Genomic DNA, 288,358 nt, shown 5'->3' with positions numbered 1-288,358 from the left:
TGTCCTGAAGATGTGATCAGGTTCGATACAAATTCAAGTTATTTATTTTATCCTTTAATCCTAACTTCAGGGCAGCATTGGAATTTTCTCACCTCATCCATCAAAAGTCTAAGGGTTCATTTCAGTGAGACCGATATTTTTGCTGCCAAATTAAGGGCAATGTTTCACTCTGACTGGAACTGGCCAAACTTATTTTAAATATGCACGAGGAAGAAGGCATGGGACGTGAGGGGAAGTACTGGACATGGAAGTCCCTGGCCTAGAGGTTCAGATGTAGAAGCAGAAGTGTACATTGTTATACAAACACATTTCCACAAAAAAATGTGACAGAATTGCCAAGGTAATTATTCGGATTTCAAAGAACAACTTGACAGTTAGAGAAAGGTTACATGTAAATTAGAAGTAACAGGGCAAACAGTGTCCTGGATATTGAACATTTATGGTGTGATGTATTTGGATTTCTTGATGGGGCCTCCAATCTTATCATATGCATCCAGCCTGCCTTGAAACTTATTGCCAACTTGTGATCAGCTGAAACTGTTAACTTCTCATTTCACCCTTGTTTCTACATAAACTTATCCACATTTGGTCCTTCCAGTTTTTCTTTTAAAGTTATGTGTTGTTTAACAAATTTTATAGGATAAATGACCAAGAGAAGGCAAAGTTTGAAAGCAAATCTCAGGCATTTTATTGAGATAAAGTTGCAGATAATTTAAAAAGCATGAATTATGAAAGGTCAGCAGAATGAGAAGGCAGCCTATAGTGTGGAGCTTTGACTGAATTGAAGTCCAGCTTGGAGTGTTAGTTTGAAACATTTTTTAGTTGTCTGAGGATGTTTGGGCCCTGCTCAGGTTGGAAACGGAGGAGGATGTGGCCCAAAAATACCAGCACAGTCTGGTATGCTGCGTTTCTGACAGTATTCCCGGCCCTGGCTATTTTGGGGGAGGCGGGTTCAAGTCCCAGATAGACTACCTGCCCCCAGGAGGTAGGCAGTCAATTATGCTCATTTTCCAGTTGGTCTCCAGTTTCCCAATGTGACGGAGAGCAGTTCAACTGCTTAGAAGCAGGCACCCAGCAGCAGTGTGCCAGCACTCCAAGAAGGCCTCAGGCCCTCTCTGCTTACCTGGATGCTTGTGGATCCAAAGGCCATGAGGCCCTCTACCCCACACCCTAATCCCCTCAGTGGTGGCTTGGCTGTTTTTTCTATTTTTTAATGCAACCTTTTATAAAGTTGGTCAGCGGGCACCTCCATTTTGAAGCACCCCATCAGTCACTTACCATTTTTGGGTGCTCCTCTGATCAGCCCTTCAGTTTCCAAGAGCCCGTTTGCTGCCCTTAACCTAACGGGGAAACTGTCTCCAAGCCAATTAAGAGGGCGGCCTGGTCAAATCCCAACAAATGATTGTTTCTCCCAGGGGTGAGTTCGAAACCCAGAAACAGTCCAACTCCTAGTTTCTGCCCCAGAGGGAAAATTCAGCTCTCTGACCCTGTTTGGGCCCATTTTTACGGCTGGTCAGTGGAAACAAGTGTTGTTGCAAGATTTGCAAGACCTGAGTTGCTGTGAACTGTGTTACGCAATATCACGATGATGTGACTTGTGCATTAGTGATATCAATCTGTAATTTCACTGGCTGACCAAACGTATACTGAACTGTTTAAAAAGGACTTTTAAAGGCAAGGAAAGACTCTTAAGTTCAAAAAGGCCAAAGTCGGGCCAGCAGAAGTAAAAGAGGTCCATGAGGGGCCTGTAAAAGTTAAAAAGGATGAAGGTAGAGGGCCAGTGATCTGTTTAGCAGACATCTTCATGGCAGATTTAAATGGGGACAGGGGAAAATCCCAACTAGATGAAGAAAACGTGAGGGTGATGCCCCACTCAGTTGAAGAGCCACAGGGCAGTACCGGAGAAGCTGAACATCCACTTGGGGCAGTAGTGTTCCAGGGTACATAGAACAGGTTAGGGGAAACCCCCATTCCCAAAACAAAAGAGGAAGGGAAGAGAAACTATTCCAAAGCAGACAGCACTTGTGCAGATCACAAGGAGGATAGCAGTGAAACTTATGCAGGGTTAATCACGTGTAAACAAAATTAAACAGACCAAGTTTTAAACTTTAACCAGGGCAGTGTTGATGAAATATTCACTAAAAGTTAAATGCCAAATGCTAATCCAGAATCCTTATAGGATGCAAACATCAAATTGCAGCCCACTAGCCTCCTAGCAATCAGATTTGTAAAAAGTGCCTGGGTTTGAGCTAATAAACTCACAAGCTGTAGAGGTGGACAGCGAGGAGTTAAAACCAAGCAGACCAGGTTAGCAATCTGAAAAATTTACATGTTAAAAGACTCTGTGCTAAGCAGCAGAAAGACAGGGCTAGTGAGATGCACAGAATACCCCTACCCCCACATAACCAAGAGTAGTTTAGCTGTTACCAGCAACCTGGGAGCTAATAGCCTTGTAAAAAAACCAAACCCCTTAGACGGTACTTAATCCAAAAGTTACAGCTGGGAACAGGATCAGGGATAATAATTAAAATTATCTGTCGTGCAAAATACCAGTTCAAAAATACAAAAAGAATAAAGCAGCTTCAGAGGCCTGATGCGAGCCTAATCTTTTCAAATGAAGACAGGTTTTGTTTGTAACCAACCACCTGAAAAGGAGAAGCAAAATAAGAGCATGTTATACAGAGTCTAATGCAATTTAGTGTTATCTGGGTATCAAGACCACAGTAGAGCAGAATGGATGCAATTAAAGTAACTGTGTAAATGGGTGTACATGTGTTATTTTAAATTCTCTTAATATTTGGATGCCTGTAATGAAACGCTCGTTGAAATTCATGATTCATTCCTCTTGAGATAGAGGTGTCATGATGATGTGACTTATGCATGAATGACATTGTAATTGATCTGTAATTTCACCAGTTGACCAAGCATACACTGAACTGTTTAAAAAGGACTTTTTAAAGACAAGAAAAGACACTAACTAAAGATGGCTGCCACAAGTCACCTGACATCTGGTATAACCAGTGACCAGTTTCTGGAAAGTTCCAATGTGGAATACAGTTCAGACATGCCATGACATCCTTCTATGGAATTTCACACCTGAAGATGCCAAGAACCACTTCAAAGGGATCTATTGAAATGTACTGGGCATAGCATTTATATTTCTATAAGACTACCTCTCCAGCAGAGACAGGAAGTCTGCTACAACAAGAGTTATATGGAGATATGTTTTCCTATCTCATCAAGATGGATAATGATTCATTCAGGAGGTTAATGGCTGGGACATCACAGAATGTACTCGCACCACCCCCTCCCCCCCCGCACGCCCCCCGCCATTAAACAAAAGCAACTGTCGGTTCAGACATCAGATAAACAAACACCTTCTGAAATAATTATAGTGAGTGAGGTCATGTGACTGAAGTAACCATTTTGAAATCTCTTTAATATAGTATGCAAGCTTCATACAGTGAGTAGCCTGGAAAAGTTGCCAATGAAGCAGTAAGGAGGTCACTTCTCTCCTCTCCCAAGACCCTATCTCTTATAGTTTAAAAAATCCAGCACAGAGATAGTGCATTTTCCATTGAAAGGTGCAAAACTCATTTATGTTTTGGAAAGGATGGATTATGTTTTAAAAAGAAATTGGGCAGAATTTTCTTTGCCCGTTGGTGTTGGGCATCATGGTGGACGTGAGTGGACAACATGGCATGAAGGCCAAAAATTCAATTCACACTATTGTGAAACCAGTTTGCAATTGTCTGCTCTGCCCATCAATGGCGGGCCACCTTTCCCACCGTCAGATGTCAGGAGCTTCATTTCAATACATCTGCATATCATTATAAGCCCTGCTTGCCAGAATCATCCTCCCCACATCAAACTTACCACCCACGTTGGCAGGAAAACACACCGGTGCATAACACATCTTGACAAATGTGACATGCAGAAGTCAGGACTTAGTGGACTCACATCGCAGACATCAGAGGAGCAGAAGATGCTGGAGCCCTACAGCAACCGGCCCTTGGAGGAACACATGCATCACATGCTGGGTGGATTTATATAGACATGGCTCTGCCACAAAGCAGCTCATGGGAGGTTGAAGATCACCACTGAGGGTCTGCTTCAGGACAGCAGTGTCTTGGTCATGATCTGCTATGGATGATCGTTGAGGGGGTGGAGAGGAAGATCCAGCTGTGAGTGGGAGAGCATGGTGTACTGGGGTGGGGGGTGGGGTGGTAAGAGAGGAATATCTAGGCTTGACTGGGAGAGGAAGGTGTACCGGGGCTGGGGTGGGGCGGGGTGGGGAGGAGGTTAGGAGGTGGGGAGGGAGCACGGGGGAAGGAGAGTGTAGCGGGGGAGAATGTGGCAAAGGGGAGGTCGGTGTAAATGGAGATTGCTGTAAGGGAAGGATTCCAGAGAAGGGAAGGAGTTTGGATCGAGGAAGGGCTTCAAGGAGAGGAAGGATTCTGGGGGGAGGGAGGAGTTCGCAAGAGGAAGGAGTCCAGGAGGAGGTAGGAGTCCTGGGGGAAGAAGGAGGTTGCAGAGGGGAAGAAATCTAGGGGGAGGGAGGACCCTGGGGAGAGAGAGGAGTTCAGAGTGGGGAAGGAGTCCAGGGAGAGGAAGGAATTTGGGGGGAGGAAGGAGTAGGGATGGGGATGTCCAGGTGAATGTGCAAGGGAGGGGTCTGTGAAGCTGAAGACTGCCTCCTGGGGAGCGAAATATGGATGAATATGGTAGGAGGGAATGGTGAGAATGAGTGAGGGTAGAGTGAGCTGATAGGGTGGGAGGGTGAGGGTGCAACGGTAGCGGTAGAAGGGACAGCGAGGGTGGTTGGTGGGATCTTGGAGACAGACATGGGCCCTGGGGGTGGGAAGGAGAATGTGGATGGGGGTGGGATTCTCAGGAAGGCAGGGAACATACACGTTCACCTGGACATCCTGGAAAGAAAAGGGTTCTGGTTGGTAGATGATGGTGTGGAGGTGGAAGCTGATGCCAGCGGGGTCAACAGTGATGGGGTTAACAGCATGGGTGACTGGGGGAGGGGAAAGGATGGGGGAGCTTAAGACATAGTTCACCAGTACCATTTTGCAAAATGGAAAGTGAAATGAGCCACATATTGGGCAGGACCAGGTGCTGCATGGGAGTGCGATCAATTGGTGGGCGGAGATGCAGGTCAGCTCTGATGGACAACTGAAAGAGAACCCCAGCAGGTAGCATTGAAAATGCTCAGAACATTGAGATGGGTGTGATGGAGGAAGGATCCACGTGCATGGGTGAATGCTTACATGAGGCTCTGAAAGGCCTCACCACACACACACACACACACACACACACACACTTCTGCCTTGAGAATCACTCGTGGGCTGGCTGAATGCAGCTGCACTGCTATGGGGGGGTGGGGGGACGGTGGCGGAGAGGGGGGCGGTGGCGGTATATGGGGAGGACTCACGAAGCCTGTAAATGAAGCTGAAAGACCCCATTGCACATTATTCAGTGGAAGTGAATATATTTTCATATTATAAAATGACAAAATGTGTTCACCTATGTGACCATTGTGATCAGAATTTCTTAATTTTTCTAGGCCTACTACTACAGGTGCTGCCCTGACAGCCACAGCAGGGGTGGAGACAGCCTGTGCAATGGTTGGCCTATTGCCTCTGATGACTTTGGCGTAGCTCCTCTGTAGAGCTGAGGCCTTGAGGGCCCCGGTTTGCTTTGGCTGTCCTCCTGTGGGCCAGCTGCTGCCTCTGCGGTCACGGAGAACGAGGTTGAGGGGGCCAGAGGAAAAGGGGACTCGGAGGGAGAGGAGAGGAGAGCCTCTGAGATCCCTGAGTGGATGAACAAGGGGTGTCCAGCTGCTGCTCCTTCTCCCTACGGGTGTCTGAGGGTCCCGGCCTGACTCCTTGAAGGGAAGGAGAACCTGGAGGGATGTTGAGGTGCCCTATTTCCCTCTTGCATTGCCACTGCAGGGACCCACCCATGGCTACCGTGATGGAGTACAGGTCTGCACACATCTCCGTGTTCTGCTGGACTAGGGTCTCCATGGTGTCCGCCATCCTCCCCATGGAGACCTCCATATGTGCACATGTGGGAATGACTTCATCAGAGATCAGGTGGACACACTCTTCCATCTTGCGTGCCACTTTGTTGAGGGCTTCCAACAACTCTGTGTGATGTTCTCCCGCCTTCGGCTGACTCTGTTTGAACGAGCTGGAAGAGCGAATCCAGAGGCTTGCCATCTGACTCGGATCTCACAGATATCTCTTCCCCAGCAGTGCCGGGAAGCTCGGCCGAACCTGTCTCCTCTTGCTGCGGACATGTGTCCAAGTGGTGACCACCAGATTGTGAACGTTTTTTTAAATTCATTCATGGGACTTGGCTTCGCGGCTGGGCCAGCGTTTATTGCCCATCCCTAGTTGCCCTTGAGAAGGTGCTAGTGATCTGCTACCTTGAACAGCTGCAGTCCATGTGGTGCGGGTACAACCACAGTGCTGTTAGGAAGGGAGTTTCAGGATTTTGACCCAATGACAGTGAAAGAACGGCGATATATTTCCAAGTCAGGATGGTGAGTGACTTAGAGGGGAACTTCCAGGTGGTGCTGTTCCCATGCATCTGCTGCACTTGTCCTTCTAGATGGTAGTGGTCGTGGGTTTGGAAGGTGCTGTTGAAGGAGCCTTGGTGAATTCCTAATGTGCACCTTGTAGATGGTACACACTGCTGCTACAGTGCATCAGTGGTGGAGGGAGTGAATGTTTGTGGATGTGGGGCCAATCAAGCGGGCTGCTTTGACCTGGATGGTGTCAAGTTTCTTGAGTGTTGTGGGAGCTGCACTCATCCAGGCAAGTGGAGAGTATTCCATCACACTCCTGACTTGTGCTGTGTAGATGGTGGACGTGCTTTGGGGAGTCAGGAAGTGGGTTACTCATCGCACGATTCCTAGCCTCTGACCTGCTCTTGTAGCCACTGCATTTTCATGGCTAGTCCAGTTTAGTTTCTGATCAATGGTAACCCCCAAGATATGGGGGATTCAGTGATGGTAATACTATCAAACATTGGTTGGATTTTCTCTTGTCGGAGATGGCCATTGCCTGAGACTTATATGGTGCGAATGTTACTTGTCACTTCTCCTCCCAAATCTGGTTATTGTCCAGGTCTTGCTGCGTTTGGACATAGACTGCTTCAGTATCTGAGGAGTCACGAATGGTGCTGAACATTGTACAATCATCAGCGAACATACCCACTTCTGACTTTATGATGGAAGGAAGGTCATTGATGAAGCAACTGAAGATAGTTGGGCTGAGGACACTACCCTGAGGAACTCCTGCAGTGATGTCCTGGAGCTGAGATGACTGACCTCCAACAGCCATAACCATCTTCTATCTCCTAGGTTTGACTCCAACCAGTGGAGGGTTTTTCCCCTGATTCCCACTGACTCTAGTTTTGCTAGGGCTCCTTGATGCCACACTTGGTCAAATGCTGCCTTGATGTCAAGTGCAGTCACTCTCACCTCACCTCGGGAGTTCAGCTGTTTTGTTTCAGCTCAAGCAAGTGCCGCTTGATAGCACTGTTGATGACCCCTTACATTACTTTACTGATGATGGAGAGTAGACTGATGAAGCAGTAATTGGCCGGGTTGGATTAGTCCTGCTTTTTGTGTACAGGACATACCTGGGCAATTTTCCACATAGCCAGGTAGATGCCAGTGTTGTAGCTGTACTGGAACTGCTTGGCTAGGGGAGCAGCAAGTTCTGGAGCACAAGTCTTCAGTACTATTTCCGGAATATTGTCAAGACCCTTAGGCTTTGCAGTATCCAATGCCTTCAGACATTTCTTGATATCACGTGGAGTGAATTGAATTGGCTGAAGACTGGCATCTGTGATGCTGGGGGCCTCCGGAGGAGACCGAGGTGGATCATCCACTCGGCACTTCTGGCTGAAGGTTGTAGCAAATGCTTCAGCCTTATCTTCTGCACTGATGTGCTGGGTTCCTCCATCATTGAGGATGGGGATATTTGTGGAGCCTCCTCCTCCACTGAATAGTTTAATTGTCCATCACCATTCACGACTGGATGAGGCAGGACTGCAGAGCTTAGATAAGATTCGTTGGTTGTGGGATCGCTTAGCCCTGTCTATCATTTGCTGCATATGCTGTTTGGCACGCAAATCGTCCTGTGTTCTAGCTTCACCAGGTTGACACCTCATTTTTAGACATGTCTGGTGCTGCTCCTGGCATGCTCTCCTGCACTCTTCATTGAACACGGGTTGATCCCCTGGCTTGGTGGTAATGGTAGAGTGGGGGATATGCCAGGCTATGAGGTTACAGATAGCGTTCGAGTACAATTCTGCTGTTGTTGATGGCCTACAGCGCCTCATGGATGCCCAATCTTGAGTTGCTAGATCTGTTCGAAATCTATCCCATTTAGCATGGCCGTAGTGTCACACAACATGACAAAGGGTATTCTCAGTATGAAGTTGGGACTTGATCTCCATAACGACTGTGCAGTGGTTACTCCTACCGATATCATCATGGACAGATGCATCTGCGGCAGGCAGGTTGGTGAGGATGAGGTCAAGTATGTTTTTACCTTTTGTTGGTTCCCTCACCACCTGCCGCAGACCCAGTCTAGCAGTCCTTAGGGCTTGGCCAGTTCGGTCAGTAGTGGTGCTACCAAGCCACTCTTGGTGGTGGACATTGAGAACCTTTTTTTTACCCACCCAGGCTACATTTTGCACCTTTGCCACCCTCAGTGCTTCCTCCAAGTGGTGTTCAACATGGAGGAGCACTGATTCATCAGCTGAGGGAGGGTGGCACGTGGTAATCAGCAGGAGGTTTCCTTGCCCATGTTTGACCTGATGTCCTGAGACTTCATGGGGTCCGGAGTCGATGTTGAAGACTTCCAGGGCAACTCCCTCCCAACTGTCTACCACTGTGCTGCCACCTCTGCTGCCGGTGGGACAGGACATACCCAGGGATGGTGATGGTGATGTCTGGGACATTACCTGTAAGGGATGATTCCGTGAAGATGACTATGTCAGGCTGTTGCTTGACTAGTCTGTGAGACAGCTCTCCCAATTTTGGCACTAGCCCCCAGATGTTAGTAAGGAGGACTTTGCAGGGTCAACAGGGCTGAGATTGCCATTGTCGTTTCCGGTGCCTAGGTCGATGCTGGGTGGTCCGTCCGGTTTCATTCCTCTTTTGTAACTTTGTAGGGGATTGTTACAACTGAGCGGCTTGCTAGGCCATTTCAGAGGGCATTTAAGTGTCAACCACATTGCCGTGGGCCTGGAGTCATATGTAGGCCAGACCAGGTAAGGACAACAGATTTTCTTCCCTAAAGGGCATTAGTGAACCAGATGGGTTTTTAGAACAATTGACAATGGTTTCCTGGTCATCATTAAACTTTTAATTCCAGATTTTAATTGAATTGAAATTCCACCGTCTGCCATGGCGGGATGCGAATGCGGGTCCCCAGAGCATTACTCAGGGTCTCTGAATCATTAATCTAGAGACAATGCCACTAAGCCATTGCCTCCTTACTAGGTCTAGATCTTGGATACCACCGAGGTCTGTGTCTCTGCACTGGTGGAGGCTCTGGGTAAGCGCTGTGACGGTCTTCCAGGTTGCTTATTTCCAGCTCTTCATTGGAGGATGTGTACTCTTGGCTGCTGTAAGCCAGCTTCTCCTGCATGAAAACAGCTGGAGAGAGTGTGAATGGGACACATGGCACTGCATGGAATGTTTGTGTGGTGAGTGGAGCTTTGATGGGATGAGGACATGAGCTCAAGAGGATATGCTCCTGATGGAGATGTGAGAGGGTGTGTGAGAGTTAGTGGTATTGTCACTTAAGGTGTGACATCTCTGTGGATGTGTGATGGGTTTGTGAGTGTGTGAGTTGAGAGTAAAGAGAAGAGTGACTTACCCTCGCAGAATGGAAGAGCCCATTCATCCTCTTTCTCCAGTGGGTGTCTGCCCTCTTTTGCAAGGCGTTGGAGCTGGCCCACACTGCCACCGCAGGATTGGTGACCTTGCTAGCTGGTCTTCACCCAGAGTGGGAGTAGCGACATCAAAGCAGGCCTCCACAACATCCGGAAGGCGTTTCAGGGATGTGTCACTGAATCGGGGTGGGGGGTTAATTCTTCTTGCCTTTTGGGGCCATGTCTTCTGTGCAGCAGTCTTGGGCTGGAAGCACTGAGAGGCGTGCGCATGGCTGCACTTTAAATATGCTGCCTGGCGAGATAAAGCGGCGAGGTGACAGTGTGGCGGGCGAATCGGAGGCCGCCTGCCAGCGAAACGGCGTGTATCCTGGGAATGCATGATTAATGAGGTGGGATGGGGACGATATGGTGCAAAAACCCACCATTGCAGCCGAAATGTAAAACATCTTTTTCCCTGCCTACTACCGCACAGTGCAAATCTGGGAAAATTCTGCCCATTGTCTCCAGCAATTATAGCTTTGCATGGGTTTCAACTCAACTGCTGGGATCTAAATGAACTTGGAAATTCTTCTGCAACCATAGTGACACAACCAAGCACTCATAAACCGTGAACTCTCAATTTCTTTATCCTTCAGCACTGAACTTCAATTTTGGCTAAGAAAGTAACTACCTACAGTGTAACTTGTAAATTTCTGCAAGCTTGTGTGTGTGTGAATTTGGGTCATGAAAGTTTGAGAAGCGTAGGTTTACCTTTTCAAATATTTTGCAATCTTTACCTGGGTGGGCTTTTAACTCAATAAAACCAACCCCCTTTTTGTTTTAAACCTCAAGAAACCCTGTCAGACACATTTTGTTGCAATCAGTACTAAACACAGACATTGAGAAAATCCCTTCATCCTTCTAAATTCACAAAAAACCCTGTTACTGTCAGGATTGGAGTGGGGAGATAGGGGTGTCATATTTTACCCCTCTTTACATGGCTGAAACAGCAGAACAGCCACAGGTGCACAAAACGCCTCTTGGCATATTCACTACAGCTTAAAGTGCTAGCACAAAATCTACGCTGAGGGGCTACTGAGGCCCTCTTCCAAATGAGATGTTAAGCCAGGGACCCATCTATCCTTTCAGGTGGACGTAAGAGATTCTCTGTCACTATTTTAAAGAAGAGTAGGGAAATTATCCCCAGTGTCAAAACCAATAGTTATCCCTCAACTAAAAGCAGGTCATCTGATTGTTATCACATTGTTGTTTGTATGGCCTTATTGAATGTAAGTTGGCTGCCACATTTTGTGTATTACAACAAAAACAACTCATATTTATATAGTGCCTTGAATGTAATAGAACATCCCAAGTGCATGAAAAACAAAGTATGACATCGAGCCACACAAGGAGATATTAGGCTAGATGGCCAAAAGTTTGATCAAGGATTTTAAGGAGTGTCTTAAAGGAGGAAAGTGAAGTAGAGAAACTGAGAGGCATAGGGAGGGTATTCCAGAGCCTGGGGCCGAGGCAACTGAAGGCATGGACACCTATGGTGGAGCAACTAAAATTGGGAATGCACAAGAAGGCAGGATTAGAGGAGCGCAGATATTTCGAAGGGTTGAGGGGCTAAAGGAGGTCACAGAAATGGGGAGGGGTGAGGCCACGGAGGGTTTTGAAAACAAGGATGAGAATTTTTAAATCAAGACAACAGTGATTACACTTCAAAAGTATTTCATTGGCTGTAAAGTGCATTAGGATGTCTGAAGTTGTAAAAGGCAATATACGAATGCATGTCTTTAAGTTATTCACAAACATTCAGAAAAGGCTCTCAGCATGATAGAGCAGGAGGGAGTGGAACAACAGTGAGGAAGAATGAAGCAAAGGAAGAGAAGCCTGTGACCATCTGGGGTTGGGGTCACAAATTAAAGAGGACTCAGGTAAAGTGGCAAAACTCCTGGGGGTCTGAAGTTGTCAGATTGGCAAAAAATTCTGGATACATATGTTGCAGACAACGATGACACCATTGTGGATGCAAATCACAAGTAGCGCCTCTGCAACATGGAGCAAGTGGCCGGGGGGTTGTGGTTTGAGGGGTTACAGGGTGAGAAGTGCTACTGTTCAGAAAAGACAAGCTCCTTAGAAGGATAAAGAAAAGCTAGACTTTATATAATGCATTTCACATCCTCGGGATGTCCCAAAGTCTACCTAAACAACACATTACTTTGTAAAGTGCAGTTCACTGTGATAACATGGACAAATGTAGCTGCCAATTCGAGCAGACATGAGGTCAAATGAGATCAGCAACATTACTACCTTATTTCACGTAGCAACTCAAAAATATGTAAGTACTCCCTTTGGCTGCTGAAAACTTCAGCAGAGAACTTGAGGGGGAGGTTTATAGGTGGAATTCAGCATCATGGAACTTTGCCCAATTTTCTGATTAATTCAACCTGATTTCTGCCCGTAAATTGGTGAGATTATTTGGGGAGTTAATAGGAGATTTATTGTTGAGGCAATATTTTTCTGTATGCCAACTTACTGATTTTATTCTGTTTTTGAAAGAGTGTCAGAAGAAATTTGAACAATAAGTTTATTGAAAATAAACTGAGAAAGAAAATGTATCACTAAGATGAAAATGAACTTCACGTAGATTATTTTTATTTATTATTAGAGTCCCATTAATTTCTTCCTGAGTTTTGGTTGTATTTTGCACTTCAGTGGCTAAATGTCCATTTATAGTGGGAGCTAGCATAAAGCTCACTCATGTGGGTGGGCATATTGTGACTCCATGCAAGTAGGAGGAATATACATGATATCATTCCAATCATTCCTGTCCCTTCACCACTGGATACTGGGAATGTTTGTGCATCCCAGGCACCCAGCATAGCTCGGAGCCTCTGGATATTTCAAATTTACAAAGCCAATTTTACTACAGAAACTGGTCCATTTAAAAGAAAAAGAGAACTCTATAAACTTTTGGGAAATGTTTTGGTAGACTGTGTATCATATGTGGCACAGGCCCCAGACCAAGAAAGCTAAAAGCCCTACCCTTAGGAAGTGGGGCAGAATTGGGGTGCAGCTTGTGGGCAGACAGAAGTCCAATCCTCAGTGCGGCAGAATGAGACTAGGGGAACCTAGTGGCCAAATACCAAGCATCCAAATTTTCTTTGACCTATTAATGATTATCCAACATTCTGCATATTTTTTTTCCCTAAAAAAAGTTTAACAACCTTAAAGGAATTATAAGGAGGGCCAATGTTCCAAAATGTGGAGCAGGTGAGCAAGGTTCCTGCTGGGTGGTGGGTACTCTGAAAATTGGCCCGTATTTCCTTATTCTATTTCATCTCCCCAACTATGCTCATTCATATTGTCATCATAATTGATGTTTCTACACACAGTCAATCCATCAATCTTGGGCTTTTGCATTTTCATTATAAACTAATATGTAAAATACCCTTTAAAAATTGAAATTTTAAAAACCATTTGCTGATTTATCATACAAAAGCAAAATACTGCAGATGTTGCAAATCTTAAATAAAAACAGAAATTGCAGGTCAAACAGCAACTGTGGAGAAAGAATCATTAACGTTTCAGTTTGATGATCTGATGAGAGGTTGTTGTTAACCTAGCCCTTGTTTCTCCTACAATCCATAAGCTTTTAAAACGTTAATTTAACATCACTCTCTATTTGCCGCTTATTCTTTCCTAATCGTCACAACCTTGTTGTTAAGCTTTATGGCTTTTGCCTAAATTTAATTTTCGTAAACTAGTAACAGGTCTCGATGCAAAATAATCCCAGCCTCTCGGTAACTTTCATTCTGGGATCAATCCTAAAGTTATACTTGAACACTTCACAGTTTGATCACCACACTCCATTGTCTTCTTGTCCTGTTCATCATATTCATTTATTTTCACAGGACAAGGGAGTGAATAAGTGCAGACCTCACTTCATGTACCCACACATACAACAATTGATATGTACATAAAATATATGCTGTGCTGCCAGTCTCATACAATGTTATAACATATGTATTCACTCACACATACAAACATAATTATCCTGTGCCAGCCAAGATTCAGCGGTGTAAACTAGGCAGCTATATTAAATCTTTAAGGCTAATTTTAACTTAATCCCCCCCAGGAGGGAATTTACAGGATCAGATCGGCCACCCATTGCACATACCACCCGATTTTTTACTTCAATGGAGAGCATCTGCTCCCATACATTTTCCAACAGTGGGGATTAGGCTAAAGGGGGCCCTTTCAGTCATGTATTTGAGCCTGAATTAAAGTACCAATGACTAATATACACAAAACAGATGTTACACCAAAAATTTGTACAACACAATATCCAACTTGTAAATCAATGTAGTTTAATTACATTTATCCTGATAGATAATTCTGAATTGTGTGGGTTATAAAATTCATTTGCGTTTATTTAGCCCTATTTTCCAACAGTTATCACACTTCAAAAGTGTTAAATTGGTTATGATGTTCTTTGGGATGTTATGAAAGGTAGTGTGCAAGTTCTTTCATTCATTGTTAGTAAGTCCAATCTTTGTTGTATAATTCACAGGCTGAGGAATCTTCTTTTCTGTCTTTAAAAATCAGCATCACATTAGCTACCTTCCATTCCTTAAAACAAAACTTCAGAAGATTTCAATTAAAGTTCTTGTAACCTTAATAATTACTAAATGAACTGCATAAGACACTGGCATTTTGCCAGTTTTAAAGCTTGTAATTTATTAACAAATCATTATACCTATTGGTACCCCAATCATGATTTAAATCTCAGCTGCACCCTGGTCCTTTTTGATTAATTTTCCTACTTTGTCTTACAAAGGCCTTCCCTGTTCTCTAATCCTCTGCTTGCTATGAACATAACCAAAATCACTTTTTAGTAGCATTAGTTGAAGGATATGCATTGGCTCCTTTGCTCATCTTTGAAATCTTTTGTGTCTATCTGAAGTAACAGACTACCTCTGCTTAACATCTCATCCAAAAGATATCTTGGAACCTGGTGGTGTAGTGGTTCCCACATGTTGCATGTTCAAAATCCCATGGACTGGATTTTACAAGGAGGCATATTGTTCACCTGCACGCCCCCACCCCACCTCCCACCACTCCCCGTTATAAAAGTTGGTTGCAAGCCAACTGATTTTTGAAAAAGCCCCCCATACCCACCTCCAACAATAACACACTGCTGGTGACCTAAACAGACAGAGAGTGGGACTTCAATCTCTCATTGGGAGGAAGTCCCACCTTCGAGAGCTGCCAGTCAATCTGACTGGCTGGCTGCTCTAGCATTCCCAGTAGTGCCAGAACTCAGCAGTGGGCATTTCTGGGACTGCAAACAGTTCCACGATGAAGAGAGCAATGGATTCCGGAGGACCCAGACTCAAGTAAGCCCAGGATTTTTGGGTGAGGGAAGATCGAGTACTACAGATGGTGAAAAAGCAGATTTCCCACGCTCGGCCGTCATTTTTTAAATTATCATGGGATATGGCTAGGCCAGCATTTATTGCCCTTCCCTAGATGCCCTTGAGAAGGTGGTGGTGAGCTGCTTTCATGAACTGCAGCAGTCCATGTGGTGTAGGTACATCTACAGTGCTGTTAGGAAGGGAGTTCCAGGATTTTGACCCAGTGACAGTGAAGGAATGATGATATAGTTCCAAGTCAGGATGGTGAGTGGCTTGGAGGGGAACTTGCAGGTGGTGCTGCTCCCATGCATCTGCTGCACTTGTCATTCCAGATGGTAGAGGTCACAGGTTTGGAAGGTGTTGTCTAAGGAGCCTTGGTGAGTTCCTACAGTGCATCTTGTAGATGGTACACACTGGTGCTACTGTGCTCATTGGTGGAGGGAGTGAATGTTGAAGGTGGAGGATGGGGTGTCAGTCAAGTAGACTGCCTTGTCCTTGAAGGTGTTGAGCTTCTTGAGTGTTGTGGGACCTGCACTCATCCAGGCAAGTGGGGAGTATTTCATCACACTCCTAACTTGTGCCTTGTAGATGGTGGACATGCTTTTTGCATTTGGACATGGATGGCTTCAGTATCTGAAGAGTTGTGAATGGTGCTGAACATTGTGCAATCATCAGCGAACACTCCCAATTCTGACATTATGATGGCGGGAAGGTCATTGATGAAGCAGCTGAAGGTGGTTGGGCCTAGGAACTTAGGAACCCACGCAGTGATGTGCTTGGAGTGAGATGATTAAACTCCAACAACCACAACCATCTTCCTTTGTGCTAGGTATGACTCCAACCAGTGGAGACTTTTCCCCCAATTCCCATTGACTACAGTTTTGCTAGGGCTCCTTGATGCCACACTTGGGCAAATGCTGCCTTGATGTCAAGGGCAGTCACTGTGACCTCTAATCTGGAGATCAGTTCTTTTGTCCATGCTTGAACCAAGGCTATAATGAGGTCAGAAGCTGAGTGGCCCTGGTGGAACCCAAACCATATTATGTTGTGGGCAGTGTAATATTTGGGTCAATTGACTTTTTAATAAGCCCTGTTACTGATTTTTTTGAAAAATGGCGGCCAGGCTGCTGATTTTGTTTCGCGACTGAATGTCCTCATGCCAGATTTCACGCATGCACTGGACAGTAGCAGACTGATTTTTTTTATTCCTTCATGGGATGTGGGCTTCGCTGGCTGCTTTCATGAGCCACTGCAGTTCATGTGGGAAAGGTACACCCACAGTGCTGTTAGGCAGAGAGTTGCAGGATTTTGACCCAGCGGCAGTGGAGGAACGGCAATATCTTTCCAAGTCAGGATGGTGAGTGACTTGGAGGGGAACTTCCAGGTGGTGGTGTTCCCATCTATCTGCTGCCCTTGTCCTTCTAGATGATAGTGGTTATGGGTTTGGAAGGAGCTGTCTAAGGAGCCTTGGTGAATTCCTGCAGTGCATCTTGTAGATGGTACACACTGCTACTACTGTGCGTTGGTGGTGGAGGGACTGAATGTTTGTGGACGTGGTGCCAATCACGTGGTCTGCTTTGTCCTGGACGGTGTCAAACTTCTTGAGTGTTGTGGGAGCTGCACTCATCCAGGCAACTGGAGAGTATTCCATCACACTCCTGACTTGTGCCTTGTAGATGACGGACAGACCTTGGGGAATCAGGAGGTGAGTTACTCATCACATGATTCCTAGCCTCTGACCTGTTCATGTAGCCACAGTATTTATATGGCTAGTCCAGTTTAGTTTCTGGTCAATGATAACCCCCAAGATGTTGATAGTGGGGGATTCAGTGATGGTAATGCCATTAAACATCAAAGGATGATGGTTGGATTCTCTCTTGTTGGAGTTGGTCATTGCTTGGCACTTGTATGCCCAAGCCTGGATGTTGTTCAGGACTTGCTGCATTTGGACATGGGCTGCTTCAGTATCTGTGGAGTCATGAATGGTGCTGAAAATTGTGCAATCATCAGCAAACATCCCCACTTCTGACTTTATGATGGAAGGAAGGTCATTGTTGAAGCAGCTGAGTTTGGTTGGGCCTAGGACGCTACCCTGAGAAACTCCTGCAGTGATGTCCTGGAGCTGAGATGACCGACCTCCAACAATGACAACCATCTTCCTTTGTGCTAGGTATGACTCCAACCAGTGGAAAGTTTTCCCCTTGATTCCCATTGACTCCAGTTTTGCTAGGGCCCCTTGATGCCACACTCGGTCAAGTGAGGCCTTGATGTCAAGGGCAGTCACTCTCACCTCACCTTGGGAGTTCAACTCTTTTATCCATGCTTGAACCAAGGCTGTAATGAGGTCAGGAGCTGAGTGGCCCTGGCGGAACCCATACTGGGTATCAGTGAGCATGTTATTGCTAAGCATATGCCACTTAATAGCACTGTTGATGGCCCCTTTGATTACTTTACTGATGATCGAGAGTAGACTGATGGGGCGGTAATTGGCCTGGTTGGATTTGTCCTGTATTTTGTGTGCAGGGCATACCTGGGCAATTTTCCACATAGTCGGGTAGATGCAAATGTTGGAACAGCTTGGCTAGGGGCACGGCAAGTTCTGGAGCACAAGTCTTCAGTACTATTGCCGGAATATTGTCAGGGCCCATAGCCTTTGCACTGTCCAGTGCCTTTAGCCGTTTCTTGATATCACATGGAGTGAATCGAATTGGCTGAAGACTGGCACCTGTGATGCTGGGACCTCTGGAGGAGACTGAGATGGATCATCCACTCAGCACTTTTAGCTGAAGATTGTAGCAAATGCCTTATCTTTTGCACTGCTGTGCTGGGCTCCTCCATCGTTGAGGATGGGGAAATTTGTGGAGCCTCCTCCACCACCATTCACGACTGGATGTGGCAGGACTGCAGAGCTTAGATCTGATCTGTTTGTTGTGGAATCGCTTAGCCCTGTCTATCACTTGTTGCTTATGCTCTTTGGCACGCAATAACACCCTGTGTTGTAGCTTCACCAGGTTGACACATCGTTTTTAGGTATGCCTGGTGCTGCTCCCGGCATGCCCTCCTGCACTCTTCATTGAACATGGGTTGATCCCCTGGCTTGATGGTAATGGTAGAGTGGGGGATATGCCGGGCCATGAGGTTACAGATTGTTTTTGGGTACAATTCTGCTGCTGCTGATGGCCCACAGCACCTCATGGATGCCCAGTCTTGAGTTGCGCGATTTGTTCAAAATCTATCCTATTTAGCACGGTGGTAGTGCCACACCACACTAGGGTATCCTCAATGTGAAGCCGGGACTTTGTCTCCACAATGACTGTGCGCTGGTCACTCCTACTGATACTGTCATGGGCAGATGCACCTGTGACAGGCAGATTGGTGAGGATGAGGTTATGTATATTTTTCCCTCTTGTTGGTTCCCTCACCACCTACCGCAGACCCAGTCTAGCAGCTATGTCACTTAGGACTCGGCCAGCTCGGTCAGTAGTGGTGCTACCGAGCCACTCTTGGTGATGGACATTGAAGTCCCCACCCAAAGTACATTCTACGCCCTTGCCAACCTCAGTGCTTCCTCCAAATGGTGTTCAACATGGAGGAGCACTGATTCAACTGCTGAGGGAGGGCAGTATGTGGTAATCAGCAGGAGGTTTCCTTGCCCATGTTTGACCTGATGCCATGAGACTTCATGGGGTCTGGAGTCAATGTTGAGGACTCCCAGGGCAACTCCCTTCCGACTGTATACCACTCACCACCTCTGCTGGTTCTGGGATGGATATGATTCCGTGAGGATGACTATGTCAGGCTGTTCCTTGGCTAGTCTGTGAGACAGCTCTCCCAATTTTGACACTAGTCCCCAGATAGTAAGGAGGACTTTGCAGTGTCGACAGGCGTGAGATTGCATTGTTGCTTCTGGTGCCTAGGTCGATGCCAGGTGACTTTGTTGTGGTTTGATATAACAGAAAGCATTTAAGAGGCAACCACATTGCTATGGGTCTGGAGTTACATATTGGCCAGACCAGATAAGGACAGCAGATTTCCTTCCCTAGTCAACCAGGTGGGTTTTTACAACAATCAACAATGGTTTCAGCATCATATTTTTATTAAATTCAAATTCCACCACCTACTTTGGCAGGATTCAAACCCAGGCCCCACCAGAGTATTACCCTGGATCTCTGGATTACTAGTCCAGCGGCCATACCACTACACCATCACATCCCCACTGACTTTCAAATGCAAAATCCCTGTCCTAATTATATATTGTGAAATTGAGTCCAATAATTTTTTTAATTTATTCTTTCCTGGGATGTTGTCGTCGTTGGACAGGCCAGCATTTATTGTCCATCCCTAATTGCCTTAGAGAAGGGGAAGTGAGCTGCCTCCTTGAACCGCTGCAGTCCACGTGGTCTAGGTACACCCACAGTGCTGTTAGGAAGAGAGTTCCAGGATTTTACCCAGCAACAGTGAAGGAACTTGCGATCAGTACCAGGAAGTAAATGATGAGGAAAGCTGCTAGGTTAGAAACTTTAAACTCTTGTAAAAAGTACCTGGATCTGCACCTAAAGTGCTGTAAACTGCAGGGCTATGGGCCGGGTGCAGGAAGGTGGGATTAGAAAGGGCACCTGGGTGTCCTTGGGCTGGCATGGACAAGATGGGCCGAATGGCCTCCTTCTGTGCTGTAACTTTTCTATAGTTCTATGGTTAGTGTAAAACACAATTGCTTATCCGTCAGTGAAGGGAACCTCGGCTAGGCCTGTATATTACTCCTGTACTACTAAATGAGGTTGACTCTTACTGCCTCAGGCCCCCCCATCAAATTGCATCCTGTTTTTGTTTGTCCACAAACAAGCGATATAATGATGCAAATCACACTGAAACAGACCATTACATAATTTGTGAACAATCTCATCCTGATAAAAATGATGTATGATTCCTTTAGCTTTTTCTTCTCCAAGCACAAAAGACTTCCTTCTCCTAATTATACCTGTGATCTTATTATTTATTTATGTCTGTAACTCATTCTTTTCCCTTATTTGTTGTTACTGTTCCATGGTGCCTTCAGTCCACTAATTACTTTGCCATTTGCATGCTTCCCTCAAACTGTCAATCACCCATGACACTGGTATCAAGTGGGTCACAAGCTTCCAACACTCCCAAATGTCCTGTGTAAACAACATTTTTTTGAATTATGTAAATATTTAAAAACAAATTAATTAATTTTAAAAATGCCTATTGCTGCTGGCAAAACAATTAAGTGCCTTCCTCACAGTCTGCATTTATTTAGTCTCTGAGTTTTGAAAATTCCCAGAATGGTTTGACCCTTGACTTGGTCTTGGATCTGGGCAGGAAAAATATATTTTTCAAATAGTTTTGTTAAGATATGCAAAAGCTTACATACTTTCTCAAGTCACATTACAATGCTGAATAATAGAATATATGGAATATTATGAATTAGATAGTGCCTTCAGATATATTTATAGGGTGGGGGGATGGGGTCTAACAACTGTACAGTTGCTTGGGAAAAGATTTTTAAAGTTGTGATATGCCAGAAAATTTTGAATAGTAATATAATAACTTAATGTGGTGCACTATTTATCCCCATTCTTCTTGACCTTTCTGGAGCATTTGGCACAGTTGACCACACCATTCTCCCCCAAAGCCTCCCTCCAATGTCTGGTTGAGTGGGTCTACGCTCACCTACTTCTACATTATCCAGACATACATGGCCAAATGACATCCTGAAATGGCTTCTCTTCCCAGTTTGCACTGTTACCTCCAGAGTTCCCCAAGCATCTATTCTTGGATCATCCTATTTCTCATTCATGTGCCACCCCTTGACAACATCTCCTGAAGGTACGATGTCGAGTTCTACATGTACAATGACAACAACCACCTCTACCTCACCAACATCTCTCTCGACCCCTCCATTACCTTTCTTTTATTCATTCATGGGATGTGGGCTTCGCTGGCTCGACTAGCATTTATTGCCCATCCTAATTGTCCGCGAGAAAGTGGTGGCGAGCTGCCTTCTTGAACTGCTGCAGTCCATGTGGTGTAGGTACACCCACAGTGTTATTAGGAAGAGAGTTCCAGGATTTTGACCCAGCGACAGTGAAGGAACGGCGATATATTTCCAAGCCAGGATGATGACCGACTTGGAGGGGAACTTGCAGGTGGTGGTGTTCCCATCTATCTGCAGCCCTTGTCCTTCTAGATGGTAGTGGTTGTGGGTTTGGGAGGTGCTATCAAAGGAGCCTTAGTGAATTCCTGCATTGCATCTTGTAGATGGTGCACACTGCTGCTACTGTGTGTCAGTGGTGGAGGGAGTGAATGTTTTGTCAGACTGCTGGTCCACTCCTGGATGAGCCAAAAGTTTCTGTAAATAATCATTGGGAAGTTCAAAATCTTTGGCCCAGATTTTCATCCCTGGGTCAGGTTCACAGTGTCAGGAGACTTCCTGGCTCAGTGAATCCAACCTTTAAAAATATCTGCTTGCAGATCGGATTTTCAGTTGGAGGAATAGGCTGAAATAGGAGTCGGGGTGGGCAACCCCAGGACAAGTGCAGAAGCTGCCAGGTATAGAGGTTGGCTGGGTGCAAGACCTGCCTCGGTGTTCCAGCACTGGGTTTACATTTTTAAAAAATAATAAAACAAAAAACATCCCTTCAGCCCTCATCCCCTCACCCTCCAACACACTCCCTATGCCCAAGCCATGTCAGCCTATACCAACCCATTATATCTTTATACGAACTTTTGCCACCCCATACCCCCCACTCACCACCCTTTCCCCTTACCCCCTCTATGTCAACTCACCTAGTATCCTTCAATACTTCCTAGACAGCTGGACACTTCCTAGACAGCTTGATGGTTTCAATGAGCTTGTGCATAAAAAGTGCATAATCATGTTTAATTCCAGCAATCCCAAAGGTTGCTTTACCTCTCCCAGTGGTGTCCCTGGACCCTATCTAAAGGGGTACCCTAGCTATCCAAAGAATCCACCAAATTCTGACCTCTTAGTTGATCTGCTCTGCATGCTCTTGGATTCAAAAATCAAAAGTCAGTGGAGACAGCTGGTGATTTAAATGGCCAGCTGCCTCCATGAATCGCACAGAGAGCTTCTTCATTGTGGTGAGAATCCGAGCCTTTGTCTTCAGTTCTCGCTATGAAAACCATTCCCTTGTCATTGATTCCATCTTCCTCCATGGCCATTGCCTCAGGCTGAATCAGATTGTTTAATACCTTGGCATTCTATTTGACTCTGAGCTGAGCTTTCAAATTACATATCCTGTCTAACACAAGACCCCGAATCCCTGCCCCCACCACCGCCTACTTGGACATTGGTATTATCACTTATCTCAACTCCTGCCGCAGCATCTGCTGTTGAACCCTCCACCGATGTTTTTGTTGTCTCCTAACTCAGCTATTCCAATGTTTTCCTGGCTGAGCTTCCATCTTCCGCCATCCATACACATTAACTCATCTAAAACTCCACTGCCTGTTTCCTAATGAATGAATGAAGTCCCATTCATTCATCATTTCTGTGTCACTGACCTACATTGCTTCCTGGACCACCAAAGCCTCAATTTTAAAATTTTTTTCATTGTGCTTAAATTGCTCCATGGCCTCTGCCTTCCCTATCTCAGTAGCCTCCTTTAGCCTGACAACCCTCTGAGAACTCTGGTTCCTCCAAATCTCACCTCTTTTGTACCCCCAGTCCCTTTACTCCATTATTACTCCAGGAAAGTGGAGTTGAGGATTATCAGATCATTATCAGATCTCATTGAATGGTGGAGCAGACTTGATGGGCCGAATGGCCTACTTCTGGTCCTACATCATATGGTCTTATTGGTGGGCATGCCTTCAATTGTCTGGAATCCCAACCTTAATATTCTCTGCCCCTTCTTCCTTCATCCTTAAATCCTACCTCTTTTACCAAGCTTTTAGTCACCCATCCTACTTCATTGGCTGCATGTCAAATTTTGTCTGATTATGCTCCTGTGAAGCACCTTAGGATGTTTCACTATATAAAAGAGGCTTTATAAATACAAGCTATTATACACTGAGTTCAGAGCAGCAGAACATTCATACCTTTTCAGTTTTGAACCAAACTGATGCAGCTAGAAATGTAAATTTTTATGCAGGTCAATTCAACATGAGACAACTAAATTCTGATTGGCACTGAGAAACTGTTAAAAGTGACCAGCACTGCAGAAGAAGCTGAGTCCCATTCAGTTTCAAATTGTGAGAAACTGGACAAGTGGAAGCTTGCACTTCACTTTTTGATTTGACTGTCCACCGTGTAAATTGCATGAACACCAACACACTCACTATAAACGGTGGGATTGTAATTCTACTATTCCCTGGTTCAATTTGATCCCTGTTCTCAACTCATGGTTTAAACCAAACTGACTTCCCAATCTCACCCTTACCCTCAAACTCGAAATGGATTCAGATCGTCAAGAAGGGAATTTGCTGACATTTAGATAACTGCCAGGGAGTATTACACTTGGTGCTTGGGCAGTACTGGAATAAGCAGAAAAGAAAGAATTTTCTCTCTGCCAATTCTATAGTCTAAATTAATTATCTTATTTTCCCCCATTCCCCCCATCTATTTCTAAATTTTTACCTTTATCAAGGAGTCATCTTTTGGCTGCACGTTGGACTGAAAAAAACGTCTTCTCCCATTTAACCAGTGTCCTCAGACTCAGCCTCTTTCCAGCACCTGAACCACTCTGTTTAGCTTTCCCTTGGCTGTACAGCCCAGGTGCAGCTGGAACTGAGCTGGAACAAGCTGCCCTTTCACTCCGAACACTGATGTAATGAGCAGCAGCTGCTCCATCGCCCTAACTGAAATCTCACATTTTGAATGAAGACTAACAAGAAAAAAAAACTTGTTTTTCAGACTTCATTGAAACCGAATTTTGTGAACTTGTTTCAAAATACATGAATGAAAACTACTCACTGACAACAAAGACTCTTAACAGATAAGCCCAAAGAAAGAAAAGGAAATCAGCAACGGGAAAATCACTGCTGAATACCAGGGATGAGCATTTAATTGAGGATTCGGGATCTGATTGAAATCTAGATAATCCACAATGCAAACCCTCCCAGTTTAAATCAGTTTAAATAAGTTAACATTTATTAAGGCAGGTACACAAGTATGTACAAAAGTTCACTAGGGCACAAGGTAGACTTCTAACATTGTAGATGCTCTAGCATATGGTGGCATAGTGATAACACCACTGGGCTAGTAATTTTTGAGGGTTAGGGCAATGTTCTGAGGACCCAGGTTCAAATCCCACTGCAGCAGGTGACATTTAAAAATTCACTTAATAAGCAATGAAGCTATCATTGATTGTTGTAAATACCAATCTGGTCTTTAGGGAAGGAAATATGCAGCCTCTTCCCCACAGAGCCTCTCTCAGTGCAATGCTCAGGTTGATGCACCGCCACTCAACTTCCAACTGCTCGCTGCTTCTCCAATCACAGGCTGTTTCTCAATCATACTTGCTGCTGGTAGGATCACGCGCCATGTATTTTGAAACCTGTTGTGCGAAGAATTACTCTGGTTGCCTGCCTCTCTTCTATCATCTTCTTAGTGCCTGAAGAAGGTTAAGCAGTGTCCGGCGTTACACCTGATGTGTTCAGCAATTGATGGGAACTGCAAGGGCTAGAGTGTTTTGTGGGCACCAGGATTAATATTATAATTCAGTCTTATAAATGTCCTTTTGTTTTGTTCAAAGTAATTAAAGAACAAGATACTGAGGGAGAAATTTCTTCAAGTAGCACCACTGCTAGTTTCCCAGAGGCAGGTAACACTGCAGGCCATTATCTGCATGGCCCAGGTGGCGTTCTTCAATGAGATCAATGAGGAAACCCACACAGGTAGCAACTGGCCCTGACTGGTCCTGGGGAATCGACCTAAGTCAGCATAGTGCCACTAGAAGCAGCACTGCAAAAGCAAATTTCTCCTCCAAAATACCTTCATCCACACACAGTATCAATTGCTGCTGAGCTGATAAGATTAGAATCAAACAGCAGACATATTTAGTGACATTGTGAATGAGCAGATTCATCTTGGAAACCACGGATGGGTGGTCAGATTTTCTGTGTTTCTATGGGCAGGATTTTTCATATGGCGGGCGGGCTCAGCGCTACCTGTGCGGGCAGGGGGAGGAGGGAGAGTCACATGCGCGCAAAAGAGCGCATCAATCTCCCTGAGGCATGGAGCTGCCTCAGGGAGATTAAATTGAGGTTCAAGAAATTAAATAAAGGGTTTATGCCACATGAGTTGGGACATGCTTTTATATTATTGTAAATTTTAAAATTTATTTAATAAAAGCTTTAGGAAACCTCATCCCGCTCGTGGATGAGGTTTCCTAAAAAACGCAAAGGCTGCTTGGCCTTTTTGCCTGCCCACCAACCTTAAGGTTGGACGGGCAGCATCTATAATAACCTTAATTAAATCCTTAATGGCCTTAATAAGCCATTTACATATCGGCGGGCATGCAGCCGACTCCGGTGCGCGCCTGCCAACTGAAACATCGCTACTCAGCGTGATGACGTCGGGACGCATGCCCGATGTCATCGCACGTCATTTTACGTGTCGGCGTGTCGGGCCCGCCCCCACACGCCAACAGAAAAATCCTGCCCTATAAAAAGAAAAATGAATCTTGGAAAAAGAAAAAAGTTAAAAAGCAAAAATATATAGATCAACTCAATAAATTTCCATTACACCACTGAACTACAGACAAAACTAAAATATATTAGGATCTTTTAAACACAAAATTATTTTCAATAAATATTATTCTTATTTGAGATTATAATTGGATTATGCTCAGATGTGGGCTACATTTTCATGCCATTTTAACGTGGAGGAACATTCTAATTCTATGCATGTGGTGTTCAACTACAATGCTCAAGAGAATTTAAAACAATTCAAAAGCTCTAGTCTATTATTTCTTGCTTAGGGTTCTCAAGCATCAAATAATACTTAGTACTTTGCCAGCTGTTCTCAGATCTGCTTGGCAGATAAATATTATTTCAGTATTACAATTACTTTCAGCTTATCAGCAAAAGAAAGAACCTTGCTTTTAGAAGTACTGTGGTATTACCACTGTGCGGAGGCAGAGAAGCCCTCATCCATGCTTTATTACCTCTGGATCAAACTATTCCATTACTCTCCTGACTGGTCTCTCATCTTCTATCCTCCATAAGCTTGAATTTATCCAAAACTTAAAGCATGATCCAAACATAATCTCAAGTTAGAATAATATTTATTGAGAGTTTCTGTTTATGGGATTTTGTATTTTGTATTTTGACTTTGTCTGCAGTTTAGTGGTGTGATGGAAATTTATTTAAGTGATGTGATCTGCATATTTCATTTACTAATTCTTTCCTTTTCCAAAATTTATGGAATCAATTTTGTTTTATAGTACTCACATGTCGTGTTCATTCTGCACAACTAAGCTCAGTGACCTATATTGGGTTTGGGTTGACCAACACCTCAGTTGACAAATTCTGACCCTTGTGTTCAAGTTCCTCCATAGTCACACCATTCCCTATCTCTGTAACCTCCCCCAGCCCTACAACCCTCCCAGTTCTCTGCATTTCTACAATTCTGGGCTCTTGCATATCCTCAGTTTTCTTCCATCCACCATTGGTGGGTTTGCATTTAGCTGTCAGGACCCAAAGCACCGGAATTCCCTCCCTAAACTTTTAAGCCTTTCCTCTCCTCGCTCCTCTTTTAGGACACTTCTTAAAACCTGGCTCTTTAACCAAGCTTTTGGACACTTATTCTAATGTCTTCTTCTTTGGGTCAGTGTCAGCTTTTCTTTGACTACAATCTTGTAATGTTGGAACATTTTGCTATATCAAAGGCGCTATGTAAACACAAGTTGTTGTTTGCAATATGTAAATCTACTTTTTGCTTTTGCCCATTCTTAATTGATAAAAATAATTAACTGAGAATTCAAAAATTAAGGAAGTCATCTAGAAGCCAAACATTTGCAGCATTTGCCCCATTATATTTGTGACTTGTAGACAAGTATTTTTTTTACACATATTGTTTACTTGTCACATCTGTAAAATGTGGTTAATTGCAGATTACTTTTATCTCTTTACAAAGTCTTTTAAAGGAAATCACTATTTACATTGATTCGTAAAATCCACCCTATAACACTTGACATTTCTGTGCCAGCAAAATAAACAGCGGGATTTTCCTCACCCGCCCGCCACTGCGATCTTCCGGTCCCGCTGCAAGTCAATGGGCTTCAGGCTGGGGCACCGCCTCGCCCACGACGGGGCCGGAAAATCCCGGTCAAAGTATCAGTTTATTTTGGCTGTGATAAAGCTACACAGAACCCAGCCACTTCAGATTAAAGAGCTGCTAATGTGGTCTGTTTATTTGAAAGAAGATTAATGGTTCTGCTCCTGTTTTCCCATAGACAAACCTTGTTTTGTCTTGTGCTAATCAGTAATGGTGTTAAATCTGCTGCCTTGGTTTCAACGCTAAAGACGTAAAATCAATAGCAACTGACATAAAGCAGCTGCTGGATTCTGTAACTGTATTCCTAATATATAAATCCATGATTTATTAAGCAGCACCCAGCCATTTATTTATGTCTCACTGCTCAGTTACAATGTATGCATGTGAGGGAATTCTAAACTCATGGGAGTCAGGGCAGCTATTTGGATCCTGAAATTGGTAAAGCACTAATAACTCTCGTAAAAACATATCAAACTTCTGTCATTATTCTTCTCAAGATAACCATTAGTTTATTCCCCTAATTCTTCATCAAGTGGAAATAACTATTCATTATTTCCTCTCTTAAGACCTTGTATAATTTTGAAAACCTTGTGCGGAATTTAAGCCAGCCTGCAGCCACAGGAATCATGGCCAGACCCACTTAGTCATGGGAGAGGACCCGTGTCAGTCTCCTGGCAGTGCCAAATCCTCCCCCAATTAAGTCAGAGGGTGGAAGGGATTGATACAGGATTTGTGGCGGGCGGTGGCAGGATGTCAGTTAGTCTCATTAATCAACATATTATCCCTGAGCGCACCACACTTCAGTGATGGCTCAGGGATTGAACAAGAGCTCTATGGCTTTCCCACGTCTCCTGAAGGCTGTCCAGCAAACCCCATTGGGTTTGCCAGCGGCCTCCCAGGGCCTGATCTAGGGACCCGGCACCAGGAAGTGGGGGCCGCTGAAAGCCTCTCCCCTCCCTTTGCCTCCAACCTCCTTGCCTCTCACGACTCCCACCCTGCAATCCCCATCCTGCCCTCACTCACCTGTGACTTGGGTCCTCAGCAATTTTGGGCCTTTGGTGGCTTCATTGCTGGCAGCTGCCACAGCTCCTGGTGGCACTGATGGTACTGAGAAGCTGTTCGCCTCTGATTGACTGGCAGGTCTTGGCGAGCAGGACATCATTGCCACGGTTCTGAATGCCGGGGAAGGCCCGATGGTAGCTGCTTAAGATCCTGAAGGGCACTCACTGCTGTCAGACCTCCAGCATGGAACTGACGGGTTTTTCCCACTGATTCTCCAATTGCTAGGCAAGACCTCTGTCGGGCCAATTAAATCCCACCCTTCTATTAAATCCTTCTGAGCCTTCCTCGTTCCCTGAGGAAACATCACATTTTTCTAACCTTTCTTCACTATAAACTTTTAATCCCCGACATTATTTCAGAGAATCCTCACTAGCCTCCGTAATATCCTTCAGAGATGTGAAATGATGAGAACTTTTACAATGAATACCAAAAAACTAGCAATTTACTACCATTAATCCTCCTTTCCATTATACTTATATCTAAGCTAATCTGAATAGTCTCTCTAAACGTTACAGAGATAAGGTTGCTCATTTATTTCAGATTCACACAGTTTGAAGAACTGATTTAGCCAATTAGGCTGTCGAGCATCAGAATCAAGAACTCCCGGGGCAAGAATAGTACAGCTAGGTGCAGAGTAAAGCTGACTCTACCCTGAACCAACAATGCATCTTAAGCTGTCCCTCAGAAGAGCACCTCCCACCAAACATCCCTCGGACCGTTTGAATGACATTGTTAGTTAGTGCTGAATTAGGGCATTTTGTGCATCTGGCCCACGGAATTAGAGTGAAACTGCTCAACGTCATATCGTAGAAAAAAGACTCTAGAGCCAGCAGGCAGATCAGACAAATATTTCTATTATTTGGGCTGGAATTGAATCCAGAGTTTAAAAGCCAGTTAACACATTTAATAATATAGATATGTAATGTTTTAAAGATCAATATTTGCTGATCTGATTCTAGCCAGTTACTCGGCTACCGTCCACAATGACAATGGGAGCTCTGGAGGGTCATGGAAAATGATTAGATATACCCTGTATAGATAAGAATAATATATTCTACTTGTTGTAATGTTGTTATGGGCCAATATCCATGATAAAGTGACTTTTATTTCAAAATACCTTCCACAAAGTAAGTAGCCAAACTTGAAGTGACCCAAATCAGGCCAAATTATACTCCTTTCAAATAGAATTAAAATTACACAAATCAAATACATTTTCACGAGATTCAGAACAACATTCATCCTTACTGCTTTCTCACCCACCTACCTGGTCTGTGTCTGCTCAACTGCCTGACATTCCACCTGTGAACATTTTTGGGAGTATCTGGGCTGCTCTAGCCATACCAAGCTAAATAGTTTACATTGCACAGGAAGGTCCTACTCCATTATTCTTTAAGGCTTGAGACCACTGGCCAATTGTAAACACTGATTTTCTATAGTTACTGCTTCAGCTATCAGTTTGGTGCAAGACACTTCACTATGACCATCAAGAGATAAATGACAAGGTGTCAAGAAGAGTGGAAGCTCCCCCTGTAAATATATAATACATTCACCACAGGGAGAAGACATTAAACAGATCAGGAATGCAACAGGAGTTCAGTTCCTTCAATTATGAAGGGAATGAGACCATAAATTTCAGAAAGGGATTCTGAGCAGGGTGATGTGAGAAATATGTTTGCTCGCTGCACTGATAATAAAATGGAGCAATTAAATCTCTAGAAATAAGAAGGCCAATGAGCAGAATGTATTTGTGGACACAAGTCTAACTAACCTCAGAAACAGATGGGATCATAAATAGTTATGTATATAGGACATAGATTGAGTAGCTAGAAAATCAAGCAGTTCTCAACTGTCACTGCTGTGCAAGGAGGCTCAACACTTACTAAACTGCATAAGCATGTAGCCCTCTGACAGGTTTCAGGATTGATTGGACATTGGACCTATATTTACAAGGGGGGCACTTGTCAAGCAGGCGGCATGAAATCCATTTGAAGCTATAATTTACAGTAACAGGTGATGCAAGCTGCTCAAATAAATAATAAATAATTTGATTGGTGTAAGTGCTAAATTTGTAGAAAAGTAACATGGGATGAGTCAGTTAGGTTGCACCACACCTCACAACCCGCAGTGTGTGGAAAGGCTCAATTACATTGCATCATAAAGTGCCTTGGTAACAGTAAAGTGTTTTTGGACATCTTGGGGTCATGAAAGGCTCTATATAAATGTAAGCCTTTCTGTATTTGAAAATAAAATAAAACAAAAATTATAAAAACACTGTAAATGCTGGTGTATTGCTGAAGCGTACAGTATGTACCCTCTGATATTGACTGACCTGCTGTGTGGTTCCTGCATTTGCTGTTTTGATCATCTAAATGAGTTTGATTTTTAATAGTGGTGCTGATTACACTCCCACTCTGTGATTATAAATGTCACAATGTAATCTTTCCAACACTGTGGCTCTGTTTACCCATCTGATGAATTCACTAAAATTTGTATCTGTTGGGGAAAAAAAAATGTTTTTTGAAATGTAAATCAAAGACTGAGCAGTTTACATACGAACATACGAAATAGAAGCAGAAGTAGGCCATTCCGCCCCTCAAGCCTGCTCTGCCATTCAATAAGATTATGGCTGATCTGTCTGTGTTTCGAATTCCACATTCCCATCTACCTTTGATTCCCTTGCCTAACAAGAAACTATCTACAACAAAAACAGAATTACCTGGAAAAACTCAGCAGGTCTGGCAGCATCGGTGGAGAAGAAAAGAGCTGACGTATCGAGTCCTCATGACCCTTCAACAGAACCACCGATGCTGCCAGACCTGCTGAGTTTTTCCAGGTAATTCTGTTTTTGTTTTGGATTTCCAGCATCCGCAGTAGCTTTTAGCTTTTTGTTTTTAAGAAACTATCTACCTTGGCCTTAAAAATATTCAATGACCCCGCCTCCACCACCTTTGGAGGCAGAGAGTTCCGAAGTCGCATAACCCGCTCAGAGAAAAAAATTCTCCTCATCTTTATCCTAAAAGGGCAGCCCTAGTTTTAAAACAGTGCCCCCTAGTTCTGGACTCACCCACAAGAGGAAACATCCTTTCCATGTCCACCTTGTCAATACCATTCAGGATCTGATATACTTCAATCAAGTCACTCCTCACTTTTCTAAACAAGCCCAGTCTGTCTAACCTTTCCTCATAAGACAACCTGCTCATTCCAGGTATCAAGTCAGTAAAGCTCCTCTGAACCGCCTCCAAGGCAGTTACATCTTTCCTTAAATAAGGAGCCCAAAATTACACACAATATTCGAGATATGGACTTACCAATGCCCTGTATAACTAAAGCATAACATACTTACTTTTATGTTCAATTCCTGTCATAATAAGGGATAGCATTCCATTAGCCTTCTTAATTAATTGCTGTACCTGCATACTAACTTTTTGTGACTCATGTATTAGAACACCTAGATCCCTCTGCACCTCAGAATTATGCAGCCGTTCTCCATTTAAGTAATACTCTGCTTTTATATACTCCCTGCCAAAGTGAAAAACTTCAAATTTCCTACATCATACTCCATCTGCCAGATGTTTGCCCACTCACTCAACCTATCTATATCCATCTGCATCCATATGTCCTTTTCACAACCTACTTTCCTACCTATCTTTGTGTCACCTGTAAATTTAGCTACCATGCCTTCACTCCTCTCATCTAAGTCATTGATATAAATTGTAAGAAGTTGAGGCCCTAGCACAGAACCCTGCAGGACACCACTTGTCACATCCTGCCAAACAGACAAAGTCCCATTTATGTGGACTCTCTGTTTTCTGCCAGCCAGCCATCTATCCATGCTGATACATTACCAACTATACCATGGGCTTTTATTTTCCACAATAATCTTTGATGCAGCACCTTATCAAATGCCTTCTGCAAATCCAAGTACAGCATGTCTACAGGCTCCCCTTTATCCATTGTACATGTTACTCCTTCAAAGAACTCCAATAATTTGGTTAACCATGATTTCCCTTTTCCTTTCACAAAACCATGCTGATTCTTCCCCATTACCTTGAGTTTCTCTAGGTCCCCAGCTATAATCACCTTAATGATCGATTCCAACATCTTCCCCACAACAGACGTCAAGCTAACAGGACTATAGTTTCCTGTTTTCTGCCTCCCTCCCTTCTTTTTTTTTATTCGTTCACGGGATGTGGGATTTGCTGGCTGGGCCAGCATTTATTGCCCATCCCTGGTTGCCCTTGAGATGGTGGTGGTGAGCTGCCTTCTTGAACTGCTGCAGTCTATGTGGTGTAGATGCCCTTGGTGCTATTAGGAAGGGAGTTCCAGGATTTTGAACCAGCGACAGTGAAGGAACAGCAATATTTTTCCAAGTCAGGATGGTGAGTGCCTTGGAGGGGAACTTGCAGGTGGAGGCATTCCCATCTATCTGTTGCCCTTGTGCTTCTAGATGGCAATGGTCATGGGTTTGGAAGGTGCTGTCGAAGTAGCCCTGGTGAATTCCTGCAGTCCATCTTGTAGATGGTACACACTGCTGCTACTGTATGAAGGTAGTAGAAGGAGTGAATGTTTGTGGATGTGGTGCCAACCAAGTGGGCTGCTTTGTCCGGGATGGTGTCAAGCTTCTTGAGTGTTGTGGGAGCTGCACTCATCTAGGCAAGTGGGGAGTATTCCATCACACTCCTTGTAGATGTGCACAGGCTTTGGGGAGTCAGGAGGTGAGTTACTCGTTGCACGATTCCTAGCCTCTGACCTGCTTTTGTAGCCACAGTATTTATATGGCTAGTTCAGTTCAGTTTATGGTCAATGGTAACCTCCAGGATGTTGATAGTGGGAGATTCAGTGATGGTAATGCCATTGAACACCAAGGGGCGATGGTTGGATTCTCTATTATTATTGCCTGACACTGGTGTGGCGTGAATGTTACTTGCCACTTGTCAGCCCAAGCCTAGATATTGTCGGGTCTTGCTGCATTTGGACATGGAATGCTTCAGTATCTGAGGAGTCATGAATGGTGCCAAACATTGTGCAATCATCAGCGAACATGCCCACTTCTGACTTTATGATGGACTTTATTATTGATGAAGCAGCTGAAGATGGTTGGATGGTTGGGCCTAGGACACTACCCTAAGGAACTCCTGCTGTGATGTCCTGGAGCTGAGATAATTGTCCTCCAACAACCACAACCATTTTCCTTTGTGCTAGGTATGGCTCCAACCAGCAGAGAGTTTACCCCCAGATTCCCATTGACTCCAGTTTTGCTAGGGCTCCTTGATGCCACATGCAGCCTTGATGTCAAGGGCAGTCACTGTCATCTCACCTTGGGAGTTCAACTCTTTTGTCCATGTTTGAAATAAGGCAGTAATGAGGTCAGGAGCTAAGCGACCCTAGCGGAACCAAAACTGGGCGTCAGTGAGCAGGTCACGGCTAAGCAAGTGCTGCTTGATAACACTGTTGATGACCCCTTCCATTACTTTGCTGATGATCGAGAGTAGACTGATGGGGCAGTAATTGGCCTGGTTGGACTTGTCCTGCTTTTTGTGTACAGGACATACCTGGGCCATTTCTCACATAGCCGGGTAGATACCAGTGTTGTCGCTGTACAGGAACAGCTTGGCTAGGGCGCGGCAAGTTCTGGAGCACAAGTCTTCAGTACTATTGCCGGAATATTGTCAGGGTCCATAACCATTGCAGTATCCAGTGCCTTTAGCCATTTCTTGATATCACATGGAGTGAATCGAATTGGCTGAAGACTGGCATCTGTGATGGTGAGGACCTCCGTAGGAGGCTGAGATGATCACCCACTTGGCATTTCTGGCTGAAGATTGTAGCAAATGCATCAGCCTTATCTTTTGCATTGACATGCTGGGCACCCCCATCATTGAGGGTGGGGATATTTATGGAGGCTCCTATTCCAGTGAGTTGTTTAATTGTCCACCATCATTCATGACTGGATGTGACAGAGCTTCAGAACTCAGATCTGATCCGTTGGTTGTGGGATCGCTTAGCTCTGTCTATCACTTGCTGCTTACGCTGTTTGGCACACAAGTAGTCCTGTGTTATAGCTTCACAAGGTTGACAACACATTTTTATGTATGCTAGGTGCTGCTCCTGGCACGCCCTCCTGCACTCTTTATTGAACGAGGGTTGATCCCCTGTCTTGATGGTAATGGTAGAGTGGGGGATATGCCAGGCCATGAGGTTACAGATTGTGTTCAAGTACAATTCTGCTGCTGCTGATGGCCCACAGTGCCTCATGGATGCCCAGTCTTGAGTTGCTACATCTGTTTGAAATCTATTCCATTTAGCACAATGGTAGTGCCACACAACACGGTAGAGGGTATCCCAAGTGTGAAGGCGGGACTTCGTCTCCACAATGACTGTGCGGTGGTCACTACTACCGATACTATGATGGACAGGTGCATCTGTGGCAGGCAGGTTGGAGAGGATGAGGTCAAGTATGTTTTTCCTTCTTGTTGGTTTCTTCATTCCCTGCTGCAGACCCAGTCTAGCAGCTATGTCATTTAGGACTCGGCCAGCTCAGTCAGTAGTGGTGCTACTGAGCCACTCTTGGTGATTGACATCGAAGTTCCCCGCCCAGAGTACATTTTGCGCCCTTGCCATACTCAGTGCTTCCTCCAAGTGGTGTTCAACATGGAGGAGCACTGATTCATCAGCTGAAGGAGGATGGTACATGGTAATCAGTAGGAGGTTTCCTTGCCCATATTTGACCTGATGCCATGAGACTTCATGGAGTCTGGAGTCGATTTTTAGGACCCCCTGGGCAACTCCCTCTGCACCACTGGGTACCATTGTGTCGCCACCTCTGCTGGGTCTGTCCTGCCCGTGGGACAGGGATGGTGATGTCTAGGACATTGTCTGTAAGATATGATTCCATGAAGATGACTATGTCAGGCTGTTGCTTGACCAGTCTGTGAGACAGCTCTCCCAATTTTGGCACTAGCCCCCAGATGTTAGTAAGGAGGACTTTGCAGAGTCGACAGGGTTGAGATTGCCGTTGTCGTTTCTGGTGCCTAGGTTGATGCCGGGTGGTCTGTCTGGTTTCATTCCATTTTGATGACTTTGTAGCAGTTTGTTACAACTGATTGGCTTGCTGGGCCATTTCAGAGGGCATTTAAGAGTCAACCACATTGCTGTGTGTCTGGGATCACATGTAGGCCAGACCAGGTAAGGACAACAGATTTCGTTCACAAAAGGACATTAGTGAACCAGATGGGTTTTTACAACAATCGTTTCATAGTCATCATTCGACATTTAATTTCAGATTTTTATTGAATCAGCAAATGGTCGAATTCAAACCCGGATCCCCAGAGCATTACCCTGGATCTCTGGGTTACTAGTCCAGTGACAACACCACTATGTCATCACCTCCCCCTCTTGAATAGAGGGGTTATATTTGCTACTTTCCGGTCTGATGGAACCTTTCCATAATCTAGCTGATTTTGGAAAATTAACACCTCCGCATCTACTATCTCATTAGCCACCTTTATTAACACATGACAATGAATTCCATCAGGACCTGGAGACTTGTCAGTCCCCAGCTCCGTCAGTTTACTCAGTACTGCTTCCCTAGTTATTGTAATTTCACCAAGTTCCCCTCCTCCTTCTACCTCCTGATTTACAGCTATTACTGGAATGTTTTTCATTTCTTATATAGTGAAAACAGAAGCAAAATATTTATTAATTTCATCTGCTATTTCCTTATTATCTACGATTAACTCCCCACTGTCACTCTCTAGAGGACCAACACTCACTTACTCTTTTCCTGTTAAAAAGCTGTAGAAACTCTTGCTCTCCATTTTTGCATTTCAGCTATCTTCCTCTCATACTCTAATTTCTTTATCCTGATTATCCTTTTCGTCATTCTCTGCCATTCTTTATATTCAGACCAATCATCTGACCTGTCACTCATCTTTGTGCAGTTATATGCTTTTTCCTTAAGTTTGATGCTTTCCTTAACTTCTTTAGTTACCCACAGATGGTGGGTCCTCCCTTTAGAATTTTTCTTTTCAGTAGAAATATACTTATTTTGAGTATTCTGAAATATCCTCTTAAATGTCTACATAGGCTGGTATCCCAGTTCACTTCAGCTAGCTCAGCTTCCATGGCCCACATAGCTGCTCTTATTGAAGTTTAAAATGCTAGCCTTAGACCCAGCTGTCTCCCTTTCAAGCTGGATGTAAAATTCAATTATATTGTGGTCCCTGCTACCTAGGGGTGCCTTCACTGTGAGGTCATTAATTAATCCTGTCACGTTACACAATAACAAGTCTAATATAGCCTGCTTTCTGGTTGGCTCCAGAATGTGCTGTTCCAAAAAACTATCTGTGAAGCATTCTATGAATTCCTCATCCAGGCTACCACTGCCAATCTGATTTTTCCAGTTTATATGTAGATTAAAATCACCCATGATTATTGATCCTTTATCATATCTTTATCATATACATCCAATATTTCTTCTTGTATACTTTGTCCCACATTGTGGTTACTGTTAGGGGGCCTGTAGACCACTCCCACTAGTGACTTCTTTCCTCTAATATTCCTCATCGCTACCCAAACCGATTCTACATCCTGATCTCCTGAACCAAGGTCATGTCTAACTATTACAGCAATGCCATCCTTGATCAACAGTGCTATCCCTCCACCTTTACCTAGCTTCCTATTCTTCTTGAATATCATATACCCCTCAATATTCAGGACCCAATCCTTGTCACCCTGCAACCGTGTCTCCATGAGGGCTATTAGATCATATTTATCTACTTTGTTATGAATGCTACGTGCATTCAGATACAGAACCTTTAGTTTTGTTTTTTGGCTATCTTTGTAATATCTAGTCTTGACTATTGGTGTATTCTTAGGTTTTATCTATCTGTTCCTTCCTGCTATTCTATAAGCCTCATTTCCCATATTACTATTATGATCTCCTGCCTTGAATCTACCCCTTTGCCACAGCTAGCTAAGTTTGATCCCTCATCCCACCCACCCACCCACCCCCCACTGCCCCACCCCCACCCTGTGTTTAGTTTAAAGTTCTCTCTACTTTCCTAGTTATGCAATTTGCAAGAACACACATCCCAGCACGGTTTAGATGTAAACCGTCCCAACAGTCCAATCCCCTCCTTTTCCCAATGCTGGTGCCAGTGCCCCAAGAAACGGAACCCACTTCTCCCACACCAGTCTTTGAGCCACTAATTTATCTCTCTAATCTTATTTGCCCCATGCCAATTTTCACATTGCTCACTCAATAATGCAGAGATTATGACCTTTGAGGTTCTGCTTCTTAATTTGGTACCTAGCTTCTCATGCTGGTTATGCAGAACCTCCTTCCTTGTTCTGCCTATGTAATTCGTACCTACATGGACCATGAGGACTGGATCCTCCCCCTCCCATTGTAAGTTCCCCTCCAGCCCCGAGCATATGTCCCGAACCCTACCACCAGACAAGCAGCACAGCCTTCTGGACTCTTGCTCTTTGCTGCAGAGAAGTGTCAATCCCGATCACTATACTGTCCCCTACCAACATTACATTTGTTCCCCCTGCTTGAAGGGCTTCCTGTACCATGGTGCCATGGTCAGCCAGCTCATCCACCTTGCAGACCTCACTCTTGTCCACACAGGTTGTGAGCACTTCAAACCCGTTTGACATTTGCAAAGTCTGAGGCTCCTCCACTGCTGTCTGCTCGATCCCATTACCTGCCTCACTTACAGTCACTTACTGCTGACCAAAGCAGATGAGCCTATTCTAAAAGGCGTGACCATATTCTGGAATAAAGTGTCCAGGTATTTTCCCCCCTTCCTTAGGTTGCGCAGTGTCTGCAGTTCAGCTTCCAGATCAATAATCCTGATGTGTAAATCCACTAGCTGTTGACACTTTCTGCAGATGTGTTTATCGTGGATCGCCTGGTGTTCCAAAATCACCCACATTCCACAGCTGCAACACAATGCCTATCCTGCCATTGTTACTTATGTTATTTGGCTAACTCAATTTAATTACTCACTTAATTAACTTCGAATAATTCCTATGCATACTACACCCATTTCCCCCATGTACCAAATTCCCACGTGAACCCAATTTGCTACCCACTCAGTCTCGGTCTCACTCCAGCATATTTGCCTGTTTCCTCACGTGCTCCTTACTGATCAGCTATGATGTGTACAGATCCATTTTCTAATGGTTTAGAGCTAGTTAAAATTAAATGAAAATCTGTTTCCATAAATTTGGAGATAAAACAAGTTGGTAAAGATAGAATAGTGTAGGCTAAAATGAATAACAAAAATCCTACCCTTAAAATTAAAAATAGTATGACAGTAAATGTGATAAAGGAATAACAGAGTCTTCAGATTAGCTATGTAAAAATTTGATTTAAAATTGCAACCAAAAATGTGAAATGAGGCTTGGCTGAGAGCCCAGAAATCCATTAGTCTGAATGAAACACCTGAGCCCCAGAGAAAACATTGCTTGATTGACAGCTCTGGCTCTCTGAACCCTGCCATCAATTGCACAATGTTTATTCAGACATGGTCAAGAGGTTTCAATTGCTTGTGGTTTCAGGTATTGAAACTTTAAAAGGTCTGGTTGATTTACACTTTTATTGCACTGTAGTAAAAAAGTGTTTTTTTTAACACAGTGGATAGTTATGAGTAAATAACTGTTTTTAAAGTTTTTTTTTACATGTCCTATTGTCACTATATGGTTCATTGGTTCTATATAGTGTATAATGGGTCAATAGGCATGGAAGTGCATGGAAGCTTGGCATAGGAGGCATGAGAGGCCATTGAGGTGGATCAAGGGGCATAGTTTGGCATAGGGGGCATGAATGGCCACAGGGGTTGTTTGGGGAGCATAGCTTGACATGGAAGCATGAGGGGCCATAGGGCATGTGTGGGGGGCATGAGGTGGCATGGAGAGTGTGTGGGGTGGTGAGGGATGAGGAATGAAGAGCCTTTCTCTTTTTGTATTTTAACTGGCACTAAGTTCCACAGCACTGAGGTGGATCTTTTAATCAGCCTGCCTCCACACCCAATGGTTCTGTGGCTGCCTCCAAACTTTCTCCTGGGTCCACTTCCCAACTCCAGCCTGCACCCAAAATCCCCCACCCTCAAAAATAAAAACCCCATCCTTGTGGGCACTTTCTCCTGAGGTGGGTAGGCCAAGCGGGGAATTTTCCCAACTCCCACTATCTGCCTCGAGGCTGAATTCAGCCAATAAGCCTGAATAGATGGGTGGGGATAGGTGGAGAGTATGATTGTGGTGGATATAGTTTAAATGGACTGTCAGAAACCATGTGATGAAGTGCTGCTAAAGAAATTAGCCGAGAAAACCAAGGCCAAAGGCAAAGTGGGAGTGGCAACACAAATAGATAAATGCCGAACAGCAGACAGTAAAGGTTTGCGGAAAACAGATGTTTTTCAGCCTGGCAGGCACTGAGGCTGGAATTTTATGACCCCATTGGCGTTGGGAGTCATAGCAGGCGGAGGGGGGAGGAGGGGTAAGGGAGGAGGGGGGGCGGAAACAATAGGGTAAGAAGACCAAAAACCGGTTTTACACTATCGTGAAACCAGTTTGCGATTGTCCGCTCTGCCTGTCAGTGGCGGACCATGTTTTCCGCTGCCACAGGTCGGGAACGTCTTTTTAATACATTTGCATCCAATTATAAGCCCTACTTGCCCGAATCATCCCCCATGTCAAATTTACCGCCCACATTGGCGAGACTTCAGAACAGTGTGCTTCACAACTGCCTTTAAAAGGCGTGCACCTGGCAACCTGAACCTTGAGGGGAACTCGGAGGTGAGTGCACACAACCTTGTGCAACACTCGCGAGCATTGCCTCTAGGACAACAAGGAAGAAGTGCCGCGCATGGGGTGGGGGGGGGAAAGACAAGTCGCTTTTTCCTGGCTGGCTTCAAGTGCAGTGCCTGGGCAAGGGCCCCAGCACAGGTCAGGCTGGGAAGGTGGTGAGTGGGGGGCAAGGCAGCAGAGACAGACTGAAGGAGGTACACAAGCACATGCCAGGGTGCTAGATGAAGGTGGGGTGGGGTGGGCGGAGAGGGAAGCAGCCACGCACTTGGAAAAGCTTGTCAAAGGTAAGCATTCTTTCTCAGCTGAAACCGTTCAGCTGCGGCTTAACCAGGAAAAGTTCATAGTACACCTAAGCTGAACCGTGCATCTCTCTCTTTGATCCTGCAGGAGGAGAACATCAGGATCATGGAGCCTGGTGATTTAGTGGTTATGCCTCATGGTTTACAGGGTGCAGAGAAGAAGAAGAGAGCAGCGGAGGCGCCTGTCTTGACAGAGGGAGGAGCACCTCCCTCAGGATGAAGGAGCTGCAGGGCCTGTTGCGCACACAGCTGAAGATCCACAGAGAGCTGTTGCCCATAGATACCTTGCTAGACCCAGGGTCTACAGGTGGCACTTGTCATTCCTGCAGGTGACTGAAAACCAGTGTCGCCAAAGACACTCTGCATATCTAGGGAACTGGTCGGTCACATATGCCACCTGCTGCAGGATTTGGCGCCACGGGGACATGGAGGGCATCCACTGCCAGTGGCTATAAAAGTAAGTGTGGTGCTCAGTTTTTGCACCAGTGACTCCTTCCAGGGCTCCACAGGCGATCTGTGTGGGGTCTCAAAAGCCTCCACACACAAGTGCATCCAGGAGGTCACGGGCGCCATCTTCACGAAGGCACAGAATTTTGTGCATTTTGCCTGGGATCAGGAAAGCCAGGAAGCAAGATCACTGGGATTTGCTTAGATCTCTGGTTTTCCACAGATACAGGGTGCCATCGACTGCACTCATGTGGTCCTTAGATCTCCATGGCAACAAACAACCAACTACATCATCCACAAGGGCCACCACTCGCTGAATGTTCAGCTGGTGTGCAACCACCGCAAACACATCCTACAGGTCTGCGCACGGTTCCCAGGGAGCGTCCATAACTCCTACATCCTTAGCAGGTCTCAGATCCTTGACATCTTCCAGGGTCCCATGAGGCTGCAGGGTTGGCTCCTTGTGGACAAGGGCTACCCACAGAGGACTGATGACACTGGTGCGGCAGCCTCAGACTGCAGCAGAGCGACGGTATAACGAGGCTCATGCTGCATCCCAGACTTTGGTGGAGCAAATAATGGGCATTTTGAAAATGAGATTCTGATGTCTCAAAAGGTCTGGTGGGAGCACTGCAGTACTGTCCCCAGAGGGTGTCGTGCATCACTGTCGCCTGTGGCTTGCTGCGTGCTCCACATTCTGGCGCTGCAACGAGGGCACGACTTGGCTCAGGAGAAGATGGAAGAGCTGCATGTATCCTCTGATGAAGGGGATGTCCAAGGCGATGACAGTGATGAGGTCCTCAATGGTGAGGATGCTGGTGATGAGACCATCGCACTGGCCAGATGAGGCAGGCACGCTCGGGAGGTCCTCATAGCAAGGTTCGTAAAGGATGATGAGAAGGTGCAGCGAGGACAGTCCTGACATCCTCACCTTGCATCTGTGAATGTTTGACTCCTGTGTGGCTAATGGCAATGCACATACCCTCAGTGCTCAGGCTCCTGTCATGGAGATGCAGCGGAGGCCCTAATCGTCACTAGATCCCAGGAGGATGATGACAACATGCAGTGAGGGCACTCCATAGATCTTCACATTTCCTCTGTGAATGTCTGATTCCTGTCTGGCTGAGGGCAGCTCACTTAATCTCTGTGCCTAGGGTCATATCATGAAGATGCAGCCGTGAAACATTAAATCCTTTGTCAGCCTTCAACATCCATCCTCTTTAGGAGCACACCATCACCGGTCACTGATGCTGAAGAGATGGGGGTGCCAGCCCCACCTTAAAGGTGCTGAGAGCACACAGAGAGAATGACGGAACTCTGTGACGCCTGCCCACGACATTCTGGCAGCAATGACAAGCACAATCGAGGTGCAGGCATCAATAATGTGTCCAGTGAATGTGAAGCTCGATCATCAGTTGGGTCTGAAGGTTACACACTGCACAGGGAAGAGGCCCTGGACTGAGACATCTGCTTTTATCTTGTACAGGAACCAAGGTTTCACATCTGAGTGACACAAACACTGCTGTTCAGAACAAGGAGCCATAGGCAAGGAGACACTGTTGGGAGTTTACTTACAAGTGTTTGACACCTGTGCCCAGGCTGTGCAACTACATCGTTTTAACCTTCCTAACCCTGTCGTTGCGTCTTGGTGCTCCCCTGACATCCACAGCGGAGGTAGAGGCAGCCTGCTGACTGCTACGCCGCGTTGTCTGTGATGACCTTGACGGGTGTCCTCTGGAAGGCCGAGACCCGGAGGGCCCCAGCCTGCTTTTGGTCCTGCTTTGTGGCAGTGGCACCCACCTTGGCCTGTGGAGCTGGAGCTGCTGGGGTCACAAGAAGAGGGGATTCGGATGGGCTGCGCTCTCCCAGAGTCATCTGGGTGGATGGTCCCAGAGTGTGCACCTGCTGATCCTCCTCCCTATCAGTGCCTCAGGGCCCCTGGCTGACTCCTTGAGGAGAAGGGGGAGCTGGAGTGAGATCAAGCTGCCCCGCACCCCTCGTGGGCTGTCATCTTTGGAGGCCAACTATGGCATCGGCAGTGCAGGACCAATGTCTCCATGGACCAAGGTCTCCATGGCCGCCATTCTACCAGTGTTGACCTCAGTGTGTCAGCATGCCAGCGCTATCACCTTAGCCTGAAGGCGGACGGACTCCCCCATCGTGCCTTGCAATTTTAGGAGTGCAGCTGTCATCCCTTCCTGATGTTCCTGAGCTTGCCTTTGCAGCTCCAGCAACTGAGGCATGACTGAGTGCAGAGGCTCCTCATCTGACTCCAACTCAGCAGATTTCTGGCTTCCAGCGCTCCTCCGAGTGCCGGAAATCTGGGAAGATGTGCTCACCAGATTGTGACCCCGAGGTTACTCTAGGACTAGGTCCCACCGAGGTGTGTGTCTCTCTGCTGGTGTAGGGTGTGGATGAACACTGTGATATGTCTTCAATTAGGGTGTCATCAGATTCTTCTTCTTCTGAGTGTCTTTGGGACAATATGCTGGCGTGAAACCAGTTTGCGATCTTCCGCTCTGCCCATCAATGGCTGCCAGACATTGGGAACTTCATTTTAATACATCTGCATATTATTATAAGCCCTAGTCACCGGGATCATCCTCCCATGCTGGATCATCCAGGCACGAAGGTGTGATTCTACGCCGATGTGTTTTATAACTGTACATAAGCAACGTGAACCCATTGAGCTGCACTTCACTCAGGACTTCAAGGCTTGTTTGCCTACCTTTCTCCGGGCAGCACTCGTGGTCATCAGCGCCAGGCTTCACAGGCAGCACCACATCACCTTAGGGGGGCTCACGGACAGGTCTCTACCTACCAGACAAGGTGCAAGGCGGGGGTGGCTTTTCAATGGCTGCAGGGTTAGGCCTTGCTTGGGGAAGGGGGAAGAAATGGCCTCCGGCAAGGCAAGAGGCTGCAGGACGTGGGCTGTAGTGGGGATGGGGGGTATCCCAGGGTGAGTGTGGGGCACATGTTGATCTGTGCAAGTGGCCTCAAGATTTTCAGGTCTGAGGAGGTAGTCTCCGGAGGATGGTGACGTGAGTGTTTGTGTGAGAGAGTAAGTGGTGATGTTCCTTGAGCTGAACAACTGGTTTCTTTCTGAGTTGGAATATTCATCCCCTAGAATTCTGATTGAGCCCAAGACATATATGTGACAGATCTCCAACCAGAAACTGGTTACTGTGTCAGAACCTTGTTCCACCAAGATTTCACCCCATCTCTACCACTGTCATTTCAGGTGTGGGGGGGGGAGGTGCAATGTTGGGGAGACAGGATGACTTTTTTCTTATTCATTCATGGGATATGAGCATTGCTGGCTAGGCCAACATTTATTGCCCATCCCTGAATGCCCTTGAGAAGGTGATGGTGAGCTGCCTTCTTGAACCTCTGCAGTTCCTGTGGTGTAGATACACCCACGGTGCTGTTAGGGAAGGAGTTCCAAGATTTTGACCCAGCAACAGCGAAGGAACAGCGATATATTTCCAAGCCAGGATGGTGAAATATTTGGAGGAGAACTTCCAGGTTGCTGAACTCATTAAAGTCATTCTACATGGAATTGATGTTTTCAATAGAGAGCCAGCATGTGATAGAAGTAGGCCATTTTGGAAGTTTATGATTAAAATCAGTTCAAGTGTTCTTTAAGTTGATGTGGCAAATTAGTCTCTGCAGAAAAATATAAAAGGAGATTTTCCTCTTCATTGCTCCCTAGGAACACTCAGTACCGAGGCATAGTGAATAAGAGGTGTGGATGAGGCCGATCTTGCACCAGATTTCTGCTCTCATTATACTGCCCTGAGATTAGCCTATGAAGGCCAGCATCCTAAAATTCATGGCACTAACCCAGTGTAGGAGCTGGCTCAGTGTGAATACGCTGTTGAAGCAGGAGTTGGTGTTTTTTTTTATTCACTCACTGGATGTGGACTTTGCTGGCTAGACCAGCATTTATTGTCCATCCCTAGTTGACCTTGAGAAAGTGGTGGTTAGCTGCCTTCTTGAACCGCTGCAGTCCATGTGGTGTAGCTATACCCACAGTGCTGTTAGGAAGGGAGTTCTTGGATTTTGACCCAGCGGCAGTGAAGGAACGGCGGCGATATATTTCCAAGTCAGGATGGTGAGTGGCTTGGAGGGGATCCTTCAGGTCATGGTGTTGCCATCTATCTGCTGCCCTTGTCCTTCTAGATGGTAGTGGATGTGGGTTTGGAAGGTGTTGTTTAAGGAGCCTTGGTGAATTCCTGCAGTGCATCTTGTAGATGGTACACACTGCTGCTACTGTTCATTAGTGATGGAGGGGGTGAATATTTGTGGATGTGGGGCCAATCAAGTGGACTGTTTTGTCCTGGACGGTGTCCAATTTCTTGAGTGTTGTGGGAGCTGCACTCATCCAGGCAAGTGGGGAGCTGAGTAGCCCTGGCGGAACCCAAACTGGGTGTCAGTGAGCAGGTTATTGCTAAGCAAGTGCCACTTGATAGCACTGTTGATGAACCCTTCCATTACTTTACTGATGATCGAGAGTAGACTGATGGGGCGGTAATTGGCCAGGTTGGATTTGTCCAGTTTTTCCACATAGCCAGGTAAATGCCAGTGTTGTAGTTGTACTGGAACAGCTTGGCAAGGGGCGCGACAAGTTATGGAGCACAATTCTTCAGTACTATTACCGGAATATTGTCAGGGCCCATAGGCTTTGCAGCATCCAATGCCTTCAGACATTTCTTGATATCACGTGGAGTGAATTGAATTCGTTGAAGACTGGCATCTGTGATGCTGGAGACCTCCAGAGGAGACCGAGATAGCTCACCCATTTGGTACTTCTGGCAGAAGGTTGTTGCTAATGCTTCAGCCTTATCTTTTACACTGCTGTGCTGGGCTCCTCCATCATTGAGGATGGGGATATTTGTGGAGCATCCTCCTCCAGTGAGTTGTTTAATTGTCTGCCACCATTTACGACTGGACGTGGCTGGGCGGCAGAGCTTAGATCTGATCTGTTGGTTGTGGGATCGCTTATCTCTGTCTATCACTTGCTGCTTATGCTGTTTGGCACGCAAGTAGCCCTGTGTATAGCTTCACCAGATTGACACTTCATTTTTAGGTATGCTTGGTGCTGCTCCCGGCAAGCTCTCCTGCACTCTTCATTGAACATGCGTTGATGCCCTGGCTTGATGGTAATGGTAGAGTGGGGGATATGCTAGGCCATGAGGTTACAGATTGTGTTCGAGTACAATTCTGCTGCTGCTGATGGTCCACAGTGCCTCATGGATGCCCAGACATGAGATCTGTTTAATATCTATCCCATTTAGCACAGTGGTAAGGCCGCACAACATGATGGAGGGTATCCTCAATGTGAAGGCGGGACTTTGTCTCCACAATGACTGTGCGGTGGTCACTTCTACCGATATTGCCATGGACACATGCATCTGTGGCAGGCAGGTTGATGAGGTCAAGTATGTTTTCCTTCTTGTTAGTTCCCTCACCATGTGCCACAGACCCAGTCCAGCAGCTATGTCATTTAGGACTCGGCCAGCTCGGTCAGTAGTGTTGCTACTGAGCCACTCCTGGGGTTTGGACATTGAAGTCCCCCACCCAGGGTACATTCTGCGCCCTTGCCAACCTCAGTGCTTCCTCCAGGTGATGTTCAACATGGAGGAGCACTGATTCATCAGCTGAGGGAGGGCGGTATGTATTAATCAGCAGGAGGTTTCCTTGCCCATGTTTGACCTGATGCCATGAGACTTCATGGGGTCCCGAGTTGATGTTGAGGACTCCCAGGGCAACTCCCTCACGACTGTCTACCAGTGTGCCATCACCTCTACTGGGTCTGTCCTGCCGGTGGGACAGGACATACCCAGGGATGGTGATGGTGGTGTCTGGGACATTATCTGTCCCATGATTCCATGAGGATGACTATGTCAGGCAGTTGCATGACACTAGGAAGCTCTGAGGAACAAAGGGACCTTGGCGTGTGTGTCCATAGATCCCTGAAGGCGGAGGGGCATGTTAATGGGGTGGTGAAAAAGGCATATGGGACACTTGCCTTTATCAATCGAGGCATAGATTACAAAAGTAGGGAGGTCATGTTGGAGTTGCATGGAACCTTGGTGAGGCCACAGCTGGAGTATTGTGTGCAGTTCTGCTCGCCACATTATAGGAAGGATGTGTTTGCACTGGAGGGGGTGCAGAGGAGATTCACCAGGATGTTGCCTGGGATGAAACATTTAAGTTATGAAGAGAAGTTGGATAGACTTGGGTTGTTTTCATTGGAGCAGGGAAGACTGAGGGGCGACCTGATCGAGGTGTACAAGATTATGAGGGGCATGGACAGGGTGGATAGGGAGCAGCTGTTCCCCTTAGTTGAAAGGTCAGTCATAAGGAGACATAAGTTCAAGATGAGGGGCAAGAGGTTTAGGGGGGGATTTGAGGAAAATCTTTTTCACGCAGAGGGTGGTGACAAGTCTGGAATGCACTGCCTGGGAGGGTGGTGGAGGCGGGTTGCCTCACATCCTTTAAAAAGTACCTGGATGAACACTTGGCATGTCATAACATTCAAGGCTATGGGCCAAGTGCTGGTAAATGGGATTAGGTAGGTAGGTCAGGTATTTCTCACGTGTCGGTGCAGACTCGATGGGCCGAAGGGCCTCTTCTGCACTGTGAGATTCTGTGATTCTGTGATCGTCTGTGAGACAACTCTCCCAATGTTGGCACTAGCCCCCAGATGTTAGTAAGGAGACTCTTCAGGGTTAACAAGGCTGAGATTGCTGTTGTCATTTCCACGGACTAGGTCAATGCCGGGTGATCTGTTCGTTTTCATCCCAGGTCCATGTTTCTAACCTCAGGCTTCTTTGCAACTGCCCAGAGTGAGCCCAGTGAGGGGCATCTGAAAAACCTGATGGTGGAGCTTGGACTGGAATTCTCCACAGGGAGAGGGTCTGCAGGATTCCCAAAGGCAGCCTGAAGGAAAAAGGAGGCATATGGTCATTTGATTCTAATAATGTCCTCCCATCCCTGCCCCCACCCCCAAAAACAATTTGGGGCCTCGAGCTCTGCTAACTTGTTGACTGCAGCTACAGTCCTCTTCCTGCCTGCCCCTGACTCTTTTGATAAGTGGGCCTGCACTGGAAGAATGTGTGGGTCATTTCTATGGGTGCCCAGTGGGGCCATGGAGAGGAAATTAGGCTGTGGACAGCCAACTGCATCATTAACATTAGGATATCATCAGAATTATTGTGACAAATTTCAAGTTCCAATCATACTTCATTTGGGGCTGGATTTTGTGCCCTGTCTCCCCCCATCCCCCCCACTGTCAGCAAGGGGGTGACATAAAGTGGACGCTAGCCCACTCCTTTCCGCCCACCCCTGTCCCAGTCTCTCTAAAATGGTAGATGGGTAGGGAAGTGAAACCAGCAGCCTGCCCCCCATTTTAGATAAATAATTGATTGGCAATTGAGCCTATTACCAAGCCAATTACCTTGAATGTCACGCTGCCCACTCCATAATTTGGTTGGCGTGGGCAGTGGAGCAGGAGTGGTAGGCCATTTTTTAAACTCAAATGGTCAAAAGGCAGGAAGGAGGGGGGGAATGTTGTTCAGGGTTGCAGTGTAAGCATCGAGGGCAACCCCACCTCAAGTTGTTAACCCGCCACCCCCCACCCCCGATTTTTTCCATCCCGCCATCCTAGGCTCCCCGATCCCTCCCCAGCCAATACCCCTGACTTACCCATCTCCAAGATCCCTGTTCCCTTCATCCCAGGGCCTACTTGCAGTCCTGGCAATGGCCACTACTCAGTTCTGGCTGCTGAGACTGCTGGAGCTGATGGCCAATCTCAAAGGCAGGTGTTACTCCCACTGAGGGGTAGAAGTCCCGCCCTCACCTCGTGTAGCCCACTGGCAGCATGATATTGCTATGGGGCGGGGTTTTTTTAAACTTGGTCAGCTGGCATCCGATTTTTGCAATGGGGGGGTGAGCAATACAGCCCCCTACCTCCCCCCAACCATCCCATCCCCCCACTGTGAAATTCAGCCCTTGTGCTCTAAAGAAGATGCATTAAGATAGTGAAATATCACAGATAAACCTTAGCATAAATTGGTCAACTTTTCAGTTGTTTATAGTTTGGCTCAGACATTTTATCACACTATGCCAAGTTTTTGATAGAATGCAAGGTTTGCTGATGATTGTTTGAATAACTCTAAGCCATCACAAAAAATGTTTCATGCTATTGATCATCAACCCAGCTTTCAAATCATCACATCGGAGAGTAATTTTTATGGACTTTCACTCATGGTGTAAAACTTTGCATGCCAGATGCACACATTGGAAATTACGGCACAAAGGTTAGTGGACAAGCAGATGGAAAGTGAAAAAAAATGCCATTAAATAATTGGTTTTGCACAAGTAATCTGGAAAGCAGTGGCATTCCTATGTCAGTGAAAGCTTGATAGAGCAGATTCCCTGGCCATCCGGACACGACCATGCAGGATCCACGCCAAATGCACAGGAAGGATTGTGTGAGTGACTAGGGTGTGAGGATGGTTGCTGTGAAATACTGCTGTGCCATCTGTCACTTGAGCCTGACTTGGCACCTTTTGGTACACCTAGAGAAAGAAAAATGGAACAGTAATTGATGGAAGAAGCCCTCAATTCTACCTTTCAGTAGAATAAATGCCGTGGTAAAATGCTCTGCTACTGAGTGAAAGAGAGAAAAAGACAAAACATAAAATAAGAAAGTCAATTTGAACCCTGAGCAGTAGGCGATCCTCCCACTTCTCCATCACTATTACTCTTCCTTTCATGAATTTGTAGAGCTTCCACCTCAGCTGAGGTTAGAGGTGAAATGTTAGGGTTTCCTCTTCCTGTACATGTTTTCTCTGATTGCTGGACACGAAAGCCCAGAAGAATCAAGGACAAGAGGGGAAATTTCCACTTTTTAAGACGACATACTAATATTCAAGTGTCAACATACAACAACAACTTGTATTTGTTTAGCACCTTTAACATAGTGAAAAGCCAAAAGGCATTTCACCCAAGACTCACAAGGAGTAATAGGATGAGAATTTTAAAATTAAGGTGTTGCTTCACTCAATGTAGATAAGCGAGCTGGTGAAGTGGGAGTTAGGGCATAGTTTTGAATGATCGCAAGTTTCTGGAAGGTAGGATGTAGGAGGTCGGCCAGGAGTCCATCGAAATAGTCAAATCTAGGGATAACATAGGGGTGGATAAGGGTTTCTTTCAACAGCAGCTGAACTGAGGCAGGGGCAGAGTCAGATGATGGAAATAGGCGGTCCTAATGATAACATGGATATGTGGTCAGAAGCTCATGAGGTAAGCCTATATTAGGTGTCATGACATGTACAAACATCATTCAGCTACATCAGTTGGGGGGTTTGTTTGGCCAGAACACATGAAAGGATGCAAGTGAAGGAATACTGGGAGAAGTAGGATGGTAGTGCAAAGTGTATCTTGACCTAGAATGGGAACTCATGGTAAGTAATGGAATTAATTGGGCACTATTTGAGTCCGAGGCAATTAAGGTATGATAGGCACACATCATTACTGCACTGTACTAAAAGATAATAGTGGGTTTCCCCTACCTTGACTGTTTTGATAAGATTGTTAAAGTTCTTCCTGCATTCAGGTACACGGCACAATGCTTATGACATTGAGAGCAGTAGTCACTTTGTCATTCTCCTTGACCTGCTCAGTGGAAGAGTCTAGCAGCACTATGTCCCAAAGAGAGCCCCTTCTTCTGGTTCACTAACTCAAGAAGTATTTCAAGGACATGCTCTATGAAGCAAGAGGTCTGGTTTCCAAAATGGCAGAACACAAGGTCTGCCCCTTTATGCAGGCCTTTAAAACTGACTTTAAATTTAGCTTTCCTGCCCACGTACAGGGGATTTCCTAAACAGAGCCATTTTCCATGATGGTTATCCACGTACATTATAAGACGAACCCCGCAAATAATAGCATTGTTATGATCTGTGATGCACTGCCTGAAAGAATGGTGGAAGTAGAATCGACAGTACTTTTCAGAAGGGAAGTGGATATACACTTAAAAAGGAAAAGATTGCAGGGCTATGGGTAAGGAACAGGGAAGGGGAACTAATTGCAAAGTTCTTTCAAAGAGCCAGAGATGAACTGAATGGCCTCCTTCCATGTTTCCTGATTCTAAGGTTCTACACTAAAGATTGGACAAGTCTTCCATGCAGCCTGACTTCTGGTCAAGTGTACACCTGACCAGAAAATCTATTTACTAACTCATTTCTAACAGTAATTTAATACTCTTAATTGAATACCCATAACATCCAAAAGCAAAAAGTAAAAATAAATCATTTTCACTCATGATAATTTAAAAAAGAATTGCCGACTGGACAGTACAGGCTCTTACTGTACTGCCTTTTATTGTCTTTAGTGTTTACTCAGTTTGATCAGTAGAGGGCACAGACATTCAATATTCAGATCTCCTGAATAAATATAAACAACTTTTCAAGATTTGCCAATGATTCTCCAAGACAATGTAACAATCTAGGTTACCTCTGCTCAATTTTGTGACACCAATCAGGATGAACATGAATTGGGACAAACATGTTGGATCCCTGCCCACTTTAATAACTGATCCATTTTTCATTGTCTTTCTGGTAAGTCAGAGAAAGCCCAGTCTGGGTCGGTACATATTAATGAGATGATGACGATGCAGGAACAGCACGAGCCCAATTTCCTGTATTTCTCATTTGTCCTGATTTATTTTCACACACATATAAAATAAGAATCCATGGAGAAAATAGAGAAGTTTGCATGTACAGAGTCATTCCTGGCTGCCACTGAGGACATCTGTAACATTAGCCAAACAACTGTGCACAGTGCATTGTTCTCCAGAGATCAGCTTCCCTATGTACAACTAGTGGTAATGTGACCGGGCACTAGAATTTTATGGATTGGCAGGATTCCGCAAGTTTCAAACAATCATTGTTCATGCTTACTTGACCACGTGAGCTTCCCTGAGCAATGTGTATACCTATATCAACAGAAAAGGATTCCACTCCCCAAATGCAACCAGTAGCAGATCATCATGCAAGTAAATTTTCATTTTCATGGGTGTTGTCAATGATACCCTCATTTTAAAGAACTTCATTGTGTCAGCAGGCGTTTCCTGGAAGGCTATTTGAAGGTCCAAGCATCTCTTTTCAGCCAGGGCTGATAATACCTGTGCACTTTCCTATGACTCCAGCTGTGTAGCACAATAGCAAGGTTCATCAGAGTCATCAGTGCCCACATCATCAGCATGTTGAAGGTTGAATTCAGGTGCTCAGTTCGATTCGGAACATCCTGCAGTGTAGTCCACTTAGGGTCATGTGCTACCCACTTTAATTGGATTACGATTCTTCCACATGGAGACCTCAGGTAATGAAGATAACCATGAGTAGTGAGATGAGAGATGTGAGGAGCAGCAGCAACAACCAGAAAATCATGTGAAGGATAATTGGAAGAATCCAGAGGTGTAAATGTTGAGGGCAGTGGTTACTTTTTTTGCATCTGGCATGACATAGGATGGCTGCCGAGACCAGCAGGCAGAAGATCCTCATCCTGGGTGCAGGGCCACAACAATCTGCCTTGACAATTTCAGCTTCGTGATGTACTGCTCCTCAGAAAGGTCAGGGAAGCTGACTCTGCCGGGGTTTTGTCAGTGCAGTGGTGGCCCTGGTGACAGGTCAGAAAGCTGGGGGAAGCCCCACCTTGGACACTTGAAGTAGCCACCGCCATATTTTAAGTCTATTTGGCAGGTAATGAGCTGCCGTCAGGGCTCCCATCCCTTTGAGGATGAGATTCCACCTCCAGGAGCTACCAGCCGATCATAAAGCCGACAACTCTTCAGTCCCAGCAGCGCCCTGGGAGTGATGACCACTGTAGGGACTGTAGCCAGGCCAGCTGAGAGACTTATTGATGGGGTAAGTAGCATTAGGGTCACAAGGACCTGTCAGGCAGGTCCCGGTGCATGATGGGGGTGATGGAGGAGGAGGTGGGGACAGGGGGTATGTTGCCATGGGGGAGGCCATTGCTGTGGGACACAGAATGCCCAATCAAGAATGCCCAGCCCCCATCCTGAGCTCACATGGAAGCCACCAAGCTTAACCTAGCAGTCTTCCCACAGGGCAGAGGGCCGAACCATCTCTGGTAAATTGCCAGTGTCCATAATTGACTACTTAAGTGGCATAATTAGCCTGTAAATAGGGGGGTTGTCTGCCACATTCTATGCCACTGGCAAAATACCATGGCAGCAAGAAGGTGATGGGCACACCAACCCCACCCACCCTCATGATTTTTTTGGCTCTTCCTGCCTCCTATCCAACTCCTGCAGGCTGTTTGGATGAATATCTTTGTACATTGTGGCTTGCCATACTCATGTCTCCTCTATAAATGCTTTAGGGCAGTAGCCAATTTACACACTAAATGGAATATGGTGTCAGAATAGAATAGTTGGGATTGAGTGGATTTGATGGTTGTAAGAGAGCCAGCAGGTATAAAAAAAAGCAGAGAATAATTAAGACCTTGGTCTGCAACTTTGTATAGGATACCAACAGCTCCATCTGTCATTATAACTTTGAATTTTCCTATAAACATGAAGGGAGGTTTCGGAGGGAATTAGCAATTCTTCCAATCACATTGGCAAAATTCTGAGATTGCCACAGTGTTGAACAAGAAACCTGAACAAATAAGAGCATCAACTCTATTATCACTGATGGGGAAAGAGTGCTACAAGCTGCATTGTGCCCTCGACCTCATTGAGGAGCAGAAGAGAAAGACTTGCGAAATTTTGGAGGCCTTGAAGATCCAATTTAAACCCTCTACTAATGTTAGTCATGAATGCTGAAGGGCTTTTCACCCCCAGGTCGGGACATTTCCCGGCTCTGTAAAGCTGACATGGGAAAAAATGCCTCAGAAGTTGGAATTTTCATTCTGGGGTGGCGGGGTTCTCTTGGAGCCAGGCCCACTGCCTCCAGAATGAGTGTGAAGGCTGCCAGCTGTGGGGGCAGGCTGGGCAGAAGGCCTGCCTCTATGCTCTGGCACTGTGTCCAAGCTTTTTTTTAAAAGTAATAATACCAAAAACAGCCTTCCAGTCCTCACACCCCCTCACTCCTCATGCCCCATCCATGCCAATCCATGCCAGCCTATGCCCCTCTACCTACTCCCATTGTCCCTCATAACCCCTGTGTCAACCCATGCCCCTATACCCAACCCATGGTGCCTGATACCCACTATGCCTATCTATGTCCGTCTACCCACCCCCATGGCCCCCATACCCTCCATGTTAACCTTTGCCCTGCTACCCACCCCCATGGTCCCTCATACGTCATATGCAAACCTTTGCCTCTCTACCTACCCCCAATGGCTCCTCACCCCCGTGCCAACTTAGTGCCAACTCATGCCAACCCATGCCCACCAATAACCCTTTGCCATTACACCTGCCATGCCAACTCACCCATTATCCACCATAGGCAGACCTCAGGACCAATGCTGAGATGAAATATAATTAAGTTCTAAGTGTCCATTGCAGAGTTTTTTTTAGAAAAACACTCTCATTCATAAAAATCTATTAACTAAATTTACATTCTTTCAACTACATCCTTATAAAAACAAACATTTCGTTCAAGTGCTTAATCCCTTATAAAACAAATATTGGAATTCATAGTCCCACTTCAAAGAGTCTATAACCACTTGGAGCTGTCAATCAAACTGTGAAATGGAACATACCCTACTGTGATAATGGAAGGTTGTGAAATCAGTCATGTAGCACCAATCCAGTAAGGAAACCCTTCAGGCTTATGTCAATAGGCAGAGTGGAATAGTAAGCAATGATTTTTTAAAAACTCTCCAGAAATGTTTTTTAAACGGCAGTACTTTTAACTGGCTTGACAGCTTGACAGTTGCCCTTGATAGTTTATTTTGACACTTCTTACAGTTCCAATGAATTTGACAGTTAATGAGTTTATGCATTTTTTACACATATTCATGCCTTCTTTTAACAATCCCAAGGGTCACCTTACTTTTCCCTTGGGACCCCTTACCTTCCACAAAGGGTGCCTGACTTCCTCCAAAGGTGTCCCAGGACCATATCCAAAGAAGTAGCCAGCTCCCCAAAAGGGTACCCTGCCTCTCCAAAGGACTCCACAAAGTTCAGGCCTGGTCCTACCAGGCTTACCCTGCGCAAATCGTGTTTCACACACATGGTTCACCAAAATCAGACATGACTGGATGTAGTTGCTGAATGAGATGGGCAGCTGCACCCATGAAATGTGCATGTGCAAATCCTCCCCACCCACCCCACCCCAGGCCCGTTCCCACCCCCGGAAAAATGGTTGGTGCCGTGTTCAGGAGTGGGATTTCTAGATTTTGGACCCTTCTACCATTTTTGCAATGACAGAGAGCTCTATGTGTTTAACACTAGAAATCAGGAAGAGAGGGAGAATATTGATCAGTATGTGACTGCAGTGAGATGCCTAGCTGAATCTTCTGATTTTGGGCAACTTAAGGGTGATCTTATCAGCGATAGCATTGTCTTTGAAACAAGGGATCCTGCTGTGAGAGCACGTGCGTTAGGAGAAGAGAAACTTACTCTCAAGAACGCAATTGACACGTGTAGCAACTCTGAGGTGGCTAATCCTCAACTGAAGAGTATTGATGGGAGAACTGATGAGGCTATTCACTGAGAGACGGTCTAAGCTTTCCAAGCACAAGTCAATGGAGAAAATGAAGGACAATGTAAAGAAGGTTCAAGCAAAAGATCCAGGCCAGAGTAGTACAGAATGTAAATACTGTGGGGATACGGCAAGAAGAAACGGAAGCATGTCCATCGTGGGGCAAGCAGTGTAATAACTGCAAGAAGCTGAATCACTTTGCATGCAAGTGTTTTGCTGGAAAGAAGGAAAGCAAACCTATAAAGATGGTTGCTGAAGAGATGTCAGATGATGATTCTGATGAATCACTCTACACCCTAGAACATGTTGGCACCATCAAGTCTCAAGGTAAAAAATGATTCATTACTGTTGGAATGATGACTGCAGAAGGCAAGCACCAAGTGAATGTGAAATGTCAGATAGACACTGGTGCTTTGTGCAACATCATGAGCTCCACAGACTTGTGGGAAGCTGCTCAAGATGGTGACCAAAATAAAGCCGTCGAAAGTAAAGTTAAGGCTTTATGCTGGAACAATGCTCACTCCACAAGGGCAAATTAAGCTGAGGGTCCAATGCAATGGGAAGAAAGAAGATCTACAGTTCCAGATAATGGACACCAAGCGAAATCCACTCATCTCAGCTGAAACAAGCCAAAAGCTTGGACTGGCAACCCTCCACGAACCAGAAGAGATTTGCAGTGCTTCGCATGATATCAAGCCATTGGCTGCTGAACAAATCCCGGTGGATTACAAAGATGTTTTCATGGGTAAAATGTCTGCCTGATGAATATCATCTTGAAGTAGATGGAAATGTGAGGCCAATTCAACATTGAAGAGAGTTCCAGCTGCTCTCAAGATCAGTCTGAAAGACAAGTTCAAAAAGTATGAAAAGATGGGAATAATCAAGGAAGTGTCAATTCCTACAAACTGGGTTAGCAGTATGGTAGCAGTGAAAAAATCCAGGATGTGTTGAGGCTTTATTGTTGTCCCATTACATTCAGCACACTCGCCTGTCCCAAACCATCCCATCCGAATTTGCCTAACAATGTTGCCAGCCGCTGTGCAACTCATGCAACAATTGTTCAAATCACATCATGGTCTTAACTGCATCCTAGGACCTAGTCAGGTGGTTGGGGTAATTGGGAGTCAGGAGGGGTAATCGGCAGGGTTGCCGGTGGGGGTGGGTGTGGGAATATAGTCAGGGCTGGGGTTTAGTCGAGAGGCTGGGAAGGTAGTCAGGGGGTGAGGGAGGTAGTGGGATGGCTGGGGAGCTAGGCAGGTGGTTATGGGGTTAGTTGGGGTTCGGGGTGGATAGTAAGGTGGCTGGGAGTCTGGGGGGGTGTGGTTAGGCAGGAGTGGAGGAATGTAGCTGGAGGTGGGGGAGGTAGTTGTGGTGGTTGGGAGTGTAGTCAGCGAGTGAGCAAGGTAGACAGGATGTCAGGAGTGTAGTCGGGGATTGGTTGTGGGGGGGTAGTTGGGGTTGGGGGAGGTAGTTGGGGGGGTGGAGGGGCTAGTCAGGTAGTCCAGGGCTAGTCACAATGGTGGTTTGAGGGGTAGTCAGGGGGGGTATCAGGTGAATAGTCGAGGGTCAGGAAGGTAGTCGGGGGTGGGGAAGGTAACGGGATGGTCAAGGGATAGTTGGGTAATCGGGGAGGTCTGGTGGGTGGTTGGGAGGGTAGTCGGGGTTCGGGTGGATGGTCGGGAGGGTAGTTGTGGGGTGGGGGGGTGGTCTGGGGTGGTAGTTGAGGGGTCCAGTGGTGTGCTGGGGAAACAGTAATATAGTTACCTGGGAATTAGAACTGGTTTTAATCCTTCTAGCTTTTCCTGGGTAACTACTCTGCTAAGCAAGTCAGAACTATTCAAAGTTTCTGACTTAACTCAGAGTTCTGGAGGGTTCTAGATGCAATGTAATTGCCCAATAAAAGCTTAAACATCCTGGGCAATTCCCTCAGAGTCCGAGGGGTCCCCCAGCGCATCTTCGGGGTAGCTCCGGCACAGAACCATCCAGGGACCGGAAGATGTGGCCATTGTTTCCTTTCAGACGCTAGTGACTGACCTCATGTGCAGTTTTGGGAGAACTCCTGCAATGCCTGAGGCATTTACTAGCCTAGTAGTATCGTTTCTAAATACAGTAAGCTATTATTATAGTACTTTCTCCTATAATGGTATCCAATAGGTATTTATATGGTTCACTATCTAGTTACAGGCCTGTGCTGCAGCAACAGGGGCAACACTTTGAAATGTATAACTTCACCACATGGGGGGACAGACCTAATGTGTTGTGTTACAATTTATCTAAAGTCTATGGGATTGCCACCAATGGATTGACATTTTATTTTGTGGTGTCAATATTTTTAGCATGCTCAGTGGCCATTAAGAGAGATGACTCAGGAGTCAAAGCACCCTTGTGCATTTGTGTGTATGTACAGAGTGCAGCAAAGCTCTGTAAACTAAGACACCAAGACATAGGTAAACCAAAGTGGAAAGAAATCTGTCCCTGATTCATCTGTGGAACACCTAGAAGGCAAAAGAGACTTTACAAGAAAAAAAATGGCAAAAATGCAAAAAAAAAACAAAAAGGCGTAATACATGAGCTTGAATGAGAGCCAAAGGACAGTAATTTAGATGGGGGTTGGTATAATCTATGTGGTAATGCCCTTATGCAGTCTATATACTTTTGTTAATACCTACAATTAGTTCTGCACTGATAAACATAAGGAATACAAACTAAGATTAAATTCTATAGTAGTGCCAAATCAGCATGCTACTGAGATGTCTTGTACACCTGCTATACTGAAGTTTTATGTTACACCCATATTAATTACTATTATAATGCAGCACTACTCATTCTATACTGAAATGAGTCTATGAATCTACCCCTTCCCCATTCTAATACAAAGTAAACTGCAGTTCTCAACACTACTGTTATTCTTAACCTCTATTCTGTTAGCATGTCTGTACTACAGTTTTATAGAAACAGTGGAGTCACAAGGTGGGAACAGGGTTTTATGCATGCCTGCTCTTCATCTTTTTTTAAAAGGTTAATTTATGCTCCATTCATTTCATGATCTTTAGAATACATTATCTATAGAATATGACAGGAAGATAAGAAAAGAACTTAAAAGGTACAACAAATAGTTATTTATCTTTTAGATCAGATTATTTTGGAAAGTATTATATTAAACAAACAGGTGTTTTATGTGCCTCGGAAGGTGTTTTAAAGAGATAATGACAACATTACGGTCTGTAGCTAGCCCCTGAGTTTAAAAGTTGGTAGGAGTCAGTGAAACAAACTGATGGACAGAATTTATGGGCAGAATTTTACGTCCATCAGCTGGGCGCGCTTCAACCCGATCAGGCGTAAAATAGCACGTGGCGATGTCGGGCGAGTGTCCCGACGCCATTACACATTCGAGTGATATTTTGGTCGGTGAGAGTCGGCAGCGCACCCACCAACAATTAAGAGGCCTATTAAGGATATTAAAGCTTCAATGAATGTTGATTTTTTGTTGCCCAGCCAATGTTACGGTTGGCAGGTGGGCGAATCGGCCAAGCAGCCTTTGCACTTTTGAGGAAACCTCACCCAAGGGCAGGATGAGGTTTCTGATATTAATTTTTTTTAAATAAAAATGTTTGGGCAGAATTTTTATTATCTATACGTTCAGGTGAGTGAGTCCTATGTGGGGACATTTTTTTCAGAATTTCATAATCTTTATTTTTGGATTTAAAATTCTTCAGCTCCCTGAGGCAGCTGTCTGCCTTCAGGGAGCTTTCATTGCGCGTTCTCCCTCGTCCACTCAATGACCCAAAAATCCTGCCCTATGTGTTTTCTTACTGCCCATGATCAGTGTGTTTTGTATGTGAGGGGTGTGTCTTTTCTTACCTTCAAAGTTATTACCCAAATTTAAATAATTCCAGCAGCAAGCTTATTGTGAATTTTTAAAAATTAAGGAAGATGAATTTTTAGGCTGCATTTGCTGCCAATGCCACGCATGTGTAGTTCTACTGTGTCTCCACCCTGTTTACTGTTTTACAGACTCACACAGCCATGAGCACATTATGTCAAACTGGCAGCAGAACAGGATTTCAAAGACATGACACTGCTAGATTGAAATTCATTCAGTGTCAAAGAAAACAAATTTATGCAACATTTTAATGCAGAAGTAAAGTGGAAAATTTAAAGCAGCAAACTAATGAACAGAAAATCCTGGAGATACTCAGGCAGCATCTTGCATTGAATGCCTCCAGAGTTTTGTGTTTCCAAGTTGCAGCATCAGCAATATTTTACTTGCCTCTTTTGTGAATTGTTAATGATGGCCATTTGATAATTATTCAATACAATTGGGAGTCGTTTCAGTCTCCCTTACTCAACTCACACACACTATCACTCAAACAAGGATTAGATACAGATGAGGGGAAAAAAATACATTTACATTTTATGATTGTCTCAGTCTCATTCATAGCAGTCCTGTAGTTTCTTAAATAAATTGATGCTTTGGTTGAAATGAAGGCTTGTAAAGCAGAGGATTTTCAGTAAGTTGCAAAAGCCTTTTGTAGTTGACTTTCCAGGTGGTTGGTTCTCAGGTCAAATTGAAATTGGAACATGTTGGGGAGAGTCCTTCTCCCACTTTCAAGGTATAGCTGTTTATTACCTGGCTGTTTGGAGGTCTTGCAGCTATTCAATGGCTTTTAGTGGAGTCTGTCTGCAGAACAGCTTCTTGCTGTTTTCAAAGCAGGCAACAAACATGCCTGTCTCACCATGTGACCTGTTACAAGTCCAAAGTCCTTTTCCAAATAAGATGGGTGGCTAGATCAATTATACTTCCTACATAATAACTTTCACACCTTGAGAGTTTGAGACAACCAGTGTCTTTGTATCTGAATGATCCATTCAATTTGAAATGACTCTTTTGAATTGGTTTCAGGAAAAGGCATTGAGTCAACTTCAGTCTGGAAAGTTCCTTTTGTTCCCTCTTGAGACAGGGGACTGTTTTAATTCACAAGAAAAGTCAGGTGATCCACAGATGGCCATATTTTTGTCATCTTTTTCAGTTTTTAAAAATATAAACTATTGAATGAAAGTCCATAATACACTGGAACATGGCAATATATAAAAAATGCACCAATTAAACAGAAAACAGTGAAACAACATGACTAATATTCAACATATTTTATCAATTTATAGGCGGTAGCTTTTAAGGAAAGACCTTTTTTGAAATCTGGCTGTCAGGGGCCAATTTGTGTTGGAATGCTATGCTCACCTTTGGCATTTAAAATAGATCCAGTCAGCCTGTCCACTTGATGGGTGGAATTTAATGGGCAGAATTTTCTGCCTGCCGGGTGGGCAGGCCCGACCCAATCTCCGGCGGGCGGGGAGCCGATCCCCGCTGGAGAAGTGGGCCCCGCTGCCATTTTACGTGGGCGGGCCAATTAAGGCCCGCCCAGCGTGACGTCCGGCGGGAAGTGCTATGCGCTCCCTGTGCGGGCGGGGGGGATTCCCCAAATGCGAGAGTGCGCTCTTTCGCGCATGCACACAAAAAAGCGCACATCTCCCTGAGGCTAAGTGCTGCCTTAGGGAGATCGTTGACAGTTTCAAAAACATTAAAAATAGAAAAAAAATCCTTAACATGTCCCCCTCATGTGAGCTGGGACATGTTCATAAATTACACTAAAACTTTATTAAACTGTTTAAATCCCTACATGAAACCTCACCCCACCGGTGGATGAGGTTTCATGTTTTTTATATTGCCTGCTGGGGCTCCTGGCCGACCCCCCAACCTTAGGTTTGACGGGCAGGTCCTTTAATTGTTTCAATGATCCTGTCAATGGCCTCAATTGGCCATTGACAGGTCGGCGGGTGCACAGCTGATTTGGCTGCGCTCCAGCCTTCCTGAAAATTTAAATGGGGCGGGATGACGTCGGGAGTTCCCCCTGACATCATCCCGCGTCATTTTACGCGTTGGCGAGTGGGCCCCGCCCCCTGCTCGCTGATGGCAAAATTCAGTTCAATGAGAGTGCCAGGTGGCCCAACTCCCACCAGCAAAACTAGTGGCACCGCTGTCAACCCAATCTCTGGAACCCCAAGGGAACTATGTCCCTAATTGGCAGCAAGAACTCTGTTGTTGAGGTTCACAGCTCCATGGGGCATTTACATTCCAGAACTTCCCCAGTAGGGCTGATATTCGACCCTTGAGGGCTGCAGACCAATCAGAGGCTGACAGCTCTCCATTACTGGCATTGTCACCAAGAGAGGGAACTCAACATGGAGGCGACCTCTCTTTCCCCTTGCTACCTCTATTAGTGGCACAGCCAAAACTGCTAAGCTGCTGCCTCTGGCTGGCAACTCTGAGAGGCAGGCTGCTATCCTCAACCGGATGGTGGTCCAGTATTGCTGTTCGTTCACTGTTGCTGGGTCAAAATCCTGGAACTCCTTTTCTAACAGCACTGTGAATGTACCTCCAACCCACAAACTGCAGCGGTTCAAGAAGGCAGCTCATCATCACCTTCTCAAGGGCAATTAGGGATGGGCAATAAACGCAGGCCTAGCCAGTGATGTCCATACCCTGTGATTGGCCTTTCCCCTGCTCTTCTGCCCCTGTGATGTGAGGGAGTGCTGACCACATATAAAACCCGAACACTGGGCGCCCACTCTTCCTGCCACCTACACAACGGAAAAACCACCCCTTTGCAAAGTCCAATTTTGCTTCACTGACCCTCTTATGGGCCAGGTTGCTGCACTGGTGCAGCCATGACTGGCTCCCCATTCTGTCCTGCCTGGCTTCAGCTTGTCAGTTTCTAAAGGCCCGGGTAAGATATCCGACACTTCCAGCACTACAAGATCTGAATGAGCTTTTCAACTATCCTAACTGGCCTGAATTGAATGGATAGTGGTATTCCTGTCCTGTGTTCACATTGGCTACTCAATATTGCTGGCGCTAGAACTGGCATCTTGAATTCAACATGCCCCCTGGCGTCAGTATATTTGGAACCTCTGTCTCCATATCTGTCGACAGGGACTGAAGCTTGCAAACAGTCTCAGACTGTTGCCAGGGAGAAGGGTGGAGTTGGTTGCTCAGGAACAGAGTTTGGAGCAGGGACTGAAGACATGGATTCAGTCTTCCCAATATTTAATTGGGGGAAATTGCTATTCATCCAGTACTGGATGTCAGATAAGCAGTCTGATAGTTTAGCTACAGTGGAGGAGACGAGAGAAGTGGTGGTGAAGAGCTGGGTGTCATCAGTGTACATGTGAAAACTAATACTGTGCCTGTGGATGATGTCAGCAAGGGTCAGCATGTGGGTGAGAAATGGGAGGAAGACCAAAGATAGATCCTTGGGGACACCAGAAGTAACAGTGCGGGTGCTGGAAGAGATGCCATTGCAGGTGATAATCTGGCTACACTTAGATAAATGAATGGAACCAGGTGAGAGCAGTCCCACCCAGCTGGATGACAGAGAAGAGGCATTGGAGGAGGATGGTGTGGTCAACAGCATTAAAGGTTGCAGACAGGTTAAGAAGGATCAGGAGGAAAAGTTTGTCTTTTCACAGTCACATTGGATGTCATTTGTTTTTTAATAAGAGATGTTCCAGTACTGTGGCAGGGGAATAAAAACAATGTGCAGGGTCACGGGGAAAAGGCAGGGCAATGGCACTAGGTCATAATGCTCATTCAGAGAGCCAGTGCAGACACAATGGGCCAAATGGCCTCCTTCTATGCCATTAAAATTCTGTGATTCTGAGAGTTCTGGGAAAGATAGGCACAGATTTGGGAGACAATGACAATGACATGTTCAAGGACTTTGGAGAGGAAAGGAAATTTGGAGATCGGACGGCAGTTTACAAAGACAGTGGGGTCAAAGTTTGTTTTATTGAATGGAGGTGAGATAATGGCAGATTTAAAGGAGAGATGGACAGCACTTAAAAGGAGAGAACCGTATACAAAATCAGTTAGCATGAGGACCAGGAGGGGAAGTTGGGTGGGTGTCATAGACAATATGAGCTCAGAGACTGCATGAGGGGAGATAGGAGAGATGTTGGGAAATACTTGAGTTCAGGGCTAGGTCACAGCAGATCAGACTCAGGACTGGAGAGTTCAGTGTGGGGTTTAGAGCTAAAGGAAGTTACAGAGATGGAGAGAAGCCATGCTGTTGGAGGACTGAGGCATTGATGGATCAAGAGCCAATGTATGTCAGCAAAGACTGGGCTGGTGTTTGGGATGGGCTATGTGGCAAGTTTTTTGTTTGGAAGTGACAAATGGTAAGAGTTGTCACCTGATGAAAAATAACTGGGGCAGGTGAGAGAAAAGCAGAATATTATAGCTGGGGAAACCAGGGTTCCATTGACTGAACAATGCTTTAAGTGACCTGCACATTCCCATCACTGAAAAGTTACACAGAACCCCTCTACTTTAATGTTCCTGATTATCCACTTTACTACTCCCATGATCCTCCATTAGACAATTAAAACCATTCAGCCATCTTTTATATTATTGATCCAGCGATAATGCTGATTCAGAAGATACTATGAAAAGAACACCTCAAACAAAAAGTACAAACATGATAAAGGTAAAACATTTTAATATTAAATGCAATAATTGTCTTGATTTCACCTCTGACCCAATTGATCACCCCCACATGGCAGTCCGTAAAGGGCCTCAGCAAATCTGGTGGAAAACTTCTAGAAGATACTGATTCAGGAAGATTAAGATGAAAGCATTTTCCAAATGGTCTTAAAGAATTCACCAACTCTATCATTAATGATAGCTGTCAGACTGGCTCTGTCAGACTTGTCTAAGGTCAGTAAAGCACCATCACTTCAATTCTTAATTAAAATTGCTCCATGGGTTTCAATTCAGCGGGCAGAATCTTCTGTTCGGTGAGCAGGGAGGTGGGGCCCACTCGCTGATGTGTGAAATGACACGGGGTGACGTCGGCCGTGTGTCCCGATGTCACCCCGCGTCATTTAGATTTTCAGTTCGGCGGGCGCACAGCCGAGGCCTATTAAGGCCATTAAAAAAGTAATTAACATGATTAATGGACCTGCCCGTCCAACCTTAAGGTTGGTGGGCAGGCCGGGAGCCCAGCCGGGCTTCTGAAAAAACATGAAACCTCATCCACGGCGGGATGATATTTCATGAGGGTATTAACATTTTTATAAAATGTTTAAATAAAAGAAATTGACATGTCGCTGCTCATGTGACAGTGGTACATGAGTGGACATGTCAGTAGTTTTTTTCCCCTTCTTTATTGAAACTTTCAAACCTGAGCCGATCTCCCTGAGGCAGCACTTTATCTCAGGGAGATCTGTGTGCTCTTCCGCATGCATGTGCGAAAGTGCGCACTTCCAGCTCAGGGAATCCCCCCCTCCGCCCGCACAGGGAGCGCTTCCTGGTGGACGTTACGCCTGGACGGGCCTTAATTGGCCCGCCCACGTAAAATGGCAGCGTGCTCCCAACCGGCGGTGCCGATCAGGAACCCGCCTGCTCCCGCACAACCCCCCCAATGGAGGGGGGAAGATCCTGCCCAGCATTTACTTAAAAGAAGGGGCTTTTGAAATAAGAGTTTAGAGCATTTGGGGATGACATGTTCATAAATAAATTAATAACTCCTACTGCAAACCTTCTCTTCTAAGTTTTTTGATAATTCCCTTAAAGTTTTGACAATCTTTAAAATCTGAACAGTCTGAGCAAAATGTTTTACTTACATATTGAATCAACAGTTTGACAAACCTCATCCTTGTAATCAAGATACCTTATCGAACGTAACAACAGATTCCAGGCCTCATTAAAAAGATAAAAGAACCCTCATTCTTCTGAATTGTTTATTTATGATAAGATCATGTATTGCTGATAGCATATATCATCCAATAGAATTCTTGGTTAGGGGAAGATACTCCTTCCAGGGAATCTCCTTCTCACAATGTAACTCAATTACAAACCATAGTTTTAACATTTCAATGTAATTATTATATTTTTATGATTCTTTCTGTTGATCATTGTGAGCCTTCACTCTAAAATGAACAAGCACAGGAAGGCCTACCAAGGAGTTTGACTACTACGGCTAAAAATGTGAATTAACCCTTCCATCTCACTGGGCATCTGCAGTCAATCGTGGAGAGTGTGGAGTTGTTGCAAAGAGAATCAGTTTGACCAGCTTTTGCAACTTTGGTGGAAACTAAAATGGATACCACGCAGACGCTGAGCTCAAACTTGTGCACTCCCTTCGAGAGACAGACATCCAGCTTGGACAGATTGGAGGAGCTGGTGGATTGGGGCTTTCAAGAGTCACTTATCTTCTGCAGTCTGCCTTTCTGCAGATCAGTGGGAGTGAGGGTCCCCAGCCCCAAGAGCCACATTGGAATGTGATATTAAATGTTCTCCAGTAGCCACGTTCCTCGAAGGATCGAATATTAGAGGGAGGATAGGGTAATTCAGAATAAATGCATCACGACTGTTTGGGTACCTTATACAGATCTGCATGATGATATTTCTGTTACTGCCATGAGCTGTACATTAATGGAGTGACAGCTTTTGTTATTGATGAAGACTTGCTGACTGGTGTACTGGCATTTCAACAGCAACATGTGTAAGGTCAATGACACCCTGGAGATGAGGGAAAAAGCTACTGGAGTAAATCCTTGGGATCTTGTTTGCTGACTGCAGTGGCCAATGGGAAAGCTGCTGTGTTGGTCAGCACTGGCAAAATAGCACACCAGTGACTTGCGTCATGCAGGAGTGCACTGCAAACTAAGAGATGCAGCTAATATCCCTTGTAGCAGACTGAAAGGGGCCAGTGAAGTTAAGGTCTATTGACTTTGACAGCTTCTGGTTGAGCATGAACCCTTGGCTCAGCAGAGAGAGAGTCCTGTTACAGAAGGTTACAGATGAGCAACAGTCTGGAAAAGCACAGTCACCTTCTCCATTGCTTCTCAGACGGTTCAAAGAAAGTGACTCTTGTCTGTCCAACCTGCATACTGGGTACGGATCTAGATGAGCATCTTCGCCCTCCAGCCATTCGAGGGTTTGACCAATTCTGAAGTTAATCAAACTGATTTACAGTTAACCAGTATATACTCCTATCCCTTTTTCAACTGTCATGAAGATATTAATGTATATAATGTTATTGGAAATTATTTTAATGCGAGCGTGAGTGTGTGTGTCTTAATTGGATTAAAGCCAGCTAGTCTGGGTCTTTGTTGTATAGTAATTTTGAGATGTTAACAGTAAGGTAGAGGGCACATTTGCATTTTGTTGAATAAACCATTCAAAGACTAGGGGTGAAATCTTGCACCTATCTAAGAGACACCAAGCAATATGTTTATATTACTAATAAAATTGGTCCTATGAAAGGGGTTTTATTGTTAGAAAAGATGGAGTTCAAAGGGCCTGGGAATTTATATTCAAAGGGAAGGCTAGGTATATACAGAAGAGTTTTGTGTGTGAGTTAGAGGCATGTAATATCTAAGCAGCCTGTAAGCCTACTACTGTGTCTGCAAAGGAACAAATTGAAAGGAACTTAATTTTGAATTTGTAAGGTAAAATCTGCTTTGCCTGGTGTCTGTTTAAAGTCTATGGGTTATTGTTGTCTTGGGGAAGATTACCTGGGAGTGATTAATTTAGGGATTTGTTTACTAATTATTATGGTAGCAATTTGTTTTCATATGTATGTGGTTAAATTTGTTGTTAAATTAATAAATGTTTCATTTAATTTATATAAAAACCTCTGGAGGCTTGGTGGTTTTTATTCCTGAATTCAGAGCTGCAACTCAAGCATACCAATTGAAAATATACATAAGAACATAAGAACTAGGAGCAGGAATAGGGCAATTCAGCCCCTCGAGCCTGCACTGCCATTCATTACGATCATGGCTGATCTCATTTCGGCCTCAACTCCAATTTCCCGCCCTCTCCCCATAACCTTTCAACCCATTACTAATTAAAAATCTGTCTATATCCTCCTTAAATTCATTCAGCGTCCCGGCATTCACTCTGAAATAGTGAATTCCACAGATTCACGACCCTTTGAGAAAAGTAATTTCTCCTCATCTCTGATTTAAATCTACCACCCCTTAACTTAAAATTATGGCTTCTTGTTCTAGAATGCTCCACAAGAGGAAACATCTGCTCCACATCTACTTTGTCTATCCCCTTTAGCATCTTATATACCTCAATTAGATCTCCTCTCATCCTTCTAAACTCTAGCGAGTATAGGCCTAAACTGCTCAATCTTTCCTCATAAGACAAGCCCACATCTCTGGAATCAATCTAGTGAACCTCCTCTGAACCGCCTCCAATGCAACTACATCCTTTCTCAAGTAAGGGGACCAAAACTGTGCACAGTACTCCAGGTGTGGTCTCGCCAATGCCTTGTACAGTTGCAACAACACTTCCCTACTTTTATACTCAATTCCTTTAGCAATAAATGCCAAAATTCCATTTGCCTTCCTTATTACCTGCTGTACCTGCATACTAGCTTTCAGCGATTCATGCACGAGGATACTCAGATCCCTCTGCACTGAAGCATTCTGAAGTTTCTCTACATTTAAATAATAAGTCGCCTTTTTATTCTTCCGGCCAAAATGGATAACCTCACACCTACCCATGTTCAAATTCTGTCTGCCAAATTTTGGCTCATTCACCTAACCTGTCCATATCCATTTGTAAATTTCTTATTTCTTCATTGCAACTTACTTTCCCGCCTATTTTGGTGCCATCTTCAAATTTAGCTCTAATACCTTCTACCCCTGAATCCAAGACATTAATATAGGTTGTAAATAGTTGGGGCCCAAGGATCAAACCCTGTGGCACCCCACTAGTTACAGCTTGCCATCCAGAAAAAGACCTATTTATCCTGACTCTCTGCTTTCTGTTGGTTAGCCAATCCTCTATCCAAGCTAATATATTACCCCTAACTCTGTGTGATCTTATCTTGTATATTAATCTTTTGTGCGGCACCTTATCAAAGGCCTTCTGGAAGTCCAGATATGCTACATCCTTAGGATCCCCATTATCCACTTTGCGTGTCACATCTTCAAAGAACTCTAGCAAATTAGTCAAACAGGATTTACTCTTCATAAAACCATGCTGACTCTGATGGATTGCACTTTGACTTTCCAAATGTCCCATTATTACTTCCTTCATAATGGATTCCAACAACTTCCCAACGACAGATGTTAAACTAACTGGTCTATAGGTTCCTACTTTCTGTCTCCCCACCTTTTTGAATAAGGGCATTATATTAGCATTTTTCCAATCCACTGGAGCCTTTCCAGAATCCAGGGAATTTTGGAATATTATTGCCAGTGCATCCACTATCTCCACAGCCACTTCCTTTAAGACCCTGGGATGTAGACCATCAGGTCATGGGGACTTGTCACCCTTTAATCCCAATAGTTTGCTTAGTACTTTTTCTCTAGTGATGGTGATTGTTCTAAGTTCCTCCTTCTCTATACCCTCTGCACTACCTGTTACTATTGGGGTGGTACTAGTGTCCTCCACCGTGAAAACTGAGGCAAAATATTGATTAAGCGTCTCTGCTATTTCTGCGTTCCCCACTATTAACTCCCCAGTCTCATCCTCCAAGGGGCCAACATTCACTTTAGCTACTCTCTTTCCTTTTATATACTTGTAGAAGCTTTGCTATCAGTTTTTACATTTTGCGCTAGTTTTCTTTAATAATTTACCTTTGCTCTTTTTATTATTTTTTTAGTAATCCTTTGTTGATCTTTAAAAGTTTTCCAATCTTCCAGCCTGCCACTGACCTTTGCAATTTGGTAGGTGTTAGTTTTTGCCTTTATGTTACCTTTAACTTCCTTGCTTAGCCATGGATGCTTTTTCCCCCTCTTACCATCTTTCTTCCTCTTTGGAATATATTTTACTTGGGAGGAATTGAATATCTCCTTAAATATCTGCCACTGTTCATCAACTGTCCTACCTTGTAGTCTTCCTGCCCAGTCCACTAGGGTCAAATCTTCCCTCATGCCTATGTAATTACCTTTGTTTAACTCCAGATCACTAGTTTGGGACTCAAGTTTCTCGCTCCCAATATAAGCTCAAATAATAAGCCCATATTCTAACTCAAAATATAACTTATGACAGTTGTTTAAAGTTTCCCCCTGGGATTTTAAATAAATCAGCCTTTACCAACTGCTGTGTCACAACACAACTAAGAAGTTACATCATCTATTCTCCAGTCCAAAAGCATAATTAATACATTTAATGAGATTTGAAGAACTGTGGCCAGAGCCTCTGCTAACCCTTCTTTCACTACTTAGAACAGTCATCTGGTGATTAATTTTGCTATTTGTTTTAGAACCACTTATTTCCACAGCTACATCTGACAATTGATCCAAATCACTCCCTAGTGCATGTATGTTCTTATTTCCACCATTATTAGTAAAAGTTGATTCAAAATATTCACTTAATATCTCTGTTATATCTTCATCCTGTAATAGAGAAAAATGTGAAGTTGAATGAACCTTCTGGAGTTTAACTTGATTAACTTTGAGGTTTCAAGATAATTTTTATTTCATTAAACTTTGAAGACATTGGGGATCTTTTCTCTAGAAAAGAGAAGGTTGAGAAGTAACTTGCTAGAGGTCTTTAAAACTTTTGTTATGATCCCCATGGTGGCCAACAAACCAAAAGAATCAAATCTATCAAATGACTCCAAAGAGAAAACCAATGGACAAGATTTCACTTTTTAGAAATTTTACTTTAACAGGCAAATCAAAATCAGCATAAATTAAACATAAATTAGCAGGCAAATTTCAGTTAATATAAACTATAAATTACACATTAAATAGCAGATACAACAGAGGTAAATCTCATGGATTTACCAGGCAGTCCACTCAGCATGTATGATACCAATTTCAGCTGTAAAGTCCTTCAAAGCTCTGAACTTTCTCAGATACAATTCCAGCTCCTTTTCTACGAGGATTTAGCCTCCGATTCTCAGCCAACAGTCACACTCAACTAACCCAAGTTCCACAGGCATGGTCTTCACCAAAATGGCACACTTCGGTAGAATTTCCTCAGCCCTGTTCATGACAGTCTCAGTGGTGTGGATTCCCCTAGAAACACCTTTATCTGAACCCTCAGTGATAGCCCTGTGTACTAGTTTGGGTCAATCAGTTACTTTAAGTAACAGAAACAGCTGCAACACCCCTTGTATTTGCCTGTTGCCAGCTCCTGAATCTAGCCTTTATTTTCTTCTCTTTTTATCTGTGCTACACTCCTTCTCCTTCACTCCAAGAGCCTGATCATATGGGGCCTGTTCTTCATGTCAGCTGTGGTTATGTGGGCCTGTGTTGTGTCAGCTCCCGCAGGATTTGGCATCATGGGGACATACAAGTGGCCATGAAAGTGACCGTGGCGTTCAATTTCTATGCCAGTGACTCCTTTCAGGGCTCCACAGGTGACCTCTGTGGGATATCACAAGCCTCACCCACAAATGCATCCATGAGGTCATAGATGCCATCCTTGCGAAGGCACACAACTTTGTGCATTTCGCCCTGGACCAGGAGAACCAAGATGTAAGAGCGATTGGATTTGTCCAGGTCTCAGGTTTCCCACAGGTGCAGGGTTTCCCACTGCTCTCTTGTGGCTCTCAGGTCTCCATCGCAACACACGGTGGGCTACATCAACTGCAGGGGCTTTCATTCACTGAATGTGCAGCTGGTGTGCGACCACCAGAAATGCATTCTGCAGGTGTGCGCACGATTTCCAGGGAATGTGCACGATGCCTGTGCCCTCAGTTGGTCACAGATCCCTGCAGTCTTCCAGGATCCACAGAGCTGTAGGGATGGCTCCTCAGGGACAAGGGCTACCCACAGAGGCCATGGCTGATGACACCCATGTGGCAGCCTCAGATTGCAACAGAGCGACGCTATAATGAAGCTCATGCAACAGCTTGCAACTTGGTGGGGCAGACCATTAGGATGCTGAAAATGAGGTTCCAGTGCCTGGACTGGTCTGGTGGAGCCCTGCAATATAGTCCACAGGGAGTGTTGTGCAGTGTTTACGCCTGCTGCGCCCTTTACAGCCTGGTGCTGCAATGGGGAGAGGAGCTGGCTGAGGAGGAGGTGGAGGAGCTGGAGGTCTTCTCTGATGAAGACGCTGCCGATGGGGATGAGGGTGAGGAGGTCCTTGAAGGCAACTATGATGGCGATGAGGCCCTCACACTGGCCAGATGAGGCAGGTGCACTTGGGAGGCCCTCGTATCTGCTAGATTTGTGGAGGATGATGACGACATGCAGTGAGGAGACACCAAAGGACCCTCATATTGCATCTATGAGCGTTTGACTCCAGTCTGGCTTATGGCAGTGTGGATACCCTGTGTGATAATACTCCTGCCATAAAGACACAGTGGAGGCCTTAATAGTAGCTCGATTGTAGGAGGATGATGACAACATGCAGTGAGAAGACAGCATAAGATCCTCACATAGCCTCTGAGAATGTTTGACTACTGTCTGGCCAAGGGCAGCTCGCTTGCGCTCCACGTTCAGGGTCTTATCATAGAGATGCATCCATGAAACTATAAATGCACCTGGTCCTTTGTCCGCTTTCAGCACCTGAGCCCTTCAGGAGCACAGCATCGTTGGTCACTGATGCTGAAGAGATGGGGGTCAGCCACACTTTAAAGGTGCTGAGAGCACACAGAGAGAATGACGGAACTCTGTGATGCCTGCCCACGACATTCTGGCAGCAATGACAAGCACCATCGAGGCACAGGCATCAGTAATGTGACCAGTGAGTGTGAGGCTGGACCATTACTTTGGACTGAAGGCTGCACAAAGCACATGGAAGAGGCCCTGGACTGAGACACCTCCCAAATCTTGTGCAGAAAGGTTTCATATCTGAGTGACAAGAACACTGCTCAACAGAACAAGGAGCCTTCAGCAGGGAGACATTCTTGGGAGTTTATTTACAATAGGGAACATTATGTACAAGTGATTAACACCCATACCCAGGCTGTGCAACTACATCTTCTTAACCTTCCTAACCCTGCTGCAATGTCTTGGTGCTACCTGGACACCCACAGCAGAGTGGTGATGACCTAACCCTGCTGCTATGTCTTAGTGCTCCCTGGACACCCACAGCAGAGTGGTGATGACCTTGATGGGCATCCTCTGGAGGGCTGAGACCTGGAGGGCCCCGGCCTGCTTCTGGGGTCTTGCTGTGTGGTAGAGGCACCCTCCTCAAGCTGTGGAGCTGGAGCTACTGGGGTCACAGGAAGAGGGGATTCGGATAGGCTGGAGACTCCCAGAGTCACCTGGTGGGGTGGCCCCAGGGTGTGCACCTTCTAAACCTCCTCCTTATGGGTGCCCCTGGCTGACTTCTTGAGGAGAAGCAGTAGCTGGAGTGAGATCAAGCTGTCCCACACCCCTCTCGCATAAACACGGCTAGAGGCCAACTATGGTATTGGTGATGGAGTTCAGTTCCCGCAGCAGTGCAGGAGCAACACCCTGGACCAAGGACTCCATGGCGTTCTGCCACTGTTGACCTTGGTGCGTTGCAATGCCGACGCTATCACCTCTGCCTGAAGTCGGACGGACTCCTCCATCGTGCCTTGCAACCTGACGAGTGCAGCAGACACCCCTTCCTGATATTCCTGAGCTTGCCTTTGCAGCTCCAGCAACTGTGACATGACCGAGTCCAGAGGCTCGTCATCTGACTTAGACTGAGCAAATTTCTGGCCTCTAGCAGTCCTCCAAGTGCCGGAAACCCAGGAAGTCCCTGCCACCACCTGCTGTGGATCAGGCAGTGCGATTTACTCACCAGATTGTGATCCCAAGGCTACTCTAAAGCTAGGTCCCACCGAGATGTGTATCTCCATGCTGGTGGAGGGTGTGGGTGAGCGTTGTGACGGGACTTCAAGGAAGGTGCCTTCAGATTCCTCTTCAGGGATGTCTTTGGGGCTTGATTGGAGGCCCTGGGTCATGGACTCTGTTGGCTGTTTTGCAGATGTGCCTGCAAAAGCAAGGAGGGATTATTAGTGCTTGGCAGTGTCCTATGAAACAGGACATATCAGTCATGGCATGGTTGTCTGATGGATGTTGCACTGCTGGATCCTCACTTGGTTGAGCACCACTGACCTCACCATCAGCTCAGGAATGGTCCAGATCCTTGCCGGCCAGCTGGATGTCTCTGTTTTCAAAGTCTGTGAGGACCTTGGTTTCAGGCATCAGTGAGCAGGTTATTGCTAAGCAAATGCTGCTTGATAGCACTGTTAATGACCTCTTCCATTGCTTTACTGATGACTGAGGGTAGACTGATGGGGTGGTAGTTGGCTGGGCTGGGCTTGTCCTGCTTTTTGTGTTCAGGACATACCTGGGCAATTTTCCACATAGCCGGTTAGGTGCCAGCGTTATAGCTGTACTGGAACAGCTTGGCTAGGGGCGCGGCAAGTTCTGGAGCACAAGTCATCAGTACTATTGCCGAAATATTGTCAGGCCCCATAGCCTTTGCATTATCCAGTGCCTTCAGCCATTTCTTGATATCACATGGAGTGAATTGAATTGGCTGAAGACTGGCATCTGTGATGCTGGAGACCTTTGGAGGAGGCCGAGATGGATCATCCTCTTGGCAGCTCTGGCAGAAGGATGTAGCAAATGCTTCAGCCTTATCTTTTGCACTGATGTGCTGGGCTGCTCCATCATTGAGGATGGGGATATTTGTGGAGCCTCCTCCTCCAGTGAGTTGTTTAATTGTCCACCACTATTCACGACTGGATGTGGCAGGACTGCAGAGCTTAGACTCATTTTTAGGTATGCCTGGTGCTGCTCCTGGTACGCCCTCCTGCACATCTTCATTGAACCAGGGTTGATCCCCTGGCTTGAAGGTAATGGTAGAGTGGGGGATATATCGGGCCATGAGGTTACAGATTGTGTTCGAGTACAATTCTGCTGTTGCTGATGGCCCACAGCACTTCATGGATGCTCAACCTTGAGTTGCTAGATCTGTTCGAAGTCTATCCTATTTGGCATGGTGGTAGTGCCACATTACCACCGTGCTAAATGTAGAAAGGCGGAGAGGTGTAGGGAATAAACTCCAGAGTTTAGCGTCATGGCAACAAAAGACATGGTGCCATCAGTCAACGGTGAAGCAATTAAAATCAGGAATGCGCAGGGGCCCAGAATTGGAAGAGTGGTTGTAGGGATGGAGGAGATTACAGAGATAGGGAATGGCAAGGCCATAAAGTGGCTTGAAAACACCAATGAGAATTTTAAAATTGAGTTGTTGCTTAACCAGGAGCCAGGGTAGGTCAGCGAGCACAGAAGTAATGGGTGAATGGGACTTGATGTGAGTAAGGACCTGGGCAGTGGAGTTTTGAATGACCTCAAGTTTATGGATGGTTGAAAGTCTGAGGCTGGCTAGAAGTGCATCAGAATAGTCAGGCCTAATGATAACAACAGCATGGATGAGGGCTTTAGCTGCAGATAAGCTGAGGTAGAGGCAAAGTTGGGCAATGTTACAGAGGTGGAAAGCAGTCTTGGTGGCGATGTGAATATGTGGTTGGAAGCTCGCCATGGGGTCAAATATGACACCAACATTGCGACTCGTCTGGTTCAGGCAATTGCTAGGGAGAGGGATGGAGATGATGGCTAGGGAATGGAATTTGTCGTGGGGACCAAAGACAATGGCTTCAGTTTTCCCAATATTTAATTGGAGGAAATTCTGCTGATCCAGTGCTGGATGTCAGACAAACAGTCTGACAATTTTGAGACAGTGGAAGGCTGCTATAAACAACTTGGACCAGATTTCCTTAAGAAAGGACAAAAGACTTACATTTTGATAATGCCACCCCCAACCTCAGGATGTATGAAATGAAATTACAATGAAGTACTTGCTCTTAAGAATGATCACAGGTATATTGCAGGAAACCTAGCAGTAAGTTTGCTCACAGCCCGATCCCACAAATGGCATTTCTATAATGACCAGATATTCTGTTGTAGTGATGTTTCTAGGGGTGGGCACAGGGTAAACATTGGCCAGGACACCAGGGGAACTGCCCTGCTCTTCTTTGAAATTGTGCCGAGGGATCTTTGACATTCACCTGAGAGGGCAGACAAGTCATCTGATCTGAAACTCAGTTTGAGATGAGGGACTGGGGGGTAAGTGAGCTGTGACTTCAGAAATTACTCTTTAACTATTTTTTAACCTTATGAAGGGCTGTAAAAAGTAACCTTTACTGTCTGCATATCTCTCTATCCACATAAATCATGCAGAAAGATTCAAAGAAAAGAACATGCAATTTTGACCCTTGGGGTCAATCCATCTCCTTGTTCCATCAACAACCCTTTCATCCTAAGGAAGCCAGCAATCTTGTGAAAGTTGTTTAACCTGTCTCTTTGCTGCACAGGGGGAAGGGGCAAGTTTGTATTTAATGAAGTCCAAGGTCCAATGCTCTGCAGAAAATGGCAATTGTCACATTGAATGCAGGTCCTCAATGCTTGACAGCTAATGTCGGAAATCTCCAGGGCCTGACTGGAAGAAGCCAGGGCCATAGAAATTGAGGGCTATTAGCACTTTTCTTGCCACTGTCAAGTCCTGGTGGGAGCTGGGCCACAGTCTCAGGTCTTCAATATGGAGCATCACACAGACGTGGCCAATTGTTTCCTTGCTGAAGCACAGTCTGTATGTACAGAGCTCCTCAGACAGTGCCTCAAAAGATATCCTTTTCCTGTACATTATGTGCGGGGATGTGGGGAGCATGTGGTAGCAGCGATATCGGTTCAGGCTTTGGCCCACGATAAATCTGCTTCCTCAGATCCTCCTCCAGGGCATCCATAATAATCTGCAACTGGGAAATACCTAATGGATAAACTATTAGAATAATTTCACCTTCCTAATAGGTAAAACTAGCTGGGAGTCCTGAAAGCATCTGCCCTAAGGCACTAATTTCATGCTGGATGACAAAACTGGCAAGAAAAGCTGGCCAAAAGTGAGAGACTTAGAAAAAGAGAATTCTGAAAACAATTTCAAGTCTGCCAGAGCGAGGCTTACAGCTTTAATAGTTCCTTTGTTGGCCTCCCCAGCTGACAGTCAAGTGAGGGCCTTAAATCACATCAGTGCCAGCTTACCCAAACTTCATTTTTCAGTCTAACTGCCTGCGGCGAAAATGATGATGTTAAGCCCTTCGAGTTGCGGATTGTCATTGACAAGGGAGGTTTCTGTATTGCAGTGGTTGGAAATCGGGTGGAAACATATTTTCCAGCACAGACACGATGGACAGAATGGCCTCATCTGTATCTTAAACTTCCATGACTCCATGGTTTTCCGGCATTGGGGGCTGAGTGATGAGAATAGACTTTTATTAACTTTGGCGAAGCTAATGGAACAGCAGCACAAATGTCCTAGCAGATTAAGGTGCAACATGAATAATGGCAAACACATTTCCTCCATTATCTTCTGGAATTGCATGTATTAAGAATGATGCGTGCCATTACTACGGGCAAGTTTCCAGCAAATGCAGGCCTAATGTTACTAAAATCTATAGTTGCAGTGGAGAGTTAATTCTTTTTCTTTGTCTAATTTCCTTGGTGAATTGTTTCCATTAATGAACTCCAGTCTTCACCTTGGCCGAAGAAATTTATCCCAATTGTGATAAACAGATTTGAGTGACAGGCAGCCTTATTGATTTGTGTAATATAGGCTAGGATGTTCTGGGCTCTTTGAGGACAGAGCCAGGGGCAGGAAGACTGACAAAATGACAATTAGGTGGTGTGCCTAATGCCTTCCTGCAGCCATGCCATTTTTCCAGTGATAGGAAAGGTGGCAGATGGCTGGCCCTGTCCGGAATCCAATTGAGACACTTAAGGCCTCTTCCCACCTCTTCTGGCATTTTACCAGCAGTGGAAGGCCCTCTGCTGCATGGGCAGATCACAAGGTAAATCCTGGCCAACTTCCAGTGGGCTCTGGAGCGGAGCACCGAGAGGCGCTCTTTGGTCCATGAAGGGCCACCCTCTCTTCCCCCTCAGGTGCAATAACTCCACCCTGGCATCAATGCTGCCAGCCTTCAGGAATTACCCACCCCTGCTATCACCGGGCCTTTCTGACTGGCCACTTAATTGGCTGCCACCCATAAAATGAGACTGAGTCTATCACCTGGCGAAACAGGGTCCCTCAACCCCACCCTGCTTTTGGCTCCAGTGGCAGGACCCCTGCTGCCTCCAAAATACCCAACTACTAAGTCAAGATAACAAGGGCTAAAGGCTAAATAGTTTTCCAAATTGAACACATTTCACTGGAGGTCAAATGTTTGCAGTTAATGCATTAAATTAGATGTACTATTCTTTTTAATTTGAGGAAATTAATTTAATGTTTTTGCAAAAGAAAGTAAACTAATTCCCTCAGGATAAGGAAATAATCATTTTTTGGAATATAGTAGTTCCATTTTTGTTATAGACAACTTTTCTTGGTGGACATATTTAACTTTATTTATAAGACAGCAGCAGCAATGACATGTGTGCATCAAACTCCATAACTAAAGAAGAACTCTCCTGTAGAGGTTCCCCATGCTGCTAACTCATTGGTTTACACAGGTCATATGATTTTACAACACAGGATTATTATTACAGCAACAGCCTTACGTTTATCCAAACTAGTTCAGTCTTTCAGGTGGTTTCCTGATCTGTGTGGAACGTCGCAGCTCCATGACTTCAGATTCTTTTGTAGGAAACACATTCTCTGGAACCGCATTAACTTCAGGTACCTCATTAGGACTTGCAGTTCAGTGTCTTCCACTCTGACAGAAACATCGGGCATGTCTGTCCTTGGTTGAGCAACTTCAACAGGAACCACTGGTTCAGTAATGGTTATATCTTTTAAAGCCGAGACTAAATTCTGTGGTAAAACAGTCTTCATTTCTTCAGGTTGCTGAATGGCTACACACTCCTTTTTCACCCAGTTGCAGTACTTGGACTCTCCAGGCTCTTTCTGAAGCACTTTGCCTTGCTCCTTTCCCAACTCAGGAACTCTTCCAGCTTCCTTTTGAAATTTCACTGGCCAATTGAGGTTAATTTCCCTCAATCAGTTTCAACCTACAAGGCTTGGTCTTCTGTCCTCTAGTACCATAACTGGTAGATGTGCTGCTTAGTGTCAATGATGAATAGTTACTCTGGTGATACCTTTTACCTGGATTTCTTTGCCCATGTACAGTTTCAACTTGGCAGATGTTTGTTCCAAATTTAATTGTTGATCACCTTTATTTAAATATCTGAAAGTGTATTCTCCTATTACAGTGGCAGCAGCACCCTATTTCTACTTCCATTTTTAATGGTTTACCATTCACCGCATTGTAACAAATATTGGCTCTGTCTTCCCAACTTACATGTTGAATAATGAATAAATGTCAGAATTGGTTGTTTCTGGCTCTTCTACATTATAGACTTTATTGGACTTCGTTTGTAGTTTGGAGGCCTGTTTAAATCTCACTTTGCACTGTCTCAGTATGTGTCCACTTCTGTGACAAAAATAACATTCTACCTTTTTAAATTGCCAATTGCTAGAAGCCTGATTGTTTCCAAGTTGATGAAAATTAGTTTTCGATTTATTTGCTAAGCTGTTTCCTATTATTTTTCGGTTAGCGGAGGCCGTTACCCGCTTTGCGGCGGAATCCCAGCTTTTCACGCCACTTTTGGCTGACTGTTCCCACCCAACTAGGAGAACAGCACCATTTTTTGCCCCTTGAATTGCTTGTGAATCCCTTGCAGCGCTTTCCATCGCCAGCGCTAATTCCAACACTTTCTTAAAATCAAGATTCACTTCGGCCAGCAATCTTCCCTGAATAGTACCCTCCTGCATGCCACATACTAAATGATCTCTGAGCATGCCATTCAGGGTTTTACCAAAATCACAATATTCCGTTAGTTGTTTTAATTTTGCCACGTAGATAACAATTGTCTCCCCTGGGACTCCATTCTATGAATTGAACCTGAACCTCTGAATTGTGACTGAGGGCTTGAGTTGAAAATGTCCCTTAACAAGGTTCACTAATTCACTGAAAGTCTTCAAATATGGGGCACTGGGGGCCATCACACTTTGAATTAAACTGTAGGTCTTGCTCCCATAAGTACTCAGGAGAATTGCTTTCCTCTTTTCCTCCCCATGATTTTTGTTGGCTTGAAAGAAGAACCCAAGACTTTCTATATATTGAGACCAGTCACCTGTGGCTGGTTCAAAGGGATCAATTCTGCCAAACTGTGGCATCTCGGATGAGTATATCTTCCTTTCTTTTTAATAAATCTAGATACACACAATCGCTAGGCAAGACATAGCACCGAAGCTGATTTATCCTCATTGCCGGTTTGTTATAGACTTGATCTTCCAGCCAACTTTTCTTGGTGGAAGCATTTAGCTTTATTTACAAGACAGCAGCAGCATCAAACTCCATAACTAAAGGAAAACTCTCTTGGAGAGGTTCCCTGCACTGCTAACACATTGGCTTGGAGTTTTCCTATGACGGGCGAGCTGGGCGGGAGCAGGCAGGGGCGGGTGCAAAGCCGGTCGCTGCCCAAGACCGGCTGCGCACTGCCATTTTACATGGGCGGGCCAATTAAGGCCCGCCCAGCGTAATGTGCGGCCAGTAGCGCTGAGCACTACCTGTGCGGGCGGGGGCAGGAGGGAGAGTCGGGGCCCGTGCGTGAAAGAGCACGGAGCTGCCTCAGAGAGATTGAATGGTTATGAAAATAATTAAAGAATCGATTGGAAAATTTATTCAAACATGTCCCCTCATGTGACTGTGTAACATGAGTTGGGACATGTTTGTAAAGTTGGGAAAATTTATTTATTTATTTTATAAAAACTTCAGGAAACTTCATCCCGCTCGTGAATGAGGCTTCCTAAAAAACGCGAAGACCACTTAGGCTTTTCGCCTGCCTGCCAACCTTAAGATTAGCCGGGCAGCGTTCTTACGTACTTTAATTAATCCCTAAATAGCCTTAATAGGCCTTAACATTTTGGAGGGCACGCACGCGCGATGACGTCGGGATGCATGCCCAACGTCATCGCGCGTCATTTTATGCGTCGGGCCTGCACCCGCACGCCGACCGGAAGGTTCTGCCCATTGGTTTACACAGATCATGTAATCTTACAACACAGGATTATTCCTAAAGCTACAGTCCGAACTATAATTACTACAGTTTAGTTCATAGATTTACTGTGAAATAAGGATGACCTCAGTTGTATAGGTCTTGTCATTAAGGGGGATTATAAATGCAATTCAAAGAATCTTAGCATCTTACAATACAGAAGGAGGTCATTTGGCCCATTTGGCCTGTGCCAGCCCTTTGAAGAGCCATTCCATTAGCCCCAATGCCCCATTTTCCTTCAAAGACCCACAATTTTTCCTTTTTCATGTGTGTATTGAATTTCTCTTTGGAAGTAACTATTCCACTATTCTTTAGGGTTCCAATCCCTCTCCAGGGCTTGAGCACAAAAATCAAGGTTTATACTGCAGTGCAGTACTGAGGAAGCACTGTACTAATGGAGGTGCCATCTTTCAGATGAGACATAAACTAAGGCCCCACCTGCATGCTCAGGTGGGCGCAAAAGATCCCATGGCACTATTCCCAAGGAGAGCAGGGGAATTACTCCAGGTGTCCTGGCCAACATTTATCCTCAGTCAATATCACAAAAACAAATTATCTGGCCATTATCACATTACTATTTGTCGAAGCTTGCTTAGTGTAAATTAGCTGCTATGTTAAAGTGACTACACTTCAGAAAGTACTTTATCGGTCGTAAAGTACTTTGAGACATCCAGAGATCTTGAAAAGAGCTTTTTTTTCAGGCAGTGCATTGCTGATCATAATGACTTGCTGGGTAAAAATATTTTTCTTCATCTTCCTGTTAGCTCCTTTGCCTGTTAAATCTATGTCCTCTGGTTACCAACCCATCCAATGGTGGAAACAGTTGCTCCTTACTTACTGTATTAAAAGCGTTGTAATTTTGAAAACCTGGATTACATCTCCTCTTAACCTTTTCTGCTCTGAAGAACACAATCCTAGCTTCCCTAGTCCCTTCATATAACTGAAGTCCCTCATCCCTTGTATCATTCTGGTAAAACCCCTCTATAGGACTTTCAATTAAAAGATTTTCCAGAACGGCTTCATTTGCTTTTGGACTTTGCCATGACTACAAAAATGCATGTTTCGTTGATCTCTGGTACCAACATTTTCCATGTGTGCTCTTTTGCAAACAAGCAGGGTACTTTTGTGTTAAAAATTAATTCCTCGTGGTTTATTATTATTTTCCTTATCTCTATCAAGTCTGTGTATAAAATAACTCATAGAAGAATACAAGTAGCAGGTTTGCCCTTCACAGTATATGACTTTTAGCAGGTGAGGGTTGAGACGTGTTTAGGAATTTTGACTGTTTTCCCCACCCAGTCACTATTAGAAAGACTGTTCTTTCGTTGTTGGACAAAGACCTTTGAGCTGAGTGAGATGTGTTTACGCTGTTACTATCAAAGGGTCTTTCATCTCCACAAAGCAAATTATTAACACATTCCTTTGAAAGAGGTGGGGGTGGATGCCGGCCCTAGCAAAAAAAATAGTTGGCTAAAATGGAACAATTTCTTTCACAAACACTTTTATGATAGTGAATGGCTCCCTGCCAAGGACCTTATGCCCAGTGAAGCACTGCTAACCGATTGTTAGTCTGTAGAAGTCCTGTAGGCAAAGCCTTTTGTGCGTAGGAATTTCCAATAAAGCCAATGGTGTGGGAGGTGTAGGCTTCTCCAGACTCAGTCAGATGGGCTGTGTGCATTCAGCTTAGTCTGAACCTGCACCAGAGCAAATTTTTTTTCTTGGATGAATAACAATGTTTGTTCCAAAGCAGCTTCAAGGTTAGGAATTTAATTGCAGATTTTTTTTATTTTCAAGGTTAAATTAGAAGTCTTTTTTTTTTGTCTTTTTAATAAATGGGTATATGGAAAACACAAAAACATTTTACATGAGAAAGACAGCAATAAAGTTTAATGACTACAGCAATGACTTAGGCTAGATGTGTACATCACAATCTCCATCCAAAGGCCTTTAAGACCTTTCACAAATACCCTTGGTTGTCAAATGCTTGGCTTTGTGATCTGGGCAAAAATTGACAGAAATTAGATTAAAACAAAGAGAAAAATGTTGACATTCAGAACAATTGGAAATGACTCTGACAGAAAGGATTACCTGTCTGCTCCATGGTAGGCTGATTTGTGCAATGGTGTCTTCATGTATAAGTCCAGGAATTAGACCAGGCATTTGACCATCAAAACAAAATGCAAAAAGAACGAAGACCCAGGGAACTTGATGCTGTCATGATGACGGGAAGTTCAGCCAGACAGAAAGATACCATTGCCTTAATGTATTCTTATTTTTGAGGCTGCGAAGAAAGTACTGACTAGTTTACCATAGCAAACACGTTCCAGTAACTTGCACCAGCGATTACATTTCGTTTTCAGATACTGCAATGCTAAAAAGCCATTCTGTTGTTAATGTTAAACTAATTACTAACAAGGGGCATAGTTTCCACTGAATGTCATCAGTTTCTTATTGAAGAACTATGCACAATAAGCATCAGTACTCTCTTTGATTTACAAGAATTTGGCATACGCAGGCCAGCATTACTTGCCAAGTGATGCAGGTGTTAAGGGACTGTTTACTAAAAGTAGCACTGCCATCGTTACACTACATCTCTTTAGCTGTTTTCATGGACAACAGCTATTGCAGGCGAAAGCATTCTCATGGCCTTAATGAAAACTTTATCTGCTACTGCTATAAATAGAACCATTCCTGGGCATGGTGAGATCAGGACCAAAAGGAAGGAGAATTTATGGAAATGACAGGAAGTCAAACCAGCCAGCAATTTAATTCTGCCTTTGGGCATTTTTTTCTCTGAATGCACATTTTTGTAGTCAACAGCAGCAATTATAAAGGAAGAGAGTCTGAGGCTCATTTAGTTGTAATGTCAAAATCTACAACACTGCCCAATTGATAGATGATTGAATGCATACACTTTTTATTTAAAAAGCAGGATAATATCTTACCTGAACAAGTACAAACTGGTGAAAAAATAGTTAAATATCATCAAACTGAGGATTACATTGCTTGCTTGGTTCACAAAGCTGATGTAATATTTCAGAAGTCAATTAGCCCAAGGAATGAAAACAGTGAAAGGTATTAGTGACAAAAGAGCATAGTCAGTGTTTACCTAACACGGTTCACATTACGCTTTGAATGGGTCCCATACACTAGACTTGTGATTATACTCTTCTCAGATTCCAGTCTGGCAAATTAATTGGTAAGGGAACAGCATGCATCCCCTATTGGTACAATGAGGCCATAAGACTTTATCCACACACATCCATAGTTACCCTATATTACTGTAATACAGCTTTCTTTCGAGGAGTTTTCTTGAGTCCTTTGTATGCTTTAGAAACCTAATTTAAACCATCAGATTATCAAAAAGCACTGCAGGTGCTATTAAAATATTAAATTACAAGCTTCATCAGATAACATGAGAGGTGCTGTTTGCTTTTGTTACTTATTTGTCACTTCTCTTTAAAAACACGTCCTGAGAGCTGAAGTTAATAGCCACAGTGGTGGTCTGATCCACTGGCCAGAAAGTTGGGGACCAACCCATCATGGCCACTTGCAGAAGTCCTAACAAAATTCAATGGCAATCAGGCAGCTAATTGCCTGCTGTCAGAGACATCGACCTTTTAAAAGCAGAGGTCCTGCCTCCAAGAGCTACTAGCCAATCAGAGGGCCGACAGCGCTTCAGCCCCAGCAATGCCACCAGGAGTGGTGGCCACTGCTGGCAGTGCAGCAGGCCTAGAGCAGCCATATGGAGAAGGCCCTGTAATTAAGCTGAGTTGTGGGGCTTTCCAGGGCCACTCAGGCAGGGCCCAGTGATGAGGGTGGGGTGGGGAGTCATTGTGGAGGAAGGGAGGGGTTCTTTCAGCTGGGGTAGCCTTTGTTGCTAGGGGCATTCCATGGGCTACAGGGTGCTCGATCAGGAGGGCAGTCCCCCCACCCCAATCCTGCAAGAAGGCCACCAGCTTTTAGTGGGTGACTGCCCCAAGTGGTGCACATCCCCCATTAATTGGCAACTTAAGTGCCTCAATTGGCCTCTGAGAGGGAAGGATGTCCCTGACTTTACCTGTCCCTGACAATCGGAGGGAGTTTGGAAGGAAACAGCCACTCCAACCACTACCCCACCCCATCCCTCCCCTTACCTTGCCTCCCAATTCTGAGGCACCAACCAACCTCAACTCACTCCCAAGGGCAGAAGTAAATTCCATCCAGAGTCACTGGCTCATGTAATATAGACCAAATCACTGATGATTGAAATATACTCCCAGAGGCCAGTCAAAGAGAAACTCTTCAAGATTTGGTCTCCCTTTTTACCTGACACCAGCCACCAATGATTGTGGTGAAACATGATACAGGTTTTCAGGATAAATTGCCTCAAGGAGTTGATCAAAATTTGGTAGATAAGATCTCTTATTTGTTAGTAACAAGCTAGGAAAAGATTCAAATCTTCAAAATATGCAGTTTGTAATCATCAGTCTTTTGTTTTAAATACACAACCTTTAGATGTTAATGACAGAAACATATCTAGGTCAGAGGGAAATAGTCAGAAAACTTTCTGTACAGTTCTTAATGCACTGCCTTGATGGACTGCCCAGCCAGTGTAACCCATATCTCATAAACAAATAAATATGGGCTTTACTTTCTGACCTTCCTCCCTCCTTTATGTAGGATAGTACTTATACTCTCTCCATCCACCTGCCGCCCTCTCCCCCCTCCCCCCCCCCACCTTCCCTCATAATGTTGGAATTGTCTTAAGGCAATTATTAACATGGGAAGCTACGAGCTGCAGTAAATATATTCCAGCAACTAGCTTCTCACATTATAGTACTGGATCCTGAAACCGTCCCCTCTGTGGTACTGCTGCTTCCTTTGCAGTTTACATGTCTGAAATTCAGTGCTGCACATGTTAATGATCTGGACTTTCCCTTGTCAGCTTTATTTATCTTTTAAATGGCTTCATTAAATCTAGTAGAAAGTAAAATATAATAGTGTCAAAATGCGTGAGTGTAGAAGGAGAGGCAGGATGTTCTTGTAACAATAATTCCTCACAGAAAAGTCCTTTGTTCTCAACACGCTTTTGGGAGAGACTCTGAGCAGATGCTACATGCTTCCACACAGGTCAGAAAAGAACATTTGGGATCAGATAGCCACTGACCTCATTCGTGCACCTCCTAGTGGCTATTTATACATCAGCATTGGCTACAGCTTACATAAAGGTCATCTCACTGCCCTCTGATGCTGGAATGCTATATGGGGAGGGGAGGAGAGAATGTGATCTAAAATAGCTTTAAAATTGTTAAGAAAAATACAGAAATATAAAAAAAAGCAGTTATCTATACATTAGTGTTTTTTTTCCATGAAACATGACTTAATTTACACTCCTTTTAGATTAATGGGACTCCTTTGTGTATCTAATGGACTCCTGCTTTGAAGCTCTGTTAGATGTTTCACATTGATATGATCCTATCTTTAGTAAAAGAGCTGGGCAAATCCTAATTTGTCCTCAAACTGACCCTATTTCATTCCCCATCCTTAATCTTGCAGCAAACAGTTATCTGACTACTAACAGTAAAAGGATTAAAACGTTTGCATTACTTGGATAGTCATCCCTTTTTAACAAACATGTGGCATTAATTTACTTAAAAGTTATTGACTACAAATATAAACTTTTATTAGGATAATGTTATGTAGAATCTCCAGCACGTGCCACACTGTCCAGTGTATTTCTATGCCAGACAAGTTCATAAAGTTGTACAATTATATTCTTACTGACATTGCTAATAAATGAAGTACTTTGATGTAGTGTTCTATTGCTTCAGATAGATGATATCATGTTTGAACCATCTTTAGTATAGGGGTGATTGACTTCATTTGAACAAAGCTTGACCATTATTATTTAGATTTTCTGTGATATGATTATAATAAATGCTTCAGGATATTTATGAAGAAATAAGGAACTGAAGAAAACATGAGCAGCCACAGAGTATTTTATTTAACCCCAAGTTCCCTGTGGGACATGTTCACTGAATTTGTAAATGTAATCCAACGTAGAAACGTCGAAAATTTATAGCACGGAAAGAGACTATTTGGCCCATCATGTCTGTGCTGGCTGAAAAAGAACTATCCTGCTCAATTCCACTTAGTCCATAGTCCTGAAGGTTTCTGCACTTCAAGTGCCTATCCAAGTATTGTGGGTTTCTGCCTCTACCGCCCTTTCAGGCAGTGAGGTCCACACCCTCACTACCCTCTGGGTGATAAAAATTATCTTTAATTTCTGTCTAATCCTTCTGCCAATTACTATAAATCTATGCCCTCTGGTTATTGACCTCTTTGCTAAGGGAAGTAGGTCCTTCCTATCCACTCTAAGCCCCTCAAAATTTTGTACACCTCAATTAACCCTCCCCTCAAAAAGCAACCCCAGCCTTTCCAATCTTTCTTCATAGCTAAACTTCTCTTTTCTGGCAACATCCTCGTAAATCTCATATGTGCCCTCTCGAGTGCAATTCCCCAGGGTTTGGTATTGGGACCCTTGCTATTCCTAATATATATAAATGATCCAGATCTTGATGTGCAGGGGACAATTTCAAAGTTTGCAGATGACACAAAGCTAGGGAGAATTGTAAACTGTGAGGAGGACAGTGTAGAACTTCGAAAGGACATTGACCCATTAGTGGAGTGGGCAGATAGGTGGCAGATGAAGTTCAATGTGGAGAAGTGTGAGGGGATACACTTTGGTACAAAGAATATGGAGAGACAGTATAAAATAAAGGATACTATTCTATAGGGTGTGCAGGAGCAAAGAGACCTGGGTGTATATGTACATAAGTCATTTAAGGTGACAGGACAGGTAGAGAGAGCTGTTTATAAAGCATACTGTATTCTAGGCTTCATTAATAGGGGCATAAAGTACAAGAGCAGGGAGGTTATGATGAACTTATATAAGACGCTGGTTAGGCCTCAGCTGGTGTATTGTGTACAGTTCTGGGTGCCACACTATAGGAAGGGTGTGAACGCATTGGAGAGAATGCAGAAGAGGTTTAGAAAGATGGTTCCAGGAATGAGACACTTCAGATATGAGGAAAGATTGGAGAAGTTGGAACTGTTTTCCTTGGAGAGGCGAAGGCTGAGAGGAGACTTGATAGAAGTTTTCAAATCATGACGGGTCTGGACAGAGTAGAGAGGGAGAAACTGTTCCTGCTCGTAAATGGATTGAGAACCAGAGGGCACAGTTTTAGAGTGTTTTGGAAAAGAAGCAAATGCGAGGTGAGAAAAAACTTTTAGGGTTAGGGTTGCAGTTGGGGTTTGGAATGCACTGCCTGGAAGTTTGTGGAGGCAGGTTCAACTGAAGCATTCAAGAGGCCATTGGATTATTGTTTAAATAGAAACAATGTGCAGGGTTATGAGGAAAAGGCAGGAGATTGGCACTAAGTTAAAATGCTCAGAGAGCTGGTGCAGATACGATGGGCTGAATAGCCTCCTTCTACACTGTAACAGTTCTGTGATTCTGTGATCTTTTCTGTAACGTGGTGACCAGATTGTAAGCAGTTCTCTAGCTGTGGCCTGACTATTGTTTTATACAGTTCTACCATAGCCTCTCTGCTCCTAAATTCTATGCCTCAGATAATAGAGGGATGTATCCTGTATGAAATAAAAACAGAAAATGCTGGAAAAGCTCTGCAGGTCTGGCAGCATCTGTGGAGTGAGAAACAGAGTTAACGTTTCGAGTCTGATACTGGCGCGAAATGTTGACTCTGTTTCTCTCTCCGCAGATGCTGACAGACCTGCTGAGTTTTTCCAGCATTTTCTGTTTTTGTTTCAGATTTCCAGCATCTGCAGTATTTTGCTTTTATTTTAGTGTATCCTGTATGAGTCAGAAGGTTGTGGGTTTAAGTTCCACTCCAGAGACTTGAGCACTGATAAGCCAGTGCTGTACTGAAGGAGACATGAAGACACCATCTTTTCAATGAAGTATTAAACTGAGGCCCCATCTGCTCTCGCTGGTGGATGTAAAAGATCCCATAGCGCTACTTTGATCCAGAGCAGTAGATTTCTTCCTGGTGTCATGGCCAATATTTATCTCTCAGCCAGTATCACTAAACAAAACAAATTATCTGGCCATTATCACACTGTAGATCATGGGACCTAGCTGCATGAAAATTTGTTGCTGCATTTCCTACACTACCACACATTAACTTCATTGGTTGTAAAGCACACTGCGATATCCAGAGATTGTGAAAAGCAGTATATAAATCCAAGTATCTCACTTTCTATTTTTTACACTAGGTTTTACAGTTTGGTGCATGACATTAAGATTGTAAACAAGTACGATTCCCAGGAAATTTTGTGATAACTTGCTGCCAAGAGGACCAATGTCAATTTTGACATAACTCACTGATTGCGTCATTCAGGAAATTCGCTTGTACTACGCTTTCCAACTTATTGGCTCCAGTTGTGCCAGTTCTATAAACAGGTATTTTTAGGGATACCTGGTAACTGAATAAATTCAAAAATGAATCCAGCACTATTTGCAACACAGAGCATGGCAAAATTTGACACAACCCCTCAACAATAATAGTTGTGTTAATTCTTGAAATGCAGAGATTAATGACTGCACTCTCAGCTAATGGAAAGAATCACAAGAATTCAGCCGTCTAGCTAGCAATGCATCATAAGATGTCATTTAATGCAACTTTATTTATAATTTATGCTCCTTCTTGCAATTATTGTCTCTGTATTTACTTTATTAAACTGATAGGGAAATAGATTTCCAGCTTCACCCTCTATTCATAACATTATATCTTTCTTTAAAAGTAAGGTCTGCGAGCTGGGTGCAATTACTTAACCAATTAGTTTTCAGCATACCAAACTACAACTACAAATTATGGCAGAAACAGAGATAACATTTCGAGTCCATATGACTTCTTCAGAGCTCTGAAGAAGAGCCAAACTGACTCAAAATGTTAACTCTGTTTCTCTCCCCACAGATGTTGCCAGACCTGCTGAGTTTTTCCAGCACGTTTTCTGTTTTTATTTCAGATTTCCAGCAGCCACAGTAATTTTCTTTTACATAATTATGCTGAAACATTTAGCTGATCATAGTCATGTACAGCAGAAGAATATGAACTGTATGGATCCCAAGGAAAGATGCTTGTTTCTGATTAAGTGTTTGGTCCATAAGTGAAATTTATCAGGGTAATCTTCTACTGTTTACGTGCTTTGGAATCAAAATATTATCTTTCAGACTCTTTAAAATTCATCTATTTCTGATGCTGAAAAGGCTTCTTTTCTGAAGATGATGCTTGTATAACACAAATAATTGTTCTCCTAAACTGATAACCCTATCCTAATGAGTACTACTATAGATCTTCAAAAAAAGTCAGTGATATTACAGTGTGGCCCCACAGTATAATGCGCCTTTGAAAAAGCAATGAAAACAACCAGCACATTGAGAATTAAGCGCATTGTGATTCACCAACATTTTCTGCAAAATAGACCAAATAACAACCCAGTGGCAAAAACAGTATCAGAACTAATTATAGACACAGGCACAATTCGCTGTCATTAGAGCTTGTCTGGAACCACACAAGCTCTCACTGCTGCGGCGTATATGTATGGCTGAGGGTCAATGCTTCCCTGACGAGCCCTGGCTTTCTCATAAGTTCTGGCAGCAAATCACATTATGATCTATTTGTTCTTTCATGCCTTGAATAAAGAAACAGCTGAATAATTACTGCAGAAAACAATGGGGTCACCTGAGGGTATTTTAAAAGTAAGGCAAGGGTAAGTTAAATTCAAAAAATCTTTAGCATTCTCTCGGTTAACCCATCTTTGTTGTTGAAAAACATGAGCAAGTATTAACTAAAGATTGCTGTGCTAATTAATACTTTACAGTGCATAGTACAATTGGTAACTGCTGCTGCTGTCAGGCCAATAACTTCAATTGACCTACTGGAATTGTTGTTCATGGCACTATCCTGTCAGTACCTATACATTCCCCATCAGTAAACATTTGCTGTACCCTGAATTAAAGCAAAAAGAAATAGTTTAGATAAATAAGAATTTTAGGCATTATTAATTGCCATAGTCCTTCCACAGAAGTGCACCTTTCAAGTTTCAGATCCAATCAGATCAGCCTGAGGACCCATCAGCTTCTGATCCACTGCACAAACTGAATTTCCACTAGATTTCTGTGGCCTCAGTACTCATGTGGCTGTACCAGTACACCACAGATCATGTGCTCACCCATGCTGTAAGTCACTAACTCTACCAAAACCTCAAAGGTGGTCCTAATTAAATATTCAGAGGGAACTCCTGGTGGAGAATATACCTACTGCTGGAAGGTTGTTAAGAAGGAGGAGAGGTGACAACATTTCCTGAACAACCATTGTCTTTTTTTAATGTCTTTCAATTTTAAAGGGTGTGCAAGAAGAGAAAGAGAGAGCGACCTGGAGTGTTTGTGCACAAATTGGTGGCAGGACAAAGTAATAAAGCAGTTAATAAAGCATAAGGGATGCTGGGCTTTATAATTAAAGGCATAGAGTACAAACGACAAGAAGCTATGCTAAACATATAGAAAACACTGAGGTATTGTGTCCAATTCTGGCCACCACACTTTAGGAAGATCATGAAGGCTTTGGAATGGGTACAAGAAGAGATTTGCTAGATTGGTTTATGCAACAAATGGTTAGGATTTTGAATGCATGATAGGGTGGTTGGTATAAATTCTAATGATAGCCTTCAAAAAGAAATTAGATAAATAGTTAAAGGAGAAAAAATTATAGGATTATAGGGCGGGGGAGTGGAACTAATTGGATTGTTTTTTGGAAGAGCCAGCACAAACCCAATGGGCTGGATGGCCTTCCTTGGTGCTGTACTATTCTATGATTCTAGGACTCTACCCAACATTTCCCTGAGAAGGTGGTGGCAGGCCTTCTCCTTGTGGTGATACTGCTCCTACCATGGTGGGCCCTTGTCTTAATTTGCTGCCATCTGTATGGCAAATTTGTTTAAATTACAATTCTGACTGCTGCTGACTTAAGAGCTTTTAAAACTCATTCTGGCTAAGGACTTAAATCTTTTAGCTCACCCCTTCTAGATCTTCTGACTCTGCACTCTTTGGGTATTGAAGCTGGACTACCTTGAGATTAAATGGAGTCTTCTGCTGCAGTGTGAAGTTTTATTTCTGCCTTCTGCTTCCAATCCTACTTTAGAGCTTTTCTCTGGTGATTTCCTGTGCACCTTCACTTATGGTGCTTTTCACCAAGTCAAAATGCTTCTTTTCAATCTTCCATGTTTTAAATTTCTTCTCCAGCTCCTGTGAGGTTCTGGGTTGTTCCGATAACTGCCATCATATTTAAGAAGTTGTGTGTAGCTTGGTAGGTCTCATGAAGAGGTCCTGCATCTTGTATCATTTAACTGTAAGTGTTTATTAACTACTAGTAACTATATACATATATACAGTATAAGGTCTAAGCTAGGAGCTGTCTCCATGCTTGCCTCTACACATGTCTCTATCCAGTACAAGACTGCCCTCTAGACTCAGGTCTTATGTTCCTTTACATCACACTGTGGGCAGTACTGCACCCAGTCCCAAGTTAACCCTTTCTATGCCAGACCCTTATGCTACAGTCAATGCAGCACATAACGAGGAAAGGGTGGTGGGGATAAGGAGGCAGTGGATATTTAGTCTACTCACAGGAGTGCCAATCAAGCAACTGTTGTATCTTGGAGGGAGTTGAGCTTCTCAAATATTATTGCTTGCCCATCTGGGGAGAATCTAAAAGCAAGTTTCATATACTTTGGAGCTTGTATAAGGATGGATGCTTTTACATTTTCCAGGATGTGTTGAGCGCTTGTTTGCTGTTTATTTATTCTTCCACTAAGCATTTTTTATTCTAGAATATGTTTGCATCAGAAAATATAAATGTGTGCAAAATTTTGGATAAGTTGACTGTAGTTGAAGCATTTTTGTGACTTCAGCAGAATAAGTGAGTTCTAAAAAAGATGATTCAAAAGTGCTGGTACATTACAAACTGTTACGGGAATTGGATTTTACCCTCCCCCGCTTGGGGGTTTGAAGGTGAGGGTGGGGGGGGGTGGCACATAAAATCCAGCAGGCAGCCTGCCCACCACCTACCAGCTCAGCGCTGACCCCACTGTAATTTTACCAGCAGCAAGTTCAGGAGACCCATCCACCAATGAACCAACTAAAACCCTGAATGGCCTCATCCCGCCACCATGAGGATTTAACCAAGGTCAGGAGAGGCCCATGCCAAGCACCCAGCCTGGCAGGTTTCCCTGTGTGGGCTGGTGGGGGTTGGGGCGGGTAGCGTCCTGAACAGACCCCCTAAATCCATCAGGGGAGCCCCCTATGCTTTTAACCCCTTGGTTCCCCTCCCTCCCATGGTTTCTCAATCCAGGCCTCCCATCCCTTTTAGCGAGACCATCAAACACTTTCAAATCACAGTCCAGCAATAAATGGCTCTTTATCGCCCGAGTGTAGTAGAAGTCTGGGAGCAAAATGTATCTAAGTGCCAGGCAATTCCCAAGACAAATTAATGATGGGTGTTAGTTTAAATGCAAAACAAATACAATATTTCATGACTAAAGTGGTACAAGATTAAAGACGCTGTGCCAAATAGATTGGTGAGCACCTGTCACTATCACACCTATCCAGCAATAACCAAAAGCAAATGCTTCTACAGGCTCCCATGCAGCAGGGAGCTAGTTGTAGGCTGGTGCAAACTGCTGCAAGGAGCCTGGTAGTTCGTACTATAGGGATGAACTGTCATGGCTGCCAATTAAGTTTACCAGTGCCCTCAGAGGAGCAAAATTACACCTTACACTGAAACGTGCATTATTGTCCGACTCTACACAAAGTATTACTCACAACATTTCTAACTGCAGTAAAGGAAACAATCCACTGACAAATGACATCAGATTCCCCGAAATAACCGGATTATATCTAATCAGTTACAAAGGAACAATATACCTCCAGGTTAAATGACAGTAACAAAGCTTCTGACAATGCAGCCCCTGTACTGGGACTACGGCCTCCCTATTGTGTCTGCCTATGACCATCTGAGCTGACTTTGGATAGTTATATGGGAATCCTGCTGGCTCTCCTGAAGCCAGCTAGTGACTCATCAGAGAGTCTATAAAAGAGACAGGCTTTTCAAATGGTACAATCAGTAAGGGGCATGTGAGGAGACAGGCGACTATGCCAGAGTGAGATGGAGACCAAGTGAGTAGCAAATTGGGTTCACATGGGAATTTGGTGTTTGGGGGAAAGAGGTGTGGTATACATAGGAATTATTCTAAATTAATTAAGAGAGTAATTAAATTAAGTTAACTAAATAACATAAGTAATAATGGCAGGACAGGTGTTACAGAACAAGAACAAAGAAAAGTACAGCACAGGAACAGGCCCTTCGGCCCTCCAAGCCTGCGCCGATCATATTGCCTGTCAACTAAAACAATTTGCACTCCCGGGGTCCGTAACCCTCTATTCCCATCCTAGTCATGTATTTGTCAAGCTGCCTCTTAAACATCACTATCGTACCTGCTTCCACCACCTCCTCTGGCAGCGAATTCCAGACACTCACTACCCTCTGCATAAAAAACTTGGCCCGCACATCTCCTCAATAGTTTTCTCCTCTCACCTTAAATCTTTGTCCCCTAGTGATTGACTCTTCCACCCTGGGGAAAAGCTTCTGACAATCTACTCTGTCCATGCCACTCATAATTTTGTAAACTTCTATCAAGTCGCCCCTCAATCTTCATCGCTCTAGTGAGAACAATCCGAGTTTCTCCAACCTCTCCTCATAGCTAATAACCTCCAGACCAGGCAGCATCCTGGTAAATCTCCTCTGCACCCTGTCCAATGCCTCCATATCCTTCTGGTAATGTGGTGACCAGAATTACACGCAATATTCCAAGTGTGGCCTAACCAAGGTTCTATACAGCTGCAGCATGACTTCCCAGCTTTTATACTCAATACCCCTGCCAATGAAGGCAAACATGCCATATGTCTTCCTAACTACCTTATCCACCTGCGTTGCCACTTTCAGTGTTGCAGCTGTGGAATGTGGAAGCTTTGAGACATCAAGACAACCCATGAGAAGAACGTCTGTAGAAAGTGTAAGCAGCTAGAGGAATCCTGGATCAGGATTATTGACCTGGAAGTAAAACTGCAGACACTGCGCAACATAAGGGAGGGGGGGAAATATCTGGACACTTTGATCCAGAAGACATTCATGCCTCTTAGAATAGGGTTGTCTGTTTTGGTCAGTGGTCAGGGATAGGAGGATGTGACCGTGAGCGAGGCAGGTAAAGGGACTGGGCAGATAGTAGCGGAGGTGACTCAGGCTTTGCAATTGTCAAACAGGTTTGAGGTACCCACAACCTGTGTGGATGAAAGTGAGGTCTGCAAGGTGGATAAACAGACTAACCATGGCACCATGGTACAGGAAGCTGTTCAAGTGAGGGGAGCAAACAGGAATGTAATGGTAGTAGGGGACAGTATAGTGAGTGGGATTGACACTTCTCTGCGCAAAGAGCAAGAGTCCAGAAGGCTGTGTTACCTGTCCGCTGCAAGGGTTAGGGGCATATGCTCAGGGCTGGAGAGGAACTTGCAGTGGGATGGGGAGGACCAGTTGCCATGGCCCGTGTAGGTACCAATGACATAGGAAAGAGGTTCTGCATAGTCAGTATGCGGGATTAGGTGCCAAATCAAGAAGTAAAACCTCAAAGATAATAATCTCTGGATTATAGCTGGATTTATACTGTATGTGAAGAGAGTACTGATTGGCTGGAAAGTGGGCCCTGATTGGCAGAGGCATTGCCATGGAGAATGCACCAATGATGGTGACTGACAGTTAACTGCCAAGCATCATTTGAAATTTAAACCAGGCAGCTTGACCCTGATTAGTCAAGGCATGGCCCTGAGGAATGAGTCAGCAAATGGCTGTCACTTATTTTGTTTAGCTGAAACAGGCGCAATGTGTATACTTGTTCTTTCAGTCTGCAAAGAACAGGGCCCTGTGTATTAATACATATAGCTTCCAGTACAGGCAAGTGCGTCACACTGTGAGCCTGACTGCCAATCTTAAATTGGCTGTCAGCGTAATTCTTAGCACATTGAGGATTATTTAGCAAATGTTGTCCAATCGTGGAATCCAATGTTGGACATGTCCTGAGTTCTGCAAACATGAGCTAGTTAGGTATAGTCTGTGCCTTGCCCGTTGTAAACAACAGCTGGGACATGCTGTTTGACCAGTCTTTGGGACATACGGCCTATTTATCTAGCATCACACAGGCACTAAAATTCATATACCACATTATTCATTTGTGTGATAGGCAGAACATGTTTTTGGTTTGATGCCAGCATCCTGTTAGTGGCGATACCACTTATTTTGCAATTGCATAGTAGCAGCATGAAACAGCTAGCTTCACCTGTTGCTTGAATTTTAGAGAAATTTTGCCCTTACAGGGTAACCTGAGGTAGACTGGGCACTTCTCTGTTTCCTGTTGAATGCAAGATGAAAAGCTTAGACATGTCTCTTTTTTCAGCGAGAGTCACAAAACATTAGTATGCAGGTACAGCAAGCAACTAAGAAGGCTAATGGAATGCTATCCTTTATTACAAGAGGAATTGAAAATAAAAGTAAGGAAGTTATTCTTCAGATATACAGGGCATTGGTAAGACCACATCTCAAATTCTGTGTGCAGTTTTGGCCCCCTTATTTAACAAGGGATGTAAATGCGTTGGAGGCAGTTCAGAGATTTACTAGATTAATACCTGGAATGAGTGGGTTGCCTTATGAGGAAAGGTTGGACAGACTGGGCTTGTTTCCACTGGAGTTTAGAAGAGTGAGGGGTGACTTGATTGAAGTATATAACATCCTGAACGGTATCAAGGTGGACAAGGCACAATTTTAAAATTAGTGCTCGCTCTTTTAGGGCAGAGATGAGGAGAATTTTTTTCTCTGAGAGGGTTGTGCAACTTTGGAACTCTGCCTTAGAAGGCAGTGGAGGCGGGGTCATTGAATGTTTTTAAGACGGAGGTAGATAGATTCTTGTCAGGCAAGAGAATAAAAGGTTATCGGGGTAGGTGGGAATGTGGAATTCAAAACATAAACAGATCAGCATGATCTTATTGAATGGTGGAGCAGGCTCGAGGGGCTAAATGGCCAACTTCTGCTCCTACTTTATTTGTTTGTTCGTAAGTGTCGATATGATCCAATTGCTGTAGTTGTCTTTGCTTACACCCTGCATCAACTAATAAAAAAACGCTAAACGTTCTGCAAAAAGAAGAGATTTTTTTGTACATCCAAACATTAAAAGAATTATCCATCATCAAGTTTACTAGTTAATTTGCATTTCAGGGATCCACTTGCTTAGAGTCAGAGCACAGAGTTTGACACATGAGGTACAAAGGACATTAAAATGATTTTTGTGATTTTGAACAAAGAAGTAAAGGACAGGTAAAACTAAACAGATTGAATGACGCTTGCTTTTTCTAATGTTATTACCTTCATAATCCAAGCTCACTATTAGCCACCCCATTGATACAGGGGTTCCTGTATTTTTTATAGTGTACTTAAAATTGTGGAACTGCAATGTAAGATAATAGCAGCAACAATTGAATTCCAAAAGACACTCTCAATTCTTTGCTGATGAGTAAACATGGGCGAGGCCCACAAAGAACCCCCTGATACCCGGCTAACCAACACAGAGGGAAGAACTTCCCCCCACTTTGTGGGGGAAGTGCAGGAGCGGGCGTGGGCGGGTGTGCCTCCGATCGGTGCCCCCAATCTGGGGCGCACCGCCATTTTACGTGGGTAGGCCAATTAAGGCCCACCCCGTGTGACGTCCGCCAGGAAGTGCTATGTGCTCCTGTGCGGGCTGGGGGGGATTCCCTCAGCCAGGAGTGCGCTCTTTCGCGCATGCGCACGAAAGAGCACACTCATCTCCCTGAGGCTAAGTGCTGCCTCAGGGAGATTGGCGCCAATTTTAAAAACATTGAAGGGGCAAAAATAAAATTTCCCTGACATGTTCCCTCATGTGACACTGTCACATGAGCTGGGACATGTCCATCACTTTAAAGCTTACATTTATTAAAATTTTAAAAACCCTCATAAAACCTCATCCGGCCCATGGATGAGGTTTCATGCTTTCTCTGAAGCCCACCAGGGCTCCAGGCCTGCCCGCCATCCTTAAGGTTGGACGGGCAGGTCCATTAAGTATCTCAATTACTTTTTAAATGGCCTCAATAGGCCTTTGACAGGTCGGCGGGCACACAGCTGATTCGGCTGCGCCCCCGCTGACCTGAAAATGGAAATGACACGGGGTGGCGTCAGGAGTTCTGCCTGACGTCATCCCACAACATTTTACGCATCGGCAAGCGGGCCCCGTCCCAGTTCGCTAACCTAAAAATCCTGGCCAGAGACACTAGCGGACTTAGACTCCTTATTCACCTGCCTAAGTGCAGAACAGTGAGCAAGCTTGACGAGGCTGCTCACTGCATTTAAAGGCTTATGCGGAGACAAGCCAGGCTGCACCACACTAGCTCAACATGATGTGGAAGTGGGAGAGGCCCCTCCCACAAGGCAACATCCCTATTGTCTAGGCCCAGAGAAACTGGCCCAGGTTCAGGAGGAGGTTAACTACATGCTGGAGCACCAACTAATAGAGCCTAGCAGCAGTAGTTGGAGCTCCCCAGTTGTGCTTGTACCCAAGCCGGACGGCTCCACAAGGTTCTGCATTGATTACCGAAAAGTTAATGTAGTGTTGCAGTTTTGAAATATGATAGGATCTGTGGTGTCAAACCATTCAGAGCTGGAGTCTGGTACCCAACTAGCACTCACTATTTAACTCTCAGATATTGGTGATCTAGAGTTTCATAATCCTAAGAAATATAATAGCATCCCCTATCAAAGTAAGCTATAAAGTGCAGTCAATGCAATATCTACTCAGTCTATTCATACTAAACAACAATTATGTTTTAAATTTATAAGACAACTAGAGGCAGCATGAAAACAGTGCAACATGAAATAAAAAGAACCATGACACTTTCCACTGGCAGAAGATTATAATATTGAGAGACAATGTGAGCTTGAAGTCCTAGCAGCACTGGAGCTTGGGTTTAACACACACAATTCAACTAGTGTTATGGGCACCAAAACTAAATTTAAATGAATGTGTTTCTCTATGTGAAGTCTAGCTAGTGAAACTGAGCAGAATGCAACAGTTTATACACACAAAGCAATTTACTTTCTGCAACTGTATAGAATCAAAGGCAGATGTTGTAATCCTTTTCTGATCGACTTCTTGTGAATGAAGACGCTGGTGACTCATAACATTTTTTTAAAGAGACCCCCTCCCCCCACCTCCCCCCACCTCCCCCCACCCCCCATTACACCCCAAATCAGTAACTCTAATATAAAAGATAAAAGCAAAACACTGCAGCAGCTGGAAATCTGAAACAAAAACTGCTGGACAAACTCAGCAGGTCTGACAGCATCTGTGGAGAGAAAGGCAGAGTTAATGTTTCGAGTCCGTATGACTCTTCTTCAGAACTAAAGAGAAGTAGACATGTGGTGAAATAGATACTGTTTAAGGGGGGGTGGGACAGGTGAAGCTGGATAGAAGGCCAGTGATAGGTGGAGGCAAAGGAGAGATTGCAAAAAATGTCATAAACAAAAGGTCGAAGGGTTGTTGATGGTGGTGATACTGACTAAAGGAGATGCTAATGGTGACATTAAGAGTAGAAAGCAGAATGAGCAAGTGACAGGTGGCCCTTGTTGGGGTGGGGTGGGGGCAGGGGACGGTGTGGGAGTAAAGATCGAAATAGGCTAAAAGGTGGGGATAAAACAACGAATGGAAATAAATTTAAAAAATAATAATAATAGAAATAAGTGAGTAAAAAAAATATATAAAAATTAAAAAATAAATATTTGAAAAAAGGGGATCAGAAAGGGGTGAGGATGGAGGAGAGGGTTCATGACCTGAAGTTGTTGAACTCAGTGTTAAGTCTAGAAGGCTGTAAAGTCCCTAATTGGAAGATGAGGTGCTGTTACTCCAGTTTGCGTTGAGCTTCACTGGAACAATGCAGCAGGCCAAGGACGGACATGTGGGCATGAGAGCAGGATGGTGTGTTAAAATGGCAAGCGACAGGGCGGTCTGGGTCATGCTTGCGGACAGACGAATTGAACAATTTCTCCTTAAACACGTCCCATTTCCTCCAAAATCTCGCAGAGGTTGAGCGCCAACTCGCAGACACTTCCTCCTACCTCCCCCTGGACCATGACCCCACCACCGAACATCAAGCCATTGTTTCCATGACTGTCACTGACCTCATATCCTCTGGAGATCTTCCCTCCGCAGCTTCCAACCTCATAGTCTCCCAACCTCGGACGGCCCGCTTCTACCTCCTCCCCAAAATCCACAAACAGGACTGAGCCTGGTAGACTGATCGTGTCAGCCTGTTCCTGCCCCACGGAACTCATTTCTTCCTATCTCTCCCCTCTCTCCCCTTGCCCAGCCTCTTCCCAACTACATCCACGATTCCTCTGATACCCTACATCATATCAAAAATTTCCAGTTCCCTGGCCCCAGCCGCCTCCTCTTCACCATGGATGTCCAATCCCCCTAAACCTCCATCCCCCACCGGGATGATCTGATGGCTCTCCGCTTCTTCCTTGAACAGTGGCCCGAACAATCCCCATCCACCAACACTCCTCCGCCTGGCTGAACTTGTTCTCTCACTGAACAATTTCTCCTTAAACTCGTCTCACTTCCTCCAAATAAAAAGTGTGGCTATGGGTGTCCCACATGGGCCCTAGTTATGCCTGTCTCTTTATGGGGTATGTGGAACATTCCTTGTTCCAGTCCTACTCAGGCCCCCCCCCACAACTCTTTCCCCGGTGCATCAATGGCTGTTTCGGTGCCGCTTCACGCTCTTCTCTGAACCTGGAAAAATGTATTAATTTTGCTGCCAATTTCCACACCTCCATCACTTTCACATTGTCCATCACTGACACTTCCCTTCCCTTCCGTGACCTCTTTGCCTCAATTTCTGGTGATAAATTGTCCACTAATATTCATTACAAGCCCACCAACTCCCACAGGTACCTCGAATACAACTCCTCACACCCTGCTTCCTGTAAGGACTCAATCCCATTCTCTCAGTTCCTTCGCCTCCATTCCTCTAATCTGTTCAGATGATGCCACTTTCCAAAACAGTGCTTCTGACATGTCTTCCTTCTTACTTAACTGAGACTTCCCACCCACGGTGGTTGACAGGGCCCTCAACCATGTCCGACCCACCTCCCACACCTCTGCCCTCACACCTTCCTCTCCCTCCCAGAACCATGATAGGGTCCCCCTTGTCCTCACTTTTCACCCCACCAGCCTCCGCATTCAAAGGATCATCCTCCGCCATTTCCGCCAACTCCAGCATGGTGCCACCACCAAACAGATCTTCCCTTCACCCCCCTTTGCCGGCATTTCATAGGGACTGTTCCCTCTGGGACACCCTGGTCAACTCCTCCATCACCCCTTACACCTCAACCCCCTCCCATGGCACCTTCCCATGCAACCGCAGAAGGTGCAACACCTGCCCCTTTACTCCCCCCCTCCTCACCGTCCAAGGGCCCAAACATTCTTTTCAAGTGAAGCAGCGTTCAATTTGGCCTACTGCATTTGCTGCTCCCAATGCGGTCTCCTCTACATTGGAGAGACCAAACGCAGACTGGGTGACTGCTTTGCGGAACACCTTCGGTCTGTCCGCAAGCATGACCCAGACCTCCCTGTCGCTTGCCATTTCAACACACCACCCTGCTCTCATGCCCACATGTCCATCCTTGGCCTGCTGCAATGTTCCAATGAAGCTCAATGCAAACTGGAGCAACAGCACCTCATCTTCCAATTAGGCACTTTACAGCCTTCCGGACTTAACATTGAGTTCAACAACTTCAGATCATGAACCCTCTCCTCCATCCTCACTCCTTTTTGATCCCCATTTTTCAACTACTTATTTTTAAATTTTTATATATATATTTTCTCCCACTTATTTCTATTATTATTTTTAAAAAAATTATTTCCATTCATTGGTTAATCCCCACCTTTTAGCCTATTTCGATCTTTACTTCCACACTGTCCCCTCCCACCACCCCACCCCCACTAGGGCCATCTGTCACTTGCTCATTCTGCTTTCTACTCTTAATGTCACCATTAGTACCTCCTTTAGCCAGTATCACCATCATCAACACCCCTTCGACCTTTTGTTTATGACATCTTTTGCAATCTCTCCTTTGCCTCCACCTATCACTGGCCTTCTAGCCAGCTTCACCTGTCCCACCCCCCCTTAAACAGTATCTATTTCACCACATTTTTACTTCTCTTTAGTTCTGAAGAAGAGTCATACGGACTCGAAACGATAACTCTGTCTTTCTCTCCACAGATGCTATCCGATCTGCTGAGTTTTTCCAGCAGTTTTTGTTTTTGTTTCAGTAATTCTAATATTTTGCCTCTTATATTACAGCCTCTGGCTGTGAAGGTTGCGCAATCTGCCACATTTAAATTGAAAAATGGGTTTCATAGCACTACTCACAACCGAGAGTTGTGGCGAGTGTTTGTTCTTCAGACTGATAAGACGAATACAGTGGAGCTCCCTAGGGCTCAGTACTAGGCTGTTTTTGATGTACATGAATGACTTTGAGTTAAGGATACAGAGTAAAGTTTCAAAATTTGCAGATGACATGAAACTTGGAAGGGTTGCATGCAGGGAGGGAGGGAGTAACAGACTTTAAGAGGACAGACAAGCTGGTCGAATGGACAAGGTTAGGGAGACATACAGAGGAACTGAAATTTAATGCAAAAAAAAGTATACATTTTGATAGGAAGAATGAGGACAAATGTTACATGCTAAATGGTACAATTATAAAGGGGGCCAGAACTATATGTAGTATTCTAAGTGCAATCACACCAATGTTTTATAAAGTGGTAGCATTACCGCACTACTTGAGCTGAATATTGACCTGTCAATGCATTACACTGCATTGGCAGCAGAAATTCCAGGATTTTGATACAATGACAGTGATGGTACAAAAATTTAGTGTCAATTAAATCAGGGTGGTGTGTGTTTTGGAGGGGAACTTTCAAATGGCGGTGTTTCCATGCATCTGCTACCCTTGTTCTTCTAGGTGGTAGAGGTCGTTTGTTTAGGGGGCACTGTCGAAGGAGGCTTGGCAAGTTGCTGCTGTGCATCTTGTAGATGGTACGCACTGCTGCTACTAAGTGTCAGTGATGGAGGGAGTGAATGTTTAAGGTGGTGGATAGGGTACCAATCAAGCACGCTGCTTTGTCCTAGATGGTGTCAAGCTTCTTGAGTGTTATTGGAGCTGCACTCATCCAGGCAAGTGGAGATTATTCCATTACACTCCTGACTTGTGTCATGTAGATGATGGACAGGCTTTGGAGAGTCAGGAGGTGTATTACTCTCTGCAGAATTCCTAGCCTCTGGCCTCCTCTTGTAGCCACAATATTTATATGGCTAGTCCAGTTCAGCTTCTGGTCAATGGCAACCCCCAGGATGGTAGAGGATTCAACGATGGTAATGCCATTGAATGTCAAGGGAGGGGTGGTTAAATTCTTTCTTGTTGAAGGTGGTTTTTGCCTGGGACTAATCTGATGTGAATATTACTTGCAATTCATCAGCCCAAGCCTGAATGTTGTCCAAATCTTGCTGCATACGGACACAGTCTGCTTCAGTATCTGAGGAGTTGTGAATGATGCTGAACATTATGCAATCATCAGCGAACATCCCCACTTCTGACCTTATGATGGAGCGAAGGTCATTGATGACGTAGCTGAAGATGGCTGGGCATAGGACACTACCCTGAGCAACTCCTGCAGTGATGTCTTGGAACTGAGATGATTAGCCTCCAACAACCACAACCATCTTCCTTTGTGCTATGTATGATTCTAACCAGTGGAGAGTTGTCCCCCTGATTCCCATTGACTCCAGTTTAGCTAGGGCTCCTTGATGCCACACTCAGTCAAATTCTGCCTTGATGTCAAGGGTCGTCACTCTCACATCACCTCTTGAGTTAAGCTCTTTAGTTCATGTTTGGTCCAAGGCTTTAATGAGGTCAGAAGTCAAGTGGTCCTGATGGAATTGAAACTGAGTGTCAGTGAGCAGGTTACTGCTGTGTAAGGGCTGTTTGATAGCACTGTCGACAACACTTTCCATCACTTTGCTAATGATTGAGAGTTGGCTGATGGAGTGGTAATTGGTTGTGTTGTATTTGACCTGCTTTTTGTGGACAGGACATACCTGGGCAATTTTCCACATTGTCAGGTAGATGCCAGCGTTCACATCTAAATCAACCATTATTTGGGCTGTTTATGACTTGCTGCAGAAGCACCCAACATTCCACCATATCCCCTAAAGCCCTAGTGCTGGCACTCCTCTCTCCTACACCCCAACAGTTCATGTTACAGCAGAAGCTTGTTGATTTTTCCTCATTTTTTCCAGAGAAATTATGGGCTCTTTTAGATAAGCATTGCCAAATATGTTGGTTAAATTATTTGAAAATTATTTATAGCACTGTCAGTGTCATAGAGGCATTCTTGTCTCTTTGTTGCAGTTTGTGGAGGCTCTTTTCACAATCTCTCCCTTCCCAGTTCATGCTGACACTTTTCTCCTTAGCTTCCAGCTCATGCTAGCATTGTCAGCCCTTCTACCCCGACAGCTCTTGCTAACATATCTTCCCTCTACCCTCTTCAGCTTATGTTGCTCCTTAACTGCCACCCCCCACTCCCATCTCCCATATGTTCAGTCATGCTTGCACTATCTTCACCCCTCAACCCTAACTTCATGTTGGTGGCCATACTCTCCCACCATCCTTCAATTCATTCACCCCTGAGTCAGAAGCTTGTGGGTTCAAGTCCCAGAGATTTGAGCACAAAAACTGAGACTGACACTCCAGTGCTGTACTGAGGGCATGTTGCACTGTCGGAGGTGCTATCCTTTGAATGAGCCATTGAAACGAGATGCCTTCTGCATTCACATGTGGGCATAAAAGAACTGCAGAATGCTCCCCACTTGCCTGGATGAGTGCAGCTCCAACAACACTCAAGAAGCTTGACACCATCCAGGACAAAGCAGCCCACTTGATTGGCACCCCTTCCACAAACATTCACTTCCTCCACCACCGACGAACAGTGACAGCAGTGTGTACCATCTACAAGATACACTGCAGAAACTCAAGGCTCCTTAGGCAGCACCTTCCAAACCCATGACTGCTACTGTCTAGAAGAAAAAGGGCAGGAAATATATGGGAACACCATCCACCTGGAAGTTCCTCTCCAAGCCGCTCACCATTCTATTGCTGTTCCTTCACTGTCGCTAGGTCAAAATCCTGGAACTCCCTCCCTAACAGCACTGTAGGTGTACCTACACCACAGAGACTGTAAAGGCTTGAGAAGGCAGTTCACCACCACCTTCTCAAGGGCAGTTAGGGGTGGACAATAAATGCTGGTCTAGCCAGCGAAGCCCGCATTCCGTGAATGAATAAAAAAAGCTGACAGCATGGGGAGGTATTTCATTTAAATTGTTTGTTCTGGGGAGCAATATGTATTTAAAAGATAAAGAAGCATTCCTGAAGCAACAATGCAGTGCTTACAGCAGAGGGGCATCAAAGGGCCCATGTATCTATAATGCTTCCAAAATTTTTCACTGTGAAAGGATAACAGAAAACAAATCACTAATATTAAACATGTTGAAACTGTGTCATGGCAACCCAAATATAGAAAAAAAAGTGACCACAGACTGTTCTGACCAGAGGAATAAGAAACAGCTGTCTGAAACATTCCTAGTAATTAAGAGCAAGTAACAAAAGAAAGAGATTTAAGGGGTTTAGATTCCTTTAAACAATGCTTACATTATGTGATAATGGCTCTGTTATCTGCAATAAGTCCACTGTGGATTACCACTCAACTGCTTCATAATAATCATTAATCTGTCAATGTGGATAAAGTCAGACAGCAGCTGCATGAATCATTTTGTCCATGTGGTTTGCAAATTGTATACAAGTATCCATAACAATGTCACAGTACAAGGTGAATTTTTAAAATTTGTTTAGGATTTAGGCAATGCTGACCATGTCACATTTATTACACATTCTTAGTTGGCCTGAAAACATGGTGATGGTTTTTTTCATCTAGCTGTATAGCTGCAGTGCTTGTACAGATTCTCCCACAATGGAGTTTTATATCATTGATTTTTGCAGCAAATGTTTTACAACTTATGACTTACTAGGTTGCCTCAAAAACCATTAAAAGTCACCGATACAGTGTGAGACTGGAACCACATTTCTAATGGCAGGGAACCTTCTTTGGAGTCCATTTGGAACTGGTTGGGCTTTTATAGTAAAACATTCAGGTAGCAGAAACTCATTCTCAATATTCAGTCAAGGCATTCAAAAGGGAATTAGGCTGTTATTTGAAAAGGAACAATGTGCAGGATTACGGGGAGAAGGCAGGAGAATGGCAGTGGGTGAATTGCTCATTCAGAGAGCCAGTGCAGACACAATGGGCAGAAGGGCCTCCTTCTGCACTGTAACAATTCAATGATTATGTGATTAAAGCCAGAACAACTCAGTCATTCTATTAGGAGCAACCATATTGTGTGGTCAAAAAAATTGAATTTCTCATTGCTTCTGACATTTTTCAGCAACTGAAGACTCGCCCTCACTGTGGTTGACAAGGCCCTCAACCATGTCCAACCCATCTCCCGTACTTTTGCTCTCACCATTCCCCTCCCAACGAGAACCATAATAGGGTTCCCCTTGTCCTCACTTCCCATGCCACCAGCGCCCATATTCAAATGGTCATCTTCCATTGTTTCTGCCACCTCCAGCATGATACCACCACCAAACACTTCTTCCCCTTCCCTCCCCTCTCAGCACTCTGGGGGGACCATTCCTTCCACGACACACTTGTCCACTCCTCAATCATCCCCTACATCTTACCCCCTTCCCACAGCATCTTCCCATGTAATCACAGGAGAAGATACACCTGCCCTTTTACTTCCTCTTTCCTCATTGTTCATGGCCCCAAACTCTCCTTCCAGGTGAAGCAGCAATTTACTTGAACTTCTTCCAATTTAGTATACTGCATTCTGTCAAGGAACTATCATATTTTTCCTAATATTATTGTGGGATATTTTAAAGCAGACTTACATGAGTATGTCTATGGTTCTGTGTTTGTAGATAATTTAATTAAACTGGAGATGGTTAGACTGCAAGGATTAAATTATCAAAGAAATGAGATGTAAAACAACCATTTGAAATGGAGATGAGTAAGCTAAGGTGAGGTCTCAGTAGAGACAGTGTGAATGAAATTTGCATTTTTAGACAAGTAGAGAAATGTTTGATTTTCAAAGGGACGTGGAAAGTATTTACAACTGGCAAGATAAATAAGGCAAGGTTATTACATTGGTTTTTCCCAAAGTGCTGATCATAATGATAACATGAAAGATTTTTATATTCTGGGAGAAGTAACTTCTAAAGGCAAGTTGAAACAATGAGATTTACAGATCAAAAATGGAGAAATATATTTGAAGAAGGCTGGAAGGCTGTGTGAGGTGTGGCCGTGTGAGATTGTGAAAGGTGACTGTGTGAAACCGACTTGGAGAAAAGCCTCTAGCCACCCTGCAGAAATTTGCTGGTCCAGTAACCAAAGCTGTGTTAAAAGCCTTTGGAAATCCATTGTCCAGTGGGTGCTTGTGGTAATATTGCTGGATGACTTTATAAATTTGGAATTTATTTGGACTGTTGTCTTAAAGGGATGTGTAGTTGAGAGTCTGGTTAAGTAGAAATTTTGGGAATTGATATAACTGCATAACTGTAATCTTGTGTATGTTTAAGTTGTTTCTTCTTTTGTTCATAAATGTTTTAATTTAATCTTTAAAATCTCTAAAGATGGTAGCGGACTCATTACTTCTGACTTCAGTGCACAAGCCTTCTCGTAATAAATACAAATTGCAAAATTGTTATGATAACGTGGCCAACTTTCCCCTTGTGGATTTGGTCAGCCTGACAAATACCACCTGCCATATCACAACAAAACTGGGGGCTCTTCGCAGGATTTTCAAAATTCCTTGATTGGCTTGGAGTTGGTGAATCTAAAGGCTATGAGTATGAGAAGAACATTGATCTCAGGAGTTGGTGTTGAGGGATTTTACAGTGCTTAGACTGCAAATATGGCTTTAACAATTGCTTAGACTTTTCTGGGAGTAGAAGGTGTAACCCTGATCGGTTTACAAAAAGTAACTAAGGCACAGTTAAAATAAATGGTGGATAAGTTGCAGTTAGGATTAACTGCAGGGACAAAGAAGGTGGACATAATTGAAGTAATAGTGCAGCATTTGAAATTGGAAGGGATGCCTGGAACTAGTGAATCACAGCTGGAGGTAGAGAGTTTTCAGTTACAATGAAGAAGCTTGAACTTTAACAAGCAATGGAAATGAAAAAAACTTGAATTAGAAGAAAAGGACAAGGAAAAGCATTTAAAAGAGACCAAGCAGAAAGGCAGGAGAGAGAAAGAAAGCAGGAAAGGGAATTGGAACTGAAGAAATTAGCAACGGAAGAAAGGGAAAATGAAAGAGAAACAGAATCCCAGCTTAAAAGGCTGGAAGTTAAAAAAGAAACGTCAGATGCTGAGGAAGGTTCTGATGTGGAAACAACCATTTGCAACCCAAAACCCATTGGGGAGATGTTTAAATTTGTACAGGCTTTTCCAAAGTTTGAGGAAAGGGATGTAGGGGCTTCTTTATTTCATTTGAGAAGATAGCTAAGCAAATGAAATGGCCAAAAGAAATCTGGGCATTGCTTTTAAAGTCTAGGTTGGTAGGTAGAGCTCATGAGGTATATGCATTGCTATTAGAAGACGTAGCAGTGGATTATGAGGCAGTAGAAAAGGCTATTCTAGGTGCATATGAGTTGGTTCGCTTAACATATGAGGAACGCTTGAGGACTTGGGTCTATACTCGATGGAGTTTAGAAGGATGAGGGGGGATCTGATTGAAATTTACAGAATACTGAATGGCCTGGGTAGAGTGGACATGGGGAAGATGTTTCCATAGGTAGGAGAGACTAGGACCTGAGGGCACAGCCTCAGAGTAAAGGGAAGACCTTTTAGAACAGAGATGAGGAAAAACTTCTTTAGCCAGAGAGTGATGAATCTATGGAATTCATTGCCACAGAAGGCTGTGGAGGCCAGGTCATTGAGTGTATTTAAGACTGAGATAGATAGGTTCTTGATTGGTAAGGAGGTCAAAGGTTACGGGGAGAAGGCGGAAGAATGGGGTTGAGAAACTTATCAGCCATGATTGAATGGCGGAGCAGACTCGATGGGCCGAATGGCCTAATTTCTGCTCCTATGTCTTATGGTCTTATGGTTCCTAAGGCGTACGGGCAGAAACTTTGGAAGGTAAGGAAACAGCGTGGTCAGACATATATTGAGTTGGAGAGAGTAAAGCAAAGTAATTTTTACCGGTGGATACGGGAATTAAAGGTAGAGATGTATGCAGCTATTAGAGAGGTAATTCTTTTGGAAGAATTTAAAGATTCAATTCCTTCAGTAATTAGAACTCACGGGAGAATAGAGGGTCAAAATGGTTAGGTAAGCAGCAGAAATAGCTGGTGATTATGAGCCAGTCCATAGACCAATTTTTTTTCCCATCACCCTTTGAAATCCGAGAAGGATAGAAAGTGGGAAGGTGAAAGGAAGGCAGATTATCAGGGAAGAGAAGGAGCAGCTAGAAATTTGCAGGAAGTTTCTCTTCAGACCCGAAAGGAAGGTGCTGAAGGTAGAAGTGACACTCGAAGACTTAAATGTTTCCATTGTAATAAGGTTGGGCAGACAAAGTCAATGTGTTGGAGGTTACAGGGAAAACCTATTGTAGTAGCTGGAACACATAAAAGCTCTGAAAATAAGAGTACTGTGGGTTCTGAGATCCAGGGTCAAGAAAAACCAATAGTTTGTGCATAGGTAGAGCAGGAAGAATCAGTGGTAGGTAAAGAAGTGAGAATGTGTTCACAATTTACCCAAGGGAGTTCTGAAGGGCAGGTTACAGAAATGTTTAAATATTTTGTGTATATTCCATGTGTGCAGGGTGGAGCAGGCAAAGTTATTAAAATTTTAAGGAATACAGGGGTCAGCCAGTCCTTAATGTTATGGGATAGTGCTATTTGTTGTCTGGAGGGAGTATTGCAGGAAAGAGTGGTAATAAGTGGAATTCATGGAGATGCTAAACCTATTCTGTTGTGGAAGGTAAATTTAAAAAGTAAGTTGAAAACAGATGTGGTGATTGTTGGAGTAGTGGAAAAATTGCCCATTGCAGGGGTTCAGTTTAGCTCAGGTAATGATATAGCTGGGTCACAGATGTTGGTGATGCCTATTGTAATCGAGCAGCTTGTAGAGACGCATTCAACAGGGATATTGTAGAAAGAGCATCCTGGATTGTTTCCAGATTGTTTAGTAATGAGATCACAAACTCACAGCTTGAAACAGGAAGAGAAGGAATCTAAAAATCAGGGGAAGGATGCTGACATCCAGTTAGCTGGATCTGTTTTTGAAAATATTGTACAGGAGGAGAAGGTTAAAGAGAATGGGGTAAAAGTGTTTAAAAAACAAAAAACTGCGGATGCTGGAAATCCAAAACAAAAACAGAATTACCTGGAAAAACTTAGCAGGTCTGGCAGCATCGGCGGAGAAGAATAAAGTTGACGTTTCGAGTCCTCATGACCCTTCAACAGAACTGAGTAAAATTAGGAGAGGGGTGAAATATAAGCTGGTTTAAGATAGCAGGGGGGGGGGGGTGGTGGGGGGAGAGAAGTGGGGGGGAGGTGGTTGTAGGGACAAGCAAGCAGTGATAGGAGCATATAATCAAAAGATGTCACAGACAAAAGAACAAAGAGGTGTTGAAGGTGGTGATATTATCTAAGAGAATGTGCTAATTAAGAATGGATAGGAGGACACACAAGGTGCAGCTCTAGTGGGGGTGGGGTGAAATAAGACTGACAGGGCATTAAAGGTATAAATTTAAAAATAATGGAAATAGGTGGGAAAAGAAAAATCTATATAAATTATTGACAAAAACAAAATGCCTGTCTCTTAATGGGGTATGTGGAACATTCCTTGTTCCAGTCCTACTCCAGCCCCCTCCCACAACTCTTTCTCCGGTACATCGATGATCATGCTCTCGTCGGGACCTGGAAAAATTTATTAATTTTGCTTCCAATCTCCACCCCTCCATCATTTTCACATGGTCCAACTCTGACACTTCCCTTCCCTTCTTTGACCTCTCTGTCTCAATTTCTGGTGATAGACTGTCCACCAATATCCATTACAAGCCTACCGACTCCCACAGCTACCTCGACTACAGCTCCTCACACCCCGCTTCCTGTAAGGACTCTATCCCATTCTTTCAGTTCCTTCGCCTCCGTCGCATCTGTTCTGATGATGCTACCTTCAAAAACAGTTCCTCTGACATATCCTCCTTCTTCCTTAAGCGAGGTTTTCCACCCACGGTCGTTGACAGGGCCCTCAACCGTGTCTGGCCCATCTCCCGCGCATCCACCCTCACGCCTTCTCCTCCCTCCCAGAAACATGATAGTGTCCCCCTTGTCCTCACTTATCACCCCACCAGCCTCCGCATTCAAAGGATCATCCTCCGCCATTTCCGCCAACTCCAGCATGATGCCACCACAAAACACATCTTCCCTTCACCCCCCCGGCGGCATTCCATAGGGATCGTTCCCTCCGGGACACCCTGGTCCACTCCTCCATCACCCCCTACTCCTCAACCCCCACCTACGGCACCTCCCCATGCATACGCAAAAGATGCAACACCTGCCCCTTCACTTCCTCTCTACTCAGTGTCCAAGGGCCCAAACACTCCTTTCAAGTGAAGCAGCATTTCACTTGCATTTCCCCCAACTTAGTCTACTGCATTCGTTGCTCCCAATGCAGTCTCCTCTACATTGGAGAGACCAAACACAAACTGGGTGACCGCTTTGCAGAACACCTGCGGTCTGTCTGCAAGAATGATCCAAACCTCCCTGTCGCTTGCCATTTTAACACACCACCCTGCTCTCTTGCCCACATGTCTGTCCTTGGCTCGCTGCATTGTTCCAGTGAAGCCCAACGCAAACTGGAGGAACAGCATCTCATCTTCCGACTAGGCACTTTACAGCCTTCCGGGCTGAATATTGAGTTCAACAACTTTAGATCTTGAGCTCCCTCCTCCATCCCCAGCCCCTATCCGTTTCTTCCCCCTCCCTTTTGTTTTTTCCAATAATTTATATAGATTTTTCCTTTCCCACATATTTCCATTATTTTTAAATTTATACTTTTAATGCCCTGTTAGTCTTATTTCACCCCACACCCACTAGAGCTGTACCTTGTGTGTCCTCCTATCCATTCTTAATTAGCACATTCTCTTAGATAATATCACCACCTTCAACACCTCTTTGTTCTTTTGTCTGTGACATCTTTTGATTATCTGCTCCTATCACTGCTTGCTTGTCCCTACAACCACCCCCCACCACTTCTCTCCACCCCCCCCCCCCCCCCACTGCCCCACCTTAAACCAGCTTATATTTCACCCCTCTCCTAATTTTACTTAGTTCTGTTGAAGGGTCATGAGGACTCGAAACATCAACTTTATTCTTCTCCACCGATGCTGCCAGACCTGCTAAGTTTTTCCAGGTAACTCTGTTTTTGTTTTAAAAGTGTTTAGTTCAGTGAAATTGGTAGAGTTACACCAGAAGGATCCAGGAAGAAAGAAGTTATATAATACAGTTTATTCAGAAACAGGGGCAGAATGTATTCCAGAATGTTATTACCTTAAAGGCAACCTGTTAATGAGGATATGGAAACCGCCTTATATTCCAGCAGATGAGAAGTGGGCAGTAGTAGGTCAAATAATTATGCTATCTGGATACAGAAAAGAAATATTGAGAGTAGCTCTTGAAATTCCAATGGCTGAACATTTAGGAATTAGGAAAATTAAGGCGAAAATACAAAAACATTTTTATTAGTCTGGGCTGCATAAAGATGTAGTCAAATTCATAGATCATGTCACACATGGCAGGTGACAGGAAAACTTCAAACTTGAATTCTGATTCAAGCATTTTAGGAACCTTTTACCAGGGTCCTGATTGATTGTGTAGGGCCCCTCCCTAAGATCAAAAGTGGAAATCAGTACCTGCTGACAATCATGGATGTGTCTACTAGATTCCCGGAAGCAATACCTTTAAGAAATATTACAGTAAAGAGAATTGTAAAGGAGTTGGCCCAATTTTTTTACATGATATGGGTTACCAAAAGAAATACAGTCAGATCGGGGTTTGCATTTCATGTCACAGCTATTTAAGGAAGTAATGAACAGCCTGGGGATAAAGCAATTTAAGTCATCAGCTTATCAGCCTGAATTACAAGGTGCTTTAGAGAAATGGCATCAAACTTTAAAAACTGTGATGAGGGCTTATAGTCAAGACTACCCTCAGGACTGGGATCGGGGGATTCCATTCTTGTTATTCGCTATTAGGGATGTGTCTAATGAATCAACAGGATTTAGTCCTTTTGAATTAGTCTATGGTCATGAAGTAAGGGGACCAATTAAGTTGATTCAGGAGAAACTAATGGTTCAGAATTCAGAAACCACTCTCCTAGAATACGTGACAAAATTCAAAGAAATATTGAACAGAGCATGTAAATTAGCTAAGGAACATTTAAAGATATCACAGCAGGTGATGAAGACAAATGCAGATAAGAAGGCAAAAGCTCATAGTTTTGCTGCTGGAGAAAATGTGTTAGTTTTGTTACCAGTGTCAGATGACCCATTAAAGGCAAGGTTTAATGAGCCTTACAGGATTAGAAAGAGACTGAGTGAAGTAAATTATTTAATAAGTACTCCAAGTAGAAGGAAAAATCAGAGGATGTGTCATGTAAATATGTTTAAAAAGTACTTTGACAGAGAGGATAATCAAAAGGAGGTATTAATAATGGTAGATAAAGAGAGAGAGGTAGAAATGAAGGATTCTGAAATTGATTTTCCTCTAATCAAATTGGATATGAGAGACAACTTAAAAATTTAAATGTAATATTAAGTTACCTTCCAGGCAAGTGTTGAAGTGATTTGGAAAAAGCTATTGCAGTCACAAAGCTATTTGTGGGAATAAACTGGGGAAAACAAATTTAGCTACATGTGATGTAGATGTGGGAGATTCAGTTTCAATAAGGCAACATCCTTATAGGTTAAATCCTGTAAAATTAGCTCAAGTGCAAAAAGAAATTGATTGGAGTCTAGTTGCAGTAACTGGAATTCACCTATAGTAATGGCGCCAAAACCAGATGGAACACAAAGACTGTGTGTGAATTATCAAAAAGTAAATGCAATGACAAAAGCGGATTCATATCTTATTCCACAGTTTGAAGATTGTATTGGGAAAGTGGGGAAATCTGGGTTTATCACAAAGATTGGCTTGCTGTGAAGATATTGACAAGTACCATTATCAGAAAGAGCAAAAGAGACATCGGCTTTTGTAACGCCAGATGAAGAATACACCAGCAACATTTCAAAAACTGAAAAGCAAAGTAATTGCAGGACTGAACAATTGTGCTGTTTATATTGATGACTTGGTATTTTTCAGTCGAATGTGGGAGGAGCATTTACAACATCTGAAAGAACTGTTTGATCCACTGCAAGAAGCTAATTTGGTGGTGAACTTGGCTAAGACTGAATTTGCAAAAGCACAAGTTACATATCTAGGCCAATACTGTTGGACATGGTTAGGTGACTCCATGAGATGTGAAAGTAAAAGCCATCATGAATTTCTCAGTGTCCACAACAAAATGGGAAGTCTTTTGCATTTCTGGGCATGAGTAGATTTTACCGGAAATTTGTATCAAGTTTTAGCCAAGTGGTTGCTCTGCTGACTGAATTACTAAAAAAGAAGGAAGTTTCAATGGATGCAGGAGTGTCAGAATGCATTTGACAGATTAAAAACTGTTGACTATAACACCAGTTTTGGCAGCACCTAATTATGCCAAGCAGTTTAAGTTGGCAATTGATGCAAGTGATTTGGGTATTGGTGCTGTTTTGTTATAAGAAGATGAAACCGGTAGGATATTTTTCATGGAAGCTGATTGTATATCAGAAAAGATACTCAACCATTGAAAAAGAGACTTTAGGTCTGGTGTTAGCATTGCAGCATTTTGAGGTTTATGTTGCAAGCAATTCTTCAGACAGACCACAACCCTTTAAAATTTCTGGACTAATTTCAAAACCGAAATGCAAGACTGTCCAGATGGAATATATTATTGCAACCGTTTAATTTACAGATTATACATGTAGCTGGATGAGAAAACTTAATTGCAGATGCGTTGCTGAGAGTTTAACGTTCAAAGGAGATTGGACATTTGAAACTGAAATGAACTCAGTTGATACAAAGGGTTTGTATATATTATGTTAATGCATTTATTTGGTAGTGTCATAGTTTTGTGCATATGGATAAATATAGTGAGCAATGTAAGATGGTTTGAGAAAATGAAACCATCTTTTAAAATTACGACAGTTCATTTTTCCATAAAGATGGAGGTGTCAGAGAACTATAATATTTTTCCTAATATTATTGTGGAATATTTTAAAGCAGGCTTATGTGAGCGTGTGTGTATGATTCTGTGTGTGTGGCTAATTTAATTAAACTAGAAATGGTTGGACTGCAAGGCTTAAATTATCCAAGTAATTGTAAAGCGGGCATTTGAAATGGAGATGAATAAGCTAGGGTGAGGTCTCAGCATAGACGGCGTGAATGAAATTTGCATTTTAGACAAGTGGAGAATTTTTTTTGTTCATCACGGGATGTGGGCTTCTCTGGCTGAGCCAGCATTTATTGCCCATCCCCAGTTGCTCTTGAGCAGGTGGTGGTGAGCTGCCTTCTTGAACCGCTGCAGTCCATGTGGTGTAGGCACACCCACAGTGCTGTTAGGAAGGGAGTTCGAGGATTTTGACCCAACGTTTTTGACCCATTTGATTTTCAAAGGGACATGGAAAATGTTTACAACTGGCAAGATAAATAAGGCAAGGTTATTACATTGGTTTTTCCCGAAATACTGGCCATAATGATAACATGAAAGATTTTTATATTCTGGGAAAAGTAACTTCTAAAGACAAGTTGAAACAATGAGATTTATAAATCAAAAAGGGAGAAATATATTTGAAGAGGTTTGGAAAGCTGTGTGAGGTGTGGCCGTGTGAGATTGTGAAAGGTGACTGTGTGAAACAGACATGGAGAAAAGCCTCTAGCCACCCTGCAGAAATTTGCTGGTCCAGTAACCAAAGTTGCGTTAAAAGCCTTTGGAAATCCATTGTCCAGTGGGTGCTTGTGGTAATATTGCTGGATGACTTTATAAATTTGGAATTTATTTGGACTGTCGTCTTAAGGGAGGTGTATAGTTAAGTAGAGTCTGGTTAAGTAGAAATTTTGGGAACAGTTATAACCGTGTAACTGTAATCTTGTGTGTGTTTAAGTTTTTTTTCTTCTTTTGTTAATAATTGTTTTAGTTTAATCTTTAAAACCTCTAAAGATAGTAGCAGACTCATTACTTCTGACTTCAGTGCACAAGCCTTCTCGTAATAAATAAATTGTAAAATCGCTGTGAGAGCATGGCCAACTTTCCCCTTGTGGATTTGGTCAGCCCGGCAAATACCAGCTGCCATATCACAACAATTTGCTGCTCGCAACAGTCACAGTACATGCTTCACAAGACAACCTGTCTCATTATCATTTCAGTGATGAATTGATAAAATAGATTACCTCTGTAATTTGAGAAAAAGCTTCTGCAATTGCCCAATATCATAAGAACTTAAAAATTGGTCCAGAAGAAGGCCATTCAGCCTCTCAAGGCTGTTCTGGCATTTAATAAAATCATGGCTGATCCTCAACCTCAACTCCACTTTTCCACTCTCTCTCCATATCCCTTCATTCCTTTAGAGTCCAAGGGCAGGATTTTTTCAGATTCACGAAGACTCCATGGACCTTCAAAAATGGTGGGCAGAACCCAGATGCGGAAGTCCCACCTCCATTTTCAACAGATCCAATTTTTGCCAGTAGCGGATAGAGTGGGGCATGATTCACATAGGAGGGAAACCCAAACTCAGCAGGCGTAACTTGCAGTGTGGGAATAGATATAAATGCTTTTGAGGGGCCGACCCAAAGTTTTATTTTAATCCCCACTCTTCAGTCTATAAAAAAAATGGCTGCAGGTATCAGTGAGAGTGAAAATAATACCTGCTGTATTGCTTTGACTGAAATGCCAGGTGGTGTTGCATTTGTTCTAGTAGTTTCAATAGCTGTTTGTTGACATTTTCCTATGGGTTTTATGAATCCTTGGCTGAGTTCCAACAAGTATAATTATCTCAGCAGTGGTGGTTCGGGGTTCACAATTTGATTGACAAGTTAAATAGCCTATTACAGGATTAGCTGTCTTTGATGTGGAGCATGAATGGAAATTTACTTATTGCTGAAAAAAGAAACATGCTGTCAAAACTTTTGTCTTGCACTCATCACATCAGATTCACAAGAATACAAATTGTAAAGGGAACAACAATTTGTACTGCATGAGGAGAGAGTGGTTATTGGTTGGCAAGTGGACTCTGATTGGAAGTTTCAGATTAGTATGGAGAACGCACCTGGGGACAGTTAACTGCCAAGCTTTTGTTTAAATTTAAACCAGGCAGGTTGACTCTCATTGGTCAAGGCGTTGCCCTAGGGAATGACCCAAGGAATGGCTGCCCCCAGGCTTTTGTTTAGTTGAAAGAAGTACAATGCATGGACATGCTCTTTCTGTCTGCAGAAGGCAGGGCCCTGTGTGTGAATATATGTAGCTTCTAGCACATGTAAATAAGCCACACTGCAATACCGACTGATAATGTTAAATTGGTTGTCAGTGTAATTCTTAACATAATCAGGATTGTAAGTGCTGTCCAATTCTGGAATCACAACTAATGTTGGACATTATGTTTTGAGTTTTGCAAGTATGGGCTGGTTGAGCAGTCAGTACTTTGCCTGTTGCAAACAGCCGAAGGGACGTGCTGTTTGATACGATCCACCAGTCTTTGGGATGTAAGGCCTACATACCTGGCATCACACCAACACTGAAATTCATGTACCACATTACCCATTTATGTGACAGGCAGAACGTCTTTTTGTCTTAATGGCAGCTCCCTATTAGTGCAGAATACCACTCGTGATACTAGTTCATAGTAGCAGCATGAAATGGCTACCTTTACCTGTTGTTCAAATTTTGAGACACCTTACCTTTCCAGGATTATCTGAGGTAGACTAGGCACTTTTCAGGACTGAACGTGGTGGTCTTAGGCACATATATGAGTTTGCATGATATACAGTAAACAATGAATTGATCAGGGTAGCCATTATTCCACTGGATGTCAGAAGTTTGTTTTTATAAAGGATTAATCACTTGAGATTTAAAAGATTTGAATGGACTTTCATGAATAGGAGATTTATTTCTACTATCAAGTCTATATAGTGAGAGTTACATTAGATCTTTTGAACTTTATTTTGTTTCATATCTACATGGTTCCTGATTTTTGCCCATGGGCGGATACTGGATGAGTTGGCATTGCATTGGCATGGGAGTATAAGGGGCCATGGGGGGTAGGTAGGTGGTGTAAGAAATCACCATATATTAATTTTTATATAATTCTAAGTAATTTATTGCATAATATAGGAATAGCTCTCTCTCTCTCTGTCTTATAAGGAAAGCTCCCACACCAGCTGCCTTGACTGACAAACACAAGACAGTAAAGGCCATTATCTCTGCCAAGGACATGACTCAAGCACAAACAGTCTGAAACAAGACATTAATAGTTCTGATTGGGGGTGGGGGGCTTGTGTAGTGGGAGTTGACCTCATGAGACATATGTGAACCAACTTTCTGAAGGTTTAACAGGGCACCCTAGGTAACAATGAGCCACAAGATGACTAAATGCACTTCTGACAGAAATAGGAGGGATTACCATCAAATATCTGTCCTTTGCCAATGGATAACCTCCCAGAAATAAGCTATATAAATGGAATAACACATTGGAAAACTCAAGAAGACTGAAGAAAACAGAAGAAACTGCCACTCTCAGTCCTCGCCTAGGAGAAGACTAAGAGCTTCCTAGTATCTCGACAGACTCGAGGAGGCAAAGGATAAAGAGAGAAGAAAACTGCTTTTAGCAAACAGACAATAGACTGTCACTTCCAACCATGGAGATCAGCTTCATCAATCCGGGTGTATGATCCAGGGCCAGCAAACTGTTCTGAGGAGACGACCATCATCAGCCATGAAGATCAGCAGCTCCCTGCGTCCTCCATTCATTATACCAATTTGGGACCAGTAAACTGTTCTCGCCTGTTATGAGTTGTATTTCTTTTCTGCCTATTTAGATTATGTATCATACTTTTCCTGTCTATTTATCTTATGCACCATTTTTAACCTGCTGATTCTTAATAAACTTAATAAACTACCTTAAAATCGCACATGAGTTCTCAACCACCTATTCTCGGTGATACGTCACTTTCAAACCTTAAAATCTTACTGGTGTCAGAACTGGGATCACAGAAGTCGAGATATCACAGGCTTAAAGTTTTAAGAGCAACAGTCTTAAGTTGTAGTTAACCTCACACGGAGTAGTTCTCAAGTGAAACCAGAAGTTACAATATCATCAACATGTCTTAGAGAGCAACTGATAGACAGTTTGACAGGGAAGTTATGAGCATCAGGAGTGAGAGATGTCCTGACAATTGTAGATAAGTGCAATGGGGATAATGAGTGTATCTTTGATCAGCTTTCTAAAGAGGTTCAGAAAGAAAAGATGAGGTTAAAAAAGGCTGGGAATAAATTGGTCTACGATGCACATGTGTGTGCCTTGCAGCTGAATAAAAAGTACAAACAATTAAAGAATTGGTAGATAAGTTGCAAAAGAAAAGTGATGGCTGGCAGGAGAGCATTGTTGCTCTGCACAGTCAGTTACACTGGGAACAGGAGCATGTTATACAAGGGAAAAACTAAGCCAAACACCAGAACAAAATATTGATTTGCAGACAGAAGAAAACAATCTAAGTGAGGAGCTAGAAGATGCAAGGAGGGCTTTGAGGGAGTTAATTCAGCAACAAAGTTTCACCTCCCCTGAAGCAGACCACTCCCCAGGTTTAGCTAAAAACAAACAAATTGATCAACAGCAGGCACTTGTGGCTGTTGTCTCCGAAACCAGAGCAGGTGACCCCGGTCTTTGTTGGAACGATATAGTTGAAAACACTTTGCCCCCTGCTTCTCTCTCCTATATGATAAGAGAATGCCAGTGTGTGGTCACATGAACTAGGGGCACATGACCAAGACAGGAGGAGGTGCAAGGAACAATGAAGAATCACCCTCATCCACTGGGTCATGGAAGAGATTACAACCACATACCTCTTTCCCTTGGTGAAGTTATGGCCCTGAGGGATGAGTTGGGGGGATATGGATGCCGAGCCCCTCCTCCTCATGCCAAAATGGGATATTTTTAAGATCTCACACCCAGAATTAGAGGGTGATAATTTAAACAGATCCTCCCAGCTGCCCCCCTAGAGTTAAAGTGGAAGATGGACCAGGGTACTATGACCAAAGGCTTGCTAAGGAGATAGAGTGTGATCTTCAAAGGCCCCTAAGGGAAGAAAACATTGATTTTCACGAGGTCCTAGGTTTCATCAAACAGGTCTCCACCGAAACCCCGGGCGTATTTGCAGAGAGACTCCATAACTGTTACCATAAGACCCGAGAGGTGGAAGATGAGAATGGTAATGATACATATTTTCACATCCCGAATTTTAAGAGCCTTTTCCTGAAAGGACTCCAGCCAGTAGTCAGCAGCGCATTGGGCATTTATAACACTACAGTAGTGGTCTGAGATGATTTGATCCACCACACCATTACACTCTGGGGACAAGTCCACAGTAGCCTTCCCAAACACCCGCGAAGGCTAAGGTAAAGGCTGTTGAAGGCCCCTTGCCTAGCCAGAAATTTGGGCTGCTTACAAACTTGTGCAGAGGAGGAGTGTCCCAGTGCATTGTTTTAAATGAAACTGCCTGGGCCACTATGCCTGTAATTGTCACAATATGTGCATTGTGGAGGCTGACAGAAATAGTGAGTCTTGCTTCCCCCCTCCTTCGTCAACACAGAGGAATCCCAACCCTGTCAAACAATAGCTAGAGAGGATAGAGGCAGCAATAGAGGCCATGCAGACTGGAAATGGGGCCTGGTATGTGGCTGCCACCATGTTTCAGTCAGGGGGATGGGTGGGCTGGATTAGAGGTGGGGCTTACCACCCCTGGAAAGAGTGCGGAGATTGCCAGGTATGGAGGTGGGCTGGACGGAAGGCCAGTTTTTTTGCACAGGTAGTGTATGAAAGACTGAAAAAAACTCAATAGAACAAAATACTTTCCTACAGCCCTCACCCCTCAGCCCCCCTCAAACCCCTTACCGCCCCCACACACTTTCCATGCTGCATCCATGCCAACCCATGCCACTTCATGTCCCTGTACCCAACCCCACAATCCCCCATATCCTCCATGCCAACCTATACCCCTATACCCATAGCAAGCATTTTTTGAAAGCTCCAGACATTTTTTTCAGTGGCTCCTTCTAGGGCTCCACAGGTGACCTGTGTGGGATCGCACAAGCCTCTAAGCACAGGTGTATCCAGGAGGTCATGGACGCAATTTTTGTGAAGGCACAGAACATTATGCATTTTGCCCAGAATCAGGAAAGCCAGGAAGCATGAGCATTGGGATTTGCGCAGATCTCTGGTTTTTCACAGGTGCAGGGTGTCATCGACTGCACTCACACGGTTCTTAGATCTCCGTGGCAACAAACAGTCAACTACATCAACTGCAAGGGCTTCTGCTCGCTGAATTTTCAGCTGGTATGCGACCACCACAAATGCATCCTACACAATGCCCAGGGAGTGTCCACAATGCCTACATCCTTAGAAGGTCTCAGACCCCTGACATCTTTCAGGGTCCAGAGAGGCTGCAGGGTTGGCTCCTCAGGGACGAGGGCTAGCCATGGAGGACATGGCTGATGACGCCTGTGCAGTGGCCTCAGACTGCGTTAGCACAACGGTATAACGAGGCTTAAGCCAGCACACGGACTTTGGTGGAGCAAATAATAGACATTTTGAATATGAGGTCCTGCTGCCTTGACAGGTCTGGTGGAGCACTGCAATACAGTCCCCAGGAGGTGTCATACACCATCATTGCTTGCTGTGCACTCCACAACCTGGTGCTGCAGCGGGGGCAAGGTCTGGCTGAGGAGGAGATGGAAGAGTTGCACATCTCCTCTGATGAAGGGAATGAGGGTCAGGAGGTCCTTGAATGCAAGGAGCTGGCAATGAAGCCATCGCACTGGCCAGATGAAGCAGGTGCGCTTGAGAGGCCCTCATAGCTGCGAGATTCATGGAGGATGATGAGGAGATGCAGTGAGGACAGTCCTGACATCCTCGCCTTGCATCTGTGAACGTTTGACTCCTGTGGGGCTGATGGCAGCGCACATACCCTCAGTGCTCAGGCTTATGTCATGGAGATGCAGCAGAGGCCCTAATAGTCACTAGATTCCAGGATGATGATGGTAACATGCAGTGAGGACACTCCATAGATCTTCACATTGCCTCTGTGAATGTCTGACTTCTGTCTGACCGAGGGCAGCTCGCTTGCGCTCTGTGATCAGGGTCATATCATGGAGATTCAGCCATGAAACTTTAAATGCACCTGATCCTTCGTCAGCCTTCAGCACCTGTCCCCTTCAGGAGCACACCATCACCGGGCACAGATGCTGAAAAAATAAACGGGTCAACCCCATATTAAAGGTGCTGAGAGCACACAGAGAGAATGACGGAACTCGGTGACGCCTGCCCACGACATTCTGGCAGCAATGACAAGCTCCATCGAGGCGCAGGCGTCAGTAATATGTCCAGTGAGTGTGAAGCCGGACCAGCAGTTTGGTCTGAAGGTTACACACTGCACGGGAAAGAGGCCTGCTTTCAGGGTCTGCTGTGTGGCAGTAGCACCCTCCTCAGGAGCTGGAGCTGCTGAGGTCACAGGAAGAGGGATTCGGATGGGCATGAGACTCCCGGAGTTACCTGGATGGATAGCCCCAGCGGGTACACCCACTGATCCTCCCCACTATGGGTGCCCGAGGGCTCCTGGTTGACTCCTTGAGGAGAGGGGGGAGCTGGAGTGAGATTGATGTGCCCCGCACCCCTCTCACATTGACACTGTTGGAGGCCAACTATGGCATCAGCGATGGAGTTCAGTCCATTCACAACCAACCCCCATCGGCATTCCGTAAGGACCGTTCCCTCCGGGACACCCTGGTCCACTCCTCCAACACCCCCTACGCCTCAACCCCCTCCCACGGTACCTTCCCATGCAATTGGCAGATGCAACACCTGCCCCTTTACTTCCCCCTTCCTCACCGTCCAAGGGCCTAAACACTCCTTTCAAGTGAAGCAGTGCTTCACTTGCACTTCCCTCAATTTGGTCTACTGCATTCCACATTGGAGAGACCAAACGCAGACTGGGTGACCGCTTTGCGGAACACCTTCGGTCTGCCCGCAAGCATGACCCAGACCTCCCTGTCACTTGCCATTTCAACACACCACCCTGCTCTCATGCCCACATGTCCGTCCTTGGCTTGCTGCAATGTTCCAGTGAATCTCAACACAAACTGGAAGAACAGCACCTCATCTTCCGATTAGGCACTTTACAGCCTTCCGGACTTAACATTGAGTTCAACAACTTCAGATCATGAACTCTCTCCTCCACTGTCACCCCCTTTTGATCCCCTTTTTTCAATATTTATTTTTAATTTTTGTATATATATTTTTTCTCACCTATTTCCATTATTATTTAAAAAATTTATTTCTATTCATTGTTTTACCCCCACCTTTTAGCCTATTTCGATCTTTTCTCCCACACTCCACCCCCACCCCAACTAGGGCCATCTGTCAATTGCTTATTCTGCTGTCTACTCTTAGGGCAACATTTTCCCCCATTGGGGGGGATGTGTGGGAGCGGGCGCAGGCGGGTGGGTTCCCGATCGGCCGCCATTTCACGTGGGCGGGCCAATTAAGGCCCACCCAGTGTGACGTCTGCCAGGAAGCACTATGCGTTCCCTATTTGGGGGGGAGGGGGGAATCCCCTGAGCTGGGAGTGCGCTCTTTCGAGCATGCGCATGAAAAAGCCCACAGATCTCCCTGAGGCAAGGTGCTGCCTCAGGGAGATCGGCTCAAATGTGAAAAGCCGTTTAAACAATAGAAAAAATTTTGCTGCCATGCCCCCTCATGTCACATGAGTTGGGACATGTCCATAACTTTTATTTTAAAATATTCTGAAATTTTAAAATCCCTCATGAAACCTCATCCCACCCGTGGATGAGGTTTCATGTTTCTTCAGATGCTCACCAGGGCTCCCGGCCTACCCGCCAACCTTAAGGTTGGACGGGCAGGTCCATTAATGATTTCAATTAGTTTTTTAATGGCCTTAATAGACCACTGACAGGTCGGTGGGGACTCGGCTGCGCGCCCGCTGACCTGAAAATGTAAATGACGTGCGGTGACATCGGAATACACGCCCGACGTTACCCCGCATCATTTTACACATTGGCGAGTGGGCCCCACCCCTCGCTCGCCGACCGGAAGACGCAGCCCTTAATGTCACCATTAGCACCTCCTTTAGCCAGTATCACTACCATCAACACCCCTTCCACCTTTTGTTTATGACATCTTTTGCAATCTCCCTTTTACCTCCACCTATCACTGGTCTTCTGTCCAGCTTCACCTTCCCACCCCCCTTAAACAGTATATATTTCACCACATTTATATTTCTCTTTATTTCTGAAAAAGAGTCATCTGGATTCGAAACGTTAACTCTGTCTTTCTCTCTACAGATGCTGTCAGACCTGCTGAGTTTTTCCGGCAATTTTTGTTTGTGGATGTGTGGATGTGGGTGGGTCCAGGACTAGGCAGCAATGTTTTAAAATTAGGGGTCGCCCTTTTAGGACAGAGATGAGGAGAAATGTTTTCTCTCAGAGGGTTGAGCAGCTTTGGAACTCTCCACCACAGAAGGTGGTGGGGGTGGGGTCATTGAATATTTTTAAGGCAGAGGTAGATAGATTCTTGTTAGGCAAGGGAATCAAAGGTTACCGGGGGTAGATGGGAATGTGGAAATTGAAACACAAACAGATCAGCCATGATCTTATTGAATGGCAGAGCAGGCTTGTTGGGCCAAATGGCCAACTTCTGCTCCTGTTGTTCATACGTATGTTCGTATGAATTTATCGCCCGAAATCTGTCCAGAAATGTGCATTCGTTGTGTCCAAGATGTCAACATGCAAGTTGTCTGCAGTTCATGCCATGCTGACAACATCCTGGGCAGGATGCGTGCACTTCCCTAGATCACATTTTTTCAGCAATAGCAACAAAGGCTGTGTTATTTGGATTTTTCAAATGGACCCTGGATGTAATATTTTGCAATGCACAAACATCTGTCCATCATTCTTGGTTATGTATGGAGTGAAAACAGCAGTTTACTGACATGATTACCATACTTATAGTCCCCTAAGGGCTGCCTTTATAGGTCTTGCTACATTCTTTAAACTGCAGAAAATGGCATTCTTTCCTTCCTAGTTCGGGAGCAAGGACAGCAATGCACTGACACATATACCACACTGATAGGTCCCTGAAAACTGACGTCATTAATCAATGGCTGATTCATATCACACACTGAAGTATTATTTATTAATAGTATTATCACAGAAGCTCCAACAATTTTGATTGTCCCACTATCAGTGAGAGATAAGTTGGTGTGTTCAATGATCAGAGGTACTGAATTTTCCACAAGGGTTACCAACAGGAAACCGGCAGAATGTTTGGAGAAACAGTGTAAATGGCTAAGAACAATCACTGGTGCTGTTTCTTCACAGCTCCCACTTATCCCCTGCTGAAGTTACAGTTGGAGACCAGGAGAATCTCATGGAAACTTAGGGTCAGTTCCTCATGAAAATAAAATGCTATCGGAGGTTGGTAAGGTTTTGATCTTGAGCTCCGCAAAAATGGTGATAATGAAATGTGCAAACAATTTTGTGTTATAATTCTGCTTGTCATGTACTTTTTTTCAGTTCCTTGCATTCCTGATGTTTACAGTATTCAAGCAAAAAACTCTTCTTTACTAATTTTCTGCAAATTTACCCAGGGGTTTTGGAGTCACAGTTTTTTACCACTGATTTTCTCCTTGCTCTTTCATTCAGAATGATTTAAGGGTTTTTAAATTGACAATAACACTGACTTTAATTGTGATAATCCACCAAAAGCAGGTGGATTTGGTTCAGGTGGGAGGTTAAACAGCTAAAATTCCAAAACAGGAACCCAAACACTCCCACATCTGCTTTTAACAGAGACAGGTGAAGTGGCCGACCAATTTGCCATCAAGAGGCGAGTTGGTTATTTAGATATTTTAATAAGGCCAATGCCTTATTTTAACAGTAATGCTATTTTTTGCCCAAAAAGCATAAATTCATTTTAACACCTAGGTGAGAAGACAGCAAAGCCGGCTATGTACCTGTCTGGATAAGGCAACTGGCGGGCTCAAGCAATTTTAATGGCCGCTTGCCGACTGCCCATGCAAAGAGACCAGGAAGAAGGCAGAAAATAGCTGTCCAGCCATTAAAATTGGCCAGCAGGAGGCCACTGCTAGGATCAGTCCATTGCACGAGTGTCCCAGAAGGGAATCTCAATCTGGGCAGGGAGAAAACTGGGTCAGGAAATACTCAAAGAGCAGGATTTATCGGATGCCGGAGTCTCCCCACCACCCCCCACCACCCGAAGAGTCAGCAGAGAATGCATTCCCACCGATTACAGCAGCCCCTTAGCCATTTAGCACTCCGAGGAGCATTACTTGACTGGAGACAGATTTCCACCCCTCCCTCGGGTGGAAGGGAACTGCATGAGGGATCTGCCGGCCAATCTGATTGGCTAGCAGCTCTGTAGCCCCGGCAGCCCCACTGGCAACTATGAGTAGTCCCAGATTCTAAGTCCCAGAGTCCAGGGCCAGGTAAGTATGGTGATCTCATGGCGGGTTGAGAAGGTGAGGCCCTGGGGTTGGGGAGAGGAGGCTGGAGGTCTTGATGGAGAAGACGGGGAAGGTTAGAAGGAGCACCTGCACGGGGCAGACTTTAGAGGGTGCCCGTTGTAGAAAGAAAGGCTCTTTAAAATTACAGTGCACCAGATCAGAATGGAAAAGAAATGTGTATGCCCCAGTTCAATTACCACTCCTCTGCCTGCCTAGGGGAATTAAAATTGACCCCAACTGTCTACTGGACAATTTCTTCCTGTCAACAAGACAGCGTAGATAGAAAGAAACTGTTTCCATTAGCAGAAGGGTCGCGAATGAGATGACGCAGATTTAAGGTGGTTGGCAAGAGACACAAAGATAACATGAGGAAAAACCTTTTTATGCAGTGAGTGGTTACAATCTGGAATGCATTGCCTGAAAGGATGGTGGAGCGGATTTCAAATGAGACTTTCAAAAAATGAATTAGGTAAGTACATGAGGGGAAAAAAGTTGCAAACCTATGGGCAAAGAACAGGGGGGGTGGAACTAGTTGAATTGCTCTTGCAGAGAACAAGACTCAATGGGCTGAGTGACCTTCTTGTGTGCTGTAACCATTCTAGGATTGCTTGATTCTATGAACAAAATCCTTACTCAATAATGTAAGCAATTACTTTGAATTTGTTGATACTAGTCACAATTAATCACAACCTTTACAATTATTTGCAAATAAGTTACTGGTTCATAAATATTCAGCTTTTCATACTGGATGAAATTGGCATAGACTAGCCACACATTAAGAAAACGGGAAGCTAAAATGACTGGTACAAAAGAACAAAGATTCAAATTCAAATTTTACAAAAACAGTATTTGTTGCCCAACCAAACACGCAACTAGAAATAGAATGGAATTGTTTTATTTATCACTTGGTTGAGAGTTATTTTTTCCATCTATTATCTGACATTCCTGGAATAGAAAATAACTAAAAAGTTCATGCTAAGGTCATGTACCAATAGCCTGTTTTAAAAAAATGAAAGCTATAATTTATTTTTGTGTTGAAATAGGGCCCAAGCCATTTGATCACCATGCAAGCTTGATGCTGAAATAGGGCTCATCAAAGGCATCCTGTGGGACAATGGCTACCCTGATCAGTTCATTTTGTGCTGTATGTCACGCAAACTCATGAACGGGTCTAAGGCCATCACTTTCGGCCCTGAAAAGTGACCAGTCTACCTCAGATTACCCTGGAAGGACAAAGTATCTCAAAAATTTGAGCAATAGGTGAAGCTAGCTGTTTCACACTGCTAGCAACGCGAGCGGTATTCACCACTAACAGGATGCTGCCATCAAGACAAAAAGACACTCTGCCTATCACACAAATGAGTAATGTGGTATATGAATTTCAGTGCCAGTGTGATGCTAGGTGCATAGGCCATACGTCTCAAAGACTGGCAGATCGTGTCAAACAGCATGTCCCAGCTGCTGTTCACAACGGGCAGGGTACAGACTGTACCTAACCCATCTGTGCTTGCAAAACTCAAAACAGTGTCCAACATTAGATGTGATTCCACGATTTGACAACATTTGCTAAATAATCCTCAGTGTGCACTGACAGCCAATTTAAAATTGTCAGTAGGGCTTTCAGTGTGCTACGTATATTAACACACGGGGCCCTGTTCTTTGCGGACAGAAATAACATGTTGTCATGACTGGTCCCCGGATGAGATCCCCAACTTGTTAGATTCCTGGACAAGATCCCCAATTTGTTATGGAGGAATAAGCTGGCTCCTCTCTTTATTCAACCCCCTTGGCTGGTCGCAACAAGATTGGTTTAAAAATACTTTCCCCATTGATATTGTTTCCTGGTCCAATTATATTTACTTTTATTAAGAAGCCAATTTAACCAGGCTTTCTTGAGTCAAAGAAAGAGTAAGTTTATTAGTTACTAAAAACCGAGGAAAATAATAAAAATGCAACACACATACATACAGATCAGAAATGAGAAGTTAAGAGTCCAAATAAAAGTTTAAAAAATACGCAAATCAGCCCTTTGCTTGTCTGTGATGCATAGGTGGCAGTATGCTGTGGCTTGTAAGTTGGATGATTCCAGTATAGCTAACCTTGGCAGATTTGCAGTTAGTTGGAGACATTTAGTTTTGCAGGGTAGCTGAAGAGGCTGTCCTATTTCCATATTGATTTCCATATGGCTTCTGCTGAGCCTTGCCTCCAGAACAGAGAGAGATCCAGGGGAGATTGCCCCATCAATGTTAGGATGGCATGCCCAAGCATTGCTGGCAATGAAGTAGACTAAAAAAATTTCTTTAAAAATTTGTTTGATCTGTTTGATCAGTCTAGTTTGAGGTGACCACACACTGGTACCTTTACTGCGTGGCCATTCTTTATATTTGAGTTGAGATTGTGCATGTTGGAAAGCTACCTCCCTATCCTCACTGGCATCCACATACATCCAGCAAGCATCACTGGGCAGTAATCCACATTGAGAACCATGACTTTGACTCATTTTTTCCTTCTTTGCCCAAGGGTACTGAGGCCAGTTACAGCATTCCTACTGCTACCTGGTTTGAGATTAACTATTTTAATGGAGAGGGTCTTCTGATCTATTTGGCTGTTGAGCATTCAGTGGCTGTGTTTACCCAACTGAGCCATTGAGAATTGACTTTAAGAACTTTCACAATGGCCTGAAATTTCCCGTCGGTGATTTGGGGGCGGGGCCCGCTCGCCGATGGGAAAATGACACGGGATGATGTCATCCCGCCCCATTTAAATATTCAGGAAGGCGGGTGGGCAGCGAAATCAGCTGTCTGCCCGCCGACCTGTCAATGGCCAATTGAGGCCATTGACAGGATAATTAAGGTAATTAAAGGCCCCGCCCTTCCAACCTTCAGGCTAGCGGACAGGCCAGGAGCTCCAGCGGGCTTCTGATAAAACATGAAACCTCATCCACTGGCAGGATGAGGTTCCATGTCCGTTTTAAAAATCTTAAATAAACTTTATGTGAGATTTATTAACATGTCCCATCTTGTGTGACATTGTCACATGAGGGGGACATGTTAATTTTTTTTTATTTTTCTATTTTGACACTTTGAAGCACTGTCAGTAATCTTCCTGAGACAGCACTTAGTCTCAGGGAACAGTGCGCTCTTTTGTGCGCATGTGCGAAAGTGCGCACTTTGACAGTTGGGGAATCCCCCCCCCACCGCACAGGAAGCGCCTATCAAGGGCAAAATTCTGCCCAATGTCTTCTATAATATGTTTGTCAATAATATAAAGTATGATTTTGACAAGCTGGTGTAGAATGTTCACTACCCATTACCAATTATTGTACCTGAAAAATATAAAGTAACTTTTGGTCTTCTAATTTCCAGAAACTTTTATTGTAAAAATATCCTCAGTATATGACAGCCCAAAGACAATTTGTGAAAGTCTTCACAGCTCCATAGAATCTTTTTTCACATTCAGAGATTGAGATTTCTAAGAACTGGACCCCGCCGTAGTTTTGGAGAAATGTGTGGGGAGGGGTGGCTGCGTGGTGGTGGTCAGGCCAGGACAATGATGAGCAAGATGATGATGAGTTCATTGCACAAGGAGGGACCACCACATTTTCCAAAGATTAAGAATTTGGGGTGCATTCCATAAACTGTGCTGCCAAGATTTCTGAGAGCTTCATATCCTTTGCAATGTTGCCTATAAGATCACCTTGGGAATGCAAACAGGAAATGTGCTGGCCCTTCGTCACTACCACCATACACATTCAAAAGAAAAGTATTGTTTTGAAACAAGCTTAGCAAAATGTTGATGAAACTGCCTAATCTGGTCTCAACTAGATAGGCAATAATGTGACAATGCTGCATAAAATATTGACAGAGCAAGTCGGCTCTACAGTTACTTTTCATGCCAAACAGCTCAAAAACCCAGGAGTCATCTCCTTACAGCTCTAAAATGTTGGTATTCAGTACCCCCTTGAGCCTCTGAAGGCCAGTATGTGGGGGTTTGGAGGGAAACTCCAGCTGCACTCTGCGAATGATAAATTATTTAATTCAGCGTGTGATCCTGTGGAAGAATATGTCAATGGTCTATCCTTCCAACACTTGTCAAATGGATTGCTGCAAATTCTGCAGATAGGAAATAGATATAATAGTTTTAGACAAATTGTTAAACATTTTTTTTTCAAAAATACTCCTGTATTTTTTATGATTAAATTTTTTTTCCGTAGCAATCAGTATTCATACTGTGCTTTTTTTTAATCGATTGTTAACTTTAAGTGATTATTGTTTATTTTGTATCATTGTGTTTTTTTTCTCCATGGTCACATTTCATAAATAAAAATAGTTCATTGCAGCAGGCTGATTCTTCGATGTCCAAGTCTTACAGTTTTGAGGATTTTCAGGCACACGGTGACCCGCTCCCCTCCCACTCCACTGTCCACCTTTCTGGTTTCTGCTTTCATCACTCTACACGTGAAGAAGGTAACTTTGCTTGTGAATGTTTATTCAAGTATTCCAATACAGAGTTGCCTAAGCCGATTTTGCATGTTCTTATAATTCATGCAAATTAGAAATGAAACAAAGTTGGGATTTGAATTTCGCAATAGGATTTAGGAGAATTGGCAAAAGAACCGGTGGGCGGGGGGTGGGGGGAGATAGGAATCTTATGTTATGGAGTGAGTTGTTACTAAATGGTACAACCTTAAAAGAAGTGCAGGAACAAAACTGTATTGAGGGGCTTCGTATATACAAATCTTTGAAAGTGGGAAGACAAGTTGATAATTTTGTTGAAAGTGCATACACAATCCTGGGTTTTATAAATAGCAGCATAAAGTACAAAGGCAAGGAAGCTATTGTGAACCTTTGTGTATTATGTACACAATTCTAGAGACGCCACTTTGGAACAGATATCAAGCCTTGGAGAGAATGCATAGATGAGTGACTTTAGTTCTGTGCAGAGACTAGAGAAGCTGAAATTGTTCTCTTTAGAGCTGGCGCAGGGGAGATTTAATAGAGATGTCAAAATTATGAAGGGTTTTTATAAAAAGTACATTTTAAAAAAAAATTATTCAGGTGATGTCGGGGTTGCTGGCAAGGCGAAAACAGCATTTATTGTTCATCACTAATTTCCCTAAGAAGCTAGTGGTGAGCTCCCTTCTTGACAATTAGAGTGGCTTGCTAAACCATTTCAGAGTGCAGCTAAAGGTCAACGAAATTGCTGTAGATCTGGTGTCACATGTAGACCAGAGCAGGTAAAGATAACAGGTTTCTTTCCATAAAGAATATTGGCGAACATGATGGGTTTTTATGACAATTGATTGTTTCATAACCACTATTACTAATACTAGCTTTTTATTTTCAGATGTATTTAATTAACTGAATTTAAATTCCACAGCTGCCTTGGTGGAATTTGAATTTATGTCTGTGGATCATAATTCCAAACATCTAGACCACTAGTCCAGTAGCATAACCCCTATGCTTCCATACCTTTATTTGGATTAAAAGAAACTGTTCCTACTGGCAGGAGACTGGATAACCAGAGGGCACATATTTAGGATAATTGTCAAAAGAACCAGAAAAAAGACAATATTTTTTTTTCACACAGCAAATTGAGAGCTTGAGAGAATTCCTGTCCCATTAGGGAAGGCAGCCATGAGGGGTCGTGACAAGGCAGAGAAGCCTTGATGTCAGCAGTGGAAGGAATCCAGTATATGATCCAGTAGATTTTGTTATGGTGAGGTTTCCAAAATTCTTATGCATTCTTTGACTATTTTTATTCTTCCAAAGCCTTTTAATTGCTTTTCTGAGATTTTATAACCTTTAATTTGATGTAAGTAAACATCGAAAAGCCTTGACATGAATCGACAAAGTACTTAAAATGGAATAAATGATAAAGTGCATTAGATCTTTGAGTGCATTGATTTTTTAAATATTATTGTTTAACCAATGGATTAAAAGAGGACACAGCTGTTCCCAAATGCATGAGGGCTCTGAATGCATTGTTTTTTTTAATGACTGAAGGGATTAGCAGTGGACAGGGGCTGTTTTAAAGTAGGGTGAGGGTATGGGGGAAAGGTTTGGGGAAGGCAGGGGTGTAGGGAGCATATGGAGTGGGTTGGGGTTGGTGGAGTGATAAGGGGGCACTCTTGCTTCTCCTGGGCAAGAAGTAATTTTTTAAAACTTACTGTAGCCTCTTCAGCCAATTGGCACCCTCCAAGGTTTTGCTGCCAGGCTGCAGACAGTAAATTGTTCCGCCTGACATTAAGTTATGGTTACACTGAAATGCCAATGATATCATCAGGCCAGCACCAGGTCCTCCTCGCCTGCCTATAGCTGCAGCCTTAGTGGATATCAGAGTCTGTGAAGGTAATAAGGTACCTTGTGGGAATGGAGATACCCTAGGCATTTACTTGACCTAATTTTAACTCTTCCTATGTACTATTCTTCCTGGAAGAAGGGTGTTAGATTCCAACCTATGATTTTGAAGGTTAGATAACAAAACATGTGGAGACAAAGGGAGGAATTTTAACATGAGCAAGCAAGTGGGACTGGGTGCGAGTGGGGGCGTTAAATCAGTCAAAACTATAAGCATGCCGGGAACCCACTTCCAACCCACCCACTTCCAGATATAATGGAGACGGAACAAGGAATAGGCAAACAACTTGCTCCCAGAAGGCATGTTGGCAATTTATAAACTTTAATGAGGATGACAGCCTCTGATTTAACCTTTGCAGGTTTGATTTTACGTGACCAGGTTTCCCAGGCCTCAAGAGACATGGTGTGGCCTGCTGCAATGATGTGTGGCAAGGACATCTTTGGGGAGAAATGCCTTCACAGCACGGCTTATGAGTCAGAAGAAGCAGGGGTGCTTGATCCATGCCCCTCAACTCCCCACCATCACATCCCTCCCCATTGAAAGGTTCTTGGAATTTGAAGGCCGCATCCCTGGGAACAGGAAATTGCACCCAACCTCGCCCAGGGTCAGAACCCTGGGCTTCAGGGTCCAAGCCTACCCCTAGGGTGTTGGATCGGACCTAACTGGCCCTGTGGTCTCCTTCAGAATGTTCCTCTGCTGACTGGAAGCCAAGCCAGGAAAACAGTTAAGGCTAAAAAACACAGGCTGTACAGTTAAAATCTATAGCATCCAGGAATATCCGAACTACTGATTGGCTGGTTACCTGTCTAAAACTCCCCACATAAACAGTTGACAAGGCAACGTCTATGGATGTAGTTGTAGATTTCCAGAAGGCATTCAATAAGGTTCCACATAATAAACTGTAAGTTAAAGTTATAGCTTATGGAATTGAAGGCAAATTATTAACCTGGTTGGGAGATTGGCTGAGTGATAGAAGACAGAGACTGAGGATAACAGGTATGTACTAGAATTGGAGAGGAGTGATGAGTGGTATTTCAAAAGGATCTGTGCTGGAGTCTCTACTATCCAATGGATTTATTAATGAATTAGATAACAAAATAGAGTGCCATGTATTCAAGTCTATTGATGACAGAATGGTTGGTGACATAGTGAGTTATCTAGATGGAAACATAAAATCACAAAGAGACATTGATAGATTAAATGAGTGGATGAAACTTTGGCAGATGAGATTGCAACAAAGGTTGAGGTTATTCATTTTATGTAGTATTTGGAGCACAGAAACAGACCATTCGGTCCAACTGGTCTATGCCATTGTTTATGCTTCGCTCAAGCCTTCCCCCATCCTTCTTTGTCTAACCTCATCAACATACCCTCCTGCAGAAGGACCATGGTTCTTTCTCCCTCATGTGTTTATCTAGCTTTCCTTTAAATGCATCTATACTAATTACCTCAATGACTCTTTGTAATGAGTTCGATATTCTAACCACTCTCTGGCTTAAGAAGTTTCTTCTGAATTCCCTATTGAATTTATTAGTGATTATCTTATATTTTATGCTCCTAAGTTTTTGACTTCCCTACAAGTGGAAATATCAGATGGCATTTAATGGAGGTGACAGGGTCTCACTTGCTGGCTGGATAGTTGGCGAAGACCTATGTCGCCTCTATTAGGGAAGGCACGCCGAAATAAGTGCCGTTCAGGCACGTAACTGGCAGTGGCCAGGTCTTCTCCGGGATTAAGGACCCTGGGAAGTTCCACCCACTGAGAACTGCTGGCCAAACAGAGGCCGGCAGCTCCAATGGAGAGCAGTGCCACCAAGGAGGCAATGGCTGCTGTCGGTATTACATTCATCTGAGGCCTAGGATCATCGATGGATCCCAGGCCACAAGTGAGTGATGGCAGGAAGGGGTTGCGGGGCAATTGGGAAGGAGTGGGGTTGGGAGCAAGAGCAGGGGGCTGGCTATCAGCAGGACCTCCCCTTCCCAATGCCAGGTCCCTTGAGCAGGCTCTGACTGCCTTTGAATGAAAGACCCCTCCACCCTCCTAGAAGTCCGCAGGAAACCCCACACGGGTTTGTTTGTCATGCTCCCTGCATTCCTTGCATGGTGAGCATCCAGCCTCCCCCTCCAACTCAAACTTTCACTGGGTTAATACCAGTGGGGGTGGGATGGCATCCTTAAATGTGCATTAATTGGCTTCAACTGGCAGCGGGGCTGAAGGCTTCCTGCCACATACTTAATCAAGGTAGACCCTGTGATGGGGGTTTGGCCTCAGTTGCCTGCCTGCCCTTCTTTCCTCTCCTGTGCCCTCCTGATGCCCAGGGTTCTGCCTTCCTACAGAGAGTGTTAGCCCTCATTGCCATGGGGCCCAAAACCTGACATTCGTGCACCTATTTCCAGCTAGAGTCTTCCTCCTGGCCAGATTGGTTATTATCCTTGGTTTCTTACTCCCTGCTCTGCTGCCTCTGCAGTTCCAAGGGGAAGCTGACCCTGTTCAATGCCTCAGTGCTGATTGTCCACTTTCCTTGCCACTTGTGCAGTGCCAAAAGCACCCCCTTACCATGTGCCCAGTCTCCCTCTGCCCTGCTGACCCTCTTATGGAGCTGGGGTGATACCCTTGGACAAACACTCTATTTGTGCCTTCAGCTGGTCAGTTTCTAAAGGCACGGGTGAGCTGTCCGACTCTTTAAAAATTGCAGCTTCAGCCCCTGGCAGGTTCTAAATGAGATTTTTAAACTAATTTAATGGCCTTGATTGGGGATAAGAAAAGGATTCTTGTTCGAATGAAAGGTCATCAACCTGAAATGTTAGACAAATCTTCCAGTCCCACCAGCAGTGGAAAGCTTGGTGGGTAGGGGAATTTAATTTGGTGGGAGGTAAAAAATCACTTTCCCGACAGCGGGATGAACTTTAGCAATTTATGTTCTCAGGACTTTTAAAGGCGGGTTAAAGGCAGGTCGAGCTTCCCGACAAACAATTTCAGGAAGTGCCTTTGCATGCATTAGCATGTCATGCAAGCTCAATAAGAGGCCAGTTCACTGGAATTAAGTCCTCCCTTCAAATTAAATTCCCCGCCAGCAAGAAATTAGAATATTCACTTTTGTGACTGCACATTTGGCATGCACCTGGTGAGGTGACTTCTCCCGTGATTACCGGTGAGTTGTTGCTGCATTGTCTTCTTTGGGGAGCGTCTGTAAATCCCAGCCTATGCTTGAGACTGGGTGGTGGCAGTGCAGGTTATGTGGAGGGTGACCAAGGAAGGAAGGCATGGTTAGCAGCAAAGGGTGGAGCAGTGATCGAGCAAAGGTGGAAGGGATAGAGCAGGCTGTCCATGTGCCCTTTAAGCATGGTGCTCAGACCTTTAAACCCAGGAGGCAATGGCAGAGACAGCAACTTTCTTTCTGCCCCCGCCGCGAGAGTCGGCAAGGTCCTCATGGATACATATTTAATGAGCAGATCGTACGTGGTCAACTGTCCCACTACCTCCCTCCCCAATCAGCAGAAATCACTCCCACTCCCACGTCTGCCACCGAACTTAGACTCCAAAGCAGAAGATTCTGGCCTGTAAGACTGTTTCTCACCACAGATGCTGCCTGACCTGCTGAGTATTTCTTGGGGCAGAATTTTATGTCCTGCGAGAGGGTGTGCGCCCGATCCGATTGGGTGTAAAATTGTGCAAGTTGACGTCGGGCGGGCATGCGCAAAAAATCGGAAGCGTGCCCGCCGACAATTAAGAGGGCAATTAAGCCCATTAATGGTGGAATTGTCTCCGATTTTCATGGCCCGTCCAGCTTTATGGTTGGCGGGCGGGCGAATCGGCCAGGCGGCCTTTACATTTTTCATCAAACCTCATCCAAGGGCGAGTTGAAATCTCTGTTATGAAATAAAATAAAAATAAATATCAGTGGACAACATTCTTATAAGGTATATTTTCAGGTGCTTGATTGTGATGCATGGACATTTTTTTGCAGCTTTTTAAACCTTTATTGATTCATTTGCAGGTCTGCAGCTCCCTGAGGCAGCTGTCTGCCTTCAGGGAGTTCTCTTGCAGCGCTCAACCGTGCCCGCATTGATGTCATCGCCTGCCCTCTTCCTGCCCCCACACCTGCAGCGCTGAGCTTCTCAGTGCACATTTCATGCTGGCTGGCTGCTAATTGGCCAGCCAGTGTGAAATCGTGGTCTGGGGCCGATTGTGCTAGGTGGTCCGTTTCCCGGCTGATCACTGGCCCACCGATCGCATGCACCCTCCAAAGGTAAAATTCTGACCCGCATTTTTTGTTTTTATTTCAGATTTCCAGCATCTGCAGTATTTTGCTTTTGTCCAAATGCTCTGATCTTAGTCAGAAGTCTACAATCACAGCCCTTTTGAAAATCCAAATATATTTGTGTTCACTTTATGATACTTATCTACCCATTCTGTTACTTCTTCAAAGAATTCAATAAGATTGGTCAAGCATGACCTTCCTTTTTGAAATCCACATTGTCTATTCTTCATGATATTTTTAGCTTCTAGATATTTTGCTATTAAGCCTTTGAGTAAGGATTCCATATCTTTCCTGTCACTGACATTAACCTAATTGGCCTATAGTTCCCTGGACATTTTCCATCTCCCTTTTTATAGATGGGAATCACATTAGCTGTGCACTAGTCCTCTGGTGCTGTGCACTTTTCGAATGAATTTTTACATATATCTAATGCTATCTCTTTCCCCATTTGCTTTTAGTATGTGTAAACAATCCATCAAGACCAGTGGTTTCATTCCTTTATTAGCTATTTCCTCTTTCCCTCCTAAATGTCTTTACATATTTTTAAATCTCTTTTTCTAATGTCATGCCCACCTTGTTAGTCTCCCTGGTAAATACTGAGCCAAAATAATGATTTAATATCTCTGCCATTTTGCTGTGATTATATGTGATCGGATTATATGTAGCTTTAGCCCTCTCCTGATTTTTCTTTCATAAAAGCAAAATACTGCAGATGTTGGAAATCTGAAATAATAACAGAGAATGTCAGAAATACTCAGCAGTTCGCAGCAGCTGTGAGAGTGAAACAGAATTAATGTTGCAGGTCAATGGCTTTGTCACCTAGTCACGTGCAGTCTAGTACAAGAAGGGCGGATGTGAAATAGAACACACCGTGCTGTGGCATGGGACCCCCAAACGACAGGGGGGCCCCAAAATGCAGGATGCATTATAAACCCGAGAGCTTTGTAAGATAATACAGCCCAATGACTGCTGCGTTTTTAGTTTGAAGTGGATTTAAGATTAGCATGAGATAATATAGAACAAGCTTGTCCAACCTCCGGCCCGCGATGAAGCCCCCCAGTGTGGCCACCTGAGGTAAGTGCAATGGAAGATTCTTGAAGAAAGCGCTCCTCCAATCACAGGCTGTTGCTCTCCCGCGTTTGCTGCTGATAGGCTCACTTGTGGGAGTGAGTGCGGGTGTGGGTGGGAGTGAGGGTGGGTGTGGGAGTGAGTGTGGGAGTGGGTTTGGCAGTGGGAGTGGGTGTGGGAGTGAGTATGAGTGTTGGAATGGGTGTGGGAGTGAGTGAGTGAGTATGTGTGTGGGTGTGGGAGTGGGTGAGTATGTGGGAGCAGACCCCAGGCAAAGCAGTGGACTGGCCCCAGGTGAGGCAGTAGGGAGCAGTGGACCTCAGGAGAGTTAAGAGAGAGTGTGAGGATGGTGGGGGAGAGAGAGTATGTGAAAAGCACTGATCAATTTTTGCATGTTCTTGGCTTCGGCCTTTGGGTCCTGGGCGAGGTGGCGTGGAGGGGGGGGAGGCTGAAAATTAACCTGAGCACAGGGCCCCACTAACTGTAAATCAGCCACTGAGTACAAAGCGACATCATTTTAAAACCACAGCCAGGCTGTTTAGGAAAGATGTCAGAAAATATTTCTTTGCCCAAAGGGTGGAACTCCCTCACAAAAAGCAGTAGATGCCACCTCAATTAATAACCTTAAATCTGAGATCCATAGATTTTTGCTCGAGAAGGATATGAAAAGATATGGAGCCAAGCCAAGTAAATGGAGCTAGGATACAGATCAGCCATGATCTCACTGAATGGCATGACAGGCTGAATGGCCTACTCCTATATTCTTATTCGGAGGTGTGCCTCTGTTGTGCAATACTTTGGCTGGAATTTTCCAGTCCCTCACACTGGCAGGATCTTCCGGTCCCACTGATGTGAATGGAGATTTCAATGGCTCGCCAGCCCCACCATGAGGGATGCCGGCGCTGGAGGGCTGGAAAATTCCCGCCTTTATGTCAGGTTAGCAAAAGCAGAAAGTTAACCATGCAATGCCTAATGTGCTGAAGTTGCAAAAGAATATGGGATGGGGGTGACGTAGCTGTTTACTAGTGAAGTAGTACTGTAATTCCATGGTATACAATATGTACTGTACTCAGAGGCAGAAGGAATACAGAACAACTATTGTATCCGTCATCAAATGTGCTACACAACAGCACATCTCTTTCTTTCACTTCCTCTCCCTCCTCTTATGCAGTATCTCAGCTCTAAACCAATCTCCTTTTATGTGTGAGACAGTGGAGGAAAAAGCAAATTGAAGCAGTTGACTATTTATTGTTCTGATGAATTAAATGAGAATTTAAGTTTTGTAATTGTCAAGGTCACGCATTAGCAGACAGTGGTTAACACAGCATTTATAGAAATTCTTTCTTGAAACCAAAGGTGATGAATGATTATTCAGATTGTACTTTAGCTAGAACTCGAGGGATTAGTTGGAACTATAACATTGCCATTGCTGTAACTGAATCTCCATAGTACAGTGAATATTCCTTGACATAACACATTGGTTTGTGCATTGAGGACCACAATCTTTTACTGCACTTTTGTGATTCACGTAGGCCAGAATTGTCCCAGATTTGCACTAAGTGCGGTAGCGGGCAGGAAAAGCAACATTTTACCCGTTGCCACAATGGCGGCTTCTCACGCCGCATCATCCTAATCCCATCTCATTGATTATGCATTCCTAGGAAACACGTCATTTCGATGGTGGGCAGGCTCCGATTCACCCGCTACGCCATCACCTTGTCACTTCATCACATCGGGCGCCATATTTAAAGTATAGCCACATGCACACCTCTCAGTGCTCCCAGCCCACGGCTACTCAAAGGAGACATGGCCCTGAAAGGCAAGAAGACTGCAGCCCCCAGGTTTAGTGAATCCCTCGAACGCCTTTTGGATGCCGTGAAGGCCTGCTGTGATGTCCTCTACCCCCAATCTGGCCACAGGAGGGGCAGCAACAGTACCACTCCGGCTTGGTAGGCGATGGCAGTGGTGATCAGTGCCAATGCTGCACAGAAGAGGTCGGCCATCCAACGCAGATAGAGGATGAATGATCTCATCTGTGCTGCCATGTTAAGGCAACCATCTCATCACTCTAAACTCATGCACTCAAGCCCATCACACATTCACTGGCATCTCACTCACTGCCAGCTCAAGGGACATCACCACCCATTCTCACATACATATCCTCACATGTCCATCTGGCCTCATCTCCCCTGGAGACTGCCTCCTCAGCCCTCACCACCTTGAGCCCACTTGCACAGATCAACATGTGCCCCCACACACACCCTGGGATACGCTCCTTCCCTAGTACAGCCCTCGCCCTGCGGCCTCTTCCCTTGCCTGAGGCCACTTCTCCCCCTTCCCTAAGCAAGCCCTAGCCCTGTAGCCGATGAAAAGCCACCCCCGCCTTACAGCTGGTCTGGTAGGTAGAGACCTACCCGTGAGCCCCCCTAAAAGTGATGTCTGTGAAGCCTGGCGCTGATGACTGTGAATGCTGCCCAAAGCAAGGTAGGCAAACAAACCTTGAAGTCCCGAGCGAAGTGGAGCCCACCAAGCACACACCTTATATATGCTGTTGTGAAACATGTTGGTGTGCAATCATGCTGATGTGCTTGGACGATCCAGATGATTCTGGCAAGCTGGGCTTATAATGATATGCAGATGTATTACAATGAAGTTCTGATGTCCGACGGCAGGAATCTCGTCCCGTCATTGACGGGCAAAGTGATCAATTGCAAACTGGTGTTACGATGTCATGAAACTAATTTTTGGCCTTCTTGCCATATTGTCCGCTCATGCCGCCAAATATGCCCGCCGCCAGCGGGCACGGAAAATTCCACCCTTAGTTGGCTCATTAAACAATTAGGCATTGTTCAATTAGGAAACCTTTCTCAAAAAAGTAAGTGAATAACTGAACATGTATAAATTGAACAATTGGGAATCACTTTAGGAGGAATCTTTCCTTTGGTCACTGTTTGTTAGCAAAATCATAAAGATGGTGAGAAGATGTCCTGCATTCAGCATATTTAGCAGCATGATAAACTGTTTTAAAAAGTGTTTACAATTTAATCAAAAGTAGCAATTAAAGTAAATCTTTTTCATTTAGGTTAGAAGAGCAAAATTGGAGCAAAGCAAGTTCACAAAGAACAGAGAACTATTTATGTGAGTGGGTGTAAGGAAACTATCATACATACTTGCATAATCTGTTTTACATAATCGGCTGGCTTAATTGCTTAAGGAAAATACTTTTCACTGAGCTTGTAATTCACATAGACCCACAATTGAGTAGGTTTTCCTAGGTACTTGGTTGCAAATAACACTCAGAGCATTGCAGAGACAAACTGGATGGGGATCACATAGCTGCAGCCTACCCAACTTCACAATTATATCTTAAATGGGTAAAAAAAAATCTGATGGGCTCCATTATGGTTGTTGTGATCCTTATGTGCTAATTTTCCTTCATGAACTTCACCTAGGCCCAAGTGCAAAAGAGAAAAGGCTGCTTCCATATATTTATCAGGAAGGGAACCTGAAACCAGAGAATCATACAGCACAGGAGTCCATTCGGCCCATCAATGCCTACTGTTTGAAAGTGTGATCTGGGTACGGGTGAAGGGCAGTGAGTGTGAGAAGAGGTGCTGCTTTCATTAATTTGTTTAAGGCGGCATCCAACAAATGATAGCTTCCTTATTTGCATATACAAAGGGATTAACGCCTGTGTCAGACGTAGGTTTTAGATGCCTTTACTGGTGCCTACACTAATATGGCAGATGTTGCACTTTCAGCTCAGACAGCGATACTATCCAATCCATGTCTAGGTTCACAAAGGGTGAGGTACCAATGGATCAATAAAACCATTGAATGGACTAAGCCTTAACAAGAAAGAAGGGGTGAAAATTTGGGAGGAATTTGTTGATCAGGGACTATGTCTCATTGATCCATTACAAAAGAAATTCAGGTACAAACGTTTAAAACTTAGAAGGGATAAAGCAGATTGGTGAGACAGAGTAGTATAAATACATGAATAGGATGGGAATAGAGGGATACGGACTCCGGAAGTGCAAAATGTTTTAGTTGACGGGCAATATGATCGGAGCAGACTTGGAGGGCCGAAGGGCCTGTTCCTGTGCTGTACTTTTCTTTGTTCTTTGTTCTTTTTTTAGAGCTAATTTCACTTTGTATCGAACTGTGCTTCAGGTGTAATAATGTAGTAATGTTGACACTGGGGTTCAAACTGGGGAAGTGTTCCACTTCCACCACTAACATCTTTCACCATCACAAGCATAAAATTCACTAAAATAAACCTAAGACTGCATACCTTGGTGATGCTGAATTCCAGCCTCCCACTTTTTCCAAAATGTATTAATGAAAGAAATGATAGGGACACCATGAATTAACAGCTTTATGCAGCAAAGTTGCAATCAGTACAAGATTTATGTATTTAATGCCATGGATATTATATAATAAACTGAAAGATGGTCCAGATTTTGTAGTGGTTATGATGGCAAAACTGACAGCATACGCCATTATGACTCAACTGAAGCTGATGGCTACTGTGCAGAATTACAGAAAAATAATCCAGAAATTGCTTTCAGTGATACTATGCTTCTCCACAGGGTGCGCTGTTGAGGACCCCCAGAGTGTAATCCCCAAGCAATCAGTGGGTTTCACACTGTTAGGGCAGAATTATGCCCTTGGTGGGCGGGCTCAGCGGGGGCAGTTGGGAAGCCGGCCGCTGCCCATGATTGGGACTGGACCGCGATTTCACGCTAGTGGGCCAATTAAGGCCCACCCAGTGTGAAATGCAAATGGCAGAGCTTTGCGCTGCCTGTGCACAGGGGCAGGGAGGAAGGCGAGTGGGCCAAGCACGAACTTCGTACATGCGCATGAGTGAGTGCTTCATAATCTCCCTGAGGCACAGAGCTACCTCAGGGAGATGAAGCGTTGTTAAAAAAAGAAAATAAAAATGTAATGAAACAAGTCCCCTCATGTTTCTCTGTCACATGAGCAGGGACATGCTATTAATTCAATTTTAAAACTTTTATTTTTTTTTATTTGCTTTTGGAAGCCTCATCCCACCCGAAGATGAGGTTTCCAAAACAATACAAAGGCCGCTTGACCTTTTCGCCTGCCCGCCAACCATTAGGTTGGACAGGCAGTGAAAAATTTAAGTTAATTGATTATTTAATGGCCTTAACAGGCCTTTTAATTGTGGCAGGCATGCTGCTGACTCCGGCGCGCGCCCCACGACCAATCTATTGCATGACTACGCGTTGACGTTGGCACGCTCAGCCAACATCAACGCGCGTCATTTCACACTCAAGCGGGTTGGGCGCACGCCCGCCCTCCAAGCGAAAATTTCTGCCCTTAGTCTCACTGTAAAATCCCTTGGAAAAGTGACACCTTGTGAATGAGGGGTAACTGGGCTTTTAACACTTCTAACTTCATAGCCACTGCTAAGCACTCTTACTGGCCCTAAAGAGCTAATTTTATATTTGCGGAATGTCAATTTCTCCATTATGATGAAAACATCCTGTATATTTATAAAAAATGTAACTTTTATTGTTATAACACAATAGTTGGTAAAGGCTGAGTTATTTAAAATCCCAGAGGGAAACTTTAAACAACTGTTATAACTTATATTTTCAATTGGTATGTTTTGAGTTCCAGCTCTAAATTCAGGAATAAGACCACCAGTTCTCCAAAGGTTTTTAAATCAAACTAAATTAGGCATTTATTAATTTACAACAAATTAAATACATACACATGGCTACAAATTACTACTATCATAGCTTTTACAAATTCCCAAATTAATCTCCACTAAGGCAACAATATCCAATAGATTTTAAGCAGAGGTAGAGCATTTTCACCTTACGAATTCAAAATGAGGTTCCTTTCAATTTGTTCCTTTGCAGAGTTGTTGGCTTACAGGCTTAGATCTTACATGCCTCTGACCTGCACACACAACCTCCTCTCAGGTTATACCTGGCTGTCCCTTTTGAATGCAAATTCTTATTGTGTCACCCTTTGAACTCCACCTCTTCTAACAATAAAACCCCTTTCAAAGTACCAATTTTATTACTAATATAAACATTGCTAGGTGTCTCCTAGCTAGGTGCAAGATTTCACTCCCACTTTTGAATGCTCTATTCAACAAAATCCAAATGTACCTCTACCTCTGTTTGCATCTCAAAACTACTATACATCAAAGCACCCAGACTAGCTGGCTTTAATTCAATTAACACTCCTCTACTTAAAAAAAATAATTTCCAATAACATTATATACATTAGTATCTCTTGCTGACATTAGTTTTAAAGTTTTATTTATGTTGATATTTTGGTTTCTATCTAAACCGAATCAAAACCATTTATTTCACCATCTGAAAATTTAAATTAAAAGTGGAGGATAAAGTGCCTTAAACTTCCTGGTTTGCTGTCTATGAGAATACTCTAATGTGGTTGGCAGGTTACTTTTGTTCACTGAAATTACTGCTGCTGCATGCCTGGAAATCCCCTTGACTTGGTGCCAGATTTCAACTGCCATCGGGAAAGGGAAAGTTTACACCAAAGAGGTACATAGACCTTTGTGACCAACTTTCTTCAAGGTCAGCAGCAAGTGTCATTGCTTCACTGCTGACTGCCAAATTTAGCCCAATATGTTAGAAAATGTACAGATTAAAGATTGTTCCTAGTATTTTCCAGGAAGTGCCTTTTATTTGTCTTTCTGGTTTTGTATCTGTGCAGTTTTTCCAAGTATCTGTTTACTTTTATGCTCTATATCTGAGTCAGCACTTTCCCCAGGCAGACTGAATGCCTGCCTTTTGAGAGGTCAGGCTGAATTCATCCATGGTTTTAGCTTTTTAAAAAAACTCATATCAATAATTCAATAACATTTAGGAAATGTTTCTAAATAGTCTTTATTTAAATCACAATATTAATTATCTTCATTACTTCAGTACGTCAGCCTCTGAACCTTTCTTCATCCACGTGATTTTATATGGTTAAAATAAAGTTTAATGAATCTACAGAACATCCAGGTTTCAATCTTTATGTATTAGCTGACGATTCCCTAACAGCTCAACAAGGAATAGTGTGGGATGAGCTATGCGGGAATGGAAATCCCCAGCTTTGATCCCCAGTCTGTGTTGGGCGACACAGCTAACCTGAGAAGAAAGAAAGCTTTGCACTTATATAGCACCTTTCATATTTCAGAATGTCCTAAAGCGCTTTTCAGCCAATGAAGTCATTTGAAGTGTAGTTACTACTGTAATGTATGAAACAAGGCAGCTAATTTGTACACAGCAAGGTCTCACAAACAGCAATAAGACAATGGCTGGTGATTTTTTTGGGGCACTGTTGGGGTTTTATGTTCAACCTCAGTGTCTCTCAACAGGAGGGCGAAGGTGGGAACAGGAAGGTGGAATTAGTTGTCCAAGGTTCCAATTCCTGGTCTCTAACCAGTGACATGCTGTACATCAGGTGAAAACAAAATCAGGTTTATGATCCCTCCAAAGCAAGCACTAACATAGTCAAATACACTGTGGAAACCACGCCTTGGCATCATAACCTAAAGAAGGGCCATTTAGGGGAGATATCAGATGGGAGTTAGTGACTCTGGAATGATGCTTCACAAAATGGGCAAGGAAGGGGAAAACAGCTATTTAAAAAATATAGCTTAGAGACTTTGAAGATGCTAAAATAATTTCAGGAGCTAAAATGTATAGGTGTTAAAGGGGTTGTCTACAGGGGCTCTCTTAATTGTCATAAATTCAGTAGAAGATCCCTGAAAAATCCAGGGACATGGCACAAATCTATATCTTATATCACAGGATTTCTGTGGACCCTCTGCTGAAGTTACAGCGAACAAAATAAGGTAAGGCCTGCAGGAATTTAACCTCAACTGCTTTGGTCAACCACTAAATAGCCAACTTTTAACAGGTGAGACCAATCTCCTTTTACAAAATGGTTCCGGGTTTGCAAAACCACAGGACTGACTAGTTTTCATAGGAAAGAAACAAAACACAATTTTTAAGATCAATTATCTGGCTGATACAGCTGTCCTTTTTTCCTTCCACCCTCACTGCCAAAACAAAGAAAAAAAACTGGTGTCTTCGCTCGTTTTACATGACCTGACCTCCGGCTGCCATTTTTGTGAGTTTTTGTGTCAGGAAAGAGTGAAGAAAAGAAAGAAAGGAAGGGGAAAAGCATTCTGAATGGGGAAATTCCTTTCTGTGCTGCTCTTGGACAGAAAGCAGCGAGCTGAGCCATGATTTGCAGCCATCAAGTAGTTTCAGCACAAAAGCTACAGAAAGATCCAGCACAAAAGCCACTGGTACAAGATTGGCAGATCATTAGGGTCCATTTAAAGGCAGGTCAATATAGATGACAGGGTCAATCACGCGACTATGCCAAGGTTAGCATCACATACACATAACTTGTGGCAACATTGCAGCAAAGGAAAGTAGACTTTTGATTATTCTTATTATTTGAACGTGGTACTGGTTCCTAAAAAAACCTAAATATATTAAGTACATAATTGCACATGTACTTTATGTCATTCATAATCTAGCATAATATAGGCAAATAAGTCATGTAGGCTTTTGGTGGACTGGATAATCTCCTGTGGTCAGACACACATTGTTCTCTTGTCAACAACAGCCATCTAGAATTGGCCTCACTGTCTGGAACTCATCCAGGATAAACAAGTACCCTCCCTGATGGAGACTTGTAGCCGCCCAGTATCAAGAGACAGTCTAACTCTTGATATGCCAAACTGTAGAATAATAATTGTTTAATAAATTATTTTAGATATCATTGATACCTTTTGCATATTTTCAAGAGGTTCTGAAGGTTCTTTGACAAAGGACATCATTATTTTTTCATACACCAATGACTTATTTTTCACAAGAAATATCCGTTAGCTCCTAAATATTATTTTTGGTCTAACAAATAGCACAGAAAACTTGCATGAAACTGTAAAACTTGAATAATTGCAATGACTAAGGAAAACGAACAAGCATTATTCTCTACCTTTAGAGAATCATGTCCAGTGCAATACATCACTGTGTTTGGACTATCTGGGGTTAAGTCACACTTCCTAACTAAACCTCAAAGAGCAATGCAAGAAATGTTGGCACAACTGCATGTAGAAACATGTACAAACAAAAGGATCAAAGTCATGACACTAGCAACATTTTGCAAGCATGGTCAGTAATAATGTGGTCCTTAACACTGAGCTAGTAAAGGAAGGGATTACCTTTTATATAAAACAATTCTGTATTATATATTTGATACTCAAAGGATTTAAAAATGCCTATATAGTCCTATGGAATGTGACAAACATCTACCCTCCTCCCTCCCTCATGCATTTCACTCATGGGTATCTAGTTGCTCTGATTAAATAGATTACATTAATTAAACAAGTTCATTATATTTTTGGTTTAAATATTAATTATCTTAGTACACATCACATTGCTTTGGTGTAAAGTTTTGCTGTATTATTACTGGGTGAACCATGAAACACACTGCCTACCATTTCCCTCCTCAACACATTGAGAATGACTTATTGGACAAACTAATCTCTCTCACAATACAGAACTCCTCAGACTGAAATGGAATGTAGTCATGTGATTCCTTCATCCAAAGCAAAGTTATGTCAGATACAATGGTTCAAAGTGCCAGTCAGTGCTGGGCACATACCAGATAACATATTAAAGAATGTTGTGCAACAAAAGAATTCACCCATAAATGTTGCTCATTTATACTATTTATATTAATTGCTTACAACAAAGAGCCAATAACATTAGATATAAAACTTGGGCAACTCTAATATGCAGTTGGATCAACTGCTGTAGCCTGTGTTCTGGGCCAGTTATACTACATAATCTATGTCAATGGAAATGGTTTTGTCTCCACATTCACATAGTCCAAACACTGCATTTCTGCCGCAATGATCCCAAATCTGATTTCAGTAAACACACATAAGACCACCACTAATACTTAGTCTATCACTGCTTCGAGGCCTTTATAAAATGATTGCAATAGATGCAAGGTACAGATGCACAATCGATGCCTCTTGAGAATTACATTTATAATAATTTCAGTGTAAACAAAGAGCTGATTGGTTTATTAGGTCATTGTTAACATTAAACTTTAACTTTAAAGGTGAGTTGAACTCTGTTCACATGTGGAATGATCCATGTAAGTAACTCCCTTTTCTCTAACCTGAGGATATATAAAGCCAGCAGTATAACTTGGGTCTGCTGGCTTCATGTTGCTCTAGGTAGGTATTGGTCTCAATGCAGTACCTCTAATATAATGGCAACGTAAGAATACAGTCTTCCTAGAACATATCTAGCATAATTTTGGCAGGAAAACCATGAATAATTTTATTCCTAACATAGTATATAGTGGGTTTCTTTCATTTTCTATTAATCCTTAAAACAGAATAAAATCCATTAAATGCAATATTCTAGGCAAACTGATAACAAAGCTATTATCTTAGGCTGTTCAAAAAACCTTAATTAAGTCACTTTCAGGGTCCACTATTGTATTAAATGAAAACAAGCATAAATGCAAGGCTAAAGGCAAAATACTGCGGATGCTGGAAATCTGGAACAAAAACAAAAAATGCTGGAAAAACTCAGCAGGCCTGACAGCAACTGTGGAGAGAAAGATAAAGTTTTGAGTCTGTATGGCTCTGAAGAAGAGTCATATGGACTCGAAATGTTAACTGTCTTTCTCTCCATAAACGCAAGGCCAACTGCTACTTTTATAGCACTTATTCTTTCATCAGCAATATGCAATACAATATTTTCATTATTAAAGTGAAGGAAATAACCACCTATTTACCTTCTAAGTTGAAAACAAGGAATATGTGAGACAAAAATAAAAATACCTGGAAAAACACAGCAGGTCTGGCAGCATCTGCAGAGAGGAACACATTTAATGTTTCGACTCATTATGATTCTTCAATAGAACTAAGTAAAAATAGAAAAGAGGTGAAATATAAGCTGGCTTAAGGGGGGGTGGGGGGGAGGGTAGAGCTGGATAGAGGGCCAGTGATAGGTGGAGATAGCCAAAAGATGTCATAGACAAAAGAACAAAGGTGTTGAAGGTGGTGATATTATCTAAGGAATATGCTAATTAAGGGTAGAAAGCAGGACAAGCAAGGTACAGATAGCCCTAGTGGGGGTGGGGTGAAAGAATCGAAATAGGCTAAAAGGTAGAGATAAAACAATGGATGGAAATACATTTAAAAATAATGGAAATAGTTGGGAAAAGAAAAATCTATATAAATTATTGGAAAAAAAAGGGGGGGATCGGAAAAGGGGTGGGGATGGAGGAGAGAGTTCATGATCTAAAATTGTTGAACTCAATCTTCAGTCCGGAAGGCTGTAAAGTGCCTAGTCGGAAGATGTGGTGCTGTTCCTCCAGTTGGCGTTGAGCTTCACTAGAACAATGCAGCAGGCCAAGGACGGACATGTGGGCATGAGAGCAGGGTGGAGTGTTAAAATGGCAAGCGACAGGGGGGTCTGGGCCATGCTTGCGGACAGACCAAAGGCGTTCTGCAAAGCGGTCATCCAGTCTGCATTTGGTCTCTCCAATGTAGAGGAAACTGCATTGGGAGCAATGAATGCAGTAGACTAAATTGAGGGAAGTGCAAGTGAAATGCTGCTTCACTTGAAAGGAGTGTTTGGGCCCTTGGACGGTGAGGAAAGGGGAAGTAAAGGGGCAGGTGTTGCACCTTCTGCAGTTGCATAGGAAGGTGCTGTGGGAGGGGGTTGAGGTGTAGGGGGTGATGGAGGAGTGGGCCAGGGTGTCCCAGAGGGAACGATCCCTGTGGAATGCTGCCGGTGGGGGGGGTGAAGGGAAGATGTGTTTGGTGGTGGCATCATGCTGGAGTTGACGGAAATGGTGGAGGATGATCCTTTGAATGCGGAGGCTGGTGGGGTAATAAGTGAGGACAAGGGGGACCCTATCATGTTTCTGGGAGGGAGAGAAAGGTGTGAGGGCGGATGCGCGGGAGATGGGCCGGACACGGTTGAGGGCCCTGTCAACCACCGGGGGTGGAAAACCTCAGTTAAGGAAGAAGGAAGACATGTCAGAGGAACTGTTTTTAAAAGTGGCATCATCAGAACAGATGCGACAGAGGCGAAGGAACTGAGAGAATGGGATGGAGTCCTTACAGGAAGCGGGGCGTGAGGAGCTGTAGTCGAGGTAGCTGTGGGAGTCTGTAGGCTTGTAATGGATATTGGTGGACAGTCTATCACCAGAAATTGAGACAGAGAGGTCAAGGAAGGGAAGGGAAGTGTCAGAGATGGACCAAGTGAATATGATGGAGGGGTGGAAATTGGAAGCAAAATTAATAAATTTTTCCAGGTCCAGACGAGAGCATGAAGCAGCATCAAAGCAATCATCGATGTATTGGAGAAAGAGTTGTGGGCGGGGGGCCGGAGTAGGACTGGAACAAAGAATGTTCCACATACCCCATAAAGAGACAGGCATAACTGGGACCCATGCAGGTACCCATAGCCACACCTTTTATTTGGAGGAAGTGAGATGAGTTTAAGGAGAAATTGTTCAGTGTGAGAACAAGTTCAGCCAGACGGAGGAGAGTAGTGGTGGATGGGGATTGTTCCGGCCTCTGTTCAAGCAAGAAGCAGAGAGCCACCAGATCATCCTGGTGGGGGATGGAGGTGTAGAGGGATTGGACGTCCATGGTGAAGAGGAGGCGGTTGGGGCCAGGGAACTGGAAATTGTTGATATGATGTAGGGTGTCAGAGGAATCACGGATGTAGGTGGGAAGGGACTGGACAAGGGGAGAGAGAATGGAGTCAAGATAGCAAGAAATGAGTTCCGTGGGGCAGGAACAGGCTGACACGATTGGTCTGCCGGGGCAGTCCTGTTTGTGGATTTTGGGTAGGAGATAGAAGCGTGCCGTCTGAGGTTGGGAGACTATCAGGTTGGAAGATGTGGAAGGAAGATCTCCAGAGGAGATGAGGTCAGTAACAGTCCTGGAAACAATGGCTTGGTGTTCAGTGGTGGGGTCATGGTCCAGGGGGAGGTAGGAGGAAATGTCTGCGAGTTGGTGCTCAGCCTCTGCGAGGTAGAGGTCAGTGCGCCAGACAACAACAGCACCACCCTTGTCAGCAGGTTTGATGACAATGTCAGGGTTGGACCTGAGAGAACGGAATGCAGCGAGTTCAGAGAGAGACAGGTTAGAGTGGGTGAGAGGAGCAGAGAAATTGACACGACTAACGTCACGCCGACAGTTCTCAATGAAAAGATCAAGAGAAGGTAAGGATCCTGAGGGAGGGGTCCAGGTGGAGGGAGAATATTGGAGGCGGCTGAAAGGATCCGTTGAACAGGGAGAGGACTCCTGCCCAAAGAAGTGAGCATGGAGACGAAGGCGGCGGAAGAAGAGTTCAGCATCGTGCAGAGCCCGAAATTCATTGAGATGAGGGTGTAAGAGTATGAAACTAAGTCCTTTGCTGAGCACTAAACATTCAGCGTCGGAGAGGGGAAGGTCAGGGGGTATGGTGAATACATGGCCTGGTTTGGGATTGGAAGATGGGATGGGGATAGAGGGACAGGCAGGGGTGGAGGGACCCTCCAGCACGATGCCACCACCAAACACATCTTCCCTTCTCCCCCCCTGGCGGCATTCCGCAGGGATCGTTCCCTCCGGGACACCCTGGCCCACTCCTCCATCACCCCCTACAGCTCAACCCCCTCCCATGGCTCCTTCCCATGCAACCCTTTACTTCCCTTCTCCTCACCGTCCAAGGGCCCAAACACTCCTTTCAAGTGAAGCAGCACTTCACTTGCTCAATTTAGTCTACTGCATTCGTTGCTCCCAATGCGGTTTCCTCTACATTGGAGAGACCAAATGCAGACTGGGTGACCGCTTTGCAGAACACCTTCAGTCTGTCCGCAAGCATGACCCAGACCCCCCTGTCGCTTGCCATTTTAACACTCCACCCTGCTCTCATGCCCACATGTCTATCCTTGGCCCACTGCATTGTTCTAGTGAAGCTCAACGCCAACTGGAGGAACAGCACCTCATCTTCCGACTAGGCACATTACAGACTTCCAGACTGGAGATTGAGTTCAACAATTTTAGATCATGAACTCTCTCCTCCATCCCCACCCCCTTTCCGATCCCCCCCCCCTTTTTTTCCAATAATTTATATAGATTTTTTTTTCCCCACCTATTTCCATTATTTTTAAATGTATTTCCATCCATTGGAGACTGAAAACAGTGCGAGAGGATAGTCAGTCGGGAGATTGAAAACAGCGCGAGAGGGGAGGTGATTGGGAAATTGAAAACAGCGCGAGAGGAGAGGTGATTGGGAGATTGAAAACAGCGTGAGAGGAGAGTCAGTCGGGAGATTGAAAACAGCGCGAGAGGAAAATCAGTCGGGAGATTGAAAACAGCACGAGAGGAGAGGTGATTGGGAGATTGAAAACAGCGCGAGAGGAGAGGTGATTGGGAGATTAAAAATAAAAGGAGGGGAAGCTGAAGAGGAGCGGCCAGCGTGTGAATTGCCCAGTGAAGGAGTGGAGCTTTGAGGCTTTGTCTCGAGAGGCTTCGGCGAGCAGAGGCTGAGGACGAGCTTGCTCCCAGTGGGGTAAGGACGGGTAAATTCCTTTAATTAAATTAGGAGTAGGTAATGGAGGCAGCAGTTGGGGCAGTCGAGTGCTCCGAATGCAGCATGTGGGAAGTCTGGGACAGCACAATTGTCCCTGATGACTACACCTGCAAAAGGTGCATCCAGCTGCAGCTCCTGAGAAGCCGAGTTTAGGGAACTGGAGCTAGAGCTGGATGAACTTCCGATCATACGGGAGGCAGAGGCAGTAATAGACAGAAGTTTCAGGGAGACAGTCACCCCTAAAAGTCAGGAGGCAGGTAGCTGGGTGACTGTCAGGAGAGGGAAGGGGAATAGACAGAAAGAGCAGAGCACCCCTGTGGCCGTTCCCATCAACAATAGGTATACCGTTTTGGATACTGTTGGTGGGGACGACCTACCAGGGACAAGTTGTAGTGGTCGCGTCTGTGGCACCGAGGCTGGACCCTCAGCTCAGAAAGGAGGGAGGGAAAAGAGGAGAGCAGTAGTGATAGGGGATTCGATAGTTAGGGGGACAGATAGGAGGTTCTGTGGGAGAGATCAAGAATCCTGGTTGGTCTGTTGCCTCCCTGGTGCCAGGGTCCGCGATATCTCGGATTGAATTCTCAGTATTCTCAGGAGGGAGGGTGAGCAGCCAGATGTTGTGGTCCATGTAGGGACCAATGATGTGGATAGGAAGGAGGAGGAGGTCCTGCAAAGAGAGTTTAGGGAGTTAGGTGCTAAGTTGAAGGACAGGACCTCCAGGGTTGCGATCTCAGGAGTGCTACCCGTGCCACATGCTAGTGAGTCTAGAAATAGGAGGATAATGCAGCTAAATACGTGGCTAAGGAGATGGTGCAGGAGGGAGGGCTTCATGTTTCTGGACAATTGGGCTCTGTTCCAGGGAAGGTGGGACCTGTTCCGACGGGACGGTTTGCACCTGAACTGGAGGGGGACTAACATCCTTGCGGGTAGGTTTGCTAGTGCTGCTCCGGGGCGTTTAAACTAGATTTGCAGGGGGAGAGGAACCAGAGTGTTAGAGCAGATAGTGAGGTGGAGGAGGATAAAGGTCAAGCGAGGAATGCATGTATAGACAGAAATCAAAAGTTTGTACGTGATAGAAATGTTCTCAGGTGCATCTATTTCAATGCAAGGAGTATTGTCGGAAAGGCAGATGAGTTTAGGGCGTGGATTGGCACGTGGGATTACGACATTATTGCTATTAGTGAGACTTGGTTGCAGGAGGGGCAGGACTGACAGCTCAATGTTCCGGGGTTCCGTTGTTTCAGACGTGATAGAGGGGGAGGGATAAAAGGGGGAGGAGTGGCATTACTAGTCAGGGAAAATATCACAGCTGTGCATAAGCAGGACAGCCCGGAGGGCTCGTCTACAGAGGCCATATGGATGGAGCTGAGGAATGGGAAAGGTGTGACCACACTAATAGGGTTGTATTATAGACCGCCCAATAGTCAAAGAGAATTGGAGGAGCAAATCTGTAGAGAGATAGCAGACCGATGTAAGAAACAGAAAGTTGTGGTAGTAGGAGATTTTAACTTTCCACATATTGACTGGGACTCCCATACTGTAAAAGGGCTGGATGGCTTGGAGTTTGTCAAATGTGTTCAGGAAAGTTTTCTAAATCAATATATAGAGGTACCAACGAGAGAGGATGCAATACTTGATCTCCTATTAGGGAACCAGACAGGTCAGGTGACAGAAGTATGTGTAGGCGAACATTTTGGGTCCAGTGACCACAATGTCATTAGTTTTAAGTTAATTATGGATAAGGATAGGTCTAGTCCTCGAGTTGAGATTCTAAATTGGAGAAAGGCCAATTTTGTGGAAATGAGAAAGGATCTAGGAAGAGTGGATTGGGATAAGTTGTTTTTTGGCAAGGATGTGTTCAGTAAGTGGAAGGCATTCAAAGGCGAAATTTTGAGAGTGCAGAGTTTGCATGTTCCTGTCAGGATTAAAGGCAAAGTTAACAGGCATAGGGAACCTTGGTTTTCAAGGGATATTGGCGATCTGGTTAAGAAGAAGAGAGAGGTGTATAGCAGGTGTAGGCAACAAGAAGCAAATGAGGTACTTGTAGAGTATAGAAAATGTAAGAAAATACTAAAAAAGGAAATCAGGAAGGCAAAAAGAAGACATGAGGTTGCTTTGGCAGATAATGTGAAAGTAAACCCGAAAGGTTTCTACAAGTATATTAAGAGTAAAAGGATAGTAAGGGACACAATTGGTCCCCTTGAAGATCAGTGTGGTCATCTATGTGTGGAGCCTCACGAGATGGGAGGGATCTTAAACAGATTTTTTGCATCAGTATTTACTCAGGAAACTGGCATAGTGTATAAGGAAGGAAGGGAAACAAGCAGTAGTTTCATGGAACATATAGAGATTAAAGAGGAGGAGGTGCTTGCTGCCTTACAGCGAATAAAGGTAGATAAATCCCCCGGGCCTGACATGATATTCCCTCAGACCTTGAGGGAGACTAGTGTAGAAATTGCAGGGGCCCTGGCGGAAATATTTAAAATGTCCTTAGCCACGGGTGAGGTGCCGGAGGATTGGAGGGTAGCTCATGTTGTTCCGTTGTTTAAAAAAGGCTCCAAAAGTAAACCAGGTAATTACAGGCCAGTGAGCCTTACGTCAGTAGTAGGTAAATTATTGGAAGGTGTTCTGAGAGATCGGATATATAATTATTTGGACAGCCAAGGGCTGATTAAGGATAGTCAGCGTGGCTTTGTGCGTGGTAGGTCGTGTTTAACGAACCTTGTAGAGTTTTTCGAGGAGGTTACCAAGAAAGTAAATGAAGGAAAGGCTGTGGATGTTGTCTATATGGACTTTATTAAGGCCTTTGACAATGTCCCACATGGGAGGTTAGTTCAGAAGGTTCAGACACTTGGTATCCATGGAGAGGTTGTAAACTGGATTCGAAATTGGCTGTGTGGGAGAAGACAGAGAGTGGTAGTGGATGATTGCTTCTCAGACTGGAGGCCTGTGACTAGTGGTGTGCCTCAGGGATCTGTGCTGGGACCATTGTTGTTTGTTGTCTATATCAATGATCTGGATGATAAAGTGGTAAATTGGATCAGCAAGTTTGCTGATGACACTAAGATTAGAGGCGTTGTGGACTGCAAGGAAGGCTTTCAAAGCTTGCAGAGGGATCTGGACCAACTGGAAAAATGGGCTAGAAAATGGCAGATGGAATTTAATGCAGAAAACTGTGAGGTGTTGCATTTTGGAAGGACAAACCAAGGTAGGACATACACAGTAAATGGTCGGGCACTGAGGAGTGCGGAGGAACAAAGGGATCTGGGAGTTCAGATACATAATTCCCTGAAAGTGGCATCACAGGTAGACAGAGTTGTAAAGAGAGCTTTTGGCATACTGGCCTTCATAAATCAAAGTATTGAGTATAGGAGTTGGGATGTTATGGTGAGGTTGTATAAGACATTGGTGAGGCCAACTTTGGAGTATTGTGTGCAGTTCTGGTCGCCTAACTACAGGAAGGATATCAGTAAGATTGAAAGAGTGCAGAGAAGATTTACTAGGATGTTGCTGGGTCTTCAGGAGTTGAATTACAGGGAAAGATTAAACAGGTTAGGACTTTATTCCTTGGAGCGTAGAAGAATGAGGGGAGATTTGATAGAAGTTTACAAAATTATGAGGGGTATAGACAGAGTAAATGCGAGTAGGCTCTTTCCACTAAGATTAGGAGAGATAAACACGAGAGGACATGCCTTTAGGGTGAAAGGGGAAAGGTTTAGGGGGAACATTAGGGGGAACTTCTTCACTCAGAGAGTGGTGGGAGTGTGGAACGAGCTGCCATCTGACGTGGTAAATGCGGGCTCATTTTAAGAATAAATTGGATAGATACATGGATGGGAGAGGTCTGGAGGGTTATGGACTGGGTGCAGGTCAATGGGACTAGCGGAATAATATTTTGGCACAGACTAGAAGGGCTGAATGGCCTGTTTTTCTGTGCTGCAGTGTTCTATGGTTATGTGGTTCATTGTTTTATCTCTACCTTTTAGCCTATTTCGATTCCTTCACCCCACCCCACCTCCACTAGGGCTATCTGTACCTTGCTTGTCCTGCTTTCTTCCCTTAATTAGCACATTCCTTAGATAATATCACCACCTTCAACACCTCTTTGTCCTTTTGTTGATGACATCTTTTGGCTATCTCCACCTATCACTGGCCCTCTATCCAGCTCTACCCTCCCCCCCACCACTCCCCTTAAACCAGCTTATATTTCACCTCTTTTCTATTTTTACTTCGTTCTGTTGAAGAGTCATACGGACTCGAAACGTTAACTATCTTCCTCTCCGCAGATGCTGCCAGACCTGCTGAGTTTTTCCAGGTATTTTTATTTTTGTTTTGGATTTCCAGCATCCGCAGTTTTTTGCTTTTATCTTAAGGAATATGTGAGAACTGTTTATTGCTCTGAATCTAATGTACTAATTATTTATAGCAACTGGGAGACTCTCTTTAAGTGTAAAGGTTCAAATAAAGACGAAAGCAAAATACCGCGTATGCTGGAGACCCGAAATAAAAACAGAAAGTGCTGGAAGTGCTGAGGGCGTCTGGCAGCATCTGTGAAACAGAGTTAAAGTTTCAAGTCCAATATGACTCTTCTTTGGAACTACAAAGATGCCGGTCTGACAAAACCCAGTTCCTGTTTTTATTAGTGCTACCATGAGGCCAAATATTAAATTAAGCATTCCTTACAAGTGAAAATTGCTTGTTTAATTTATTGCTACAAGTGGAATTGTATAAATCATTGCTGTGCATGCTTTCTGGGATGGGGGGCTGGTTGGGGGCGGTGGGGGGGTGGGTGGTGTGCGATTTCTGCACTGCTAACACCAAATTTCTGGAAACAAGTCTGAACAGGACTGAAACCCCAAGTCTTCTAACCTTAAAAGTTCACTTGCAGTTTGACATTTCCTCTGAACTGTCTCAAGTCTAGTTTCTAACATTCAGCTCCGAGCTTAATAGCCTGTTCATATACGGTTAGACATTACCAGATCTGATGCAACCTTATATCTAAACAAAGATCAACATACTCCTAACAATCCATTGCAAGCACCTTCCTACTCATATAAATTACTCAAAGTTTATGGGTTATATTCCTTCATTTTATTGGGTTTACAATTTTAGATCTATGCTTTAGATCAATGGCATCTGGAAGAGCAAAAACCTGCATAGAATCCATTGGCTAAAGTAGAAAACAATTGTATAAGTTTAAAATTGTATCCTAATTTACATCCAGTTTCTCGAGGAGGCATTGCATGGGACCACAAGCTGCCACTCTGCTCAACCTACCAGTCAAAAATGCCTCATGGTATTTTTCTCCCACTTAAAAAATCCCTCGGTATTTTGGACTAGCGTAATGACCACTAAAAGGCTCGTAAATCTTTTTTTATCTATTGTAAATCAAGCCCTCTCACTCTTGAGTTAAGTCAGTATTTCTGGTGTACTTTATGTATGCCTCATTGATCCTGAAGTGGCAATAGGTAAACTGAAAGAAAATATCACCTGTATTACTTGAAAACAGCTTGCACCAATTAAACAAGTTCATGATATCTTTTTGGAAGTGTTGATCACAGTGTTGCTGTGTTATTGTAGCTCTAGTGTAATGCAGATATCAATTTGTGATTGTATTATACTGTTGTCTCCATGGTATGGGCTCTCTGTCCATCAGAACAGATCAAATATCAGCATTGACAAGATATAAACTAGCCCAATGGGTACTGGAACCAGTGAAAATCTGGCACAGAGTAAAACTACATCCTTGGGATAGTCTAAATTTGATTTGGGTGACTTTGCATTTAAATTATGCTATACAATGTCTGCATTAATGCAAGGTCAAACCCACATCCCTGCAAGCTACAAGTTGTCACTAATAAATCCAATAAGGAATTCAGGAGAAAATTCTTTACTCAGGATGTGCAACTTCTTGCCACATAGAGTAGACGATTTGAACAACATAGAGAGGTTTAAAGGGAAGTTAGACAAGTACATGAAGGAGAAAAGAACAAAAGGATATGTTGATATAAGCAAAAAACTGCGGATGTTGGAAATCCAAAACAAAAGCAAAAATAAAAATACCTGGAAAAACTCAGCAGGTCTATATGTTGATCGGGTTAGATGGAGTAAAGTGAGAGGAAATTTGTCTGGAGCATTAACACCAGCATATACTACTTGCCATAAATACTATGTAATACTATGTAAGTTATTTGGGTGTGAGGTACTCTACATTCTTATAGGTAGCCTAGGAACACTTCTAAGTAATATTTTTGCAGTAATTAAAGTGAAACTTTATTGCTGATCTTTAATTAATTAGCCTTGCTAAGATCTCTAGACATGTAATTCATTTGGTGTATTACAAGGGCTTAAGCAAACACCCAGAGTGGGAGTAAAGACCTTTTACAGATATGACTCATTTATTTTGATTTCTCATCGCATTTGTCATTATTCATTTGTCCTTTAATGTCAGAAAGGTCATAAATCTAGCAGCTATACTGGTCCTGGTCCTCTAAAACCCAAGACTTACCTGATTCCATCAGTTCTTTCATTGGTATTTGTAAGGAGAAAGAGGTTTAATCATTAATAACCTTGTTAGCGAGGAAAAGGGAGGGAAGGGGGTTGATTTTAGCTTGAGTTTACTCTTTACAATATTAGCAGCTTTAAATAATAAAGGCTGAATGTGGTTGTGAATTAATGAAAAAACTGGGCTACTTCCATCCCAAGGTTAAACTGAGAAAAATAATTAATTTCAGCCTCTTGAGTTAGCTTAGCAATTACCAAAATACTTATCATCTAATGTTTACAAAACTGAAAAAGGTTTTTAAAAAAAGAAAACTATAAACAATAGAAATCGGAGCTAAAAATCTGGAAGTGCCTCAACCCAAAATGTAAACTTATATTTTCTCTTTTCAAATGCCAACTAATTCCGGTCCAGCACTTTTTCTTGGTCTGTCAGCTTTGCTATGAATACTGTAGACTAAAATTAAGATTATACCACAAATAAGATTAGATCTGGATTCGCAATATTCTCTGAATAAATGACTCATTAAAACCTTGGGACATTTTGTTTTTTATATGCCTGAAAACTAGGTTTATTAGAATGATACTTGGAATGAGTGGATTTTCTTATGAGAATAGATTGGACAGGCTGGACTTGTTTCCACTGGAGTTTAGAAGAGTGAGGGGTGACTTGATTGAGGTATATAAGATCCTGAATAGTTTTGACAAGGTGGACGTAGATAGGATATTTCCTCTTGTGGGTGAGTCTAGAACTAGGGGAGCACTGTTTTAAAAATGTGGGTCGCCCTTATTGGACAGAGATGAGGAGAAATTTTTTCTCTCAGAAACTTTGGAACTCTGCGTCAGAAGGCAGTGGAAGTGGAGTCACTGTGTGTTTTTAAGGCAGAGGTAGATAGGTTCTTGTTAGGCAAGGGAATCAAAGGTTATCAGGGATAGATGGAATGTGGAATTCAAAACACAAACAAATCAGCCATGATCTCATTGAATGGCGGAACATGCTCGAGGGGCCGAATGTTCTACTTCTGCTCCTATTTCGTATGTTCGCATGTTCGTAATCACTGTTTGAGAATTAAAACTTGGTTATTCTTGAATGTTAGGGTACTACAGGAAATGTGTTACAAATTTAATACAACATTAACTCTTTCCTGGTTGTTAAAACATGTTGAAAGGGAAATTATTTGATATGGGTATGCAACCATGCACTGGAAGGGTTAACTTTGGGTATCATGAAGTCCGGAAGGCTTTATTTTTCAATTGTCATTGCTGGTAGCCATGGCACAGCAATGGAGCAGACAAACTGATCACTTGGTCTCCACCCATAATGCAGCACATCTGCACTCCATTGGGGGGAGTCCTAATATAGATGGATGTAGGTCTTGCTGAAAACAATTATGATATTGAAATAATTCTCATTGATATCCAGATTAGCATATGAGCAATGTCTCATTATCCTCACTGGGAATGCACTGCAGGTTAGTTTCATAGATAGAAAATGGACCTTGCAAAGGGGCTACTGACAGGAAACCAAAGTTTAGAAGGAATCTGTACTTTGAATGAAGATTGGTGCTCCACAGTACTTTTGCTGCATATTGCATGTCAGGTCAATTTTCTAGGTTTTGGTCACTATTTTTGTGCTATTTGAAGTAAAGGCAGGCTGCCAAGCTGGTAAGCTTTGTGAAGCAGAATCTCCTTCTCAGGGCAGAGTTTAGGCTGGGCAGGGTTCTTTTTGGTCATTCATGGGATGTGGGCTTTGCTGGTTGGGCCAGCATTTTTTGCCCATCCTTAGTTGCCCTTGAGAAGATGGTGGTGAGTTGCCTTCTTGAACCGCTGCAGTTCCTGTGGTGTAGGTACACCCACAGTGCTGTTAGGAAGGGAGTTTCAAGATTTTGACCCAGCGACAGGGAAGGAACGGTTATATATTTCCAAATCAGGATGGTGAGTGACTTGGAGGGGAACTGCCAGTTAGTGGTGTTCCCATATATCTGCTGACCTTGTCCTTCTGGATGGTAGTGGTTGTGAGTTTGAAGGGCACTGTCTAAGGAGCCCTGGTGAGTTCTGTCCACCTCTCGGATACACGACAGCCTCCAACCATGGGTTGGCACTTATTTCAGTGATAAGCTCACATTATGATTTCCACCATCAATAGGCAGCCTGCCAGTATGAATGAGGATTCTCAGACAGTGCTGCAGTAGAGATGCCACTAATGTACCTGTGCATGCAGGAAGGGATGGAGACACTTGAAGATCAGAAGAAAGGCTCCTACTGGAGGCCTTAACTGAAATCAAGGTCTGCAGCAGCTAAGTGTCTGAGGCCTTACTGGAGCAAGAGGAATCTGGGAAGAGTGTCCTGCAGTCAGCATCACAATGAAGCAGTCTGGGAAGAGTGTCCTGCAGTCAGTTCTTGTTGAAAATAACAAGAGTAAGGGCAAAGAGGGGATGTGAGAAAGCTCTGGCTGGTAAAAGTAGGGAAAATCCCAAAATATTCTATAAGTATATCAATATGAAGAGGATAACCAGGGAAAGAGTAGGGCCCATCAGGGACCAAGGGGGAAATCTATGGGTGGAGCCAGAGGACATCGGTAGAGTGTTGAACGAATACTTCACATCCAAGAGAATGAGGATGAAGGTATGGAATTCGGGGAGAGAGATTGTGAGGTTCTTGAGCAAATTGATATAGGGAGTGACAAGGTATTGGAGGTGTTGGCAGGCTTAAAAGTGGGCAAATCTCCAGGTCCAGATGATTTGTGTCCCAGACTGCTGAGGGAGGCAAGGGAGGAGATCGCAGGGGCTCTGACCCAAATTTTTAATTCCTCTCTGGCCACAGGGGAGGTGCTAGAGGACTGGAGAACAGCTAATGTGGTTCCGCTGTTTAAGAAAGGTTGTAGAGATAAGCCAGGGAACTACAGACCAGTGAGTCTCACGTCAGTGGTAGGGAAACTTTTGGAGAAAATTCTGAAGGAGAGAATCTATCTCCGCTTGTAGAGGCAAGGTTTGATCAGGGATAGTCGGCATGGCTTTGTCAGAGGGAGGTCATGCCTAACAAATTTGATTGAATTTTTTGAGGAGGTGACCAGCTGTGTAGATGAGGGTAGTGCAGTTGTTGTAGTTTATATGGATTTCAGCAAAGCCTTTGACAAGGTCCCACATGGGAGACTTATAAAGAAGGCAAAGGCACATGGGATACAGGGTAATTTGATAAGGTGGATTCAAAATTGGCTTAGTTGTAGGAGACAGAGGGTGATGACAGAAGGCTGCTTTAGTGACTGGAAGCCAGTGTCCAGTGACATACCACAGGGATCGGTGCTGGATCCCCTATTATTCGTCATTTATATAAATGACATAGATGACTATGTGGGGGGTAGGATTAGTAAGTTTGCGGATGACACAAAGATTGGCCGGGTGGTTAACAGTGAGGTTTAGTGTCTTGGGCTACAGGAAGATATAGGTGGGATGGTCAAATGGGCAGATAAGTGGCAGATGGAATTTAACCCTGAAAAGTGTGAGGTAATACACTTTGGAAGGAGTAATTTGACAAGGAAGTATTCAAGGAATGGCATGACACCAGGAAGTTCTAAGGAACAAAGGGACCTTGGCGTTTGTGTCCATAGATCTCTGAAGGTGGAGGGGGGCATATTAGTGGGGTGGTGAAAAAGGCATTTGGGATACTTGCCTTTATCAATCGAGGCATAGGTTACAAAAGTAGGGAGGTCGTGTTGGAATTGTACAGAACCTTGGTGAGGCCACAGCTGGAGTACTGTGTGCAGTTCTGCTCACCACATTATAGGAAGGATGTGATTGCACTGGAGGGTGTGCAGAGGAGATTCACCAGGATGTTGCCTGGGATAAAACATTTAAGTTATGAAGAGAGATTGGATAGACTTGGGTTGTTTTCATTAGAGCAGAGAAGACTGAGGGGTGACCTAATTGAGGTGTACAAGATTATGAGGGGCATGGACAGGGTGGTTAGGGAGCAGCTGTTCCCCTTAGTTGAAGGGTCAGTCACAAGGGGACATAAGTTCAAGGTGAGGGGCAGGAGGTTTGGGGGGATGTGAGGAAAAACATTTTTACCCAGAAGGTGGTGACAGTCTGGAATGCGCTGCCTGGCAGGATGGTGGAGGCGGGTTGCCTCACATCCTTTAAAAAGTACCTGGATGAGCACTTGGCACGTCATAACATTCAAAGCTATGGGCCAAGTGCTGGTAAATGGGATTAGGTAGGTAGGTCAGGTGTTTCTCACGTGTCGGTGCAGACTTGATGGGCTGAAGGGCCTCTTCTGCACTGTGTGATTCTGTGATCACAAGACAACGCGAGAGAGCGGCGGAGAGATCAGAACCAGCGCGAGTGCGAGGAAGCTTCAAAAATTGATGTCAGCACAAAGGTGAGAGCTGATTGGTGAGTAGTAAGTGTTTTTCTCCAGTTTTTTCTACGGTTTAAAATAGATTAAGCTAAGGAAAGGTAAGAGTTCTAGTTTTTATTTAAAGTACATAAATAATTTAACTTTTTTTTTACTGTATTTAACTTAAAGTAAAGGTTTTTTTTCAACCAAAGGCATGGCAGGGGAGCTCAGTCCTGTGTTATGTATCGCCTGCAACATGTGGGAAGTCCTAGATGCTCCTTGAGCTCTGACCGACCACGTGTGCAGGAAATGCCACCAGCTGCAGCTACTTGAGCTCCGAGTTTCGGAGGTTGAGTGGCAGTTGGAGGCACTGAGTTCCACCTGCGAGGCTGAGAGTTTTGTGAATAGCACGTTTTTAGATGTGGTCACCCCACAGCTTACGGAAGTACAGCTTACGGAAGTGCAGACAGAGAGGGAATGGGTGACTATCAGTCAGAAGAAGATGTCAGGCAGGTAGTCAGAAAATCCCCAGGGTGCATCTCGCTCGAGCACAGTTTTTCTGTGTTGGAAAATGGTGAGAGTGACAGTTCCTTTGGGGAGTGCAGCCACACTCATGGTACTGTGAGTGGCTCAGCTGCACAGTGGGGGGGGGAGGAAAAAGAGGGGAAGAGCAATAGTGGTAGGAGATTCGATAGTAAGGGGAACAGACAGGCGTTTCTGCAGCCGTGGACGTGACTCCAGGATGGTATGTTGCCTCCCTGGTGCCAGGGTCAAGGATGTCACTGAACGGCTGCAGGGCATTCTAAAGGGGGAGGGCAAACAGACAGAGATCGTGGTATATATTGGTACCAACATATTGGTAGAAAGAGGAATGAGGTCTGCAAGCAGAATTTAGGGAGCTAGGAAGCAGATTAAAAAACAGGACCTCAAAGGTAGTAATCCCTGGATTACTTCCGGTGCCACGCACTAGTGAGTATAGAAATAGGAGGTTAGTCCAAATGAATGCATGGCTGGGAGAGTGGACTGGGAGCAGCCACTTTTAGGTAAATCTGCATCAGAGCAGTGGGACTCATTCAAGAAGGAAATAGGGAGAGTACAGGGCCAACATATTCCAGTAAAGATAAAGGGTGGGACCAACAAATCCAGGGAACCCTGGATGTCGAGGGATATACATGTTTGCATAACGAGAAAAAGGGAGGCTTCTGGCAGATACCGAGGGTTCAAAACAGCGGAAGCCCTAGAGGAGTTTAGAATGTGTAGGGGGGAACTTAAAAAGGAAATTGGAAGAGCAAAAAGGGGGCAGGAAAAAACACTGGCGGGTAAAATAAAGGAAAATCCAAAGTTATTTTCCAAGCACATTAAGAGTAAGAGGATAACTAGGGAAAGCATAGGGCCCATTAAGGACCATATTGGTAATATGTGTGTGAAGTAGGATGAAGTAGGTAGGGTTCTAAATGAATACTTTGTGTCGGTGTTCACAAGTGAGTGGGACGACATGGGTATGGAAATCAGGCAGAGGGACTGTGATGTATTTAACGAAATTAGCATAGAAAGGGAGGAGGTTCTAAGTGGTTTGGCAGGCTTAGAAGTAGATAAATCTCCAGGCCTGGATGAAATGTATCCCAGGCTGTTGAGTGAGGCAAGGGAGGAGATAGCATGGGCGCTGGCAATAATTTTCAATACCTTTCTGGCCACAGGAGAGGTGCCAGAGGACTGGAGGACAGCCAATGTGGTACCGTTATTCAAGAAAGGAGGAAGGGATAAACCAGGGAACTACAGGACAGTCAGTCTAACCTCAGTGGTGGAGAAACTATTGGAAGCAACTCTGAGGGACAGAATTAATGTACACTTGGAGAGGCAGGGATTAATCAAGAACAGTCAGCATGGTTTTGTTAAGGGGAGGTCATATCTGACCAATTTGAATTTTTCGAAGAGGTGACCAGGTGTGCAGTCGAGGGCAATGCATTTGATGTAGTCTGCTTGGACTTCAGCAAGGCTTTTGATAAGATCCCACATGGGAGACTGATAATGAAGGTAAGAGCCCATGGGATCCAAGGCAGTTTGACAAATTGGATCCAGAATTGGCTGAGTGGCAGGAAGCAGAGAGTGATGGTCGAGGGGTGTTCTTGTGACTGGATGCCTGTGTCCAGTGGGGTTCTACAGGGATCAGTGTTGGGTCCCTTGCTGTTTGTGGTGTATATAAATAATTTAGATTTGAATGTAGGAGGGTTGATCAGTAAGTTTGCAGATGACACGAAAATTGGTGGGTGGTAAATAGTGAGGAGGATAGCCTTAGATTTCAAGAGGATATAGATGGGCTGGTCAGATGAGCTGATCAGTGGCAAATGGAATCTAATCCGGATTAATGTGAGGTGATGCACTTGAGCAGGGCAAACAAGACATGGGAATACACGATGAATGGTAGGACCCTGGGAAGTACTGAGGATCAGAGGGACATTGGTGTGCATGTCCACCGGTCCCTTAAGGTAGCGGGACAGGTAGATAAGGTGGTTAAGAAGACATATGGGATACTTGCCTTTATTAGCTGAGACATAGAATATAAGAGCAGGGAGGTTAGGCTGGAACTGCATAAAATGCTGGTTAGGCCACAGGTAGAGTATTGCATGCAGTTCTGGAATCCGCATTATCGGATGGATGTGATTGCACTAGATGGAGTGCAGAGGAGATTTGCCAGGATGTTACCTGGGCTAGAGAGTTTTAGTTATGAGGAGAGATTGGATAGACCGGGGTTATTTTCCCTGGAGCAGTGAAGATTGAGGGGGAACATGATTGAGATGTATAAAATTATGAGGAGCATAGATAGGGTAGACAGGAAGGAACTTTTTCCCTTGGCGGAGGGATCAATAACCAGGGGGCATAGATTTAAGGTAAGGGGCAGGAGGTTTAGAAGAGATGTGAGGAAGAATTTTTTCACCCAGATGGTGGTGGGAATCTGCTACTCACTGCCTGAAAGGGTCGTAGAGGCAGAAGCTCTCATAACATTTAAGATGTATTTGGATGTGCACTTGCGATGCCACGGCATACAAGGCTATGGGCCTAGTGCTGGAAAATGGGATTAGAATAGTTAAGTACTTGTTTTTTCCGGCGCAGACTCAATGGGCCAAAGGGCTTTTTTCTGTGCTACAGACCTCTATGACTCTATGACTCTAGGAGATCATTACAAGTGTCTTTGACCCCGCTGGGAAAACTCAAGTCCTTTACTGCCAGTTTTTTAAAAAATTCATTCATGGGATGTGGGCTTCGCTGGCTGGGCCAGTATTTATTGCCCATCCCTAGTTGCCCTTGAGAAGGTGGGTGGTGAGCTGCCTTTTTGAGCCACTGCAGTTCATGTGGTGTAGCCACAGCCCCACAGTGCTGTGAGGAAGTGAGTTCCAGGATATTGACCCAGCAACAGTGAAGGAACGGCGATATATTTCCAAGACAGGATGGTGAGTTACTTGGAGGGAAACTCCAGGGGGTAGTGTTCCCATCTATCTGCTGCCCTTGTCCTTCTAGGTGGTAGTGATTGTGGGTTTGGAAGGTGCTGTCGAAGGAGCCTTGGCAAATTCCTGCAGTGCACTTTGTAGATGGTACACACTGCTTCTACTGTGCGTCGGAGGTGGAGGGAGTGAATGTTTGTGGATGTGGTGCCAATCAAGCGGGCTGCTTTGTCCTGGACGGTGTCCAGCTTCTTCAGTGTTGTGGGAGCAGAGTAAATGTGCGAGTTACTCTTCACAAGATTCCTAGCCTCTGTAGCTCTTGTAGCCACAGTATTTATATATGGCAAGCCCAGTTCAGTTTCTGGTCAATGGTAACTCCCAGGATGTTGATAGTGGGGGGTTCAGTGATGGTAATGCCACTGAGCATCAAGGGGCAATGGTTGGATTCTCTCTTGTTGGATATGGTCATTGCCTGACACTTGTGTGGCATGAATGTTACTTGCCACTTGTCAGCCCAAGCCTGGAAATTGTCCAGGTCTTGCTGCATTTAGACATGTACTGCCTCAGTATCTGAGGAGTCGCGAATGGTGCTGAACATTGTGCAATCATCAGCGGACATACCCACTTCTAACCTTATGATGGAAGGAAGGTCACTGATGAAGCTGAAGATGGTTGGGACCAGGACACTACCCTGAGGAACTCCTGCAGTGATGTCCTGGAGCTGAGATGACTAACCTCCAACAACCACAACCATCTTCCTTTGTGCTAGGTATGATTCCAACCATCAGAGAGTTTTCCCCCTGATTCCCATTGATTCCAGTTTTGCTCGGGCTCCTTGATGCCACACTCGGTCAAATGCTGCCTTGATGTAAAGGGCAGTCACTCTCACCTCACTTTGGGAGTTCAGCTCTTTTGCCCATGTTTGAACCAAGGCTGTAATGAGGTCAGGAGCTGAGTGGCCCTGGGAGAACCCAAACTGGGCATCAGTGAGCAGGTTATTGCTAAGCAAGTGCCACATGATAGCACTGTTGATGACCCCTTCCATTACTTTACTGATGATGGAGAGTAGGCTGATGGGCCGGTAATTGGCTGGTTGGATTTGTCCTGCTTTTTGTGTGCAGGACGTATCTGGGCAATTTTCCACATAGCCGGGTAGATACCAGTGTTGTAGCTGTGCTGGAACAACTTGGTTAGGGGTGCGGAAAGTTCTGGAGCACAAGTCTACAGTACTATTTCTGGAATATCGTCAGGGCCCATAGACTTTGCAGTATCCAGTGCTTTCAGCCATTTCTTGATATCATGTGGAGTGAATCAAATTGGCTGAAGACTGACATCTGTGATGCTGCAGACCTCTGGAGGAGGCCGAGATCGATCATCCACTTGGCACTTCTGGCTGAAGATTGTAGCAAATGCTTCAACCTTATCTTTTGCATTGATGTGCTGGGCTCCTCCATCATCGAGGATGGGGATATTTGTGGAGCCTCCTCATCCAGTGAGTTGTTTAATTGTCCACCACCATTCACGACTGGATGTGGTAGGACTGCAGAGCTTAGTTCTGATCCATTGGTTGTGGGATCGCTTAGCTCTGCCTATCACTTGCTGCTTATGCTGTTTGGCATGCAAATAGTCCTGTGTGATAGCTTCACCAGGTTGACACCTCATTTTTAGGTATGCTGCTGCTCCTGGCATGCCCTCATGCACTCTTCATTAAACCAGTGTTGATCCCATGGTTTGATGGTTATGCTAGAGTGGGGAATATGCCAGGCCATGAGGTTACAGATTGTGTTCGAGTACAATTCTGCTGCTGGCCCACAGCACCTCATGGATGCTCAGTCTTGAGTTACTAGATCTGTTTGAAATTTATCCCATTTAGCACGGTGGTAGTGCCACACAACACAATGGAGGGTATCTTCAATGTGAAGGCAATGACTGTGCAGTGGTCACTTCCACCGGTACTGTCATGGATAGATGCATCTGTGGCAGGCAGGTTGGTGAGGATGAGGTCAAGTATGTTTTTCCCTCTTGTTGGTTCCCTCACCACCTGCTGCAGATCCAGTCTAATAGTTATGTCCTTTAGGACTCAGCCAGTAGCGGTGCTCCCGAGCCACTTTTGGTGATGGACATTGAAGTCCTTGTCACCCTCAGTGCTTCCTCCAAGTGATGTTCAACATGGAGGAGCACTGATTTATCAGCTGAAGTTGGGCAGTACATGGCAATCAGCACAAGGTTTCCTTGCCCATGTTTGACCTGATGCCATGGTACTTCATGGGGTCTAGAGTCAATGTTGGGGACTCCCAGGGCAACTCTTTCCTGACTGTATACCACTGTGCCACCACCTCTACAGGGTCTGTCCTGCCAGTGGGACAGGACTTACCCAGGGATGGTGATGGCAAGGATGACTATGTCAGGCTGTTGTTTGTCTGGTCTGGTCTGTGTTCCAGCTCTCCCAATTTTGGTACTAGCCCCCAGATGTTAGTGAGGAGGACTTTGCAGGGTTGACAGGGCTGTGATTGCCGTTGTTATTTCAGGTGCCTAGATCAATGCCGGGTGGTCCGTCTGGTTTAATTCCTTTTTTGAGTCTTTATAGCAGTTTGATACAACTGAGTGACTTGCTTGCTAGGCCATTTAAGAGTCAACCACATTGCTGTGGTTGTGGAGTCACATAGGCCAGACCAGGTAAGGGGCAGCAGGTTTCATTTAGTGAATGGTTCATTAGTGAACCAGATGTGTTTTTACAACAATCGACAATGGTTTCATGGTCATCATTAGACTTTTAATTCCAGATTTTTACTGAATTCAAATACCACCATCTGCTGTTGCACGATTTGAACCCGTGCCCCCCAGACCCCCAGAGTATTATCCTGGGTCTCTGGATTACTAGTCCAGCGACAATACCATTACGCCACCACCTCCCCGTAGTTACAGTTACTGGGAGCCTTCTGATACCTTCAACTTGGCAGCCCCAGAGGTCTGCAGTAACTGAGGTGGAGAGGAGGGAAATTCCCTGGCGACACGGGCTCGGCATCCTCACCACCATAGTCCAATAGGATAACCAGCGGAGATCCTGGTGGGGAGGGGTGAGGGAAATCTCAGCTTGGGCAGTGTGTGACCTTAGACATGGCCATTCTAATTACCCAACCTTTTCCGAGAGGAGAATTCCTCCCCTACCATATCTGCCATTACCCACTGTTCCCGTATCCGTAGGAAGAGGCACACCTACCCTGGAATGAAGGAGTAAAGCTGTCTTTCAAGCTGTGCTTCACAGTGAAGGCAGTGACAGAGTTGTGTCAGCTCCTGTAAACTGACCTGCAGCCAACCCTGACTAGAGGGGCAGCAGTGCCACTGTCAGTCAGGGTCACCGCCATCCTGAACTTTTAAGCTTTGTTTTTATTCCAAATGTTTTATGCCACAGGGGAAATCATTCAACCTGCGGTTTATAGATGCTTCAAGCATGTGACTGATGCATTGTTCAATGCAGCAAACAATTTAAACATTTTGAACATGGACAACCGGTTAAAGAATGAGAAGGTGCAGCAATTTTTCAAGTGGCAGTATTGACCAAAGTCCAGGGAAATATGGCGCACATATGTGGCTGTACAGGCCCCTGCATGCAATTCCTTTCCTTTTATGAACTGCAAAGATTTACACTGCATAAGTATCAGGACTGTGTGTTGCCATCAGAATGGGATCATTCAACTGAATGCCTGCGCCCATGCAGCATTCATTATAGCTTCATTTTACAGCAATCCATGGTGCCAGGATCACTTCAGTCACAAGGAAGAGTGCAAGGCTGCCTTCTAGATCAAAACTACTTCTTCAGCCCTGGATCATAACATCTGTGAAGCAGACATGACCAACAGCAGAGGACAGAGGCAAAGCACATGAAACTAACAGGATCCTCAGCCAGCAAAGGACAGGTGCTTTAAAACAGAGCTTCAGATTCTCTAGGCAAATCTGAGGCATCCAGCAAATCAGTCATGCCATGCCCTTTAATTCCCAGCAGGCTGAAACCAGAGAGGGAAGCCCCTTGGGTAGAGGAACTTAAGGCCTTCAGACCAGCAACATAAGCATTCATGAGAGATTGTCTCAATGTGCAAAACGACTTCTGTCCCTCAGGGCTTCGCTGCAAAGCTCCCTGATGTTGCCACATTTTACATGACAGCCTGTTGCATGACAGCACACTAGCTCCTAGGCACATTACAGACTGCCAATTGGCACACTTTCTAATGATGATAGAAAATGTTGCTGTTCGGATGGAATTATTTTGTTAGGTTCAGTACCTGCGAGACAGGGAACCCTGGGCTCTGCAGCGGAAGGTCGGCACAAGCTGGCTCTCTGCCTCCACAATTAGCTCTTGACCATTTGAGCTCGATGAACCCAGTTTATGCTGCCTATAAAACCCCCCAAGGTGAATGTACCTGAGCTAGTGTTATCAGTAGACCAAGTTACAAAGAGCGCTTTGAGGTGCTTGTCTTCAGGCTTGGGCAGCAGGGACCTCTTCAGCAACACCTACACAGAAAAATCCTGTGATACAATGATAGCCCAGTAGCAGCCCATGGAATGGAGCCTACACATTATAAATATTATGTTCTGCTGAATGGCGCCTACATGTTATAAATATTATGGTTTGCTGCAAGGTATTCATGTGAATGATTGAGTTTTTTGGACTCCCTCATCCCACTCTCCCTGTGGCCAACATCCACTATATTTACTGGTGCAGCCAAACCCTGTGCAGCATGGTCATACTGGTTTACAGGTCTGAAGTGAGGGATGTCTCATTCTGATAAAGCTTTACTTTCTCCAGCTTTCTCCTGTGAATAACGTAGTCGTGAGATGTTGACAGATAAAAGATGTGTATATCATTGAGGACCACACGTCTTTCCTGTATTATGCATCATATAGGTTAATGGTGCATTCAGCTTTATTTTGAGGGCTCATGCCATATGACAACAGTTCCAATTTTATGTGACTGTAATGGATGACACCATGCTGCAGTAGAAGCACGCATACGAAGTTTAAGAAGAGCTGCTTTATGAGGATATAGGACACCCCTTCAGTCAGGATGTAACAGGATGACAGGAACCAGATAGCAAGCCAAATACTTTGCCCAACTGTTTGACAGAGCTGACTCACATCCTGATGAGGATTTTTTTTTACATATCTGCTTTCAATTCTGTGAAGTTGGACCAGTGCACTGCAAGTAAGAGATTCTTTTTTTATTAATTCATAGAATTTGGGTGTCACTGACAAGGCCAGCATTTATTCCAAAATGCCCTTAACTGAGTGGTTTGCTAGGTCGTTTCAGAAGGCAGTTGAAAGTTAACTGATTATTGTGGGTCTGGAGTCATATTTCAGTCAGACTGGGTAAGATGGCAGTATTCCTTTCCTGAAAGATGTTAATGAACAAGGTGGGTTTTTTTTACAACAGTCCAGTCTGAAACCAGCTTTTTATTCTAGATTTACTTATTAATTGAATTTAAATTCCCTAGCTGGCATGGTAGGATTTGAACTATTAGTCCAGACTATTAATCCAGTAACACAACCACTGTGCTACCATTCCAACCTATACCAGGACTGGAAAATCCCTCTTCAGGATTCACTAATTTTTGGTAATTGGGTCTGCCAAAATGATATTTGCTCGTTTATGTGTAGGTTTCTAGGCAATTTCTTTCCGCTGTTAATTGATTTTTAAACCCCTTCCTGCTGAGTTCTACTGTTGATCAACACACAGCATGCTAAAACTCATAAGAACAAGATCAAAAATCAAGTAACGGGTCCTAGTTGGTGAGGTTAAACTAGTGGCCAACAGACTGCAATGTTGATGTGTGTGTGTTGCAGGATTCCAGTTGGTATTAGGCCACATCCACAATGCATCTTTTTATCTGTATTGCAACAGAGAAAATTTTCAACATCAGCTACTAGTGCTCAAGAGTGGTGAGGTAGGGGAGAAAAACCCATTGCACCCCAGAAAGCATACTTCCTCTCAACCACTGTGGAGTAGCAATAATGGTATCACTGAGAAAAACATGACCGCAACCTGGTCATTGAATCTATCATTAGGGTTAGGGTTAGGGTGCCAACATTGATTCAAAACTATGAGGCTCTCTTAACTGAACCATGAGTCAGAGATAGGTGACAACATTATAGCTTTAATTCTGCAACCCCACATTCACAAGAAGCAAGACTCTATAATAATAAAAGCAAAATACTGCAGATGCCAGAAATCTGAAATAAAAACAGAAAATTCTGGAAATACTCAGCAGGTCTGGCAGCATCCATGGAGAGAGAAATAGAGTTAACATCTCGAGCCCATATGACCCTTCTCCAGAGCTAAACAGAAGTAGATATGTGATGGATTTTATACTGTTTAAGAGGGGGTAGAGCAGGTGCAACAAAATAGGTCAAGGATAGTTGGGAGCTCGGGAGAAATTGACAAAGATATCATGGACAAAGGGAGTGTTAATGGTAGTGTTAAAGACTAAAGAAGAGCTGATAGTGGCATAAAGGTACGATAGCGGAATGTGTTAATAGCAGAACAAGGGTGTCATAACTGCCGACCATAGTCCCGAATTACTTATGGACAAATTGAATTTTTAAGTAAGACACGTGGCTTTTAAAAAGGGACATACAAGCAAAAGCTGGCTGAGACTGTAAAGTGATCACCTGCTGGAAAATTCATATGCAGATTACGCTTGACCAACTAGTCCAGAGAACGGAATGTCACATCTGAAAAGGTGTCAGGGCCTACTTCAGACAGAGATAATGAAGGCTGATTACCATCGCAGCAGAAACCATCTCCTGTGAGTTATGTCCCAGGCTGTGGTCATGATGTGAGTTGAAAGGAAAGCAGATCTGGGCGAAAGACTTCCCTCCAGGAATATACAAGAAATGGGGTTAAAAGCCTTCTGTAACCCAGGCCTGGTGTGTGAGGGTGCGCTATGAAAGTCACAACTGAAGAACATCAACTAGGTAGCTCTGTGCTTGCAGGTGAAAAAGTCTCTCTCTCTGATTGCTGAAAGCAAGTCACAAGTCAGCAAAGCCACAATTGAAAAGAAAACAGGACAACTCTTTTCAGCTGACCTGCAGAACCAAGAATCTCTAAACCAACTGCTCAACTGCCAAAGTCAACTCTACCAGAACCATTTAACTTAACGGCTGCAACGTTTCATCCGCTACTCCTCACGGACAAGCCAAAGATTGATTCGTATATCTTTTTTACTTTTATTTTTGGACTCGCTTCTCATTCCTAATCTGTGTGTATCTGTGTGTTGCGTTTCTATTATTTTTTCTCGCATTTTAGTAATAAACTCACTCTTTCTTTGACTCAAGGAAGCCTGGTTAAATGTGCTCCTTTTAAAACATAAATACATTTGGACTGGGAAAAGGTATCCACGAGGGAAGGGACCCTTTTTAAATTAACCTTATTTCAATCAACCCAGGGGGTTGAATAAAGAAAGGGAGCCAGTTCATCCCTCCTCACCCAGCAGCATAACAATTTGGGAACCTCATCCAGGATCATAACAAATTGGGGGAACCTTGCCCGGGGACCGGTCATAACAAGGAACAGCACTCTGTGAAAGCAAAACATAAGAACAAGTTCAGATGGCCCTGTGAGGGACGGGGGTGGGGAGGGGTGGGGAGTGGGGAGGTGGGATGTGTTGGGGGAAAAGATTGGATCAAATAAGCAGTCAAGATGGAAGAGAGAGTTCATGGTTTGAAGTTGTTGAACTCAAAGTTAAGTCCAGAAGGCTGTAACATGCCTAAAGTGTCTAATCCGAAGATGAGGTGCGGTTCCTCCAGTTTCCGTTGGGCTTCACTGGAATATTGCAGCAGGCCAAGGACAGACATGTGGACATGAGAGCAAGATGGTGAGCAAAGCTGGGTGACCACTTTGAGGAACACCTTTGCTCAGTCTGCAAGCATGACTCAGACCATCCTGTCACTTGTCATTTCATTTCACCATCAGTGCAGAGTTTGGACATGTCCTGATCATTCCCATCATTTCAGTTGAAAATTGGTAGACACAAGAGATGGGGTTTAAAAAGTGGGTATATTTAAGCACTTTTACAGACTTTTGAAAAGGAAAAATAAATTAAATTTGTATGCACAGAGGCAGCATTAATCACTCTGCTATTCAGCACATTAAACACCAGCAGCGATAATGCAACAGATGGGTGGCCTCTCAGCTTCCTATTCAGTTCTATGTTTAATCTGTACCAACATAATACATAAATAATTTTTACATAGCAATAACAGATACAGACAACCAATTTAAATGTTACCGATTGTTAGAACTTCATTGGTGAAAAATAAATCAATATGTTTGAAAGATTCTTTGTGATATCTTTCATTGTTGGGGCAGCATGTTCCCCCCGTCCGGGGGGGATGTGTGGGAGCAGGCGCAGGCGGGCAGGTTCCTGATCGGCGGTCCCCGTCGGGGGTGCACCACCATTTTACGTGGGTGGGCCAATTAAGGCCCGCCCAGCATGACATCTGCTCGGAAGTGCTGAGCGCACCCTGTGCAGGCGGGTGGGGGGATGGGGATTCCCTGAGCCGGGAATGCGCTCTTTCGCGCATGCGTACAAAAGAGTGCACAGATCTCCCTGAGGCAAAGTGCTGCCTCAGGGAGATTGGTGGAAGTTATAAGTTTTTTAAAGGGTAGAAAAAATTTCCCTGACATGTCCCCTCATGTGACACTGTCACATGAGTTGGGGCATGTCCAATACTAATATTTTAAAATATTCTGAAATTTTTAAATCCCTCATGAAACCTCATCTCGTCCGTGGATGAGGTTTCATGTTTTTTCGTAAGGCTGCCTGGGCTCTTTGCCCACCCGCCAACCTTAAGGTTGGATGGGAAGGTACATTAATCATTTCAAATACTTTTTTAATGGCCTTAACAGGCCGTTGACAGGTCGGCGGGCACGCAGCCAGCTTGGCTGCGCGCCTGCTGAGCTGAAAATCTAAATGACATGGGGAGACATCGGGACGCACGCCCGACCTCACCCTGTGTCATTTTACGCATCAGTGAGCGGGATCCACCCCTGCTCACCGACCAAAAAAAGCTGCCCTTGTTGATTCTTCCTCTGTTTGCAATGTGTCCCATCAGTGCAAAGTGACAATATGCAGCCAGAAGTGCTGAGTTGATGATCCATCTCGCCCTACCAGCATCACAGATGCCAGTCTTCAGCCAATTTGATTCACTCCATGTGATATCAGGAAACAGTTGAAGGCACTGAATGCTGCAAAGGCTATGGGCCCTGACAATATTATAGCAATGGTACTGAAGACTTGTGCTCCAGAACTTGCTGTGCCCCTAGCCAAGCTGCTCCAGTACAGTTACAACACTGGCATCTGCCCAGCAATGTGGAAATGTCCTGGAAATGCCCAGGAATGTCCTGTACACAGAAAACAGGACAAATCCAACTCGGCCAATTACGGCCCCATCAGTCTACTCTCCATCATCAGTAAAGTGATGGAAGGGGTCATCAACAGTGCTATGAAGTGGCACTTGCTTAGCAATAACCTGCTCACTGATGCTCAGTTTCGGTTTCACCAGGGTCACTCAGTTTCTGACCTCATTATGGCCTTGGGTCAACCATGTGCAAAAGAGCTGAAACCCAGAGGTGAGGTGAGAGTGACTGCCCTTGACATCAAGGCAGCATTTGACCATGTGTTGCATCAAGGGGCCCTAGCAAAACTGGAGTCAATGGGAATCAGGGGGAAATCTCTCCACTGGTTGGATCATACCTAGCACAAAGGAAGATGGTTGTGGTTGTTGGAAGTCAATCATCTCAGTTCCAGGACATCACTGCAGGAGTTCCTCAGGGTAGTGTCCTCAGCCCAACCAGCTTCATCTGCTTCATTATTGACCTCTCTTCCATCAGAAGGTCAGAAGTGGGGATGATCACTGATGATTGCACAATGTTCAGCACCATTTGTGACTCCTCAGGTACTGAAGCAGTCCATTTCCAAATGCAGCAAGACCTGGACAATATCCAGGCTTGGGCTGACAAGTGGCAAGTAACAGTCACACTGCACAAGTACCAGGCAATGACCATCTCCAACAAGAGAGAATTCAACCATTGCCCCTTGATGTTCAATGGCATTACCGTCGCTGAATCCCCCACTATCAGCATCCTGGGGATTGCCATTGACAGAAACTTAACTGGACTAGCTATATAAATACTGTGGCTACAAGAGCAGGTCAGAGGCTAGGAATCTTGCGGCGAATAACTCACCTCCTGACTTCCCAAAGCCTGTCCACCATCTACAAGACACAGGTCAGGAGTGTGATTGAATACTCTCCATTTGCCTGGATGGTGCAGCTCCCACAACACTCAAAAAGCTCGACACCATCCAGGACAAAGCAGCCTGCTTGATTGGCACCACTGTCAAAAACATGCACTCCCTCCATCCCCGACGAATAGTGTCAGCAGTGTGCACCATCTACAAGATGCACTGCAGAAACTCACCAGGACAGCGCCTTCCAAACCCATGATCACTACCATTTAGAAGGACAAGGGCAGCAGATAGATGGAAACACCACCACACCTGCAAGTTCCCCTCCAAGTCACTCACCATCTGACTTGGAAACATATCACCATTCCTTCACTGTTGCTGGATCAAAATCCTGGAACTCCCTTCCTAACAGCACTGTGGGTGTACCTACACAACAGGAACTGCAGCAGTTCAAGAAAGCAGCTCACCTTCTTAAGGGTAATTCGGGATGGGCAATAAATGCTGGCCTATCCAGCGATGCCCACATCCTGTAAATGAATTTTTAAAAATCTGCCTAAAAATTATTACTAAAATGAAAGGGAAGCTAATCGTGCTCAAAGCTATTTCTGCACAAATTCCACAAAATCTTCAGGCAAGTGCAGACATGTAATCTAATGCAGAAATCCAAATTAGTAACTTGTGTGTGGAGGCAGAATATGGGTTCTTAATGAATACATATGGCTGGGTTTTCATTTGGAGGCAGGAATTAGGAGTTGGAACTAATCCTCCTATCGCAATCACAACTCTGCCTCAAGAATGCCAGGTGGCAGGATATTCCAGGGGTCCAGCCCTCAAGTGACCCGGAGAAGGACCTGCCACTGCTGAAGGTGGCAGGCCCGAGGTGGGGTGGAGGTGGCGCGAGCCCAGGGTGGGCAGGATAAATGACCCACCCCTGTTCCCAAATCACCTCGGTCCAGCGCTTCCAATACAATCAGCGGCTCATCTATATACCTTTGAACATTCTACTTTAAACAGCTCCTCACACTTACATGATGTGTCAGGACTCTATCACTCTATACAATAAGAAAATGGAAGTCTGGCATCTAATTGACCAGAAGATTTACTAAGTACAATTAGCATTTAATTTACCCCAGGAAAACACAATAATTAGCCTTGTTGCCTTAAAACAGAGATGACTAACATACGGCCTATGGGCCAGAGTCCAGCCAGCCAAAGGTTTCTATTCAGCCCGCCAACCTTTCATACCTTGTGCCAAAACAGATCTCTGACTATGCGGACCACTCCAGAATGATAGAATGATTGTGGATGGTCCCACCCATACTGCTCCTCGTGTTGAATACGCCCTAGCGCCAAATGAAGGGCTGCAACACGTAGACATAGGAAAGGAGTTGGACAGCTCCTTGGAGTGTTGTAGTCTGTGCATTGAAGGTACCCCCACAATGCTGTTAGGTATTGAGTTACAGGATATTCATCCAGCATCAAGAACTCTCTGATAGCTGATTTCAAGAAATACAATATTAAGTAACATTATTCTACGAAACACGCTGGCAAATTTGACAGCCTCATGGATCGGGTGAGAACTAATCAAGTGAACTCGCTAAAACACCACTAAACATCTATCCAGAATACTCCACATTGGTACATCAAGTGTGTGGGCAGACATTGACTAACTGTGGAAACAAAAACAATGCCAGATATCTCACTAAGTCAGTGTTCAACATAGTGACAAGAAAGTAAGCTAATAAATGTGTCTTCTCATTTGAAGCTTGTTCATAAAAATGCACATCTTTTGCTGTTTTGGTTAACAGCAAGATAAATTGCTAATGTCCTCTAATTCTAATTCTAACCTTCTTTCTTTAAGAAAAAAATGAAATATGGCTCCTCACACAAAAATATTGGACACCCCTGCATTAAAAAGTGTTCAGGGTGCACATAGGTCCACTTTAACAGCAGAATAATATGTGACTGTTACATGGTTTAATGCCCCTGTCCTTACAAAATTTACTGATTTACTATGGGCAACCAGAGGAGGTTTACTAGTGCATAATGAAATACTGCTCTCATTAAATTCAACATCTGCACAACTTTAGTCCTTTATTTTTTTCCAATATAGGGTACAATTTGGCCTCTGATTTCCAGTCGTTGGCTGCTGTGTAAATATACTAATGGAGAAAAAAGGAAACATCTGTCAAAATGTATTATGAAAAACTAACTATTAAACCTTTGCATAATGAAGCAGCAAAAGCGAACAGATTTGCACACCTAGGTAATCTTCCGCTACCTTTAAAAAAGATGTTTTCTAGAAAACATCCTTTAAGTTCTTCCGATCGCAGCAGCAGATGCTGCTCCTGGGAGCTAATTGAGTGGAGCATCCAATTCCTTGTTTTTCTTTCTCTTTATTTCCTGCTCCAAGCTGATCTCCCCTCTTGTTTTGTGTGGAGGGCAAAAGGAAATGGATCCATTTGTGCTGGTCTTTTAAGTACACACAGCCTTGCAACCCCACGACGCATCACAATATTTCTCATCCCTCCCTTGGCACAGTGCAACAGAGTAAACAGAGTCAAGAACATAAAAGGAGCGTTTTCAGAATATTTCAAACTCCCATAGCAACTAGGAAGCTTTAATGGGATAGCCTTTCTTCTCTCTCATGGAAACAATTTTTGTTAGTGTGGAGCTGGCAGCAGTTCAGCTCTGAGATTTTTAAGTTTTGAAGGTTACAAAACTTGGCCACCACTTTGTGTTTGATTTAAAGACAAATCTCAGTGTGTTGCACTCTTGCTTGGATTTTTTTTTTATGGTGAGGGAGTTTCCTTTTTTTTCCCAAAAAGGCTCTTGTAGTAAACTATTATAATCAAACTGCCACAACGATTTACATTAGATCTTTCACATATAAACACTGGGAAAGCTCAGTCAGTGCTTTTGTAAGTTTCACACTGAATCTAAAAATAATACAAGTATACTGTGTGGCGTTACTACATATTACTTTTGCAAGTTTAAAAATATGTTTCTTGCAAAAAGAATTTCACTCTTTTGGACCAAAAAACAACAGTAATAGGCAGAACATGCATTCCCCAAACCTGTGATGTTAATGGCCAGATTTTGCAGTCCGAAGCAACAGTGCTCGTCGCTGACCTCAAAGAAAGTAGCGATCCCTCTGTTTTGCAATTCCCCCTTCCCAAGGCAGTTTACATCTGGTGCCACATCAAGGGGATCTCCAGATGTGCAGCAGGGTAACCATGTGTAAGAGGGTAAGCATTCTCATAGACATCAAACCTGGAATTTGTAATCTCTTTACTTCTAATTTAAATTTTCATTTTTTTAAATTCATTCTTGGGAGCATTGGTTGCCCACTCCTAACTGTCATTGAACTGAGTGGCTTGCTAGGCCATTTTGCTGTAGGGAAGGCCAGGTAAGGATGGCAGATCTCTTTGCCTAAAGGACACTAGTGAGCGAGATGGGCTTTTCTTACAGCAATCAATGATAGCTTCATGGTCACCATTGATTTGTTAATTGAATTTAAATTCCACCAGCAACTATGGTGGGATTTGAACCCATGCACCCAGAGCATAGCCTGGGTCTTGAGATTGCAAAACCATTGACACTACCACTATGCCACCATTGCCCCACAGCAAAAGCAATGATAATTTGATAGGACTAAGAGAGAAGCTAAACAAAATAAATTATTATTTTTAAAAATGTAGAACGCTTTTACCTTAACTTGGATTTCCAAACATATTAAATATTAACTCAGCTTCTTAGGGTCTGTGTGGGTGCTTAGCAGTAATTGTGACCATTGCACACCATTAAAACCCCATTATATCTCATTCAACAAGGTGTAATTGTTTCAAGGTTATTACAGCAAGTCCAACAACAAGCGTGAAAGTTCTCATCAGTTTGTAGATTTCCCATTGATTGCATTCTGGGGGAGCCTCAACAGCACACTCTCTAGTGAAATGTAGAGTCACTGACAGCAACTCCTGGATCTTTGCATTATTCTGCACATTTGTGGACTTCAGAAGCTGCTGTCAGTTTCAGTGGAGTTACAAATGCTGACAGTTTGATCTGGGGCCAATGTTTCATCTTAGAAACGACAGCCCTAGTTTTAACTTGAGATGAAAATGTGGTGTGTGGGGTCTAAGTAGAAGATTGTGAAGTACAGTCATTTTAACCTATGCATCTAATTACCATGATGCCAGGTTGCAGGAGCAGGATTTCAGCTGGCAGGAGTCCGCTGCAGAGGACTCAAGGAAGTGGTCCCCCAAATTAAGTGAGAGACAGGGGTCTGGGGGCAAGGGGAATGGAGATCCATGTTTCCTCATGGGACCTGGAGGAGCACCCTTGCTCCTCCAGGCCTATCAAGAAACTTATCTGGGCTCTCAGTGCCAAACCCTCCTCCCTTGCCAGTCATCACTGTTGGGTCTAGAGGACACATAAGAGGTACAAATCATGTCAAGATCTAAATTAGATCATTGTGCCCTGCCTTTTAAATATTAATGAGGCAGGTGGCTGCCTGTAGCCTGTAGCATCTTCACAACTGGAATCAGCAAGCTCAATTCAGTGACAGACACAAGCACATCGCGGGAACGCAGCCGAAGGCATTTTAAGCACCTCACCGCTCCATTCCCACTGGGCAGGTTTAAAATCGGGCCCCATGTGCAAAACAAAGTGCATCAATTTATAATCATCCAGATAGCATCATTAAATCATTGCACTAGTCTCATGTAAACATATTCAGATTTACTGCGGTTTATGCTAAGAAACATTTTTACTGGTTTTTAATTTCCACTTTCATTCCCCTTAAGGAGACTTTGACCTCCTCCACCTGAAAGGCACGCGAGCATCTCCATTCCACGCTCTCCCCATCTGATAGGAGGTGTCCTTCTGCAGGCCTGCACTGGCATTCCCAGTTTTTCTTCCACTTACAATAACATAGAGCAAATCTGTTCCATTATGTTTTCCAGTTAGCTTCCCAGATGAAACTCCCTCAGTAAGACTAAGAGTTCAGATGAAAGGCCAGGCGTTGGATTTGAACTTGTGACCTTCTTTCTGGGAGGCTGCTGCAAAGCTGCCATAAATTACAATTATTGTACTTTCTACCATAAAGCACATTTCATGTGTGGTTACTTGTTTTACCAAGAGAACAACTGCGCCACTCTTAAGTACCCTAAAATATTTCTCTACACGTGCTAATCTGTTATAATTTGTCTGGCAGAGAGTGTAGCAACTATTGAACAGCCATTGCTGTTTCACTGAGGACATTATGAGAGAAGTGCAGAGGCTGAAACAGCTCTGCCTGCTGGGAATCTCATCGTGTAGTAAGTGTTCTACCAGCTGCAGCTCAATATTTAATGTATTATGTTTAGATCTTTGGCAATTTGATTCACTTCACCTGCTAGCAAGAACTGGCTGAAGGCACTGGATATAATAAAGTCAATGGGCCCTGAAAAGCATCCCAGCAGTAATAATGAAGCCTTGTGTTCCAGGCCTTGGCCAAAGCTGTTCCAATACAGCTACAACACGGACATCTGTCTGACAATGTGGGAAATTGCCCAGGAATGTCCTGTCCATAAAAAACAGGACAAATCCAACTCGATGAATTACAACCCCTTCAGTCTACTCTTGATCATCAGCAAAGTGATGGAAGGTGTCATCAACATTGTTATCAAGTGGCAGTCACACAGCAATAACTTGGTCACTGATGCTCAGTTTGTGTTCTGCCAGGGTCACTCAGCTCCTGACCTCACAATGACCAAAGGAGCTGAACTCCAGGGGTCAGGTGAGAGTGACTGCCCTTTGACATCAAGGTAGCATTTAAATGAATGTGCCATCAAAGAGCTCAATGGAAATCAGGGAGAAAACTCACCACTGGTTGGGGTTATATCTAGCACAAAGGAAGATGGTGTGGTTGTTGCAGCAGGGGTTCCTCAGGGTAGTGTCCTTGACCCAACCATCTTCAGCTGCTTCATCAATGATCTTCCTTCCATCATAAGGTCAGAAATGGGGATGTTTGCTGATGATTGCACAATGTTCAGTACCATTTGCAACTCTGCGTACACTGAAGCAGTTTATTCCCGCATGCAGCAAGACCTGGACAACAATTCAGGGCTGGGCTGATAAGTGGCAAGTAACATTCATGCCACACAAGTTCTAGGCATAGAATGTAATCAACTATCATTGACTTTCAATGGCATTACCATTACTGAGTCCTCCAGCAAAAGATTCCTGGAAGTTATCATTAACCAGGAACTGAACTGGACCAGTCATATAAACACTGTGGTTACAACAGCTGGTCAAAGGCTGGGAATTCTGTATCGAGTAACTTACCTCCTGACTCCCCAAAGCCTTTTCACCAAGCACAAGTCATGATTGTGATGGAATATTCTCCATGCCTGGATGAGAGCAGTTCCAACAACATTCATGAAGCTCGACATCATCTAGGACAAAGCAGCCCACTTGTTTGGTACCTCATCCACCACCTTATTCATTCGCTCCCTCCAACACCAAAACACAGTAGTGCAATGTATACCATCTACAAGGTGTCCTGCAGCAGCTTACCAAAGCTCCTTCTACAGCACCTTCCAACCCCTAGGACAAAGGCAGCAAGTCCATGGGAACACCACTATCTGCAAGTTATACCTTAAGTCACACATCATCCTGACTTGGAACAATACCATGGTCCCTTCACTATTGCTGGGTCAAAATCCTGGAACTGCCTTCCTAACAGCACTGTTGGCGTACCTACACCAGATGGACTGCAGCGGTTCAAGAAGGTGTCACACCGCCACCTTCCCAATGCCAATTAGGGATGGGCAATAAATGTTGGGCCACATCCCATGAATGAATTTTTTTAAATGGGCAATTTTGTTTTAAACCCAACAGTGCTCACTCACACCAGTTGGCATTTGTACCCATATTTAGAAGCTGGTCAATGTCTAACAGATATAATATGGTCCATATTATAGAGCCAGTACAGCATAGAAGGAGGCTATTTGGCCCATCTAGTTCATGCTGGGACTCTTCAAATTAAATGATAATCACACAGTATACAACATTAAATATTTTTAAATGTTTTTATGCACATAAAAACCATGGAATGATAAAAGACAGAGGACCATCAAGTCTTCTCCTTTCACAGATCATTATAAAAACAGCCACACCCATTTAATCTCCTGAGGAAAATACTGCAAACTGCCTAATTTTAAAGAAACTGAGGCCTATCCACTAGTTAGCCCTGAGCTGTTATGCTTCATGGACAACATCTCACACCCTTCCCACTCCCAAACCATCCCCTCCAATGCAGCACAGGGACCACTGTGTTCCCTGCAGTATTTCTTAGCTCAGTGTACGCCTATCCGCAAACTACACTTTCAAGCACACTGCTAATCACATATTTTGCATTAAAATACAATTACTGACTAGAATGTGGCATCTTATCAAAAGATTTATCATTCTTCTAAATTTTAATGTTCACTACTGCAACATCTAGAACAGTTGTTAGCTTCTCTATGTATGTTTACAGAACCTAGCAAGTTTCTTTGACCTGAAACATTAACTCTGTTTCTCTCTCCACAGATGCTGCCAGGCCTGCTGAGTATTTTCAGCATTTTTTGTTCGTATTTCAGATTTCCAGCATCCACAGTATTTTGCTTTTGTTTTAGTAAATAAAAAGCAGCACTGGTTTTCCAAATATGTGTTTGTTTGTAGGTTTAAGTCACTTCAGATTGATCTATTGCTCAAATGTGAGCGTAAATGTGGGTCAATGCTTAACTTCTCAATTTTGATTTGGAAAAAGGAAAGGTTTGGAGGAATGAAAGAACAAATCATTCACCACAAATACGCATCCCCTCCTTCATTAAATGTTTGGGTGTCATGAATCATTCAATTCTCTTGCTTGATAGAATCATATGTTGAGGGGAGCAGCCTTATTTAATAAAGCAAAATAACTCTAAAAATTGTTTCAACAAACATAAACCTGTGATCGAGCCACATATTAATAGTTGGAATCAAGTATTGTACTTACATTGAAAAAAAAGACAGTGCAATAATTGGACAATCTGCTAAAATACTGCTCTGTGTTCATGGTTTCATCTTTTATAATAACAACTTTTCTTGGTATCAGTAAGTTGAAAGAATTTGCAAGTCTTATATGAAAGCAATAATAAAGATTTTCCATGCTTGGGGTGAATAAGTTGTACTGTGCCAAGGAATTGTTTTTTTGTTTTAGTTCCCTGGAAACTGATACAACAGACACACATCAATCCTCACTGCTGTGGTATCATGTAAAAGTATATTTCCACTTCAATAAGAGTTGGAACTGCCACAGCTTAAAAGAATGAGGGAGAATATTGGGCAGAATTTTGCCCTTGGCGTGTGGGATTGGTGGGGGCATTCGGGAAGCAGACCGCCACCCGCGATCGACAGCGCACCGCGATTTCATGCTGGCAGGCCAATTAGGGCCCACCCAGGTTGATATGCAAACGGCAGCGCTAAGCACTGCCTGTGCGGGTGGGGGAGGAGGGCTAGCACGAAATTCGTGCATGTATGCGAAAGAGTGCTGAGTATCACCCTGAGGTATGGAGCTGCCTCATGGCGATGAAGAATATATTGAAAAAATTATTAAACAACAGAAAAATTTAATAAAACATGTCCCTTCATATGAGGGACATGTTTTTAATTAAAAATTAAAGTTTTTATTCATTTGTATTTGATTTTGGAAACCTCATCCCGCCTGTGGATGAGGTTTCCAAAAAATGCAGAGGCCGCTTGGCCTTTTCGCCTGCCTGTCAACCGTTAGGTTGAATGGGCAGTGAAAAATTAAGGACAATTGATAACTCAATGGTCTTAATAGGGCTCTTAATTGTCGGCAGGCTCCGGCGCACGCCCGCTGACTGAACTATCGCGCAACTACGCGTTGACGTCAGCACGCTTGGCCGATGTCAACACGTGTCATTTCACGCTCGGTCAGGTTGGGCGTGGGCCCACCTGCTGAGCTAAAAATTCTGCCCATTATAATGCCCTTTACAGTATTCAGTATTAACATTTTGAACTGCCATCATATAATTAACGCTTAAGTAAAAACATAAATGTTTGAAATTTATTTCTCACCTGTATTGTTTTTTTTTTGCTCAGGCTGTGGACAACCTAAATAACCTAAGTAAGTCCATGCTTATTGCCCATCCCTAATTTCTGAGAGCATTAAAATTCAACCATATAGTGCACAGACCTCATTGATACACTTATAATATACCCAGCGTTTTGTGTGATTACAATCTTGCCATTGAGACAGGATGGAAGGCTCTCTTCCTCTAAAGATGATTAGTTTTTGCACTCACAAATTTAACAGGTAGCGAGAGAACCAACATAAGCAAATGACCTCGATCTCATCCTCCCTAATCTACCTTTTGCAGATATATCGGTCCATGATGGCCCTGGTAAGAGTGGCAACTGCATAGTCCTCATGGAGGCCAAGTCCTGTCTTCACATAGAGGACACCCTCCATTGTGTTGTGTGGCTCAATCACTGCTGGATAGATCAAGACCAGACATAGCTGCTCAAAACTGAACATCTATGAGTAACTATGGACCATCACAGTGACAAAGTTCTATGCCACAACAATCTATAACATTATGGCTTAACACCATCAAAGCCTGATTCAATGAGGAATGTAGAAGAGCATGCCAGGAACAGCACCAAGGATACCTGAAAATGCGATGTCAATCTGGTGAAGCTAAAGCACAAGACTACATTCATGATAAACAGCGGAAACAGCATGTTGTGGCCAGAGTTAAGTGATCCTACAAGCAATGGATCAGGTCAAAGCTCTGTAGTCCAGCCATCCTGTCACAAAAGCATATGGTGATGTGCAATTATGCAACTAATGGAAGGAGGAGGCTCCATGAACATCCCTATTCTCAATGATATCCCACACAGATGGCTGCTGGCTAAATGTAAAACCAATGGCCAGAATGCCAGCAAAAAAGCACCTTACATTTTGTCTAACTGAGTCCAAGGAAGTTGCAAATAAAATTGAGGCTGTTGTAAAATTACTTCAGACATTTGCATGAGCCTAGAAATGACTGCAAAATATGTTATCATGCAAACTATTAACACATCAGTATCAAGTTCCACCCCCCACTATTTTAGTGGAGGTTTTTATTTTAAATGGTGGACCAGTCTACATGACATCAAGAAATGGCTGAAGACACTGGATATTGCAAAGGCTATGGCCCTGACAACATTCCAACAATAGTACTGAAAACTTGTGCTCCAGAAATAGCTGAGCCCCTAGCCAAGTTGTTCCAGTACAGCTACAACATTGGCACCTACCCGGCAATGTGGAAAGTTGCCCAGGTATGTCCTGTCCACAAAAGGCAAGATAAACCCAACCTGGCCAGTTAAGGCTCCATCAGTCTACTCTCGATCAACAGCAAAGTGTGGAAGGTGTTGTCATCAGTGCTAACAAGTGACACTTATTCAGCAATAACCTGCTCACTGACGCTCAGTTTGGCTTCTGCCAGGGCCATTCAGCTCCTGACCTCATTACAGCCTTGGTCCAAACATGGACAAATGAGCTGAACTCAAGAGGTGAGGTGAGAGTGACTGCCCTTGACATCAAGACAGCATTTGACCGAGTTTGGCATCAAATATCCTAGCAATACAGGAGTCAATGGAAATCAGGGGGAAAACTCTCCATTGGTTTGAGTCATACTTAGCACAAAGGAAGATGGTTGTGGTTGTTGGGGGTCAATCATCTCTGTCCGAGGACATCACTGTAGGAATTCCTCAGGATAGTGTCCCAGGCCCAGCCATCTTCAGCTGCTTCATCAATGACCTTTCCTCCAACATAAGGTTAGAAGTTGTGATGTTCACTGATGATTGCACAATGTTCAACACCATTTGCAACTCCTCAGATACTGAAACAATCCATGTCCATATGCAGCAAGACCTGGACAACATTCAAGTTCGGGCTGATAAGTAACAAGTAACATTTGCACCACATAAATACCTGGCAATGGCCACCTCCAGCAGGAGATGGAGAATCTAACCATCTTTCCTTGACATTCAATAGCATTACCATTGCTGAATCCCACTCTATCAAGATCAGTGGGTTACCATTGCCCAGAAACTGACTAGACCAGTCAAATAAATATAGTGTCTACAAGAACACGTCAGAAGCTGGGAATTTTGTGGCAAGTAACTCACCTCCTGATTCCCCAACACCTGTCCACCATCGACAAGCCACAAGTCAGGATGGAATATGCTTCATTTGCCTTGCTGAGTGCAGCTCCAATAACACTCAAGAAGCTCAGAAGGTTATAAGTCTTTGAAACTCTCTTCCTGAAAAAGTTGTGGAAACAGAGTCTTTGAATATTTTAAAGGCAGAAGTCGATAGACTCTTGGTAAGCAAGGGAGTGATAGGTTTCCGGGGTTAGGTGGGATGCAGATTTCAGGTTACCATCAGATCAGCCATGATCTTATTAAATGGCGGAGCAGGCTCAAGGGGCTGAATGGTCTACTCCTGCTCCTTGTCCGTATGTTCGTATGTTCATCCAGGACAAAGCAGCCCACTTGAGTGGCACCCCACACACCAAGTTAAACATTCACTCCCTTCTGCACCGATGCACAGTGGAAGCAGCGTGTACAATAAAACTAACCTCTTACATGTTGTCACGATGATGTGACATGTGCATGTGTGATATTTATCTTTAATTCCATTGGCTGATCAAATATGTATAGAACTGCTTTAAAAGGACTTTTAAAAAGCAAGCATAGACACTGACTTAAGATGGCTATTATTACAGATCACCTGGTATTTCAAATCGTCCAGTTTCTGGACATTTCAAATATGAGTTGCAATTAAGATATGCCAAGAGAATCCCTTATGGAATTTCACACCAGCTGATGTTGAGAATGACTTCAAAGGATGAACTGAAACTGAAACTGTACTGGCCCTCACTATTTGCATTCCTGTAAAGTTACCTTTCAAGTTGAAATAGAAAGTCTACCAGGACAAGGGCTATATGGAAGGTGTCCTTCCTATCTCATCGAGATGGAGGATAGTTCATTCAATGGCTGGGACATTACAGAAACTGATCACCTAGGCCATAACCACAGTCGTCCTGACATGAGCTAATCAATTATTTTCTGAAATCACTATGGGAGAGAAGTCATGTGACTAGAATAACCATTTTTAAAATGCATTTTTTTATTCGCTCATTTGATGTGGGCATCACTGGCTAGGCCAGGACTTATTTCCCATCCCTGATTGCCCTTGAAAAGATGGTGGTGAGCTGCCTTCTTGAACCGCTGCAGTCCATGTGGTGTAGGTACACCCACAGTGCTGTTAGGATGGGAGTTCCAGGATTTTGACCCTGTGACAGTGAAGGAACGGTGATATATTTCCAAGTCAGGATGGTGAGTGGCTTGGAGGGGAACTTCCAGGTGATGGTGTTCCCATGTACCTGCTGCCCTTGTCCTTCTAGATGATAGTGGTTGTGGATTTGGAAGCTGCTGCCTAAGGAGCTTTGGTGAGTTTCTGCAGTGCATCTTGTAGATGGCACATACTGCTGCCACTGTGCATTAGCGGTGGAGGGAGTGAACGTTTGTGAATGGGGTGCCAATCATGCAGTCTGCTTTGTCCTGGATGGTGTCAAGCTTCTTGAGTGTTGTTGGAGCTGCACTCATCCAGGCAAGTGGAGAGTATTCCATCACACTGCTGACTTGTGCCTTGTAGATGGTGGACAGGCTTTGGGGAGTCAGGAGGTGAGTTACTTGCTGCAGGATTCCTAGCCTCTGACCTTCTCTTGTAGCCACAGTGTTCATGTGGCTAGCCCAGTTCAGTTTCTGGTCAATGGTAACACCTAGATATTGATAGTGGGGGATTCAGCGATGGTAATGCCGTTGAACATCAAGGGGTGATGGTTTGATTCTCTCTTGTTGGAGATGGTCATTGCCTGGCACTTGTTTGGCGTGAATATTACTTGCCACTTGTCAGCCCAATCCTGGATATTGTCCAGGTCTTGCTGCATTTGAACATGGACTGCTTCAGTTCCTGAGGAGTCACGGATGATGCTGAACATTCTGCAATCATCAGCGAACATCCCCACTTCAGACCTTATGATCAAAGTAAGGTCATTGATGAAAAAGTTGAAGATGGCTGGGCCTAGGACACTACCCTGAGGAACTCTTTTATTAAAACACCCAAGCTTCTAAAAACAGGAGCCTGGAGGAAAACTGTCAATGGAGCAGTAACACCATTTCTCCCTCTGTTCTCTCTCTCTCAAATTCAAGGCCCTATATTTGATACATTTCAGAAGCCACCAAAGACATAGAGAATTTCCAAGGAACCACAGATAAAAAATTATCGACTTTTGGAAAAGATGGATTACATTTAAAGAAATACTGACCCCAGAAATTGCAGCTTACATCAGCTTCAACTTCACTGGAATCCCAAGACTACTGTGAGAGCAATCTGCTTCAACCAGCAAAGGACTCATAAACAGTGAACTCTCTATTTTTTACCTTTTTGCATTGAATTTTAATTTGGTTGAAAAGTAAACTCCTCCTGTATAATTTTTTATTTTGCATGCTTGCGAGTGTTTGTGTGTCTGTGTGTGTGTGTGTGTTGCAAAGGTTGGGATGTCAGTTTACCTATTCAAATATCTTTATATCTTTACCTGGGTAGGATTTTAGCTCAATAAAACTCTTTGTGTTTTAAATTCAGAAATGTCTGTCAGACTGACTTTCTTTGCAATCAGCACATAAATGGTTAAGCACAGTCATTGAATTAATACCTTCATCCTTATAAATTACAAAAAAAAAACCTGTTATGATCAATCAAAGAGTGGGAAAGAAAGGGCAAGTCCTGACATGTGTTGTCTCCAATCTTAATTGTGTTCAACTCAAGAATATCTGTCTGGCTTAATTCTCACATCCTGCACACAATCGAGTACATGTTGAATTAGCAATACAGCATTCTTTTAAATTTTAAAACCTCTGCTATAACTAAACAGGGAGTGGGAAAAGAATCTATCTACCAATCTACCAATCTATCTCTCCTCACCTGATGGTAACAGAAATTTGGGGGCTCGTCCAGGATTTGAACCCACAGACTAATGAGAATAATTAGCAGTGGGAACTAAATTAATCCCCAGGCATAATTAAAAAAAAACTCCAGTGCAGGTTTTTCTTGCATTACAAAAGTGCTACAGTACTAACAAGCCACTGTGTTTTTAGAACAGAAAGAAATAACTTGGAATAGTTTAAAGGCCCTATCCCTTGAAGAATTGGAGAGTGTGGCTAGACATTTGGAGATAGAAGTCTGACCAAAAGCTAGGAAACATGAAATTCAACAGCTAATGGCTAACAATCTTGAAAGTGAATTGGGAGAACCAGAGATAAGCATAGAACCAGAAACAGACAAACTAGCTTCAGCAAAAATATAACTGGAACAGAAGAGGTTAGAGCTAGAATTCCAGGCTAGGGAAAGAGAGAGAGAGAGAAGAAAGAGAAAAGGAAAGAGAGACAGAGAGGGGAAAGAGAGCAAGAAAGAGCATTCCAAAGAGAAAAAGAAGAGAGAGAGAAGAAAAAGTGAGAGAGAGGCAAGAACAGAGAGAAGAAAGAGAGTTTCAACTAAAACTGCTTGATTTGAGAGGGGGAAATCCAATTGTGCCCAGGGGGAGCACCACCAGTGTGGGGCGGGGCATGGAGGGGTGTTGATGGTGGGGAGAGAGACAACCGTAACTCAGAGCTGAACTTGTAAAATTCTCCCAAATCACCCCAAAGCTTGAGGAGGCAGATGTTGATGTCTTTTTCATCTCATTTTAAAAACTTGCAAAGCAAATTAAATAGCCAGTAGAGAGCTGGATGCAGCTACTGCAAAACAGGCTAACAGGCAAATCACACAAGGTTTATGCCATATTGTCTGATGACATTTCAGCAAACTATGAGATAACTAAGCAAGCTATCCTCAGTGGTTATGAGCTAGCACCTGAAGTTCACCAGCAGAAATTCTGAACCCTTCAAAAACAGCCTGAACAAACTTACATTAAGTTGAAAGGGTCAAGAAACTTGTTCTTGACTGCTGGCTGCAGGCACTTAAAATAAAGACCACCTGTAAAAGCCTCAAAGAGATAATCTCCTCGAGAAGTTCAAAACCTCACTCCCTATTTCCATAAAGACCCATGTGGAAAAATAAAACATTCCCAAAAACTAGACAGGCAATTCTAGTAGCAGATTAATATGAGTTAACCCACAAACCCTTGAATCAAAGTAAACTGGAATCTGGTAACTCTCACAGACAAAGGACAGATAGAAGGGAATAGATGAAGCCAAGACAGGCCGGAGAGTAAAGGGAACAATGGAGGAAGGGCAGAACAGTCCCCAACTTTTAAAAGAAAAACCCCAAAGGGAGACCAGTGGGAAACCATCCCGTGTGTTTTCAAAATGGAAAACCTGGAAAAAAGTTGGCACTTGAGGAATCTCACAGGGAGTTATGTAGCCAAACCCTGCATCCATGGCCATGAGAATGGTCAGCTTGTGTTCAGATGTGGCTGACAGGGTACCTACCAGATATTTGTATTTAAGGGGAAAATAACCCCTAACTGGCTAAAAGAGCTGGAAAAGGAGATCAGCATTCTTCAAGAAACTGGTTGCTTTCAAACTTTGCTAGTTGGGGAGATTAAAGATTTCCTACCAGGGAGCAGGGTAAATGACAAGTTATTAATCAAGGGACTCATAGGGAAGAATGTAGAGGTGTCACTGGTAAGAAATTACTTGCAGAGTGAGCTCGTTACAGTAGAGTTAAAAGATGACAAGGGAGGACCCATGGATTTTTAAAAAGATGAAGGGAGTGGCCCAGAAATCGGTTTGGCAGACACCTCACTTCATTGAAGAGCCACAGGTGAGTACAGTAGGAGTTGGGCAGCTAGCTGGGGCCAGTAATGTTCCAAAAGACATGGGTAAGGGAAAACCCATTCCCAAGAAAAAGGAGAAAGGGAAGGTAACATACCCTGAAACCACTTGTGGAAATCACAAGGGGTATCCAATGAAACCCATGCCAAGTTATCCACTGGTAAATCAAAAGGGCATGTGCAAATCTTAAACCTCAAGAAACCCAGCAGTGTAGAGGCAAAGTCCACAAAAGGTGAGGTGCAGGAAGCACCCCATCAAGGCTTAAATCAAGATACAACCGAAATCAGATTTGTTAAAGTGCCTGGGGTGGGCTGTTAAATTCATGGGTTGTAGAAGTGACCACCAAAGGGTTAACAGTTGTAAAACCAGCCCAGCCCTGCAGTCAGGAGCATTTACATAATACAAACAACTCCTTACAGCAGCTTGAGGGAGAACATTGTTTCTGCAGAACCAACAACCTGGGTACTAACTGTGATTTAAGGAACCAAAACGAAATTCCTAGCCCAACTGCTAATGAACGTTCATGTCCAAATCCATGGATGATACATAATCAGAACTTAAAGAAGGGAACAGGCACTGGGTTCTGACACCAATATCATTCCTTCTGCTAACCCCGAAAGAATAAGAAAAGTCAGAACTCTAATGCAAGAATAATATTTTCCAATGATGATATGCTTTGTTTTTAACTACCACCTGAAAGGAAAAAGCAATGTGGCAGCACGCTATCCAGAGTCTAACTTAGTTTAGAATTTAATAAAAACAGAAAATGCTGGAAAAACTTAGTAGGCCTGGCAGCATCTGTGGAGAGAGAAACAGAGTTAATGTTTCGAGTTCGTAATGTTCCAAGGCTAAATGAAGACTAGGTGATCAGTTTGCAGAACACCTTTGCTCAGTCCGCAAGCATGACCCAGGCCTTCCTGTCACTTGCAATTTCAACTCACCATCTTGCTCACATGTCTATCCTTGGCCTGGAGCAATGTTTCAGTGAAGCCCAACACAAACTGGAGGAACAGCACCTCATCTTCTGATTAGACACCTTACAGCCTTCCGGATTTAACATTGAGTTCAACAACTACAGACCATGAACCCTCTCCTCCATCTTTACCCATTTTATAATACAATTTTTTTATATTTATATATTTTTTCCCCAACTCCAGCTCCCCACCCCACCACCCAACAGGGCCATCTGTCACTTGTTCTTTTGCTTTGCTTTCACAGAGCACTGACCCTTGTTTTGCTATTAACATATTCTGCTATCTTACCATTATCAGCACCTCTTTTAGTCTTTAACACCATAATTAAGACCCCCTTTGTCCCTTGTGTCCATGCCAACTTTGTCAAATTCCTCCTTAGCTGTCACCTATCCCTGACCTTCTATTTCGCTCCATTTGCTCCACTCCCTCGTAAGCAATATAAATTCCATCACATTTCTACTTCTCTTTAGCTCTGAGGAAGAGTCATACAGCCTCGAAATGTTAATTCTGTTTCTCTCTCCACAGATGCTGCCAGACCTGCTGAGCTTTTCCAGCATTTTCTGTTTTTATTTCAGATTTCCAACATCTGCAGTATTTTGCTTTTATTTCAGTTTAGAATTATCTGGGTACCAAAATCACAATAGAGCATAGCTGATTCAGTTAGATTAAAAGTGTGAATGGGTATGCATATGTTATTTTTTTATACCTTTTAATGAAACGTGCCTACAAGCCCCATTTCATTCACTGTGAGGTGGAGGTGTTACATTGATCCTTTGATGCAACACAGCATCCTTTTAAAATTCAAAACCTCTGCTATAACCAAATGGGGGTGGGAAAAAAGGAAAAGCAGTCTATCCCTCCTCACCAAGTCGTAAAACTAGAAAATCTAGAGCGCGGGGACAAAGTCTCAGGATAAGGGGCTGATCATCTAGGAGAAATTTCTTCAGTCAAAGGGCTGTGTATTTTTAGCATTCTCAACCTCAGAGAGTTGGATGTATTTAAGGCTGAAGAATACAGGTTTTTGATGTCTCAGGAATCAAGTGTAATGGGGAGTGGGCAGAAAAGTGAAGCCATGATTGAATGGTGGAGCATGTTGGGCGAGTCATATAGTCTACTCTTGCTCCTTTTTCTCATGTTCCTTATGTTCTTTTAATTCCTTGCTCACCCTTTGTTTCCCCTTTATATCCAGCATATAATTTGTGTCTTCTACTATGAAAACACACACAAAATATAGTTCAATGTCTCTGCCGTTTCCTTATTCCCCATCATAATTTCTTCTGCCTCTGCCTCAAAGGGGCCAAAGTTTACTTTAGCTACTCTCCTCATTTTTGTATACTTATAAAACCCCTCACAATTTGTTTTTACATTCCTGGCTTGTTTACTCTCTTTCTATTTTCTATATATTAGGCACCAGAACTCCCCTGGCCTTTGAAAAGTGCCATGAGATCTTTTACAGACACACAAGAGGTCAGATGGTTTATAACAGCTGATCCAAAAGATGACACCCCCAACAGCGCAGCACTCCCTCAGCACTATACAGAAATATTAGCCTAGATGATGCGAAGATCCCTGGAGGGGGACTTGAAACCAAAACCTTCTCACTCAGAGCTAAGAGTACTATCGTAGAGCCAAGTCTGACATTGTGCTTCAATCAACATAAGTAGACCACCCTCCTTTCTTTTAAGCTATGTACCAGAGTTGTGTGCTCGGTTCAGGATGAGCTTATTCAGGTACCATGATTAAACTGTGTTGAATAAAAAGATTGAAACAGAGGGAGGTCTACCTTTTACTGCAGTCTGAATCCGATTACAATTATATCAATTAAACCAGGGTCTTTGTATCACAATGTTTACTCAGCAGTCTTTTTTCACATAATGCATCAATAATATATAATAAATGAATCGGCTAGTAAGGTATGAAAATAAAACTAAAAAACTACTGCGGATGCTGGAAATCCAAAACAAAAACAGAATTACCTGGAAAAACTCAGCAGGTCTGGCAGCATCGGTTTTTCTTCTCCACCGATGCTGCCAGACCTGCTGAGTTTTTCCAGGTAATTCTGTTTTTGTTATGAAAATAAAACTGTTTGGACAAATAGTTTAGATTTGAATATCCAATTAACTAGCTTGTCATGGTGCAAATGACAGGAAATATGTTGTGGTATATTTCTGGCATTTGCATCCAATTGGCCATATTTGAGAAAAAAATATCGTACATTGCCAGAAGTGTTGGAGGACAGTGGGGGCAAGCAGAACAGCTCTCTAAGAATTTCCTGTCACATTCTGATAGAGTTATGCAGTGAGGCCAAGGGAAAATCATTGCTCCATTGTTTAAGTGAGAAAATCTGCTATTGTGCATTTCAGTGCCAGAGCAATTTGAAAGTTGTCCTGCTTGGGAAATAAAGGACAGAAAACTGTTGATCCCTTAACCGCATCTTGGTATAAACGCTATAACCTGGCCAAGTCATACTAACAATAATTTGATTAAACTACACCCTAAAATTGAAATGCTTTGAACATTCAGGCATGTTTGTCTTCAGCATGTAGGAACTTGTTCTAAAGACCTAAACTGAGCAGCTGCAATGTTATTAATATGTGGAAAGTGAACAATGGGAATGTATAAAAATAGGAAACTTTGCTGTCAGCAATCTATGTTTTGAAATACAGCAGCTCACCAATAACTCAAGATTTTTTTTCCACCCAGGGTGTGGCTCCAAATAAGCAGCACAGTTGGGGAATTTAACATGTCTCAGTTAAAGTGAACTGTGCACATCAGTTTCTGGGAAATCTACCAGACACGTAGATGTCTCGCACTCCAAAAAAACGAAAACCTCAGCAAAAATTATCACAGATTTACAAGCCATCAATGTAATTATTATAAAGGCAAAATACTGCGGATGCTGGAAATCTGAATTTAAAAAAGTAAGTGTTGGAAAAACTCAGCAGGTCTGGCAGTATCTGCGGAGAGAGAAACAGAGTTAACGTTTCAACTACAGTGTGACTCTTCTTCCGAAGAATTATTATGTGGCCCTCAACCCCCTTGCTCTTTCCGATAACTGTACTTGCATTAGTGGAGAAGTGGATCATGAAAACTTGGATCATGTCGAGTTAGATCAACACCCCCTTTAATCATACTTGCTTTTCTAACTGTTCCCACAAAAACTCTTGCCCAAGTCATTTACAATTTCACTTTCGAACTTCCTACTGTTTAGCCTTTTGCTCTTCAATTTTTACAATACTTGCTGATTTGCTAAAGTATTCCGCTTATCTCCACTTTTGATGTCCTTGTTGCCAGAGAAAAAAATTCTCCCATCCCAGTCATTGCCCTGCCTTCTTGAGCTGTTGCAGCCCTTTTGATGTAGGTATGAATACTGTACTATTAGGAAGAGTGTTCCAGGATTTTGACCCAGTGACAGTGAAGGAATGACAATAGAGTTTCAATTCACGATGGTGTGTGATTTGGAGGAGGGCTTGCAGCTGGTGGTGAACCTTGTGTGCCTGCTGCCCTTTTCCTTCTAGGTGGTAAAGGTTGTGGGTTTGGAAGGTGCTGCCTATGGAGCCTTGGTGAGATCCTGCAGTGCATCTTATAGATGGTACACACTGCTGCCACTGTGCATCGGTGGTGGAGGGGGTGAATGTTGAAGGTAGTGAATGGTGTGTCAGTCAAGCGGGCTGCTTTGTCCTGGATGCTATTGAGCTTCTTAAGTGCTGTTGGAGCTGCACTCATCCTATCAAGTGGGGAGTATTCTTTCACACTCCTGACTGGTGCCTTGTAGATGGTGACAGGCTTTGGGGAGTCAGGAGGTGAGTTACTCACCACAGAATTCCCAGCCTCTGACCTGCTCTTGTAGCCACGATATTTATATGGCTAGCTGAGTTCAGTTGCTGGTCAATGGTAACCCCAGGATGTTGATAGTGGGGGTTTCAGCGATTGTAATGCCAATGAATGTCAAGAGGGTGAGGGTGGTTAGATTCTCTCTTGTTGGAGATGGTCATTACCCTGGCACTTGTCACTTGTCACTTGTAAGCCCAAGCCTGAGTAGTGTTCAGGTCATGCAACACATGGGCATGGACTGCTTCAGTGTCTGAGGGGTTGCAAATGGTACTGATCACCATGGAATCATTAGTGAACATCCCGACTTCTGACATATGACGGAAGGAATGTCATTGATAGCAGCTGCAGATGACTGGGCCTGGGACATTAACGTGAGGAACATCTCAGTGATGTTTTGGGCTGTGATGATTCACCTCCAACAACCACAACCATCATCCAATCCCTCTACACCTCCATCCCCCACCAGGATGGCCTGAGGGCTCTCCGCTTCTTCCTTGAACAGAGGCCCGAAAAATCCCCATCCACCACCACTCTCCTCCATCTGGCTGAATTTGTTCTCTCACTGAACAATTTCTCCTTAAACTTGTCTCACTTCCTCCAATTAAAAGGTGTGGCTATGGGTATCCGCATGGGCCCCAGTTATGCCTGTCTCTTTATGGGGTATGTGGAACATTCCTTGATCCAGTCCTACTCAGGCCCCCTCCCACAACTCCTTCTCCAGTACATCGATGACTGTTTCGGTGCCGCTTCATGTTCACGTCTGGACCTGGAAAAATTTATCAATTTTGCTTCCAATTTCCACCCCCCAACATCCCCCCCCAACCCCGTCACTTTCACATGGTCCATCTCCGACAATCCCTTTCCCTTCCTTGACCTCTCTATTTCAATTTCAGTTGATAGACTGTCCACCAATATTCATTACAAGCCCACCGACTCCCACAGCTACCTCAACTACAACTCCTCACACCCCGCTTCCTGTAAGGACTCCATCCCATTCTCTCAGTTCTTTCACCTCTGTCGCATCTGTTCCGATGATGCCACTTTCCAAAACAGTGCTTCTGACATGTCTTCCTTCTTCCTTAACCGAGGTTTCTCACCCACGGTGGTTGACGGGGCCCTCAACTGTGTCCAACCCATCTTCCGCGCCTCTGCCCTCACATCTTTCTCTCCCTCCCAGAGCCATGATAGAGTCCCCCTTGTCCTCACTTTTCACCCCACCAGCCTCCACATTCAAAGGATCATCCTCCACCATTTCGGCCAACTCCAGCGTGATGCCACCACCAAACACATCTTCCCTTCACCCCACCCCGTCGGCATTCCATAGGGACTGTTCCCTCCGGGACACCCTGGTCCACTCCTCCATCATGCCCAACACCTCGAACCCCTCCCATGGCACCTTCCCATGCAACCGCAGAAGGTGCAATACTTGCCCCTCTACTTCCCCCTACTCATTGTCCAAGGGCTCAAACACTCCTTTCAAGTGAAGCAGCGCTTCACTTGCACTTCCCTCAATTTGGTCTACTGCACTCGCTGCTCCCAATGTGGTCCCCTCTGCAGTGGAGAGACCAAATGCAGACTGTGTGATCGCTTTGCTGAACACATTCGGTCTGTCCGCAAGCATGACCCAGACCTCCCTGTCGCTTGCCATTTCAACACACCATCCTACTCTAATGCCCACATGTCCGTCCTTGGCCTGCTGCAATGTTCCAGTGATGCTCAACGCAAACTGGAGGAACAGCACCTCATCTTCTGATTAGGCACTTTACAGCCTTCCGGACTTAACATTGAGTTCAGCAACTTCAGACCATGAACTCTGTTCCATCCTCACCCCTTTTTATCCCCTTTCTTCAATATTCATTTTTTTTTTAAATTTAAATTTATTTTTTCTACTTATTTTATTATTATTATTATTTTAAGTTCATTTCCATTTTTGTTCATTGTTTTATCCCCAGTTTTTAGCCTATTTTTGATTTTTTTCCCCCACCATTGTCCCCTCCCCTACCCCACCCCCACTAGGGCCATCTATCACTTGCTCATTCTGCTTTCTGCCCTTAATGTCACCATTAGCATCTCCTTTAGCCAGTATAACCACCATCAACATCCCTTTGATCTTTTGTTTATGACATTTTTTCAATCTCTCCTTTGCCTCCACCTATTGCTGGCCTTCTATCCAGCTTCACCTGTCCCACCCCCCTTAAGCAGTATATACTTCATGTTTCTACTTCCCGTTAGCTCTGAACAAGAGTCATACGGACTCAAAACGTTAACTCTGTCTTTCTTTCCATAGATGCTGTCAGACCTGCTGAGTTTTTCCAGCATTTTTTGTTTTTGTTACCACAACCATCTTCCTTTGTGCTAGGTATGACTCCAACCTGTGGAGAGTTTTCCCTCTGATTCCCAATGACTCCAGTTTTGCTAAGAATCTTGATGCCACACTCGGTCAAATGCTGCCTTGATGTCAAAGCCAGTGACTCTCACCTCACCTCTGGAGTTCAGCTCTTTTGCCCATATTTGGCCAAGGTTGTAATGAAGCAAGATGCTGAGTGGCCCTGGCGGAACCCAAATTGTGCATTGGTGAATAGGTTATTGCTGAGTAAGTTCCACTTGATAGCACTTTTAATGACCCCTTCAATCATTTTGCTGATGATCATGTAGAGTATGGGATGGTTATTTGCCGAATTGAATTTGTTCAGCTTTTTGTGGATAGGACATGCCTGGGCAATTTTCCATATTGTCGTGTAAATGCCAGTGTTGTAGCTGTACTGGAACAGCTTGGTTAGGGGCACAGCTAGTTCTGGATCACAGGTCTTCAATACTGTTGTCTGGACCCATAGCTTTTGCTATACCCAGTGCCCTCAGCTGTTTCTTGAAATCACGTGGAGTGAATCAAATTGGCTGAAACTGGGCATTTGTGATGCTGGAGACCTCAGAAAGAGGTCAGGATGGGTCATCCACTCGGCCTTTCTGGCTGAAAATTGTTGCAAATGCTTCAGCCTTATCTTTTGCACTGACGTGCTGGGCTCCCTCATCATTGAGGATGGGGATATTTGTGGAGCCCCCTCCTCCAGCGGGTTGTTTAATTGTCCATCACCATTCACTGGATGTGGCAGGACTGCAGAGCTTAGATCTGATCCATTGATTGTGGAATTGCTTACATCTATCTATTGCATACTGCTTCCACTGTTTGACACACATGTAGTTCTTTGTTTTAGCTTCAGCAGGTTGGCACCTCAATTTTAGGTATGTCTGGGGCTGCTCCTGGCAAGCTTCCCTGCACTCTTCATTGAACCAGGCTTGATCCCCTGGCTTGATCATAATGGTAGAGTGGGGGCCAAAAAGTTATACACTGTGGTTGAATACAATTCTGCTCCTACTCATGGCCCACAGCACCTCATGGATGCCCAGTTTTGAGCTACCCGATCTGTTCTGAATCTATCCCATTTAGCACGATGGTAGTGCCACACAACACAATGGATTGTATGCTCAGTGTGAAGATGGGACTTTGTCTCCACAAGGACTGGAATCAAGATGTAAGCTGGAATCAGATGTAACGGTATTACAGTTGAATAAAGGCAACTACAGAGGCATGAGGGAGGAGCTGGCCAGAATTGACTGGGAGATGAGCCTAGCAGGAAAGACAGTGGAACAGCAATGACAGGAGTTTCTGGGAGTAAGTTGGGAGACACAGCAAAAATTCATCCCTAGGAAGAAGAAGCATACTAAAGGGAGGACGAAGCAACCATGGCTGACAAGGGAAGTCAGGGACAGCATAAAGGCTAAAGAGAAAGCATACAATGCGGCGAAGAGCAGTGGGAAACCAGGGGATGGGGAAGCCTACAAAGACCAACAGAGGACAACTAAAAAAGAAATAAGGAGGCAGAAGATTAAATATGAGGGTAAACTAGCCAGTAATATAAAAGAAGATTGCAAGAGTTTTTTAGATATATAAAGGGTAAGAGAGAGGCAAAAGTGGACATTGGGCCGCTGGAAAATGACGCTGGAGAAGTAGTAGTGGGGAAAAAAGAAATGGCGGAGGAACTGAATAGGTACTTTGCGTCAGTCTTCACAGTGGAAGACACGAGTGACATCCCCAAAGTTCAAGAGAGTCGGGGGGCAGAGGTGAGTATGGTGGCCATTACCAAGGAGAAGGTGCTAGGAAAACTGAAAGGTCTGAAGGTGGATAAATCACCTGGACCAGATGGATTATACCCCAGAGTTCTGAAGGAGATAGCTGAAGAGATAGTGGAGGCGTTAGTGGTGATCTTTCAGGAATCATTGGAGTCAGGGAGGGTCCCAGAGGACTGGAAAATCGCTAATGTAACCCCCCTGTTTAAGAAGGGAGTGAGGCAAAAGATGGGAAATTACAGGCCGATTAGCCTGACCTCAGTCATTGATAAAATTTTAGAGTCCATTATTAAGGATGAGATTTCAGAATACTTGGAAGTGCATGGTAAAATCGGGCAAAGTCAGCATGGTTTCATCAAGGGGAGGACATGCCTGACAAATCTGTTAGAATTCTTTGTGGAGGTAATGAGTAGGTTAGACAAGGGAGAGCCAATGGATGTTATCTGTTTGGACTTCCAGAAGGCCTTTGACAAGGTGCCGCACAGGAGGCTGCTCAGTAAGATAAGAGCCCATGGTGTTGGAGGCAAGGTACTAGCATGGATAGAAGATTGGCTGTCTGGCAGGAGGCAGAGAAAGGGGATAAGGGGGTCCTTCTCAGGATGGCGGCTGGTGACTAGTGGAGTTCCGCAGGGGTCAGTGTTGGAACCACAACTTTTCACTTTATACATTAATGATCTAGATGAAGGAACTGAGGGCATCCTGGCTAAGTTTGTAGATGACACAAAGATAGGTGGAGGGACAGGTAGTATTGAGGAGGCGGGGATGCTGCAGAAGGATTGGACAGGTTAGGAGAATGGGTAAAGAAGTGGCAGATGGAATACAACGTGGGGAAGTGTGAGGTCATGCACTTTGGTTGGAAGAATAGAGGCATAGACTATTTTCTAAATGGGGAGAGAATTCAGAAATCTGGAGTGCAAAGGGACTTGGGAGTCCTAGTCCAGGATTCTCTTAAGGTTCACTTGCAGGTTGAGTTGGTAGTTAGGAAGACATTGCATGTTGGCATTTACTTCTAGAGGACTAGAATATAAAAGCAGGGATGTGCTGCTGAGGCTTTATAAGGCTCTGGTCAGACCACATTTAGAATATTGTGAGCAATTTTGGGCCCCGTATCTCAGGAAGGATGTGCTGGCCCCCAGAGGAGGTTCACGAGAATGATCCCAGGAATGAAAGGCTTAACATATGAGGAACGTTTGAGGACTCTGGGTCTATACTTGATGGAGTTTAGAAGGATGAGGGGGGATCTGATTGAAACTTACAGAATACTGAAAGGCCTGGATAGAGTGGACGTGGGGAAGATGTTTCCATTAGTAGGAGAGACTAGGACCTGAGGGCACAGCCTCAGAGTAAAGGGAAGACCTTTTAGAACAGAGATGAGGAGAAACTTCTTTAGCCAGAGAGTGGTGAATCTGTGGAATTCATTGCCACAGAAGGCTGTGGAGGTCAGGTATTTAAGTGTATTTAAGACCGAGATAGATAGGTTCTTGATTGGTAAGGGGATCAAAGGTTACGGGGAGAAGACAGGAGAATGGGGTTGAGAAACTTATCAGCCATGATTGAATGGCGGAGCAGACTTGATGGGCCGAATGGCCTAATTTCTGCTCCTATGTCTTATGGTCTTATGGACTGTGCGGTGGTCACTCCTACCAATACTGTCATGGATAAGTTGCAATTTCAGCAGGTAGATTCGTGAGTGCAAGCTCAAGTAGGTTTATCTCTCTTGTTGTTTTCTTGCCTCAGACCCATTATGGCAGATAAGACATTCAGGGCTCAGTCAGTAGTGGTGCTACCAAGTTACTCTTGGTATTGGGCATTGAAGTCTGTTGCTACCCATAGTGCTTCTTCCATGTTGCATTCAACATGGAGGAGTACTGGTTCATCAGGTGAGGGCAGGCAGTAGGTGGTAGTCAGTAGATTTCCTTGCCCATGTTTGATCTGATGCAATGAAACTTCATGTGTTTCGGAGTCAATGTTGAGAACTCCCAGAGCAACTCTGTCCTGACTGTATAGCACTGTTCCACTACCTCTGCTGGGTCTGTCCTGCCAGTGGGGCAGGACATACCCAGGGATGGTGATGGTGGTGTCTGGGACATTATATGTAAGGTAAGATTTGGTAAGTATGACTATGCCAGGCTGTTGCTTGATTGGTCTGTGGGACAGCTCTCCCAACTTTGGCATTAGCCCCCAGATGTTAGTAAGGCAATACCAGGTGCTCTATCTGGTTTTATTCCTTTTTAACTTTTCTGTCAAGGCTTGCTGCAACTGAGTGGCTTGCTAGGCCATTCAGAGTCAACCACATTGTGTGGGTTTGGAGTCACATGTAGGCCAGACCAGGTAAGGACAGTGAGTATCCCTTCTTTAAAGGACATTAGTGAACCAGGTGGGTTTAACAACAATATGGTGGTGGTTTCATGGTCACAATTACATAGACTAACTTTTAAGTTCAGATTTATTAATCGAATTTAAATTCCACCTGCTGCCGTGGTGGGATTTGAACCTGTGTTTCCAGAGCAATCGTCTGGGCCTCTGGATTATTAGTCCAGTCACATTACCACTATGTCACCGTCCCCCATTTTAGACATTACAATAATTGTTGTTCCCAGGAATGCTACTCTTAGGGAAATTGCTGAACTTGATGTATTATATAATTTATATTTATATAATACTATATAATTTAATTTAACAAATGAAATGTTATCTACAATGATGCACTTTCAAGCACAAAGCAGGGCAGAATTTATGGTGAAACTCATATGAATGTAGAAGGCCCAGAATAACAAAATGCCATTAGCCCAATCGAGCAGCTTGCTTCCACGAAACATGTACTATTCACTCTTTTGTTGACACTACCACCAATTTCATTGACTTATGAGAAATTCCACATCACTCCCCTGTTAATCAAGTGAATTCCAGAGTATCCAGCTGACCTCCTAATACAAATCCACGAGTATTCAATTGCCTTTCTCTGTGATTATCCTTTTAACATCAGTCTCATTCTTTATCACGACTACTACTACTAAATTCCAGTCTGTCTGTTCAACTGCTGACCTTCTTATTGCATTAATTGCTTTTATTGGGAAAACACCAGAATGTATTCACATCTCTGTGAGAGAAAAACAATGTCCTGCTAATCACAAATTTTGCTTAAGTTTTGCCAATGTAATATTTGTGTCCTCCATTTGCGCAATGAGAGATTTAAACCATCTTCAGCAAGTCAACCAGCTTGTAACCATGAAAACTGCAAAGCATATCTGCCTGGCTTGGATTTTACCAGCCCTTTGAGGATGAACTAGGGTGGCCCAGGGCCTGTAAATATGGTGTAGTTAGGTGGGGGTGGTGTGCCTGTCGGCTTGCTGGCAACTTGGCATTTTACCAGGGATAGGGAAAGTGGAGGATGACCCTCCTGCTCCGAAGCAAATCAAGCCACCTAAGTGACCAATTAATTCCTTTTCCTGCTGCTGCAGGCATTTTACCAGCAGTGGATGGGCCATGCACCACGTGGGAAGGCCACCTGGTGAATCCAGGAGGCTTCCATGTATGCTCAGGAAGGCTCCTAACCTGGCACTCTGTGGCCCATGGGGAGGCTCAGCCAATAGCAATGGCCACCCCTGTAGCAACCCTCCCAACACACCCTCACCAGGACCCCACCCTGTCTGTCTGACAGGCTCCAGCTGCCCCCAGCCCCCAGTGACCTGTTGGTTGGGCGGACTGCTCCCATGGTGTCCTCCTCTTCCAGGCACAGTCCCAGCAGTGGCCACTGCTGCCTAATTAGTTGACGGATGGCCAAAAATTGCGGCCGGGGTTCCCACAAATGGCCAAGGTGGGGTCCTTCAGGATTATGGCCAGATGAATGCCAATAAATTACTGGCATTGCGCCATTTTTCTCCTTGCCAGCTAATTTTACTATAGCAAGTTCCCACTGAAAACAATCCCAGTTCAGAGAATGTGAAGCATTTAAATGGAGAATCCACTCCTGTTTTTGAAATAAGCTGATTTATGAAAGTCCATTTCTATATGAATAGGGGCTGGAATTTGTTTGTTGTTTATTTGTACCTACTTCTTATGTGTTTTTTAAAAAACTGTTTATGTACTTAAAGCAAAGGGTTTCAATTTCACTCTCCTCAGAATAATACAGTTGGTGCACCAGCTCTGACCTATTGTCAAGCCTGACACTAGAGCAAAGAGAGAGAATTTGCAGCAACATCAGTGCAAACAGAACTTTCACTTCCCCTGTAACAGCAACGTTGGGTTAACAGCTTTCCTTCTATACAATGACTGCTGTTATTCAGGAAGGAAGTAGGAGTCTCAGCCCTTGTAGCTTTAAGCTCCACCATTTTCACCTCAAACACATGCAGCAAAGGGCTCATTACAAGTAACGCCATCTAAGAACTGGGATTGGAAAAATTAAATAAGTGTTTGTGTAAAAAGAAAAGTTTAGACTCCAGCCCCTGGTACAAATCTGTAGGCTTTCCTTCTTCAATGTGCTTTCTTATTTTGGTTGTTTGGACATTTACCTTTTGTTCTGAACATGACCTCTATTTTTCTGCTGCCAAGAACAACATGAATGCCCGAAACAACAAGAACTTTGCTCCTGCACAGTTGTATAATTTGAAGAAATCAAAAATACCAGCTGATGCTAAAAGCAGAAACCCTAGTTTTTGCTCCCAGCGTGTACACAAGTGGTTATATTGTTTTTGAGCTAAAGACACAGTGCAAGTTCCATTATAGTGGAAAATTTTATCACAATAGGGAACGGATATTGTAAAATGTGTAATAGATAAATGGTGTTTCCAACTCTTTATGCTCACGTATACTTTGCTAGTCTTTTTCCCACACTCAGCAGTGAGAGAGGGTGAAAATTTGTGATATCTCAAAGTCATGAGAGCACAAAAACGGATGCCTTTCCCAGCTCACTGTTAAATAAAGTGATTGCTCATTTAGTCCTATTATGGCTAGTCAGCTGTACAAATACACCTGTCAACAATTCTCTAAAATATACCACAATAAGTAGACATCAACAGTGACTAGTTCTTCATCCAAAGCATTACATTAGTTACTGTTACTAAAAGTAGTTACTGTGTTAGTTAATGGCATGCATTTAATTGAGTTCACTGTTTTCTTTGATCAGAAAAAATGAATTAGAAATAGCTCTCTTATTGTAATTTCCTCTAATAGCTTAACTGGTTAAATGCTGTAATATGGTACTGAGACACAGAGCAGGCAGGTCTAAGGCTTGGTTCCCGGTATGTGCTGAATCAACCAATCTCTGCTGGGTGAGTCTGGTGCTACAATTAACCTCAGTATCTATTGCCTAAGGAAAGGAGAAAAGAATTGTCCAAAACTCCAGATCCCAATAGTTTCAACTGGGAAGCATGCGTAGGATTCTAGCCAGGAAGAGACTGGTCAGCTGTGATAAGGCCTACTGTCAAAAATCCTGTTGACACTCATGCCCATGCTTACTAAATAAGAATTGCTACTTGAGTGGAAATTTAGTCCAGCATGAGTTAGCATCTTCAGAAAAAGCAGAATTACATAGAAATTGCAACTTGGAAACAAGCCATTTGGCTCAGCCATATTTGTTAGGACTGCTTCTCTGATCCTGGTTGAATTTTAATCCCACACTCCTAATATTTGGCCAGCTCATGTGGCCTGGCTTGGTGTGTGGTGGGGGGTTGGTTGGGTGGTGGTAAGGCAGTTGATCTTCTCGTGGACCTGCTCCTGATTTTGCTAAAAAAAGCAATCTATAAGTCCAAGATGGGCAAGGCCCATGGGTGGAGCCACTCAATTGCCTGTCTCTTTTTTGTGACATTGACCATACCCGGGTGGCCGTGGAGATGGAGCTTCACCAATACATGATGCCTTCCACGACTTCAGGGCATATCAGATTGTGTTGTGTTCAATTGTTTAATTGTTCGGTGATATCACTGTTCCTTCACTGTCGCTGGGTCAAAATCCTGGAACATCCCATTCTAACAGCACTGTGGTGTACCCACACCACATGGACTTCAACAGTCCAAGAAGGCAGCTCACCACCACCTTCTCAAGGGCAATTAGGGATGGGCAATAAATGCTGGTCCAGCCAGCGATGCTCACATCCCATGAAAATGAGTAATAAAAATAAAATTGTGTGTTTCCTGTTGACAAAACATAGAGATGAAGGTGGAGAATAGTTTAAATTTGCCAGCTCCAGCACCTTGCCTTTCTTTGCCGGGAGATCCCCCCATGCCACATGGGATCGATGGATTTCAGGATTCAAGACCTTCTTGATTGTGATGGGTATGGACAGTGTGGATGTAGCAGTGACCCACAAGAAGGGTATCCACATCCATTGCCTCAGAGCAGAAGGCCGGAGAACTTATTTTTTCCATTAATGCAATGTGGGTGTCACTGGGCCATCCCTAATTGCCATTGAACTGAATGGCTTGCTAGGCCATTTCAGAGGGCAGATAAAAGTCAACCATATTGCTTTGGGTCTGGAGTCACATGTACCGGACCAGGTAAAAATGACAGATTTCCTTCCCTAAAGGGCATTAGTGAACCATATGGGTTTTTACAACAATTGATGATAGATTCAATATCGGATTTTATTAATTGAATTTAAATTCCACCAGCTGCCATGGTTGGATTTCAACCCATGCCCCCAGAGCATTAACCTAGGCCCCTGAATTACTAGTCCAGGGAATTCCTAGTCCAGTGACATTATCACTACATCACCATCTCCCCAAGTATTTGGGCAGCTCACAGAAAATATACCTATGTTTTATATGGCAGTAAATGCTCTCGGAAAATACTTCAGGCCAAAGAAAAGTGTGATGATCAAATGATACACATTCCACCAGAGATGCCAGGGAAATGGTGAGCCCATAAAACAATTCTTGGCAGTGTTTCAACGTTTGGCTTCCACACGTAGATTTGACACACTAACTATTGATGTAACCCTTGACCAACCGGTCGAGAAAACTTCAATTCCACAAATTCGGGAATGCCTACACATCGAGGATGATGATTTAACCTTAGAAAAAGCTACAACCATGCCAGTCCAAATCGAATCCATCATGTTTGATTTGAAGAGGTTACACAGAAACGCGCTCTCAGACTCAGGGTCACAGACACAGCTTGCCCAACCAGCTCAAGTGCAAGGGTTACAGACATAGAGACCTCAGCAGATTCAGCATCACTTGTCCTATCACTGTCAGGTAGCTTCAAAAATGTGCCGACCCATCTATTCACAATGCCATGTCCAGCTCAAGGGAAAAAGTGTAATTCATGATTAAAGGTAAATCCCTTTGCAAAGGTGTGCAGGTCGTTGAAAAAGACTCTGAAGAAGGGTCATACGGACTCAAAACATTAACTCTGCTTCTCTCTCCACAGATGCTGCTAAACCTGCTCAGTTTTTCCAGCATTTTCTGTTTTTGTTGAAAAAGACTTCCTTGATTCAACATGTGAAGGCGTCTGTTCCTGAGAATAAGGTACAGCATGTATATACCATCACAAACGGTAAAGCACCAGGTCATTTTAAGGATTGGTCATTGAGATCACAGCATTTCAGTGTCGCTCCTCATTGATGTGGGCATGAAAGTGCCTATATTGAGGGACAAACTCTGCCATTGTTATTTTTCGCAAATTTCTCTTACCCCTATGACAGACACTCTTCAAGCTTACGATGACTCGATTATTCCAGTTTTTGGAACAATCACAGTTCCAGTGCGCTATAAAAATGTCAACCCAGACAAGTTCACGTTCTACCTAATGTTAGGAAATAGAGACAACTTAAGTAAGTTATACCTGTATTTGTGTGTTTACTTTCTCTTGTGTATTTACTTTCACTTTATGGGGGTCGTAAACATCTCATTAGAAATGCAAGCAGCCTTTTAAAGTGAAACTAAAACTCCATTTGACCTTTCTTAATACAGAAATACAAATCAAACTTAAGCTTTAAAGCTAAAATTCATTCCTAAGTTTAATTTGTATTTCTGTATTAAGTAAGGTCAAATGGAGTTTTAGTTTCACTTTAAAAGGCTGCTTTCATTTCTAATGAGATGTTTACGACCCCTATAAAGTGAAAGTAAACACACAAGAGTAGGAAGACCAGTGCTGTTGCCTAGCAACAGGGGGCCAGATAGGCAGGTTCCTCCCACAGACACACACACAGAAGAAAGACAGCAGTTTGTTTTGGAAGCTGTTTGAGTTCAGTTGGTTTGAAGGCATCTGTGAAGTAGAAGCAGCCTAAAAGTGGACAGAAAGCAAGTCCCAAGCTAAGACTCAAAAGTCCAGGGGAGTGGAAGAAGAGAAAGTCCAAAGGAGACCTTCTAGTTAAAGGAAGGACAGGAACGTGGGAAAAGGTCCTGTTAAGTGAAGTTAAGAATGAGGGGCAGAGAGAAAGGCTCCAAGCTTCAGATTTAAAGTGAGAACAGCTTGCAAGGAGCAAGAAGGTTCAAAGAGACAACTGAAGGTTTGTAATTCTTTGCTATGGGCAAGGGAAGAAGTGGTGTAGTGGTAAAGCTGAGTTGGTCAGAGACAATGCATGGAAGACAGCTTGAGTGCATGTGGTGACCCAGGGAAGAGGAACAGAAAGAGAGTTTGAAGCCCTGGGGTGAACCCTTGTGGAAGGTGTCTAAGCGAAAACATCAGTTTGGGAGAAGATTCCAAGGCGAGGTCCTGGAGAGTAGAGATTAAAATCCCTCATGTGAAAGACGGAGTTCAGTGAGACTGGTTGGCTCACAGTGTGACAAGCGTCTGGGGGGAGTTGAGGAGAGATCCATAGCATCTGGTTGAGGTGGCATCTGTCACTTGGTTTCAGAGTGTGGTGTGTCTGACCACAGGGTGCTATTACATGGACTGTGTACTTACTGTCAACATTAGAGTATAAGATAGCTTTTGTAACTTGTGTTATCCTTACAAATCTGTATACATCTGTAAAGGTATAGTTGCAGGTGAAGGAGTATTGTAATATAGTTCATCTTTTCTTGTTGAATAAATATTCTTTTCTTTTGTTAAAAGTTCATCAGCTGACTCCTGTGCCTCTGTTCAGTAGTTACTCTCCACGTATCTAAACAAACAAATAAAAGTTAGGATCTATCACACTGGGTTCCACTCTGGGATCAGGCTTGTCCAGGGGTAACCTCAGCTGGGATCATAACACTAGTCAAAGGAAGAAGCCTTATTGGGGAAAACCTGTTTGTTACGCTTGTGTCCTAATTTGAAGACTCCACCAGATCACATAATAATGTGATCAACAAGACTGACTATGCACAACAGTATCATTCCTTATTTACTGGATTACGAAGATGAAGGGGTACTGTTATGCTCCTTGTGCCGATACATCAATTCCACCAGTTTCAAAAACTTTGAGAAGGTTGCCATTTGCGCTTCATGCCAAAGTGTCAGAAGAGCTGAAATGACTTGAAGCAGATGGTATCATTGAGCAACTCAACTCATCTCTATGGAATCAAACCTAGTCATTGTACAATGTAAAAATGTTAAGCTTAGACTATGCATCAACCTTAAGGCGGCCAACAAAGCAACTGTTCCAGACAAGCATCCACTTCCTATAATCCAAATACTTTTGACATCATTTCATGACTTCACAGTCTACACAGAGCTTGATATGTGATGGAGCTATCTTCAAATACCATTAGCAGAGCAAAGCCAATATCTTACAACTTTTGTTGAAGAATCCTGCTTCAGACACCATGAAATAGGCTTTGTAATCTTGAGTGTATTAACAGCAAGTCTTTATTAACAACTCATAACTATATACATGTATACAGTAGAGGGTACAGGTATGGAGCTGACTCCATCCTATGTCTTTACACATCGCTGTCCATCACTGGACTGACCCTGGCTCTGGGTCATGTGCCTTTATACATCACTGTGGGGGTCATACTGTACTCAGTCCTGTATGTACCAGACCGTACTATTATACCTCCATCCATGTCTTTATCCCATGGAAATAGAGTTACTTTAGTTTACTTCAAATCTTACATTGTTATAAGCCTTTCTTTATAGTTACAACTTTAATGCTATTCCAACATTATTGCTATTATAATTTTAGCATTAACAACATTGTAACTACCCCCTCTATCCCCTTCAAGTCCTGGAAGTTAGAGACTCAGGTGATGTGGAGGCCTTATAACCTGTCCACATCTCGTTCACCATTCTGTCAGGAGAGTGGTAGGTTTTGGTGATTCTGGTTCATGTTGTTGGTTTGGAGGTTGGACTGGTGTTTGGATATGGTTTCATCCGTTTCTTCCACTGCTGATGTTAAAGCACGCCTAGGAGGTCTGGTTGGTTTGATGGTGCATGGTTTTTGTTACCCTTGGTCACTCCTTGTGGGTTGGATGAAAATGGTATTTGTCTGCTTGGCGGTGCCTTTTCTTCTCCTTTTTCTGTTTGGGCTGTCAGGAAGCTGAGTAGCATGCTCACTTCTGTTTTTTGTTGTTGTTGGTGCGAGACTGCTACAAGGTTCCCATATCCCTTGTGGTTCTGGCACACTGGCTGGAAGCTGCCGTATGTGCACAGTGCTTGGTGTATCTACCAACTGTGCCATCATCATAGTTGGAGGTAGAGGCTCCTCAGACTGTTGATCATTCTCTGGTACCACTTCCACCAGAGGTGCTATGGTAATCTCATGTGCGGTAGGTTGGTCTGATCATAGGGAACTTTCTGGGATCTGGAATGATGATGGACAAACCTGCTCCACTAAAAAAAAAGAAATCACAGGTGAAATCAGAGCCTGAATACTCTTTAGTGTTTGAGGGCTCAGGGCTGTTCTGGATGGCTAATGACAGTGACAGTCTAGACATCTTCTGCCTTCTGGATCAGATCGAGAACTAAGCAGACGTCCCTGCTCAGAAGAGAGAAAGGCTGATTCCAGACAACGTACATCAGTTCAAAGTTCTGTTTGTTGCCATACGTCAGTGGTTCGAGGATCATGCTGATGACCAGGAGCTGGACTCCTCCTGCTCCATAAAGTGGAATTTCTGTCATTTGAATCCAAAAGCTTTGGAGCCATGGTTCCTCATCTGACAGGACTGTCACATAAATCTAATTTAAAATTTGTTAGATGACCAGGGTGTCAGCATTCCAAAGTAGCAACCAAGCATTCCAACCCAAGAAGCATGGTTGTGTATCTTCTGCATTTTCAATCTCAACACTGTTGATTACCTTTGGGATGCCTGTGTGGTCCTGGGATTTTAACTTGCACAGTTTACCAAAATGTCCCTGTCAGTTGCAGTGGAAGTATTGGACAGTGTTTGCAGCTCACTGATCTTCAGGACACTGATCTTGAAGACACTTTACACCATAGCACTGGCAAGGTAACTCTGCTGGGCGGTTCAGGAATTGCTTTCCTTGACTTGAATGGCCCATGGGCAGGATCATCCATTCGGCGAGTTGGGGCGGGGCCTGCTCGGTGACGTATAAATTGACATGGGACATCACCCCACGTCATTCCAGTTTTCAGGTTGGCGGGGGCGCACCCGAGTCAGCTGTGCACTCGCCGACCTGTCAATGGCCTATTGAGACCATTGAAAAACTAATTAAGATCATTAATGGACCTGCCCGTCCAACCTTAAGGTTGGCGGGTAGGCCGGGAGCCCTGGCAGGCTTCGGAAAAACATGAAACCTCATCCATGGGCAGGATGAGGTTTCATGAGGGTATTTAAATTTTCAAAAAAAGTTTCAATAACACTTACGGACATGTCCCAACTCATGTGACAGTGTCACATGAGGGGACATGGCAGGGAAAATTTTTAAACATGTTAAATAAAAGTTTTAAATCGGAGCTGACCGCTCTGAGGCAGCACTTAGCCTCAGGGAGATGTGTGCTCTTTCGCGCGCATGCACGAAAGAATGCATTCCTGGCTGAAGGAATCTCCCCCCCCGTCCGCACAGGAAGCACACAGCACTTCCTGGCAGACATCACGCTGGGCAGACCTTAATTGGCCCACCCACGTAAAATGGCGGCGTGCCCCCAATCGGGGGCGCCGATCAGAGGCACGCCCACCTGCGCCTGCTCCCACACTTCCCCCCCAATGGGGGGAAAACTTTTCCCCATGTGTTTCAGTGATCTGATACGGGTGAACGGAGGGTTGGTTTCTGCCCCACATGGTGTTGTCTCCCCTTAAGATTGTCCTGTGTTGTTCACATAGCTGAGATGGTCTAACAGCTGGATTGCCCTGTCAAGGTAAGCGCATCTTTAGCTTGTAGGAGGTCAGAGAGTGTATCATCTGTTACACCCACCAGGATTCTGTCTCGGATGAGCTCAGATTTTAAATCTCCATATTCACATCCTTTTGCTGTCATGTAGAGATCGTTTACGAAGGAATTGACAGGTTCTCTGGGCAGTTGAACTCTAATTAAATTTAGCTCTCTCCAATATTTTATTGGATCTAAGCTTGAAATAAATGTCAAAGGATTTTAGAACATCTTCAAATTTGGCAGATGACTCAGCGATAGCTTGTCGTGCAATGATGTCTGTGCAATTGCCCCATTCGAGTAAAGAAGTGTACTGACTTGTCCTGCTTCTGATTTTTTATATAGACCTGTAGCATTGATGTATCTTAAAAATAATTCACTCCAGGGACTCCAATTCTGTGACTGGTCTGGGCCATGGGTGAATCCTAGTGGAGCTGAAGTGTAGAATTGTGAATTCCATTTTGAAGATTTTAAAAGTGTGATACAGCTTTAAGATATGACAAGTTTCCAAGGTGGCGTTGCTGTTCACTGCCAAACAATGGATCTTCCCACACTTGCCGGTTTGTGGTGAGCTTTCCAAAATGGCAGCGGCGCATTTCTGCCTGAAGAAGAAGGGTCTGCAATGGCTGCAGGTGTCGGTTAGCTGGCGACTTAATTTAACCAGCAATATAACGTTGCAAGTCAGGACGCGTAGAAAAGAAACACAGGTTTGCTGTTTAGGATATCAGACGGTCATGAGGTACCCAAAGTAGATAAATTAATTATTAATTTATTTTTCTCTTTGCCGAACTCAGGAGCCACGTGTTGAGACTCGGAGTCAGGGATTGGGATTAGTGACTAGTTTCTTTCAAACGGTGCATCAGGCTGAATGTATGAAAAGGGGTTTCTGAGGACTGGCTGGCTTGGAATTTTAAAAACTTCTATCTCACCCTTGCAGGCTGTGATTTCTGCTTGCTGAAGCTGGACTTAGAAGGGAAATTCAATGGAGGCTTATGCTGGAGTAAAACTTCTACCCTTTTTGCTTCCAGGCTCTTCTCTCTCTGGAGCCTCTTCTTTCTGGTGAATTTTCTCCCCATCTGTAGCTTCAGTTGGGAGTTTATTTCAGTTCAGAATCCATTGAAGATGTCCTTTTCCTTAGTTTTTGTGCATTCTTGTAAGGATAAGGGTTTATGATCTGGATGCTGCCACCATGAAGAATCCTGCTTCGGACACCATGAAGTAGGCTTTGCAGTCTTTATATATTAACAGCAAGTCTTTATTAACAACTCGTAACTATATACATGTATAAGTAGAGGGTACAGGTATGGAGCTGACTCCATCCTAGGTCTTTACACAACGCTATCCATCTCTAGACTGACCCTGGCTCGGGGTCATGTGCCTTCTTATATCACTGTCTTGGCAATACTGTACTCCATCCCACATTAATCCTGTATGTAACAGACCCTACTACTATATTTGTCACTCATGAAGGTGTGTTTCAGTACTGCATAATGCTAAGTGCATTCCAGAAGATCATTTCTTTGGTCTTGTCAGTCGTTGAGAGGATGCTCAACCTACTTGGCGACATCATTGTCCATACAAGGGGCAATGCAGAACATGATCAATGGTTATCAGCGGTTCTCACTTGACTTGCGCAACACAATTTGACACTCAAAAATGATAAATGCACATTCACAGCCTCCAAGATTGACTTTCTAGGGTACAGGGTGACAAAAACTGGAGTAAAGCCTACACACGACAACATTAAAGCCGTTCATGTGTTTCTGACCCCGTCTAATGTAAAAGAGTGGCATTGTTCCTCGGTACTACCAACTTTTATCACAAATTCATTCTAAGTATGCAGAGATTGCGGAGCCTTTTTGAAAACTACTGCACAAAGTTGCACAATGGGAATGGACACAGCGTTTGGCACATTAAAGGCTTTGCTGAAGGAATTTGAGGCGATCTTTGTTATAAACTAATTTCACATAAAAAACTCATTTCCTTTGACGCAGACATAGGAAAACTTTAGAGGGAGCTTTGATGAAATAAAGAAAGATTTCTTATCCAGTATAAACATGAAGCTGGGTCAGAAAGCAGAAGCTAACAGATTCATAATTTCACACAATGGAAAACCTTAACTGAGGCTTGATAGAAATACCTGATGGTAAGTATCAGAACTGATCACTTCTGATCATTTCTCAGAACTCACATGTAAAATTGGGAATTAATCGCATTGTTATGAAAATATTAGGAGACATGCTTCTCACAGTTAGTGCAAAACACCCTTTTTACAACTGATCAGCAAAAGCAAAAGTCTTCTGACTTTTATTTCTTATTCTATTCTTAAAAGAGAATGATCTTTTTATGCATGATATAATGGCAGATAGTGATTTATTATCATATTAAACGAATGGGACACAGAGCAGCTGTCATTCACATACAAGAGCTTTTAACAGAGAAAGCATTTTTCTCCAACACACTCCACTCCCCACCCTTGGCTGAATTTCCATAAAGATGCCTGGGTAACATCAAGCTACATTTTATCCATTTCAAACTGCTGATTGTTTTAGATTGTGTCCCTGTGCAATTTATTGTCAAGTTACAAAAATGGACAACGCATTCTGAACATGCACAGTTATCGAAATAAAATGTGAAATATATACTGTGGCAGAAGGCGGGGGAGAGGGAGAAGTCGGTGGGAGAGACAGAAATTGGTTTCACGCTGATGTGAAATTACAGCAGGATTATCCGATTGCATCTGCCATGGCGGACCGCGAATCCCGCTGGAGGCCGGCGTGAACCCGATTTGCATCCCGCTAATTGGATGCGAAGTAGGGCCCGACTGGAGTTGTCCCCCCCATACCCAATTTACTATTATGCCAGTAGGAAGACACACTGGCCCAGAATACATCTGGACAAGAGAGGTGTGCAAAATTCGAGACTCGCCTTTAGGGCCTTGCTCAGGTCCCGGACATCCAAGGAGAAGAGGATGTTGGAGCCCGACAGCTACCGAGCCCTGGAGCAACATGTAGATTGCATGCTGGGTAGATCCTCGTGCACAGGGCTTTGCTGCGAAGCAGCTCTCGGAAGGTGGGAGGTCTCCACGCAGCAGCTTTGAGCTCACTGAGCCTTCAGAGCTTCATGGACTTCACCATGGGTATGTGCACCATCTTCCCTGGTCTTCGTTGATACTCCAGGCCTACTTCAGAACCTCACGTGTCCGTGCGGTGACCACCAGGTTGTGGAACCCAAGCCTGCTCTAGATCTAGGTCCCACCGAGGTGTGTGTCTCTGCACTGGTGTAGGGTGTGGGTAATCACTGTAACCCGTCTTCCAGGCTGCTTATTTCCAGCTCTTCAATGGAGGAGTTGTCCTCTTGGCTGGAGGTGAGGACTTGGCTGGAGCTGAGGGACTGGCTGGCTGAGGTTGTCTCCCCTTAACCTTCTCTGTTCTAAGAACAATCCCAGGTTATTTAATCTCTCCACCTGAAGCCCCTCATCCCTGGGCAACATTCTAATAAATCTCCTCTGTGCCTCCTTCAAGAGCTTGACATCCTTCACAAAGTGTGATGTCCAGAATTCGATACAATACTTCAGCTGAGGCCTAACAGTGATTTAGAAAAGCTTAGCCACAACAACATCTGATAACCACTTGTGGCACTTGTGGCCAAACCCTCACAGAATGGTCTCTTCAGCCATCAGCAAAAAAGCACCAAATGAAACTTTATCTCATTGTCAATGCTGCATGTCCATCATTTCATGCAGATGGAAGGGTGCTGACAAAATGTTCTTTACACTGAATTGATAGAACATTGAATGTTTTGCCAGAGAGAATGGATGAAGCAAAGGTATTTCATCATTTAAGGGAAAATTGTATAAACATTTGAAACATGGGAAGATACAGGGATAATGGGAGAGCACAGGGATCTAGCAAAGAGGTTTCACAAGAGTCAATGGACCGAATTATCTGTGAAGGACTTTGGGATGTCTTACTACATTAAAAGCACTACATAACAAGATGCTGTTATAGTTATTATCAGTTTGCAAACACCAATGATCAAGTTTGGTGCATTTGGTTAGGGTGTAAGAGAAATCATTGTTTCAACCTGTATGACTAATAAAAACTGGGTAAACAAACAGTTTAGCTTTGACTTGCCCTTATTCTTTGAACCGGTTGCTTTGATCTTTCTGCCTGATATGTTTCATACTGAAATAATAATTTACCACGTTATTCATTTACAAGAAGGCAACTAACACACACTTTAAAATGACTTCATTTTAGCATCAGAATTAGGATGTAAAAGTTACAAGACCTTAAAACAGTAATGATTATTTAAAACAAAAACAGAATTACCTGGAAAAACTAAGGTCTGGCAGCGTCGGTGGAGAAGAAAACAGTTGACGTTTCGAGTCCTCATGACCCTTCGGCAGAACTGAAGTATAGTTAATTATTTAATGTTAGCTTGCTTTCAGACAGGATAGAGAGGAGATAAAAAAAGATGGAGGTGTAGCATTATTGGTTAAAGGATGAATTACGCTGTGAGGAGGGATGATATACTAAATGAAGCATCAAATAAGGCCATATGGGTTGAGCTCAGAATTAAAAAAAGGGGCAGCCGCACTGCTCGGTGTGTACTGTAGACCCCAAATAGTGGAAGGGAGTTAGATGAGCAAATATGTAGACAGATTTCTGAGTGCAAAAGCAATAGGGCAGTAATTGTTGGGTTCTTCAACTGCCCTAATATTAATTGGGATATGAATACAGAGGGTGCAAAATTCTTGAACTGCATTCAACAGAACTTTTTTAGCCAGCATGTAACAAGCCCAACGAGGGGAGTGCAATTCTAGAATTAGTCTTAGGAAATGAAGTTGGGCAAGTGGATGAAGTAGCTCCATTTTGGAGATAGTGACCATAATATAGTTAGATTTAGCATCATCATGGAAAAGGGCAAAGACAGGACAGGAGTAAAAGTTCCAAATTGGGGTAAGACAAGTTTTAAAAAGCTGAGACGTGAGCTGACGAGACTGAGCTGGACACAGCTATTAGAAGGATAAACGGTGTCAAATCAGTGTGGATGTGTGATGGGTTTGTGAGTGTGTCAGTTGAGATTGATGAGAAAAGTGACTTACCCTGGTGGAACAGAGGGGGTCATTCATCCTCTTGCAGCACTGGGTGGCTGTCCTCCTTTGAAGGCCATTGGCGCTGACCACCGCTGCCACTGCCTCCCAAGCTGGGTTAGTGCTGTTGCTGCCCATCCTGCAGCCAGAGCCGGGATAGTGAACATCCTGGTGGGCCTCCATGGCATCCAAAAGGCACTTGAGGGACGCGTCGCTGAACCTAGGGGCTGCTGTCTTCCAAGCAGCAGTGGTGGCCGGGAAGCACCGCGATGTGTGCTTGCGGCTGGACTTTAAATATGGCGCTCGGCATGATGCAGCAGCAGGATGGTGGCAGGCGGGCAAACAAGAGCCCGCTGCCATGGAAACGGCGTGTTTCCCAGGAGTACATAATTAATGTGACGGGTTTGGCATGGTACGGCGTGAAAACACGCCATCACGGCTGGCAGGCAAAATGTCGTTTTACCTACCCGCTACCGCACTTAGTGCAAATCTGGGTTAATGCCGCCCTCTATTTATGCAGTCTACTGGGAGAGGCAAAAAATGACAGAGAGCTCATCCAATTCTCTTTTTTTCAAGGAATGCAGTAAATCTATACACATAGTGTGTTCTGGTCATTTATTTCACAGGTCAATGACTGTATGAAGGAATACTTCCTGGTATTTAACCAAATGATATGCTTTTATATTTTATAATGGTGTCCACAGTCCTCTCTTATTTATCCAGCTCAAATAACCTCCCCACATGAACAGAGTATATGCTGTGCATCATTTTTAATATTGCAATCATTTCAACTTGATGTCAACATCTTTTCAATGAGAAGGTGTCCTATCCTGATAGAAAAGAGTGGTAAGACTAGGGCAGCAAGTTAACCCTACCTTCCCAACAGAAAGTGGTCAGATTGGCAGTTAAAATGACTGAATCAACTACCACACCCTGGGACCCACAAGGATCCTCCTGTCCACGTTTGTAATCTGCTTCTCTGAGGGGGCAATAAAAATACTGCTGTAACGACAGCAGGGTCCTTCTTTACAATTGCATGTCAGGTCCCAGTGACACAATTGGAATCTGACTGCAATTTTAATTCAGATCTGAGTGTAGAAATCCCTGAAGCTTCCCCATTGGGTCAACACAGCTTGGAAGAGGATCAGCCATGGAGGAGGCTGCAAAAGGAAAGTGTTTTGCTTTCCTTCATGGCGTCAAAAGGAGAAGATGTGTTTCTCTAACTCTCACAAGGAATGCTCGGGCTCCTGGAGCAATTGTGACATCTTGGAGCCAAAAGAGTTCCAAGGAGTTTCCTACCCCATGACAAGCCTACAAGGGCACCTGGGCAAAAATAAGGCCTCATAAAAACTGTTTAGAATACTAAGAATTTACGTATATTGTATTAAAATATTATACATTTTTGTCACCCTTTGGATTTTCCTTGTTTTCGTTCATGGGATGGGAGAATCACTGGCTGGGCCAGCATTTGTTGCCCATCCCTAATTGCCCTTGAGAACTGAGTGGCTTGCTAGGCCATTTCAAAGGGCATTTAAGAGTCAACCACATTGCTGTGGGTATGGAAACACATGTAGGCCAGGCCAGGTAAGGACAGCAGATTTCCTTCTCTAAAAGACATTAGTGAACCAGATGGGTTTTTACAACAATTGGCAATGGTTTCATGGTGATTATTAGACTTTTAATTCCAGGTTTTTTATTGAATTCAAATTTCACCATCTACCATGGTGGGATTCAAACCTGGGTCCCCAGAGTATTACACCAAGTCTCTGGAGTACTAGTCCAGTGACAATACCACTACACCACCATCATAAAATGTGTAAACTCATCACTCAGATTATTGTGATGCCAGGTTCCAAAAGGTGTTTCTGAAAATGGTTTCATCAATTGTTTTTGTCCCAATAACTGGAATTTCTAAGATTCTAAATACAGGTTGAAACAAAATACAAAAAAGGCAACAAATTAGCGTAATTACATTTATCCATTGAATTTTTTTCTGTCTTCTAATGTTTGCATTATACTTTTTCCTTGCATCCCTCCATTCCTCCCAAATGCCTGGCTTGGATTTTATTTTGTTTTCCAGGGTTGTGACTCCAGAGAGCTGAATTTGATTGTGATGTCTGAGTGTCTTCAGGATGCAGAATTTTCCAGAATGCATAAGCACCATTCGTTCAGCTGTGCTGATGAAATATTTCTCATGAACTTCTAGCACTTTCTGATTAGTAGCTTTACTTCAAATAATTTTGAAGAACAATAGGAGAAATTTCTAAAGTTTTATTGGGTACCCTGGTATGCAACCTCCAGCCACTGGTGATCTCTTTGTCCAACATGCCACATCACACCCAGCACTGCCTATCGAAAATGAAAGATAAAGTCCCAACACTAGGTTAACTAGCATAGATTAAAAGATTTGCACATAGCTTGCATCATGCTCCAAAAGTGTTTATACGACACTAAATTTGTCAGGTTTTATTTCATGGAATCATAGGATTATTATGGTACAGAAAGAGGCCATTCTAGCTCGCTTTAGACTAATCCAAACAGTCCCATTCCCCAACTCTATCCCTGTAGCCTTGTAAGTTTATTTCCCTCAAGTGTTCATCCAATTTACTTTTGTGATCATTAATCGTCTCCTCATGAGCAGCAAGTCCTAGGCTGGCTGAAATTTCCCTTATAAAACATAGGACAGAATTTTACACCAGTGGGATTTTACGGCCCTGCCATTGTCAATGGAACTTAGAATGGCTTGCCGCATTTTATGGCCCTGTTCCCGCTGCAATGGGGCCATAAACCTCTGACTATAGTTACTTTGCTGTCTTGGTAAACACTTCTCATAAACACCAGCAGAGACTGGATGGGAGAAATGGTCTGTTTCTGTGCCATACGTTCTATGTTATTCTATGTAAATTGTCACAATGGTGTGACATGTCCATGCGTACTATTAATCTTTGATTTCATCAGCTGGTCAAACATATATATTGAACTACTTTAAAAGGACTTTTGAAAAAGCAAACAAAGACACTGATTTAAGATGTCTGCCACAGGTCACCTGACATCCAGTATAACAGGTTGGCTAGTTTCTGGAAATCTTCCATGTGGATTATAATTAAGACATGCCAAGACAACCTCCTGTGGAATTTCACACCTTCAGATGTCAAGAATTACTTCAAAGATGAACTGATCCTCACCATTTGCATTTCTACAAAGCTAGCTTTCAGGCAGTGACAGAAAGTCTACTGGAACAATGGCAATAGGAAATGTTCTTCCTAGCTTATCGCAGGGAAGAAATGTCCAATCAGAAGTGATAAAAGAGACTAATCACCTAGGCCATAAAACAATAGCCACGGACTATCCAAATGTAAGCTAATCAATTACCTTCTGAAATCATTATGGAGCGAGAGGTCATGTGACCAGAATAACCATTTTGAAATGTTTTTTATTACAACATTCTGGTTGTTTAAAGACAGTCTAGACGAAATCTGCCATTGGAACAGGAACACCATCTATCTTCCCTTCTCTCTCAAGTCCAAGATTATCTCTGTTACAGTTTGAAATCCATCACAGAGATAGAGGATTTCAAATGAAAGGAATATTAAGTGCAAAAACATTGACTTTTGGAAAAAACGGATTACATTTTAAAAAAGAGACTGCCTCTAGAAATTAAACCATACATCAGCTTCAACTCTCCTGGAATTTCAAGACCACGGAGGAAAGAATTCTGCCTCAGCCACAGACACCAGCAAAAGACTCAAAAACAGTGAGCTCTTATTTTTTTTGCCTTTTATTATTAAATTTTAACTTTGCCGAAATGCAACTTCCTAGTCTATAGCTTTTACTTTTGCATGCTTGTGTGTACATTTGTGTGTGTTGCAAAGGTCGGGCCATGAGTTTACCTCTTTAAATATCTTTATATCTTTATCTGAGTGGGTTTTTAGCACAGTAAAAACTAACCCCTTTGTGTTCAAACTCAAGAAAGCCTGTCAGACTGAATTCTTTGCAATCAGCACATAAGTGGTTAAGTACATAAGTACATTGAATTAATACCTTCATCCTTATAAATTACAAAAACCCTGTTATAATCAATTGAGGCTTGAGAAAGATAGGCCGAGTCCTAACCCATGTCTTACCCGGTCATATCGAAATGCATACAATGATCTATTCACCATTTGAGATCTACATTTTACAATTGTAACAAAGGCACATGATGGTAGAATATACAGGTGGGAGACCCACCAGCACAGATTGTCAGGCAGGGCATTATAGTGGCAAATCCAAAGTGAAGCTGATTTCTAGCACCAGTAGGATTTAAGTGGAATTCCTATTGCGTGCGAACTTACTTACGCAGGCATCCATCATCTTAACGAGACATTTCTTTGTCTTTCCACTGTTTTGTTAGAGGCTTTATGCAGCAATACTTCCACCTATTAAAAACAAGCATTAAAAGGAAATTGGTTAAACGGTCAAATTAAAGAGAAAGCAGGAACAACTTTGAAAATAGTTTCTAAATATACGTATTTTTTAGCTATTTGATATTTGTTTTATTTCACAAATAGTACTTAATGTAAACAATGTAGCTATTTTTACAGCTGCTAAGTTTTTCTTTCTTTCAGCTAATACAGGAATTCCAATGCTTTTCCTATGTTTTCCAAATCAGACATAGGAAGGGATGTTTATGCGATGATGGAAATATAGCATCGTCACCAATATCACAGAGAAATTGGCAGTGTAAGAATTCTTTCCAAGAGTTTGGCAGAACAGCAGGATCCATAAAGAAGCTGTGGGGTTGAGTTCCCACCCCACCCTCATTGTTGAGTTTGTGCCAGGATGTCCAAACAACTACCAATGTGAAACCATCACTAGCCACTACGATTTCCTCCGAACTTGAGTCAACAGCCAGAAAAGTAATCAAATATTGCAATGAGTCAGTGATAGTCTTGTTCAAAAAACAAAGGCCTGGTAGACAGTCTAATGTGCACTGAGGACAGGAGACCCCACGGTAAGAGATCTCTAGAGGGAGGTGGCAGCCAGTGCAATTTTTATCACCGCTGGTCAGAGTCATACCTAGCACAAAGGCAAATGGTTGTGGTTGTTGGAGGTCAGTCATTTAAGCTCCAGGGCATCACTGCAGGAGTTCCTCAGGGCAGTGTCCTCGGCCCAATCGTCTTCAGCTGCTTCATTAATGACCTTCCTTCCATCATAAGGTCAGAAGTGGGGATGTTCACTGATGTTTGCACAGGGTTCAGCACCATTTGCGACTCCTCAGTTACTGAAGCAGCCCATGTCTAAATGCAGCAAGACCTGGACAATATCCAGACTTGGGCTGTCAATTGGCAAGTAACACTCACGCCACACAAGTGTCAGTCAATGACCATCTCCAACAAGACAGAATCCCAACCATCAACCCTTGATGTTCAATGGCACTACCATCACTGAATCCTCCACTATCAACATCCTGGGGGTTACCATTGACCAGAAACTGAACTGGACTAGCCATATAAATACTGTGGCCACAAGAGCAGGTCAGAGGCTAGAAATCGTGCAATGAATGACTCACCTCCTGACTCCCCAAAGCCTGTCCACCATCTACAAGGCACAAGTCAGGATTGTGATGGAATACTCCCCAATTAACTGGTGGAGTGCAGCTCCCACAACACTCAAGAAGCTTGACACCGTCCAGGACAGAGCAGCCCGCTTGATTGGCCCCCCATCCACAAACATTCACTCCCTTCAACACTGACGCACAGCAGCAGCAGTGTGTAGCATCGACGAGATGCACTGCAGGAATTCACCAAGGCTCCTGAGACGGCACCTTCCAAACCCACGACGACTGCCATCTAAAAGGACAAGGGCAGAAGATCGATGGGACCACCACCACCTAGGAGATCCCCTCCAAGTCACTCACCATCCTGACTTAGAAATATATCGCTGTTCCTTCACTGTTGCTGGGTCAAAATCCTGGAACTCCCTTTCTAACAGCACTGTGGGTGTATCTACAGCACATGGAGTGCAGCGGTTCAATAAGTAAGCTCACCACTACCTTCTCAAGGTCAACTAGGGTTGGGCAATAAATGCTGGCCCAGCCAGCAAAGCCCACACCCCATGAATGAATTGAAAAAAGCACAAGAACAGTCACACAATTCAGAAAGATGTCCAGCGACCTCACAGGATTAGCTAAGGTAATTCAAGGCTCAGGATCAAATATATGTTCCTCACCACTCATATAGTTTCATTCATCTCTTCACTAGTTATACGCTTTCCCTCAGTATCTGTGCGTCAGAGAAATCTCTTCTGCCGAGGACCGAACAGTCCAGCATGTTCTTTACCCAAAGCCATGCTAAACTCTAAATGCTAAGCACTAAACGGCTTCTTTCAGTGGGACAATGCACCCTCACCTTTCATCATCCTGGAATGTGTGATCTCTCTAGTCCAAATTTCCATCACAAAGGCTGGAACACGGGGCAGGACTTTCCTGCCAGCTTTGGAACCCTGACGCCGGGACCAAATGGCGGTCCCAAGCCCACACTTGTCAGGAGGCAGACCAGGGGAATTATTTTCCCAGAGCCAGCCTCCTAACTGACTCTCCCCGTGCTCACTGTCCTATTTGGATAGTATTTGAGCCTGCAGCAGTGCCTGTGAGCTGAAAGAAATGATTGCAGATGTCATCGTCTCTCCAGAGAGTTTCTGCAAGGAATAAAAATTGGGCGAGTTCCATAAAGATCAGAAGATCCATCTGTCAGATTACTAACCAGGTTATGAAGGTGAAAATCTACCCTGAATACTTATGATCCCTCCAGAATGATCAGGGAGGGAGGGCAATTGTTTGCGTAAGGAGTTAAACCAGTTATTTGTCATTTTCCTTTCTGTCTACAGCCAGGCAAGATTCTAGTTAGCTGAAAGGGAGGAATGTTTGCTTTAATAGTTTGATTTAATAAGACAAAGTTATTTTGAGAACTGGAAGTCATTGCCCTACATTTCTGACTTACTCCATTGAACTTGTAACCTGATAGAATTTGGTCTTCACTTTGGTAATTATTTTGATTTTGTTATGTCTATTTGAAGTACATGTATTGCATTCAAAAATGTTGCATGATTGTGGAATGCTAATATTTAAACTGTGGGGACAGCAGTACTCTCAGAAATACATGTTGATGCTGTTTGTAAGGTTTTTTTGTTCAAACCTAATGCCATTTTTATGCCAGTGGAAGGGTTACAAGTTGACTTATGCTATGTGTGCAATGTCAATGATGATAGGGTAAGGCCAGTTGGGTATTATTGCTGCCAGGAATATTATAATTAACAGAACAGCTCTAACAGGCCACAGCATAACTCACAACTCATGCCCACCAGACAACCACAATTCCCATGCAAAGGCAGCATTACAACATGAACAAACTGAGGGTGGAATCATCCGGTCCTGTTGGCATCGGGCATCATGGTGGGCAAGGCGGGACAATATGGCAAGAAGGCCAAAAATCGGTTTCACACCGTTGCGAAACCAGTTTGTGATCATCCATTCCACCTGTCAATGGTGGGCCACGTTTGCCAATCTCGCATGCCAGGAATCTAATTTCAATACTTTAGCATCTCATTATAAACCCCGCTTGCCAGGCCAAATTTACTGCCCACGTCGGTGGACTTCATGACAGTGTGCTTCACGACTTCCTTTAAAAGACGTGCACCTAGTGACCTGAACTTCCAGGGGAACTCAGAGGGGAGTGCACACAAACTTATGCAGCACTCACAAGCATCTCCCATAGGACATCAAGGAAGAGGCGACACACATTCATGGGGGACACAGGTAAGTTGCTTTTTCCCATCTGGCTTTCAGTGCAGTGCGAGGGCAAGGGCTCCAGTGTGGGTCAGATTGGGGGTGGGTGGAGGCATGGGAGCTGGGTGGGGTGGGGGGGGAGGGAATGGGGGTCAAGGCAGCACGGACTGAAGGAAATATTCAAGCATATTCTGGGGGTGGGGGTGGGTGGCAAGGCAGCACAGACAGACTGAAGGAAGTACGCAAGCTCATGCCGGGGTTGGGGGAACGGTGTAGGGGGCAAGGCAGCAAAGACTGTAGGAACTACACAAGCATATACCGGGGTGGGGGGGGGGTGGTTTTTGGGGGGGAAGGGTGGGGGTGGGATGAGGGTGAGGGAAGCAGCCACGCACTTGGAAAAACGTGTCAAAAGTGAGCATTCCATTGACATGCTTGGGGTGGGGCCTCTGAAGCTTTCCTGCCCACTCAAGCAACACATAAGCATGAAAGTGCCATCAAATGTTCCAAAGGTTTTCATCCCTCGAGTGTAGACTATAAATTAATATGCATTTTAGGGGGCAGCAGAGCAATTGGCCGACTGGGCACGTTGTACAATCCCCTTGCGAAAGGTGGCCATGGTGCAGTCACTAGTGCTCACAGCTCCTTGCAATGTCATTATTAAGGTTTGGACCAGTATCCTTCATGGTTCAAGCTAACAGTGCAGCCTTGCAGTGCAGGTTAGGAGAATGCCTGCACCTGAGCTGAGAGCACAGCATGCAGTCCAGTGGCCGAAGCTGCCGGCAAACAGTCAAGTGGAGTGAGGCGGAGGTCCGTGGGTTTTGGGACAGCCAATGAATGCACTACACGCTGGCCATCCAAGTGGTTGCCAGCATTCTGCTGCATGCGTGAAGGGGCCTTTAGGCCTAACCAGGAGAGGTTCTTAGGACATTTATGCTAACCAACGCATCTCTTTATTTGATCCTGCAGGAGGAGAGTACGAGAAGATGGCCCTGGGACAGGCAGTCAGCAGCACCTAGAGGAGAGCGTGAGAGGAGGACCCTGAGCCAGGCAGTCAGCAACACTTAGGACAGAATTTTACCTATTGCGTGCAGGCGCGCGCCTGACACACACGAATGTAGAGACCGCTGTTCACCTCCTTGTGGATTGTGCCTTTGCAAAGAAAGTCTGGAGAGAGATGCAGTGGTTGCTGTTGAGGTTCATCCCGAGCAGTTCTGTGACACAGGACTCTGTGCTCTACGGGCTGTTCCCAGGGACACACACCGAGACAAACATCAACTGCAGCTGGAGGATCATCAACTCGGTGAAAGACGCGCTTTGGTCTGCCTGAAACTTGTTGGTCTTCCAGCACAAAGAGTTGTCCCCGACCGATTGTTGCGGACTGGCACAATCCAAAGTCCAGGACTACGTGCTGAGGGACGCACTAAAGCTTGGGGCAGCTGCCGCAAAGGCGCAATGGGGAAGGGTCGCTGTCTAAGACCTTTCTGACACAGCGCACCGAGAGACTGGGAACTGTTTAGAACCCCTCGGGCTGTACAGCTCAAAATGAAAGGCTGTAAATGATTGTAATATTGTTTGTACTGATGCACCTGGTGATACATTTTGTAAAAGTTTAACCTGGATTGTACCCTTGTAATGGTGTTTTTGAAATGGTTTGGAATGTGATTGAAGATATTTTATGAATAAAGTATATTTTTGCAAAAAAAAAGCCTGACACACACGAATGTAATATGCCGTGCGATTACATCAGGCATGCGTCCTGATGTCATTGCGCACTCGTACGACATTTCATTTGGCCAGCTCGCGCCGGAGTCGGCTGCGCACCCCCCGATAATTGAAAGGCCTATTAAGGCCATTAACAAGGTAATTAAGTTGAAGTTTACGCTGCCCGTCCAACCTAAAGGTTGGTGGGCAGTTGAAAACCCAAAGCGACCTTTACATTTTTTAGGAAACCTCATCCACGAGCGGCATGAGGGTTCCTAAAGCTAATACAAATTAAATAAAAACTTTCTTTTGAAATTAAAAACATGTCCCATCTCAAGTGACAGAGTCACATGAGGAGACATGTTTCATTAAATTTTTATTGTGTTTATTCATTTTTAAAAAAAGTGCTTCAATCTCCGCAGGGAGATTGAAGCGTTCTTTCGCGCGCATGCTCGAACTGTGTTTCAGGCCCGTTCCCCCTCTTCCCCCCGCCCGCACAGGTAGCTCAGCGCTACCACTCACGATCCACACAGGGTGGGCCTTAATTGGCCGGCCCACGTGAAATGGCAGTGCAGAGCCGATCACAGGCGGCAGTTGGCTCCCCAGCTGCCCCTGCCCACTCCTGCCGAGCCTGCCCACGAGGGAAATATTCAGGCCCTAGCACCTGGAGAAGCATAATTCACTGGTTGATGAGAAACTGCTGTTAGGGAGTGTCAACAAGTAGCTGAGAATTAGAAAAGCATATTCTTTTTAAAAGAAGGGGCTACTAACATTTGCATGAGAAACACAAACAATAGGGAAATAAAGTTAAGTCGAGGCCAGGTAAAATAAAGTTGCATAACTAAACCAAAATAAAATAAAGTTAACGCAAGGAAACTAAATTGAAGCCATGGCAGAACAGCTCCATTGCATGGAATGCGTGAGTTGTAATATGTGGGAAGCTGTGGACGCTACCAATGTCCTAGATGACCACATGTGCAGGAAGCGTCACCAGCTGCAGTACCTTGAGCTCCGGGTTTCAGAGCTCAAGCAATGGCTGGAGTCACTGCGGTGCATCTGCAAGAGCTACATGAGTAGCACATTTAGAGAGGTGGTCACACCGCAGCTTAGGATCCTGAAGGCAGAAAGAGAATGGGTGACTGCCAGGCAGTCCAAGAAAATTAGGCAGGTAGCGCAGGAGTCCCCAGGAATCCGGCTTACCAATCAGTTTTCCGTTTTGGTTCCTTGGAGGTATGCAGTCAGAACCAAGTTTGTAGCACCAGAGGCAGCTCTGCTGTACAGGAGGGGAGAAAGAAGAGGGGAAGAGCAGTAGTGAAAGGGGATTCATTAGTTAGGGGAACAGACAGGCATTTCTGTGGCCGTAGATGTTACTCCAGGATGGTATGTTGCCTCCCTGGTGCCAGGGTCAAGGGTGTCACGGAATTGCTGCAGGACATTCTTCTGGGGGAGGGTGATCAGCCAGAGGTCGTCGTCCATGTTGGTACCAATGACTTAGGTAGGAAAGGGGATAATTCCTGAAAGCAGACTTTATGGAGCTAGGAAGGAGATTGAAAAGCAGGACCTCTAAAGCAGTAATCTCAGGATCACTCCCAGTCCCACGTGCAGGCGAGTATAGAAATAGGAGAATTGAGCGATTAAACACGTGGCTGGAAAGCTGGTGTAGGAGGAAGGACATCAGATTTCTGAGGCATTGGGACCGGTTCTGAGGTAGGTGGCATTTGTACAAGCTGGACGGTCTATACCTGAACAGGATTGGGATGAATAGCCTCGCAAGGAGATTTGCTAGCGCAATGCAGGGTGCGGGGGTGGGGGTGGGGGGGGGGTTAAATGAGATTGGTAGGGGGATGGGACCTGAGGGCAAATTCAGTTCAGGGAACGGGAGATGGAGAATTAGTGAGTGACTCTGAAAGACAGAAGCAGCACAGGTTAAAAGGTTTACAGCACAGGAATTTGGCAGTATTTAAAGGTATATATGTACATGCAAGGAGCATCATAAATAAAGCCGATGAGCGGAGGGCACAGATAGACACATGACAGCATGGTATCATCGCTATAACGGAAACTTGGCTTAAGTAGGGGCAAAAATGGCAGCTCAACATGGCTGGATATAGAGTTTTCAGACAGGATAGAGAGGAGATAAAAAAGCCAAATTATTGGCTAAAGACTCAATTACAGATGTGAGGAGGGATGATATACTAAATGAAACAACAAATGAGGCCATACGTATTGAGCTCAGAGAATGGGCCTCCACATTGGTAGGAGTGTACCGTAGGCCCTCAAATAGTGGGAGGGAGTTAGACGAGCAAATATGTAGACAGATTTCTAAGTGCAAAAACAATAGGGCAGTAATTGTTGGGGACTTCAACTACCTTAAAATCAATTGGGATTCAAATGCAGGGGGTGCAAAATTCTTGAACTGCATTCAAGAGAACTTTATAAGCCAGCACGTAACAAGCCCAATAAGAGGAGTGCAATTCTAGAATTAGTCTTAGGAACTGAAGCTGAGCAAGTGGATGATGTAGCAGTGGGGGACCATTTTGGAGATAGTGACCATATATAGTTAGATTTAGCATCATAATGGAAAAGGACAAAGATAGAATAGGAGTAAAAGTTTTAAATTGGGGGAAGACAAGTTTTACAAAGCTGAGAGGTGAGCTAGCGAGAGTGGGCTGGATACAGCTATTAGAAGGAAAAACTGTGTCAAATCAGTGGGAGGCTTCACAGGCGAGATTCTACAGGCACAGTGTAGGCATCTCCCCGCAAAGAAAAAGGGTGGTACTGCCAAATCTAGAGCCTCCTGGTTATCCAGAAGCATACAGGCCAAGATAAATCAGAAAAAGAGAGCTTATGACAGCCACAAAAGACTTAATACTGTAGAAAGCCTAGAGGAGTATAGAAAGTGCAGGGGTGAAGTAAAAATGGAAATTAGGAAAGCAAAAAGAGGATACAAAAAGATATTTGCAGGTAAAATCAAAGAAAATCCTAAACTGTTTTACCAGTACATTAAGAGCAAGAGAATAACTAAGGAAAAGGTAGGGCCTATCAGAGATGTATATGGTAACTTGTGGGTTGATGCAGAAGATGTGGACAGGGTTCTCAATGAGTACTTTGTCTAAGGAGAGGGATGATGCAGATATTCTAGTTAAAGTGGAGGAGTGTGAAATATTAGATGCAATAAGCATAGTGAGAGAGGAAGTACTGGAGGGACTGGCATCCTTGAAGGTGGATAAATCACTAGGGCCAGATGGATTGTATCCCAGGCAGTTGTAAGAAGCCAGGGAGGAAATAACGGATGCTCTGAGGATTATTTTCCAATCCTCACTAGATACAGGTTAGGTCCCAGAGGATTGGTGGTCTGCGAATGTTGTGCCATTGTTTAAAAAAGGTGCAAGGGATAGGCCAGAAAATTATAGGTCAGTCTGACTTCGGTGGTAGGAAAATTGTTGGAAACAATACTGAGAGACAGGGTAAGCTGTTACTTAGAAAAGCATGGATTGGTCAGGGATAATCCGCATGGTTTTGTTAGGGGAAGAACGTGTCTTACTAACTTCATAGAATTTTTTGAGGAAATGACAAGCAGGATTGATGAGGGTAGTGCAGTGGATGTTGTCTACATGGATTTCAGTAAGGCATTTGACAAGGTCCCAAATGGCAGACTGGTCAGGAGAGTGAGATCTCATGGAATACTGGGGAAGGTAGTAGGTTGAATCCAAAATTGGCTCAGTGACAGGAAATGGATTAGAAAACAATTTCCAGCATTGTTCCACAGGGCTCAGTGTTGGGGCCTTTGCTGATTGTTGTATATATTAGTGATTTAGACTTAAATGTGAGAGGCATAATTGGGAAATTTGCAGATGAGACAAAAATTGGCTGTGCAATTGACAGTGAAGAGGATGGCTGTTGACTCCAGAATGATATCAATGGGTTGGTTGAGTGGGCGGAGGAGTGGCAAATGGAATTCAGTCCGGAAAAGTGTGAGGTAATGCATTTGGGAAGGGCAAACAAAGCAAGGGAATAGTCTATAAATGGGAGGTTATTGAGAGGGGTTGAGGAAGTGAGAGACCTTGGAGTGCATGTCCACATGTCATTGAAGGTGGCAGGACAGGTGGACAAGGTGGTGAAGAAAGCATATGGAATGTTCTCCTTTATTGGGCAATGTACTAAATACAAAAGTAGGAGTGTAATGATGGAGCTGTATAAAATGCTGGTTAGGCCACAACTGGAATTTTATGTACAGTCTGGTCACCACATTACAGGAAGGACATAATTGCTCTGGAGAGAATGCAGAGGAGATTTACAAGAATGTTGCCAGGGCTTGAAAATTGCAGCTATGAGGAAAGATTGGATAGATTGGGGTTGTTTTTCTTAGAACAGAGGAGGTTGAAGGGCGACCTAATTGAGGTGTACAAAATTATGAGGGGCTTAAATAGGGCAGACAGAAAAGGCTTGTTTCCCTTAGCTGAGAGGTCAATTACTAAGGGGCATAGAGTTAAGGTGATTGGTAGAAGGATTAGAGGGGACATGAGGAAAAATATTTCCACCCAGAGGGCGGTGGGCATCTGGAATTCACTTCCTAACCTGGTGGTTGAGGCTGAAATGCTCAACTTATTTAAAAGGTACCTGAATCTGCATCTGAAGTGCTGTAACCTGCAAGGCTACGAACCAGGTGCTGGAAAGTGGGATTAAAATAAAAAGCTAGTTTCTTTTTTCTCTTTTCGACCGGTGCAGACACATGGGCTGTATGGCCTCTTTTTCAACATAACATTTCTATGGTTCTATGAGGAGAACATCAGAATCATGGAGCCTGGTGATTTGGCGGTTATGCTTCATGGCTTACAGGGAGCAGAGAAGAAGTAGAAAAGAGCGGCAGAGGTGCCTGGCTCAGCAAAGGAAGGAGCACCACCTCCCTCAAGATGAAGGGGTGGCAGGGCCTGCTGTGCACACAGCTAAAGATCCACAGAGAGCCGTTACTTGTAGGCATTTCGCTAGACCCAGGATCTGTAGACAGCGCTTGTCATTCCTGCAGATGACTGAGAACCACCACCGCTGAAAACTGTGCATGTATAGGGAACTGGTTGGTCATACATGCCAACTACTGCAGGATTTAGTGCCACAGGGATGTAGTGCTGAGATCTCCATGGCAACAAGCAGTCAACTATATCAACTGCAAGCGCATCCACTCACTGAATGTTCAGTTGGTGTTCGACCACCACAAATCCATCCTACAGGGTCTGCATGTGATTCCCAGGGAGCATCTACAACTCCTAAATCCTTAGCAGGTCTCAGATCCATGACATCTTCCAGGGTCCACAGAGACTGCAGGGTTGGCAAGGGCTACCCACAGAGGACGTGGCTGATGATGCCCATGTGGCGGCCTCAGACTGCAGCAGAGTGATGGTGTAACAAGGCTCATGCTGCGACCTGGACTTTGGTGGAGCAAATGATAGGGGTTTAGAAAATGAGGTTCTGGTGCCTCGACAGGTCGAATGGAGCACTGCAATGCAATCCACTAAGGGTGTCGCATCGTCATTTGCTGCGTGCTCCACAACTTGATGCTGCAGTGGGGGAGGACCTGGCTGAGAAAGAGATGGAGTAGCTGCATGTCTTTGCCAATGAAAAGGGTGTTGAAGTCCTCAAAGGCGAGGATGACGGTGGGGCTATCGCATTGGCCAGATGAGGCAGGCGCGCTCGGGAGGCCCTCATAGCCACAAGATTTGTGGAGGGTGATGACGAGATGCAGTGAAGACAGTCCTGACATCCTCATCCTACATCTGTGAACGTTTGACTCCTGTGTGGCTGATGGCAGCGCACATATCCTCACCGCTCAGGCTCATGTCATGGAGATGCAGCAGAGGCCCTAATAGTCACTAGATTCCATGAGGATGATGACGACATGCAGTGAGGATACTCCATAGATCTTCACATAGCCTCTGTGAATGTCTGACTCCTGTCTGGCTGTGGGCAGCTCACTTGTGCTCTGTGATCAAGGTCATATCATGGATATGCAGCCGTGAAACTTTAACTGCACCTAATCCTTTGTCAGCCTTCAGCACCTGTCACCTTCAGGAGCACAGCATCACTGGTCACAGATGCTGAAGACATGGGGGGGCAAGCCCCACATTAAAGGTGCTGAGAGCATACAGAGAGAATGATGGAACTCTGTGACGCCTGCCCACTATATTCTGGCAGCATTGACAAGCACCATCGAGGTGCAGGCATCACTAATGTGTCCAGTGAGTGGGAAGCCGGACCATCACTTTGGTCTGAAGGTCACACACTGCACAGGGAGAGGCTCTGGACTGAGGCACCTGCTTTTATCTTGTGCAGGAACCAAGGTTTCACATCTGAGTGACATGAACACTGCTCATCAGAACAAGGAGCCATAGGCAAGGAGCCATTCTTGGGAGTTTATTTACAATAGTGAACATTATACACAAGTGATTAACACCTCTGCCAAGGCTGTGCAACTACATCTGGAGCAGGACTCAGAGGAGAGAGGAGGTGTTCCTGCTGTGTCTGCTGCTCCAGATACATTCTGACTGCTGACTGCTGGATACTGCTGCTCCAGGGTGCTGTGTCTGCTGCTCCAGATACATTCTGGCTGCTGACTGCTGGATACTGCTGCTCCAGGGTGCTGTGTCTGTTGCTCCAGATACATTCTGGCTGCTGACTGCTGGATACTGCTGCTCCAGGGTGCTGTGTCTGCTGCTCCAGATACATTCTGGCTGCTGACTGCTGGATACTGCTGCTCCAGGGTGCTGTGTCTGTTGCTCCAGATACATTCTGGCTGCTGACTGCTGGATACTGCTGCTCCAGGGTGCTGTGTCTGCTGCTCCAGATACATTCTGGCTGCTGACTGCTGGATACTGCTGCTCCAGGGTGCTGTGTCTGCTGCTCCAGATACATTCTGGCTGCTGACTGCTGGATACTGCTGCTCCAGGGTGCTGTGTCTGTTGCTGCTGCTGCTCCTGAGGGTCCAGAGGAGAGAGAGGAAGAGAGAGGAAGACCACTTTTTGCTGCTGAAGGACAGGAAGGCCAGGAGGCCAGAGCTTGGGACTTTTAACATCCTAGGTGGGTGTCTGGACTTACTGTTTTGTTCAGGTGGGGGCTATTGAAGACGGTGCATTGTAGGGGGAGGCCAGAAGACCGCCCGAGGACTTGGGGAAGGAAGAGGGAGGGTGTGTGTGTGGTTCAACCATCCTGCTGCCACCCCCCCCCAACCCAGCCTTTTCCAGTGGCCAGTGCTGGCTGAAGGCATCGTCTCCCCCTACCAGAAGATCAACAAGCCCCCACCCACCATCCATCTTTGCATCAGGAGGCACCCACCTGGACTTTCCCCTTTCCCTCCTGTGCCTCCCTGTCCTCTACCCCTCTCCCTCCCCTCCTCTCCTAAATAAAAGGGAGAGGTTATATCCACCTTTCTCCCCCTCTCCCCTCTCCAGGGAGAACTTTATTTAAAAAAAAACAAATACATCTTCTTTATCCCTAATTTTGTTAATTAAGGTTTTGAATCAAAAGAGTTACATCTTCTTAACCTTCCTAACACTGTAGCTACATCTTGGTGCTCCCCCGACTCCACAGCAGAGGTGGAGGCAGCCTTCTGACTGTTACACCCTGTCCATGATGACTTTGGCGGGCATTCTCTGGAAGGCCAAGACCTGGAGGGCCCCAGCCTGCTTTCGGGGTTCTGCTGTGTGGCAGTGGCACCCCCTATGGCCTGTGGAGCTGGAGCTGCTGGGGTCACAGGAAGAGGGAATTCGGATGGGCCGAACATTCCTGGAGACACCTGGATGGATGGCCCAGGGGTGTGCAGCTGCTGATCCTCCTCCCTATGGGTGCCCGAGGGCCCCTGGCTGACTCCTTGAGGAGAAGGCAAAGCTGGAGTGAGATTGAGCTGCCCCACACCCACCTCGCGCACACACTGCTGAAGGCCAACAATGGCATCAGCGATGGAGTTCAGCCCTCGCAGCAGTGCAGGACTAAGTCCAGGACCAAGGTCTCTATCGTGGCTGCCATCCTATCACTGTTGACTTCGGTGCGTTGACATGCAAGTGCTACCACCTCAGACTGAAGGCGGACGGACTCCTCCATTGTACCTTGCAATCTGGGAAGTGCAGTGGGCATCCTTTCCTGTTGTTTCCGAGCTTGCCTTTGCAGCTCCAGCAACTGTGACATGACCGAGTCCAGAAGCTCCTCATCTGACAGGGGTCAGCAGATTTTTGGCCTCCAGCAGTCCTTCAAAGGCTGGAAACCTGAGAAGTCCCTACTGTCGCCTGCTGTGGATCAGACAGTGTGATGTACTCACCAGATTGTGACCCCAAGGCTACTCTAGAACTGGGTCCCACCGAGGTGTGTATCTCTGTGCTGGTGTAGAGTGTGGGCGAGCGTTGTGACAGAACTTCAATTAGGGTTTCATCAGATTCTTCTTCTGAGTTGTCTTCGGGGCTGGAGTTGAGAACCTGGCTTGTGGACCCCCTTGGCTACTTCCCAGATGAGCCTGCGAAAGCAAGGAGAGGTAATTAGTACATGGCAGGGGAGTGCAGAACAGGGGAACTCACTCACAGCATTATTGTCTGATGGATGTTGCACTGCTGAATCCTCACTTGGTTGAGAACCGCTGACCTCACCATCAGCACAGGAATGGTCCAGACCATCGATGGCCAGCTGGATGGCTCTGTTTTCAAAGTCCGTGAGGGCCTTGATGTCGGACATTCATCCACCAGTCTGCGACCTCTCCCTTTTGTTATGTGCCAGCTTGTTCTGCAGAAAGACAGTTGGAAAGAGTGTAAGGAGGACTCCTGCCAGGCCAGATCAGAAGGGTGAAAGCAAAATATTGTGAATGCCGGAAACCTGAAATAAAAGCAGAAATGCTGAAAAAGCTCAGCGTCTATGGAGAGAGAAACAGAGTTAAAATTTCAAGTTTGTATGAATCTTCCTCAGACTCTTCTTCACTCTTCCAGACCTGCTGAGTTTTTCCAGCATTTTCTGTTTTTATTTCAGATGAAAAGGATGCCTGGCATGTGTGGGTGGTGAGTGTCCCATCGACGGGATGAGGACACCATCCGCAGGATAGGTGAAAGTGTGTGTGAGAGAGTGAGTGGTAATGCCCCTTGAACTGGAAGCTAGTGAGGGCCCTGTGGATGTGTGATGTGTTTGTGAGTGTGAGAGTTGAGAGTGATGAGGAGAGTGACTTACCCTGGCAGAACAGAGGAGATCATTCATCCTCTTTCGGCTCTGGGTGGCTGCCCTTTTTTGCAGGGCATTGGTGCTGATCACTGCTGCCACTGCCTCCTGTAACCATACTTTCTGGTCTTCTCTCAAGGCGTGTACCGAGGACTTCATGGTGGGCCTCCAATGCATCCAGGAAGTGCCCGAGGGAGTCGTCACTAAATTTGGTGGCAAATTTGGAGTTTCCTCTCTTTGGCAGCCATGACTTTCCGGCAGCTTTCGATCCCTTAGAGAGTGCTAGCTCTGTGCAGGAGCACCCTTTAAATATGGCACCCGGATTATTGAAATCCTGAGGTGACAGTGGGGTGGGTGAGTGTGAGGCTGCCCCTCCAGCAAGCTGGTGTGTTTCCCGAGAATGTATTATTAATGAGGCGGGACGCGCTGGGAATGAGGCAACATGGCGTGAAAATCTGCCATTGCGGCCGGCCGGTAAGACAAATTTTTTCACACCTGCTGTCATATTTAGTGCAAATCTGGATGATTCCATCATGCATCTTTTTTTCTGTTCAATGCTGACCATATTCTTTCACCAATGTGAATTTTCATTCCATCAATTACAAAATGGCTATGCTTCCTCTGAAGTTCCTTACAAGAGATCTTGCCTTCTACTTTTCTTCCTTCAACAGAGTTCTCAATTTTATTTATTCTGGAACATATGAACTTAAGACTCAAAGAGTTTATTAAGAGTAGGAATTCTTCTTGACAGAATTCCAATGGCAGTAACTGGACAAGCTGGGACCAGTAAATTGAACCTTGGTAACTTCATCAGCTCTTCTGCTTACAGCAAACACCACAGAAGATTGTGCATCTGGTTACCTACCAGTGTTGTTTGCTTATTGAAGGATTTGCTAAAGCATGCTTATATCCACTGAAACGGCTGTATATAAGCAAACTTTGATGCAGCCCCTGATTTCTCACATTTCATGCAATGTGCACCCTCAGCATTAAAATCTCCCATTTAAAACGTAGCTGAAGAACAGCAAAACTATTGTCTCTTGAGAATGGGGCAATGTTATCTTTTTAGCTAGGCGTTTTGTTTTTGGTTAAATGTAGGGATCACTTTCAAATTGTCCCTATGACAGAACTTCATACAAGATGATGAAAAAAGAATCAAACAGGAATGCTGGGGAAATTAGCTCAGATCAAAACCTACTCATGTTTATCAAGAAGTAGATTTGTTGAAAGGAAAAGCAGATCCATAGATTTAGATAACAGTGCCTCACATGACTTTACTCCGGTTGTTTAAAAACTATAAAAGATCTGAAATCCTAACTGTTGTAACTTGTGATCACGATGGCAAGGTTTACTTAAGATTGCGGCCTGAATGTTGCACTCCCCTGTGGTGGGCTTGTAGGTGGGAATGAGTATAAAATTCCTCAGATGGACTTCCCGCTGGATTTCCACCTCCCTGGAATCTCTGCAATTTCACGCTGGGGCAGGTGAGGCCCTGGACGGGCAGCCCACTCTTGTCCCAATTAAGGCCAAAAATTGACCACCAAAGGGCCATTTCCCACCCAGCCTCAATTTTTAGGTTGGCAGGAGGAGTTCCCGGGTTTGGGGGAAGCCTGAAAATAATCAGGTTCAGCCTCAGGCAGCGAGGTGGAGGAGGGGAGGTGGGGGTGGGGGCACCTCCATCAGAAGGCCCCTTTTAACTTCAAGTGTCCCCCCCACCCCCCCGCCAGCCTCTCCTCTGACAATCCAGTCCCCCACTGTCCACCACTCCCGCAAGCCTCCCTGACCCTCCTTGCTCTGAGACACCCTAAAGCTTACTTCTTCCTGGAATCCATAAGACCATAAGGTGTAGGAGCAGAAGTAGGCCATTCGGCCCATTCGAGTCTGCTCCAACATTCAATGAGATCATGGCTGATCTGATAATCCTCAACTCCACTTTCCTGCCTTTTCCCTATTGCTCTTGATTCCCTTACTGATTAAAAACCTGTCTATTTCAGCCTTGAATATACTTAACAACCCAGCCTCTACAGCCCTCTGTGGTAAAGAATTCTACAGAACTAAGAAAAGAATTCTACCCTCTAAGAGAAGAAATTCCCCCTCATCTCTGTTTTAAATGGGCAACCTCTTACTCTGAGATTATGCCCTCTGGTCCTCGACTTTCCCACAAGGGGAAACAACCTCTCAGCATCCACCCTGTCAAGCCCTCTAAGAATCTTATGCGCTGCATCTTACAGACGGTGAGCCGGGGGATGGGGCCCACTCGCCAATGTGTAAAATGTCACGGAGTGACGTCGGGCATGCGTCCTGATGTCACCCCGCGTCATTTAGATTTTCGTTTCAGCGGGCGTGCAGCCGAGTCGGCTGCGTGTCCGCCAAACTGTCAATGGTCATTTAAGGCCTTTAAAAAAGTAATTAAACCAAGTAATGGACCTGCCCATCCAACCTTAAGGTTGGCTGGCAGGCATGCGAAGAGCCCAGGCGGCCTTCAGAAAAAACATGAAACCTCATTCACGGGCAGGATGAAGTTTTATGAGGGATTTAAAATGTGTATAAAATGTTTAAATATAAGAAATTGACATGTCCCACTCATGTGACAGTGTCACACGAGGGGACATGTCAGGAATATTTTTTCTACCCTTCCAAAAATTTTTAAAACTTCCACCGATCTCCCTGAGGCAGCACTTTGCCTCAGAGAGATCTGCGCAATCTTTCGTGCACGTGTGAAAGAGTGCACTCCCGACTCAGCTTCCGAGCAGTCGTCACGCTGGGCGGGCCTTAATTGGCTCGCCCAAGTAAAATGGCGGCGCACCCCCATCCGGGACGCTGTTCGGGAACCCACCCGCCTGCGCCCGCTCCCGCACGTCCCCCCCGACCGGGGGAAAATGCTGCCCTATATGTTTCAACAAGGTTGCCTCTCATTCTTCTAAACTCCAATGAATACAGGCCCAACCTACTCAACCTCTCCTCATAAGAAAATCCCTCCATGCTCGGGCTCAACCTAGTGAGCCTTCTCTGGACTGCTTCCAATGCCAGTATATCTTTCCTTAGATAAGGGGACCAAAATTGTTCACAGTATTCTAGGTGTGGCCTAACTAGTGCCTTGTTTTAGCATTTAGTGTTTAGTGTTTTAGCAAGACTTCCCTATTTTTATCTTCCATTCCCTTTGAAATAAAGGCTAACATTCCATTTGCCTTATCTTATACCTGCTGAACTTGTATGTTAGCTTTTTAGGATTCATGCACAAGGACTCCCAAATCCCCCTGTGCTGCAGCCTTCTGCAGTCTTTCTCCATTTAAATAATATTCAGCTCCTCTATTCTTCCTGCCAAAGTGCATAACCTCACATTTTTCAACATTATATTCCATATGCCAAGTTTTTGCCCACTCACTTAACCTGTTTAAATCCCTCTGTAGACTCCTTGTGTCATTCTCACCACTTGCCTTCCCACCTATTTTTGTGTCATCCACAAACTTGATACAATCGTTTCCCTCATCTAAGTCATTAATATATATTGTAAATAATTGAGGCTCCAGCATTGATCCCTGTGGCACTCCACTAGTTACAGGTTGCCATCCTGAAAATGCCCCCCTTGTCCCAACTGTCTGTCTTATATTAGTTAGCCAATCCTCTATCTATGCTAATATACTACCCCCAACACCATGGGCTCTTATCTTATTAAGTAGCCTTATGTGCAGTACCTTATTGAATGCTTTTTGGAAATCCAAATATATTACATCTATTGGTTCTCCATCATCTATCCTGCCAATTACCTCCTCAAAGAATTCTAATAAATTTGATTGGCATGATTTCCCCTTCATGAAGCCATGCTGACTCTGCTTGATTAGATTATGTATTTCTAAATGTTCTGTTATTACATCCTTTAGAATAGACTCTAACATTTTCCCAATGACAAATGTTAAGCTAACTGGCCTACAGTTACCTGTTTTTTTGTCTCCCTCCCTTTTTGAATAATTTTGAATCCTGGGACTCAAGCTCCAGGGACTGTGTGCAGTCCCAGTCCTGTCCACTGTAGCTTCTGGCACTGTAAGGACTAGAGAGCTGCTGGCCAATCAGATTGACCGACTGCTCTCAAAGGCAGGACTTCCTCCCAAGTGAGGGGCTGAAGTCCCGCCTGTAGCCAATTAATGCGGGTTGGAGTGTGAAATTGTTGCGGGGCTGACAGTGTCGGTGGTGATGTGTTCCCTGCTGACTCTTCGGATGGTGGGACAGGAAACCCCACCATCCTAAAAATCCTGGCCTGAATCTTAATGGAGCCTGGACCTACAGAAAGTGGAACAATGAAATATTGAAGAAAATTGGATGTCAGCCCAAGTTTGGCTCTCTTTCATTTACAGTCTGAGCAAGTGCAAAGACAGGTAAAAAGGTATATTGACAATTGATCAAAGCTATCAATCAAAACAGATTTAAAAGCACAAGGCTAGTCAAAGTTGGACTGCGGGGATTGTTTCTCAGAGTCCTTTGTGCTATCTCCTGTGATCAGACCTTTTGCTAACCTTTAGCAAACACACTGACTGCCAGTGGGCAGTTGAAGTAACCACAGCCCTCAACACCAAGGCTTCAGCAACTTCCTAGCTAACAAAAGGGTGATCTGCATCTTCAGACAATTTCTGCTTATACATATATTAACAGATGACTCATGCACTATTTTCAGCAGGGCCATCACTTCCATGGCCAAGATTTTTGTTTCCGGGTCAGGTAAGCAGAGACGGGAGAATTCCTGGCTCTGCAAACACAACCTTTAAAAATGGCTGTCCAGACAACAGAATTTTGGTCCAGGGAGGGGGTGGGTTGGATTAGAAGTCAGCAGGGCAACCCCGGGATATGTGAGGAGGCCACCAGGCGCAGAGGCGGGCTGGGCGGAAGGCCTGCTTCAGGGCTCTGGCATTGTGTCCAAAGATTAAAAAAAAGAATAAAACATAAAACATCCTTCCAGCCCTCACCTCTCACCCCACAACCCCACCACTCACTCTCCATGCCCCATCCATGCCACTTCATGCCCCCCCACCCATCCCCCCTGGTGCCTCATTCCTCTCTGCCAAGGTATGCCCCCAAAAACCCTTATGGCCCCTCATTCCCCTGCCAAGTTATGCCCCCTACCCACCCCTCCTATGGCCCTTTATAGCCCCTATGCCAACTTAGTGCCAACCCATGCCCCCACCCACCACCCTTTGCCCTTACACCTACCTTGCCAACTCACCCAGTATCCACCATGGGCAAACCTCACAACCCATGCAGAATTGAGATAAAATAAAGTTCTAGAAAATAACGTTCTAACTATTTATGGCAGATATTGAAAAATCACTCTCATTCATAAAAAAATTATTACATGTACAGTCCTTCAACTAAATAAAACCTTATAACAAACATTTAATTTAAGTGCACAGTCCCTTATAACAAAAAGCATTCAAATTCATACTCCCACATCAAAGAGTCTGTGAATCAAACTGAGAAATAGCAGGCACCCTACTGTGATAATCGATGGTTGTAAAATCAGTCATGTGGCACTAATCCAGTAATGGAAACCCTCAGGCTTATGTCAGTAGACAGAGTGAAATAGCAAGCAATCATTTTTTTAACACTCCAGACATTTTTGTCAAACATTTAAAGGGCAAGACTTTAGTAACCTTGACAGCTTGACAACTCCCTTGGATAGATGCTTTTGAGAGATCCTCTTGACAACTTTTGACAGCTCCCTTTGACAGATTCTCCTGACAATTCTGACAGTACCCTCTTGACAGGTGCTTCTGGCAGTTTTGACAGTTGAATTTGACAGGTCTGTTGACAGTTCCAATGAACTTGACAGTAATACATTTACTTTTTACGCACATTTATGCCTACTTTTAATAATTCCAAAATGCACCTTCCCTCCACAAAAGGGCACCCTATTTCTACCAAAGGCCCTCTTACCTCCCCTAAAAATGTCCTGGGACTATATCCAAAGGGGTACCTTACCTATCCAAAGGGTTACCCTGACCATCCAAATGAATCCACAAAGTTCAGTCCTGCTTTTACCTGGTCTAATCTGCAGACTTCGGGTTTCACACTCTTGGCCCACCAAAAATCCTACTTCCATGGAAGCAGCTGATAATCTAAATGGCCAGCTACCTCTGTAAAATAAGCATGCACGAAATGCACTCTTCCCCCATCCCCAGCCCTGTAAAAATGGGAAGTACCATGTTTGAGGGCGGGACTTGTGATTTTCAGGCAGTTCCACAATTTTCGCCATTATGGAGAGGCTCTCTGTCATGACAAAAATCTGGGCCCATGTCAAGAGCACACAAGTTCTCAGATGCTCTACATTCAGGAGCTTGCCTTGCATATCTAATTAGCTTCCGAAGCGGAAGTTCAGGAAGCGATGCCAATACACAACAACTGAAACGCATTCTCCACTGAATACCATTCCGCTCCAGCATGACAAACTGGAATTTTAATTCTCTATTATATATTAAACTCTCACATAGTATAAATAATGCACAGAGAGGCTAACAGTAGTTTATGATACTTGCTTGGTTTGTGAATTCAACTAACATAAGTAACTTTTAAATGACTGCTAGAGAATTACAGAGGACAATTTTTATAATTTCAATAAATGAAAATTGTGGATAAGCACTATTAGAGGGCAAGACATCTCCCCAGGATATTACTTCATTAAATTACACTCTCATATCCACTGTGCATAACGTTGCTTTGATGCTATGCTTCAATAAAATATACTCATTATACATAGATTACTAACAATAACCTTTTCAGATCTACAGCCCAACATCTTGAGTATAATTTTATATTCATCTTTTTAAAGAGGGAACTAGCCTAGCTTAAAGCAGGTGTTGAAGGATATTGAAACAATTATCTGAACATTAGAGTAGGCGAGAGTTTCTGACCTGCTGTGTGGTCTGTGGAAAATAGTCTGAAAAACACCACAGGATGCTCGGGATAATAAAACAATGGCATAGTCTCACAGTTGGCGGTAAAGTGATTAATTCTGTTTGGAAATAGAACTTTGTGATTTATTGCTGTCAGAAGTAATGAGGTTCTTGTGCTAATTATTTCCATTAGTGCATTAAGCACTGAGGTACAAGAGCGGCAGCCTGACAACTGTTAATATGGCCAAAAGTACCTGTACTCAAGTAAATGACAGCACAGCTCTCTGTATTGGATCTAACATGTACATATGGTCATCTTTGATTGGTCTCAAGATAGTTTTCACCCTTTTTTATTAGTTAATTAATTAGTAGCAAAAATCTGTTGTCTCAAAGGAGGAAACTTATCTGACTTAAGGTGTGCCTTATGCTATTTTGTTTTTTTCCATGCCTTCTCATCATGTAATATCAACTAAAGATTTTTAGATCGGGTTTATTTTAAATATGCATGGAAATTACTTTACAACCTATACTAAATTATTGTTGCCTTTACTTATGGGCTTAGTGCATTCAAAATGACTTTGAGAGTGCTCTAGTTGTTAACTATACATCATGCAGCTGGTGTGTGGAGAGTACATGAAGGTATGTTGAAGGCCTTATGCCAGAAAAAGAAGGAAGAATCAGGAGACTGAGAGGCCTATGGTTATGGAGTTGGCTGCAGGCTTTTGGATGCTCTGGTTCTTGCTAGATAAAAGCTTCTGGAAGGTTTCCAGGAACCAAGACTGTCCTTCATCTTGTTGTTGAGCCCCATCAGAACATCCAATATGATGTGTTCCCTACATTAGGCCCACTGCAAGGTATCACTTTGAATTTTAAATGATTACAGATACACTGGACAGCATACAAAGCTAGGCACTCTCCATTATACTTTCAAAAAGAGGGAGTGGACAACTATCATTCCCAGTCACTGACAAAAAGCAACCATTCAAAATAAATGAATTTACAGCCTTGCTAAAGTTGCAGACAAAGGAATTTTCTACTAAAATTCTAACACATTTGTTAGTAATGTTTTGCATCATTTCAACCAATTTTGATTTATGTTTCAATTTTGCACCCCAAGCTCACTGTCATTTTTGAGAAGTAAGTCTTTAATTAAACCAATTCATTACAGATAGAATGTCTCAAAATTTGCAACCTCAGGACCAAAGCCATGCCAGTTTTTGGATCTTACCAGTTTTCAGAAAAAAAAAGCGAAAGCTTAATTCAATTATTAAGTCCTACTGGAAATCAAGAGAATTCGGTTCTTTAGAATACATATTGAAGTGCTTTTGACCCATCTGAGTTTCTAGTCTTTCTGGAACTTCACCTGTCCTTTCTACCGATACTAACAAAGCTGGATCTGACATATTGGGGTATCTGCTGGCTTTTTTGAAATGATTGCTTTACCTTTATTGCCCTGTACTGTATATCACTAATACTACCTGGATCCAGACTTCTATTTATTTAACCTGCACAGAGTTGTCCATTTTAATAGCCTTTGGGGTCAGAGGCGCTCCTATGTATGTTGGACAGTTGGGGCCAGGTGGGGTCAAGCGGATCAGGCCAAATTGGGTCAGATGGGGTCAAGGGTCACTCTGACCACTCGGAATATGGGAAACGTCAGGTGCACGAAGCGGCTAACAACTTGATACACCACTGTCCCAGTGCAACAACTCCCCAAACCAGTCGGTAAGTTTTTTTTCTCCCATTTAATAGGACATAAAATTCTTGCATGGTTTTTGGATGCCGCTGGTTTTTGGATAGGCAGATTTGAGGCACTTATATATTGAAGTTATACACCAGGAAGGATAAGAGAATTTAGTGCAGAATTGTAGGCTTGGTTTTGTTTCATTCATTATTTTGTTGTTACTTGACCAGTTCTACAACTGTACTGCCATATCTTTAATGGGAGACTAGTAAAACATCAGTAATGCTGGCATCCAGAGAGAGGACAATAGGTTCCTACTCCATAATTCCTATACTACCTTGGAGCCTCTTGAGCCACTCCAGTGATCTGATGGAGAAAAGATTTGTAGGCATCAGAGATACTCCACAAGCTCCTTTCAACCAAGGTGCCCAGAGCCAAAATGGCAGCTGTCTGAGCCTCCATTGCAGCACTTTGGTGTTCCATGGGAGATGCCAGTAATGCAGTGGAAGCTGTTTGGGTTTTCATTGCAGCATTTTGTTATCCTGTAACAGCTGCCGTCTCCTGGGCAATCTCCTCTCACATGCAGTGCATTATAGCTGCCTCTGTAGTCTCCTTCCTCACTGAGGGTAAAGGACATCTCTCCTCCTCTGGATCTCCACCACCGGGATCTCCACCTGAGAACCTAGGTATCCTTTCTCTTAGTCCCTGAGCCATCCTTCGACATTTTTCTATTTACCAGCCAGTGTACCCCATGCCTACCGTGCAAGTGTGTAAGTGGAGGCTACATATACAGCTCTAGGAAATTTGCTTCTAATCAGTGCTTGAGTACTAAGTGTGTAGGTAATCATTTTGGAGCCTGCAGGCACATTTATGTTATGCCAATCGTCAATCTGCCTCAAATTCGAAGAGAGTTTGGGATAACAGAGAGGTGGAATGTGAGGAGGTTTAAACATGACGATACCATCAATACCGTCATTTTCAATGGTGGCCGCTGGCCACGATCTCAGCAATATGCATCCCAGTAATGGCGAGCACCATTTCCTCCATGAGAGTTAGGACATGCATTCATACCTGCACCCCTCTGGTTAGTTCCTACTGTCTCAGGTTAGACACCAGCTTGTCCTGTAAGCGAGACAAAAATTTGTCAATGAGTGCCATGAAATCTGTTTGGGTGATGTCACAGAGTGGGATTTTACGGCCCTGCCCACCACTGGATTCTTCTGATCCTGCTGGAAGTCAATTGGCTGGGCTGCCGAATCCCCTGTGGTGGGTCCCACCATGACGGGGCCGGAAAATCCCGACCATAGATAGATAGCTGATATTGTGTGTGCAGCCTGTGAAATGTGGGTGTGAGACTTGAAGCAACGGTAAGTGTGTGAGGGTGTGCTGCAGCATATGAATGTCAAATATGAGTCCTGACTGATACATATTGTTGGTAGGTGAGTGAAGGGAGTGTTTTGAATTGAGTCTGAGGTTAGTGGTGCAGTTGGTAGGATATGGCATTTGAAAATGGATTCACTAACCTTGACCATTTATGAAATAATTGAATCTCTTACAGCATTGCATCCAGGCCCTCATGCCTTGACTTCTAGCATTGACCTCCACACATATCTACTCCCGCTGCCTTCTGAGCATGTGTCTGGAGGGCCTCCTTGTCCCTGAGGAGGACATCTCTTCTCCTTTTCACTTCCTGCACCAAAGCTCAGAAACCTTGAAGACTACTTCCCCTCCAATGCTGCACCATTCTTCAATATTTCCCAGGTCATGGGAAATGACTTCATGACTGCCATTACCTACTCCATTCGCAATGCACATCCCCTTCAAGAGGTGCAGTCTAGCTTTAAGTAGTGCCAGCTAGTTTTAAGTGGTGCTATCAAGTTATGATTTTGGGCCCCCTGCTGTTGCATGCAGCCAATGAACAATGCCTTTAGCACCGCCTGGACCAGCAATAATTCAAATGAGCAGACAGCTCAACATCGTGGGTTATGCACAGTGAACAGGTGTAGATTAGTCATGCATCGCAATCTCCTTGCCCGTGTTCAGGGTCTATCATATTTAGCCCCCTCAGTGCGTTCAGAAAAGGAGGGGGAAAGAGCTTAAATAATCTGGGAAAAACATATTTATAAACATTAAGAAGAAATTAATTTACCAAACAGATTCCAAACCTTTGGGTCAATTAAATCACATAAGAACATAAGAACTAGGAGCAGGAGTAGGCAATTCAGCCCCTCAAGCTTGCCCTACCATTCATTACAATCATGGCTGATCTCCTTTCGGCCTCAACTCCAATTTCCCGCCCTCTCCCCCTAACCTTTCAACCCGTTACTAATTAAAAATCTGTCTATCTCCTCCTTAAATTTATTCAGCGTCCCGGTATCCACTGCACTCTGAGGTAGTGAATTCCACAGATTCACGACCCTTTGAGAAAAGTAATTCCTCCTCATCTCTGATTTAAATCTACCACCCCTCAGCCAAAAACTATAGTCTTTCATTCTAGAATACCCCACAAGGGGAAACATGTGCTCCACATCTACTTTGCCTATCCCCTTTAGCATCTTATATACCTCAATTAGATCTCCTCTCATCCTTCTAAACTCTAGCGAGTATAGGCCTAAACTGCTCAATCTCTCCTCATAAGACAAGCCCCACATCTCTGGAATCAATCTCGTGAACCTGAAGTTTTCATTTCAGCAGAGACATCTCTATAAAAGGTGATTGTAGGTTGATTATGGGTGGAATAGTCCCAGATTTGCACAAAGTATGGTAGCGGGCGGGATGAAGGACATTTTACCCGCTGACCGCAGTGGCAGTTTTTCGCGCCGTATTGTCTCATCCCTGGTGCATCCAGCCTCATGAATGATGCGTTCATGGGAAACATGCCGGATCACTGGTGGGGCAGCCTCTGATTCGTCAGCCCAGCCATCGCCTCTGGCTGTCAGTAAACCAGGCACCAGGTGCCACTGCACAGAGTTAGCACTCTCTAAGGGATCAGAAACTACTGCAAAGTCATGGTTGCCAAATGGAGGAAACATGCTGCTTTCAAATTTAGCGATGCCTCCCTTGGGCGCCTACTGGGTGCAGTGGAGGCTCCGCCATGAAGTCTCCTACCCCCACTCTGGGTGAAGACCAACAAGCAAGGTCACCAATCCAGCATGGGAGGCAGTGGCAGTGGTGGTCAGAGCCAAGGCCCAGCAAAAGAGGACAGCCACCCAGTGCCAAAAAAGGATGAATGATCTCCTCCGTTCAAGCGGGATAAGTCACTCTTCTCATCACTCTCAACTCCCACACTCACCAACCCATCACATATCCACAGGGATCTCACTCACTGCCAGTTCAAGGGCCATCACCATTCACTCTCACACACACACCGTCATGTGTCCTGCATGATGTGTCCTCATCCCATCCATGGGACCACTCACCTCCAATACAAGCCAGGCATCCTTCTCATCTAGCCTGGCAGGCATCCTGCTTACACTCTCTCCATTTATCTTCATGCAGGACAAGCTGGCATGAAACAAAATGAAGAGATCACAGACTGGTGGAGGAATGCCTGACATCAAGGTCCTCACAGACCTTGAAAATAGAGTCATCCAGCTGGTCAGTGATTTACCACAGAGGGCTGTAGAGGCTGGGTCATTAAGCATATTCAAGGCTGAGATAGACAGATTTTTAATCAGTAAGGGAATCAAGGGTTATGGAGAAAAGGCAGGAAAGTGGAGTTGAGGATTATCAGATCAGCCATGATCTCAATGAATCGTGGAGCAGATTCGATGGGCCGAATGGCTTACTGCTCCTATGTCTTATGGTCTTATCTGGACCGTTCCTGTACTGACGGTGAGGTCGGTGGTGTCAGATAATCATGCTGTGAGGGAGTTCCCTTGTTCCACAGTCCCATGCCATGCACTAATTATCTCTCCTTGCACATCTGGGAAGCAGACGAGGGGTCCACGAGCCAGGTCCTTGACTTGTATGAGACTTTGGAAGAAGAATCTGATAGCACCCTAATTGAAGACCTGTCACAGTGCTCACCCACAACCTCCACCAGCGCAGAGACACACACCTCGGTGGGACCTAGTTCTAGAGTAGCCTCGGGGTCACAATCTGGTGAACACATCGCAATTTCTGACCCACAGCAGATGGTGGCAGGGACTTCCCAGGTTTCCGGCACTTGGAAGACAGCTGGAGGCAGTCCACCCCTGTAGTATATAAACTCCCAGGAATGTCTCCTTGCCTATGGCTCCTTGTTATGATGAGCAGATGTAAAAGCCTGGTTCCTATACAAGATAAAGGCAGGTGTCTCAGTCCAGAGCCTCTTCCCTGTGCAGTGTGTAACCTTCAGACCAAACTGATGGTCTGACTTCTCATCGCTGGACATATTGCAGATGCGTGCACCTCGATGGTGTTTGTCATTGATGCCAAAATGTCACGGGCAGGCACCACAGAGTTCTGTTATTCTCTCTGTGTGTGCTCTCAGCTCCTTTGAGGTGGGACCGGCCCCCATCTCTTCAGCATCTGTGACCGGTGATGATGTGTTCCTGAAGGTGACAGGCGTTGAAGACGGACAATGCGTCAGGTGCATTTAAAGTTTCACAGCTGCGCCTCCATGATATGACCCTGATCACAGAGCACAAGTGAGCTGCCCTCAGCCAGACAGGAGTCAGACATTCACAGAGGCAATGTGAAGATCTATGGAGTGTCCTCACTGCATGTCATCATTATCCTCCTGGAATCTAGCTCCAGGACATCACTGCAGGAGTTCCTCAAAATAGTGTCCCCAGCCCAACCATTTTCAGCTGCTTCATCAATGACCTTCCATTCATCATAAGGTCAGAAGTGGGGATGTTCATTGATGATTGCAGTGTTCAGCACCATTTGCAACTCCTCAGATACTGAAGCAATCTATGTGCAAATACAGCAAGACCTGGACAATATCCAGGATTGAGCTGACAAGTGGCAAGTAACATATGTGCCACACAAGTGTCAGGCAATGACCATCTCCAACAAGAGAGAATCCAACCATCACCCCTTGATGTTCAATGGTATTACCATCATTGAATCCCCCACTATCAACATCCTGAGGGTTACCATTGACCAGAAACTGAACTGGACTAGCCATATAAATACAATGGCTACAAGAGCAGGTCAGAGGCTAGGAATCGTGTGATGAGTAACTCACCTCCTGACTCCCCAAAGCCTGTGCACCATCTACATGGCACAAGTCCAGAGTGTGATGGAATACTCCCCAATTGCCCGGATGGGTGCAGCTCCCACAACAGTCAAGAAGCTTGACACCATCCAGGACAAAGCAGCCCACTTGATTGGCACCACGCCCACAAATATTCGCTCCCTCCACCACTGACGCACAGTAGCAGCAGTGTGTATCATCTACAAGATGCACTGCAGGAATTCACCAAGGAGCCTTCAACAGCACCTTCCAAACCAATGACCTCTACCATCTAGAAGGACAAGAACAGCAGAAAGGTGGGAATACCACCACCTGGAAGTTCCCCTCCAAGTCACTCACTATCCTGACTTGGAAATATATTACCGTTCCTTCACTGTCGCTGGGTCAAAATCCTGGAATTCCCTTCCTAAGAACAGTGTGGGTATACCTACACCACATGGACTACAGTGGTTGAAGAAGGCAGCTCACCACCACCTTCTCAAAAGGGCAACTAGGGATGGTCAATAAATGCTGGCCCAGCCAACGAAGCCCACATCCTGTGAATGAATATTAAAAAAAATTAGGGCCTCTGCTGCATCTCCATGACATGAGCCTGAGCAGTGAGGGTATGTGTGCTGCCATCAGTCACACAGGAGTCAAAGGTTCACAGATGCAAGTTGAGGATGTCAGGACTGTCCTCACTGCATCTCGACATCACCCTCCATGAATCTTGCGGGTAGGAGGGCCTCCAGTGTGCGCCTGCCTCATCTGGCCAGTGCAATGGCCTCATCGCCGGCACCCTCACCTTGGAGGACCTCATCACCATCATCCCCTTCGACGTCCTCCTCATCAGCGGAGACGTGCAGCTCTTCCATCTCCTCCTCAAACGGGTCATCCCTTCTTTGCAGCACCAGGTTTTGGAGCGCACAGCAGGCCCCGATGATGTGTGACGCCTTCTGGGGGCTGTATTGCAGTGCTCCACCAGACCTGTCAAGGCAGTGGAACCTCATTTTCTAAATGCCTATCGTTTGCTCCACCAAAGTCTAGGTCGCGGCATGAGCCTCGTTATACCATCGCTCTGCTGCACGGGCGTCATCAACCACATCCTCTGTTTGTAACCCTTGTGCCCGAGGACCCAACCCTGCAGCCTCTGTGAACCCTGGAAGATGTCAAGGATCTGAGACCTGTTAAGGATGTAGGAGTCGTGAACGGTCCCTGGGAATCATGCGCAGACCTGTAAGATGCGTTTGTGGTGGTAGCACATCAGCTGAACATTCAGCAAGAGGAAGCCCTTGCGGTTGATGCAGTTGATTGCTTGTTGCCACAGAAACCTAAGCACCACATAAGAACAGTCAATGGCACCCTGCACCTCTGGGAAAACAGGGATCTGTGCAAATCCCAGCGTTCTTGCTTTCTGGCCTTTCTGATCCAGGGCGAAATGCACAAAGTTCTGTGCCTTCAGGAAGATGACCTCCTGGATACACCTGCGCATAGAGGCTTGTGAGATCCTGTATAGGTCACCTGTGGAGCCCTGGAAGGAGTCACTGGCATAAAATTTGACCGCCGCGGTCTCTTTCACGGCCGCTGGCAGTGAGTGCCCTCCATGTCCCTGTGGCGCCAAACCTGCAGCAGGTGGCATATGTGACCGACCAGTTCTCTGGATACGCAGTTTTCGGCAACACTGGTTCTCAGTCATCTGCACGAATGACAGGTGCCGTCTACTGACCCTGGGTCTATCGTGAGGCAGACGCAAAGTGATCCTGTAGAGGCACCTTTTTTCTCCAGCTCAAAGTAATTTACATTCAAAGTACACATAACCAGCCTTGTGGTTTCCTTTAAAACAATATGTCTCTCTGTGGATCTTTAGTCGTGTGCGCAACAGGCCCTGCAGCCTCTTCACCTTGAGGGAGGTGCTCCTCCCTTTGCCGAGCTAGGTGCTTCCACCACTCTCTTCTTCTTCTCTGCTCCCTGTAAGCCATGAGGCATACCGCAAAATCACCAGGCTCCATGATCCTGATGTTCTTCTCCTGCAGGATCAAAGAGAGAGACGTGTGGGTTAGCATGTGTGTCCTAAGAACCTCTCTTGGTTAAACATGAAGGCCCCTTCATGCATGCAGGAGAGTGCTGGCCACCACTTAGATGGCCAGTGCGTAGTGTACTTCATGATTGTCCAAAACCCCACCCACCTCCACCTCACTCCACTTGACCGATTGGCGGCAGCTTCGGCCACTGGACTGCATGCTGTGCTCTCAGCTCAGGCGCAGGCATTCTCCTAACCTGCACTGCAAGGCTGCACTGTTAGCTTGAACCATGGGGGAGACTGGTCCAAACCTTAATAAAGACATTGCAAGGGGCTGTGAGTACCTCCACCAGTGACTGCACCATGGCCACTTTTGCATAGGGATTCTACAACTTGCCCACTCAGCCAATTGCTCTGCTGCTCCCTAAAATGCACATTAATTTGCAGCCAGCATCTGAGGGGTGAAAAATTCTGGAGTATTTGGTGGAACTTTCATGCTTTTGCGTTGCTTGAGTGGGCAGAAAAGCTTCAGAGGCCCGATCCCGAGCATGTCAGTGGAGCTGCAGCTGAATGGTCCCAGCTGCAGAAGAATACTCATTTTTGACAAGCTTTTCCAAGTCTGTGGCTGCTCCCCTCCCCCCACCCCTACCCCCCTCACTCCCAACCCCTCCCCCACCCCAACATATGCTTGTGTATTTCCTTCAGTCTGTGCTGACTTGCCACCCATCCCTCTGGCCTGACCCGCACTGGAGCCCTTGCCTCGGCACCGCACTGAAGGCCAGCCAGGACAAAGCGACTTGCCTGTGCCCTACCCCCGCCCCGAATGCGCGCCACCTCTTCCTTGATTTCCTATGGGCGATGCTCACGAGCGCTGCGCAAGGTTGTGTGCACTCACCTCCGAGTACCCCTTGACGCTCAGGTCGCCAGGTGCACGTCGCTTATGTACAATGGTGAAACATGTTGGCGTGTGCCCGGATGATCCAGTGTGCGGTGGTAATTCCGGCAGGCAGGACTTATAATTAGATGCAAATGTATTCAAATGAAGTTCCCGGCGTGTGGCGGCAGAAAATGCGGCCCGCCATTGACGGGTGGAGCAGACGATGGCAAACTGGTTTCACAATGGCGTGAAACCGGTTTTCAGCTGTCTCGTCATATTGTCCGCTCCACCCCGCCCACCATGATGCCCAACGCCAACAGGGTCAGAAAATTCCGGCCTGTATTTTTAAGAGCTGGTATCATTTGGATCTTCAAATTTGTGAGTGAAAATAAGTCTGTGATACATTTACTTTACTTGCATGCAATGCTAGTTAAACATTTAAAAAAGCTTTCTATAGTGTTTGATAAATAATAATTTTACTGATGTTTGTAAAATAAAACTTTATTCTTGAGTGGAGTAGTCTAGGAAATTGTTGGCAAGCCTGAGTTAAAGGCAAGATTGATTCAAGTGCACATACTTCCCACTTGTTTCTATGGCATCACATTCCTGTTTAATCTGAATTATTTTCTCATACATGGGATTTGATTTTTTTTGTTGCAAAGCATCTAGAAGATCTAAGGTGACCTTGTACTCCCTAGTTATGCACCATGAACCATTAATTATTCATTGATGGCTTAAATCACCTAACATAAGTCTGCTCCCAATGAAATATCTCATTTAGTTTACTTTGGCCTTCAAATGCACTATGTTGTGTTTCCTACTTGAAAGCAAGTGGTTCAAGAGCAGATAGTTCAGTATACTGATTTTCAGGGTTCCTTAGCAACACAGAGCAGAATAAATTCCTGAGCAGTGCAAAATATGTGGAAATCCTTGCTCTTAAAAAGATTCAATTATATGTCTGCATAGGTAACTATAAATGACGAGACGTACGGCAAAATGGGAAGCGTGGCATGTGCCATTTGCTGAGCCTGTTGTTTGCCAGGCTTAAATTGTAAGCAGTCTCCAGATAGCAGGCCAACCAAAACTGCAACAATCCAGTTGCCCCTTGTGTGTTGTTAGTTCATTTTGCCCTATTTATATTTCCTGCCCTAGTTCCATTTCACTGATTATCATTGGATCATACCTTATCTGTTACGGTGTTAATGCTAGACAGCCTGAGGCCTTTCCCAAGAAGAATACAAATGCTTCAGTGTATTCTGACAAAAAGTCTTGACTGTTCTTCAAAGGGTATTCCCAACATGTCAAACAGAAATTACTTCCCTTGTGCATCTTTAACTCTGACTCGTTAAACACTGCAGGAATTTTTCTGCAATTAAAGGTCACAATTTCTTAAATTTGAGTGAGCTTAAATAGTTCTAAATATTTTTTGTACTTAAATTGTGTAATGCTCAGTATTTCAAAGTAATAGAAAATAAGTTTTGGATACCATATGATAAAAATTTGCTGATGTTTTAAAAGCTCAGTATTGACTAACTAAGTTGTTCAAGTATTAGTCATAGTTGACAAAAGAGTTTTTAAAGAGGAAGGGCAGAATCTTCTACTCTCATTGTGGTGAGCTTGGAGGCAGGAAGAACCATAGAACCATAGAAAAGTTACGGCATAGAAGGAGGACATTCAGCCCATCTTGTCCATGCCAGCCCAAGGACACCCAGGTGCCCTTTCTAATCCCACCTTCCTGCACCCAGCCCATAGCCCTGCAGCTTACAGCACTTAAGGTGCAGATCCAGGTACTTTTTAAAAGAGTTTAGAGTTTCTGCCTCTACCACCAACTTGGGCTGCGAATTCCAGACGTCCACTACCCTCTGCGTAAAAAGGTTCTTCCTCATGTCCCCCCCTACACCTTCTACCATTTATCTTGAATCTATGTCCCCTGGTTCTAGAATTCTCCACCAAGGGAAACAATTTTATCCTGTCCACTCTATCAACTCCCCTCATAATTTTGTACACCTCAATCAAGTCACCTCTCAGCCTTCTTTGTTCTAAGGAAAATAACCCCAACCTATCCAATCTCTCCTCGTAGCTACACTTTTCTAACCCTGGCAGCATTCTTGTAAACCTCCTCTGCACTCTCTCCAGAGCTATTACATCCTTCCTGTAATGTGGTGACCAGAACTGCACACAATACTCCAGTTGTGGCCTCACCAGTGTTTTATACAATTTCAACATTATATCCTTACTTTTATATTCTATACCTCTGCCAGTGAAGAAGAGCATTCCATATGCCTTCTTTACAACCTTGTCTACTTTAACTGCTGCCTTCAGGGACCTGTGTACTTGTATGCCAAGATCTCTCACTACGCCTCTTAGTATATTCCCATTTATTGTGTAATCCCTGTAACTGTTTGACCTCCCTAAATGTATGACCTCACACTTCTCTATGTTAAAATCCATCTGCCACTTTACTGCCCACCCCACCAACCCATCTATATCGTTTTGGAGATTATGGCTATTCTCTACACTATCCACTACTTGGCCAATCTTTGTGTCATCTGCAAATTTCCCAATCACGCCCCCCACGTTCAAGTCTAAATCGTTAATATATAACACAAACAGCAAGGGTCCCAACACTGAGCCCTGTGGAACACCACTTGAGACAACTTTCCATTCACAAGGGCATCCATCGACCATTACCCTTTGTTTCCTGTTACAAAGCCAACCTTTTATCCAGTTTGCCACATTACTCTGAATCCCATGGGCTTTTACTTTCCTGACCAATCTGCCATGTGAGACCTTGTCAAATGCCTTGCTAAAATCCATGTACACAACATCCACTGCACTACCTTCATCAACCCTTCTTGTCACTTCTTCAAAGAATTCAATCAAATTTGTGAGGCAAGACCTTCCTTTAACAAATCCATGCTGACCATTCCTGACTAGTCCATGCCTTTCCACATGACAGTTAATCCTATCTCTCAGGGTTGATTCTACTAATTTGCTCACCACTGATGTAAGACTACCGGCCTATAATTGTTCGGCATTTCCTTTGATCCCTTTTTAAACAATGGAACTACGTTTGCATTTTTCCAGTCCTCCGATACCTCCCCTATATCTAGTGAAGATTGGAAAATCATCCTTAGAGCATCTGCTATCTCCTCCCTGACTTCCTTCAGCAGCCTCGGGAACAATCCATCTGGCCCTGGTGACTTATCAACTTTCAAGGATTTCAACCCTTCGAGTACTTCCTCTCTCTTTATGACTATCCCGTCCAGTATCTCACAGTGTTCCTCCTGGACTACTATATCTACATCCTCCCTTTCCTTTGTAAACATGGAGACAAAATATTCGTTCAAAACCGTTCCCACAGCCTCTGCATCTACACACAAGTTCCCATCTTCATCTCTGATAGGTCCCACTTTTTCCTTAACTAACCTTTTAGCATTAATGTATTGGTAAAAAATCTTTGGGTTACCTTTAACTTTACTTGCTAAGCTTTTTTCATGCCCTCTCTTTGATTTCCTTATTTCCTTTTTTACTTCATCCCTGCACTTCCTATATCCGTCTAGGCTATCTGCAGTGCTTATGATCCCAAGAGCATGTAATTAGCTGGGATGGTGGCGTGCCAGGACCCCGGTCACCTTCCCACCCCAACTAGAACTACGTTCTGGATGGGAAGGTCCATGGTTAATCTTCCCACCAATTAATGACCATTTAAGGGCCTCACCCTGCAACCACTGGTATTAACCTAGCTGTAGGCAGATCTGTCGCCATGCGGCATGCACAGCAGCTAAAATGGTGTGGCCATCATGTCACCTCCAGCGAAGGGTGTGGAAGGTCCCTCAATCAAAGGCACTGTGATTGAGGGACTAGACATTGGCGGGGGGGGGAGCCTAATGAAAGCCATCTCTGAGCCCTTGCTGCTGAGCCCCTTAAACCCCTTTCCCCGCAATCCCCTTTCCCCGCAATCCCCACCCCACAACACACCTCAACATTATTTCACTGCAGCCTGGGTAGCTCCGTGATCCTGAGACTCTGGTAGGTGTTTTTTCTGCAGCAGCCACCACCTCCCCTGTGGCCCTGCTGAGCACAAGAGCTGCCAGCCTCTGATTGGCTGGCGGCAGCTCTGAGTTGTGGAGAGCTCCACCCCAGGGTCTTAATTTCAGGGGAAGACCTGCTGGTGTCCTTGCCACTTACTGACTGGCTTGTGGTACGGCGGGTCTTCCTGAAATGAGGCAGCGCGGGTCTCTCGCCGGCTCTCTACCAGGCAGGTGAGATCCTCAATCCCTCAACAAGATTCCGCCCGATGTTTCAGAAGATCCATTACTGTTTTGTACATTGGAAAGCAACAAGCTCTATCTTATGTTACTCTGTAATTTGATGATATGAAGAAATTATACGTTGTTGAAAATAACTTTTTGCTAAAATTAATAGTTTTTAATCTAAGAAGAAGGAGAGTCTTCAGTTGCACAGTCTGAAGATCTTTGGATAAAGTCATCTTTAATAAACTTGGAGCACCGGCCAGGTTCCTTGTAAGAAACAGTAAACTTTATTTACAGAGCTCCTGATGAAGCTACATACTTGTATCGAGACCCAGGCTAGAAAGCTCCACCCCAAGATTACCTGCATTTTGGGCTGATTCATCTGCACAGTCACATGATCCCCACAACAGTATGAAAGGTTTAACACACAATTGCTACATCATCAGATAGCCGTCATGTTTTATGCTGAGTGAACTTCCTCAATTAAAGTGCAATAGTTTTATTTATTCGTTCATGGGATATCGACACTGCTGGCTAGGCCAGCATTTATTGCCCATCGCTAGTTGATGAAACCACATGTTCAGATCATAAAAGAAAAGAACAATATAAGAAAATTCACAAGACCAGAACTTACAGTGACCTAATATGAATTAGGAGCCAGGAGTACACCAACAAATGCACCTATCTTGGGAAAGATAGCCAAGCAGTTATTATTTGATGTTGAGGTTAACAATCCATTCACCAGCTTCAGCTGACGCAGTGTGAATGGTTGTGATGCCACCAGGAATGGATTTCTCAGGGCAGAAGTTCAGTATATGGGTGATGGTCTGACTTGGATGGCCACAGCCACAATAGATAGTGACTTACATTATCTACAAGGCTTTGAAATCTAGGACCAAAATCAGCAAACTAGCTAACGTGTTCTCAAATTAAAACAATGAAGTAATGTTTCCTAAATTCTGTCTGTGCAGCATTTCCTGGACTTTAGATTTTGTTTAGTATTTTGCTGCACAATTACACATGGAACCTTCAACAGACTGTGCAATCTACTTTATCATGACTGTACCCAGCTTATCTCTTTCATGAAAAGTTCAGCAAACTTTCTATCTTATGGTCTGAAGATTAAAGGGGCCAATAGTAAACATCCCTACACAGCACTGGCTATGGCAAACTGTCTTTTGTCCTCTCATTGCCAACATTATCTACTGCTGCTCACGAAAAAGAGTACTGGGCGCTTCATTACATGCATACCCCTCAAACTCATTATCTGAGCCAATGTCTGAACTAGTGCCTTTGTGGAATGGAGAGAGTGCATCTTCTGGGGGATTGTACTGCTCCAAGTTGTCTTGGTGTGCATGGCAAGAAGGACCAAGAGGAAAGTACACAGGGACAGGGTTGAATAGAAGCTAGACATGAGGAGGTGACAGTCTTGAAAATGAAGCTTGAAGTCATGAAACAAAAACAAAAAATGCTGGAAAAACTCAGCAGATATGACAGCATCTGTTGGGAAAAAGACAGAGTTAACATTTCGAGTCCGTATGGCTCATATGGACTCGAAACGTTAACTCTGTCTTTCTCTCTACAAATGTAAGGCTAACTGCTACTTTTATAATGCTTATTCTTTCATTAACAATGTGTAATACAATATTTTCATTATTAAAGTGAAGGAAATAACCATCTACTAAGTTGAAAATAAGGAACATGTGAGAACTGTTTATTGCTCTGAATCTAATTTTACTAATATTTATAGAAATTTGGAGATTCTCATTAAGTGTAAAGGTTCAAATAAAGACAAAAGCAAAATTTTGCATATGCTGGAGACCTGAAATAAAAACATAAAGTGCTGTAAGTACTGAGGGCATCTGGCAGCAAATGTGAAACAGTAGCCCAGTTTTTTCATTAATACCCAACCACATTCAACCTTTATTATTTAAAGCTGCTAATATTGTAAAGAGTAAACTCAAGCTAAATCAACCTCCTTCCCTCCCTTTTCCTCACTAACAATGTTATTAATGATTGAACCTCCTTCTCCTTACAAATACCAATGAAAGAACTGATGGAATCAGGTAAGTCTTGGGTTTTAGAGGACCAGGACCAGTATAGCTGCTGGATTTATGACCTTTCTGACATTAAAGGACAAATGAATAATGACAAATGCAATGAGAAATCAAAATAAATGAGTCATATCTGTAAAAGGCCTTTGTTCCCACTCTGGGTGTTTGCTTAAGCCCTTGTAATACACCAAATGAATTACATGTCTAGAGATCTTAGCAAGGCTAATTAATTAAAGATCAGCAATAAAGTTTCACTTTGATCACTGCAAAAATGTTACTTAGAGGTGTTCCTAGGCTACCTATAAGAATGTAGAGTACCTCACACCCAAGTAACTTACATAGTATTACATAGTATTTATGGCAAGCAGTATATACTGGTGTTAATTAAGGTGAGACAAATTTCCTCTCACCTTATTCCATCTAACCTGATCAACATATCCTTCTGTTCTCTTCTCCTTCATGTACTTATCCAACTTCCCTTTAAACCTGTCTATGTTGTTCAAATCGTCTACTCCATGTGGCAAGAAGTTGCACATTCTGAGTAAAGAATTATCTCCTGAATTCCTTATTGGATTTATTAGTGACAGCTTGTAGCTTGCAGGGATGTGGGTTTGACCTTGCAGCAATGCAGACATTGTATAGTCCATACAGACTCGAAACGTTAACTCTGTCTTTCTCTCCACAGATGCTGTCAGACCTGCTGAGTTTTTCCAGCATTTTTTGTTTTTGTTTCAGATTTCCAGCATCTGCTGTATTTTGCCTTTATCTTGAAGTCATGAAGCTTGCTGCGTATTTGCCAAAATGAATGAAAGGCTGCAAGTAATATGCAGACTCCCTGCTGGGATAAATCATCAAGCACGCCTTCCCTGATGCCACTTCCTCTACCTGAGCCATCGATCTCCCTGACAACTGTCTAAGTCTGGACTCGACTGTTTACAATTTTGATGTTGTACTTGACCCTGAAATGAGCCTCTGATCACAAATTCACGGCATCACAAAGTCCACCGATTTCCAACTCTGTAACATCATCCGACTCTGCCCCTGACTCAGGTCTTCATCTGCTGTTGAAACCCTCATTCATGCCTTTGTTACCCCTGGACTTGACTATTCCAATACACTCCTCTCTGGCCCCCCATCTTCCACCCTCCATAAAACTAAGCTCATCCAAAACTCTGCTGCTCATATACTAACTCGCAGGAAGTCCCATTCACCCTTCACCCCTGTTCTCACTGACCTATATTGATCCTGGTTAAGCAATGTCTCAATTTTAAAATTTTCTTCATTATTTTTAAATCCCTCCATGGCCTTGTTGTTCCCTATCTGGGCAACCTACTCTAGACCTATAACTTTCTAAGATACCTACGCTGGCCTCCAATCCTGGTCTCTTGTGCTCCCTGACTTTAATCGCTTAACCATTGGTGCCTTCAGCTCCCTAGGCCCTAAACTCTGGAATTCCTTCCCATGCCTCTCCATGTCCCTTACCTCTCCTTATTTCTTTAAGGAGCTCCTTAAAACCCCTCTTTGACCGTCTATCCTCCTATGTTACTCAGTGTCAAATTTTGTTTAATAATGCCCTGTGAAATTGGGACGTTTTACTATGTTAAAGCTGCTATATGAATGAAAGTTGGTGTTGTTGAAATGTGAATTGAAGGAATACTAAGTGGATTGTGCTTGTGGTTGTTTGTGAAAGGAAAATGGTGATGGTGTGTAGTGCAAAGAGAGGAAAAAAGAGATGAGTGGGAATGGAATAAGAAAGATAAATGTGGCAGTGTCCTAACCTGTCATGCTTGTAGCTACTCCTACCAGATCCAATCTCATGGTCTCATCTGTCTTGAAACATCTTCCAAAGTTGTTCAAATATCAAAGTGGGAAATGCAAACTTGTGTATGAGATGTATAAAGTGAATTAAATGGCATTAAATGTGTTGTGTTATTGTATGCATGCTCATGCAGACAATGACATGTACCTTTAAGAAGCTGCATAGTGATGTCCCTATGACATCACCATGTGTAAAGCTGGAGGATAAAATGTACAGCCTTCATAATAGATGTTCACTATTGCCTGTGATCTCTACTGCAGGTGTTCACTACTGTCTGTGACTCTGTATCAGTAAAACTTTATTTATGTCTTATGAGTCAGGCATATAGTCACGTAATCAGCCTATGTAACTGATAGGACCCAGGCTAGATCAAGGCCTGTGCAGAGTTGTATATAGTTGCTGCGAGTATAAACTTCATGTAATTGTGTTCAACAAAAACCCTCGTCAGTCTCAATATCTTGCTTAGCATAGATACAGATCCCTTGAGGTCTACACTGAGACCCTCAACATATATGGTGGCAGCAGACTGTAAGAGACCATGACAAATAGCATTACCATCGCTGAATCCCTCACTATCAACATCCTGGGGTTACCATTGACCAGAAACTAAACTGGACCAGCCACATAAATACTGTGGCTACAAGAGCAGGTCAGAGACAGAGAATTCTGCAGAGAGTAAATCACCTCCTGACTCCCCAAAGCCTGTCCACCATCTACAAGGCACAAGTCAGGAGTGTAATGGAATACCCTCCACTTGCCTGGATGAGTGCAGCTCCCACAACACTCAAGAAACTCGATACCATCCAGGACAAAGCAGCCCGCTGGATTGGGACTACAGCCACCATCCACTCCCTCCGCCACTGATGCATTGTGGCAGCAGTGTGTACCATCTACAAGATGTGCTGCAGCAACTCACCAAGGCTCCTTTGACAGCATTTTCCAAACCTGCGACCTCTAGCACCTGGAAGGGTAAAGGGCAATCTGCAAGTTCCCCTCCAAGCCACACACCATCCTGACTTGGAACTGCATCACCATTCCTTCACTGACGCTGGGTCAAAAACCTGGAACTCTCTCCCTAACGGCACTTTGGGTGTACTTACAGCACATGGACTGCAGCGGTTCAAGAAGGTGGCTCACCGCCATCTTCTCAAGGGCAATTAGGGATTGGCAATAAAAGTGCTGGCCTAGCCAGCGATGTCCGCATCCCCTGAAAGAATTTTAAAAAGTGGGCCCTCAGGAGTCGCGTTGGAAATTGAATACATCATGTGGAGGGTTCTCCCTGTTTTGCAATATATTTAGATGGACAACTTGTCAAGTATATTAAGATGAGGCCGAGGTTGTTCAAAATGCCCGGGCCTCAAGCTGACACCATCATGGATACTTGTTCCCTCATCCCACTTGCCTGATTCATGTCCCAACTTAAATGTAGGGTTTGGAACTGGATTTATTCTTCTCACTATGTAAATGCTACTATTACTATACCCATTTGGCTTTGAGAACTTTTACTAAGAAAAGAAAGTTGCAGGTATAAGGCTGTGATTTGATTCTCCAAAATGGAACTCATTACATTTTATGTGCCTCTTTGTAAGCAGAGTGTAGCTTTGTATTTTGGCTTTATGGGAAATGAAACATTATATGTGTTGCTATATGACCAGAGGCTACAACTTTTGTACAATTGTGCAGACTAACTACATTCTATAAGTTGCGGGTAGAATTCAGCATGCTTACTCATTTACAATCCCATTAGTGTCAGACCCCATTAAAAACACGGTCTGATATTAATGGCATTAATTCTATGAGATAGAGAAGTCCTAAGGGGCTGTTTGTGATGGAAAGACTGAGACAGAACAAGTAAATGAAAGATTCTCTGAAAGACCAGTAAAATTATTTATACTCATATTCTTTCGTTACAGCATTTAAGTATAAGACCAGCAATAAAATTTAATTTTAAAAAATGGCTTGAAGCATTTCAATGACTGCTAAGTGAAGCCAATAGGAGTAGAAACAAAGTTCTGAAGTTTCTGTTCCATTCAAAAGAAAAATCAACCTTTCTTGCAAAGGCCATAACTTCCATGAAATGGGAATCATAGTCAGATTGACACTCCGCTCCTAGTTACTTACCGTGAAAGGCAGCCACACCTTTCTCACCTGACCTTCCAACTCGGGCCAGGTGAAAAAGGTGTAGTGCAGTGGGCTCCAAAGGCCTTGGGCAGAATCGTCCCAGTTTTGCACTAAGTGCGGTAGCGGGCAGCTTTTCACACTGTATCGTTCCAAACCCGCCACCTAAATTATGCATTCCCAGGAAACACGCCGTTTCCATGGCAGGTGGGCTCTCATTCACCCGTCACGCCATCACCTCACAGCTTCATCATGCTGGACGCCATAGTTAAAGTGCAGTCACGAGCACACCTCTCACTGCTTCCAGCCCATGACTGCTGCACGGAAGACATGGCCCTGAAAGGCAAGAAAACTGCAGCCTCAAGGTTCAATGACGCGTCACTCGAGTGCCTTTTGGACGCAGTGGAGGCCTGCTGTGAAATGACTGAGGCGTGGGTGCTGGAACCGATACAGAAGGAAGTTGCAGCTGTGGCAGCGGTGGCTGAGATGCCTGAGGCGCCCGCTGGGGTGTCGGCTGCTGCGTCTGTGCTGGTGCCAACGCCGGCACAGGTGTCTGTGTGACAGTCTGTACAGTTGACATGTTGGGTTTAGACTGAACTGCTTCTTTTCTGCCTCTACCCCATGATTCTTTGGTAGGCTGTATGGGTATTTCAATCTCTTCTTGCAGCAACTCTGAAATTTTCTGCAGAAATGGACCCTCGCTCTGGCCACAGGATGGGCAGCAACATCACCAAAACAGCTTGGGAGGTGGTGACATTGGTGGTCAGAGCCAATGCCCTGCAAAAGTGGACAGCTACACAGTGCCTCAAGAGGATAAAGGATCTCTTTCGTTCCACTAGGGTAAGTCACGCTTCTCATCACTCTCAACTCATACACTCACAAACCCATCACAGATCCAGTTCAGGGGACATTACCATTCACCTTCTCACACACACCTTCATTGTCCTCATCCCATCTATGCGACCACTCACCACCCACACATGCCAGGCATACTTATCAGCTAGCCTGGCAGGAGTCCAGCTTACACTCTCCCCATCTCTATTCATGCAGGACATGCAGGCACACAACAAGAGGGAGAGGTCACAGACCAGTGGAGGGATGCCTGAAATCAAGGTCCTCACGGACTTTGAAAACAGAGCCATCCAGCTGGGCGGCGAGGATCTGGACTGGTCCTGTGCTGACAGTGAGGTTGGCGGTGCTCTACCAAGTGAGGATCCAGCTGCGCAACATCCATCAGACAATCATGCTGTGAGTGATGCGTTCTATTTGACAGGCCACTGCCATGCACTAATTATCTCTCCTTGCTTTCTCAGGCACAATTAGGTAACTGCCAAAAAGAGAACATGACCCAGGGCCTCCAATCAAGTCCCGAGGAAGCTCAGAAGAGAAATCTGCTGAAACCCTCCCTAAAGACCTGTCACAGTGCTCACCCACACCCTCCACCAGTGCAGAGACACACACCTCGGTAGGACCTAGCTCTAGAGTAGCCTCGGGATCACACTGTCTGATCCACAGCAGGCGGCGGGCAGGGACTTCCCAGGTGTCTGGCACTCGGAGGACTGCTGGAGGCCAGAAATTTCATGAGTCTGAGTCAGGTGATGAACCTCTGGACTCGGTCATGTCAGAGTTGCTGGAGCTTTTTTTTATTCATTCACGGGGTGTGGGTTTCGCTGGATGGGCCAGCATTTATTGCCCATCCTCATTTGCCCTTGAGAAGGTGGTGGTGAGCTGCCTTCTTGAGCCGCTGCAGTCCATGTGGTGTAAATACATCCACAGTGCTGTTAGGAAGGGAATTCCAGGATTTTGACCCAGCGACAGTGAAGGAACGGCAATATATTTCCAAGTCAGGTAGTGAGTGACTTGGAGGGGAACTTCCAGGCGGTGGTGTTCCCGGCTATCTGCTGACCTTGTCCTTCTAGATGTTAGTGGTTATGGGTTTGGAAGGTGCTGTCGCAGGAGCCTTGGTGAATTCCTGCAGTACAATCTTGTAGATGGTACACACTGCTGCTACTGTGCTCCGGTGGTGGAGGAACTGAATGTTTGTGGATGTGGAGCCAATCAAGCAGGCTGTTTTGTCCTGGATGCTGTCAAGCTTCTTGACTTTTGTTGGAGCTGCACTCACCCAGGGAGTATTCCATCACACTCCTGACTTGTGCCTTGAAGATGGTGGACAGGCTTTGGGGAGTCAGGAGGTGAGTTGCTCGTTGCAGGATTCTGAGCCTCTGACCTGCTCTTGTGGCCACAGTATTTATATGGCTAGCCCAGTTCAGTTTCTGGTCAATGGTAACCTCCAGGATGTTGATAGTGGGGGATTCAGTGATGGCAATGCCATTGAATGTCAAGAGGCAATGGTTAGATGCTGTCTTGTTAGGGATGGTCGCTGCTTGGCACTTGTGTGGCATGAATGTTACTTGCCACTTGTCAGTGCAAGACCTGGACAATATCCAGGTTTGTGCTGACAAGTGGCAAGAAATATTCGCGCCACACAAGAGAGAATCTAACCATCCTCAAAGGCTGCAAAGACAAGATTGGGAACATCAGGAAGGGATGTCTGCTGCTCTCCTCAGATTGCAAGGAGGAGTCCATCTGCCTTCAGGCTGAGGTGATAGTGCTGGCATGCCAATGGACGGAGGTCAACACTGGTAGGATGGTAGCCCCCATGTAGGCCTTGGTCCAGGAGGCCGCTCCTGTACTGTTAAGACTTCCGAACTCCATCATTGACATCATAGTTGGCCTCCAACATTGTGCAAATGAGAGGGGTATAAAGCAGCCCGATCTCACTCCAGCTACCCTTCTCCTCAAGGAGTCAGCCAGGGCCCCTTGGGCACCTACAGGGAGGAGGATCAGCAGGTGTACCCCCTGGGGCCATCCATCCAGGGGACTCTAGTAGTGTCCATCCCATCTGAATCCCCTCTTCCTGTGACATCAGTAGCTCCAGCTCCACAGGTCATGGAGGGTGCCACTGCCACACAGCAGGACCCCGAAAGAACATGGCTTTTAGGGCCTTCACTACATCTCCATGACAGGAGCTTTATCACAGAGGGTATGTGCACTGCCATAAGCCAGACTGGAGTCAAACGTTCACAGATGCAATGTGAGGATCTAAGGTGTCTCCTCACACAAAGTAGAGCCTAGCTAGACGCAGGGCCTATAGACGCCACCTTTCACCCCTGCAGATGACCAAGAATGAGTGTCGCCGAAGGCTACACATATCTAGGGAACTGGTCAGTCACATCTACCAGCTACTGCAGGGTTTTGCTCCACAGGGACATGGAGGGAATCCAATAATAGCTCTGAGGGCCTCCAAAGCATGCCTGCCTCATCTGGCTAGTGTGAGGGCCTCATCGGCGTCATCTTAGCCTTAGAGGGCCTCCTCACCCTCATCACTATCAACACCCTCCTGATCAGAGCAGACCTCCAGCTCCTGCATCTCCTCCTCAGCCAGCTCCTCTCCCCATTGCAGCACCAGGTTATAAAGAGTGTACTGTATTGCAGGGCTCCAGCAGACCAGTCCAGCCACCAGAACCTCATTTTCAGCATCCCGATGGTTTGCTCCACCAAGTTGTAAGCTGCAGCATGAGCCTCGTTATACTGTCACTCTGCTGCAGTCTGAGGCTGCCGCATGGTGTCATCAACCAAGTCCTTGCCTCCAAGGAGCCATCCTGGCAGCCTCTGTGGACCCTGGAAGACGTCAGGGATCTGTGACCGACTGAGAATGTAGGAGTCATGCACATTCCCTAGAAACTGTGTGCAGACCTGCAGGATGTAGTGATTGCACACCAGCTGCATGTAGACACAGTATTTATATGGCTAGTCCAGTTCAGTTTCTGGTCAATGGTAACCCCCAGCATATTGATAATGGGGGATTCTGCAATGGTAATGCCACTGAACATCAAAGGGTGATGGTTAGAGTCTCCCTTGTTGGAGATGGTCATTGCCTGGCACTTGTGTGGCGTGAATGTTACTTGCCACTTGCCATCCCAATCCTGGATGTTGTCCAGGCTTTGCTGCATTTGGACATGGACCCTTCAGCATATGAGGAGTCATGAATGGTGCTGAACATTGTGCAATCATCAGCGAACATCCCCACTTCTGACCTTATGATGGAAGGAAGGTGAAGCAGCTGATGATGGTTGGGCCGAAGACACTGCCCTGAGAAACGCCTGCAGTGATGCCCTGGAAAAGAGATGATTGACATACAACAGCGACGTCCATCTTCCTTTGTGCTAGATATGACTCCAATGAATGGTGAGTTTTCCCCCTGATTCCCATTGACTCCAGTTTTGCTAGGGCTTCTTGATGTCACGCTCGGTCAAATGCTGCATTGATGTCAAGGGCAGTTGCTCTCACCTCATCCCTGGAGCTCAGCTCTTTTGGCCATGTTTGAACCAAGGTTGTAACGAGGTCAGGAGCTAAATGGCCCTGGCGGAACCCAAACTGCGCATCAGTGAGCTGGTTATAGCTAAGCAAGTGCCGCATGATAATACTGTTGATGACCCCTTCCATTACTTTACTGATGATCGAGAGTAGACTGATGGCTGGGTTGGATTTGTCCTGCTTTTTGTGTACAGGACATACCTGAGCAATTTTCCACATAGCCGGGTAGATGCCAGTGTTGTAGCTGTACTGGAACAGCTTGGCTAGAGGCACAGCAAGTTCTGGAGCACAGGTCTTCAGTACTATTGCTGGCATATTGTCAGGGCCCATAGCCTTTGTAATATCCAGTGCCTTCAGCCATTTCTTGATATCATGTGGAGTGAATCTAATTGTCTGAAGACTGACATCTATGATGGGGACCTGCGGAGGAGGCCGAGATGGATCATCCACTCAGCACTTCTGGCTGAAGATTGTTGCGAATGCTTCAGTCTTATCTTTTGCACTGATGTGCTGGGCTCCTCCATCATTGAGGATGGGGATATTTATGGAGCCCCCTCCTCCATTGAGTTGTTTAATTGTCCACCACCATTCACAACTGGATGTGGCAGGACTGCAGAGCTTAGATCTGATCCATTGGTTGTGGCTTATGCTGTTTAGCACACAAGTAGTCCTGTGTTGTAGCTTCACCAGATTGACACCTCATTTTTAGGTATGCCTGGTGCTGTTCCTGGCATGCCCTCCTGCACTCTATTTTTATGGCACCAGCTGCTGTAAAACAGGTAGGTTTAAAAGTCCAGCCACTTTGAGACGCCATGGAGAAGGTAAGTATATAAGGTAAGTGGGCAGGATTTGATGCAGGACAGGTTGTACGAAGCTCAGTGGTGGGGCAGGGGTTAGGGTGGTCAGTGGGGCTGGGGGTGATCAGAGGTGGGGGGCTCAGTGGGGGGGATTGGGTAGTCGGGGGGGGGGTCATTGAGGGGGTCAGGTGGTCAGTGGTGTGTTGGGAGTGTCGTCGAGGGAGGAGGGTAGCAGGGAGTTGGGAAGGGCAGTCGGGGGTTGAGGAGGGCAGCTGGTGGGGCAGGGAGGGCAGTCGGTGGGTTGTTCCATGGTGGTTCGGGGTGTTGGGGTGAGTCCTGTGGTGGGTTTTGAGGCTTTTGAGGGGTGGGAGTTAATTGGGGGTTAGGGTGTGGTCAGAGGATAGGGAGGGCAGTCCACAGGGTGGTGGGCTACTCTTGGGGTCCTGATGGGCGTTGGGGGGGTGTTGGGGGGGTGGGGTGGGGTGGGGGGGTGGTAGAGGGAGTCCAAAGAGGGTGTTGGAGGGATCAGTACTATAGTTACACAGGAGTTAGAAATGGTTTTAATTCTTCTAACTTTTTCTGGGTAACAATGGCTATAAGACGGTATTGGGACCCTTGCTTTTCCTGATATACATTAATGATCTCGATCTTGGTGTGCAGAGGACAATTTCAAAGTGTGCGGATGATACAAAGGGAGTGTTGTAAACTGCAAGGTGGACAGTGTAGAACTTCAAAAGGACATAGACAGGTTGGTGGAGTGGACAGATAGGTAACAGATGAAATTCAATGCGGGGACAGTGTGAGGTGACGCATTTTGACAGAAAGAACATGGACAGAGAATATAAAATAAGGGGTGAAATTTTGAAGGGGGTGCAGGAGCAGAAAGACCTGGGTATATATGGGCATAGATCAATGAAGGTGGTAGGACAGGTGGAGAGAGCAAAGAGATTATGCTGAATTTATATAAGACACTCATTAGACCTCAGCTGGAGTATTGTGTACAGTTATGGGCATCACATTATAGGAAAGATGTGAACACATTGCAGAGAGTGCAGAAGAGGTTTACAAGTATGGTTCCAGGGATGAGAAACTTCAGTTAAGAAGGCAGAATTATGAAGATAGGTTAGAGAGGTTGGGACGGTTCTCCTCGGAGAGAAGAAGGCTAAGAGGAGATTTGATAGAGATGTTCAAAATCATGAGGGGGCTGGACAGAGTAGATAGGGAGAAGTTGTTCCCACTCGTAAAAGGATCAAGAACGAGAGGGCACAGATTTAAAATTATTTGCAAAAGAAGCAAATGTAACGTGAGAAAAAACTTTTTCACACAACGAGTGGTTTGGGTCTGGAATGCACTGCCTGGAAGTGTGGTGGAGGCAGGCGCAATCGAAGAATTCAAGGGGGGAATTAGATAATTATTTGAATAGAAACAAAGCGCAGGGATATGGGGAAAAGGCAGGGCAATGGCACTAGGTCATAATGCTCATTTGTAGAGCCGGTGCAGGCATGATGAACTGAATGGCCTCCTTCTGTGCCGTTTAAATTATGTGATTCTGTAAAGACAGTTTGAATCATCTGAAGTTTGTGATCTAAAACAGAGTTTTGGATGGTTCCCTGTACAGCGCAATCACCCAACAGAAATTTAAACTTCCCAGGCAATTGCCATGCAATCCTTACCTGGCACTCCCAGGGGAGTGAGCCCAGTGCATATTTGAGGTGCCCCCTGTATACAACGCCCCAGAGCTCAGAGGTTAAGGGCCCATCTAGTAAGTTTAATTCATTAAAACCATCATTCTGCTGAATTTATATATCCGGTCTGCTACAATTTTCCAGTGAAACCCAATGCAAACTGGAGGAACAGTACCTATTCTTCTAATTAGGCACTTAACCGTCTTCTGGACATAACATTGAGTTCAACAATTTCAGACCATGAACTATGTCCTCCATTTTGTTTTTTTTCCATTCCCCTTGCCCCCTCCACCCCCCAAGTGCCAGCCTGTAACTCAAGTTTTGCTTTCAGGAAGTGCTGACCCTTGTTCCCCTATTAACACATTCTGCTATCTTGCTTTCTGATGGGGCTGACCTTTATGCTGCTATTAAAACCAGCTTTAGTCTTTAACACATTCATTACCACTCCCTTTGTCTTGTGTTCATGACATCTTTGTCATATAATCTCTCCTGACCCCCAACCTACCCCTGACATTCTATTTTGCTCCACCTGCTCCACCCACCCCCCACCACCCCCTTTTCAACAGCATAAAACCCATCACATTTCTACCTCTCTTCAGCTCCGAAGAAGAGTCATACGCACTCAAAATGTTAACTCTTTTTCTCTCTCCACAGAAGCTACCAGACTTGCTGAGTTTCTCTGGCGTTTTCAGTTCCTTATTTCAGATTTCTGCAGTATTTTGCCTTTATTATTGCTACAAATGGTGGTTTGATGTGGAAATTGGATGACGATCTGAGTGCAAAAAATACATGTGCCTAATGAAGCTGCCAGTAGGACCATAACAAATTGATCCACTGGCCTCATTAGGAGATTAGTGAGCTGCAGGCACCAGAGGCAACTTGTTGGTGATGGGGGGAAGCAAGACTGTTCAGCAGGGAAAGGGGGAGAGGCAATTGGGATGGAGTTGAGCAGTGGCTGGCAGCAGAGTTTCCTTATTATTAATCTTATTAGCATTCAAGGGCCTGATGCTTGCTTGAGGCGTCCACCGGGGTCGCCTGTACAGCAACATGCAACAGGTGAGAAATCGGCTGGTAGAGTTTAAATTAGTCATGGGAGTTAAAAACAACCCCAGCCTCATTTCTGGGGCAGCAGGTGAGTTTCTAGTTCAAACTTTAATCCACCCTCCTGGAATTCAAATCAGGGCCTGAAAGTTACAGATAAAGTGGTTCATATACTTTCTGCCTTCTCTGTGCCAAATTCTGGGTAGAACGAGAATGAGCAGTGATTATAAAAAAAGGTGATGTGCTGCACCAGATCACCACACATCTTCAAGCCTATGGGATTTCTCGCCACTAACCATGAAATGTCAGATACATCTCATTCCATCATATGACTCAATGTTATCTTATACACAAGAGGCACCTGTTTGTTCCTGCCATCCATTGTTGTCATGGCAGTGCAGGGGTGAATTTTTACCTCTAAAAGCTGAGAGGCCTATGCAATCCACAGCAGAGTAATCGATTTTGCAGGCTATGGTAACAAATCAATGATTTCAAAATGCTTTCCACGTTTTACTGGCAACATTACACTGCTGCAGAACTCTGAGTTCTAACATAGCCCATCTCCATCTCACCCCTGACAGATTCCCTGGCAGAGGATGGGAAACACATCAAAAATATATTTAATAACCCCGAGACTAGAGGCCTGGCTGATGTCAGGGAGCAGTTTCAGGCAGCAGAAATGTCACTGTTAAGATGGACCCATCCGCATGAGATAGAACCAGCTGGTGGAGGGGGTGGGCAAGCACGGCTGAAAGGTGCCACTGACCTCTTGCAGGATCGATCGCTGGCAGTAAAGCGCATGTTGCAGATTTGGGGAGGAACATTTGTAGGCGATCCTGATCTGCGAATGGAGCTGCGAGAGGCTGGTTGGAAGCCCAGGGGAAGAGAGGCCCTAGGGCAAGCCATTTAGGACTGAGATGAGGAAAAATTTCTTCACTCAGAGGGTGGTCAACCTGTGGAATTCTCTACCACAGAAAGCTGTGGAGGCTGGGTCACTGAGTATATTCAAGAAAGAAATTGATAATTTTTTGGATATTAGGGACATCAAGGAGTATGGAGAAAAAAGTGGGATTATGGTGTTGAGGTAGAGGATCAGCCATGATCGCATTGAATGGTGGAGCAGGCTCGAAGGGCCAAATGGCCTACTCCTGCTCCTAGTTTCTATGCCTCTGTTTCTATGTTTTCTTCATGGGGCCTGGAGGAGCATGCCTTGGAAAAAGGCTGGGACCTAGATACATGAGGTTCCAGCCTAAGGTGAGAAGTTGTGCATGGCGTTCTAAATGGTGGAGCCTTCATCTGTCTGCAAGTTCTTGTTCTTCACATTCCTTTACATAAATTTACTGGCTCCTTAAAATCTTTGATCAAGCTTTTGGTCATCTGACTGAATATCTCTAGGTGTCCCTGTCATGCTTTGTTTCATAATGCTCCTGTGAAGGGCCTTGGGACCCATTATTGTGTAAAAGTTGATCTATAAATATAAGCGGTTGTTGTTGATCCTATACTTCAAATGAGGAGTTGCACTCAAAGGGGCCTTGGATCGCTGATAAGGCTGAAATACTGTAAACTGTAACACTGGTCCTCTGACTCGCACTCCTAATGAACGTGACTTCACATTGAGAGTGTGGGATTGATGAATTTACAATCTTCAGTCTTTTCTCTATCCATTTATTAGAAGGATACATTAGTCACTAGGTACAGTTTTGTTGGACTTCAATGTTTATACATGTTTATGGCAGGACTGATAGGTAGTGCCATAGAAACTTGTACTCATGTTGAAAAGAGTGTTTAATGATTACCATTTGTTCTGATTCTTTTATTTCTAAAGAACATCAAGATCCAGATGGTTAATCTAATAAGCTAAAATAAAAGGAAGTCATGAATTCTCTCCTTTGAAAATTAATGTTGAAAATTTAAGATTAATTTCAGCAACCTTTTGTTTTTCTTACCCATTTTGAAGATTTTGCTTTTTAAAAAACTTTGGTTTCTGGGATCAATATCAATGACATCACTGAAGCAAATACCAGCAAGGAGTTAGTGACTCCAAAAATGCAAAGTGTTAAATTACATCAATGGATATAATTATTAATTTTGTATGCTTCAATAATGTGCTGATTTCAACTGTGTTTTTTAGCTTAGTTTGATCCCTTGGCAGTGTTGGCTCAGTCATTTCAATCTTAAATTTCCATCCTGCTTCCTAATGAGGATGCAGTCGCTTCCTGTAAACCACATTGCACCAACCACAATACCAAAATGCACATGAACATCATGATCATGAAAGTTTTTATTTATTGCAGTTATATCTAAATTGAGAACAGGTGACATTGAGGGAAGATATGTTATGGTGATGTCGCCTGAGCTATCCTTCAAATGATATGCCACTGCTGTTTGCATTTAAAATTGTTTGCATCTCATTCTGAATATTTTAATTGCCTATCCCGTGTGAGGTTTAAGCAGAATGCAAAAAGAACCACTAGGTATGGTGATACCACACTTGTGACATTGTTATTCCTGAGAGATCAGGTCAGTCCCATTTATGGAGTAAATAATATTTAATGGATCTTCGTCATTTGCCCTCCATGCATTCAGCACAAAAAGGACAGAAAAAAGTAATGTTGAATTAATCACTATTTTACTCTTTTAATTGAATAGTGGTATGAGTGATTCATCTAGCCTCAATGTTTCTACAAGGGAGAAAAATTAGCAAAATTGCAATGAGGTGTTGGCTGAAGACATGGTGGGATCAGCTGTGGTGCCTGTCACAGTTAAATAACCTGTATTTACGATCACGCCTGTTCACGGGTGACGAATGTCAGTTTGAGTGAGGTATGGCAAGCTGTCTTTACATGAGAGATATATCCCATTATGTGCTCGCGGAAGAGAAGGCAGAATTATAATTAAAATTATAATTGCTGTCACCTTTCTTACAGTAGACACTAATGCCTTTTTAAGGCAAGTAATGAAGTGCTACTAAGAAAATCCAGCTTTTTAATACATTTTTTTGCAGTGGGATAAGTACCTCAAAGTAAAAGCTCATGTAATAAATTTGCTTTAATTGAATGAAACTAGCTGCTGTTTGGGGGTTGAGGGGCGGGGATTGTAAATTATATGATTTAAAAGCTCCCAGCCCAGAGGGTCAGTGTGAGCTGTAGGTTTGCCTGCACAGTGGTAGCTTCCTTTGTCTCACAGTTTGCAAACATAGTTGCGAGCAACCTGATGGGGCTCCTTGCAAATTACTACACACAAATCACGGCAGCTGCTTAATATTCCAAGCTTTGTTCATTTTCTTCTCCTCCAGAAGAAATGCTGATGAGTTAAAGGAGAGAGAAAGTGAGCCAGGCCATCTATAAACCCCTCCACCTCCTCACACACACCATCATTCACCCTTTATCTCAAATTCATCAGCTCTGGGAGATCAACCCAGGGGGAAGTAGGTCGTGCTGATGAGGGTTTGCCATTGGGTGATATACAGAGTATGAGAATGCCAAATAAGTCAGGAATGAAAGTGGAGTCTGAGGGTGGCGAATGGAGCCCACGATTGAAGAGCTTCAGGAGTCTGACATCAGGGCCTTGCTGCAAAGTGAAGGATGCTGAACAAGTGTCCATTCTAGGCAAAGAGCATTTCAAAGGACGTAAGTAAAATAGGTCAATGTGTCTCAAATGCCATCCTTTTTGCCAGCATCCATGGTGACTTTTCCACTTCCTGAAGCTTGCCCCAGAGCAGGAAACCTGTCAATATATTGATTACTGATCTTCAGGCCTTGGAGCAACTATATGGAGAAGGAAGGCAAACTTCAGGATCTTGGGCATCCTTGTCCATGTCTTTGTCACCTCCAGGCTCAGTTATTCCAATGCTCTCTTGGCTGTCCTCCTCTCCAAGCTCATCCCAAACTCTGCTTTCCGTATCCTGACCCCATCAATTCCCACTCATCCACCACCTGAATATAGTGCAAAATGCAGCTTTGATGCCTAAGCCTGGAAGTGGGGTGGGGGAAGGGGGGGCCGAGGGGGGTGGTTGGTGGCATGTCAATCAGGGCTGTTCCTCATAAACACATAGATTTGGACTGTGGCAACTCCCTCCTTTGTAAGGTGCTCAGAATCATCAAAAGAAAAATTGAATTACTTTACCTCCTCAGGGGTCTATACCAATAAATACAACAGCTTAAGACCCCGGGGTGAGTTCTGCTACCACCACTGAGGAGGCCAATACTTTTCTTTCTTCTGCAATAATCAGCCCATCTCCTTTTAGGATGAGGTCGCAGAAACTTCCAACAAAGGGAGCCCCTGACCTGAGCCCTACCTTCTCTGCATCACTGTCTTATAAAGTGCCTGTGGATATCCCGCTTTTTATAAAACCCTGCAGAAATTCCCAGAGCAGGCTGGGAGCTGGTGTATCCATGTCCTGGACTATTTAACAATCCTTCATCCCAAAGGAGTCAAAGAATTTTGGCCACATGGTTACACAATATTGCAATTTCAATTCTGAAGTCTGCATGCCCTTTGAGCACAGTTCTGTATTGGCTGGAAGGGATTACAGAATCACCTTGAGTAATTAAAAGTTAAACTCTATCATCAGGTTGGTGTAAATCAATGTAGTTTGCACATGTAGTACACTTCAAAAGTGCATTTTAACACAATATCTAACTAATATTTTAAATAACGCTGTTAAAATGGTAAACAGCAGATTACGATGACAAATGTACAGTACAGCTATTGTGAAAACAATCAGATTCAATGTTTAGCGCAAACATATTTTCATGAGTACACCATTGTTTACGGCCATTAATTTTGATTGCAGTCTGAAAGATATCAATGGTTGGTTGCTCTCAAGACCAAAATACTTCTTTCAGTATATTTTGCTCAGAAAAAAGGGAGCGGTCAGAGGATGGAGACAGTGGTACAAGTCGTAGAGTGGTTTTGTCTACACGCTGAAGAGGAGCTTCACTCACATGATCACTCACTGACAGTCAAGTCAGCAAATCTCTGCTGACTTCGTGATTCTATTTTATCCAACTTACTACAAAAATAGAAATTTTAGACTGAAATTTTTACTAAGGTTTCAAATGCTTTGTGTTTTAATTACAAAGGTAATTAAGACGATGTGAAGCTGAATAAAAAGCTGCTCACTTAAAATAAGACCCAATTTTAATGATTCAGTTATAGCTCAGTATAAAAAAAACCATGATTCATTGATTTAAAAACCAACCCTTATAAAAGTGAAACTAGAAATGGGAAATGTTTCCATGAATGCTGGATTCAGATCCTAAGCAGAGTTAAAATATATTTTACCAATTTACTTCAGAAGGCCCAGTGTCAATAGTCAACGTAGGAATTTTTTTTAATCCCTTCTGCACTTGCATGACAATTTTGGAAGTCACTTCAGGTTTAATAGGCTGGACTGATAAAAGTAAGCCACAATGTTACAAGACAGTTGAACATGGCTTAGCTCAAGATTCGAAAGTCTTTCCGTTGCAACATCTAATTATTTCTAATCTAATCCACTGTTTTAACCTCCAATACTATCTGAAAGTCTATTTCACATGTTGGTAACTCTGGATAAAGAAGAAATTCTTGCCAGCATTCCGAAATCTACCTTTTACTAGTTTGAACCTGTGCCTCTTTAGCCTACTCTCACAACTCAATTTAAAATAATATTACAGTTTTAGCTTTTCCATTCTCTTAACTAACTTTTGCCTCTATAACAATAGTAACTTTCAAAAGGGAATTGGAGAAATGCATTTGCAGCACTATAGTGGAAAGAGTAGGGGAATGGACAAATTGGATAGCTCTTTCAAAGAGTGTCACAGGCATGATGGGCTGAATGGCTTCTTTCTGCATCATTCTATAATTCTAAGATCACCTCTCAGGCACCTTCTTTCCAGATTGAATAGCTCAATTTTGGCAGTCTTCCTGCATAACTCAGACCTTTGATACTAGGAATCAACTTCACGACTCTTCACTATAATGTCTCCAGTATAGATTGTGTCTCATCAAACAGCGATGAACAATACTCAAGATGTGGTCTGACTAGAGCACTGTGCAATTTGACCATGACTCTCTGACTTGTATTCTATGGTTTTGACCATGCAGTTTAACATTCCTTTGGCTTTGTTGATTACTACTCTGCATTGGTTAGACATGTTTAGTGTTGTGTCTATTGAAACTCCTGGTTTCTTTTTAGTTTTATCATTAGCTATATCAGTACCATTCAGCCCACAAACATATATTGACCAACTCAGTTTATAATTTCTGAGTTGCCCCTTCCAATTATACTGCCCCTCCTAGTTGTAAATTTGGCTATTTTGCAATTGAGGTCATTTATGAATTTAAAACAGTTGACCTGAGGCATACCACTCAATACTTGCCCCTACTTTAACATGTGCTTCTTGTTTTTTTACTGCTTCAACCAGTTTCTTCAGTCCCACTGCTTATCCTGAATTCCCACAACTTTGAGCTTGACTAATAGTCTTTCATACAAAACTGTCAAATGCCTTTTTGGAAATAGAAGTACACTATAGGGTACTCCACATTCCACTTGGCATTCACTTCCTTAATGTTTAGGAATTTGGTCAGGCACAAACTTTCCCTGTTGACTGCTGTTTACTAGGCTATAATTGTACAGTTAATCATCAAACTGTCCACTGATGATCAATTTTATTCTATTACTTGAAATGGATGTGACACTAAATGAGTGTTGGGCCTCCTCTGGCAGGTGGGCACACTTTGTCACTGTCTACCTGGTATCATCCGCAAATTTAGAAATTATGTTTTTGATTCCAAAGTCTAGACTGTTAACTTAAATTGTGAACAATAATGATTCTAACATTGATTCTTATGGGATCCCACTTTCCACTTTCTGCCACGCTGAATAGTTATCCTTAATCTCTCTGCATTTTGTCTTGCTGCCAGCTAGCTATCCTGTTGTTACCAGTCCCCTGACTCCGCATACTCTGACCTTATTCATTAGACTATTGCGTTGCATCATATTGAAGGCCTTTTGGAAATCTAGATAAATAACATTCTTGTGATTCATCGCCCTTCTTGCAGGATGATGAAATACCATTTAATACATGGGCAGTGTGCTCAAAAAGAGTTGAAGTGTTTCTTTTCTGTGTGCATTATATAAAACATTGTCCCATGAGCTCTGTGGATTGCACTAAAACTAATGCATGACTGAGTGGCCAATCAATAAGCACCTGCGGGAGTCTTGCTAAACTAACTCAACTACCGTTTAATTGGTGTGAATAGCACACTTTGTGAGTCACTGCAGCTGTGGAGTGGGCAATTTCTGAGAGTTGGAAGAAGGGTACAGAGGCATAAAGCAAGACTTACAGATCAAGATTTAAAGATTATAGTAGATGTGGGTGGTCTGGCATCTGGCCCACAGAAAACAGCTGACTGTTAACACAGTAACAAAGCAGTTGATATTTTCTGCTGGCAGTACAGTAAGCAGCACCTTCTTCTGTGGTACTTTGATCCATCTCTAAGAATAAAAATAGGCTACTCCCAACTTCCCAATTTTCATCTTATGACATATCAATAAACTAGATCATCCCAAACTTCTTCTTTTACTTCCTGCTTATCCCAAAGGATATGCGACAGCCACCTGCCACCCTCTTCTCCACTTTGGTTGTTATTGCAGCTTTTTAATATGACAAGGCTTGTTAAGAGGTGGCACTGGCATTTCCCCAGTGACTCTGGTGATCAACTTTGCATACCGAGCTGTAAAGACCAGGAAGACCCCTGGTTCAACTTATGATCTATACTAAATTAATTGATCGCCAGTGAGAGAACAGTGGAGGCAATACAGTTTGCCCAAAGGGTCACAGGAAAAGAGTCTCTATCTAGACCAGCAGCAGGAGATGTGCGCCCACTTATCAGAGTTTCCTGAGGCAATGTGGGGTCATGGGCAGAGAATGGAGGATCCCATCCAGCTCATATACTCCACTATGGCTCAAGACTATTGCCAGAATTTTCCAGTCCCCTCACAGCGGGGCGGGGAAGCCGTTGAAATCTCTGTTCACATCAACAGGACCGGAAGATTCCGCCAGCCTGAGGAACTGAAAAATTCTGGCCAATGAGTGCACAAGCTCCTCCACAGAGAGAGTGGCAAACCTTATGCAGAGCTATTTCTCATGTGCATGCAGGAACTACATCCTGACACACACAGGATACATGCCACACACTGTAGCATGGAGCAATCAGTGGCATTGATGAAACAGAGATGTTTGGAGGGGTTGTGCCCCTGCTGGTGCTGCCCTACAGCCACCCAGAGCTCCCACCAAGAGAGAATGTCACTGAGAGGATAAGGGTGCCATCCATTATGGGGTACCATCGTCATCCTTGGCCCCCTTGGCTCCAATGATGAAGGGAGCATCTGAGCAGCAGGGCCCTGTGTCAGAGGCTTCCTCCACAGTGTTGCAAGTGCAGCAGCCTCTTGAGATGCCCCCATTGGCACCTCCATGACGAGGACAACCGCCATGTGCACCTTAGCCACAAGCCAAGACAAGTGAGCAGGATGTATCCACCTCCTCTCAGGCCACAAGGGAAGCACCTCTAGAAATGGCCAAACACAGAGTCTACCGCTTCGTGCAGAGTGCTGAGTGGATCACTGGGGTGTTTTTGTACTGTATCTGTTTTGCTTTCTGAGCACTGTGTTAATAATGGCACTTTAAGCCGTACATCTGAGTCCTTTTATTGATGGTGGGAAGTGAAAAATGATAGGAGGTGGTGAAGGGGAGCATGGACTCCTCAGTAGTGAAAGTGATGCCTCTGGGCAGGTGTGTATCATTCACTGGTGGTAAGAGTTTAAATGTTCCAGGCTGCATCTTCAATTGAGGTGTTAACACAGACAGCTGAGAGTCAGTTCCATACCATTCCCTTCATTCTGGGTCAGAGTGACTCAGTTGAAATGTTCCTGAATAAGATGATCCCTGATATTCATGACATCCTGATGAAACCTTCACACCCCAAATAGTGCTCGGTCACCTCCCCGTGCAGCCTGGGCACCTCGATGTTCTGCATTGTGCCCCTCTCCCTACTCTTCCTCCTCCTCTCCCATCTCCTGCCCCTTCTCTTCCTCCAATGAGCTGTCTCCTTTCAGGGCCTCATTGTCCTCAAGGTCCACACCTCTCCGGGGGGCCATGTTATGGAAAGCACAACTGACCACCGCAATGACCGAGACCCTTGCAAGAGGGTATTGGAGAGCACCACCAGAGGCTGGGAATGCATCGTCAGAAGCTCGATGACCTTCTCAATAGTTGTCCTGGTGAGCAGGTGGGTTGGTTGTAGCGTCTCTGTGCTTCTATCTCATGTTCTCATAAAGGGTTGAGTAGCCATCTCTTCAAGGGACTTCCCTGATCCCCCAGGGAATGGGGTGTGGAATGCAGATCTGAGGCAGGCTGGATTGGCGGATGATAAAACAGTTCTGGCAGCTACCAGGAAAGCGAGTGCACACATGAAGGAAACACTTGTTGTGGTTGCAGACCAGCTGAACACTGAGTAAGTGGAAGCCCTTCCTGTTCATGAATCCCAAAGGCCAGACACTGGGTGCCTTGATGGCCACATGGGTGCAACTGATGATGCCCTGCACCTGGGGAGTTCAGTGATGGAGGCAAAACCCACTGCCCTCTGTGCCTTCAAGGCCTCATCTGTTATGAACTGAATGTCCAGGCTGCTACAGATCTGCATTCCACACCCCAAATGGTGTGTTTGGATCCTGAGGGGCCAGGGAAGTCCCCCAAAGAGATGGCTACTCACCCCTTTATGAGAACATGACACAGAAGCACAGAGACGCTACAACTAAACCCACCAGTCCTGATAAGGGGACATCAGTGACCTATGAGATGTAGTGGTGTGCAGCTGTTTGTGAGTTGCCACCAAGGTTCACAGCTGATCCTTAGAAGGAACCAGAAGTGAAGAGATTTAAGGCCATAGCCACTTTGAGGGCTACTGGCAGGGCATGGCAAGCAGTGCAGTGAGGCGTGAGGTCTTCGGTGACGAGGGCACAGGTCTCTGTGACCAGCTGCCTGGAGATGTGCAGTCTCCTGTGCCACTGATTCTTGGTCATCTCCAGGTAACTCCGCCTTAGGCAATGTTGAAAGGCCTCCGTGTCTTTCCTGTTCCTCAGTCCTCTCCCCTGCACCCCAGATGCCCTGGGCTCTGCCCTTCTTGCACCTCATCACCTCCATGCCCAAAATCTGAGAGTTGTGCCCCCATTGACATTTACAGCCTTCCTTGCTTAGGTGGCCACCCCAATTGTCCTTGGCAGCCTTCTACTTGCTTTTCTGCCCCCACAATGCCAGGAGGATGACAATACCCATACACTGCCTGAGTGCTTACTGCCCACTCTTCCTGCCAAATGTGCTGTGCCAAGGACACTTGTTTTCCGATGGGTGAGCACCCCCCTGTGCCGTTTGCTTTTTTATACATCCAAGATAATTTCCTGGGGTGACCATAAATGGCTTTCCATGGTGTAGCTGCCTCCATTTACCTGGTCTGCCCAGACAGTCCATGCACCCCCATGAAGATCTCACATCCCCAATAGCCAGCTCTGAAAAAGCTTCTTAACCCATTTAATTGACCTTAATCAGGCAGCAGGATGAATTACCAGTATTTTAGGGCCCTGTTCACATTTGTTCCCTACCTGCCAACCCCAGTGGGAGCTAAAAGCTCAGAATAAGGTAGGTAGCGAACATCTCGCAGGGATTTTATGTTCAGAGAAAGGGGAGTTGGAGACATGCAGGACCTTAATTTGTACTTGTGGGGCTCCTTGGCTCTGCAGAGGAAAGAAAAAGAAATTTTATGGTGGGGCCAAACATATTGTGTCCTGGTTTGCTTTACCTGCGCAAGCCTGAGTTAAAATTATAGTCAGATGCTAATGACATCACAGGAACCCTGCTGCAATTGTAAAGGACCCAGCTGAATTTGAGTAGCTGTTCTTAAGATCTGATCAGGAGAGCAGGTTGAAATCGCAGATGGCAAGTGGGGGTTTCGAGGCTGGGCAAGTAGTTGGTAGCATTTAAACTGTCCACCCACCCATCTTGTTCCTGCTGGGCAAGTAGGGTTAAAATCACCCATGCAAGTACATTAAGATTGTCTGAAATCACTCCTTGTCCAGTCCTTATAGCGGAGGTTGTCATCCTTTCAGATTGGGTTGGATTAATGCAAGTCCTCGAAATTTAGGAAAGTGTGATAAGCCATTGCCCCTCTGATAAACTATTGCATCACGGATCAAAAATAACAAGATAATTTTTTTCTAACATTATCTCAGATAAATTGCTTTAATGTTTTCGAGATTTAGCAGTGTACAAGTGGAGATATAAGTTTCAACTAACTTTATGCCACACACCGTGAGCTGTTCATTCAGTGGGTGGTAGTGAGTTTCCTGTCAGCAATGTTCTCAGAAAATCTAACTCTCAACTGTTTCCCCTGATTGTGGTGCCCACCAAAATAAAATACCTAATTACCAGTACGATAGAATTCATGAATTTCACGTTTGGTTTTCTGATATCATTAGAGTGCTGTATATCTGAGCAGTAACTTTGATTGACCTTTTCAATCCCCATCGTGACCTGTAGCTGCTGGTGAAATATATAATTCAGATCATAAACCATAAAAGAGCTCAAGAACATTGGAATAGGAGTAGGCCATTCAGTCTCTTGAGCCTGTCATGATTCAGGGCTGATCTGTACCCCAACTCCATCTTTGAACCCATTCCTAATAAAAATAGTTTACAAAGTGTCCAGCAAGGGAAATTGATGGGGTTAAACTGTTTATACTTCAATGCAAGGAGTATTACAAATAAGGTAGATGAGCTAAGGGCACAGGTAGACACATGACAGCAGGATGTCATTGCTATAACAGAGAGCTGGCTAAAGGAGGGACAAAACTGGCAGCTTAATATCCCTGGTTATAATGTTTTCAAACACGAGAGAGTAGGAGATAAAAAAGGAGGGGGGTAGCATTAATGGTTAAAGAATCAATTCCAGTTGTGAGAAGGGATGATATACTAAATGGATCAACAAACGAGGCTTTATGGATTGAGCTTAGAAATAAAAAAGAGGTAGTCACACAACTGGGAGTATACTACAGACCCCCAAATAGTGAAAGGGAGATAGAAGAACAAATACATAGGCAAATTTCTGCTTGTAAGAACAAGAGGACAATAATAGTAGGAGACTTCGACTATCCTAATATCAACTGGGATTGAAACAATATAAGGGGCACTGAGGGAGAAAAATTCATGCAGTGTGTCCAGGAAAATTTTTTCAACCAATTAGTGACAAACCCAACGAGAGGAGATGCAATTCTAGACCTAGTCTTGGGGAACGAAGAAGGGCAAGTAGGTGAAGTGACAGTTGGCGACCATATCGGGGACAGTGATCACAATTCAGTTAGATTTAGCATTACCATGGAAAAGGACAGAGATAAGGCAGGAGTAAAAGTCTTGAACTGGGGGAAGGCAAATTTTGCAGAAATGAGAAGGGACTTGGCTGAGGTGGACTGGACAGCACTGTTGGAGGATAAAACAGTGGAAAACCAGTGGGAAGCACGAAAAAGGAAGATCCTAATTGTACAAAGTAGACATGTCCCCTACAAAAATAAGAGTGGTACTGCCAAATCTAGATCCCCCTGGTTGTCTAGAGGAATACAGGGGAAGATCAAACAGAAAAAGAAAGCGTACAATAGGCACAAAGAACTAAGCACTGCAGATAGCCTAGACGAATGTTGGAAGTGCAGGGATGAAGTAAAAAAGGAATTAAGGAAATCAAAGAGAAGGCATGAAAAAAGATTAGCAAATAAAGTTAAAGATAACCCAAAGACTTTTTACCAATACATTAATGCTAAAAGGTTAGTTAAGGAAAAAGTGGGACCTATCAGAGATGAAGATGGGAACTTGTGTGTAGATGCAGAGGCTGTGGGAAAGGTTTTGAATGAATATTTCATGTTTACAAAGGAAAGGGAGAATGTAGATATAGTAGTCCAGGAGGAACACTGTGAGATATTGGATGGGATAGTCATTAGAGAGGAAGTACTCGAAGGGTTGAAATCCTTGAAAGTTGATAAGTCACCAGGGCCAGATGGATTGTTTCCAAGGTTGCTGAAGGAAGTCAGGAAGGAGATAGCAGATGCTCTGAGGATGATTTTCCAATCTTCACTAGATACAGGGGAGGTACCGGAGGACTGGAGAAATGCGAACGTAGTTCCATTGTTTAAAAAGGGATCAAAGGAAATGCCAAACAATTATAGGCCAGCTAGTCTTACATCAGTGATGAGCAAATTAGTAGAATCAATCCTGAGAGATAGGATTAACTGTCATGTGGAAAGGCATGGACTAGTCAGGGATGGTCAGCATGGATTTGTTAAAGGAAGGTCTTGCCTCACAAATTTGATTGAATTCTTTGAGGAAGTGACAAAAAGAGTTGATGAAGGTAGTGCAGTGGATGTTGTGTACATGGATTTTAGCAAGGCATTTGACAAGGTCCCACATGGCAGATTGGTCAGGAAAGTAAAAGCCCATAGGATTGAGGCTAATGTGGCAAACTGGATAAAAGGTTGGCTTTGTAACAGGAAACAAAAGGTAAAGGTCGATGGATGCCCTTGTGATTGGAAAGTTGTCTCAAGTGGTGTTCCTCAGGGCTCGGTGTTGGGACCCTTGCTGTTTGTGTTATATATTAATGATTTGGACGTGAATGTGGGGGGCACGATTTGGAAATTTGCAGATGACACAAAGATTGGCCGAGTAGTGGATAGTGTAGAGGATAGCCATAATCTCCAAGACAATATAGATGGGTTGGTGGGGTGGGCAGTAAAGTGGCAGATGGATTTTAACATAGAGAAGTGTGAGGTCATACATTTAGGGAGGTCAAACAGTTACAGGGATTACACAATAAATGGGAATATACTAAGAGGGGTAATGAGAGATCTTGGCATACAAGTACACAGGTCCCTGAAGGCAGCAGTTCAAGTAGACAAGGTTGTAAAGAAGGCATATGGAATGCTCTCCTTCATTGGCAGAGGTATAGAATATAAAAGTAAGGAATAATGCTGGAATTGTATAAAACACTGGTGAGGCCACAACTGGAGTATTGTGTGCAGTTCTGGTTACCACATTACAGGAAGGACATAATAGCTCTGGAGAAAGTGCAGAGGAGGTTTACAAGAATGCTGCCAGGGTTAGAAAAGTGTAGCTACGAGGAGAGATTGGATAGGTTGGGGTTATTTTCCTTAGAACAAAGAAGGCTGAGAGGTGACTTGATTGAGGTGTACAAAATTATGAGGGGAATAGATAGAGTGGACAGGATAAAATTGTTTCACTTGGTGGAGAATTCTAGAGCCAGGGACATAGATTCAAGATAAATGGCAGAAGGTGTAGGGGGGACATGAGAAAGAACTTTTTTACGCAGAGGGTAGTGGGCGTCTGGAATTCGCTGCCCAAGTTGGTGGTAGAGGCAGAAACTTTAAACTCTTTTAAAAAGTACCTGGACCTTAAGTGATGTAAGCTGCAGGGCTATGGGCCGGGTGCAGGAAGGTGGGATTAGAAAGGGCACCTGGGTGTCCTCGGGCTGGCATGGACAAGATGGGCTGAATGGCCTCCTTCTGTGCTGTAACTTTTCTATAGTTCTATGGTTCTAACCTCAGTCTTGAAAGTTTCAATTGATTTAGCACCCACAGCCTTTTGGGGAGAGAGTTCCAAATTTCCATACCTTGTGTGTAAAGTGCTTTCTGATTTCACTTCTTAATGACCTATCTCTAC

At 44.3% G+C, this 288,358-nt stretch overlaps 1 long non-coding RNA gene across 1 annotated transcript; it reads right to left on the bottom strand.

The window, feature by feature from the left end:
* Nucleotides 1–82,855: 82,855 nt before the first annotated feature.
* Nucleotides 82,856–206,711, bottom strand: LOC144685168 (uncharacterized). Its single transcript, XR_013577670.1, has 3 exons — nt 206,578–206,711; nt 83,054–83,246; nt 82,856–82,962 (listed from the first exon to the last, which is right to left on the bottom strand). It is a non-coding gene; the product is annotated as an uncharacterized LOC144685168 (long non-coding RNA).
* Between the last annotated feature and the right edge of the window lie 81,647 nt (nt 206,712–288,358).

The sequence above is a fragment of the Cetorhinus maximus genome, chromosome 1 (assembly GCF_964194155.1).
Source record: "Cetorhinus maximus chromosome 1, sCetMax3.hap1.1, whole genome shotgun sequence".
Lineage (NCBI taxonomy): Eukaryota > Metazoa > Chordata > Chondrichthyes > Lamniformes > Cetorhinidae > Cetorhinus > Cetorhinus maximus.
Note: the sequence above shows the minus strand (reverse complement) of the source record. Positions and strands in the feature narration are given on the sequence as shown.